General features: G+C 42.1%; 2 protein-coding genes, 3 long non-coding RNA genes and 1 pseudogene across 9 annotated transcripts in view; 1 reads left to right on the forward strand and 5 right to left on the reverse strand.

Moving 5' to 3' along the window:
* Positions 1-83285: 83285 nt before the first annotated feature.
* LOC135555126 (uncharacterized) lies at positions 83286-224119 on the reverse strand. Of its 3 annotated transcripts, XR_010457835.1 has the most exons (7): positions 224040-224119; positions 174309-174434; positions 115431-115680; positions 107412-107517; positions 90718-90804; positions 86616-86700; positions 83286-83693 (listed from the first exon to the last, which is right to left on the reverse strand). It is a non-coding gene; the product is annotated as an uncharacterized LOC135555126 (long non-coding RNA). The 3 variants fall into 3 exon arrangements; XR_010457837.1 differs by lacking the exons at positions 174309-174434; positions 224040-224119 and adding an exon at positions 145550-145732 and having other exon boundaries at positions 83287-83693; XR_010457836.1 differs by lacking the exons at positions 174309-174434; positions 224040-224119 and adding an exon at positions 144556-144725 and having other exon boundaries at positions 83287-83693.
* On the reverse strand, positions 107718-108060 carry LOC135555127 (uncharacterized). Its single transcript, XR_010457838.1, has 2 exons — positions 107895-108060; positions 107718-107784 (listed from the first exon to the last, which is right to left on the reverse strand). It is a non-coding gene; the product is annotated as an uncharacterized LOC135555127 (long non-coding RNA).
* Positions 109748-111755, reverse strand: LOC135556429 (transcription factor Sox-2-like). Its single transcript, XM_064989634.1, has one exon. It carries the CDS (start codon positions 111443-111445, stop codon positions 110498-110500), a length of 948 nt encoding a protein of 315 aa, XP_064845706.1. The 5' UTR covers positions 111446-111755; the 3' UTR covers positions 109748-110497.
* Positions 224120-227041: 2922 nt separating the features above from the next.
* On the forward strand, positions 227042-230905 carry LOC135556431 (uncharacterized). The gene is made up of 2 exons (XR_010457994.1): positions 227042-230308; positions 230655-230905. It is a non-coding gene; the product is annotated as an uncharacterized LOC135556431 (long non-coding RNA).
* A 1309-nt stretch (positions 230906-232214) lies between these two features.
* On the reverse strand, positions 232215-239822 carry LOC135556430 (RNA-binding protein FXR1-like; annotated as a pseudogene).
* Positions 239823-256688: 16866 nt separating this feature from the next.
* The window catches only part of LOC135556432 (tetratricopeptide repeat protein 14-like), a 4925-nt gene continuing 2292 nt past the window's right edge, over positions 256689-259321 (reverse strand). The window contains exons 10-13 of one of the 3 annotated variants that reach the window (XM_064989635.1): positions 259104-259226; positions 258886-259003; positions 258223-258356; positions 256689-258062 (exon numbers count right to left, since the gene is read on the reverse strand). In XM_064989635.1, coding sequence (XP_064845707.1) covers positions 257177-258062; positions 258223-258356; positions 258886-259003; positions 259104-259226 — 1261 coding nt within the window. In that variant the 3' untranslated portion in view covers positions 256689-257176. Of the gene's footprint in view, positions 258063-258222; positions 258357-258584; positions 259004-259103; positions 259227-259321 lie in introns of those variants that run through there. The other 2 variants (XM_064989636.1, XR_010457995.1) reach the window with 2 other exon arrangements.

Here is a 259321-nt window from a genome sequence, read left to right on the forward strand (position 1 = left end):
CCTGCCATCCACCTAACAGGTGTGGTGTGCCAAGAAGCTTATTAAACAGCATTAAAATGCCACTCTAATATGTGCAGTTTTGTCACACAATACAATGCCACAGATGTCTCAAGTTTTGAGGAAGCGTGCAATTGGCATGCTGACTGCAACAATGTCCACCAGAGCTATTGCCAGAGAATTTAATGTTCATTTCTCTGCCATAACCCGTCTCCAACATATTTTTAGAGAATTTGACAGTCTGTCTAACCAGACTCACAACAAGGTGTATGGCGTCGTATGTGGGAGAGCAGTTTGTTGATGTCAACCTCGTGACCAGACTGCCCCATGGTGGCGGTGGGGTTATAGTATGGGCAGGCATAAGCTACTGAAAACGAATACTATTGCATTTTGAATGCACAGATATAACATGACGAGATCCTGAGACCCATTGTCGTGCCATTCATCCACCGCCATCCCCTCATGTTTCAGCATAATAATGCATGGCCCCATGTTGCACGGATCTGTACACAATTCCTGGGAGCAGAAAATGTCCCAGCTCTTCCATGGCCTGCATACTCACCAGACCTGTCACCCATTAAGAATGTTTGGGATGCTCTGGATCGATGTGTGTTCCAGTTCACGCCAATATCCAGCAACTTTGTACAGCCATTGAAGAGGAGTTGGACAACATTCCACAGGCCACAATCAGCAGTCTGATCAACTCTATGCGAAGGAGATGTGTGGTGCGCATTAGACGGTCTTAAATGGTGGTCACACCAGATACTGACTGGTTGGTTTTCACCTTGTCAGCTCGGGTATTCGAACCAGCAACCTTTTGGTTAGTAGGCCAACACTCTAACCGCTATGTTAACTGATGCTTAAAAGTAAAGCAAAGTACATTTTGCTTATGTAAAGGATCCAAGTGTTGGTCCAATCCCTATTTGCTGTCATCATGAAGCTGCTTTCAAACTATTCTGGTACCCAAATGGGAAGCTAGGTTAGAGTTAAGATACAGTAGATGTGCATGGTATCATTGCATGGAAAGTAAGCGCAATAACATACTACACATCTAGATTTAGCACAGATTATTCAATTAGATCTTACTTTGCTACAGCATTTGCAAGCTAATAGCACTAAAGGCTATGTAATTATGTATTTTTCAGGAAGAAAGAAATATGTCTGCCTCTCCCGCCCCTCCCCCCATTGCCTGTATGAAATCACAAAGAACATAATGGAGTTTAAATGAAAAGTAGGATTCCTCGTAGCAGTAAGATGGGGTAGGATAGTTAGGTTCCTTAAAGCCCTGCTTAGAGTTATATACATGTATTGTCCACATTGAATAATATGGCAATGTGAGTTTGCTTTATGCAAGAAGCTTGTGTGGATTTACAAACTTTGAGTACACCCCACTAGCCCCACTAGTGACCCTGTTAAAGCTCCACCTCGGGATGCCTACATGCTGATGTAAGACTCCTAAATGAGCCTGCTGAGGAGGGCCTAGATTATCCCGGTTGCCAAGCACTAGCCACTCCAACTGCTTTCCACTCCACTGCTTTGAGCCTCTAACACTCTGAAAAGAATCATTTAAAATTAATTAAACCTTTTCGGATTCACCTCCAAATCTCTCTTCTCGTGAGGCAAATTTCACTCTGCTGCTTGCTCCTCTGTAAGGTGCTAAAGTTTTTTACACAAGCCACAGACAAGGATTTTCCTCAGCTTACAATACTAAACATCTGTAGACAGTGATCTTGTATGTCTGAAAATGATATACGTAAAACACTGCTCTCAGAACTGTTGCGATAGACTTTCTGATATGATAACCATTACTATTCTTCAGGGTTGGGGTCAAGTTCATTTCAATTCCAGTCAATTCAGGAAGTGCACTGAAATTCCAATTCTCTTTCATGCTTTTTCAATGAGGAACATTTGGAATTGGAATTTGGTTTACTTTCTGAATTGATTATAATTTAAATGGAATTGACCCCAACCCTGCTATTCATTGTCAATCGTTTTGGTTTTCATTACAAAGAAAGACTTGCTGACACTAACACAAATACAGTACGACACACAAAATACATGCTAAAGAAACACTTTCTCAACATTTAAGTGAGTATTTGTTTGTTATTATGTTGATTTTATTCAGGACATTATTCACACAGTTAGTTTATTTTGAAGGCACCCAGGGATTTCGAAGGAGTGGTGAACTTTAAGAGACTACTCTAAGTAGCTTGGCTATTTCCCCCATGACCCTCTAATGGTACTGTTCTGTAGCCTTGCCTAGATATATGAACAATCTGTATTTGCCGTAAATATTGTAATATCTTTTGAATTCACCATGCTAGATTATGGCACAGAACTGGGACAAACCGTCCCACATGAATCAGATTGGAAATTTTCTCCATAGCCCTGTAAGGATTACAAATGAAATAATATGCAAATTTTGTGAACGCCAAAGTCGGTTTGTCACGTAAAGCACTTTCTATTTTGGTGGGTTATTTTGAACTGTTCCAGGTCGAATTTTGTCTAAAGGAGTTTACTCCACTTATCAATATGACATAGGCAATTCTGTATATCCAGCTCTATAAATATAGGTAATGTATACCATGAACAGTCCTATCAAATCTCTGTTGTTTCAGGAAAATAGTGTCAGTTTGAATACTCAATAAGAGGTGTATGCCTCTAAAATTAGATACACTTTTGTGGTAGACACCCCAGTTTATTGGTTTTGTGTGTAACACAGAACAATAACTTGCTTAGATATCTTTCTTTTTCTCTTTTTTTCGCATCAAACAGCCATAAAGTTGATCAAGCTATAATACAATGAATCCTTCCTCTCTGTTCTAAGAACATACTTGAAAGCCCCTGAATCAGCCTGTTGCCTCTTGGGAGTTTGCAGATCCTATCTTTTCAACACAGAACACAGCCACCGACACAGCCACAATGCCAGTTCAGAATGCACACTCTGTCACGGCTTTCCCTCTCAAGGCATTGAACATATTGCTGCTCCCAGTTGTGCCCTTTATCTCAGGGCCAGAGTGAAAAATAGGGAGACACACTTGTGGGTTTTTCAACACATGATTTTGAAAGGACAGGCGGTCCTTTCCTGACTCTTTATAGTATCACCAATTCCAACATATAAGTTGGTGTCATAAAAACCCGTTAATTGAGAATGAATGGTTTTGAAAAGGCATTATGAATAGCTTGAATGTGTCATGAATGCAATCCAAGTAATCACAAACAGAAAAACAACGTTGGAATGTGTAAGGTATTATGTATAAAGAGCAGTTGAATATACAGTTGTCGATTTTTATCGCTTGGTCATATAATGGTCTTATAATCTATTAATCTTGTAAAACCAATTCTAGGAGACAATTGACCATTTATTAGCATGCCCCTCGTTGCCTACTCTGCACTTTGAGAAAGTTAACAAAGTCAAGAGAATTCATTTTACTGTAAATTACAGCTTTCAGTCCCGGCCTGGACGTAGATGAGTGCTGTTGTGACAGCCAAGCGTGCAGGTTGTCTCTAAGCATGATTTTCTTTGGTTTAACGACAAAGATATCATGTGGCGCGACTTTAAAGATGACGTTGACATGTGGTACTTATTCAGTCACTTCAGTAACAAGTAAAATTGCACTATATGACATTGTGTTATTTCATATGATGTACACGTAGGTTGCCACTGATTATTAATGAATTTTGAAAGATTTATGCCAGCTTTGGAGAGTCAAATGCAACAAAGGGGACAAAGAGCCATTGTGTATTTACAAATTAGACTGTAGCTCTATTGTGTCAGAATGAGTCAGTCATGAAGACAGAAAGTTGTATAAAAGACCAATTTTATTCTAATTTCATTCCAATCTGCATCTGGAACAATTAAAATAGGCATTTGATGTGTTTATCTTGACGTGTAATTGGACATTGTTCGGCGCTAAAAAGTTTCCATCAGGAAGAGGAGATTGAGAGGTGGAGGAAGGAACGTTGGCGGTTAAGCTGTTCTTTGTGGGAGGGGAAAATATGTGGTTCTTTTTGCATTTTGACTTCTGTTTTGTCTTAATCAAATGACAAAATATCATTACAGCCATTCTGTCAGGCTTTCATTGAAAAGGTTGTCTGGACTACAGTAGTTGAAGTTCAAGGTGGTCTTGTGCCAATGACTGTCTTCTGTTATTTGGTTGTCCCCCCTTATTTAGTCAATATATTCATATTGATGATGGACTATAATCGGGATTTCTAAAGGAAAGGAATAGGAGTGTGGAGGCGGTTTCGCAACGAGTGATGGTTCACCACACGAGGGCCTTGCTCTGGAAAACAGCAGTGGTGCCCCAGACTTCTCAAGCATTCCATCTCTAATTCAGAGATAGCTGTATAGCCTTGTACACTCAATACGACCTTTCCATGTTTTAAACACTCTTGACAGTTATTATAAGCCTTTAGAGCTGGTTATTAATGGTCATGAATGAGCAATGGGTGAAGGAAAGTTTCTCTGATGGAAACTTACAAGGATTAGACACAAGTAACTGTTGCCAACAAATGCAGCGCCCTAACACCTCAAGCTGACGACACTAATCAGCCAGGGAAGTTATATTATATGACAACCAAATGACTTGCCTAGTTAATTAAATAAAGGTTACATATGGATCATGTCACAGAACATAAACAAGAAAAATTGCCAGTTGTTGGTGTAGTCGTACTGAGTCAAAGGTTTGCCAACCTTGACTGTTGATATATTGGTATCGTGACAAGGCTGTTGCATTAGCACATAACCCGCAGCCCACACACTACTCTCAGGGCACTGGCCTGGCTTGCCTGCTAAACATAATTAATTAGCAGTTATGGCTGGAGGTGTGCGTCTTGTTGGAGCATGCTGGCGCTGTTGTAAATGGCTATACACACCGTGTGAGATCAAAAGGAGAGATGGGATCCTTTGACCTCGCACAGATGTGCTTGTGTGTATGTTTTAAGCACACAGCACCCTGCCCAGTCCACTCAGTGAAACTCCAATGGAAGCATCTTGAGTGAAGGCAGCTTTGTGTGGAAGACAGGAACCTGGTGCTGGGTGGTTGGAGGGAGGGGGGGGGGGGGATTAGGGGGTGGCTGTTCTGCTGTCTCTCAAACACACTGATAATTAACTCTCTGAAAACCGGCTTGCCATGTGTGATCTTCCCTGAGTGTATGCAAGTTTAACTTCCAACAATATGAGAAAAAAAGTTACATTTTCATTTTCAATTAAGCTGTCAACGTGAGATCATAGCCATTTTACCTTTATCTGAGAAAAGTATTGTTGAGCGTAGGCAATATATTATCTTCAGTATTGGATCAGTCCTAATTGGTCATTTCTCTGAAGCCTTCCTATGTTCTCTGTGTATTTACTTCCCAAAATGTCATAGCACAGTACGTACGGTACCACAGTAGACTGTTCTCCAAATGAGACTCCACCGGTCTTTGGCATGTAGCTACTATGATTGCTTAGACAATATTCATTGTTTTTTATGGACGCTGTAAAGTTGTCACTTCTTCCAAGGGTTATCCCTCGTAATTAAACAGATTAAGGGTTTGGTGGGATTTTAGTTCATTGGGAAATAAATCGATGGTTGTAAATGCCTGAAGTTCAGAATAATTCTAATTAATATTCTATGGAGGGAGTAAAAAGCTTACTCCACAGGTATGTACTTCATTAGCTAAATCTGGACCAGGGAAAATAGAAAGATAAGAAAGTAAGTAATTAATTGAGGACATCTATTGAAGTCCACAATGTATCAGGAGGTGCCTGGGAAGAAAGCCTTATATAATGACAAAGTCTTGATTAGAATTTATCAACAATATATTAAAGGGGACCAATGGGGTATTAGCGCCTCTCCTTGAAAGTGGTCTCTATGGCAAACCCTTTGTAGCATTCCCTCAGAAAGTGGGATTTCAAAGCAAGGGCAATTATTTGCTCAGTAGGACCTGCTAATCCTGCTTTATCTGCATGGACACCACCTAAAACACTTTGATCAGAGGTAGCTAGCCGCCTTCCTTCTGCAGCTCAGCCTTTACCCACTACCACATCCACATGCTGTAGCTAGCACACACTCTGTTTGTTCCTTTTTAATTTCACCCAAGGATTGAAACTGAGAAGATCCCTTGTAATAAAGCTGATTAAGACATGATGATGGGGTCCTTGAAATTAAATGCATCTCCCTTTTATAGCACTACTCTCCCTTGTGATTCTTTTGTGTCCATCCCTCCTCCCCATCCCACCCGCCTGTCTTCCCACCTTATGGTGCTTGTATTGTGGTTTGATTTTTATTAGAGTCCATTAATGTGGTGGCTGGTGACTAGGAGACAGCTGGAGGCAGTTTACTACAGATCACGGCATGCCGTGTTAACATAGCTGACTCACCTCTGAATCACTGGCTTCCCTGCAGGTGGATACATATGAGAGCTCGAATCTATCCACATACCACACTCACCGTAGCCCTTGCCTTGTCACTATTCAATCACACAGCACCACTGAATGCCTGCCAAGAATGAAACCAACTCTTAATTTCACTTTGCCCATAATGGTTAGCAATTTAAGACCACATTAATTATTAGGCCTATAGTCAGGTATTTTCTTCTCATCCTGGAATCCACATCAAAGTCAGTGGAAATCTCTCATCATCTTTTCAGTTGTGATCAAGAAAGAAGTGTAAACTGAACTTATCTAAAGGGAACAAAATGCTTGAGCTGAAAATACTGTTTTGTAGCAGTACAACCACATAGTTATTGTGGTAATAGAAAGTATTCAGGTCAATTTGAAGTAAAGGCAACATTTGCAGAGCAGGGGTTTCCTGGTTAATGAATGACATGTCACTCCAGATAAGGCCTGGTTGGTACGTAGAGTTACTTACCCTCTATATATAATACTGTTCTATTTCTAAAGAAATGCCTAGAATGACTTTCTGTCTCTCTATCAAATGGAAGCAGAGCAGAGGGAATGAGGGGGATTTCTCAATGACATTAACAGTGAATCAGTCTTTTGAGGAGGGTTCCTATCGCCTCAGGCTAGTGGACTTCTGGGATTTCATCCCCATTAATTGCCTCGTTCAGAGATCAGTGCTTCTTGCCTTCGAGCAATGAAAGACCGCACAATCAAAGGCGGCTTTGTCATATCAAACAGAACATGTATGTTTACTGTTGAATATTCCCCAAACGTTTCTGAAGACTTTAACGCTGTGGCTCAAGCCAGATACCTCAGCCAACACATGAGTCTGCTTCTGTCAACTTGAACCGTCTCCTGAAGCAAACTGACATTTCATCTGAGAGGTGGAGGAGGAGAGCTGAACGGCACCCGTCTTTATGCGCTGCCATGTTTTTCCCTTTCTCTCTGTGGCTCCTATTAACTGCTGTTTTGACACAGATCACCGCACTCCCAGCGCTGAATTTTGGTGTCTTTTTTGACAGTGATGTCACATTTTGGTTATCAAATTGTTGGGCGAGGGTCTCATTCCCTGCTGTTTGGGGTGTCTCACTTGAGCTCCTTTCAGTTGCTCTCTCTTCACCCTGTTTTCAATCTACCCAAAACATGTTAAGAGCAGAGAAGAAACCCAATTTAAAACAGAAAATTGCAATTTATATGAATACGAATGGATTTCGTTTTTACCAGACCTGTGCCTGCATGCAGGATTTATTTACATAGTTCTGTATCAGTCAAACTCTCGGGCTGTCATGAAAGAGGAGTCTTTGCAAGTTGTCTTTAAGTTTAAATGGTTGTTTTGACACCCTGCTTGTAATCTTTAGCTCAATTGTCTGTTAGTCATTAGTGTTGATAAAACTACTAGTGTGACATGACAGATCAAATCAAATCATTTGTCACATGCTTCATAAACAACAGGTGTAGACAAACAGTGAAATGACAACTTACGGGACCTTCCCAACAATGCAGAGAAAATAGAGAAATAATAGAAAAGTACAACAGTTAATAACAAAAGTAATAATAGACACACAATGAGTGAACTTGCTTATACTGTACTTAAGGGGTCCAGCACTGAGTCGATGTGCAGGGGTATGAGGTTATTGAGGTAGATATGTACATATAACGAGGATTAAAGTGACAGATCGTAAAACAGTAGCAGCAGCGTACGGGATGAGTCAAAAAATAACAAAGGGTCAAAGCAGATAGTCCGGGTAGCTATTTGCATAAATATGTAACTAACTGTTTAGAAGTCTTATGGCTTGGGGGTAGAAGCTGTTAAGGGTCCTGTTTGTTCCACACTTGGTGTATCGGTACCACTTGTCGTGCGGTAGCAGAGAGAACAGTCTATGACTTGGGTGGCTGGAGCCTTTTACCATATTTAGGGCCTTCTTTAGACACTGCCTATTTATAAGGTCCTGAATTGCAGAAGCTTGGACCCAGTGATGTCCCAGGCCGTACGCACTACCCTCTGTAGCGCCTTACGGTCAGATGCCGAGCAGTGACGCAACCGGTAAGGATGCTCTCGATGGTGCAGCTGTCGAACTTTTTGAGGATCTGGGGACCCATGCCAAATCTTTTCAGTCTCCTGAGGGGGAAAAGGTTTTGTCGTGTCATCTTCATGACTGTCTTGGTGTGTTTGGATGGATGCAATGGATACTCACAGACTCAGAGCGCCATGAGCAGAACACATGCAGAGAGAGCTGTGTGCAGGGAGCGAGTGACAGACAGAGAGGAGCAGCTAATGCATTTACTAACGGAGGAAGTTATTTCTGATTTCGGGTTTCGGGCAGGTCGGGCCTTGAATTTGGCAGAAGCAATCAGGCCTGGGTAGGGTAGGGCCTGAACGCCACAGGATTGGCTTGGGCCTGAACGTCACAGGATTGGGTAGGGCCTGAACGCCACAGGATTGGCTTGGGCCTGAACGTCACAGGATTGGGTAGGGCCTGAACGCCACAGGATTGGCTTGGGCCTGAACGTCACAGGATTAGGTAGGGCCTGAACGCCACAGGATTGGCTTGGGCCTGAACGTCACAGGATTAGGTAGGGCCTGAACGCCACAGGATTGGCTTGGGCCTGAACGTCACAGGATTAGGTAGGGCTTGGGCTTAAAATGCATGCCCCTGCAGGGCTCTACACCTTAATAGAAGAAGAACTACACTACTGTATGTGTCAAGAAAAGTTGCATTTAAGTACAAAAAAGGAATTGGCTGACCTAGACAGTAGCTATGAAAAGTAACATTTTACAAAGTTATTTAAACGTTTATACAAAATTCTTGCAATCAATAGAATGTTATACTGTATATATATGGGGGATACAACCTTCCCACCTCTGCAGATTTTGCTGCGCGGAGGCAGATCATTTATTTTGGTATTGTCCATATGTAGCTCATTTTTGGTCACAGGTCCAGGAATGGCTGAAGAATTGCAACATTTACCTGGAACTAACGCTTCACATAGCAATACTGGGTGATTTGAAAACTCATAGTCAATCGATCAACAATATAATAATACTTTTAGCAAAAATGTTTATCTTTAATTTACAATCTGTGTAAACTATGAGAATAGAAAGGTTCAGAACTTTTGTGAAGTATTACAGCACAGTTGAAAAACATATCATATATAATAGAAATCCAATATGGATGGTGTTAAGAAATAGATGGGAGGGGTTGAATGGAGCTGAAGGGTGGGACGAATAGCAACAAGATAACAAATATAAAATATACTGAGTCTGTTAAATGTATATAGGTTCAGAACCTTTGTGAAATAGCACAGTTAAAAATATATGCCAAATAGAAATCTAACTGGATGGACATCAGAAATAGAGGCAGGCCAGGGATAAAAAAATATATATATATATAACTATTGTCAAATAGATTGTGAAAAAAATGTATATAGTATGTATAGTCTGGAGGTAGAAGCCTAAGTGTGGTTGTTTATTAGTTTACTCCAATTACGGGAGGGGTGGTAGGGTTTGTGGGAAATAATAAAAGGATAATGTATTTTTAAAAGATATGTATATAAACTCAGTAAAAAAAATAAACGTCCTCACACTGTAAACTGTGTTTATTTTCAGCAAACTTAACATGTGTAAATATTTGTATGAACAAAGCAAGATTCAACAACTGAGACATAAACTGAACAAGTTCCACAGACATGTGACTAACAGAAATGGAATAATGTGTCCCTGAACAAAGGGGGGCTCAAAATCAAAAGTAACAATCAGTATCTGGTGTGGCCACCAGCTGCATTAAGCACTGCAGTGCATCTCCTCCTCATGGAATGCACCCAATTTGCCAGTTCTTGCTGTGAGATGTTACCCCACTCTTACACCAAGGCACCTGCAAGTTCCCGTACATTTCTGGAGGGTATAGCCCAAGCCCTCACCCTCCCATCCAACTGGTCCCAGATGTGCTCAGTGGGATGGAGATCCGGGTTCTTCGCTGGCCATGGCAGAACACTGACATTCCTGTCTTGCAGGAAATCACGCACAGAACAAGCAGTATAGCTGGTGGTATTGTCATGCTGGAGGATCATGTCAGGATGAGCCTGCAGAAAGGGAACCACATGAGGGAGGAGGATGTCGTCCCTCTAACGCACAGCGTTGAGATTGCCTGCAATGACAACAAGCTCAGTCCGATGAGGCTGTGATACACCGCCCAAGACCATAACGGACCCTCCACCTCCAAACCGATCAAATCAAATCAAATGTATTTATATAGCCCTTCGTACATCAGCTGATATCTCAAAGTGCTGTACAGAAACCCAGCCTAAAACCCCAAACAGCAAGCAATGCAGGTGTAGAAGCACGGTGGCTAGGAAAAGCTCCATAGAAAGGCCAAAACCTAGGAAGAAACCTAGAGAGGAACCAGGCTATGAGGGGTGGCCAGTCCTCTTCTGGCTGTGCCGGGTGGAGATTATAACAGAACATGGCCAAGATGTTCAAATGTTCATAAATGACCAGCATGGTCCAATAATAATAAGGCAGAACAGTTGAAACTGGAGCAGCAGCACGGTCAGGTGGACTGGGGACAGCAAGGAGTCATCATGTCAGGTAGTCCTGGGGCATGGTCCTAGGGCTCAGGTCCTCCGAGAGAGAGAAAGAAAGAGAGAAGGAGAGAATTAGAGAACGCACACTTAGATTCACACAGGACACCGAATAGGACAGGAGAAGTACTCCAGATATAACAAACTGACCCTAGCCCCCCAACACATAAACAACTGCAGCATAAATACTGGAGGCTGAGACAGGAGGGGTCAGGAGATCCCGCTCCAGGCCTTGGTGTAACGCTCATCCCTACGATAATCACAATAAACACAAATCCGACCATCACTCCAGGTGAGACAAAACCATGACTCGTCAGTGAAGAGCAATTTTTGCCAGTCCTGTCTGGTCCAGCGACAGTGGGTTTGTGCCCAGAACCGTGGCTACATCTGCAGTCCTCATGCCTCCTTTCAGTATGCCCAAGGCACATTCAAGTAGATGAGCAGGGACTCTGGGCATCTTTCTTTTGGTGTTTTTCAGAGTCAGTAGAAAGGCCTCTTTAGTGTCCTAAGTGTTCATAAATGTGACCTTAATTGCCTACTGTCAAATCAAAGATTATTTGTCACATGCGTTGAATATAACAGACCTTACAGTGAAATGCTTACTTACAGGCTCTAAACAATAGCGTAAAAAAAGATATGTGTTTGTGTAGGTAAGTAAGTAAAGAAATAAAACAACAGTAAAAAGACATTTGAAAATAACAGTAGCAAGGCTGTTTTCAGACACCAGTTAGTCAGGTTTATTGAGGTAGTATGTACATGTAGGTATGGTTAAAGTGAGTATGCATATATGATGAATAGAGAGTAGAGAGTAGCAGTAGCGTAAAAAGAGGGATTGGCAGGTGGTTTGACAGAATGCAGATAGCCCGGTTAGCCAACGTGCAGGAGCACTGGTTGGTTGGGCCAATTGAAGTAGTATGTACATGAATGTATAGTTAAAGTGACTATGCATATATGATAAAGAGAGAGTAGCAGTAGCGTAAAAGCAGGGTTGGGGGGGGACACAATGCAAATTGTCAGGGTAACCATTTGGTTACCTGTTCAGGGGTCTTATGGCTTCGGGGTAAAAACTGTTGAGAAGCCTTTTTGTCCTAGACTTGGCACTCCGGTACCGCTTGCCATGCGGTAGTAGAGAGAACAGTTTTTGGAGGGGGATGGTTTATCCTCTGGGTTTCACCTGCCATATCAGTTCTGTTATACTCACAGGCATACTTTTAACAGTTTTAGAGTGTTGTCTATCCAAATCTACCAATTCTATGCATATCCTAGCTTCTGGGCCTGAGTAACAGGCTTTTCATCCGGACGTGAAAATACTGCCCACTACCCCAGAGAGGTTAACGACCATTCCACAGGTGCATGTTGTTTATGGTTCATTGGGAAACAGTGTTTAAACCCTTTACAATGAAGATCTGTGAAGTTATTTGGATTTTTACGAATTATCTTTAAAAGACAGGGTCCTGAAAAAGGGACATGTTTTTGTTGTGTTTATATATATAGGTATATGTATGTGTATTTGTATGTATGTATATGTATATGTATGTATATTTATATATATGTGGGTGTGTGTATTTATGTAAATATATATATATATATATATATATATATATATATAGATATTTCCCCAAAAATATATGGGGGATTGGAAATGATGCAGACAATTACATTGATGGAGTCTATCAGCAATATTCAGGCTGATCTACCCCCTTTAAAAAATATATTTAAAAAACATACAATGATTTGTGTCTCTTTATGATGGCATATATATCTGCCACTCTACAGGAAGTGTTGAGGAGGGTTGTGGTGGGAGGCATCTAATTTTACAACTCCAACTCCTGATTAATTATGATCACTTCAGCTGCTGTAATTTATTGCTCTCCGTTTGTATAGCCTTTTAGAACCCTGTGTGACAGTTTACCCTTAATTGTGCAGTATTTGTTACTAATTTGATAATAATTGGTGCAGGTGCAGTAAGCTGGGATTGTATCACATTTGTGTGTTAAGATGGGAAATGTTAGTGGCACCAAGCCAGGAGAGGACTGCTCAGCTGCACACTCACAATCTTTGGAGATGTCTCTTTTTCTCACTAATCTGTCTTCCTCTCTCTCTCTCCCTCTCTCTCTGTCCATGGAATACTGTTCAATCCATTGTAGAGTTACAGAGGCTCATGGGTCGACCTCACAAGCTCCTCATCTGAGCTGGGCATAGAAGTCCCGGTTGATGTCCAGAGGTCATGTTTTGGAGAAGGACCCAAACTTGGTTAGCCACATTATGAACACGCCTTCAAGACTTTTACTGGCAAGGCAAACATTGTGATATTAATAGTCATGATATACTGAGATATACTCCTCTTTGAACTGTAAATGTGTTGTGTTCGGGAATATACGATAAAACTATTAGCTCGGTAATTCTATGAATCTGAAAATGCAGTGCTCCAACCTCAAATAAACAAATAATCCACACTTCTAAGCAAAACCCATCTCTCATATATTTGGATTAGAAAGAGAAAGGAATGTTAGCTTTTATGTCTGAGGAAGACCTGCATTTTTACTGTATCCACCTTCTCCATTTAGCCCTGCTTAGCCAAATTACCTCTTAATAAATGCACAAAGTGAGGCTTCTTCAGCAGAGCATAATTGAAGCATTTTCTCCTCTAGTTTAAAGTGTGGGGTATTTATGAAGGTGATAGGAGTGGGGGTGGATGTCAAAGAAGAAGGTGTGTGTGTTTGGGGGCGGTGCTCCACAGCTACCTGCTCACAGACACACACTTTGAGAACCTTTTTTGTTTGTATGGAAATGGAGCTCCATGTTTCAATTGAACGTAGCGGGTTCTGGAACGGGGACCACGAGCATTTGTAATGAACCTGCTGTTATCTCTGTGGCCTCCCCGTCACTAACGCTCACTGCTTTCTCTAATCCGCCTTTCCTCCCTTAATACTACGCAGACGGGAAATCTGTTTTGTGTACCCATAATGAAGAATATATATGTTTATAAATATTTCAAATTTTGTTTGCTCATGAGTGCACTTTAATAAAATGCATCTTTCATTTTGATTTTGTCTGTCGCTCCCGCTCCCTGTCTTGCACCATATTTGGACTTAACCCCCCTTGTATCCACTCAGTAGAAATTACATTCCTATCTGTCGAGATGTCTTTAAGGTGCTAATTGTAGTGTGAAAGTCACACATTCGTTTGAACTCCTGTCAATGCCTTTGATAAGGGCATCGCAGTTGATTTACCTGGCTGGGTGAATGTAAAGAGAGGTCCACCCTGTTTTCTTTCAACCTTACCATCAATCAACACAAACAGATCTTTATTCAACTTTAAAACAATTCTGTGACAAATTAGTATATAATGATTTCATTAGTGGTGGGTGGCAGTGCATTTCCATTAAACTGGCTTCTTGTGAAAAACTGGCTGTGTGCAATGATGGAGCACACACCAAAACACTTTGTCGTATAACCTTTAATTTAACACTATAAAAAACAGAAATTCTATGTTTTTTCACCCATTTTTAACTTAGTCAATGATTTTGGCACACAAAAGTCTGCAATAAAAAGCAAATGTGCTCTCTCAGGTCTTGGCCAAGAGCTCATCATGTCACCAACATACAAATTAAAACCCTCAATATGTATTGAAAAGGTGTATCAAGCTCATCACCGTGCGCTTTCACCACCCTGTGAATTTCGTCAGAACGAATTTCACCTGTAGCCTAATAAACTCGTAGTGGGAGGACCACACAACATGACATTTCTACAAATGTACTTTGACATGACGTTTATACTGTCCACAATTGTGCAAAAATGTGTTTACACTGCAATTTGCGACATAATCTAATCACAGACAACAAAACAGTATCCGCCCTTGTCTAGCGTATTTAGTTTTGTCGACATTTAGGAAATGTACAGACAATTTGTTTCCATCAGGCCTGTCATGAGTTATTCTTTTTTATCTTACAGTTACTCTACTCACGTACAAATGGTTGGATGGAAACATGGTTACTGTTAGCTATGGACCCTTTAATGTTTTGTTACACAGTTGCTGTATCATTTTTGTCAAAGGCACTTTGAAGTTCAAGATCATATGGTGTGTTCAACGATCTTCATCACACAGTTGTCTGCTACATATGATCAATATTCTCTAGCTCCTTTCAGGATTGTAAGCATCCATGTCAATATTTGACATCAGACACAGTGTCATTCGTGTCAACATAACACATCATTGTAATCCTTAATGAAAAAAGTACTCTCATATTTTGAGATGAATATTGAGATGTTGTAGAGTATTGGTGTGACTACTGTGTATAACCTATATTCTGTCACTAGGTCCTCTCTGAGTCTGTAATGCATGTTTAGCCTTTGTGATCAGTTTGTATTTAGTCACAATAATGGAACAGTGTCCATAACCTCTCAAAGGGTACACAACATAGTGTGACAATATGGTCTTGCTGTTGCGACACAGTACATTGTGGTTAGTAGTACTGCATGCTAGTAGTGATGATTTCTTCACTTGGTGATGACAAGGTTGTCTCAGTGAATTCAAAGGAAGGGCCACCTACCTTTTGGGGAAATGGACAGAATCCAGCAGGATAGAGGAAATTGGAGATCAGTGAAGTCAAAATGAATGTGCTTAAAGAGCACTGGAAAGTGCTTTCAGGGAGTAGGGTGTAAGACGTCTTAAAAATATCTGAAGGGATGAGAAGCATATACAGTATATGTTTCTTGGAACTAAGTGTCCATGGAAACGTCTTGTATGACAGAGAAATGAGGAGCAGTGGAGAGAAAGAGGTCTTCACAACTTAGTACCAGAGATACTGGGGCTGTACACTAAGTGAATACATGGTTTCTGACCTATGCCTACACAGGGTCTGCCATCATGCTGTGGGACTTGCTTTTTGTGATCTGGAGGTTAAGTAAACAGTAATTGATGCACCCTTCCACCTATAATTGTTAAAGGAAACACACACGCCAAACGCATTTGAATACATCATGAAGAAGTCATTATAAAATAATCCCACATTCACAAACTGCATTGTGTCTGTGAACTCAGGGAATGGAGGCAATATAATGAAGAAACAGATGAACAAATAAGGACAGTGAGCTTTTGTCAATCTGATGATAAGTCAGCTCCTGCTTGGTGCTTGGAGAAAAGCAGCGAAGCACCTATACAAGACAAAAAGATTATTGTCGGGTGGCTGAGTATTTGTGCAGCAACCTATGTTACAAGGTCAGGCTCATTAGGGCTGGTAGCCAGCTAAGGACTGCACTCTGAAAAGCTTGTGGCACCCAGCAAGGAAGCGGGTATGAAGAGAAAGTCTGCTGCCAGTACGACTGCCTGTAATAATGGGGGAAATCTTCCAATGTGGCTTTCGGCCCCTTTTTAAATAAGGTCCTCGGTTTTCTTGGTTGATTTTCTGTCTGTCCCTCATCTGGGTTTTCTGTTCTAATTAGATTTTTTGAAATCATCCATTGTTTCATTGCTTGATTGACGTGGGTTGTGCATTAATGGATTCTTAATGAATACCTGATTCCTGGATTAAACTGCTCTTACCACAGTAATTCATTAAATGGATATGGGCTATAATTTGCTAGTGAACATAAATGAATGAAGATTTGCATCCCTTATATAAGACAGCAATCTCTGTTTTTTAAATGCATTTTACCGCCAGTGTGTTTGTATTTTACATACAGTATTTTGATGATCATTTAGTTCTCATTAAGTGTTGAATTGTTGAATTATTTGATGTAATGTCATGTATCCAATAGATGTGTGTTTGGGTCTCTCATTTCCAAAATAGTTTACAAGAGTGTGTGCTTGTGTGTGTTTAAACAAATATGAATATGAGTGATTTTGCATTTGTGCCTTTTTATTAAATGGATTTTGGATCTGTGTATCTATATTTTTTTTTACGATGTCTTGTGACCTATTAAAGAACAAAATATTCTGATAGCCAGTCTTCATGAAAGTAGGAATCGTAATGGGAATTGTTTCTCAATTTCCCTTGTAGGACTTTCAAGCATGTTAACCCTCACAAGGTTTCCGGCCCAGACAGCATCCCAAGCAGCGTCCTCAGAGCATGCTCAGACCAGCTGGCTGGAGTGTTTACGGACATTATCAACCTCTCACTATCCCAGTTTATCGTCCACACTTGTTTTAAGATGGCCACCATTGTTCTTGTACCCAAGAAAGTCAAGGTAACTAAAGTAAATGACAGTCGCCCTGTAGCAATCACTTCTGTCATCATGAAATGCTTTGAAAGTCAAGGACCATGTCACCTCCACCATACCCGACACTCTTGACCCACCACAATTTGCATACTGCCCCAACAGATCCACATACGTTGCAGTCGCATTTGATTACTGCTACAGTGCTATTTGGGTTGTTAATCAGATTTGTCCCAACATTTTTTTTGTGTAATTGTTCCCCCTTATATTTGAATTGTTTCACATTTTACTGCATTGTTAGTAGCTAGTAACATAACCATTTTACTGCATTGTTAGTAGCTAGTAACATAACCATTATACTGCATTGTTAGTAGCTAGTAACATAACCATTATACTGCATTGTTAGTAGCTAGTAACATAACCATTATACTGCATTGTTAGTAGCTAGTAACATAACCATTTTACTGCATTGTTAGTAGCTAGTAACATAACCATTTTACTGCATTGTTAGTAGCTAGTAACATAACCATTTTACTGCATTGTTAGTAGCTAGTAACATAACCATTATACTGCACCCGCTATAACACCTGGTAAACTGTGTACGCAAACAATAAACTTTTATTTGAGTTCCGAAGCAGCATTGAGCTGTTTGTTGGAAGCTATGCTGACTGATGTAAGCCTGTATATACCTCAACATGTTCCTGCACGGCCTCATGGTCCATGGGAGGTACGGGTTATTGGGTTATTGGGAGTTGAGTTGATTGTGGATCAGAAATCCTGGGGTGTTTGACCCAGCCAGGTTGCAGTATGGTGGTGGCCCAATGGATGCTAAGCAAACAAGAGATAGCACCACCATGCTCCACTGTGCTTTCCAGTCTTATGACTCCAGTTTGCAACCACCTCCACCCCCACCTCCACCTCTGCCCGGCCTGGCCTGTCAAGAGTGCCACCAGGAATCACCCTGCCACCCCCTCCACCCGCACCCAGCCCCCCTCCTCTAGAGCATGACATGCTCTGTGTCTCTGGCCTAATTTTAGGAGAACCTCCATTCTCCTGTCCACTTCCTGACATAGGACTGACCTGTATATATACACACCGTCACCCACCCACACCATCTCTTCGACCCACCCGCCCAGCCGTACAGCACATCAGACCATGCAGATTAAACAGCTCACCTCAATGTGCGGCTACTTGTCTGCTTCAACCTCAGTCCCCTGTGAATCCATTATTGATCACAACATTCACATGTGAACGCTTTCTTCTGTGGACCAAGCAATTGCCGACACTACAGAATGTACCTATAGTATCACCTATACTGTTTGTATTCTATGTGTTTGGTTTAGTTCAAGGTCAAAGGGTGAGGAAGTCCATATTACGAGACAGGGCGCGCTCTCATTAGGTCCTGATGTCATTGAACAAGCCATTGCAACACACTAGTAATTGATAAGGTGTCATTCAGGGACGCCCCTCCCACTTAAGCAATAACGTAATGCTTTATAACCACCTCTTTCAACAAACATTAGCTGCATGAGTCACTCTCTGAACTACCATTCACATTTTACATTTTAAACCAAGTAGGTGTACTCACTACTCATACTGTAGGACTATTTGACCGTGTTTGTCTTGTCCGGTGAAAAGTGGAGAAACAACAAATTTATAATACAGAGGTGCAAACGGCTGTGAGAGGTCCACACAGCCGGAGAAGGCAAACGTCACAGACCTAACGACTCATATCTGCTGGACACACAGCATTCCATCGCTCTCCTCCTCCTCCTGTATGATACTATACACAGGTAGACGTTGCAGGGTGTGTGTAAATGAGAAAACACACAATGACACTTTTGTTTACCAAGCACATCATTCAAAGAAAACAAGTCTGACATTAAAGCCACAGGTGTTTCCTGGGCAGGCAAAGCCAAGTGTCAAGTATAAAGTATTGTTGGTTTTCTTTAGCCTCTAGGGAGTGAATCATCCTTTATATTTAGCTTCCTTGAATTTGATTTGATTTAACATACCACAATGTTTTTATTTCTCAGTAGCCTACTACTAGTATAGAATAGATTACATTACATATCTGTGTGTTTTATCAGGAAATGTCTCTCATGGCAACTGGCCTGGGGCTCAAGTTACTCATTATTTTGGTCTAGTGATTTTCCCTTAGATACCTGAGTCAAAATAGTATGCACACTTATGTGTCTATAGACCATTGCTGAAACCATTCAGATGAACACAGGAATGAAACTAGTGCAGATGAACTCTATTGTAAACTGACGATTGACACAAAACAAACTCTGCAGCCCATCATAAAGGAGAGGTCAAAGAGGATTGAGGCTGGAGTGGCAACTTCGCAGGCAGCCGCCATCTTTAAACAGCTTTTTTTTCTCTTTCTTTCTCCCATGCCTCAGCTTTAAAACTTTCACATTGTTGGGGTCCTATTCAGACTGCTTTCAGAGTCATTCACTACACATGAATTACCACTTTCTTCAATGTGTGGGGAGGCTCCCCATATGTGCACTCATTTTCAAAGGCACACTTTCTTCCTGCCCTGCCTTTCATATGCAGGACAGTTGAGATTCCTCCCCTGGTATCTCTGCTGTCATTCCTCAGCATAAGAAAGTATTCATTAGGTAAGACAAAGCAACATTTTCATGCCTGCCATGAAGTGCTTAGCAATCCTTTCATTTGTGCCCAACCAAGTGTGTTTTTCTAGCAGGTGTCCCCTTAGCCACACAACAGGGTTAGACCAGAGGACTAACCAGATTGAGACCTTAGCCATGGTTTCCATCAGCTTGGACCATTGACAGGAAAGGGAAAACAAGACAAAGTCAAACCAAATATTTGTCCTGGATTGTCTGCAGTGAGGCCCTAGTTATTAGTATATGGGTAATATTTAAATAGGAGTAAAGATCCCACCAAAGGCCGCTTTGTCATTCAGTAACACCACCTTTCTATTCTAATCCTTGCCAAACAACTGATTTGCTTTGCACCCAACTTTTTAGGTGAAGTTTTAAATCCCAATAGAGTCAAGCATCGCAGCTCTGAATACATGGTTACACTGTGATTTTCAAAGGCGCATAGGTGGACCTCTTTTGGAGAGCTATTTTCAAAGAGATGGCTTGATGGCAGAGGGAAGCAGGGACAGACTGGGACCAGAAATCATCACTGGAATTTTTATTTTATTTAAGCTTCTTTTAACTAGGCAAGTCAGTTAAGAACAAATTCTTATTTACAATAACGGCCTACCTCGGCTAAACCCGGACAGTGCTGGGCCAATTGTGTGGCACCCTATGGGACTCCCAATCACGGCCAGATATGATAGAGCCTGGATTCGAACCAGGGACTGTAGTGATGCTTCTTGCACAGAAATGCTGTGCCTTAGAACACTGAGCCACTCAGGAGCCATTTCTGACCACCTGGACTTTTTTTTCCCCTTGAGGCCCCCATTTTGGCAAATTATTCCCTCGAGGCCCCCATTTGTAGCCAGATAATCATAATTTTGCACAAAAAAATAACAATTTAGACCGGCCCATTAGGCTCAAAATGGACCAGCCCATCTGGCATTTGCCCAAAATGCAGATTGGCCAGTTCACCCCCGAGGGAAGCATACTAGTTGAGTGAATGAGGCTTGTGCACAATCTGGTGGCTTTCAGTGGTTGCAGCACAAGATAATGCAAAATACCAAAGTGAGAATTTGTTATAAAAAACATAATTGTTTAACACTGTTTGTCTTGTCCTGGAAAGCTGGTAATCTGGAAAGCTGGTTATATTGGCCATGATGAGTGTTTGAATTGTTACTTATCAGGGAGGTGTCTCACCTCACCTCTGTATGAAGGTTGTTTTTTACCTTGTCAATGCAACAATGTCCTTCCAGTTGTACAGTTGCCCATAAAATTACTGTAGTATTGTCTTGTCTTTCCACTCTAGAAGGTGCAATGTTTTTGAAGATAAATCCACTGTTTTACCTCTGTTAGGGTTGGCATGTACAGTAAAAAGACTGAGATAAGCAATTATATCTGAAGAAAAATATTGCACAAAGCAGTTGGTGATAGCAGTGAACCTTATCCACAAAAGTCTTAACTTTTCATATACGTACTCTATTGGCAGTGCTGATCATTTAAAACATTTCCCGCTGGAGTTGTCATCCATATCGAGAATAACTGACATTACCTACTGTAACTGTATGCGCACACATGAAACTGGAGCAAATGAGACTGAGCAATAACATTTATCTTCTGTACTTGGGAGGCCACTGAGGAATTGGGCACTGTCAGGTTACTTTTTCAGTTTTGCCCTCATGAGACTCAGTAAATGGTTGTTATTTTTCTATTTAATGCACTTTTGCGTGAACATTACTATTATGTAAAGAATTTATGGCACTTGTGAATCCATGCCCCAAGTTATATTATATAAATCCTACTCTACCAGCTAATGTATTCACATGTATTTGCATGTTTCTGCTGTATCATCCTTTTAATAAACCATTCATATTGTAAATGACATCTGCTAAGAAGACATGTTTTCCATTGTGGAAGCACCTCTAACAGCTGTACAGTCGGTGTGCGTGTGTCAAGGTTCTGCCCGCATGCCCCACCTGTGATGCAGTGTGTGACTTCACAGCACTCCAAGTGGTGACAATACCCGGCTGGAGCTTGTCCATGATTGGCTTTTAAGATTCCAGGGCTGGCTTGGGCAGAGGCAGGAGTGTGCTCAGAGGTTAGGACTGTCATGTTTGCTTAGATTTTTGTTTTATTAATAGGATTAGGTTTCTTGGCACCGAAGCACCTGTTGTGGCCCAATATGACTACCTGAGCTCTTTCTCTGCTAGCTCTGTAGCAAGCCTTTCTTCACAAGCAAGCATTATGGCTGAGATCTGCTTGCAAAACAAGTCACCTTTGCTAAACCCTGACTCTGACTCCCTGGGATCTCACCCACAGGCCTAAATTAGCAATTGTCTACTGTGATGAGGCAGCAGACACATACAGTAGAGGTCTGAAATCCCTCATTGTTCCTCATGGAATTCACAATCGTGTCCAGTGCTATTAGAAAGGCTCATTGTGAATGGTCTTTTCTTACAGTAGACAACATACCAAACCCTTAAATTGAAGCACCACTCAGAACACTGTTTTACTCATCTCAACTCATCTTACAGTGCCTTTGGTAAATATTCTGACCACTTTACTTTTTCCACATTTTGTTAGGTTATTACAGCCTTATTCTAAAATGGTTAACTTCTTGCGTCGAGCAATCCCGGATCTGGGATTCTATTTATAGCCTCAAGCTCATTAGCATAACGCAATGTTAACTATTCATGAAAATCACAAATGAAATGAAATAAATATATTTGCTCTCAAGCTTAGACTTTTGTTAACAACACTGTCATCTCAGATTTTCAAAATATGCTTTTCAACCATAGCTAAACAAGCATTTGTGTAAGAGTATTGATAGCTAGCATAGCTATAAGCCTAGAATTCAGCCAGCAACATTTTCACAAAAACAAGAAAATCATTCAAATAAAATCATTTACCTTTGAAGAACTTCAGATGTTTTCAATGAGGAGACTCTCAGTTAGATTGCAAATGTTCAGTTTTCAAAAAAATATTATTTGTGTAGGACAAATCGCTCCGTTTTGTTCACGTTTGGCTATGAAAAAAATCTGTATCCAGTTATAGCCTCAAGCTCATTAGCATAACGTAACGTTAACTATTTATGAAAATTGCAAATGAAATTAAATGAATGTGCTAGCTCTCAAGCCTAGCCTTTTCTTAACAACACTGTCATCTCAGATTTTCAAAATATGCTTTTGAACCATAGCAAAACAAGCATTTGTGTAAGAGTATTGATAGCTAGCGTAGCATTTAGCATAGCATTTAGCGGGCAACATATGCACAAAAACCAGAAAAGGATTCAAATAAAATCATTTACCTTTGAAGAACTTCACATGTTTTCAATGAGGAGACTCTCAGTTACATAGCAAATGTTCAGTTTTTCCTGAAAGATTCTTTGTGTAGGAGACATCGCTCCGTTTTGTACATCACGTTTGGGTACCAAAAAAAAACGAAAATTCAGTCATCAAAACGGCGAACTGTTTTCCAAATTAACTCCATAATATCGACTGAAACACGGCAAACGATGTTTAGAATCAATCCTCAATGTGTTTTTCACATATCTCTTCATTGATATATCGTTCGTGGTAGTCTCCTTTCTCCGGTGAATCACTTGGAAAAAGACGTGCAGTTGAAGATGACGCACCAATTTCGATGGAGGACACCGGGCGGACACCTGGCAAATGTAGTCTCTTATGGTCAATCTTCCAATGATATGCCTACAAATACGTCACAATGCTGCAGACACCTTGGGGAAACGATAGATCGGGCAGGCTCATTCCTTGCGCATTCACAGCCATATAAGGAGACAATGAAAAACAGAGCCTTAAAAATACTGCTCATTTCCTGGTTGAAGTTTCATCTTGGTTTTGCCTGTAGCATCTGTTCTGGGGCACTCACACACAATATCTTTGCAGTTCTGGAAACGTCAGAGTATTTTCTTTCCAAAGCTATCAATTATATGCATAGTCGAGCATCTTTCTGTGACAAAATATTGTGCTTAAAACGGGCACATCTTTTTATCCAAAAATGAAATAGCGCCCCCATAGCATCAAGAGGTTTTAAATAGCTTTTTTTTCTCCTCATCAATCTACACACAATACCCCACCAGAGGGAAAAGAACTCTGGACCACCTGTACTCCACACACAGAGATGCATACAAAGCTCTCCCTCGCCCTCCATTTGGTAAATCTGACCATAATTCTATCCTACTGATTATTGCTTACAAGCAAAAATTAAAGCAAGAAGCACCAGTGACTAGATCAATAAAAAAAAGTGGTCAGATGAAGCAGATGCTAAGCTACAGGACTGTTTTTCTAGCACAGATAGGAATATGTTTCGGGATTCCTCCAATGGCATTTAGTTGTACACCACATCTGTCATTGGCTTCATCAATAAGTGCATCGATGACGTCGTCCCCACATTGACATACCCCAACCAGAACCCATGGATTACAGGCAGCATTCGCACTGAGCTAAAGGGTAGAGCTGCCGCATTCAATGAGCGGGACTCTAACCTGGAAGCTTATAAGAAATCCCGCTATGCTCTCCGACAAACCATCAAACAGGCAAAGTGTCAATACAGGACTAAGATTGAGTCATACTACACCGGCTCTGACGCTCGTCGGATGTGGCAAGGCCCGCAAACCATTACAGACTACAAAGGGAAGCACAGCCGAGAGCTGCCCAGTGACATGAGCCTACTGGACGAGCTAAACTACTTCTATGCTCGCTTCGAGGCAAATAACACTGAAACATGCATGAGAACACCAACTGTACCGGAAGACTGTGTGATCACGCTCTCCGCAGCCGATGTGAATAAGACCTTTAGACAGGTCAACATTCACAAGGCCGCAGGGCCAGACGGATTACCAGGACTTGTACCGTAAGCATGTGCTGACCAACTAGCAACTGTCTTCAATGACATTTTCAACCTCTCCCTGTCCGAGTCTGTAATATCAACATGTTTTAGGCAGACCACCATGGTGCCTGTGCCCAAGAACACCAAGGTAACCTGCTTAAATTACTACCGACCCGTAGCACTCACATCTGTAGCCATGAATATAAGGGCACAAGGCAAGACCCAGATACAGACACAGGAGGCAGATGGTTAGAGTCTTTGAAGTTGATTAATAATCCAAAAAGGGGTAGGCAAAAAAATGGTTGTGTACAGGCAAAAGGTCAAAACCAGTTCAGAGTCCAGGAGGTACTGAAGGGCAGGCAATCTCAAGGTCAGGCAGGCCTGAATTGGGGTCCAAAAAACAGGCATGGGTCAAAACCGGGAGGACTAGCAAAAAGAGAATAGAAAAAGGAGTACGGAAAAACACACTGGTTGACTTGAAAAAACATACAAGATGAACTGGGACAGAGAGACAGGAAACACAGGGATATGTACACCGGGAATAATAAGCGACACCTTGGAGGGGGTGGAGACAATCACAAGGACAGGTGAAACAGATTAGGGTGTGACAATGAAGTGCTTTGAAAGGTTGGTCATGGCTCACATCAACACCATCATCCCAGAAACCCCAATTTGCATACCGCCCCAACAGATCCACAGATGATGCCGTCTCTATTGCACTTCACACTGCCCTTTCCCACCTGGACAGAAGGAAAACCTACATATGTGAGAATGCTATTCATTGACTACAGCTCAGCGTTCATCACCAATTGTGTTCTTTTGTTCGTATTTTGTACATAATGTTGCTGCTACCATCTCTTATGACCAAAAATATCTTCTGGACATCAGAACAGAGATTACTCACCACGATCTGGCAGAAGGTTTTTTATCCTTTAACAAGTCCAACGAGACCGGCGTGAAGGACAAACTGCTTTCCCGGGAACAGGCCCTAATCCCTGTCATTTGCGTGAAGAGACAACGGAGAAAAAGAGGATGGAGGTTGGGCTGCCTTCCGAATAAACACCCCCTGCCTTCCGTTCTACTAGCTGACGTGCAATCATTGGAAAATAAAATAATTGGAAAATAAAACTACAATGAAGATTAAACTACCAAAGGGACATTAAAAATGAATATCTTATGCTTCACGGAGTTGTGGCTGAACGACAACATTATCAATATACAGCTGGCGTTTTATACGCTGTAGCTGCAGGATAGAACACCCTGCTGCTGAAAAACATCCCCACTGCATGAGGCCGCCACCACTATGCTTCACCGTAGGGATGATACAAGGCTTCCTCCAGACGTAACACTTGGCATAAATGTTTAATAAATGTTTAATCAGAACATAGAATCTTGTTTCTCATGGTCTGATAGTCTTTAGGTGCCTTTTGGAAAACTCAGAGCAGGCTGTCATGTGCCTTTTTGTCACGACTAGGGTGGGAAATCTATGTTTATATTTCTTTGTTGGCCGAGTATGGTTCCCAATCAGAGGCAGCTGTCCATCGTTGTCTCTGATTGGGGATCATACTTAGGCAGCCCTTTTTCCCACCTTCTGCTGTGGTATCTTGTCTTTGTGTGTTGCATGTGCTTCACTCCTAGCTTTACGTTCGTTGAGTTGTTTATTGTTTTTTGGTGGAACATTTAAAATTAAAGAAAATGTATGCCTACCACACTGCACCTTGGTCTTCATTTAACGACTGACGTTACACTTTTACTGAGGAGAGGCTTCCGTTTGGCCACTCTACCATAAAGGCCTGATTGGTGGAGTGCTGCAGACATGGTTGTTGTTCCGGAAGTTTCTGCCATTTCCACAGAAGTACTAGAGCTCTGTCAGAGTGACCATCGGGTTCTTGGTCACCTCCCTGACCAAGGCCCTTATCCCCTGATTGCTCAGTTTGGCCGGGCGGCCAGCTCCAGGAAGAGTCTTGGTGGTTCCAAACTTCTTCCATTTAAGAATGATGGAGTGTTCTGTGGTCTTTGGGACCTTCAATGCTGCAGAAATGTTTTGGTACCCTTCCCTAGATCTGTGCCTTAACACAATCCTGTCTCAGCGCTCTACAGACAATTCCTTCAACCTCATGGCTTGGTTTTTGCTCTGGCATGTAATGTCAACTATGGGACCTTATATAGACAGGTGTGTGCCTTTTCAAATCATGTCCAATCAATAGAATTTACCACATGTGGACTCAAATCAAGCTGTAGAAACATCTCAAGGATGATAAATGGAAACAGAATTTCTAAAAACCTGTTTTTACTTTATCATTATGGGGTATTGCATGTAGATTGCTGATTATTATTCTTATTATTTTTTACATCAATTTTAGAATAATGCTGTAAGGTAACAAAATGTGGAAAAAGTCAAGGGGCCTGAATACTTTCCAAAGGCGCAGTAATTGTATTAATGAAATGTATTGAATAACATTGAAGCAAATCTGTGTAATGATGTAATGATTATGGGCCTAATAATGTATAAACCGGTGAAATAGTTATTTTCCTGATGTTTTGCTCCAGTACCCCCGGACAATGGCAGAGCCACCTATCCTATGAATATACCAAAGTAAATTCCCTGTTGGTTGGTCGGATCTATATATTCAAACCCTCACCTTGTCATCTATTCGATTACTACATGGCCAATGCAATTTTTACCATAAGATGCTCAATAATGTAGTTTGTTTTGTTAAACACCTAAATAGGAGCCACGCTCACTCCTTGGGCCTGCCCGAGATTTCTAGAAAGCTGCTTTCCATGCTAAAAACCTTAGATTCAGCGGCCTTAACTGTTGTGCCTCAAATTGCACTTGTTGCCCAAAGAATGTAAAAAAATGCAAATCTTTAAATATGCCCGAGGAAACTTTATCACCCTTTTGATTCTCAAGCCAGGAATCTTGTATATTTCATACAGAGTAATTACATTGGTTGACTAAATATCAATGTACAGTTTGCACATTAAAGAGCAAAAATAATTGAATAACATAACTACAGAACATACCAGAACTGTGAGTGTTAATGCATAGATGATAACATGTACATATTACCTCAATTAGCCCAACTAACCGGTGAACCCGCACATTGACTCTGTACCGATACCAGCTATATATAGTCTCGCTACTGTTATTTTCACTGGAAAATAACAGTAGCGAGACTATTAAAAAAAAATGGTATTATTATTATTTATTTTTTCTATTGTTTACCTAATACCTATGTTTTTACTGAAAAATTGTACTGTTGGTTAGGGCTTGAAAGTAAGCATGTAAGGTCTACAACTGTTGTTTTCGGAGCACGTGACAAATAAACTTTAATTTGATTTGAATTTGTCATTGCCTTAACTATACATTCATGTACATATTACCTCAATTAGCCCAATTAAGCTTGGGAGTAAAAGCTGTTGAGAAGCCTTTTGGTCCTAGACTTGGTGCTCGTATGTCATGCCCTGATCTGTTTCACCTGTCTTTGTGCTCGTCTCCACCCCCCTCCAGGTGTCGCCCATCTTCCCCATTATCCCCTGTGTACTTATACCTGTGTTTTCTGTTTGTCTGTTGCCAGTTCGTCTTGTTTGTCAAGCTTACCAGCCGTTTGTCCTGTCAGCTCCTGTCTTTTCCTGACCCTGTACCCACCCGCCTGACCACTCTGCCCGTCCCTGACCCTGTACCCGCCCGCCTGACCACTCTGCCCGTCCCTGATCCTGTACCCACCCGCCTGACCACTCTGCCCGTCCCTGAGCCTGTATCCGCCCACCTGACCATTCTGCCCGTCCCCGTCCCTGACCCTGTACCCACCCGCCTGACCACTCTGCCCGTCCCTGACCCTGTACCCACCCGCCTGACCACTCTGCCAGTCCCTGACCCTGTACCCACCCGCCTGACCACTCTGCCCGTCCCTGAGCCTGTACCCGCCCACCTGACGACTCTGCCCGTCCCTGACCCTGTACCCGCCCACCTGACCACTCTGCCCGTCCCTGACCCAGTACCCACCCGCCTGACCACTCTGCCCGTCCCTGACCCTGTACCCACCCGCCTGACCATTCTGCCCGTCCCTGACCCTGTACCCGCCCACCTGACCACTCTGCCTGTCCCTGAGCCTGTACCCGCCCACTTGACCACTCTGCCCGTCCCTGAGCCTGCCTGCCGTCCTGTACCTTTGCTCCACCTCTGGATTACTGAACTCTGCCTGTCCCTGACTCTGAGGCTGTCTGCCATCCTGTATCTTTGCTCCACCTCTGGATTATCGACCCCTGCTTGCCTTGACCTGTCGTTTGCCTGCCCCTGTGTTTACAATACACATTGTTACTTCACACAGTCTGCACTTGGATCTTACCTTGATTCCTGATACCGTATGCATTACAGAGACCCTGCAAATTTCACAGTTAACCGTATCTCTGACGCTCCACAAGACAACATGCTCTATGTTGTGCAGTATTACCTTGTAAACAACTTTTATGTGGGTGTGTGCAGTTGGAACAGGTATGTGGTTGTAGATTTGACTTGGTCCTCCGAGTCACACGACAGACCTGTCTGTCTGCAGCCTGGCCAAGCCCCAGGATCTGACCCTTACGTTTCCCTTATGTGCTCATCACAATTCCCTACAGCTTACAGGTAAAATGGTTGCCCCCCCTTTCAGCCGCCCCCATAAATGTACACCCCCTTACCTTAGCTTTCAAACGCTTCGATCAGTGGTTCCAGAAGTTTATGTAGAGAGCGACACCTTGACCTCCAACACCACTAGTGGAAAGGACTGGGGGTTGGGGTAGGGATTTGGTTAGGGTTAAAGGGGTATGTGGATGAGTGACGGGTATGGTTGACATGTAGCTGAAGAGATGCTTACCAAAAATGGTCGTTTAAATCTGGAGGTTAAAGTACAAGTAATAAAGTTAATACGTGAAGCTTAATGTGACCCACATTATAACCATTTCATATGGGTGCTGCTGACAGCCTGTGAGAAGCAAAGAGGAGCGCATTTCTTGACACAATATTCTACATTTGCTAAACACTCATGTAACTGTCTCATCATCATTATGGAGACAACTACCACGGTAAAAATTTGCGACGATTTTGATAGGCAACTAGTTTTGCGTAGATGTACTATGAGCAATTAACATGATGATTAGTTGACTATTTATACAGCTGGTATTTTTAGCCCTAGCAATTAGCTGACTATTTATAGCGCTAGTATTCAATTGAGTATTCAGGTCATGCCAAGATGAAGGTACATACAGTGCAGCTCAACAGTGGATGGCGGTGGGTGTCTGTGCCTCTCTCATTGTAATGCTAGTGAGTGACATGGTGATACCATGGTGATGATCCATGCCATTCACTGTTTGTGTCCTGTGAGACGGTTGTGATTCTGCCAAGTAGCAGAGGCAGCCAGGACACCACTGTGACTCCACTGTGCCCTGTATTAGAGGGGCGTTCACAGGCCAAGTGGCTCCACAAACAGTACAAACAACACCCTGCTCAGAGTGGGGGTATCCTCATACCTTTGCCCTGACCAGTGCTCAGTGAGTATCAGCATTGTTGTTGCGATTACAATTCAATACAATCATTTGTTTTGTTCAGCCCCCTCCTTGGAGGGATTTGAACACATTTTCACAATAGGGGAGCCTTTCTAAGATACATTTTTCAGTGTGAAGTACAGCAGGTCGATCTACAGGATTATGTAGAAGGGAGAGATCTCCAGCTGAGATAGACCCATGTCTGTCATCTAGCAGAGGCTGACAGCTTTCTGTGCTCCCTCCAAACATAGCCTGCCAGGGGATTCAACGTTAATAAACATATCTGACAAGCACATCGTCGCTCGCCGGAGGGCGAAGGATGACGCGCGCCGTATCTCCCAAGAAACTGAAATTGTTCAATGATTCAATTAGGTGATGAGAAGCGGAGTGCCCGTCCTGATGGGATGCGATAATTGATCAACCTTTTAATGAGGTGGTTTTTCACCCAATCAACGAGTGGCTGCAACCCAAGCTGACGTGCACTGCCCCATATTAGTTCAATGGTTATAATATGGGGCACTTTATTTCTTGCACTTTAACCTCCAGATTTAAACCAAGGTTTCAGCAAGGCTTGGTCAGGTTCAACATGATTATGAGCAAAGGGAAAGAGCAATAGAACAACATGGTGGTGGTCATGAACAAATATGTATACCAGGGGCAGTTGGTGCCATTTATGAGTATGGCTTTATTTCTATTACAGCATTTTGGATGACTGTCATTCATATTCCATTCACCCAGCTCAATATAACATCGATAGGTTTATTATATTATATAATATTCAAATTTTCCCTATACCTATCATGAGGTTGCTGCAAAAAAAGCTTGTGTCAAAATTTACAACATAGATACAGGTAGAGAGAAATTTGTGTAATCAAGTTGAAAGACATTGACACATTTAATACCACCTTGCACTGTTGCAAACCAGAATTCACATTGGACAAATTCAGGTAGGTTTTTCCCCGTTTCGTTCCGTTTGCTTCATTTTAAGGCTCTTTTTTCTACAGATTTGGCAGAATTTATACACCCCTGATCACATGCAAACACAGTTCGCTTTGATAGAAGCCAGATCGTTCTATAATTCCTTTTCGCATCTACATGCTCTCCTCCTCTCACCTTTTCTCTTCGCTTGTGGACTTCAGTGCACAACACATCAGCTGTCTGTGACCAGGAGAAAAATCCTTTCCAAGCCGAACCTTCATACATAACTGCTAATCGCACACACAGCCTATATAATTGTAACCACATTAGCGAACATCAAGTCAACAACTTAGCTTCTAGAACTAACGTGTTAGTAAACTCAATACAATCATGCAGTGCAGTATACAGTTAGCAAGCAGTTTAGCAGTTACACCGTGGGGCCCTGGTGGCAATACATTTACAAAAACAAAAGCTTACCTTGATTTGTAAGAGTTCCAGTGCTGGATAGCCATAGCCAGCTAGGTAACATAGCATCCCTCTCTGTTTGAGCCGGGTGTTTGAGTAGGTTAAACTAGCTAGCTGAAATATAGCTAGCTCTCTCTCTCTCTTCATCTTTGAAGAAATTAATTTGTTCAAAACTGTTCAACTATTGTCTTTCTTTTTGAGTCAACTACTCACCACGTTTTACACACTGCAGTGCTAGCTAGCTGTAGCTTATGATTTCAGTGCTATATTAATTCTCTGATCCTTTGATTGGTTCGACAACATATCAGTTCATGCTGTAAGAGTTGTAGTAGGTTGGAGGACATCCCCCGGAAGTTGTCATAATTACCGTGTGAGTCTATGGAAGGGGTTGAGAACCTCGAGCCTCCTAGGTTTTGTATTGAAGTCAATGTACTCAGAGGAGAACAGACACTAGCTGTCCTCCGGCTACACCATGGCCCTACCCTATATTTAGCATAGTTTTATCTGAAAAATGCTAACTTTATTAATGTTTCCCTATATACATTTTTGTGAAATTCACTGAAGAGGATGGGCCTCCCCCCTCCTCTGAGGAGTCTTCACTGATGTACATGTCTTTCCGTATGTTTAGCGACACTTGATCATATTTGTGTTTCCTTGTTTGACTTGTTCACAGGAATCTAACAGTTTTTCGTGAGCTTTCCTTTCGTAGGCTTCAGCTCCAGGTCTGTGTGTATACTGAGGTCTCAGTAGGCACCCACTCTGAACGGCCCCTGTACCTTTGTCTGTCTGCTACAGGAAGGAGTTGAACCTACCTCAACACATGTAAACAGAGGAAGCTAAGTGAAAAGGTTTTCTTTTCACTAAACGTCTACTCTCACTTCCTACCCATGGCATTAACCATTAACCATGGCATTAACAGAAGGATTATGGGTAGAGGCTGACGCGCAGAACAGTGTGTATGTGTATCTGGTTCATCACTTCACCACCAATACAGATCAGATTATTTACGAAAAGGATTGTCATTGTACCATATTGGCATTTTGTACGTATTTATTCACCAAACATTCATATTCCTTATACATCATCATTTTATTATTATTTAAGATTCTCTAAAATCAATTCAAATAGATGCACGTACAGTAAGTTTGGAGAATGCTTTTGTAAAGACTAGTCGGTTTATATGTTACATATACAGTACATAACATCATACCTAGCTATAAATCATGTTTCAGTTCTAAATGTAACGCTTGTAACACAGATGAATGTCAAATTAAAACACAATTGAAAGGCCCTCCTTGAGGGCATGGATGTATGTGGCTGTCCCTTGTGTAAGATCATTGCTGTATCTTCACAGTGCTCGAACCCATTAATAGTGCTGGGTTTGTCATTGCCCTTGTCCTCAACATAGTCAGCTTTCCTAAAACAAAGGTCTATCTATATGACCATTTCCACGGTCCACCACTAAACCCGATGGGTGGCGGAAGATAAAGAAGGGGTTTCTGTTCAACTAGGAGCCTTTGAAATCCCTTTGGTCTATCGGGCTGCAACCTTCTAACTGCCCCCAACTTAGCCTTTTGATCAGATTTTTTTTTACTGATGTGCCATCCACCTAATCCTCTCAGCTCTGCTCGTCCCTGGAGATGCAAAGTGCAAAGACTCTTATACTAAAGCAGGCCTACCACACTGAAGGGAGAGAGAGGGGGAGAGTGGATAAAGAGGGGGGTGAATAGAGAGAGAGGAAGAGAAAGGGAGAGGGGAGAGGGGAGGGAGAGACCAAACGGTCTAGCCCTGCTATATCACCCCCTGCCCCACCCCCTCCATCTCATAATTGCACCATCACAAAAATAGCTCTGATGTATTTTCCTGTCACAACAACCACACAGGAGCCAAATCGCCACTCTGCGCAAATAATGTATTATTTAATAGAGCCATGCTTGGGCAAATTGCATTTACATGAGCATCCAAGTCCCCCCCACTCCCCCGCTCCCCTGCACTAAAAGAGCACACATAGCAGAGGATGCCTCAGAGCAGTGTAAGCAGGTGCATGTCAAAACAAAATAACAGTCTGCACAGGAACCTAAAGACAGCCTCTCTGGCACTCAGACAAAATATGTGCTCAGGATGTCTGGAATGTCTACTGTCTTCTGGTAGCACCTATATACTCTTTAAATACATTGTGTTGTGAGCATATTCTTTCATTGCTTTGTATTTATTTATCAGCATATTTACAAAGAGATTTGTAGTAATCATGTTCTAAAGTCTGTCTGTATTGGCAGTGGTATCAAACACTGGTCTGCTGAAATGGTCTAGTGAAACTTCCTGGGTCCCTGGTGTGTACTACTCTGTGTCTTCCTCCCAGGGCCAGACGGAGCTTCCTGCTGCATTGCTAACTGTGAAGACTCTTCTCACAGCTTTTCATCTCCCTCCACTGCCTGCCAGGATTAGGCTCTCTGTAGTGTTCCGGAATATTCCCTCCAAAAAGAGTTATGGAGGGCAGGAGTGACGTAAATATAGTGTCCTTTGGCACTCCTCGACAGTGGAGGCCGAATGGAGAGGGGAGTGGGGAGAGGGTGAGGCAGCCAGGGCAGGCTGGGTGAAAAATGGTGTTTATTCACGCCTTGTTCAACTCAGTTGTAGGCTTTTGCCGTGACATGCTTAGGCCAGAAGACGTTCTCTATGCCGTCCTCCTCTTGACGTTCTCCACAACACATTACGGGAGCAATTGGACATGGAATCTGGGGTTGTCGTGGGTAACCAGGCAACTGAGGGGAAACACTCCCCTGACAGACAGTACACTTACTGCCTTACCTCCCGAATCGTAATACATTTGCACACACGGCACATATATTTTTCTATTGTGTTATTGACTGTATGTTTGTTTATGTGTAATTCTGTGTTGTTGTTTTTGTCGCACTGCTTTGCTTTATCTTGGCCAGGTCGCCTTTGTAAATGAGAACTTGTTCTCAACTGGCCTAACTTGTTAAATAAAGGTGAAATAAAAAAACTAAAAACACTTTGTATGCAGCCCTGCACGTATACACACAATGTCAGGACAGGCGCTAGCAGGGTAAATCCCCATTTCAAAGTGGCTCACCTTTAAGGTGACAAATCACCTTTCTAATGACTCTACAAGGTGTGTGCCTCATAAAGAGGTTTAGTGGAGGGTTCAGATGATGCTGTCTGATTGGGCCTCATCATGTGGTCTCTACTTCAGGCTGTAGGTTATTGTAGTGTAGTGCGGTCTGTCAGTGAAGTGGGAATTAGCAGTGTTTTAATGAAGGGTTTATGTTTATCCTGCTCTGCTCTGTGCTGCTGCCTGGGTGGCTGGCAGGCCGACCTGTTCTTCTCTAGACGTATATACGGCTGCCATGACTTTACCCTGACGGACAGACAAACACATCACATCACAGGCCTCTAATACCCATCACCACAACATTAATAACATCAATTACATTATTAACATGGCCCCAGCGCATTAGGGCTGTGTGTGAAGTGAACTAGTCACCACGGCAATGACAGAGCGTGGAGCAGGGGAATCATTGAGCATCTGCGGGCGGTAATCAGGTTAACACATTCTGGTGATATTACTAATATAATTACAGCATCACAACGCAACACTCCCAGTGATCGCCTCTCCCTCCCTCCACCAGAGGCCGAGAGACAGAGAGAGAGAGAACAGCCGTTTACACACTCTGAGCCTGTTTGTGTTTGTTCACACCCTCCCCCCCCCTCACAGCCAGGGCTCAGCCTAGGGAAACTAATATGGCCTGTCAACATACTGTACACTATATCCAGCGCCTGTATTCACTTCCAAACATCACTGCCAAAGAGGATGATGCGGATAAACTGTTCTGTACATATAATGCTGTGTGATGTACAAATAATATATGATGGATCCAATAGCCAGGGCTGTGGTTCATAAATGAAGGCCTTCATATTTGTCACTAATGGGTTGTTATGTACTGTATACTGCCGGCACAAATACTATGTACGTAAGAGAGGGAGGGAAAAGAAAAGAGACGGAGGGAGAACAGGATTCTCTCTGAGCTCAAGGAGGATCGAGCGGTAGAAAAAGAGGTAGTAAGGAATCATAATCGGATGTTATGGTTAGTGAACAAAATGTTTATGGACTTTAATAAACATGCCCTTTGTGTTTGTCTGCTCTCGTGCCCTAAGGTTTTTGTTATTGTCATATGTGTTCAGGAGTTAGGGAAATTAGGCTTATTTCGCTGTCTTTTTTATTGAGGTAAACAGAGATGGGAGAGGATGGAGTGGTAGGGATAGTGACAGCAAAAGAGTGTTGCAAGGAAACAGTGGAGGGAAAGTGAGAATGATATATTGTGGTAAATATTATTTCCTTTCCCCCACTGCCTCTCAAGGGTTAAGTGCAGCCGGCGTGAGGGAGGCAGAGCAAGGCTGGCAGCCCTCAGCTGTTGCACACTGGACACTTGCCAAGAGTTGAGGTGGACCACACCTTAGATAAACCTTCTAATGCCCCAATCTAACGCTCCAGTTTCAAACAGTTTCCCTACAGCAAGCTCCAGCTTGTCGCTCGTGTTTGTGAGCCGCTTCTCCCATTAGGGCTGTGCTGTGGCTAGTTTGCTCTTGGCCAAGCAAACAAATCAGAATGTGTTGATCTTTCTGTGATAGGAGAGGCTGAGATCACTTCAGGAGACAAAGGTCCTCCCTAAGTTCTTCTCTAAGGAAAGCACTAAGCAAAGTGAAAGAGCTAACCACAATGTCATCTTTAAAAAGGAAATTAATTAGCCTTGGGTTTACACAACATCCTATCTTTTATTCCTCCAATTTGTAACTAATGCTATCAGGATACATTACAACCCAGTGAGGAAATGCTACACTTCCTCCATTGGAGGCCAGTGTACTTTTCTCTTTCCATGTGCAGGTGTGCTGCATTGGTTGTAAAGGACGTTCAACTGATCTAAGAACAGCGGTGTGTGTTGGATTGTGGTACCATTCTGTCCAACCACCAATAACGTGCCCACCCACTGGGCACACACTGGTTGAATCAACGTGATTCAACGTTGTTTCCATGTCATTTCAATGAAATTCAATTCTGGTAAATTCTATTTTTTTCTGTCTGGGATTATATACAGTATATTTGTACCCTTTTATTTGTTTTTCTGGTCCATATTTACCATTCAGCTTTATTTTAAACAATAAGATACCTTCCCCTTTACAAATTTTCGCCGGAAACCGCCATGCTCCCAAAACCACTTCTAACGATGTGCCAGACAAAACAAACAATCACCCTAAAACAAGAAAGGAATGTGTATTTACTTCAGACATTCAGACCTGTCTCAGTACTACAGGTAATGTTCAATGTAAACACGTAGGACCCACCCTCTGCACTCCTCTGCAGTTCTCAGGAGATGAGAGTATGTAGCTACAGACCCAGCCAGACAGGAACAAGCATGGTCAACTCCAGGCCACACAATAACCCCAGTGACAGATGGGGCTTAAGCTCCGATGCTGGCTCTCTTGTACACTGCAGACCTTTTTGTTTGGAGGGTTCACCAGAAGAACATGAAAAGGAAGTGCTGTGCCCTGCTTGGCCTGTGATTTGGTCCGGACAAACAAGAAACACTCAATTCCTGATTTAATGTGTTTTGTCTTGTTAATCGTCACTAATCCAAACAGAGGTTCCAGACAGGGCCCACCCAGATGAGAAAGGTGAAAGTTATAAAGGCAGAAAGATGCACCTGTTTCCCTTCGTCACAGGACACAGGTGACATAATAGATATGTGTACCTGATGATATGGGAACCTCTGCCACTGAGGGCCAGAGGCCCCATCGACAAACAGGTCTGTGTTTGAGTGAGAGGTATAGAAAACACAGTGTAAAGAGATGGAAGCCTTGCTTACTTTATGATGGATGACTATATTTTTGTTTACTACATACTTAAAAATATATATAACGCGAGGACACTACATTTAAAGGGGCAGTGCAGTCAAAAATGTGATTTTTCTGTGTTTTCTATATATTCCCACACTATGCGTTTGGAATAATACTGTAAAATTGTGAAAATTGTGATAACGCACGTTTAGTGTAAGAGCTGTTTGAAAAGACTGCCTGAAATTTCAGCTTGTTTGTCTGTGTGGGTTTTTTGGACCATCTGATGACATAACCAGGCGGTACAAGTTAATAGACCAATAACAAAGAGAGTTTGCTCTCCTCTCTGCCAATAACAGCTAGTTTTTAGGTTACACAGTCCTCCCATTATGTTCCTCCAATTAGGCTTCCCAGACCACTCCCAGACAGTCCTAACAAAGTTCTTGCTTATTTTTTTCTAGGAAGCTATTGTTGTTTCTTTTTGACCATTTTAATTGAAAAAAAGTCACTGTAAGGTACTTAATTGTTACACAGACATTATTTGATATTGAGATGAAAACAGCTGCGTTGGACCTTTGACTCTGTTTATGTGCAACAACGTCTACATTAATCCAATGTGCATTTGACATTTCCCCCTTCTTGTTCCAGAGTGAATGTGATACACATTAAGCCCAGATGTCAGGCTGCAGTAATCCCGGCTACTTTCATATAATTAGTACCCACCACTCCTAATTGTGAAAAAACCTTCCATGATCCTTTATTTTCACACCACACCACACCAACCAGTGTGCAGTGTGCCTGCATGTCACTGGCAAAAACTAGTACCAGCTCTCAATATTATTAGCCTATATTGAAGTTTCTGTTGTTGATTTCAGAGCTCTCGCTGTACACCAACCAGCAATTCAAGTGACATGATACTGAAACAGCCCTGGTGGGGGGAGACAGGTGGAGAAACATCTGCCTGCTTGATGGCTCTGCTCACTACCTGTTCCTTCTGAACCCCTGTAGGTTAGTGGAGGGAGGGGAGGAAAAGGAAGAGAATGTTTGTTTTGAACATGCAGCCAGGGTACCGTAGAAGAGCCACCGTGCTTCAGATTCTATGGTAGACAGATCAAAGGCATGACGTTTGCTGGGTAGTGGGGAAAACGATAGAGCAGCCTGTGTGCTGTACATGGTCTGACTTGCTGTAGCAGGACTAGCGCACCTGAAGGAACAACACAATGCCATGATAACAATCTGCCGTGGCAGGGGATGGAACCGTGTGTGTTTGTGCACACCACTCTGTCGTATTCATGTGCCTCGGCCAGCGATGCCTATCAAGGTTTTGGGCTACAATTAGGCTGTTGTGAAAAGTCTCTTATTTCTGTTGCTGTTTTTGAGTGTGGTATGATTTATCATGCTGTTTTTATGACTAACTAGTCCAGTTTTGTTGGATGGAAACAAGATGGACTACATTATTCAAGACCTCTGACTACCCTTTGGTGACCCTCAGGCAAGAAACCCTCAGGCAAGACATTTCTCTTCGTTTCTTTCTCTCTTCCATTCCCCTCCTCTGTTCTCCCTCCCTCCCTCCCTGTCGCTTTCTCTCTTTCTCTCTCTCCCTTCTCTCCCTTCCCTTCCCTTCTCTCTCCTATGGCAGTGGTGGATTAGCACTGATATGCTCCGATTGCCTCCACCTGTCAGCTGAGTTAACCTCTGGCTGCTGCTCTGTGCAATCAGCCGTGCTAAGGTCAGACCCAGGACTCTTCCACTGATGGGCAAACAGTCCCACCCAGCCCTGGCCCCAGCCCCAGCCAACAACACACCTGGCCCCCCTTTCCCTAGCCCATCGCTCATCCACTCAGCAAACTCAGGCCCGACAGCATTCACTCACCCAGCTGCTCCGGACAGCATATCCACTAATGGAATTAAATAAATCTCGAGCTGGCCGACAGGCAGAAAACTGCTTGCAAATCAGCTGTGTTAAATTGAGTAGCAAAATTTGAACAACCATGTCGTGAAGATTAATTTCAGCTCAGCTCTTGGTCTGGCCATGGCTGGCCAAGCTTAGTCTGCCTGTGATGTATTTGAGTGTAATAACAGTTCTGCTATGCACCCACAATCTCTGGGTTTGTTTATTTTTGTCCACACATGCTACATGTATCCTGTATCTTACCCATTTAACACTAACACTGTATTGAAACCACTGCAATCTGCAAAAAAAACATTCAAAAACACACCAACAATTTACGTCATTCTGTGGATTTTGATGTTAGATAACAGGTTGTTTTTACCTTCGCAGTATACATTCTGCATGGAATGAAAACTTGTGAAAACTTTCTCTCAGCTTTACCCTGCTACAGTAAGCTTTTCACTGGGAACATTTATCTGCAATTAAAGCCCCAGATCAGTGGAGGGCTTGGGAGGAGAGGAGCGGGGAGGGGAGGGGGGATTGTCATCTCGATGTGTGGTCCTGTCCTGTGTTATTCCCTCCTCCCAACGCAGCTGCTGCGCAGGGAGCTACACCTCTGCACGCCTCAGTGCCTCTCCCCCCTGCCTGCCCCTAGGAGCCTGCAGCAGCCCGTCAACAGGAAGTGTCTCCCCCCCATCTATATCTCCTCCATCATACCTGGCCAGTCTGTCCTGCCGTCACTCTGTCATCACACTCAGCACACTAATGTCAATACGTGCAGCGAAGTCTCCCTCCTCTCTTGTTTGTCCTGTTCTGTTTGCCTGTTCTGTTTTTCAAGAGAGGCTTCATGCAATATGTTGATGCTGTTATTTTCTGGATGTATGAGTCTTTAGTACACAATTATGTCTTCAACCACCTGCTCAGTTAGTACAAGAGCAAAATATGAATTAACATACTGTGATGGGTAGTTAATCGGGATTATGAAAGTAATACCAAGCTTCCATACATCAACACCCTAATGTGGGAGGCTATTTTTTTATTTGTTTTCCTGGCAGTAATGTAGTGTTTTGTTTGGGTGTTTTCTCTCAGCTGAGGTGTCCTCTGTCTGAATGCTGAGGCAGTCCCCTAGATGCAGGAAATCCTCTCTCTTGTTTTGTTGTCTTGGCGACAGCAGAAATCGGCTTCTTAGTGGAAAGTGGATGGGGGCTGGAGACAATGGAGGGGGCTGGAGACAGTGGAGACTGGGTACAGTACATCTCTCTCCGTCGGGCCTGATAAGTGAGGAGAGCACCGGATGAAAATGTACGGCCTGGGGTTTTGGAGAGCCTGAGCAGCGGCGTGGAGATGATTCGCTGCTTGTCTGGGACTCCATCAGCGTAATGAGTTTTGGACTGCCCACCTAAGCCACTCGGGTGCCAGGGACAGTTTTTACTGTTTTATCCAAAGCAACTCCCTGTACTTACGGCTACAACGTTCTCATTAACATATCGCTAAGCCTCCACTGAAAGCCCTGAGAGCAGCAGAAAGATATCTGACCTCTGGATGGGGCACAAAAAATTGCATTGCCCCTCATAACATGAGGATTAATCCCACATATGATTACACATTAAATTACCTGGGATGTATGCATTTGTGCTGTGCTTTGGCATCAGCACGTCAAGGTTTTTCACAAAGTTGATAGCAACTACTTCCTTGCAAATGGAAAAAAATCCTTGTAACCAATCGTTTTTTTTTTATATAGACTGACATTCTGCCTGGCTTACCCTTTTCTTTACAAAAAGGAAAGATTAAGACAATCCGTTGCAAGCCACCTCGACTTTGCAAGGTGCTTAAGGACTAAGAGTAAAGAGGATTTCTCCGGTGGTTTCTGAGAAGATGCTGAGGAATCTAGGGGCATTACTTTTGCCCACCTGGAAGTTAACAGCAGACCACACCAACTCTGTCCTTTGTTTATCAGCTTAGTGCCCTTGCACTCTGAGCGCTGATAACAAGCACCTATTCAGTTTCCCTTTGTTGCCCTCTCTCTTCCCCTGGCCACAAACAGGACTCACAGACAGGCTGGGAACACACACAGACACACGGGCAGACAGACACACGGGCAGACAGGCAGACAGGCAGACAGACAGACAGGCAGACAGGCAGACAGACAGACAGACAGACAGACAGACAGACAGACAGACAGACAGACAGACAGACACATACACACACACACACACACACACACACACACACACACACACACACTGGCCTCCACTCCCTCACACGGTCTACACTCACACTCATCAGTCAACTGTCCCACTTCTAAAAGCCCAAAACCCCACAACATGTCTTATTAAAGGTATGCAGGATCTAATCCCAAAATCGCTGCAAACCTCATTCTTATCTGCTGTGCTCTCAGCATGTAAACCCACCTCGCCTAGGTATTTTACCTCCAAATGATCAACTCCTCACTCTCCTCCCCTCTAAGCTGTTTTTCTGCTAACTTTTAGCTTCATGCTGAAAAATAAGCAGGTGGCGGATAAGGATGTATCTCCCAGGTAATGTGGATTTAAGACTTACATGAGGCGCCTTTAAACATTAAGAGCCAATAATCACCATTTCATCTGACAGGACTTGTGTTTTTACCCTCACTGTCCCTTTCAGAAGCCATGTCCTGACTGTCACAGGGTGGCGTGAGGAAGTGCTATTGATTGCCCTGGGCGGCTGACGTTAATAGGTGCTCGCTTTGTTGAACCCCTGTGATTTATGCACCTCTGTCTAAAGGCCGGCCGAGTCGGCCTGCTGCTCCTTTAACATAGGCCTCTGCTGAACAAAGTGACAGCTGGGAGACTTACCAGCAACCTCCCAATAGTGGCCATGTGGTTTCACCAGTGCGTCCAAATCCCCATTCAAATGAACTGCCTCCAGATCCAGAACAACAACAAAGCAAAGTTTTCCAAGATTTTGAGAGTTTATTCCAAAGACTTTTGCTAAACACACTGTTCATACTTATCATGAACAGCTTCACCAATCAGAGGATTGATCTCGCGGGCGTGGGAGATGATCTAACGGGAGCAGGCCGGGCCGGGCCGGATGGATGGATTTTTTCAACGAGAATGGAAGAATTTATGAAGGGCAACCTGAAAACCAAACAGAGTTTCGACAAGGAAAGGGAGAAGAAACAGACGGCTCCCTCCAATCTGTCCAAATGCCCCAGTGTGCCCATTGCCCAGTGCCAGTCGCCCATTTACACCAGGCAGGGGCCTGCTCTCAATCACCCGTTTATCTCACTCCGTTCCCCCCGGCCAGGCAGATGGCAGTGCCACCCCTGCCAAAGGAGCGTGCCAACCCCCGCACCAAGCAGGAATGCTAAACGAGTCAGCTGTATGCATTTGGCATTAGCATATAGTTGACATGTTTGGAAACTTTCATGATAGCCTCGGACCATGCGCTGGAGCCAAGTCTCTCACAGTAGAGAGGTGTTTACGGGACCAGTTGGCTGGGGAGGATCCCAACAAAGGCCCTCGTAAAATAAATATTCTTTTGAAGGAGTAAAAGCCACTAAACCATTCTTTGTTTCAATAGGCCAAGTGTCCACTATGCAGTATGCCCAAGTGTCCACTATGCAGTATGCCCAAGTGTCCACTATGCAGTATGCCCAAGTGTCCACTATGCAGTATGTCCAAGTGTCCACTATGCAGTATGCCCAAGTGTCCACTATGCAGTATGCCCAAGTGTCCACTATGCAGTATGCCCAAGTGTCCACTATGCAGTATGTCCAAGTGTCCACTATGCAGTATGCCCAAGTGTCCACTATGCAGTATGCCCAAGTGTCCACTATGCAGTATGCCCAAGTGTCCACTATGCAGTATGCCCAAGTGTCAACTATGCCCAGAGTCACCTAATACAATTTGTTCTCCAGCAACTGGGTACAGTTACCCTCTACTACTCGAAGCCAGGAAAATGTGTGGCGTCTCCAAGAGGCCATATGCCATTACGTACTTCAGTTTGTGTCGGCTGTCAAATCAAATGATGCAGGAGAAAACATGAGGTCAATTTCATATTTAGGACGATACCCTCAACTGAAAGAATATGTATAGAACATATCGCGGTGTAAAAGGGGTTCATATGAATAAATGGCTCATCAAAAGCCTGCATGAAATCTGAAGATAAACATCAGACCATGTAGCCACAGAAGCACAGAGCAGCTATTTGACTTTTGCACAAAATGTTCCGAAATGTTTTAGGTTTTCATTAGCTGGCTCTGAAAGGAATTCCCGTTGGTTAGAATGTTGTGGTCGAAGTTCGTTTGGTTTGGATTATTAATAATGTAGTTTGAGTCAAGTCGTTGATTGTGGATGGCTCTGTCTTGCCCTGGTCGAACCCATGTGGCGTTTGCCTTCCCTTAACTGTCTGCAGTCGGGCCTTTCAACACAGAAATGGCTTTGACTCCTATAATTGATGTAATTATGCACAGATCATGATACTGCACAATTACCTCCTTTTTTTTCTTTCCCCTATTGCAGGCCTTTTATTTTGTCCCCTCCAGAAGAACCCTAGTCCCGCTAAACCCCTCAGCTCAGACTATACATGCAATTGGCTGTGAACAGTAGCCAAAGAATATTCTAGTCCTAGTACCGCTCACAATATAATTAGCTTTCCGCAAGTTGGACCAAAAGCAGTTGACAGTTCACTTGACCAAGGGCTCACTTAGTTGGACTTGTGCTCAATAAAAAGGTCACATTGTTTGGAAGGAATTCTTAGTGGGAATCAAGCCTTTTCCACCAGGATCACTGCTATCCAAAAAATGAAGACCTTTATATTTGTATATTTTTGAATGCTCATGTTTTGAGATAGATATCTCACACTGTGAAAATCAATCAACAAACAGACAGCATGCGTAGGGCTGGATTAGATTCTTTTTTTTCTCCTCTCCCAGACTGTCATTAAAACTGCTGTTCCAGCCTCAGTGAGTCAAGGGAGATAGCTGATAACAACAGTAGAAGAGGTAATTACACCTATCTGTCCACAACCTTTGTCTCAGAGCAACGGAGCCTCACAGTGGAGCAGATAGAGGCGGGGCGGTGAGGAGTGGGCCCTCTCGGTCCGGGAGAAGGAGACGACCCGTTTGCCTGGGGCTAAACAGGCTCTCTCCACCTGCCAGCTGTTGAGCACAGCTTTAAACTGTGGGATGGAGACAAGCATGAAGAGATCGGAAAGTTAGCGAGACAATAGACAGGTTGACAAAAAAGAAGTCCTGCATGTACCACTCTCTCCCGCCCTTTCTCTCAATAACATGGCCGTGTAAAATAACACTCGACCTGAAGGTAATTTAACAAAGCTTTACTTATCATGACATTATATTATGTCTCAAAGCAAAACGTTGTTTGCTATGAGACAGATGTGTTCATCAAATGAAAAGTGTATGTGCTGTGTTTCCATCCCCACCCTTTATGAACCAAGGTAAAGGGTTTAGACAAATAGATTTTTGAAGATGTGAAGTTTATTCTGAATTTTCAGGTTGTTGTTTTTTTACCAATGAAAGACATTTTTAACGTCAGTCTCAAATCAATATGCAAACACAATGCAGACCTGAGTACTGTCGTCTGAGCATGTTGGGCTCACAATAACCTGAATAGTTGTGTCTCTATAGACCTTGGCCTTGTAGTGTCCAACATAAATGACACAATTGCCAGTTTCATAGAATGAGATCAGATCATTGATTAAAAAACAAATATATGTTGTCACGTATTTTTACATGTAATAACACAGACTCATGGAGAGGCTGCGTTATACAAAGGATATGGCAGAATATTTTGTAGCAAACATGGCTGCCCCAGCTCCCTCATGTGTAGCCTCCACATGTGGTTAGCAGTGCTGTGAGTAATCCTAGTAACTAGTCAATATTTTGGCCAGCTTTGTGGTGTTTCACATACCATTGCGAGTGGATGGAGTGATGGATGATGGATAAACACTTTGTGTGTGTGTGTGTGTGTGTGTGTGTGTGTGTGTGTGTGTGTGTGTTTGTGTGTGTGTGTGTGTGTGTGTGTGTGTGTGTGTGTGTGTGTGTGTGTGTGTGTGTGTGTGTGTGTGTGTGTGTGTGTGTGTGTGTGTGTGTGTGTGTGTGTGTGTGTGTGTGTGTGTGTGTGTGTGTGTGAACCAACTAATCCCCCAGCCTTCTACAGGTGAGGTCTAACTGGATTCCTCTCAGCTTGGTCCGCCCTTGCAGGAGAGAGGCATTCTGGGAACTGTTAATGTTTAACTCTCCTAAACAAATATGAATGTACATACATGAAGTGTGTTATTTGGAAAAGCTACATTTTTTTCAGTCAAGGGCTATAACTATGCCTTAGTCATGAGTATTTAGGATCCGTGTGTTTTAAGGACAATGAACCAATTAGGAATTTTCCATTGTTGCCAAATGGTGTTTGACAATCTGCTGTTACTTTTCAGCACAAGTTTATGTTCAAATCATTGTACATTTGTATTTATTATTTTAACATATGTAGTACTCTCTTTGCCTAAAATGTTTTTTTTGTTGAGTGAATCGCTGAGAGCATAAATTGCTGCTGTTTTATTTCCATGTGTGCTACTCACTCCTCGGTCGTCCTCCAGCTGGGCCGGCAACAACAGAAAAGTTCCTTTCATTACTCCAACGGCTTCCAACCATTCATTTGACACCGATTGGTTCAGTTGATATTTTCAAAATACATCCTGCATGAATAATGTCGGGTGAAAATACTATATCTGAGCAACAGACATGCTGATTAACAAGCCCAGTTAATCTGCAGGCCAGGGGACTGCATAGCCTCCACTGTGAGCACATTACACTGGTGCTGCATATCACACCCTGCACCTCTAGATGCTAAAATAATACTCCTGATATAGTAGAGTAAACCCTCAACTGCTTATGTGGCAGAACCCCCTCATTACATTTAAGGAGGAGGTTTAAATTCAGGTTTAGAGAGTGGTGTGTTGTCATAGAAGGGTTGGTGGCTTGGGTATGGTGTGATGAGGGGCAGTGGTGGAAAAAGTACAAAATTGTCATATTTGAGTAAAAGTAAAGATACCTTAATATAAAATGTTTCAAGTAAAAGTGAAAGTCGCACAGTAAAACACTACTTGAGTAAAAATATAAAGTACTTGGTTTGAAAGAAACTAAATGTAATTTCTAAAATATACTGTACTTAAGTATCAAAAGTAAAAGTAGAAATTTCAAATTCAAATTTCAAATTCCTTATATTAATGAAACCAGATGGCACCATTATTAATCAGACATAATTTACAAATGAAGCATGTGTGTTTAGTGAGTCAGCCAGATCAGAGGCAGTAGGGATGACCAGGGATATTCTCTTGATAAGTGCATGAATTGGACCGTTTTCCTGTCCTGCCAAGCATTCAAAATGTAACGAGTACTTTTGGGTTTTAGTGAAAATGTATTGAGTAAAAGTACATTATTTTCTATAGGAATGTAGTGAATTAAAAGAAGTCAAAACTATAAATCGTAAAGGACTGTACAGATACCCCCCCCAAAAATGACTGAAGTAGTACTTTAAAGTATGTTTCCGTAAGTACTTTACACCACTGGGGTGGGTTGATGGTGTTTAAGACTGAGGGTACCCAGGTTGCCAGGTGGTCTGATGTCTTTGGAAAGGTGGGTGCTGTAGTGGGGGTCAGGTGATTTGGCAGTTTGTAGGTAGAATTCACTTTAATACACCTAATATACATTTATACCCTTTTTAACCTTTGGAGGGTTTTTTCTAAGCAGTAAACTCTTAGAACCTGTGCTAGGGTGCGTGAGTGAGATTTTGGTTTTAGGATTAGCAGTAATACCTGACATTAAAAAAGTAAACAGAACATCCTTCTGTTAGCAGCTCCCTTTCCATCTGAACACTGCAAAGACAACAAATGTCCCGGGGAGGAAGGGAGGGAGGGGATGACTCACCATGTCACAGTGCATTTACTCCCTTGGCACACAGCCTAATCTTTTAATTGTGTCTGTGTGTGAACTCTTTCATAGAACGAAAAGAAACCATTTAAAAGTGAATCTTTGCCATCATCGGCAAAGAACTGAGTGTACGTGTCGATGAGTGCCTTGGGTATTCCTGAGGTAATCCTGGTTTTTGTTGTCTGAACATTTAAAGATATTGAATAGTACATTATTTAATGTATATGGCTTACTGTGCTAATGTAGCTATATGTCATAGGTTGTGCTTATGTTATGGTGGTGTTTTTGTGACTTTAGTGAAGTCATTTTCAGGAATCGTATTTGGAGGTACACAGCCATTCAAAAGTTTGGGGTCACTTAGAAATGTCCTTGTTTTTAAAGAAAAACAAATGTTTTTGTCCATTAAAATAACATCAAATTGATCGCAAACACAGTGTAGACATTGTTATTAATGTTGTAAATGACTATTGTAGCTGGAAATGGCTGATTTTTAATGGAATATCTACATAGGCGTACAGAGGTTCATTATCAGTAACCATCACTCCTGTGTTCCAATGGCACATTGTGTCCAAGTTTATCATTTTAAAAGGCTAATTGATCATTAGAAAACCCTTTTGCAATTGTGTTAGCACAGCTGAAAACTGTTGTTCTGATTAAAGAAGCAATAAAACTGGCCTTCTTTAGACTAGTTGAGTATCTGGAGCCACAGCATTTGTGGGTTCGATTACAGGCTCAAAATGTCCAGAAACAAAGACCTTTCCTATGAAACTCGTCACTCTATTATTGTTCTGACATATGAAGGCTATTCCATGCGAGAAATTGTCAAGAAACTGAAGATCTGGTACAACGCTTTGTTCTACTCCCTTCACAGAACAGCACAAACTGGCCCTAACCAGAAAAGAAAGAGGTTTGGGAGGCCCCAGTGCACAACTGAGCAAGAGGACAAGTACATTAGAGTGTCTAGTTTGTGAAACAGACGCCTCACAAGTCCTCAACTGGCAGCTTCATGAAATAGTACCCGCAAAACACCAGTTTCAACGTCAACAGTGAAGATGCGACTCCTGGATACTGGCCTTCTAGTCAGCAACTAGTCTGAAGAAGGCCAGTATTTATTGCTTCTTTAATCACCACAGTTTTCAGCTGTGCTAACATAATTACAAAGGGTGTTCTAATTATCAATTAGCCTTTTCAAATTATAAACTTGGATTAGCTAACACAACGCACCATTGGAACACAGGAGTGATGGTTGCTGATAATGGGCTTCTGTATGCCTATGTAAATATTCCATTAAAAATCTGACATTTCCAGATACAATAGTCATTTATAACATTAAAAATGTCTACACTGTATTTCTGCATGTTGTATGTTATTTTAATGGACAAAAAAACTTGCTTTTCTTTCAAAAACAAGGACATTTCTAAGTGACGCCAAACTTTTGAATGGTAGTGTAGATTCAAAATGTTTCCTATTATGAATCAATATGTATTTCTAGCCAGCAGCCTTGATACATTTGAGCATTCTTAAAATCTCACCGTCCATATCTCTCCTTGTTAGTGAAGGTGTTATATTTCACCAGGGTGACCCAACAGGTGGAATCCAGGTAGAGAGCGACAGGCAGAGAGAGAGAAGAGAGAGAGCGTGCATGTGCGAGTGCGCCCGCATTTGTGAGGGCGCGTGTGCATGTGAGTATGTGCTTGCGTGTGTTTTGTGTGGATCTGTGTCCTAGGTAGAGAAAGTCATTTATCACCATGCACACAGAGAGCTCTCATTACATCCAGTGAAGGTGTGTCCACTCCCAGGAGTCAGGTGTCACTGCCTGAGGGACTGGCCTAGCACATCCTGCAGCAGCCGCAGCACAGGAGCCTGGGAGAGGAGAGGCCTGGCTGGGGAGAGGGAGAAAGACCTGGGACCACAACCTCTTACACACTCAATACCCACATGTTATGTTGTTTTTCAACCATATTTGTCCATCATACAAACCTTACAACATTTATCCATCAGAAATGACAATGAGCCTCTGCATGCAGCTGATCTCTGTCTCACTCTTTCTCTTTTTCATAAACAAACTCATGCACTGTAGATTGCTGGCATGTGTGCACTGGTTGCTATCGATGCATACATTTGCCCTCATCCTCAGTATTAAGGGCAGCTTTCCTCCAAACCCTAGCATTTGTTGATCTCTACCTTAAAAAAAATTAGAAGATGCTTTTAGCCACAGAAACAAGCATACCGTTGAGACACTCAGACAGGAAACAGTTCAGCAGTTCATTGTGAGCCACTCTGGAAGTACACATTGCAGTTGAATGTTATTTCCACTTCTTGCCAGTGAAATAGAGGTTCACATTATTATTATTTTTTGTACAAGCATGTCTGTCAGCTTTGAGTAATTTTCAGTAAAAAGTTTTACAAGTAGCACACACAAAGCATGATATTTCTCATATTATTCTGAAGATAACACTTTTGGTGCATAAAAAAGTCATTATTTTGGTGTTTTGAGGGATCACATTCATAACTTTTGAATGGCCCAGTTCAATCAAAAAAAAAATAATTCATGTGTTTTATACTATAAACTCAGCAAAAAAAAGAAACATCCTCCCACTGTCAACAGCGTTTATTTTCAGCAAACTTAACATGTGTAAATATTTGTATGAACATAACAAGATTCAACAACTGAGACATAAACTGAACAAGTTCCACAGACATGTGATTAACAGAAATGGAATAATGTCCCTGGGGCGTCAAAATCAAAAGTAACAGTCTGTATCTGGTGTGGCCACCAGCTGCATTAAGTACTGCAGTGCGTCTCCTCCTCATGGATTGCACCAGATTTGCCAGTTCTTGCTGTGAGATGTTAGCCTACTCTTCCACCAAGGCACCTGCAAGTTCCAGGACATTTCTGTGGGGAATGGTCCTAGCCCTCACCCTCCAATCCAACAAGTCCCAGACGTGTTCAACGGGATTGAGATCCGGGTTCTTCGCTGGCCATGGCAGAACACTGACATTCCTGCCTAGCAGGAAATCACGCACAGAACGAGCATTATGGCTGGTGGCATTGTCATACTGGAGGGTCATATCAGGATGAGCCTGCAGGAAGGGTACCACATGAGGGAGGAGGATGTCTTCCCTGTAACGCACAGCATTGAGATGGTCTGCAATGACAACAAGCTCAGTCCGATGATGCTTTGGCACACCACCCCAGACCATGATGGACCCTCCACCGCCAAATCAATCCCGCTCCAGAGTACAATCTTCGGTGTAACGCTCATTCCTTTGACGATAAACACGAATCCAACCATCACCCCTGGTGAGACAAAACCACGACTCATCAGTGATGAGAACTTTTTGCCTGTCCTGTCCGGTCCAGCGAAAGTAGGTTTGTGCCCATAGGCAACGTTGTTGCCGGTGATGTCTGGTGAGGACCTGCCTTACAACAGGCCTACAAGCCCTCTGTCCAGCCTATCTCAGCCTATTATGGACAGTCTGAGCACTGATGGAGGGATTTTGATTTCCTGGTGTAACTCGGGCAGTTGTTGTTGCCATCCTGTACCGATCCTGTGCAGGTGTTGTTACACGTGGTCTGCGACTTTGAGGATGATCAGCTGCCCATCCTGTCTCCCTGTAGTGCTGTCTTAGGCGTCTCCTTTTTCAGAGTCAGTAGAAAGGCCTCTTTAGTGTCCTAAGTTTTCATAACTGTGACCTTAATTGCCTGCCATCTGGAAGTTGTTAGTGTCTTAACGACAGGCCCATGTTCATTAATTGTTTACGGTTCATTGAACAAGCATGGAAAACAGTGTTAAAACCCTTTACAATGAAGATCTGTGAAGTTATTTGGATTTTTACAAATTATCTTTGAAAGACAGGGTCCTGAAAAAGGGCCGTTTCTTGTTTTTGCTGAGTGTATATATTTCCACACTATGAGGTTGGAGTAATACTGTGAACTTGTGAAAACAATGATAATGGCCTTTTAGTGTAAGAGCTGTTTGAAAAGACAAGCTACATTTTCAGCCTGTGAGGTGAGAGGGAGTTTTGGTTTGGTAACATCACATTGCATTATATTAGTTAATAGGCCAATAAGAAAGAGTTCCAAATATCTCTCAATAACAACTCACTTTCTGTCCCCCACCCCCACTCAAACCACGCCCAGACGGTTCTAGCGTAATTCTTGCTTGTGATATTGCGCTTTGCTAAGAAGCACTTTGTTTTCAATTTAAAATAGTCAAATAGAAAAACAAATCCCAGTAAGGTACTTAATTTTTACCCAGCAATGATTTGATATTGAGATAAATGAACCCTTTCATAATATAGTGTCTTTGTGTGCTGTTACTCAGGTGGTGGAAAATGTGGAACTGTTGTTGGTATACTGTAGGTATTTCTACACAAACTATTTGGATTACTTTGTCAATGCGAGACGTCCGTGTGCTTGTTTTGGTGTGTCCATTAAGCCATACATCTTTTAGACATTTGTGAACTCCTGAACTCCCATAACCTCCTGTTTTGAACTGAACAACAACAAACACAGACATAAAGGTATTAATGCTAAAGGTTTACGGAATGTGAAGGACACTACGGATTTGTACTTTTTTCATCTTCAACGGAAGAGGAACACATTGAGGAAATCACATTTGGATTGTTTTAATGTTATAGGTACAACTCTCCTCCATATGTATTTCGACAGTGAATCTAAACGTTTTAATTTGGCTCGATACTCCAGCATTTTAGATTTTGAGAATGTTTCATATTAGGCGAAAGAGTAGAATGTCAGCTTTTATTTTTATTTTATTTCCATACATACTGTATCTGTTTTACCATTTAGAAATGAAAGCACTTTACGTATGTAGTCCCCCCATTTGAGGAGGTCATAAGCATTTGGACATATTCACTTACAGTGCCTTCAGAAAGTATTGCCATCCCTTTACTTGTTTGACATTCTGGTTTTTAAATGGATAACATTTAGATTTTGTGTCACTGGGCTATGCATGATGTCCCATGATATCAAAGTAGAAGTTTTACAAATGAATAAAAAATGAAAAGTGGAAATGTCTTGAGTCACTAAGTATTCAACGTCTTTGTTATGGCGAGCCTAAAACAGTTCAGGAGTAAACATTTGATTAACATGTCACATAATAATTGTCATGGACTCAATCTGTGTGCAATAATAATGTTCAAAATGTAGAATGACTACCTCATCTCTGTACCCCACGCATACTGTTCATGTTTGTAATGTCTATGTTCATGTTATAAATATATGTACATTCTAAAGTATTTTTGCCTGTAATGTGTTTTTCATAATATGTCAGACCCCAGGAAGACTAGCTGTTGCCATTGGTGTCAGTTAATGGGGAACCTAATAAAAAATTATCCAACAAGTTTGTAGAGCCACAAGCTTGATGAAGTCATTGCGTGCAAGGAATATGGGACCAAAAACTATACTTTTGAGTACTTTAATACACTATAAGTGAATTTGTCCAAACAGTTCAATGGAGAGACTACATGTATAAAGTGCATTCATTTCTTAACGGTTAAACAGATATGTCTGAAAATACCCTCAAATAAAAGGTGACATTCTGTACTGTCGCCTCATATGAAACATTTTATCTCAAATCCAAAATGCTGGTATATAGAGCCACATTTTTAACAAATTGCTTCACTGTCCAAATACATATGGAGGGGAGAGTACAGTATATGCTTGATATGCTATGACTCAAAATTATGGTATTCTTTGATATTGCCCCATGGCAGTAGCTTTTAGAGTTGTCATCCCAACACATTAAATGACAGTATGTTGGTATTCCCCAGAGTAACGTCACATAGGCACCACTCCCCTCATAGCTTCCACCGCTGGCTGGGCCTCACATCACTGGAATCAGGTACGACTGGCATGCCAAGGCCTCGCCCCTAAGACGTCAAACCCGCTGAGATGCTCAACTTCCCATGCCAGCCAGCCAGCCCAGACGCTCTATCAGCCCGCCCTCACGAACACCAGGTACGGACAACCAGTTCTCTCAGCATCTTCCTTCGTAAACCTCCAGACAATCCCCTGTTATATCATCTATCTTCTTCATTCTGGCTTGTCATTTTTGTCCTCAACTAAAAATAGTATGAGAAGACACTGTGCATATCCACTTAATTCAAAACTACTTCAATTTAAAAATGTTACAGTAGTAACCATTTTATTTGATAAGTGAACCATAACTATGAGTAATCCAGCATGAGGCTTCTTTTCCTGGAGAGCGTCAGCAGCCTGTAACATTTACATAAAGAGGCATTGTGATTAGGATCTTATCTGCCTCTGAAATATGTGTTTAAGTTGTCTACAATGACGTACAACAGTATCAAATTAAATCAAATTTATTTATATAGCCCCTCGTACATCAGCTGATATCTCAAAGTGCTATACAGAAACCCAGCCTAAAACCCCAAACAGCAAGCAATGCAGGTGTAGAAGCACGGTGGCTAGGAAAAACTCCCTAGAAAGGCCAAAACCTTGGAAGAAACCTAGAGAGGAACCAGGCTATGTGGGGTGGCCAGTCCTCTTCTGGCTGTGCAGGGTGGAGATTATAACAGAACATGGCCAAGATGTTCAAATGTTCATAAATGACCAGCATGGTCCAATAATAATAAGGCAGAACAGTTGAAACTGGAGCAGCAGCACGGCCAGGTGGACTGGGGACAGCAAGGAGTCATCATGTCAGGTAGTCCAGAGGCATGGTCCTAGGGCTCAGGTCCTCCGAGAGAGAGAAATAAAGAGAGAATTAGAGAGAGCACACTTAAATTCACACAGGACACCGAATAGGACAGGAGAAGTACTCCAGATATAACAAACTGACCCTAGCTCCCCGACACATAAACTACTGCAGCATAAATACTGGAGGCTGAGACAGGAGGGGTCAGGAGACACTGTGGCCCCATCCAAGGACACCCCCGGACAGGGCCAAACAGGAAGGATATAACCCCACCCACTTTGCCAAAGCACAGCCCCCACACCACTAGAGGGATATCTTCAACCACCAACCTACCATCCTGAGACAACCCACTCAGATGACGCACCCCTCCCAGGGACGGTATGAGAGAGCCCCAGTAAGCCAGTGACTCAGCCACTGTAATAGGGTTAGAGGGAGAGAATCCCAGTGGAAAGAGGGGAACCGGCCAGGCAGAGACAGCAAGGGCGGTTCATTGCTCCAGAGCCTTTCCGTTCACCTTCCCACTCCTGGGCCAGACTACACTCAATCATATGACCCACTGAAGAGATGAGTCTTCAGTAAAGACTTAAAGACAGTAACCTTCGTCCTCCTTCATCACCTCCCTCGAAACATTGATGTTGCAAACACACAGCACTGTTATTGAAGACGTTGCAGACGCTCAACACTGTTAAAGACGTTGCAGACGCACAGCACTGTTAAAGACGTTGCAGACGCACAACACTGTTAAAGACGTTTTAGACGCACAACACTGTTAAAGACGTTGCAGACGCACAGCACTGTTAAAGACGTTGCAGACGCACAACACTGTTAAAGACGTTGCAGACGCACAACACTGTTAAAGATGTTGCAGACGCACAACACTGTTAAAGACATTGCAGACGCACAACACTGTTAAAGACGTTGTGGGATGAATCCAAACAACAGGATTTGTTGTTTGGGTTGTTTGGATTCTCCTCGCCAACTCCACCTCTATTACCAGGATGATTTTTCCCATGAGTGTGTGTCTGTTCGTGTGTGTTTGCATAGGTGTGTGCGTGCGTGAGTGTGGCCCCCAACACAACCTCAGCCGATAGGTAGTAAGAGGAGGGAATTACTTCCTGTCATCAGGCTGGATTAGGCATTCAGTTATTCCTGTTTGGCCAAGCCATCTTCATTCTCCCCATCAAAGACCCCAGCTTAACCCAGCAGAATACCTGCAGGCCGTACCGTGTATACACATACCACTAAATCACTGCTTATGCTGTACTTTAGGTTTGAATGTACAGCACCTGTTAGTCTGTCTGAGTCGGTCCAACCACCTAAAATGGGGATGGCTTGGAAATGTACTCAGAGAGAAAAGCTTTCACAAGTTAGTACAGAATGTGTAGCCAACTTCTGTCTCAACTAAACCCCCTCCACCTGAAAACATCCACACAGGTGTGTGGAGAGTCTCTTGGGAAAACACACACATCTTCTCACTCTCACTATCACACACTATCTCTCCTCACACACAAACATGGGAACAAAGCTGGGATTAATATTTCATCAGGAAGCTCAGTAATGATCTGAAATCGGAGGCCCCGCTTGAACTATTATTCTATTTCAATAATTACAGCTGTATCTGAAGTGGGTCAACATCCAGAAATTACACAACCCTAGCCTGCACTCTGTGGCACAGGGGTCACCACCTGAGTTCACAGCCTAATTAACACGTCAGGGAGACTTTTGACAGAGGATCTCTGGCACAGACATGGTTCCCAGAGTAAAGTTTCAGCTCTGCTGCTCCTGCTACTGGTGCTTGTGGTGGTCACACTCTCATTAGCTGGGTGTTCTGGCAAACTGACCTGAGTGAACTACTGAAGATTAAAGTACAGGTGTTGTAAAGGAGTCACAAGTGTTAGGTAAGGAATATGTTAATTTTATGTAACAGGCTTGTGTTTGATTAGGGAAATAAAATAGTAAAATGTTCACTGTTAGGTATTTTATTTTTAATTTACTAAAACTAATTTAGTAATATATGTGTGTGAAATAATATTGTTATCTTGGAAAAAAAAAACATTCAAAGTTTCTTATTTTTCCAGGTAAGTTGACTCCAAGAACACATTCTTATTTAGAACAACAACCCGGGGAATAGTTATTGGGGGAGGAATGAGCCAATAGGAAGCTGGGGATGATTAGGTGTCCATGATGGTATGAGGTCAGATTGGAAATGTAGCCGGGACACTATAGTTAACTCTTTCAATAAGTGCCATGGGATCTTTAACAGTCAGGACACCCATTTAACAACCCATCTGAAAGACAGCCATCTACGCAGGGCAATGTCCCCAATCATTACCCTGGGGGATTGTGATCAACTTAGACCAGAGGAAAGAGTGCCTCCTACTGGTCCTCCAACACCACTTCCAGCAGCATCTGGTCTCACATCCAGGGACTGACCAGGACCAACCCTGCTTCGCTTCAGAGGTAAGCCAGCAGTGGGATGCAGGGTGGTATGCTGCTGGCATACATAAACAAACAAAAGAGAAACAATGAGTGCAATAATTGTGTTTGTTATCAAAGCAGTTCTGAAGTGAGTTTGTTGTTGAAGTGCGCACTGTGCTGTCCATCCCCCAAACCTCAAGTATCAGATTAGCTCATTGTGGCAGGATGAATTGCAATCCCAGAGGATACAGAAGCAGCAGTGATGTGAAACCTGTTGAAACCCAAACAGCCGATGTAGTATGATAAGAGGAAGGCCTATTGTGGAACTCAAACCCTCATGTCTAATCTGAGTATGACCTTATTCTCTGGCTCAACAAGTCAATTTGCAGAGTTGATCTCACTACATTGGCATGAAAATGTATGACTTCAATGTTTATAACTGAAATGTTCAGTGTGCTGTTGTGTCCAAAATAAAAACAAATACTGACAATTTCATGAAAATCGGTAAAGACAGCGAAAGCCCAATGACAAAAATGTAAAATATAGAAATAAAGAGTAGATTGTCAAAATATTTGATATTTTAAACAATCATTTTTTACTAAGTAGGAAAAAAATATGATAGCATGAAAATGTAGTTCAGCACCGTATTGCTCTTTACTGATGAGATGGGCTGCTTAGTGAAAGAGGGATAACTTCAATGTCTAGAAATGCAGAGAGATGTGACACGTCATCTGAAATGGGGCCCCAGTGTTCTGCCTGACCGCTCCTGACCCAGTGTGCCGTAAACAGGTTGAGGGACAGACAGACACGGTGGCATGAGGTCACCACAGGGTGCTGCTGGACTCCTAACTGTCCCTAACTGGCTCACTGAGAAAGACTGCATGTCATAAGAGCGGGTGGTTAGTTAGTTGGTTAGTTAGGAACCTACAATATGGGAATGGGATGGGAGTCTCCATAGGGGTTCCTCGGTTCACTCAATGACTCATCTCAAACTGTCCCATCCTCTTTTTTTGGATACAGCTGCGGGACGGGTGGTAAGGAAGAGGGGGGAGCCCCAAAGCAGATGCCCTTCCCTTCCTCCAGGAGGCCATGCAGCTGCCTCCAGCTGCATCCCAGCCCAGCGTAGAGCTGTCACAGGACATCTGCTTTGGGGCTCCTCGCCCCGCCGTCACCGGCCCTCTTTTCTGCTTCACTGGGGGCTTGTCTCAAGTCGTCTAGGCGCTTGCAACTGTGCGCTGACAGCTGCTGAGGTTAACGACAGGAGAAGGCCCACTGATGCCTGACAAGCTGGTGTTACAGCCGGAATCACGCTCTCTGTCCCTTATTCACACACACACATAAACACATCACGCCCAATCCAATGTTGGTTAGCAAACACACGAATCTGACCTGTTGAGTAACATATTTCTATTCCTTGATTAAGTGAGTGTCAATTTACAAATTTTTATGGAAGTTCAATGAAAACTTTAACATTCATTTGCCAGCAGACAGTGTGATAATTTCAATTAATTACTGTTTGATATAGTGTATACTATATAAATATACTGTATAGGTAAATTACAACTTATTGGGGGAAAAGATTTTCTTAAAAATGGTTTCTTTTGACATATGCTATTGTATAGTGAATGCTATGAACCTAATTTTGAGTCACTAATTACTTGATCCCTAGAGGATTAAAGGCTAACTTCCTGTAGGAAGTAATCCTAAAGCAGAGATACAGATGTAAGATCTTGATTTGAGCCCATTCTTCTACAGCAGGTTAATAATCCTGCAGCAACAGGAAATGTTAATTATTATGTGAATAATAATTGATGAACAATTTTTGTAGGGGTTGATACATTTGACGTCTGTTTATGTGTGCGTGTGTGTGTGTGTGTCTGTGTCTGTGTGTATGTGTGTGTGTGTCAGTGGAGGCTCCTCAGAGGAGGAAGGGGAGGACCAGCCTCCTCAGTGAATTTCATAAAAATAAAAATACTGAAACAAAAAAAAGTTATCATTTTTAGATAAAACGATACAAAAAAAATTCACGTCACCAAATAGTTGATTAAAACACTGTTTCGCAATCAAGGTCTACAGTAGCCTCAACAGCACTCTGTAGGTTAGCACCATTGTGTAGCTGGAGGACAGCTAGTTTCCGTCTTCCTCTGGGTACATTGACTTCAATACAAAACCCAGGAGGCTCGTGATTCTCACTTCCTACCATAGATTTACATAGTAACTATGACAACTTCCGGAGGACGTCCTCCAACTTATCAGAGCTCTTGCAGCAAGAGTTGACAATGTTGTCCACCCAATCAAAGGATCAGAGAATTAATCTAATACTGAATGCATGAACTATAGCTAGTTAGCACTGCAGTGTATAACATTTGGTGAGTAGTTGACTCAAAGAGAGAGAAAGATCAAATTTGAACAGTTTTGAACAAATTAATTTCTTAAAAAATGAAGGAGAAGCAAGAGTGAGAGAGAGCAAGCTAGCTATATTTCATTTTTTTCAGTTTCACTTTCACTTACTTAGCTAGTGAATGCAACTAGCTAGCTAGTTTAGCCTACTTAAACACCCAGCTTAAACAGAGAGGGATGCTATGTTACCTAGCTGGCTAGGGCTATCCAACACAGGAAGTCTTTCAAGCGCAGGACATGGGTGAGTTTCGAATTCTCAAACAGTATGACAGAAGCAGCTTCAATTTGATTGGCTGTTGCATACAATTGTAATCACGTTTGAGTTGCTTCATGTAAAAGCAAAGTTGCTTGAGATGATGTCACTTGCAACCGCAACTGTAACTAAAATAGCATGACATTTGCTTTGTGTAACTCCAGCCTTAGACTTGTAGTCACACTCGCTCACGTGGAACAAACTTAAACTTGTGCCTTTTTTCAATGCTGAATTAAGAAAACAGGAAGGTGTTTAATGTATGTTTTTCTCGCTAAACATCCTTTCTGAATTTAAAAATAATCCATGAAGTAATCATCTAGATGTGATCAAATTTGTTTTGTTGGTAATGTAACAGATTAGAGTTTTAAAAAATGTAATCGGACTACATGTATGGATCCCTCACCCAGCGCTCCTTGGGGAAAGACCTTACCTCTCCTGTTCTTGAAATGGATCCAGCTGTGTGATTGGGTCACAGTGGCAGAGGGATTTTAATGTTCAGATGAGAGTTTGTGCTGGGATGGATGCTAAGCATGCTCTGATGAGTGACTGACACCTTAATTAATAATGTACTCCCCAACCCTGGTTGAGCGGAGACCCCGGTCTGGCAGAGCCTGTCAAAGAGATAAGATCTGAGTCAGAATGGAGGCAAGGGGAAAGGCCAATTCCTCACAGACTTGCTGCGATTAACATCTGGATAATTTTAAGTTGTATACAGTAACTGATGGAAATTGGTTTTACTTAAGGGGCCAGCATTAATTAACTGTACTTGGTGTCTTGTGCACTTGGATTTGAATTGTCAATACTGTGAGTGTCTCTTTTATTCCACACAGACTCTCCAAGCCTTTTCAAACTTTGGACCACTCAAGTAAACTGATACATTTTGAAAGCGTAATGCTTTTCTGTGATTTATCGCCACCCTTTTCCCATTCTTGCATATGTAATGCAGAAAGGAGGACATGTAATGAGCTTGGGAGAAGGTTTTGGTTGTTTTTTTGAGAAGTGTGGCTGAGGAGACAATCATAGCAGGCTTACTGTGCACACAAGCTCCACGTCCGCTGGAGTTTTCCAGCATCAACACTAATCTGATGAAACAATGAGGTCTACATACGGGCTCTGTTAGGTGGGCTCTCATGCCACCACTACAAAGGGTGAAAGGTCCTAAAAAAACATGGAACTGTCATGCTCCATTACTTCCTACATGACAGAGGATTTAAACTTTAAAAAAAAAATGTAAATCAACCCCTTTCTCTAAATCCACCCCCACCCCAGTCCTTCCACTTTAGACTCACTACAATGTTACACAACATACTAGCCCAATTGTAAATGTACACTAGAACCACATAGTCCTACAACACCACATTAGTAAATTAGAAAAGCTCTTCAAAAGAAATAAATTATCAAACTTTTTTGTCTTTCTAATGTGTTTCTTATGGATATCCATTAATACTTTATGTAGAGTTAAAACAACTTATTAAGGTTACAGTAACATGAAGGCAGGAGCAGACAGACCCACACACGCACACACACAGAGCCAAGTTTCACACCTTTCCACACCCTAATCAACCCAACAGGCCTTGTTGCTCAATGTCTTGTTAGTCTGTGAGAATGTGTCGATATGATGTGTAGTCATGGAGGAAGTGAGATGGGGTTGCTTTAGACTACAAGGTGGATCCCTCACCCAGCTACTGTATCCTTGGGGGAAGACACCTTACCTCTATTGTTCTTGAAATGGATACAGCTGTGTCATTAGGTCACAGCGGCAGAGGGATTTTAAGGTTCAGATCAGAATATGTGCTGGGCTGTATGCTAAGCAAGCAGCTGATGAGTCATTGACACTGTAATTGACATAAAGAAAAAGGGATAAACATTTTGTTAGCTGTACAGGAGTGCGCCCAGGGCTTGACTGGTGGAACACTGTCTGTGTTACTGTACGTCTTGTAGCATCTTGTCATTATAGTCGTTTCATGAGCCTGCATCAAGCAAAGTGGTATCCCGATAAAATGATTGTGCATGCAAAAACACGTGCCAGATAGTGGGCCCCCTGTGATAAAATGGTAGCCAGTGGGTAGGTGTTCTGTGGAATGATCTCTTGTTTGGTCCTGGTCTGCTGCTAAAGCTCTGAGTAACCATCTGGACCAGTCCCACTGCTCTGGGCTGTCTGAAGACTTACCCCCAGCACAGCAGCACTCCCCTCCGTGTGGGCCACTCGCCGTGCTGAGTTGGGCCTGCCTGCCTGCCTGCCTACCTGGGGAAAAACATCCAACAAGTCACAAAAACACAGCTGAAGACAAGGCGAGAGAGAGAGTGTGTGTGTTTGTGTGTGTGTGTGTGTGTGTGTGTGTGTGTGTGTGTGTGTGTGTGTGTGTGTGTGTGTGTGTGTGTGTGTGTGTGTGTGTGTGTGTGTGTGTGTGTGTGTGTGTGTGTGTGTGTGTGTGTGTGTGTGTGTGTGTGTGTGTGTGTGTATCTTGTGTGTGTGTGTGTGTATCTGTGTGCATGTGTGTATGTGTGTCTCTCTGTGTTTCAAGTTTCAAATTTTAATGTCACATGCACAAGTACAGTGAAATGCCTTTCTTGCAAGCTACAAACCCAACAATGCAGTCATCAATATCAATGTAGCACTAAAAATAACACAAGGTAAAACAAAAACAATAGAGAAATAAAAGTAAGAAATTAAAAGAACACGAGAAAGAAAGATAAAATATACAGGGTCAGTTTCAATACCATATTTAAAATGTGCAGTGATGAAGTGGTAGAGGTAGGTATGTATAGGGGTAAGGTGAATAGGCATTAGGATATATGATAAACAGAGTAGCAGCAGTGTAAGTTATGATTGTGTGTGTGTGCGTGCGTGTGTGTAGAGTCAGTATAACTGTACAGTGCATTCAGAAAGTATTCAGACCTCTTGACTTTCTCCAAATTTTAGATTGTTTTGCAAATTTATAAAAATCTGGGGAAGGGTACCAAAAAATGTCTGCAGCATTGAAGTTCCATCATTCTTAAATGTAAGAAGTTAGGAACCACCAAAGCTCTTCCTAGAGCTGGACACCCGGCCAAACTGAGCAATCGGGGGAGAAGGGCCTTGGTTAGGAAGGTGATCAAGAACCTGATGGTCACTCTGATAGAGCTCCAGAGTTCCTCTGTGGAAATGGGAGAACTTTCCGGGAAGGACAACCATCTCTGCAGCAGTCCATCTATCAGGCCTTTATGGTAGAATGGCCAGACAAAAGCCACACCTTAGTAAAAGGCACATGACAGCCTGCTTGGAGTTTGTGTCAAGCATCACGTCTGGAGGAAACCTGGCACCATCCCTACGGTGAAGCATGGTGATGGCAGCGTCATGCTGTGAGGATGACTCGAGGGTGTAAATGCTGCCAAAGGTGCTTCAACAAAGTATTGAGTAAGGGTCAAAATACTTATGCAAATGTGATTTTTCAGTTTTTTTGTTTTTTTGCAAAAATGTCTAAAAACCTGTTTTTGCATTGTCGTTATTAGGTAGTGTGTGTAGATTGATGAGGGATTTAATCCATTTTAGAATAAGGCTGTAATGTAACAAAATGTTTAAAAAGTCAAGGGGTCTGAATACTTTCCGAATGCACTGTATGTGCATGTTATGTTTGTGTTGCTGTGTCAGTGTGCGTGAGTGTGTAGAGCCTTGAGGATATGCATTGATAAATCCAAATAAAATACAATGGTCAACTCAGATAGTCTGTGTAGCCATTCTGTTAGCTATTGATCAGTCTTATGGCTTGGAGATAGAAGCTGTTCAGGAGCCTGTTGGTGTCAGACTTGATGCACCGGTACTTGCTGTGTGGAAGCAGAGAGAACAGTATATGGCTTAAGTGGCTGAAGTCATTAACAATTATCTGGGCCTTCCTTTCACACAGCCTGATATAGGAGTCCTGTATGGCAGGGAGCTCGACCCCAGTGATGTACTGGGCTGTCCACACAACCCTCTGTAGAGCCATGAAATCGAGGGCGGTGCTGTTGCCATACCAAGCGGTGATGCAGCCAGTCAATATACTCTCAATGGTGCAGCTGTCAATCTTTTTGAGGTTTTGAGGGCCCATGCCAAACCTTTTCAACCTCCTGAGGTCGCAACTTGTTCACGACTGTGCACGTGTGAGTGGATTATTTTAAGTTTGATTTTCTTAGTGATTTGATAGTGACACCAAGAAACTTGAAGCTCTCGATCCACTCCAATGCAACCCCCGTTGCTGGGGATCCTGGCACTACACAGCCAGGTCACTGACCTCCTCATCGTCACCGGTAATCAGGCCTACCACCGTTGTGTCATCAGCAAACCTGAAGTTGTGGGTGAACAGGGAGTACATTTAGGGGTCTAAGCACACACCCATGTGAGGACCCCATTTTGAGGGTCAGCGTGGCGGTGTTGATGTTGATGTTGCCTATCCTTACCAACTGGGGTCAGCCCGTTAGGAAGTCCAGGATCCAGTTGCAGAGGGAAGTGTTCAGTCCCAGGGTCCTCAGCTTAATGATGAGCTTGGAAGGGACAATGGTGTTAAATACTGAGCTATAGTCAATGAATCAACATTCTCACATAGGTCTTCCTCTTACAGTATCTCGGTGGGTGAAGGCAGTGTGAAGGGCAATTGAGATTGCATCGTCCATGGATCTGTTGGGGCGGTATGGAGACACACGCACCTCCTTGTCAGGCGGATACACTGGAGAAAGTGCTGAAGACACACTCTGTGTGTGTGTGTGTGTGTGTGTGTGTGTGTGTGTGTGTGTGTGTGTGTGTGTGTGTGTGTGTGTGTGTGTGTGTGTGTGTGTGTGTGTGTGTGTGTGTGTGTGTGTGTGTGTGTGTGCGTGTGCGTGTGCGTGTCCGTCCGTCCGTCCGTCCGTCTGTGTGATGAAATTTTGTAAAATGTTACATGATTGCTTATTATTCAATAATCTGCAGGAGAGAAAGAAAAGTGGCCTATTGGTTGGTTGAGTGCAGATGTTCTGCTTTTGATTAGAACAGACATACTTGGGACTGGCCCAAATGATATGATTAACTAGCAGATTGTCCTCCTGCCCTAAGCAGTTAACATCTATTTAAAGGCAGAATCCTTAGTTGAAACAACAACAAAGGGACACACCACCTCTGTTTTGGTAAAAAAGGGATGGGCCTGGAGAGATTGAACCACTCTCAAATCTGACAGAGCCATGGATGCAAGGACTGACCATCCATGATGTCAAAATTATAGTTTTACCATGTTTTGAGGTGATACAATGTTTGTTTACATTTACATTTTGTACAAGTATTGAAGTTAAACAAGCTTATATTTTGGGTTCTGATGGCATACGACAGCTCATGAGCTCATGAGGCAAGTATACATTTTGTCTTCAAGAATCAATGGCTATATGTCAATATTTGTTCAGAAATTAATGTGGCAGCTAAGGATTCTATGTATAGAGGACACTGAATGTAAAGCCCAGTTAAGAATTCAAGTAATGAGGATCCGATTGATGAAATCTCAGGAATGTGACCATCTCATCCAAAGTTCAGATTCAAGCACTTGACTGAGCGGGCAGTGTCAATGCAATGTCTGTGTTCCTCATTAAGGCGCTCACCTCAGAGACTTCCACGGCCCGAGGGGTAGTATGAGTGTGTGTGTGTGTGTGTGTGTGTGTGTGTGTGTGTGTGTGTGTGTGTGTGTGTGTGTGTGTGTGTGTGTGTGTGTGTGTGTGCGTGTGCGTGTGCGTGTGCGTGCGTGCGTGCGTGCGTGCGTGCGTGTGTGTGTGTGTGCGTGCGTGCGTGCGTGCGACCGTGTGTGTATGTGTGCCAGAACGCACATTGGCTAGGGGTGGGGTGAGTGTGGTATATCTGGACGGGCCGGGTGTTTGCTCAGACAGACAGCAGGTGAAGGTGTGTCCAGAGAAATGCCTTCAGCACTCTCTCCGGTGCAGCAGCCTCTCACAAGACAATGAGGTATGTGTGTGTTTAAACTAGAAGTAATCAGCCTCTTCAGGTTAACCATGTGAGAGGACAGAGAACTAGACAGAAAAGACATGGTATTACTCACTGTTTGGGGGATTTGATCATGTGACTTTGAGATATTACTGTGTGAGAGTGGCCACTGTGCTAATGACAGTTGCCCCACAGGCTGAGACAGTGATATTTTGTCACACAAAGCCCTAAATTCTGTCAAATCCGTTCAGTCATGTCTGTTTCTCATCACTAAAACACTAGTATACCATTTAGTTACCAGCCAACCCCTGGCACACAGTTGAATCACTAACACAAATTTAAAGCATGTGGCCTCTCTGAAGTCATTGAAACCTATGTGTTACTTGGTCTTGATCTGAGCCTTGTGATTTATCCATTAGCTGGAATTCACTGTTCACATTTTGCATTCTTATCGGTGCTCAGGCTCTGTTTACCTGTGATTTCTCACATGATTGTGCAAAATTGTTGTATTTTCAGTACTTTTAAGCTTTCAGTCTCTCTCTGCCCAGCGACTGAGCTCTAACATTCCATAAACATAGAAAAGTGTTATTTTTTCTATTTTTTCCCCAAGCTGGGTTTTTCTTTTGCCGGAAATAATTTGGGTCTCTACAGGGTCCCTGAGTCTCTACAGCTTCCTACTACACGTTTTAATGCTAGAGTTAGAGTGTAGTAGACGCGCGGCATTGAACGTGATTTCCAAGACTTTCCTCTATCCTCTTAAGACTTAATATTTCACACATTAACTTCATAGATGTTGTCACAAATTTGAAATGAATATGTGCTGTAGCCGTGTAATTGTGCAGTACATCATTTCAGAGGTTTGTTTTATAGCCGTTATAATTTGAAGATGATATCCGTTGATAAACCAAACTCTATAAATATAAAGTTAGTGAATCATTAAATGCATGTAAATAGTCCCCCAAAATCCCTTTAAAGTAATCCGAAGCATGCCAAATGAAAAGATTCATTATAAAATGATCAGCTTTGAAACATTCTAGGATTTTTTACTTTGCGTGTAGCTGTGCATGCATGTGAGAGAGAGTGTGTATCTGTTGGAGTGTGTGTTGTTTATGCAAATTCACATGCCATTTTTTTTCTTCAGTAAAACTGACATCATTAAGAATGCTGTAATCCTGAAGAAAAAGTCAACAGATATTGGCTCCATTAAGGAGTGGACATGTGTTAAGTGTGTTGCACTGCTTGATTTGCTTGAGGAGGGATGAAGTCGATTCAAAGCACTCTTTTAAACTCCCGTAGCAAATGAGCTGGCCAGATAATTCAGTTAAGGGAGATATGATTACTTCTGGTTTGCTGTGAGGCAGAATGGAGTTGACGCAGCGAGATGGAGACCAGGGGTTGCATTTCAGGCCCAGCAGCCAGTCAGTCAGTGTGTCCCGGGGACTGGGCCCAGCGCCCAGGGGTTGCATTTCAGGCCCAGCAGCCAGTCAGTCAGTGTGTCCCGGGGACTGGGCCCAGCGCCCAGGGGTTGCATTTCAGGCCCAGCAGCCAGTCAGTCAGTGTGTCCCGGGGACTGGGCCCAGCGCCCAGGGGTTGCATTTCAGGCCCAGCAGCCAGTCAGTCAGTGTGTCCCGGGGACTGGGCCCAGCGCCCAGGGGTTGCATTTCAGGCCCAGCAGCCAGTCAGTCAGTGTGTCCCGGGGACTGGGCCCAGCGCCCAGGGGTTTCATTTCAGGCCCAGCAGCCAGTCAGTCAGTGTGTCCCGGGACTGGGCCCAGCGCCCAGGGGTTGCATTTCAGGCCCAGCAGCCAGTCAGTCAGTGTGTCCCGGGGACTGGGCCCAGCGCCCAGGGGTTGCATTTCAGGCCCAGCAGCCAGTCAGTCAGTGTGTCCCGGGGACTGGGCCCAGCGCCCAGGGGTTGCATTTCAGGCCCAGCAGCCAGTCAGTCAGTGTGTCCCGGGGACTGGGCCCAGCGCCCAGGGGTTTCATTTCAGGCCCAGCAGCCAGTCAGTCAGTGTGTCCCGGGGACTGGGCCCAGCGCCCAGGGGTTGCATTTCAGGCCCAGCAGCCAGTCAGTCAGTGTGTCCCGGGGACTGGGCCCAGCGCTTGTTTGAGGAAAGATTACCTTGACAAATTGGATAAACATCTTGTGCATGACAGGATGCTGACGGAGGGTCGGCTCTGCATGCACACCTGGGGAGAGTTTGCTTAGTGTGTGACCAGGGTTTGCAGCTCAGCTCACCCAGCCTGCTGCTGTTTATCCCAGACAGGTAACGACAGGCACAATGGCCCAGGCCTCTCCAAAAACACTCCATGCAGGTTTCAGGTGTCTCTCTGTCGCCCCCCCCCCCCTCTCTGTTTTTACCTGCATCTGAGATGGACTGCAGACTGCAGCTTAAAGAGACAAAGAGAAGAGAGCAGGCTGCCTGTGCTGTGTTCTGCTGCAGAAAAGGCCAGCCAGGTGAGGCAGAGAGCAGCAGGTAGATGGAGGAGGGTTTGAGCAGAGGGGCAGGTTTACACAGTGATTGGCTGGCTGGTCCCGTTCCCCTCTGCCTAGCCCGTCAGTCAGTTGTGGTGAACTCAGCAAGCATGTGAAACTTTATCGCAGGATTGAGTTTGTTGAAAGTCAGCCACTCTGTGACAGTGTCACGCCTTGGTCTTAGTATTTTGTGTTTTCGTTAATTAGTTGGTCAGGCCAGGGTGTGACATGAGTTTATGTTGTTGTATTTCGTAGTGGGGTTTCTTAGTTATTGGGATTGCAGCTGAGTAGGGGTGTTGCATAGGTTTGGCTGCCTGAGGCGGTTCTCAATCAGAGTCAGGTGATTCTCGTTGTCTCTAATTGGGAACCGTATTTAGGTAGCCTGGGTTTCACTTTGTATTTCGTGGGTGATTGTTCCTGTCTCTGTGTAGTTTCACCAGATAGGCTGTAATTAGGTTTCACGTTCCGTTTTGTTGTTTTTTGTATTTGTATCAGTTATTTCATGTACCGCGTTTGTTCCATTAATAAACATGAGTAACCAACACGCTGCATTTCGGTCCGACTCTCTTTCGACAAACGAAGAACGTCGTTACAGACAGTGAGTTCCAGAACAGAACACCTTTTCACTGTAACCCCCAGTGCTCTGCCACTGTAACCCCCAGTGCTCTGCCACTGTAACCCCCAGTGCTCTGCCACTGAGAAAATACATGTTGGAAAAACACATTTCAAAGCTCCCACATCCAATATGTTTAAGGAGGTTGTGAGGTTATGTTGTTTTGAATTGTTTGGTGACGTATTGTTATAAATTACAGAACATGGGTTTTGACACCATTCACCATCACTAAAAAATTACATCATTATTTGTCATTTAAAGTGGAGCAAAACACATTAGTAGTGATAGTAGTGACAGTAGATGTATGTCTATGAGGAAACAGTGGCATTGAAATGTGTGGAAGTGGAGATGACTGTCTCTCTCTCTTCACATCCAGGGTGTTGAAAAGTGTGGTAATGAGACAGGTGTAATGGCCTTGTGATTCTGTCCTGGGGGAACTGTCTGTGTATGATTGATCAGATCCAGGGAAAAGGGGCCTCACACCTGAGATCACCTCTCTCTTTGTAGTACAGAAACCTTGGAAGGATATTCTATTACCTTCTAACCCAGGAAATCTCTTTATCTCTTTATCTCTCTTTCTCCCTCTCTCTCTTGCTCTCTTTCTCACTCTCTCTCTCTCTCTGTCTCAGGCTCTGTCTCTCCGTGTCTCTCACTCTCTCTCTGTGTTTCTCACTCATTTTTTCTTTCTTTCTCTCTCTCACTCTCTTTCTCTCCAACGCTCTCTGTCCAGTATGTAGAACTGTACCATCTCTCTCTACATGGCTGTCCTTACCACACATCCTCCTCTGGAGTCGTGTAGAGGTTATTTTATCTAATGCCATACTCCCAGGCGCCAGACTCCGTTTTTGACAGGTTCATCTTTTTATAATTTTACACAGGATTTTGTTATTTCCTGTCTCCCATTTTTTCCCCACTATCTCTATGGGGGGTAACTTGATCATACTTAGCGGATTTAGAGCCAAGTTTTCTTAATTAACTACGTAACCTACTTTGCCATGTGTACAGCCAGTCTTTTGGTTCTCAGATCAGTTCAAGGAACACATTGCTGTTACTCTTTGGCACTACAAGGTCAGCTGCTTCAGTGGCGATGACAACATGAAGACCAGTGGCATCTTGCTCATCCTGTGTGTCCAACACCCATACCAGCTTAATGTCACTTTTAGCTTTCAACTAACTAACTGTACTATCTAAATATAATTATTGTCATTACTGCGTCCCCCATCAGTGATCCTCTGTTCAGAAAGTGGTAGCACCACTGTCACAGAGCGGCCATGCATGCATTAGACAGTCTGTGTTTTCCCAACTGGAGGACACCGTTCAGATAGGAAGTCAATTCCAATCCCCTAACCATATATCCCTCACTCACTACCACCATCACCACTATGACCACGACCATCACCCAAAACAATGAGGGCAGTCTGTTCTTTACTAAAAATAATCTGCAAGCAAATAGCTCTCTTTCTGCATGTGAGAATGTGTGAAAGGACCCACTAATCAAGTCACAAAAGAGTTGGAAAACAAGTGCAGAGGAAATAGAAGGCAGGCAGCATAAAAGGCCTTTGTGTGGCGCTCTGTTTCCCTTCTATACTCTGAGTGTATCATAGCTGACATTTCCACTCTCATTACTGGGATTCCATGAACGGGACCTCAAGGGCGCGGTCGCTCAATGATGGGGAAGGATGGCAGGCTCTTTCTCCTTCATGTTTTATCTCATACCAACCCTCAGTCACATTTCACTCTAATAGACCTGAAAGTTCTGTCCTGTTCAACTCTGTTCTGGTTCCAACCTTAAACCCAACCAACCAGCTTGGCCTCTGGGTTCCGGGTTCCATGTCTCGGTCACACTGTTTCCTCCAAAGGGTTAAAAATCCCCAAGAAAAGTGCCTGTCTTTTCCCACTGGCATTCGAGGGCTAATTTCCAGATTAGGAACAGGAAATGTATTTAATCCCTCCCAGCTTCATTCAATTCAAGAGGGTCTTGTTCTTCATGCTTAAACGTTTGCTAGCCAAAGCTTTATTTGAAGCAGTCAAGAGTAAAGGACAACCAATTGAACATTATTACGTCAAACAAAAAACGGACAACCCTTTTTCTGTTATTTATTTTTTACAATTTACTATAATATTTTATCGTCAGTTCTTTTCAGTAGGTGATAATAAGTAAGAGCCTTCCCTGACTAACACAGATGGATATACAAGTAGTGACCGTCTGTAAGCTTTCTAAAAGATGAGAACTCTAGAAAAAAATACAAAGCAGAATTTCAGCATATCTTGTATAATTATTTAAATATTATTCCAAGACGTGCTTAAACACAAGTGGTGTAAGAGAAGAAAAACATCTCTCCCTCCATTTCCCTTCTAGATTGCTGGGAATGGGATGAGCATCCTGCCCTCCAGGACATTTACAGCACTCTGTGTCAAATAAAGGCCAAGAAGATCATTAAGGACCTCAGTCACCCGAGCCACAGACCGTTCAAGATGGCGCCGATAGACCCGGCAGCTCTGTTTCTAGCTCCTAAGCAACTCTGCAGTATTTAGTTATTTTGGTGTTATTTCTTACGTTGTTAGCCCAGAACATTTTTTGTGTTATTACATACATCCGGAAATAACTTTTGGGTATCAGAGCAGCAGTAACTCCCCAGCATTACAACCAGAAATACGACTTTCCTGAGTTGGATCCTTTGTTCGTACCCCCCGTGCAGTTGAACTTATCCCTGAGGCTGCTCCAAGACGCCACCAGTGGAGAAGAGGTACAGTTCCTTGCGAAAGTATTCGGCCCCCTTGAACTTTGCGACCTTTTGCCACATTTCAGGCTTCAAACATAAAGATATAAAACTGTATTTTTTTGTGAAGAATCAACAAAAAGTGGGACACAATCATGAAGTGGAATGACATTTATTGGATATTTCAAACTTTTTTAACAAATCAAAAACTGAAAAATTGGGCGTGCAAAATTATTCAGCCCCCTTAAGTTAATACTTTGTAGCGCCACCTTTTGCTGCGATTACAGCTGTAAGTCGCTTGGGGTATGCCTCTATCAGTTTTGCACATCGAGAGACTGAATTTTTTTCCCATTCCTCCTTGCAAAATAGCTCGAGCTCAGTGAGGTTGGATGGAGAGCATTTGTGAACAGCAGTTTTCAGTTCTTTCCACAGATTCTCGATTGGATTCAGGTCTGGACTTTGACTTGGCCATTCTAACACCTGGATATGTTTATTTTTGAACCATTCCATTGTAGATTTTGCTTTATGTTTTGGATCATTGTCTTGTTGGAAGACAAATCTCCGTCCCAGTTTCAGGTCTTTTGCAGTCTCCATCAGGTTTTCTTCCATAATGGTCCTGTATTTGGCTCCATCCATCTTCCCATCAATTTTAACCATCTTCCCTGTCCCTGCTGAAGAAAAGCAGGCCCAAACCATGATGCTGCCACCACCATGTTTGACAGTGGGGATGGTGTGTTCATGGTGATGAGCTGTGTTGCTTTTACGCCAAACATAACGTTTTGCATTGTTGCCAAAAAGTTGAATTTTGGTTTTATCTGACCAGAGCACCTTCTTCCACATGTTTGGTGTGTCTCCCAGGTGGCTTGTGGCAAACTTTAAACAACACTTTTTATGGATATCTTTAAGAAATGGCTTTCTTCTTGCCACTCTTCCATAAAGGCCAGATTTGTGCAATATACGACTGATTGTTGTCCTATGGACAGAGTCTCCCACCTCAGCTGTAGATCTCTGCAGTTCATCCAGAGTGATCATGGGCCTCTTGGCTGCATCTCTGATCAGTCTTCTCCTTGTATGAGCTGAAAGTTTAGAGGGACGGCCAGGTCTTGGTAGATTTGCACTGGTCTGATACTCCTCCCATTTCAATATTATCGCTTGCACAGTGCTCCTTGGGATGTTTAAAGCTTGGGAAATCTTTTTGTATCCAAATCCGGCTTTAAACTTCTTCACAACTGTATCTCGGACCTGCCTGGTGTGTTCCATGTTCTTCATGATGCTCTCTGCGCTTTTAACGGACCTCTGAGACTATCACAGTGCAGGTGCATTTATACGGAGACTTGATTACACACAGGTGGATTGTATTTATCATCATTAGTCATTTAGGTCAACATTGGATCATTCAGAGATCCTCACTGAACTTCTGGAGAGAGTTTGCTGCACTGAAAGTAAAGGGGCTGAATAATTTTGCACGCCCAGTTTTTCAGTTTTTGATTTGTTAAAAAAGTTTGAAATATCCAATAAATGTCGTTCCGCATCATGTTTGTGTCCCACTTGTTGTTGATTCTTCACAAAGAAATACAGTTTTATATCTTTATGTTTGAAGCCTGAAATGTGGCAAAAGGTCGCAAAGTTCAAGGGGGCCGAATACTTTCGCAAGGCACTGTATTTTGAGTGGACTTCTAGTCTGACACAGGAGGCTTGCATACCATCCACTGTTCCTGAGTATACTACTCGCTAATGTTCAGTCCCTGGACAATAAAGTAGACAAGCTCAGGACAAGGATCTCCATCCAGAGAGACATCAGGGACTGTAACATACTCTGTTTCACAGAACTATGTCTCTCTCCGGATATACAGTCCCCGTGAATATAGCCAGCTGGGTTCTCCATACATTGTGCAGATAGGAATATAGAACTCTCCAGGAAGAGGAAAGGCAGAGATGTTGCCACGGCTGTTGAAGGAACTGGACCAAGGTGCAGCATAGTAATCGTACATTTTCTCTTTTATTTGAAATGAAGCCGAAAAAACAATAAACAACACAAAACAAACGTTTCAGGCAATGTGCCATCAAACAAAGTTAACTTCCCACAAACACAGGTGAGAAAAAGGGTACCTAAGTATGGTTCCAGAGACAACAATAGACAGCTGTCCCTGATTGAGAACCATAGGGACCGGAGAGCGTCTCTGGAAAGTCCGGACTCTGGAGGCTCCGGGCTGGAGGCCGTCTCTGGAGGCTCCGGGCTGGGCGCAAGCACAGGACTCACCAGGCTGGGGAGACATACAGAAGGCCTCTTCCTTGGCCGAGGCTCCGGATATACTGGACCGTGGAGGCACACTGGCGGTCTCGAGTGCAGAGCTTGAACCACCCGTTCTGGCTAGATGCCCACTTCCACCCGGCAAATGCAGGACGCTGGCACCGAGCACACAGGTCTGTGAATGCTCAGCCTCGACACAGTGCGCATCACCCCATAGCACGGGGCCTGACCAGTCACATGCTCGCCATGGTAAGCACGGGGGAATTGGCTCAGGTCACCAACCTGACTCAGCCACACTCCCCGTGTGCCTCCTTCCCAAATGTTTGGGGCTGCCCCTCGGGATTCCTTGCCAGCCGTGTTCCCTCATAATGTTGCCGCTCCGCCTTAGCTGCTTCCAGTTCCTCCCGTGGATGGCGATACTCCCCAGCCTGCCTCCAGGGTCCCTGGAGGAACTGGACCAAGGCGCATCGTGGTGAGCGTACATTTTCTCTTTTATTCAAAATGACGCCGACAAAACAATAAACAATATAAAACAAACCGTGAAGCTTCAGGCTATGTGCCATCAAACAAAGTTAACTTTCCACAAACACAGGTGGGAAAAAGGGTACCTAAGTATGGTTCCCAATCAGAGACAACGATAGACAGCTGTCCCTGATTGAGAACCATACCCGGCCAAAACATAGAAATAGAAAATCATAGAAACACAAAACATAGAATGCCCACCCCAACTCACGCCCTGACCAAACCAAAATATAGACATAAAAAGGATCTCTAAGGTCAGGGCGTGACAGGTGTATGTTTCATTATTAACTATTCATGGTGTGATTGTGGTAACATGCAGGTACTCAAGTCCTTTTGTTCCCCCGACCTAGAATACCTCACAATCAAATGCAGACCACATTACCTCCCAAGAGAATTCTCTTCGGTTATCGTAACAGCCGTGTATATTCCCCCTCAAGCCGATACCACAACGGCCATCAAGGAACTACACTGGACTTTGTGCAAACTGGAAACCACATATCCTGAGTCCACATTTATTGTAGTAGGGGACTTGAACAAAGCAAATCTGAGGAAAATGCTACCAAAGGTATGTCAACACATTGCCTGTAGTACTCAAGCTTCAAAATCTCTCAACCATTGTTACTCTCCTTTCCGGGATGGCTACAAGGCTCTTCCCCGCCCTCAGATCACGACTCCATTCTTCCCCTCCCTTCCTATAGGCAGAAGCTTAAACAGGAAGTACCTGTGCTAAGGTCTATTCAATGCTGGTCTGACCAATCCAAACAATCACGCGTTCTGCATGCTCATTCGGTCGTCGGCCAGCCTATCCTCCAGGTTCCACCCTGTGTCCAACGGCCAATTAGAGCGAGCCAATCAAAACCTGGAGCCAGCAACTCATGTGGGTTGAATATGCCCGCAACACCCTCCCTTGCTCTGCCACTGGGCTCTCGCCTTTCGAGTGTTCCCTGGGATATCAGCCCCCCTCTTCCCAGAGCAAGAGGAAGAGGTCGGCATACCCTTGGCCCAGATGTTTGTCCTCCGCTGTCACCGTACCTGGAAGAGAGCCCATCTCAAGACCACCTCCAGGAATCGATGACAAGCGGATCGCTACCGGACCCCGGCTCCCCGGTATCGTCTCAGGCAGAGGGTATTGCTGTCCACTCGAGACCTGCCCCTCCTGGTGGAGTCACGCTAACTTTCCTCCGATTTATCGGCCCTTTTCCAATCTCCAAGATTATTAGCCACCCTGTGCTGTTCGTCTTCTGTTGCCCCATACCCTCCATATACACCCAACTGTTCATGTGTCTAGGATTAAACCTATGTCTCGCAGCCCTTTGTCTCCTGTTTCTAGGCCCACCCCTCTTCCCCTGTCTCATCAACGGCCAACCGGCGTACACGGTGAGGCGACCTCCTGAAGGTTCAACCGCGGGGCAGGGAATTCCAGTATCTGGTTGACTGGGAGGGTTATTGCCCAGAGGAGAGGTGCTGGGTCCCTGCCAGGGATGTCCTTGACCCAGGCCTCATCGCTGAGTTCCAACGCCGGCACCCCGGTCAACCAGGTATGCGCCCAGGTAGGACACCAGGTGGCAACCCTAGAGGGGGGATACTGTCACACAATGATCTGTATCATCTGTCGTTGTGCTTGTCTCCACCCCCCTCCAGGTGTCACCCATCTATCCCATTATCCCCAGTGTACTTATACATGTATTCTCTGTTTGTCTGTTGCCAGTTCGTTTTGTTTCGTCAAGCCATCCAGCATTTTTCCCATGCTCCTGTCTGTCTCTAGTTCCTGTTTTCTAGCTTTCACGTTTTTTTTGTCCATTAAAATAACATCAAATTGATCAGAATTCCAGTGTAGACATTGTTAATGTTGTAAATGACTATTGTACCTCGTAACGTCTGATTTATTTATGGAATATCTGCATAGACGTACAGAGGCCCATTATCAGCAACCATCACTCTTGTGTTCCAATGGCACGTTGTGTTAGCTAATCCAAGTTCATCATTTTAAAAGGCTAGTTGACTGGCAGCTTCATTAAATAGTACCCGCAAAACACCATTCTCAACGTCAACAGTGAAGAGGCGGCCTTCTAGGCAGAGTTCCTCTGTCCAGTGTCTGTGTTCTTTTGCCAATCTTTTATTTTTATTGGGCAGTCTGAGATATGTACTTTTCTTTGCAACTATGCCTATAAGGCCAGCATCCTGGAGTCGCCTCTTCACTGTTGACGTTGAAACTGGTGTTTTGCAGGTACTATTTATTGAAGCTGCCAGTTGAGGAATTGTGTAGGCATCTGTTTCTCAAACTAGACACTCTAATGTACTTGTCCTCTTGCTCAGTTGTGCACCGGGGCCTCCCACTCCTCTTTATATTCTGGTTAGAAACAGTTTGCGCTGTTCTGTGAAGGGAGTAGTACACAGTGTTGTACAAGATCTTCAGTTTCATGGTGATTTCTTGCAGTGAATAGCCATAATTTCTCAGAACAAGAATAGAGTGACGAGTTTCAGAAGAAAGTTCTTTATTTCTGGCCATTTTGAGCCTGTAATCGAACCCACAAATACTGTGGCTCCAGATACTCAACTAGTCTAAAGAAGGCCAGTTTTATTGCTCCTTTAATCACCACAACAGTTTTCACCTGTGCTAACACAATTGCAAAAATGTTTTCTAATGATCAGCAACAGCAACAGGAATGATTGAATACTTATTGACTCAAGACATTACAGCTTTTCATTTTCTATGAATTTGTAAGAAATGTAATACAAAAATAACATAATTCCACGTTCAGAGAGACAGGAGAGAGACAGGCGAGAGGGAGACAGGCGAGAGAGAGACAGGCGAGAGAGAGACAGGCGAGAGAGAGACAGGAGAGAGAGACAGGATAGAGAGAGACAGGAGATACAGAGACAGGAGAGAGAAAGACAGGAGAGAGAAAGACAGGAGAGAGAGAGGCAGGAGAGAGCGAGACAGGAGAGACAGAGAAAGGAGAGAGAGAGACAGGAGAGAGAGAGACAGGAGAGAGAGAGAGAGACTGGAGAGAGAGAGAGACTGGAGAGACTGGAGAGAGAGAGACTGGAGAGAGAGAGAGAGACTGGAGAGAGAGAGAGAGAGATAGAGAGAGAGAGAGACTGGAGAGAGAGACTGGAGAGAGAGACTGGAGAGAGAGACTGGAGAGAGAGACTGGAGAGAGAGACTAGAGTGAGAGAGAGAGAGAGAGACTGGAGAGAGAGAGAGAGAGACTGGAGAGAGAGAGAGAGAGACTGGAGAGAGAGAGAGACTGGAGAGAGAGAGAGAGACTGGAGAGAGAGAGACTGGAGAGAGAGAGAGACTGGAGAGAGAGAGAGAGACTGGAGAGAGAGAGAGAGACTGGAGAGAGAGAGAGACAGAAAAGAGAGACAGAAAAGAGAGAGAGAGAGAGAGAGAGAGAGAGAGAGACTGAAAAGAGAGAGAGACTGGAGAGAGAGAGAGACGGGAGAGAGAGACTGAAAAGAGAGAGAGACGGGAGAGAGAGAGACGGGAGAGAGAGACAGAAAAGAGAGAGACTGGAGAGAGAGAGAGAGACAGGAGAGAGAGACAGAAAAGAGAGAGCATATAGGAGGATAAGGCAGATTAGTCCAGCGAAGACATACTTGTTCTTTGTTGGAACATGGTGTCCTCAGCCATGTAGTGACCTGGTAGTACATACTGTTTCTGGTGAACCCCTTTACTGATACACGTATCAGTCACTCATATCACTCTGTTAATCACCATGTCCATAACCTCTTGTTCATCGGCACCATTATTTACTATACTCTATTAGTCATTGCACATTAATTAATAAGTACATTTGTCAACCCATGTGTCCCAACTTACTCTCAGATACTTCTATTATGCACTGTTATGAATCACTCAACTTTTAAAGCAGGAGCATGGGGAATTCGGAAAAAAGTTGGTTGTAATATCATTTTTGTGTGGCGTTTACCTGATTGTTATGCACTTTATATGCACTTTACTGCTTTTTTGGGGGTGGCAATTTATGACACTATAAATAGTGCTTGAACATGGCTTATGTTGATTCAACAGTCCTATAGGTGTTAGTAAATGTTTTCGTGATTACTTTATATGTTATCTCAGGCTCTTACGAGATGGATGGCCATCTTTGTTTGATTGACTTTTGTGCATTATGTTCTGTTAAACATTGGGACAAAGATGTATTTGAAAGCTGTGTTACTGCTGGGTTTGTTTCCTGGGCCCAGTTTGGCACAGTTCAGATGACTTTTTGGAGTAAGGGACCAGCCGGTTCCCATTCATTCAGTTTGTATGCAGCACCAGAAGGCAAGTAGCGCTGGGCTCTAAGATATGATCTGTTGACTACAAAGATTGCTGTGACAAGCTACACAAGGCCCCTGACTTGCCTATTAAGCCCGAACCGTCAGTTCCATGTTAATGTGAGGACAACTGTGAAGTGAAACGTTCACTTCTTCTCTAGAGAATTCACACATTTTAATGAGACCATTTAGGAATGTTAAGAAATGGTTAATTGGGTAAAACATGTGCTATCCACGATCAGGTTTTCAAATGGGAACCATGATAAATGAAATATTTAATAACTCAGTTTTCTTGTTATGTTGACAGACCATTGTGTATCACAATCCTTACGCAAAACATTTCAACCCCTCTTGACAACGTTACTGTAACCAGTACAAACCAGTTAGCCAAAAGATGTTTGGTGTTGCAGCTGAAGAAAAACAATTGGTTCTAACTGATTGGCTGATCCCTGTGTCCCATGCAGGACAATCGTCCAGTCAAAAAGAGAACACAGTTGGCTTGTGTGGGCCCTAGTAGTGAAGATCCTACTCTGTTCATCCCTGCCTGACTGCCCACTGCATGGACCCACCCCACTCAGAAGAATATGTCCAGTCATCTCTGCACTGAAAAGGCCACATGTGCAATAATGTCTAGATTCCATAAAGAAGCCAGAAGAAATGTCACTATTATGGAAACATATTGCTGTTTTATGGACTACTGACTGAACTGTACAGTACACTGTTTAGCTTATGGTGGTGCAATAATATGTGGATTTCTAAAAACCCTACCTGTACTTTGAATTGTGATTTGAAATGTGTATTAATGATTCAAAAATGTTGTGTTATTTTGACAAATCGTATATATTGTATTGAATGTTACATTTTACATTTTAGTCATTTACAGATGTAGGATATTTTTGAGCGAGTTTTCTGCAGCAGGAAATCATGCAGCAACAGGAAATGTGAATTATTATATGGATTATAATTCATGGACAGTTTTGTTGGAGTTGATAAATGTTTTGTTTGGGCAAATAAAGTCTGAAATTTCAGACAAACTGTAGAAGCCTTTTTAAAACTCAAATACACAATAAGTTTGCTGCTGTGCAGGACATTTCCCAGCAACAAAAAAGTGATCAAATTAAGATCCTACATCTGTAGGAGATGCTTTTATCCAAAGTGACTTACAGAAAGTGCATTCATCTTAAGATAGCTAGTCATATCACAGTCGTAATAAGTACATTTTTCCTCAATACAGAAGAAGCTTTTTTTCACATTTAAGACAGTTAAAACTATAATTATCCCAGTGACTTTCTAACATATTCCGAGCTTTTGCTTACCTACCCATCTCCTTTGTTTTCCTCTGTGAAGGTTATACACTGCAAATACAAAGGTACGTGGGCACTCCTTCAAATTAGTGGATTCGGCTATTTCAGCCACAACTGTTGCTGACAGGTGTATAAAATTGAGCACACAGCCATGCAATCTCCATAGACAAACATTGAAACTAGAATGGCCTTACTGAAGAGCCTTATAACATGGCACTGTCACAGAATTCCACCTTTCCAACATGTCAGTTAATAAAAATTCTGCCCTGCAAGAGCTGCCCCGGTCAACTGTACGTGCTCTTATTTGGAAGTAGAAACCTCTAGGAGCAACAACAGCTCAGCCGCGAAGTGGTAGGCTACACAAGCTCAAAGAACTTGACCGCAGAGTGCTTAGAAGCGTAGCGTGTAAACATTGTCTGTCCTCGGTTGCAACACTCACTACCGAGTTCCAAACTGCCCCTGGAAGCAACATCAGAGCAAAAACTGTTCGTCTGGAGCTTCATGAAATGGGTTTCAATCGCTGAGCAACCGCACACAAGCCTAAGCTCAATGCCAAGCGTCGGCTGGAGTGGTGTGAAGCTCACCGCCATTGGACTCTGGAGCAGCAGAAGCGTGTTCTCTGGAGTGATGAATCACACTTCACCATCTGGCAGTCCGATGGAAGAATCTGGGGTTGGCGGACGCCAAGAGAATGCTACCTGCCCCAATGCATAGTGGTGCCAAGTGTCAAGTTTGGTGGATGAGGAATAATGGTCTGGGGCTGTTTTTCATGGTCCGTGCTAGGCCTCTTAGTTCCAGTGAAGGGAAATCTGAACACTTCAGCATACAATGACATTCTAGACGATTCTGTGGTTCCAAGTTTGTGGCAACAGTTTGGGGAAGGCCCTTTTAGCATGACAATGCCCCCGTGGACAAAGCGAGGTCCATACAGAAATGGTTTATCGAGATCGCTGTGGAAGAACTTGACTGGCCTGCACAACCTCATCGAACTAACCTCAACCCCATCGAACACCTTTGGGATGAATTGGAACGCCGACTGCGAGCCAGGCCTAATCGCCCAACATCAGTGCTTGTAATCGCTCAACATCAGCAGTCGACCTCACTAATGCTCGTGGCTGAATGGAAGCAAGTCCCCGCAACAATGTTCCAACATCTAGTGTAAAGCCTTCCAAGAAGAGTGGAGGCTGTTATAGCATCAAAGTGGAGACCAACTCCATATTAATGCTCATGATTTTGGAATGAGATGTTCGACGAGCAGGTGTCCACATTCTTTTTGTCATGTGGTGTATGTGTACTTAGTACTTACCGGTAGGCTAGTATCTCTACTTATTTTATAGCTCTTCTGGTTACTGTGTGTGTGTGGAGGGCCTAAAAATGACAGCCAGACATACTGGGCTGATGATGATGTAATTGTTACACACTCTTGTTGACTCTTGAAAAGTGCTGAAAAGTACTGTGAATGGATCCCCTAAGAACGGGAAATTTTGTTGTTTTGGCTGGTGCGGTCTGGGGGAGGGCAGGGAACACAGAGGGAGCAGAGGGCCTGGTTCTGCTGGGAAAGAGAGGAAGAGAGCGGAGCAGTTGTATGCTTCCCCAGGGACCCTACTGGGGAACCATACACCTGTCTGTCTGTTCTCAACTCATTTGTATAATGCTGGGTCATGGATGAAGTTGAGTGTTAGGCAGCGGGATTGAAGTTTTAATTCTGGCTCGGTGGTTTGGGGCAGCTGTTCTGCCTTTCCCTTCCCAGTCAATTAGGACGGAGAGGCAGAACAGGGCCATGCTGGAGCGGAGGCTGGCTGTCATCAAGTACTGCTGCAACCACGCTGAATAGAAATCAAATGAAGGAGTTGAGTCATGTTGAGCTAGCTAATGTTTGTCCTTCTCTAAACAATAAATATGTTGTGAATATTCACTCAAGTGGACAGAGGGAGGCGGAATGTCAGTGAGACGAGGCAAAGCAGCCAAGTGTTGCGAAATTATAGGTTGCGATTGCATTGTGCAACAGTAATATTGTAATAGGCGTTCATGACTCGAGAGAGGTCGTTTTTCAATTAGTAGTATCTGTAGCCTGCAGCTAAAAGATCATATGTTTTTACAACATGCCACTGTTCCATCAGGCATCTGTCAGGTGGAAATGTACCGCCTCTAACAGCCGAGCGACGAACTCCACATGCGAGGAAGCTGCAGTCTCCCCAGTCCTCGGGTGACTGACACTAAACGAAGTCAGCAACTTTGAGTCGCTGAGGAGAGAAAACGCAACATGCCAACTGGACCGCACGAAGCAATCCTGATGGGTGATCTGAGGAGTGTGTGCCCGAGCAGGCCCCACAGGAACCAAATCCACTCCTCTGCTCTCTGTACTCTCCCTCTCCTTCCAAATCTGCACCTCAGCCTGGTGCTGACCTGGATATGGGAAGTGGAGTCATCTGATGCTCACTCTCTCTGCACAGATGAAATAGGACGAGGGGGTAGGTGTATGTCGTCCATGCTTAATGCCTCCAATATGCACCAGACCATCAGATTCAGGCCGAAGGATGAGTCACACAGGCTTAGATGCCGCCACAGTGTCCCAACCATCCCATGGTAATACCCTTTTGTTTTTTAAGTGCTGCCCTAGTCAGAACTGTGTGTTCATGAGCGAGTGTGTTTGTTGGGGGGGTGGGGGAAGGGGCAGAGTTTTGCCTGGTCTGTGACTATTTGACCTCTCTTTGGGCCATGGCTAATACAGAGTGTGGGCTCCTGAATGGGACCAGGGTCAGTGCCCAGTGACACATGACCTGCCACGGTTAATTGCAGCAGAACAATAGGCTCAGCCCCAGCCCCGGATCATCCCATTACACCTCCATGCCAAATGAATTGTTTGTTTTTGTGTGCCGCTCTCTCCTGACCTTTCCGCCAACTTGCTTTCATAACGTTCTGTATAAACCTGGAAACACAGGATTCAATCTGCACTTGAACACAGATGGGCCTTTGATTGGTTCTCTTAAGGATGTTCCGGAGTGTCATGATGCTAACCATCTCCTGGGCTTGGCTTGGCTTGACATGATAGAGAACTCTTCCCGCTTGGATCCTCTGAGAGGACAATCAAGTGTGAGTGAGGAGGTATATCCACTTACTGTGTGGTTTCTGTTTGCTGATTTACACAGTAAATACATGAGAGAGATATGGGTAATCAATAAGCCCAAATGGGGACACATACCCACTTTAGTTGGCAGTGATAAATGACTGGGCTGCGTGATAGGCAGTGGAAAGGCTGTGTGTGTGTGTGTTTGTTTTAAATAAAGGGGTGTTGAGTAGCCATGGCTGAAAGCCGGCCTGGGAGCTTTGAGAGAAAGGAGAGAGAGAGCAGCTAATGTGGCAGAGACAGTTTCATCACCTGAGGGCTGCATTGATACAACATGAACAATATAAGATACCACACACCGTACTGGAAGATGGAGTTACCCGGCCATGTCCTGTATTTAGATGAATTATAACCAGAAATGGTGTTATCATTTACATAGTAGTGACCAGCCTTATTCAGGTTTTTATAGAGGCCATAACAGTGTCAACATGCCTAACCCTGCAGCTGCAAATGGTGTGTGTGGTAGGGTGTGTGGGGGTATTCTCTGTCACCATATTCTGGTGTCAGCATCTCCTATAACTTTAATCTAGGGGTGTACAACTCCTGTCATGGAGGGCTTGAACAAAAATCTGCAGTTACCTTCCCCTGGCTTGGGGATGTGAAAACCCTACCCCAAATATTGTAATGCACAACATACACTGAGTGTACAAAACATTATGAATACCTGCTCTTTCAATGACATAGACTTACCAGGTGAATCCGGGTGAAAGCTATGATCCCTTATTGATGTCACTTGTTAAATCCACTTCAATCTCTGTAGATGAAGGGGAGGAGACCGGCTAAAGGAGTTTTAAGCCTTGAGACAACTGAGACATGGATTAGGTATGTGTGCCATTCAGAGGGTGAATGGGCAAGACAAAAGATTGGAGTGCCTTAAAACAGGGGGTATGGTAGTAGGTGCCAGGCACACCGGTTTGTGTCAAGAACTGCAACGCTGCTGGGTTTTTCACGCTCAACAGTTTCCTGTGTGTATCAAGAATGGTCAAAGGACACCCAAAGGACATACAACCAACATGACAGAACTGTGGGAAGCATTATAGTCAACATTGGCCATGCTTGTGAAATGCTTTCGAGTCCAATGCCCCAATGAACTAAGGGTGTTCTCAGTGCAAAAGGGTGCAGCTCAATATTATTTATGTTTTGACAACTCAGTGTGTTTCTACCGAAGACACAGCACACCATGATTTCATTGATTTAATATGATCACAGATTGAAGATATGTAACATCGTGAAATCCAATATATCAATGGACGGTACAGTTTATATCATAAGCAGCGTAACCTCTATTGGTAAAAAGTTGTATTGTTTCAGTTGTAACAGTTTCAAAATTAACCATGTTCTGAGAATTTCACAAGGTGCATATTGTTTTGTCTTCACAGAGACAGATCATGCCCTCACATTTGCAGCAGAAGCAGTGGTGTGTAGATGTGTTTTGCGTGACTGATCTCTCCTTAGGTCCTGTCTTTGAAGCTGTTCTTGGAGGCCAGGGTTATAGTAGAAGGAACCTCATCTCCATCACCCATCAATGGACAAGTACCCTTGGATGTGCATCAAGAACATCAGAAGGACACCTGGAAAGAAATACAAAATACAGGTATAGAACACCATTTCCTGGTTGAGTTCTTGCTGCCTTCCAAGTAATAGCAATATACAATACTCATTTTGCTGGATAAAAGGGATTAATTGCCTGTGCTTATATTTTACTCTGTGTAACGTAATGTTTATTTTTATGGTTACCATAATGCCTTTCAGATGTATTTTTAATGATATGTGTAAAGCCCTTGCTTTGTATGAAATGTGTTTCATAAAAAATATTGATTGGTTGACAGGGAGAGCAAGCAGTGGGTTTGGCCTACCAGCAGACGACGTATCGTCACACACCACACCACACCCACAGATCATGCATGGCACGGGACAGGGTGGGTTGAGGTGGGTGGAGCCCAGGGGGGCAGAAAGAGGCCGGGGCTCCTAGGTGTGTGAGTAATCACTCGTCTCCCAAGGCAAACACTGATTGGGAATCTGAGAGCCTCTTTCGCACCGAATGTGGATCTCACGTTCGTCTGCCGATCGTTCAGTGTGCTGTTGACTTATGATTGCCAACATTTTCGAGTGATTCTACATGTAAAATCAGTTTGCATTCGGTTCGCAAGTACTCCTGGCAGGCAAACGGTATTGGTGTTATCTCTTTGCCCGACCGGTCGACCTGGGACCACAAACACCAACCAGCCAAATCCTTCCTGCAAAGACGAGGAAATGACTGATTTACAGACTCTGGTTGTGTCTACAATCCAGGCCCGTCTGCAAAGGCTGACTTTAACACACATATTCTACTGCATGGTTTATTCTCCCAGTCAATATACGAGTTGGCCTAAATAAAATGTATATAAAAGCTTGCCAAGCAGAGAATTGGATGAATAATATGAAGTGGCACTACAGTTTGTAGTACTATATGTTACAGTACAACATACCAAAGAGTTCAACTGTAATTCACAGCACTTCAGCGGTCCTCACTGAGGGGAATACCGCTCAACATATAGTCAAATCTGGCTGGCTTAAAGACACTCTCTAGAGTGTGTTTAGAAAATTAAAGGACTTGATTTTTCCTAATTGTCCATTTTATCATTTTATTACAGCTAGCTTACTGTGATGGGCTTCTATTTTAATTGATGCAATACAATTAAAGCGTGACTTATTTCAGGCCCCACTACAGTGAACTGCATATGTCGGCTCTGCTATATTTAAATAGCATTAAGTAATTGGAAAAACACAAGAAGGGAAGGCAGAACATGTAACCAAAGGGCAAAATTGTCTTTGTGGAATTATTTTTCCCCCCATAAATATTCCAGGGGTTCTTCTATCATGCCCAAGTTTAAGGCAGAGAGGAAATAGTCTTTAACTGATACAGAAACTAATTTAGGACAGCTTTTCCAAAGAGATATGCTTTCCACCCTAGAACGAACATTTGGCCCAAGCCGGTACCTTCAGTACAAAAAATGCTAATGAAGTTGATTTCTTAGCCATTCTAAACTAATTGCATAGTCAAGATTACAAAGTTTTCAGTCAGTGAAAAAGGGGTTGTTAATTTAAATGGTACCATATAATGCTCATAGTCTCCATAAATATGTAGATGGTAATCGGTGGCTGTAGGCTGGCTTTAAATGACAATGTCACTAGCTGCCAGAGCAACCCTCATTCACTATTCCTCTGTAAGGGGAGGTAGGTAGGTCTCACTGCACACAGCAGGCCGATGTAGGCAAATAGCTAGGCTAAAATTACAAGAGGAAATCACTAATAGTGCAAATACGTTTTTACCATTTGAAGAACGCTATAAAAATCTGATAAATATCATGACATTAGATGCAGTTGAAGTGCTTCAACACTAAACCCAAAGCCTCAGCATTATCCCCAACCTATTTAACATAAACCAATGGCATGTGCTGCCTATGGACATAAATGGCCACATGGATGCCAAAGTATTGACAATAGTAACAATAAGTATACAAACAAAGTATTGCTTCTTTCCCCCCAAAACAAATAGAACAAAGCATTACAAAACTACAGTCTTGTTCACTTTTCTCCTCTTCATTCTCCTCTTTCTCTGGCTCTCTCATTTCCCCCCCTCTAAAAATACAGAGACAATGCCTTGAGGCTCTCTAGTCACTATTGTGTGCCCGCGAGTTCATTGTTCTCAGCTGATCAGCCGTGGTAAATGTGGAGCCCTGCAACTCATTACGTATTCTCAGTCACTCGGAGCAGAGCGGAGGTGGCCCTGGGAAGTTCCTGCTGGCTGGGCCTGGCCGGCCGGCAGCCTACCCTGGAGAGAAAGCAAGGCCTTATAAATGACCTGGCCCGGCCCGTCTGGACATCTTGTGAGTCCATCCGTCCCTGTCCTGCTCCCCTCACATGGTTAAAGAGCTCCAGCTCTCCCTTTGACTGTCTGTGGACAAGTCCTGTCTGTTCATCCCTCATCCCCGCTCAGTCTCAGTCACAGCTCCCTCCTTGGGATTAACTGTGGGACCGTGAGCAGAGTACACCCCACCACTCCCATTCTCCTCTCCTGTCCCCACATCCCACCTCACTATCTACTCCTGCTTTGGCCCAGCACAGAGTGGGCGGAAGTAGGACACAGTATGTTCTCTACTTATTTCCCAGAAAAACATTTTCTTATCTATGTTTAGAGTTGTTTGTTAGGAGACTGGAGTGAATCTTTTTATGCTTATGGTTTGTATAGCGTAGAAACAACTTTTTTTTAAATTCTCAACTCTTTCTGAGGCAACTTCAGCTCGTGTAAAACAGAGAGAAACTCCACCCTTGAAGGCCTCCTCTAGCCTACCTTTCCTTAGCTTTGGTGTTCTGAGACAGTAAACTAGTTCTGTAGATATGAGGTGGATGTGAGGAACAGCAGTAACTAGGCTACCATGCTAGAGAGAAGGGGTTGGGGGATGGCTGGCCATTTGTATTGCTTGACATGACAATAATTAGAGTTGACTCACCCTCTCCCTGGTTATAATCCGCTGGATATACTGCACTCATACAGGTGTCCAGAAAATCCAATTATCACAATCATGGTAGGTAAAACTAGGGGGGGAAACAGGAGAAAATCAGAACTAGAGATGTCATTGCCATTTAAAAAAACAAACATTTCAGACTTTAGATGAAACTCATCTCATCTGCACATTATAAACCTTAAAAATTATAATGCGTAACAAAAAATCTTGGATATGTGGGTTAGTGCTGAGTGATTACTGCTTTTTGAGGTCGGATCGTTTTCGGTTCAATTATTTAAAATAATCACGGTTTTCGATTTTGGGTTCAAATTTTTTTTTAAACGTGAAATGTATTATGAAATAATGACATTCTATTGATTTTAGTGCTTTTTAATGGAATTTTCAAAGTCCAAAATAGTGAACATTCAATTGCCAAAATATTTCAAATACGACATTGTCTCTGTCAGGTAGAGTAGACAGTAAAAATATTTCAGTTGTGTAAATAACTCAGTTTTTATTGTATGACTTTGTTATGTTGTATTCCTTAAAGTCATCATCTCATGTCTGCTCAGGCAGTAGCAGCCAGCCAGCCAGGCCATCTAATGTTATCTCTGTGCTACCCATCCTGTACTGTCTTTTGTCATTCTATTTAGCTAGGCTAGCCTGCCTAAGTACTGTATGCTGTAGAGCTGTCTGACAAAATCATTTGACTAGTTCTTCAAAGTACATCAGGCATACTTTCATGAACTGTCAATCTCTATCTTTCTCATCGTTGTGTTGTGTACATTCTTCTCTCATGCGGTCTGTGTGTATCTAACACGTCGCAGGCGTAAAAGTGTATCCGTCAGGCTCAATGGTTTATGGTCATTGTAGCTAATTACCACGTTTCTGTGCTGAACTAGGTTGAATATTTGCTTAATGAAAACTACAACTCCCTTCAGCCCAGCGTCCCACATAGTTCTTGACTTTAATTCTAAAATGAATGATATTATTTAAAAGGCGAGTTGGGCTCACAAAAAAAAACTAACAAAATGGAATTCAAGAAATTGAACAGACGTCGGTCAATTAGTTATTTAATAACCACAACAACAACAAAATTGCTCAGCACTAATGTAGGTGTTTTGTGTCCATACAACAGCAGAAAAAAAAGTAAAGTAAGAGAGGAGGAACCAGTCTCACTGCAAGATATAGTACATCATATAACAGCAGAGGATAGACTTTTCCACCCTGCTGTTGTTAGAAGAGGAGGGAGAAGAGGAGGAGGAGGAGTATTAGTGCTTCCTTCCCTGCAGGTTCCCAGTATTCCCCCACTCCTCCATCCTCTCATCTCCCCAGCAACAAAGGCCTGGAGCCCGGGCCACTCCTCCAGCCAGCTGCCTCCAGTAGCACCATGCTGGTTGCTGTGGGAGGAAGCCAGAGTGCCCCTCTACCCCCTCTGCTCTGTCCCCGGCAACCCCAACCCCAAACATGTGGGCTCAAATCCCGTCAGTGCGGCCAGGCGCACGGCTGGAACAAAATCTCGACAGATGGAGTTGGCCTCTCCTACACCACGCTCTCCCCTTAGAAGTCCTGCTTCTCCTCTCTGACCTGAGTGATGGCTGCCCTGGGACAGGCAGATATGGTCCCATACTAAGTATCAAGGTACACAGAACAACTAACAACTTTGTTTTGATGTCAACAAAGATCCCAGATCATTGCATTCCTGCACAACAACATTGACAATTCCTACACATCACAGTTTTCATCTCTATGATTTGTCCTTATACATTTTAGTAATTTAGCAAGACACTCTTATCCAGAGCAAAGTACAGAAGCAATTAGGGTTAAGTGCCTTGTTCAAGGGCACAGCGACATATTTTCCACCTAGTCGGCTCAGGGATTCGAACCAGCAACCTTTTACCATCCCAACGCTCTTCACCACTAGGTTACCCGCCGCCCTACAAGGACTGCAGGATACAGTATTAGAAATTAGTTGAAGGGTCAGTTCTTTTTCAATTATATAGTACAATCTAAAGTACATGTGTTATTGAATTAATAATTTAAAGACAATGGGATGTGTGAGCAGAGAAAAATGTATCTTTAAACATGACAAGTGGACAAAGCGCCATGTGTGTGAGCATAATGAGTCGAGACTAACCCCTCCTGAGTTTGGTCAATAAAACCAAGCATCCCAGTGGGACTTCACTCTGTTTGGATTTCAACAACCATTAAGCAAAGCAAATATGAAACTCAAATATTCAATTGTATTACCTACATATTTAACAATGGAAACTAGCAAAAGTAACAAATCCTGCTCTGGAAACTGCCTTCCTAAAGCCATCTTCATACCCTCATAACAATCTAGTAGGCTGTCATGACAATGTCAAGACCTGAAGGTTCCCAAGGGTTATACGTCTCCAGCTAGTGTCCTTCACTAACATAAATAGACAAGGTTTTGACAATGAAAGTACAGTGTAACCATGAGTATCTCCATTACCCTCCCAATTCCACTCTGTCCCTTAAGATGCTTTCATTAATTTTAGATTGGGTCTAAATGGAGTCTTACTCTTTGTGACCAAGGTTTTGAAATTAGAATAATTTATATTAAAATTGTGACTTGTTCTGAAATAACCATCCTAATAAGATATTCATTATTTCCATTTCAGATAGGGTGAAATTCCACTGTGCTTTATTGTAAATCACCCAGTATTGGAACCACTCTGCCCCTGCTGCCCCATCATACTGAAAGACTGGAGAAGACAAGTGCTTCACAGTTAACGTGCTTGGTGACACACAGCAACATTGGGTTGCTGACTTGACATAGGCATCTTTTAAGGGCCTTAAACTCAAAGAATGGCATTGTTCCTGAGCAGAGGCTAGCTGCAGCAGAGGACCAACACTGCGCCACAGAGGAGCTGTGAAAAAAGGAAACTTTGTGTTTCCACCGCACATAACTCTTACGACAAAGCAGGAAATAGTTCACAGGGACATGCCACATTCCACATTCCACAAGGGCCGATGCGTCTTTCTTTCGACACGTCAGACTAGTGTGTGACAGTAGTAGGGGTGATGGAACACTTGCGCAATACCTGGTGGCATTAAAGAACTGAGAACTGGGAAGGGTCTCTCTATAAAACCTCACCAGCAGAACATAGTTCAGGAATGTACACTATGTTTTTGTTTATATACGCAAAGAGAGCAGGGTGGGTGTAGGAACTCAGAGGTTCCATGATGCGTTGTACTGGTTTGTTCTTGAGGGAAGTCCAAGGCCGGTGCACAAGAAAAGAATGGGCACCAGGGATGAAGACACTAAAAATTGAAATAATGTAGAGTAATCTTAAAATGATGGAATGGATGTGGATGTGGGTTGGGGTCAGATGTGTGAGTTGATCAGTAGTCTTTCTCCAGTCTCTGAGTCATTTCCACTCAGCTGTTCTCAAGACCATCCGATGGCAGTCTTCCAATGACTGAGTTCATATTCTTTGTGCCACACACAATTTGGAATAGTGATTGTTGGGCCTGCCACCCTCTCAAGGCATTGTAGAAAGCAACCAACCAGGAAAAACAAGCATGGCAAGGCTTCTCAAAGGTAATGGGAATATTTTTGGGAGGATGTTTTATTGTCACAAACACTGTTGTTTACAGGGTCAGCCAGAGTAGTACGCCGCCGAGCAGTATTAGGGTTCATTCCCTTGCTTAGGCTCCAGAGTGGCACAGCAGTTAAAGGCACAGTGCAAGAGGCATCACTACAGTCCTTGGTTCAATCCCAGGCTGTATCACATTCGGCCGTGATTGGGAGTCCCGTAAGGCGGTGCACAATTGACCCAGCATCGCCCGGGTTTGGCAAGGGTAGGCAGTCATTGTAAATAAGAATTTGTTCTTAACTGACTTGCTTAGTGAAATTAAGGTTCAATTAAAAATATATATATATTTAAAGGCACATCGACAGGTTTTTCACCTTGTCGGCTTGGGTTTTCGAACAAGCAACCTTTCGGTTACTGGCCCAAGAACACTTTGTTTTTCAGAGGGGAAGAGTAATGGTAATAGTAACTGTGAGCAATAAGGTGTAGCAATGTGTAGCAATGGACGACATTCAAGAGCTGTCTATTCTCTTCAGTCCCAAACTTACCATATCTGGTGTGGTCTCAGTCTCCTGGACAGACAGGTCTTGGTCATACGGTCATATGGATGTCAGCAGGTTCCTCTCACCTTTTCTCTAGCAAAATAAAACACAAAGTCTGGCTTACTATGTGTACCCACGTGTATTTAGAACACCATGCTTTGTGTATCTGGGAGCATCTAGATTGAGTAATTATATTTTTCAGTCAGTGGTGCTGTACACAAACTAATCACTTTAGGGTTGCCATTTGAACATGAAATCCCTCTTTATCTAGTCCAAAGGAAACTATTGTTGCCCCCCCAAACATCGAAAACAAATCTCTGTAGAAACTTTTTGGGGGCAAGCTTGTATAATCACACAGAGGGTACCAGAGACAGACAGGCCTGTAACAAGACAGACAGTAGGGAGCAGAAAATAAAGAGTGGCCTTGTGTTGGACTACATTCTGCAGCTGCCTCACGTTATTCCAGTATTTTAATACACATGGGGCATGTAATGAATGGGGGCCGCTGTGTGACTGTATGTTACTGTAGGCATCTTTCTCCTATAACCCCACTACAGACTGATCTGAAGGCTCCACTGCGAGGCATCGCCATCATAATTCTTCCCCATCAAAAAGAGGACTTGTTGGGGATCCGTGTGGTCAGTCTGTCCTCTACAATATCCTGCCTTCAGGGCCTGCCCACGGCTCATGCCAGCCAGACCCAGTTGTGTTCTTCGGCTTGGCAGTGTCTCTGAAGCCCAGACTGTTCACTCAACTTGGAGGAACTTTATCAAAAATGTAGATAAACAGGTTCAAGTAAGGTTAAACTTTGTAATAGTGATACTGCCAGGGATGAAGAAAATCCTTATTGCAATGTTGACTATTCCTTTCCATTGCAAACATGTTTAGAGATATACCGAATTGTTTAAAGTACTATTAGCTCGAGACCAACAAGGATTGAAACTATATGCTGAATTTTGATAGCCATAGTTAAATGTAGATTTCCCAGAATGCATTTCTTTGAGTGCCACTGGTTCAGACAGCATGCTAGTTGTTTTTGTGCCAACATGTAATTCTAATTTTCAAGGAGAACTGCAGGTGGCTTTACAGTGTCCTAACCAAAGCATTAAATAAACAGAGGTGTGTGTCTACTTTGATTATACATGTATTCTGTTACAGTTGGAACACAGGAGGGGGCGAATCAAAAGGCTAATTTTCAGGATGTCACAGCTCTGAACATGAACAATGAACATTTGTATTGTGTTTTCAAAGTTTGAGCCACGTGATCAATGTTTGTATATCATTTACCCACACAATATCACATTTTTCATACATACGCATAGTCTTTACTGATATTGTGTGTTGCTTTGGATGCTATGGAAGTGTCAGCTAATTGACCATAACTTTATCAAAAAACTAATTCCTTATCATTAACATTCCGCCCAGATATTCTCCTTAGATAGATAAAGCCTAAGTAAATGAGTGTGGAGGATATGATGAATAAACAGGGCTGAAAAGCAGAAGTCCTGTTGTGTGTGTGCACTGCACTCTGTGCACTCTAGATAGCTGTACGCTAGAATGTTTGTCCCAGTGAAAAGAGGGGCTATGTTCTGCCCAGACTGGGCCCCATAATGCTGCAAACTCCACGGATTTGGAGCTCTCTTTTGTTGTCTCGGCAATGCTGACATCACACACTGCTGACGGGCCGAAATCCCTCTTTCTCCAGCACCAGCACTTTTGAAACAAAACTGCCATGACACTGATGAGTAAACGCCAACTTGCCCAAAAAATCCCTCATTAAATCACACACAAGCATGTGTGTGCATACTCACACAGGCACACAGGCACACAGCTGTGTGTTACCAATAAATCCAAAAGGTAATCAGAAAAATATTACTGCTGCCACAAACACTTTTCATGAAGCCTCTACAAGTGGACCTGGCACTTACACTGTTAGTCTCTGACTCACCTGTCCTTCCTCAACCATTTCTCAAAATGTAACAAACAAATACTGAAACATTACGACAAACAGCATCTAAATGTGGCTGAGATTATGACAGGCATTACATATCTTAATGACAAACGGTTATGTCATTGCAGAAGACATGAATGATGTGGCCATGTTGGTATTGGTATCTGAATGTGAGAGGAGAGGGGGAATGACAGGTTTTCCATCAGGATGGAGTTATAAGACACAGATAATGTAAGGTTAGCTTACCCTTCAGTGTTTGCAGAAACATTTGCATAGGAACACATGACTCAGGACTCTTTTGTGGGTGATTGATTAGACAAGAGGCTAAAGTAAGAGAGGTTCTCCCTCTGGACTGAGTTCAAATGTAGGATACTGTTGCTGAATCCATTCAGTTTGAAAATAATAGTGATAGGGATACACTCTCTTCCCTACTGGAAGAGGAAAACTGTTGGGATGATACCAGCTCTCAGAAGCATCATGAAGGTCCCACTCAAACACTCAATCACAATAGCATCCTCAGGCACTTAGACTAGTGTCCTCCCTCAAAGCCTATCTCTCTATCATCCCCCCCCCCACACACACACATGCCACCCTCGAGTCTAGGGAGTATCAATCTGTTAAACATGTGACAAATGGCATCATTTGGGAGGCCATGGGGCATATCCAGGACCAATGAGACAGCAGAAATAGGCTGTGAAGAGCTGCCCTTTATTCACACATGCTCCTGTGGGACTCGCCATGACCATTTCAAAATCACTGAACAAGTTGACACTTATTTGCAGGGCAATGAGCACCACTACCCTCTGAGGGAGGAATCCATATCCTCAATCCACATGGGAAGACGTGTAACCAAACAAAACTATGTCATGGAAAATCAATGGTTTCAAAGTCGGAAGCATACATAACCATTCTAAAAACATTAGTATTGCGAAGGTTAGATATTGGTATTTTACTAAATTATATACACTCAATCAGTTAAGTTCACCAAATTTAGACATATTTATTAATGTCATTGATTTAATACACAACTCAATATGACAACAGTATACAGTACCTGTCAAAAGTTTGGACACACCTACTCATTGAAGGGTTTTTCTTTATTTTTACTATTTTCTATTTTGTAGAATAATAGTAAAGATATCAAAACTATGAAACAACACATGGAATCATGTAGTAAGCAAAAAAGTGTTAAACAAAACAAAATATATTTGATATTTGATATTTTTAAAGTACCCTTTGTCTTGATGACATCTTTGCTCTGGACCCTGACCTCTCGTTTGACGAACATATCAAGACTGTTTCAAGGACAGCTTTTATCCATTTATGTAACATTGCAAAAATCGGAAATTTTCTGACCAGAAATGATGCTGAAAAATGAATCCATGCGTTTGTTACTGCTCGGTTAGACTACTGCAATGCTCTATTTTCCGGCTACCCGGATAAAGCACTAAATAAACTTCAGTTAGTGCTAAATACGGCTGCTATAATCCTGACTAGAACCACAGGATGTGATCATATTACTCCAGTGCAATCCTCCCTACACTGGCTTCCTGTTAAGGTAAGGGCTGATTTCAAGGTTTTACTGATAACCTACAAAACGTTACATGGGCTTGCTCCTACCTATCTTTCCGATTTGGTCCTGTCGTACATACCTACACATTACGGTCACAAGATGCAGGCCTCCTAATTGTCCCTAGAATTTCTAAGCAAACAGCTGGAGGCAGGGCATTCTCCTATTGAGCTTCATTTTTATGGAATGGTCTGCCTACCCATGTGAGAGACGCAGACTCGGTCTCAACCTTTAAATCTTTACTGAAGACTCATCTCTTCAGTAGGTCCTATGATTGAGTGTAGTCTGGCCCAGGAGTGTGAAGGTGAACAGAAAGGCACTGGAGCAACGAACCGCCCTTGCTGTCTCTGCCTGGCCGGTTCCCCTCTCTCCTCTGGGATTCTCTGCCTCTAACCCTATTACAGGGGCTGAGTCACTGGCTTACTGGTGCTCTTCCATGCAGTTCTCACTTGAGTGGGTTGAGTCACTGACGTGGTCTTCCTGTCTGGGTTGGCGCCCCCCCTTGGGTTGTGCCTTGGCAGAGATCTTTGTGGGCTATACTTGTCTCAGGATGGTAAATTGGTGGTTGAAGATATCCCTCTAGTGGTGTGGGGGCTGTGCTTTGGCAAAGTGGGTGGGGTTAAATCCTGCCTGTTTGGCCCTGTCTGGGGGTATCATCGGATGGGGCCACAGTGTCTCCTGACCTCTCCTGTCTCAGCCTCCAGTATTTATGCTGCAGTAGTTTATGTGTCGGGGGGTTAGGGTTAGTCTGTTATATCTGGAGTATTTCTCCTGTCTTATCTGATGTCCTGTGTGAATATAACTATGCTCTCTCTAATTCTCTTTTTCTTTCTTTTTTTCTTTCTTTCTTTCTCTCTCTCGGAGGACCTGAACCCTAGGACCATGCCTCAGGACTACCTGGCATGATGACTCCTTGTTGTCCCCAGTCCACCTGGCTGTGCCGCTGCTCCAGTTTCAACTGTTCTGCCTGCGACTATGGAACCCTGACCTGTTCACTGTGATTACTATTATTTGACCATGCTGGTCATTAATGAACATTTGAACATCTTGGCCATGTTCTGTTATAATCTCCACCCGGCACAGCCAGAAGAGGAGTGGCCACCCCTCATAGCCTGGTTCCTCTCTAGGTTTCTTCCTAGGTTTTTGCCTTTCTAGGGAGTTTTTCCTAGCCACCGTGCTTCTACACAAACATTGCTTGCTGTTTGTGGTTTTAGGCTGGGTTTCTGTACAGCACGTTGGTATATCAGCTGATGTAAGAAGGGCTATATAAATACATTTGATTTGATTTGGCACACGCTTGGCATTCTCTCAACCAGCTTCATGAGGTAGTCACCTGGAATGCATTTCAATGAACAGGTGTGCCTTATTAAAAGTTAATTTGTGGAATTTCTTTCCTTCTTAATGTGTTTGAGCCAATCAGTTGTGTTGTGACAAGGTAGGGGGTATACAGAATTGTTGTGTTATTGTGCTATTGTGTTATTGAATGTATGTTTGTTTATGTGTAACTCTGTGTTGTTCTTTTTGTCACACTGCTTTGCTTCATCTTGGCCAGGTAGCAGTTGTAAATGAGAACTTGTTCTCAACTGGCCTACCTAGTTCAATAAAGGTGAAATAAAGGGGGATACCTAGTCAAGGGAAAGGGGGATACCTAGTCAGTTGTACAACTGAATGCCTTCAACTGAAATGTGTCTTCTGCATTTAATCCAACCCCTCTTTGGTAAAAAAACCAAGTCCATATTATGGCAAGAACAGCTCAAATAAGCAAAGAGAAATGACAGTCCATCATTACTTTAAGACATAAGTCAGTCAATGCGGGAAATTTCAAGAACTTTGAAAGTTTCTTTAAGTGCTGTCGCAAAACCCATCAAGCGATATGATGAAACTGGCTCTCTTGAGGACCGCCACAGGAAGGAAGAGTTACCAGCCTCAGAAATTGCAGCCCAAACAAATTCTTCACAGAGTTCAAGTAACAGACATCTCAACATCAACTGTTCAGATGAGACTACGTGAATCAGGCCTTCATGATTGAATTGCAACAAAGAAACCACTACTAATGGACACCAATAAGAAGAAGAGAATTGCTAGTGCCAAGAAACACAAGCCATGGACATTAGACCGGTAGAAATCTGTTGTTTGGTCTGATGAGTCCAAATTTGAGATTTTTGTTTCAACCGCCGTGTCTTTGTGAAACGCAGAGTAGGTGAATGGATGATCTCCGCATGTGTGGTTCGTACAGTGAAGCATAGAAGAGGTGTGATGGTGTGGGTGTGCTTTGCTGGTGACACTGTCTGGGATTTATTTAGAATTCAAAGCACACTTAACCAGCATGGCTACAACAGCATTCTGCAGTGATACGCCATCCCGTCTGGTTTGCATTTAGTGGGACTATCTTTTGTTTTTCAACAGGACAATGACCCAACACACCTTCAGGTTGTGTAAGGGCTATTTGACCAAGAAGGAGAGGAATTGAATGCTGCATCAGATGACCTGGCCTCCACAATCACCCGACATCAACCTAATTGAGATAGTTTGGGATGAGTTGGACTGCAGAGTGAAGGAAAAGCAGCCAATAAGTGCTCATCATATGTGGGAACTCCTACAAGACTGTTAAAAATAATTCCAGTTGAAGCTGGCTGAGAGAATGCCAAGAGTGTCCAAAGCTGTCATCAAGGCAAAGAGTGGCTACTTTGAAGAATCTCAAATATAAAATATATTTTGATTTGTTTAACACTTTTTTGGTTACTATATGATTACATTTGTGCTATTTCATAGTTTTGATTTCTTCACTATTATTCTACAAGGTAGAAAATAGTAAAAAAATAAAGAAAACCCTTGAATGAGTAGGTGTGTCCAAGCTTTTGACTGGTACTGTACATATATATATATATATATATATATATAATTTATTTGTGGGGTTTATTTATTTGTTCTTGTTCAAGTGAAGAGGGCAAATGTGGACTTTCAGAACTGCATGAACACTCTGATAACTTTACAACAATCTATTGGCAAATGGCTCTCAATCAAACATCTCAAAAAAAGACTGTCAATCTTCTGTATAGATCAGTGAACTCCAGTGACAAGTAACGCAACAAACTGACACAACCCTGAGCTGATTAAATAGAACAGCAGCTCTGTGCTACACACACACACCAACTCTCTCCTAACTGCTGAAAACTTTTAATGAGCACTTCTAGCACACCCATAACCTCCCCTGCCCTGCCCCTCCCCTCCCACCCCTTACTGAAATCTGTGGAGATCTGTCAGTGCCAACTAAATTCTTACTCAGGTTGTCAACCATGCCTCTGCTAGACAGGGTCACAGGGTTAAAATCGATTTCACAGGCCACCTGGAGAGCCTAGGCTGCGAACTGACTCAAAAAATTTATATCAGACTTAGAATTGCTTACCACCCAGGGCTAGGCCAGGGCTAGGCCCAGGCTAACACGCCCACTAAAAGTCCCCAGCCCAACAGAAGTTTGCACAGGCAGGCTGGAGCTGATGACCCTGCAAGCTGACCTCCTCTAACTTCAACTGAATTGTTCTGGCAGTTTCCACGGTGACGAGGCACTCCAAGCTTTATCCTACTTGGGCTACTGAAACAAGTGGGACCAGATCTTCTCTCCATAATCTACTGGGCAAAAAAGTTGCATTTCCTTATTTTCTCTGAATGTCCTTTTTTACAGGGTACCTAATTGTGATTTATTTAGCATTTAGGTTGGATTTCTTCAATTGTGTAATGTAATAGATCCTTATATTGATAGTTTATTATTTACAAAATTAGCATTTGTTTATGTAACTATGGCTGTGGTTGTTTTTGATGTTGTTTTGGGGGATTAAGCTATGTTTTTGTGCCATTTCTTGTGGCGTTAATGTGGTGAAATGCCACTCTGCCCTCCTCCCCATGTCTGCATCACTGTTATTGAATATCATTGCTGTCTTTCCATTTTGTGTTGTCGATAAATGTGAATAAAATTAGGCTGAATAAAACTATCTGAGTCCCCCTAATCTTTGTGTTTAGTGATTGCTCCTGTCCAAGATTCAGAGCAAACTTTCGCTCATACTGCTTCAACAAACTGGACTATCAAAAGGGGAATTTACAAAGACTGATTTGTATAATCACACTCATCTGAAAGAACATCGACATCATTCTCTTATTAAACCACAATTTCACAACAGTCACTTGACTTTATACACTTATGTGACAAAGAGGGTTGGGATCAATTCGGTTTTCAACTTTTCAATTAATTCATTCAATGTATCCCATGGAAGGCCACATAATCGCCTAAGGTTCATCCTTTGAGCTGCTTCTTACACTGGCCTAAAGTTCAAGACAATCAGAAGTCCTGACATCTAGAGCATTGAGTAAAATGAGTCTCCTATATCTGTGTCAGTGAAAGCTAACACGATTAATCAATAACTGCAATTTTCAAATGTTTTCTTTTCCATTCCCTGTCAATAATGATTTGATCAATTGATCCTTCTCTTTAACTCATTTTCCCTTTCTCAGACTGTCCTTGTGGACAGGAATGTTTTGCGTTTTACATGAATGGTCACTAGGCGAGCGCTAACGCATTTTTCAGCGCAATGCACGACCAAATAAAGCTAAGTAGACTGCGAAAACGTTGTTCTAACTAGATCCTTTAATGTACACTTCATTACATCAAGGATCGATTATATTAACATCTGAGCTACAAGCCTTGAGTGCGCTCACCCGGGGCGACTGTGTGATGGAGTGATGTTGTGATTGTGATTGGATGCACGCAGAGTAGAAGGTGCTCATGGGTTAATGTCCCACGTATCATCGGGCAAAACGTTAAATGACACAAGCTGTCACAAAATCAATAAGAGTGGTCCAGCTGTCCTGGATCTTCATCTCCTCTTGAAGTCATAACTTGGTCTGACATCTTTGTGGCCTTGCTTCATATGGCCATTACGTTTCATGAGTTGAGCAATGAGCCATGGAAATAGAAGGCTGTTTACTTCTAGGCCTACAACTATGGACATTGACAACCTTGACCCAGGAGTCGACTTAACATAGTAAAGGTAAATGTGTCTCCCTCCAATGAATATGGAGCGTTGTGTTTCGTCTGGTACGTATTCATTTGTGGATGTCCATCATCCATTTCATATGATATCTTACCATTTTAAATATGTGTGGCCTACATTAGGGGTTTGGGCAGGGTTTCCCAAACTCGGTCCTCGGGACCCCAAGGGGTGCACGTTTTGTTTTTTGCCCTCTCACTACACAGCTGATTCAGATAATGAACTAATCGTCAAGCTTTCAATCAGCTGTGTAGTGTTAGGGCCAAAAAACAAAACGTGCACCCCTTGGGGTCCCGAAGACGAGTTTGGGAGACACTGGATTAGGGGTTAAGGTTAGGCAGTACTTGATTTGAGCTGGATCCTGCAGAACAGAATCCGTCTCCTCTACGTTTTTTCTGTTTCTTTCCCGGAACCTATTTGTCAGGATCCAGTACCTCCTCTTTGCATGAAAAACTATGTTCACTGTTTGCAATGTAAAAATTATAATAAAATCAGAGTTAAGTTCAACCAATCAAGTTTCCTCTTCTGTAATTATCCGGCCCCCTAAAACACGTAATGTGAAAACGTGCCTGATGTTCTAAGAATTCGTCGTGTTCGGCCGGCCCGGTTTTATGGTTTGGCAACATTGTAGTCCCACGCAATGCTGTGGTGAGAGAGGGAAGTGCGCCTGTATCTCTCACGGAACAAGAATGAGATTCGCTTTCTATGATCTCTCTCTTCTCTGATAGACATAACCCTGCAACTTTAATATTTGCATTGTTCCACTTCATCATGTATTTCCTTATACCGGCAGGAAGGGTGCTGGAAGTTCCACATCACCCTTAATACATTTTAAATACATTTCTCAAAGTTATTGAATTACTGATGTCTGTTCATAAATAAATGAAAATAAAAAATGCTACAGCAGTAGGCCTATAATTTAGCCACAGTGGATCAATAGCTTGTTAAAAAAAAATTGTATAAATGCCTAGCTGTGGACTGTGTGCCTACTGTTGGAAACGTGCGGCAAATCGTTAGTGAACAGCATGCAGGCAAAACGGGCCTTTCACAATATTTCCAATACAATTGTGGGAAAACACATGTTGGAAAGCAAATGGATTTAGCTGAAAATAGAATAGTAATTTTTTGTAGGCTACCAAATATATTATCAGCTTCAAAATAGTCGTATTGCAGGAACAGCATTGTTTTTACAAAGTTTAACTGACTTGCCTAGTTAAATAAATGTTAAATAAAATACATTTCAAAAACAAGAGTGAGCGCATCAGCCATCGCTAGGTGAGTGAGCTGAGCATCATTGGGTGAGTCAGTGAAACTGGAAAGGTTTATTATGAGTATAATTCCCTCCTCATATTGTACAATATGTACACTATGTCCCCAGACACCTATGTGTTTTTTTATTGATCGCAGATTCTCAGTTTGTCAGTGTCAAAGTAGCCTGTCATTTCAATCATTTGTGCAGTATTGAAAACTATTATTGTAATGTCTCCAGACATCTAAAATTGTGTAGAATTTCATTAAATGCGTTTATAAAAGGCCATGTTTTTTCCCTTGACCCTAGGCTTAAAAAAGTTTCCCATGTGTACAACTTTTGCAAGCGCCTCTACTCAACTGATCTACTCTACTCTACTGCTCTTTGCAAGCACAAAGGCAATTATATGCATGCAATGCTTTATTATAAAGCGCCACCCAATTTACAAATTAAGCACTTGGGTTGGGGGTTAAATGTAGAGTTAAGGGAAGGGTTAGCTAACATGCTAAGTAGCTAAAAAAGTAGTAAGTAGTTGCTAAAATGTTAATGTTGTCCATGATGTGATTCGAACACACAACCTTTTGGTTGCTAGATTTGAGGTATAATGGAATCTCCTTTAATGTTTGGCTTAAGTAGCCTTCTGTATTATGTAACTATACCAAACAGAACATATCATACGTATGCTGGAGGGATACAACTTTACATATACTATCTTATGTCAACTCTTTGAGGCCAGCCTGCTATGGAAGGTTATATTTTTTAATGTCATTTTTACCTTTATTTAACTAGGCAAGTCAGTTAAGAACAAATTCTTACTTACAATAACGGCCTACACCAGCCAAACCCGGACGACGCTGGGACAATTGTGTGCCGCACTATAGGGAGGGTTGTGATACAGCCTGGATTCGAACCAGGGTGACGCCTCTAGCACTAGCACTGAGATGCTGTGCCCTAGACCGCTGCGCCAATCGGTATCCCTTGAAAAATAAATAACATTTGTTTCCTGTGGCCTGATTAACAAGGCAGGGTCTCCCCTCCCTCCCAACTCCAGAACTCGTTTCATTTCGTTATGCTAATAGATGGGCTTATAACGCACAGACACTGAAATCTCATCCAGCTACTATTCGCTTTCCTGAGGGAGATGTCATTTCGCAGGGGGGACACAATGACGAGCTCGTGAGTGACAGAGCTCTGATCTCAGCGATAGGAAGATAGCCACCTGATTAAAATGGTTCGCTTGTTCCCCTTAGTCACTCGATCAGCGTGTGAACTCTTCTTATTTATAATCAAATGCGGTGACCGAGTAGCGCACAGAACAGCACACTTCCAAGTTCCAACCCAATGTAATTCATTGCCCTATATTTATTAAACGCTGCCACAGGTGCAACTCTCAAAATCCAATATAGATAGTGTAAACATTTATAACAAAATAATTCATAGGTTATTATTTTATTATTATTCACCGTCTTATGAGTTTTAAAAAACATGTGTGGTCGCAACAGTACACGTTTTAGAAACGAAAAAATACATTTTCACCAATATATGAATAATATTTCCCAAAAGTGAGTGTCAGCCCCAGCCAGGGCATTGTTTACCCCGTGCAGACAGATCCCTGTCGCATCTGAGTCATACGTTATTATCAGTCACAGAAAAACGCATTGGATGGTCTCTAGAGACCCACTTTTCCTTTCGAGAACTGTTTCTGTCAGAGCGACAGGAGAGGGGCCATTCAAAAACTGTGAGCCACGGACCACTCTTGAGTATTAATTAGGGTGATGCAATCCATAGAAACGTATGGATTCAACATTATCGACTTTCCAGTTCTGGCAGGAGAGATAGAATAGACAAGTAGTTGGAGGATATAATTCACTGTTTGAGGGAAGTCATGCGTGTAATTGAGTATATTTAACACCACCATTTTTAATGATCAATGATTAAGGGTGAACTCATTACATGTTTCAGTCTCTGCTTTTATCATTATTTGACTTTGTAGAGGATGTTGGTTCGCTTGTGCCATACTCTCAGCATTTCACACATTTGGGAGAAACATTTGGGAGGAAGAATTCTGCGTGTTTATTATGAAGCCCAACAATCTTTATTTTTTTATGTCCCAGCAGACCTATTTGATTGATGTCTCTCACATTCCTGAATAGGCTTCTTAAAGATTTATTCGTCTATTCCTATATTTTCTCATTTTGATTGTCCTACAGGCAAAATATGTGAGCTTTTTCATCTGTATTTTAGATATGTGATCATTTTACGTTCTTCTGTCAACAAACCCAGGCGCTCAAGCAGAGTAGTTCTCCCACTTCCATTCAAATGACTCGGGCATCATGTCGCATGTCTATAAAGGGCCTTTGTAGTGCCCTTTCAGTACTCAGACAAACTTTTGTAAACACTTTGCTCTAAAGCATACAGAAAGTCAGCCGCTTGCGAACGAGCTGCTGTCCGAGATTTATTTCCACTCACACCCTCGATCAGCCACAGGGATAAACATATTGATAAAGTTGTATAAGGTTAAACGTTTCATTGGGCCTACAGTTTCAAAGTTCAAACTGGTATTCCCTATAGATGCAGGTCTATATGCTCACATTGCATGACTGAACTATCTAAAGATAATACATATTTTAAACTTACATTCTAATGTATTTATTTTTCTTAAATCTCGAAATGTGTTACCCAGATGCCTATAATGTGGACCTTGATCAATATCGGATACTTGAAGACTGAAATTGTGAAGGAATGAAGTGAACAATGAGTTCTGCTGTTGGGGAAGTCGGTGCATTGCTGTCAACTGAGGGTTGGATAGTGACAGTCATCGTGGCCATTGCCACTACTGGGAAGTGACAGAAGCTTCCGTTTCGTCTGCTGATGATTTACGCAAAAACAACGTCGAACGTAAAATATATAGACCTACAATGTCACATGTATGATTTTAGAACGACTTGGAATAAAAATCACACTTTAACGAAACAAACCAATCTAAAACGTACGTGTTTTAATTTTATGATTTTGTAAGACATGTATTTATTTATATTCATATTGCATTAGTTGGTAGGCCCATCATATTACGTTTTTAGCCTGGAAAGTCTAACGTTAACAGGTTACATATATTTGTCACCAACTGATGCTTGCTTTAGGCTAAATCTGTGCTAAAAGGGGCTAAATGGAAGAGTGATACTTTTAAATGAGTATGTTTATAATGAAACTATGCTATTATTAAACCTTTATTTAACTAGGCAAGTCAGTTAAGAACAAATTCTTATTTACAATAATGTCCAACCTGGGAACAGGGGCAGAACAACAGTTGTTTACCTTGTCAGCTCGGGGATTCGATCCAGCTACCACAACACTACAACCAACGTTTTTTAAAGCATCTAGTATATAATGAAACATTAACACAACTTTTTACAACTTGTTCGAGGCCTACGTTTTAATCATGCATGGTATTTCGCAATGTTATTTATCAGGTTTGAAAAGCTTGTCACAGTGGATGTGTTTTATGTTAGCATCGAAACAGCAGCACAACTATTAAAAGCTGCCTGAAACAAGCATCCTGCTCCCCACCCCACGCTGAGCTTCTCGCCTCATTTGTTTCCCAGGCTATGCCAGTGTTCCATAAAGCTCGAGCTTGATCTGCATCGTACTGCACACCCCTGCAGGCTGCACCGCTGCATCAAAGAATATATTGTTCTAGGCATGGGTGGACTGACCAATAGAAGTGGAAAAGCAGAAACACTTGCCCCGCCACTATAGTTGCGCATGGGTAAACTTTGTTTCCGCACAATAGCAGCCTAACCAATAACGTGCGCCGTTTTCAGATTAGAACGCACTCAGCCTATCATGTAGCAGTCCGTTATCACCTGTTGCCTGACAGACTGCGGTAGGCCTACTATACACGTGGTAGTAAAGACCAGAAGCCTGACAGACAGAATGTCCCAGAAGTGAAACTAAAGTTTTCCAAGTCTGCTCAGCCTTATTTCCCATCACACAATGACAATGTTGCCCATCAAGATTAAAACATATTTTACTTTACTAGTAGGCAACCGGTCAAAGTGTTTGTTTAGTCTCTTTGAAGGGGTAGGGGCAGAGGGCAGTAGAGCGCAAATATTGTTCATGGTATATTTAATGGCATAAATAGTATTAATAGTGTATACATTCCCCTTATAATAGATTAATTTGAGTCACAAATGGTGTAGTCTATATGGACAGTGGTCGTGTCTTCTGCTCTACATTATATCTTCGCTGTTCAATTGCAGTGGCCATGCACCTTATGAAATTTCCACAATTAGATGTGCATTGTTCCTAACCCAATCTAACGAAGCTTTTGACGTTATTAGCCTAAATAATAAAGAGATGGTGATTTATATTGTTTTTCGTGAAAAAAAGGCATTATACGCTGCTATCCTGTCATTAAGAATGTATTAACTCGAATTAGTTATATAACAATATGTATATTTACATTTGAGCTAGGTCTGCCACTTTCAGCCGTTTTGTTCCTTTCTAAAAAATAGGCCCAATCTGTGTTTGTATTAGCTATGATACATAGTGACATGCTTCATCATAAAAAGTATAATCTTCCAATATGATGCAGTTTCTGTTTAGCCTACTGTATCCCATCATTGGTAGAGTATGCACTATGCGGTGAATAACCTGATATATGCATAGCTATGTTAAATTCAACCAGCAACAAATACTCTCAATGTCTACCTCAAGTGTTAGTTGATTTAAAAATAAATAAAACACAACACAACTTGAGTCACTGACATCATGAAACGTGAGAGACCAACTGTTGTATCTTATCAGAGCTAAATCCCGCGGTTTGATTAGAATTATAGTCAAGTGCCAATAGGCCTCCATAGCAACTTCAGTACAGTTGTCTTCCAATGGGCAAACAGATGTCAATTCAACCTCTATTCCATGGTGGTTCAACGTAATTTCATTGAAATCACGTGGAAACAACGTTGATTCAACCAGTGTGTGATTAAACCAGTGTGTGGCCAGTGGGCATATTGTATTTACTGGGACATTGTTAGTGCCTACTTATCCATTGAACAGTGGTTACCGTCCTAATCCCCTAGACGCCAGAATATGCAATGAGTTTAGGGTCGCCGTTTTAGAATTTAAAACCCACCATCCATTAAATTAGGGTGTGTCCACAATCTAAAACAACTAAGTGGCCATGGTGCTGGTTGAGAAAAGGGTTAAACATTTGATTGTTATTAATTACAGACTGTGGGGCGGCAGGTAGCCTGGTGGTCTGAGCGTTGGACTAGTAACCGAAAGGTGGCAAAATCGAATCCCCAAACTGACAAGGTAAAAATATAACGTTCTGCCCCCGAACACCGTAGTTAACCCACTGTTCCTAGGCCGTCATTGTAAATAAGAATTTGTTCTTAACTGACTTGCCTAGTTAAATAAAAAAATCACAGTATATCAAAATGTCCACAGAAAACACCTTGAAGAATGTTTTAAATAATGTAGGATATGATCTGTTCTCAAAGCATACATTTTGATATTGCTATAAACCTTTCATTATCAATTATAAGTGATATAAACACAGGAAAACACAATAACAATCCTGAGTCATTCAGCCCATGCTTGTGTATATCTTCTGGCGAGCTGTAAAGTGTGTGAGCTCCGCTCGGTAAGGACTGCACTGCACTGAGAATGTGTGAGAGGCGCAGAGATGATGGCATGCTGGCCGACAGTGTGTGGTCTATTGAAATGAATGCGCATTTTGGCTGCGCAGGGACCCCCATCCCCCTGCTTCCCTGCACCTGCACTGGATCAGGGAGCGACTGCCATTCACCCCTGAAACCACTGTTAAAATAGACGATATCGCTGACAGTTTTCAATTCAACGAATCTCACAATGCTACACCCCCTACAGATACCCGTCCACTACAACCCCCAACTCCTCAAAAACTACAGCAGATAAAGCGACAAAAATCGTTACTTTAGGAAAAGTCGTTTTTTTACACTGTTGTGTATGCTATCACTGACTAGTGGCCCAATAACGAGACATAGCCCTAGGCCAAATATTTTCCAGACGAAATAATAAGTGCATAAAAACATCAACAACATCAACAATAATAATAATGAATTAAATATAATCTCCTCAAATTCCATTATGCCACCAAAGGAAATACGAGTAGGCTAATAGTGCATATGTGTAGAGGCCTATGCCTATTGTGTAGCCTACCATGACGTTCATCCAGATTTCCTTTATGTTTTAGTTTCTGAATAATAAGTTATAGGAAGATATAGGCTACTCTCTCACATGGTGTGTCCAACAAAATATTAGACAATGAGGAACATAGAGCATTTCCTATGCTCCATTTACCAATCTAGTACATGTGACGTCATTGCTCCATACGATCAGTAAATCTGGTAACTGATTAGGGGTTTGATTAGAAGCCTATTGGGGACTATTATGTGTGCGCATATTCCACTACCTCAGAGAACACTTAGTTAGTGCTATCCTACCTTAACCCTAACCTTAACCCTTACCTTTACCATTTTAACGTCGATCGGGTAAGGTCAGAGTTGGGACGTCCCAAGGATCCCGAATTAGCAAACACCGTTAACACTATGGGACACATCTATGACGTTTGTATATAATTTATTAAACGATACACAGTTTAACTACAAAAACTAATATAGAAATAGCAGATAGGCATATAGTTTATCTGATTAAATATGGAGGTCTCTTGACGCATATCTTACTTTGAATGAGATCTGGACACTAGATATGAAGATGTGTTTATACACGTTGGGCCCTCATATGTTGTGATTATTACGTTCCAGGAAGAGCGTGTCATTTCACAAAGATATCAAAAGATATTATCTGAGGGGTTTTACTATGAGCAAAACATAGAGTGCTTACCACCTGTTGCTGTCCACAGCTGCGGCAGCCTCCGCGCGGACCGCGGCGGAGCAAAATCAAGGCCTTTTGGAACAATTGGGTCCTCTTCTTATACGGTGCTGTTATCCTAAATCACACAAAACGATACATTTAGTTGTCAATGTTTTACGTGTGTACTCGGTAGTTCCATTTATAACAAAAGGGACAATATCCACGCATTCAAAACATTAGAGGGTTGAATCTGGCGCTCCATTGAGCGCTTTGAGATTAAATCACGCAATTGAAAATACATTTAAACACTCATCTTTTATCCTTCTCTCCTATGTGGTGGCCCAACAAGGGGATTCCTTGACTGATCACTGCTCCTCTAGGGAATAGTCCAAGCCTGATATCCCTTATTCAATGTGTAGAAAACGGGAGTCTCTCAATGAAAGTCCAACACAAAAGTCTTGAATTCAAGAGGTTCAGGAGCCTAATATTAGGTTTATAGTAAATTCCCTTTACCTTATCACAACTATTGCGAATATAGCCCAGTCGTCCGCTCCATTTATATTTTCATGAATGTTTTCCACTTACGTATTTGCAATATACTTTAAAGGTAAAATGTATATCTGTCGTTTCTCCTCATCTCCAAAAACATGAATGTAACTAAATGCTCATACTCTATATATATATATATATATAGGCTAGCATAGGATCACATAGGCCTTTCGTGCTGCCATTAAATTAAAATTAAAAGCCTAACACTCTCGACCTTTAAACATCCTAGTTTATCAAACATGTTCAGCTATTACAACCAATTATAGGTACTGGTTGTATAAATAATTAATTTAACCACTGCTGCCTGACCCCTTGAAAGTCCGGTATAGGGACACGATTTTCGGAATAATACTTTGGAAAGAGCCCTCGTCAAATATTAATTTAGCGGTTAATGTGAGCTCCTCTCCCCCGGGACCTAGTCTCATAGAGGCTTCCCAGCCTTGGCAAGCAACAGTTCTAATCTACCTCTGTAGTTAAATGTTTTTGTTTTTAACACCCACAGATTTAAAACGTTATATTCAATGGATAGACAATAATCTCATCCAGGTTTAATTTTGAGAAATGACAGACGACAGTTTGACCATTTCGGGCAAGATGTTTTAAAGTTATGCCCATCGACATGAACTGTGTGAACCATGGGTTAAGAGAAATCGTAATTTGAATAAACAGTGAATTCAATGCCCATTCGAATATGGAGATATTTAGGCTTTAGGCCTCTGAGTGAAAATTATTTGCGGTGTTTGGGTCTTTTGATTCTTTGCAGAAATACTTTCCATTTGATTTAATCATTAAATAGGCTACATTAAGTGTTAGCCAGTAGAACAATTTACATTAAAGAAATAATGCAATTAGGCCTAATATGGAGTGACATTAAACAGAACAATGAAAAATGATGTGGTGCATGCATGCTTTCAAGACAAGTAGGCTTATAACAGGCATATTTATTAAATCTATTATTTTCGTTGTTGCTCAGTAGGGTCTATCTTTTATTCATATATCAAGAGCCTCAATGTTAATGTTTTATTATCCATACCACAAACATGCCTACATATTATCCAAACTAGAAACATGCATTCATAATCCAGCTCACATGGATTGTCTTTGCGTCTATGTTGTCACACTTGTTTTCTGATACATGAGAGCTAAACTGAATTCATTCAAATCAGTAGTCCTGTGAAATGATATGCACCAAATCGGTTCTCAATTAGAATGACAAAATAAATCAAATTATGTGTGTATTGATTAAAAAAAATATATAAAATGAACGACTACCTGGAGAGAATCTTCAACATTTTGAGCGAATAATCTTACACGCAAACCATAGGGTTTGAGAGGCAACAAACTTTCGCACGCGGTTGTCCTTCTTAATTCTTAGGGGCAAAGCTCATTTCACAATAAAATGAAAAACGTCGTTAAACTGAGTCTAAATTATCTGAAGACTTAACATGACAAAGAAACAGGCATGCGCGCGTGTTCTTAGACACAGATGCACAGACGCATACACACATGTACGCACGAAATGATGTGGTTTGATTTAGTTTTTGTTGATATTTCTGATGAGATATGATTTAAGACTTAGCATGTTATTATAACTTAATTAGGCTATATTCCTGTGTGTCCTTGGATTGTAAAAAAAAAAGACAGAATATTAAGGTCTATCAAGTTCTGACATATGATGTGATGAATAAATACTGATGCAACATGAATAACATAAATGCAATACAAAACATGGACAATCCACAACAAATTGAGCGAGGATGACAATATTATCTAATTCATCAAATGATAAATAAAATCAAAACTCATACAATTTCAAGTATCCAAATTTCAAAAATTTATTCATTTCAAACTGCATATTGAAAAAACTTCGCTGAAATTGTAACTGTTATAATGATGAAATTAGTTCGAATATATATACATGGAGTGTTGGCTGCTGCGTACAGACCACATTTTAAAATACAACTACGGGAATGAAATGTGAAATAAAAACTTAAAATATCACAGTAAATATACATCAATTGTACAAATCATTAGAAAATAAGGAACACAAACTTCATACCTCTAACATGAAAAGTGGGAGACAAAATATAAATTAACAATTATGCTTAACCTGTAAGGAAAGGTTTCTGCTTATTCTTATTTTTTTAAAGAAATTAAAATGGTTTAGTACTAATGAACCTTGAGGAGAAACATTTACCTGCTTTGCTTATAGGCCTACTTCCGCTATTCCAATGTTTGCAGATTTAGGAGTATCTTGAACTCAATTTAAATTCTGCCATTTTCTTTTCTGCAGAATTTCGGTTTATAAAAATGTAACCTCTTGTAGTTTACAAAAATTACATCTGATTGTTATGTTTTTTATATATAAATACTGTACAAAAGGTGATTGCAATGATGAAACATCTGATTGAGACTCTCCCACTTTCTACTTTCCAAACTCATACACCATTGAAAAACTTTCTAGAAAAAAAGTTGTTCTTTCCTTGAGTTCTGTACAACTTTTACCACTCAAAAATGTCTGTACAAAAATAGTCCATAGTAGTCCAGTTTCTCTTATTAAAGTTTATTTACATATGTGATAATGGAAGTGTGCCATTAATCGTCGTGCCTGGTACAGGTGCGCTCTGGTAATGTTGGGACATATGGAGTCTGCTTTGGGCAGTTTGCTCCGGCACCTCAGCACCCGGTAAGTACATACTGATCATGTCCCGTAGGTCTCCAGTCTGACACGGAGCACCCCTTGAGTGAGACGAAGACGTGACTATGGGGGGACTGCAACTGGACTCTGACTTTACCACCGAACCCATGGAGCCCAGAGTCATTCCAGGAGTGCTCTGCTGTGAGTATGACATGCTATACGTGGGTGATCCGTTCATGTAGGTCTGGGAGTTTGTCATGGAGTTGTACTGAAGTGCGCTCATGTCATAGCGGTGCATTTGCTGCATCTGCGCGGTGTTGTGAGCGTTTAAACCAGGGTGCTGCCCATAACCAAGCTGCTCCTGCATCATGCCATAACCTCCATTGGTCCAGCCGTTCATATGTGCGTAACTGTCCATCCTTTGATTAACCCCACCGCCCAAGCCTCCCCCTACACCCACTCCAGCGCCCATGGCATTGCCGCCTGGCGCAAGAAGTCCACCTGGCAGAGTATACTTGTCCTTCTTCATCAGGGTCTTGGTTTTCCTCCGGGGTCTGTATTTGTAATCCGGATGTTCCTTCATGTGGAGAGCCCGGAGACGCTTCGCTTCGTCAATGAAAGGTCGCTTTTCGCTCTCGGATAGAAGCTTCCACTCGGCCCCAAGTCTTTTGCTTATTTCCGAATTGTGCATTTTGGGGTTTTCCTGTGCCATCTTTCTTCGTTGTCCCCTCGACCAAACCATGAAGGCATTCATGGGTCTCTTGACTCGGTCCGGACTGTTTTTCTGGTTGTTTCCAGATGCATTTGAATTCCCCGTAACCCCAGAATTTGTCTGGGGTGCGGTTGGTTTCAGTTCAGTTTCCATCATGTTATACATTATAAACAGATTTTTATTAAACTTGCCCGACCAATGAAAAAAGTCCAACACAAAGGTAGCTGGAGTTACCTTGTCGTTTTCAGTAACTTTGCAGAAATAATAAACGTATTTTTGCCTTCAGCCAGTAGGTCCTGTTGTGTCCAAAAACTTCTCTCTTGGTCTCAAAGAAACAACAAACTACTTTTCCCTCTTCGCCAGAGCCTTGACAACTCCGGATACTTTTTGAACAAGTTAATAGACAACCATTCATGTGATGAGTGCTGTCAGGGAATAAATGCCTTTTTACCTGACCAATCACAGAGCGACTGTTCCCTCGGCCAGGATTGTGTCTTTTATTTATCATAAAGGGGCGGGGTTACTCGCGGTCAGTGGTGGAGCACTGAGGCAGAAGCTGCGGTTATCAACCAATAGAAGCTATATATGTATTATTCCAAGTGCTTAAAGTGGAACATTACACTAGGATGGCAAACTTTAAGTGCTTCCTACTGAAATTCGAAGGAACTCAAGCTGCAGAATTTATACAGTAGGATACATTTATGCTGTTAAGTAAACATAATATCGGAACAATTCAGCTTTTTAAACTTTTATAGACTACCATTTTTAAACTGGTTCAAACGTTATTTGGAAGCATAATAGATAACATTTCAAACTTCATTCGATATTTCATCTTCACTGAATCAAATGTTCAATGTGTCTTTAGATCAAGATAGCTATTTCGGCTATATAGTGATTTTTTTGTAATGTTCAACGACAAAACAGGGGCAAAAGCAAATGGAGCATAAATCAAAACGTACACATACAAATATCCTGGCCTACTTAACCTTTGCTTATAATAATCACTTCTTTATCAGCATCAGCACAGTATAGGCCTATAGTGACAGTTGAAGAAATAGTTGTGAAAGTAGTAGTCTAGTTGTAGTAAGCTATTAGCAATACGGGTGACGTTATTCGTTATAAGTAATTAGGCGATGTGTAGCAATCCATACATTAATATAAGTGGTTTGAGTTAAGGAATCGATCAGCAAGTTCAGCTCGGTTTTTCACTGAAAAGCGGATAGGTAATCTTAGCTGTTTCCCCCATTGTTTAAATGGATGAGCTTCAATTCAACTGAAGTTGAATGCCAACAGAAAACAGAGACATGCCCATCACAAATAATTAGTTTTGTTTCGGGTGTTGTCAGTACATCAGCCCGAACAAAAGCATGACTACATTCCGTTAAGATCTTTTTTGTTGAAATTCACTTCGTCACAAGACAAAAAAATATATAGAATAAAAAAAGTTTTCACAAACAATATGACCAAGAGGGGTCACCACTTCAACGATAGGCCAATATAACAGACACTTTTCTCCATAGATTTTCCATTTATAACATCAACAATTGGCATTGGAAAATAGGCTTGGACAATGTTTTATAGGCATATCTGATGGATAATTTACATTACTGTGAGCTACAAAAGCTGATGGAGCATGAACAGCGAAAATACACTAACACGCCTAATATGTGTTCAGTAAAAGCACGTGTTTATGCATATGAATTCACATATAGGATAGTTCCAACTGACTTGCCTAGTTAAATAAAGGTTAAAAAAATAAATAATAATTGTTCCAAAAGGTTGTATCAGCCACACGAAGCCCGTTGTAACATGCCATTAGCGCCGTCTGCTGGCGAAAGGGACAATAGCAAATAACCTTTATGAACGTATAAACCTAAAAGGTGTCATGGAACACTATTATAGCTTATGTTAGTTTGTTCTGTTGTGCGCTGTAGCCTAATAATATAACTTGTATACCAACTACAGGTTTAGAAGGCTAATTTATTTTCAAAACATTCACGCTTATTTAAGGTAAAACAGTTGGCAATGATGCTGGAAATGTTGGAAAAGCATGAAATAGGCCTATAGCCCACATACATCTATTGAGAAACTTGACACTGAATATATTGTATTTTTTGGACACAGTTTTGAGCAAGATAAAGTTTTAAATCTAGCCTATACTATTAATATACTAATTATAGCCTATGCCTATTTTGTACATGTTATTAAATAAAACATCAATACCTATTTGAATGATATACAAACTGGTAAAGAGTTTATTACCACCATATTCAAAAGGTTTCACTTTTGAGTAATTGGGTAGGATGTAGCATAGCCTGGTTCCTCTCTAGGTTTCTTCCTAGGTTTTGGCCTTTCGAGGGAGTTTTTCCTAGCCACCGTGCTTCTACACCTGCATTGCTTGCTGTTTGGGGTTTTAGGCTGGGTTTCTGTAAGCACTTTGAGATATCAGCTGATATACGAAGGGCTGTATAAATAAATTTGATTTGATTTGATGGGGAGATACAACAGTCAGAAATAGCCGCTTCTCTTTCTGCGTTTGAGTGTTTTCCCGGCTATTTGTAATCTGTTTACGATAATGGGAAAAGCAACAGCGGGGAGTCTGCAACATCTTTAAGAATCCTTAACAGGAATTTCCCTGCATTTGCAATTAGAAAACTATTTGACAACTAACCGATTTGCGGGAAACACCGTTTGACCACTCGATAGACCAAACCAACTAGTACTATTTGCACCATAAAACAAACATGTTTTTAAAGAAGGCTTGACTGAGCAAAATCAATAATAACACATTTATAGGCTATTTTATTCATGTACAAACTAGAAAGAAAAGCACTGTAATTCATAGCAAATTAACTTTTTAATAAAAACACATTGTTTCTCATTAAATGCAGGCCCATTCCTATCACCTCTTGAACATAATGAGTGTGTTCATATCTTAGAGGGAATCTGTTAAATATTGTTTTTTAAAAGCCTGCAGCCCACCCTTCTGGAAAATGTAATCATTTTTTTCTCCCTTTCAAAATGTACATCTGACCCGATATAAAACCAACCATGTCTGCCATAATAACCCTTAGGTCTTTAGCCTAACTCAATATACCTCCCATAATAACCCTTAGGCCTGCCTCAATATATATCCCATAATAACCCTATTGCCTATAGCCTAACTCATTATATCTTTAATCACACTAAAGTCCTAAAATATCCATATTTACTGAATATGATCCAACATAACAAGCACTGATATTACTAATTGGATGTAATATGTTTATTTAATCAATGGATTTACTTTTTAAACAGGTCCTTCCTTTTCTCAGAGAGACAGAGAGATAGAGAGACTTCATGGTAAGAAAAATGACAGAAAATAACCATGATGAATCTCTAAATTGTATATTATTGTCCACTAGGTGTCGTGCTAGTGATTGGAGAGCAGTAGGCCTGCACCAAAGAAAATATTAATTTATAAGCACACAATACATGTAGCCTATGAAATACCCAAGGAGAAGGGAGAGTGGATGGTTAAAGAGTGTAATTTTAAACCGAATATAGTTATACTAACTTAACTCGACCCACAAACATTTCTGTTCTCTAATTTGCTATATTGCTCTTTAACTTTAAACTATAAATCAGTATAAACTCAGAAATTGATTAATACATATTAAACATTTACTTTGGAACAATCATTTGACAAGTGTGATGTTTCAATATTTATGGTTGACAGCCTCCTCTCAAGTAGCTCAGATCAAGGCCAAATCAATACACCTTGAAAAAATATTAAGAACAGTGTTTAAAGGTCAAACATTAGGCTACTTCTGCTCAAGAATGAGGATAATTGTGTAACAAAATGTTTAAAAAAAAATACATAATGGGACAAATCTCAAACAGTAGTCAACAAAACAAACAAAGCCATTACAAAAACAAAACAAACCACTAAACACGTACATGATGGATATTTATAATAGAAATCTACTTGAAATCTAATGTTTGCGAGTGTTGAGCAAGTTTTAAATGATGTCCGAGTACCCAATGGGCAAATAACCTACGAACCACTGAAGCTCATAACGCGATACTCTATCACACTGCAGTGCACTGCATATAGGCGCAGCCTGCTTTTCACTGTCCCCGGACCACTCTCGACTGTAATGCTACTTACGTGCCAGTTTGGGTGTTGTCCTCATCTTTGCTTGATTGGCAGAAAAGAGGATGGAACAGTATCTGGCCGATTCAAGAACCACTCTTCAGCCGCCGGAGATCCCGCTCTCTGCTCGACCGACACAGCGGTAGGCTGTCTCTCTCTCTTTGCTTGCCCGGTAGTCCGCAGGTTTTTCCAAAAGCCAGTGCTCTTACTTCAGCGTACCACCGCTCAAGCTGCTCGCTGAACGCTGGTGTTTTGCTCGCTACCCCTGTAACAAGAAAAGCCGTTTATGGCTACACACAATCTGAAAAGGGGCCGATTTAAAAAGAGAAGAATGCATCAAGAACAACAAAAGTCAGTTATACCAAGTCTGCTTCACCCCCCCTCCCCCCACCCCCACCATCACTACAACCACCCCACATAATGAGAAGGGAAAGCTTTATATATTTTTTTCAGTGGATATTCAGAGATAATTTGAAGCCATTGTTTCTGATACAGATGGTTCTTTTTAATACAATAACTCTGCTCTTTGTGAATTCTACCCACAATACCAATCTAAAGCGTTCCCCTGAATAACAATTTTGTTCTCTCTTGTATAGGGCAAACAAAAGCTGCCGTGAGGTAATGGGCTTGGTTTATCATTGAAAGGCATAGAATGGGGATTTGATAAAGATTTTTTTCGTTTGCAGAAAGTAGGCTTCACTGCAATGTCAAGAGAAGCTGGCATTGGTTGAACAAAATGTTCGCTATAGGTTGGTGATGAACATTATTATTAATAATATTATCATAGTAATACATATTTTTATTATTATTATCAATAATTCCCCAAAATGATCATTCATACGCTGAATCCTTAAACCGGAGAGAAAGTAGACCAGAGAGACACTTTGTTTTGGAGAGAGCGGCTACAATAGACTATGATAATAGGAACTGTGGTTACGTATTTTGAATCAAGCTTCAAAGTTTCATATAACATGGGTTTAAAATCTAGTATTGTTACCACGGATTTCACATAGCATTATTCTTTTTTAGTTATGTGAGATGATTGAATATCGCATTCAGGGAGCATAAGGTTTCTCAATAGCCATTTAAAGTAATGTATTCAATCTGCAGCTGATGCCATTTGTAATTAAGCTATGGGTAATCAATGAAGTGCTTTAGGAGTTACAAAGCACAGACGTTTAGCCAAAGAAAACATATTGCATATCACCAATCATTAGGGCTGAATTTACTCTCCATGTCACCTAAGCTTTGGCTTTGGCCTGACTCAAGGTCTTTATCAGTCCTGTCAGGGAGCTGGAAGAGAAAATGGGAATCTGAAGACAAAAGGTCTCAGCGGGGAAAGTTGTTAGTCAGTGGCTCTACTTTGTCTACTTTTCTATAGGAATTACTGGCTTCCTCTACCTTCCTATAGGTCTATACAGACAGTAATCCACTCCAGTGACAGCAAGGGCTTTGTCTTCTCATAGAACATGGTTCACTGTTAATCTCTGAGGTGCTGCTGCAAAGGTGTGAGCAATAATGACTTAAATCAAAATTCTATCCGTTAATTAGCTTGCAAGGTACACCCAAAAAATGGAGGGAGATGAACAGATTATGAAGGGGATGTCTAATAACAACAACAAAAACAGTTCTTGGGTAATAGGAATATTTATTTTTATTTTACCAGGCAAGTCAGTTAAGAACAAATTCTTATTTTCAATGATGGCCTGGGAACAGTGGGTTAACTGCTTGTTCAGGGGCAGAATGACAGATTTGTACCTTGTCAGCTCGGGGGTTTGAACTCGCAACCTTCCGGTTACTAGTCCAACGCTCTAACCACTAGGCTACCCTGCCGCCCCATGATGGAGGAGTTGCGTGACAAAATGTTTGGCTGCCTCCACCTTGTTTTAAATCAGTGCAGCCAACAGTAATCTGAAAATGTTTCATGGTTTTCTCAAAACTCACTATCAATCCACTTTCCTTCCTCTCAATTGAGAGTCAAGGAAAATGATCTTGGCTTTGAGTATTATTGTCAAGAGGATTTTAACAGATTTACTGTTAGTAATATGTTTTGCCACAGATCACATTATTAACTTTTTATCTCCAAGTTAGATTTTTTAAAATATTTGTTTTGTTCCTTCGCACCCCAATATCTCTACTGGCACATTCATCTTCTGCACGTCTATCACTCTAGTGTTTAATTGGTACATTTGTTATTATTTCGCCACTATGGCCTATTTATTGCCTTACCTCCCTAATCTTACTTCATTTGCACACACTGTATATAGACTTTTCTATTGTGTTATTGACTGTATGTTTGTTTATTCCATGTGTAACTCTGTGTTGCTGTTTGTGTTGCACTGCTTTGCTTTATCTTGGCCAGGTCACAGTTGTAAATGAGAACTTGTTCTCCACTGGCCTACCTGGTTAAATAAAGGTGAAATAAAATAAAGATAAAAGTCAAATGAGTCGTACAATGGACGTCTTTGGAGGATTTGAATTAAAACTACATTGAGAGAGAAATGATTCAATGCAACAGCTCATTGTTTTCCAGGCAGAGTCTAATAGCAGTATGTCTGAGAGAGTTCACTTAGAAGTGTTTTGAGCATCACAGAATGCTAACACATTTCAGATATAAAACTGGGCATTCATATATATAACTGGGCATCCACCCACCCACCCAAGCACAAAGTAAACCCACCTAACACACCCCTCTGCCATAAACCACTGACATACACTATATGCCTATATAACTCAGCCTGGTAAGTATTCACTGGGAGTGTTCTAATGCATAGCACAGTAATGACTGAGTGACAAAACACTTGTCATAATATGCTGTGACAGACTGTAGTAATAGTCATAAGCAGTATGAATGCTGACATAATCCTATTAACTCAGCCAAGATGTGTGATACTTGTGTGAATTGTCATGACTTGCACTGTCCAGTCATATTATCTGATAATCTGTATTTTCCCAGGTATGGAAACCAATGCGATACCTATGCAATTTCAAACAATCTCAACAGAATTATGCATGCTACAAGCATTTTCATATCCCATCTTACAGCTACGTGACACAGAGTACATAGACAGTGTAAATCAATAGACAATAGAGTTGAACTGGCTTGAACCTGCCTACCAGTAAAAATAGTAAGAGAAATGCCCCATGTGGAAAACAGCCATGTAGCAACAATAGCAAATAGGTGGCAGGTCCCATCAGATAACAGATTTTTTTTTAAATTTACCTTTATTTAACCAGGCAAGTCAGTTAAGAACAAATTCTTATTTTCAATGATGGCCTAGGAACAGTGGGTTAACTGCCTGTTCAGGGGCAGAATGACAGATTTGTACCTTGTCAGCTCAGGGGTTTGAGCTTGCAACCTTCCGGTTACTAGTCCAACACTCTAACCACTAGGCTACCCTGCTGCCCCCAGAAGACCTCCACTGTAAAACATACATAGTAGATCCAGCGAAGTGGCGATACTCTACCAAAGCGCTTACTAGACAGTTACTCTTACCATCAGACATACCAATGGGTTTGTTTACTGGCCAATTTGAATTAAAATAAAGCTTTGCTTCTGCTGACCACACATCATTATCCATGAGACTATAATCCCAGCAGCAAATCCTATAGTTTCCAGAGCCAGGGCCCTTTTGTTTGAGATTGCTGACTGCTTAGCATATAACACAGAGAAATGAGGCGTTCACCTCATCCTCTGTAATTATGTGTGGCGAGTAATTTAGTGACAAACCAAGACACCCAAGGCAGCATAGAATGATACCCTTTAGATGCTGGCCACATCATCACACAGAAAGAGATACCAAGCAAAGTACAGTAGAAGAGAGTAGATCCTGGACTGGTGGAAGCTACTGTACAATCGCACATCTTTAAACAAGCTATTCATTTTTTCCCCCAGATTTCACATACATATTTTCAGCAGCAAAAAAAACAACACATTAATGGGACAGGTGGAAGAAAATCAAGATGTGTAGGAAATTGAATATTTTAATTGAGTCATCAACACATTTCTATCTCACTATAGAAGAGAATGGGAGGGTACTTCAGATGAACCAATACAAGGCAGAATTAATGGGCTTATTTTGAATGATTAGTTTGTTCATTATGACAAGTATTGACACATTTTGTTGTGTTACAAAGTGGGATTAAAATGGATTTAATTTGAATTTTTTGTCAACTATCAACACAAAACATTAATGTCAGCGGAAAACAAATTCCAATAATAATCTCAAAAAATTAGCAACATTAAACAGTAATATACCTGGATTACTTAAATGTTCATGCCCCTGAGTGAGTACATGTTGTTAGAAACACCTTTGGCTGCGAATCCAGCTGTGAGGCTTCTCGGGTTAGTCGCTAAGAACATTGCACACCTGGATGGTGCAATATTTGCCCATTATGCTTTTCAAACTTCAAGTTCTGTCAAGGTGTTGGGGGTCATGGCTAGACAGCAATTTAAGTCTTGCCATGGAGTTTTAGCTCATGGTGACATCCCTGAGCAGTTCCCTTCCTGTCCGGCATCTCACTTCAGAAGGACGACTATATCTTTTTTGTGTCTGGGTTGTTTAATTACATTTTATTTGTCAAATACTTCGTAAACAACAAGGGAAGACTAACAGTAAAATGCTTCCCAACAAAGCATAAAGAGAAAAACTATAGAAAAATAATAAGACGAGGAATAAATACACAATGAGTAATGTTAACTTGGCTATATATATGAGTTTCCTGTAGTCCAAGATCAGCTCCTTTTTCTGACATTGAGGGAGAGGTTGTTGTCCTAGTACCGCACTGCCAGGTCACTGACCTCCTCCCTATAGGCTGTCTCATTGTCGCCGGTGATCAGGCCAAACACCATAGTGTGGTGGTTAGCTGAAAAGCACAAAGTCTTGACATGCAGTAGATTTGAGATTCTTAAAAGTAGCCACCCTTTGCCTTGATGACAGCGTTGAACACGCTTGGCATTCTCTCAACCTGTTCCACCTTGAATGCTTTTCCAACTGTTTAGAAGGCGTTCCCACATATGCAGAGCACTTGTTGGCTGCTTTTTATTCACTCTGCAGTCCAACTCATCCCAAACCATCTCAAATGGGTTGAGGTCAGGTGATTGTGGAGGCCAGGTAATCTGATGCAGCATTCCATCACTCTCCTTCTTGGTCAAATAACCCTTACACAGCCTGGAGGTGTGTTGGGTCATTGTCCTGTTGAAAAACAAATGATAGGCCCAGTAAGCGCAAACCAGATGGGAAATTGTGTTGCTGCAGAATGATGTGTTAGCCATGCTGGTTAAGTGTGCCTTGAATTCTAAATACATCACAGTTAGTGTCACCAGCAAAGAACACCTACACTATCACACCTCCTCCTCCATGCTTCACAGTAGGAACCACACATGCGCAGATCATCCTTTCATCTACTTTGCATCTCACAAAGACAGTGTTTGGATCCAAAATCTCAAATTTGGACTCATCAGACAAAAGGACAGATTTCCCCCGGTCTAATGTCCATTGGCCCAATCAAGTCTCTTCTTCTTATTGGTGTCCTTTAATAGTGGTTTCTTTGGAGCAATTTGACCCAATGAAGGCCTGATTCACGCAGTCTCCTCTGAACAGTTGATGTTGAGATGTGTCTGTTACTTGAACTCTTAGAAGCATTTATTTGGACTGTAATTTCTGAGCTTGGTAACTCTGATTAACTTATCCTCTGCAGCAGATGTAACTCTGGGTCTTCCTTTCCTGTGGCGGTCCTCATGGGAGCCAGTTTCATCGTAGCGCTTGATGGTTTTTCTGACTGCACTTGAAGAAACGTTCAAAGTTCTAGAAATGTTCCGCATTGACTGACCTTCATGTCTTAAAGTATTGATGGACTGTCATTTCTCTTTGTTTATTTGAGCTGTTCTTGCCATAACATGGACTTGGTCTTTTCCCAAATAGGGCTATCTTCTGTATACCAACCCTACCTTGTCACAAAACAACTGATTGGCTCAAATGCATTAAGAAGAAAGCAGGTTAAGAGAATGCCAAGAGTATGCAAAGCTGTCATCAAGACAAATGGTGGCTTCTTTGAAGAATCTAAAATATATTTTGATTTGTTTAACACTTCTTTTTGGTTACTACATGATTCCGTACGTGTTATTTCATAGTTTTGATGTCTTCACTATTATTTTCAAAAGTAGAAAATAGTAAAATAAAGATAAACCCTGGAATGAGTAGGTGTGTCCAAACCTTTGACTGGTACTGTACTTTGAACAAGGTTTCATGTTCAATTCATTGAAAATGAGACATGGCAATCTGCACAAAGGCATAAAGGCCATTTTTAAACAAGGGATGAGCTTTTCTTAACAATCTACTTGAGAACCATTTTGGATTCAAGTAAAACTGTTGAGAGAGGTTTAGTGCTTTTATATTTAGTAATCTCAGCCCACCCATTTCATATTCATTATATAGATAGGCACACTTTATCTTGTATGGTTTAGCATCCCAGATTTAGCGTAATATTCTTTGCTCATATGATTTGAAAAACAAATCATCAGTAGGCAGCACCATAAGTAAGTGAGATGTAAGCATTTCACTGTACGGTCTACACCTGTTGTATTCGAAGCATGTGACAAATACAATTTGATTTGAAGTGAGTAAACTGAGATATGACTAAGGAGTTAATCAGTGTCATTTGTCCATAAATAGACTGGTATTTACCTCCATGTTTGCAGGATCTTGTCTGTTTTTACTCATTTTCAATTGAAATTCATTGTGGAGAGCTCATTTATATCTTTTGTGATATGAATACCATGTATGTCTACTTCACCGTCAGCCCATGTTATAGGTAAACTGCAGGGTTATGTAAAAGCTGTGTTTTTTCAAGATCCAATACGTAATATGGGATGCCTATCATGGTTAACTTTTCTAGCCTCTCTGGACTAAAACCTATCTAGATCTTCATTGAGACGCTGCAGGGATCCAGCTTGCAGATTTATTATAAAACATAACATGAGTCATCAGCATACATGGTCACCATTCGTTTTTAAGCCTTCAATTTCAATCCTCTAATGTTATTTGATCGGATTTTTAACAGCTAGCATTTCGATGGCCATAACGAATAGATATGGTGACAGTGGACACTCTTGTTTAACTCCTCGACAGTTCAAAACTTTTGGAGAAGTAGCCACTTTTACTATTTTACACCTGGGATTGTTGTACATTCATTTTATCCATTGAATAAGAGACTCACCGAAATTGGAAAAAGACTAGGCATTTATATTTCAAATCCAGTCTTACTTTATCGACAGCCTTTTCCAAATCCGCTATGAATACCAGGCCTGGCTTCTTTGGTGTTTCATGTTGTTTTATTATTTCTAGTAGTTGTTGTGCTCCAACGTATAGTCCATGTAAAAACTGTCTGATCTGAATGAACAATACCTGGTAAAACATTTTTTATTCTGAGTGCTCTGTATTTCACTAGTATTTTTGCATCTGAACATTGAAGTGTGAGATGCCTCCAGTTCTTTTTAATGGCCTGGACCTTTTATATTTGTCATCTGGGTATTGTTTTAATAATAGTGAAATCAGACCTTCCTGCTGAGTCCCTGACAGACGACCATTTCTATAGGAGTAGTTAAAAAAGCTATTAATGGAGCTTTGAGTATATATTTAAAAAAAGGCTTGATATACCTCTACCGATGCACTTATTAAGGAAGCTGGTGACTGTGTTAAACTCCTCGGTGTTATCGGATGAATCCTTGGAACACTTTCCAGTCTGTGCTAGCAAACCAGTCCTGTAGCTTAGCATCCACTTCATTGGACCACTTCCGTATTGTCACTAGTACTTCCTGTTTGAGTTTTTGCTTGTACGCAGGAATCAGGATGATAGCGTTATTGTCAGATTTGCCAAATGGAGTGTGAGGGAGAGCTTTATTTGCATTTCTGTGTGTGGAGTAAAGGTAATTGAGTCTTGTTGCCTCTCATTGCACAAGGGGACATGTTGGTAATTTTTTTTAGTAAAACAGAGTTCCGTTCTTCTGCAATAAAATCACCGGCCAATCGGAGGGCCGCTTCTGGATTTGTATTTTCTTGTTTGCTTATGGCCCTATAAAGCTTGTTGAATGCAATCTTAGTGCCAGAATCCATTTGTGGTGGTAAACAGACAGCTGCACATTATTTTTTATCTGAAAACTATTTAGCCAAATAGTATGGTCTACAGCTTATCATGAGGTTTTCTAACTCAGGTGAGCAAAACCTTGAGACTTCCTTAACATTAGCAATCGTGCACCAGGAGTTGTAAACAAAGAGACACACACCTCATAGAAAAACCAGCTAGATGTAAATTATATTATCATTGTCTTTTACTCGCCGACGTAATCGCGTCAAGGAGCCTGTTCGTTTGCCTCCCTTGTGCCGTCTCTTCCTCTTTTGAGTCCAGGGGATTAGGGCCTGGTCAGGAACAAGTAGTATGTCCACAGCTACCGACTTGTTGAGTGAGAAATCTTCATCCAAACCGAGGTTAGTGATCGCTGTTCTGATGTCCATAAGCTGTTTTTGGTCTTAGGAAATAATTGCGGAAATATTATGTAAAACAAAATCACAGAAAATGACAGAATTGGTCAGGAGCCCGTAAAACGGCAGCTATCTATTGCAGCGCTATCTTCATCCACAGCATAATTATAACACATAATCCAAAGCATAATTATTAACCTGATCATGCTTAAAGAGATATTCAATGTCTGATTTGTTATTGTTACTCATCTACCAATCACAGGCTTTTGAAAAGCTCCCAGGTCTTTGTAGTTGAATCTGTGCTTGAAATTTAATAGACTGAGGGATCTTACAGAAGATTTATGTGTGGGGGGCAGAAGAAGAGGTAGTCATTCAAATATAATGTCACCTAAACAAAGGGGGTGAATACTTATACAATGACTGACTATATTTTAGTTATTTAGTCAGTATTAATTTGTTAACATTTGTAGAATTGTCTTTGCACTTAGAAAATATGGAGTGTTTTGTGTAGCTCATTGACAATTTCTTTTTACAAATAAATCTATTTCAATCACACTTTGTAATGCAACAAAATATGAAATAAATCCAAGGGGGGTGAATACTTTGGATGCCCACTGTATAAACCATGTAACACAACATCCGAAGCACATCCATGAAAACACAGCACAGTTTTCCAGTAGGATTTCCACAGGCCAGCAGGACCTAATGTGGCATCCATCTAAGCTGTTGACCGTATCCTCCATCCGTTTGGGAAGAGCTCCAGACAGCCTGGGGAGATGGGGCTGGCGTCCGGCTGCAAGGGAGGATGCCGGGGCGTGGGAAGGCACTAGGCAGCCTAGGTGGCACAGACATGGCTCCCTTCACCCTGGTCGGCAGGCCTAGCTGGCGCCAGGCATGGAGCATTAAGCGCAGGCCGGGACAGGATTGGCCTCTGCTGCCTTTAGGCCAGGAGCATGCAGATACAAGTATGCTCCAGACACACAAGGCTGGACAACCATCTGACAGGGCTGAGCTGCCTTTGATAGAGCTTTGTTTTGATGGCCGTCCAGGGCTTTAGTCTAAATGACTATCTTGAGGTGGAGTTTGTGAAAGCTGGGAGAATCTGGTAAAAATGAAGACCATTCCCTTGCTACTGCACACACACAAACAAAATCATGTTTTTGGGTAAGTGGCTGGACAAAGAGAGAAGCTTGAGTGGCATTGTGTATCCATCTGTGGAAAAATACCAATGCTCACTATTATTATTATCTACTGCAAATTTTTTAATTCAATTATGACATAAAAATGTTCAGAGAAATAAAATGTTCAATTTGAGAGCCCCTCAAATGTCCTTTCAACTGTCATTTTTTAAAATGTCCACTTCTGCCAAATATATCTACTGACATGAACAATGTTACTTCTTCGGGCACACACCTTTATTTCAGGTTATAAATAATGAAAGACATACAGTTGAATTCGGAAGTTTACATACACTTAGGTTGGAGTCAAAGTCGTTTTTCAACCACTCCACAAATTTCTTGTTAACAAACTATAGTTTTGGCAAGTCGGTTAGGACATCTACTTTGTTGATGACACGTCATTTTTCCAACAATTGTTCACAGATTATTTCACTTATAATTCCCTGTATCACAATTCCAGTGGGTCAGAAGTTTACATACACTAAGTTGACTGTGCCTTTAAACAGCTTGGAAAATTCCAGAAAATTATGTCATGGCTTTAGAAGCTTCTGATAGGCTAATTGACATCATTTGAGTCAATTGGAGATGTACCTGTGGATGTATCTCACGGCCTACCTTCAAACACAGTGCCTCTTTGCTTGACATCATGGGAAAATCAAAAGAAATCAGCCAAGACCCCAGAATTTGTTTTTGTAGACCTCCACAAGTCTGGTTCATCCTTGGGAGCACAAATGCCTGAAAGTACCACATTTATCTGTACAAACAATAGTACACAAGTATAAACCCCATGGGACCTCGCAGCCATCATACCACTCAGGAAGGAGACGCGTTCTGTCTCCTAGAGATGAACGTACGTACGGTTTGCAACTTCACATGTGGACAAAGTTTGTACTTTTTGGAGAAATGTCCTCTGGTCTGTTGAAACAAAAATATAACTGTTTGTCCATAATGACAATTATGTTTGGAGGAAAAAAGGGGAGGCTTGCAAGCCGAAGAACACTATCCCAACCTTGAAGCACGGGGGTGGCAGCATCATGTTGTGGGGAGGCGTTGCTGCAGGAGGGACTGGTGCACTCCACAAAATAGATGGGAGCATGAGGAAGGAAAACTATGTGGATATATTGAAGCAACATCTCAAGACATCAGTCAGGAAGTTAAAGCTTGGTCGCAAATGTGTCTTCCAAATGGACAATGACCCCAAGTGTAACGGATGTGAAACTGCTAGCTAGTTAGCAGTGGTGCGCGCTAAATAGCGTTTCAATCGGTGACGTCACTTGCTCTGAGACCTTGAAGTAGTAGTTCCCCTTGCCCTGCAAGGGCCGTGGCTTTTGTGGAGCGATTGGTAACGATGCTTGTGGGTGACTGTTGTTGATGTGTGCAGAGGGTCCCGGGTATGGGCGAGGGGACAGTCTAAAGTTATACTGTTACATTGGTGCCGTGACCCGGATCACTGGTTGCTGCGGAAAAGGAGGAGGTCAAAAGGGGGGTGAGTGTAACGGATGTGAAACAGCTAGCTTAGTTAGCGGTGGTGCGCGCTAAATAGCGTTTCAATCGGTGACGTCACTTGCTCTGAGACCTTGAAGTAGTAGTTCCCCTTGCCCTGCAAGGGCCGTGGCTTTTGTGGAGCGATGGTTAACGATGCTTCGTGGGTGACTGTTGTTGATGTGTGCAGAGGGTCCCTGGTTCGCGCGAGGGGACGGTCTAAAGTTATACTGTTACACAAGCATACTTCCAAAGTTGTGGCTTAAGGACAGCAAAGTCAAGGTATTTGAGTGGCCATCACAAAGCCCTGACCTCAATCCTCAATATAGAAAATGTGTGGGCAGAGCTGAAAAAGCGTGTGCGAGCAAGGGGGCCTACAAACCTGACAGTTATACAAGCTCTGTCAGGAGGAATGGGCCAAAATTCACCCAACTTATTGTTGGAAGCTTGTGGAAGGCTACCCAAAAATGTTGACCCAAGTTAAACAATTTAAAGTTAATGCTACCAAATACTAATTAAGTGTATGTAAACTTCTGACCCACTGGGAATGTGATGAAAGAAATAAAAGCTGAAATAATTCTCTCTCCTATTATTCTGACAATTCACATTCTTAAAATAAAGTGGTGACCCTAACTGACCTAAGACAGGGAATATTTACTAGGATTAAATGTCAGGAATTGTGAAAAACTGTTTGGCTAAGGTGTACGTAAACTTCTGACTTCAACTGTACAGTTTTCACAGTTTTTCTTACAGTCACATAGACTATTATAGACACAGAAGCATAACAAAAGCATCCAGTTGATACTGACTGAATTGGTGACACACCTGACTTTCTAAAAAATAACACAGTCAAACACACACACACACACACACACACACACACACACACACACACACACACACACACACACACACACACACACACACACACACACACACACACACACACACACACACACACACACACACACACGCACCACATGTACTTTCACTATTCCAGGAGAAATACAAATCTTACTAAGTTTGAAATCATATTCAAAGAAAATGGAGACAAACATATGTGAAGTGAGATGAATGAGTGCCCACCCTGCCTTTCCAGTCCTATATTAGTCCAGTAGTAGCCTACAGCCAGAGCCAGAGAGAGAGAGAGACATCACACCATGGAGCTAATGTGAGAACACCAGAAAGACCTGAGACACAGTAGCCTCTAACATCAGACAAGCCGTGACTTGACACACATTTATCAGTTCCTTAGCTTTCTTACCCCTTCTTCAAACACTAGTTGTAGAATTTCACAACTAGCTCACAAAGGCCTGTGGCCAACGGGAAGATAAGTCTTTGGCGTTTGCCTGTCTGTGAAAAGCAAAGAGAGCCCTTGACTTATGGAGGCCTATGACATTCATTCTCACCATTTGGAATGGCAGGAACTCCATGGGAAAGATCCCAATGTGCTGTACTGATACTTTAAATGCCATAAAGAAAGGAAGGGGGGAAACTTGTGGCAAGTGCATGCAACATCTGCCCTCCTGTGTGTGTCCGTCTGCCTGTCTGTGTGCGTGTGTGTCTGTCTGTCTGTCTGTCTGTCTGTCTGTCTGTCTGTCTGTCTGTCTGTCTGTCTGTCTGTCTGTCTGTCTGTCTGTCTGTCTGTCTGTCTGTCTGTCTGTCTGTCTGCCTGCCTGCCTGCCTGCCTGCCTGCCTGCCTGCCTGCCTGCCTGCCTGCCTGCCTGCGTGCCTGTCTGTCTGTCTGTCTGTCTGTCTGCCTGTCTGTGTGCGTGCGTGCGTGCGTGTGTGTGTGTGTGCGTGTGTGTACGTGCTACTGCCAGAGAGCCCTTATAGCTGTCAGCTCTTTACCTCCCACTGTTAACATCTGCTATGCTTAACGTTGCCATGTAACTCGGTGGTACATCAGATGCAGGCTAATAGAATCAAATGATCCCACGCTGCCAACCCTTATCACGTTACACACACACATTTCATTATGACGCAACAAGCAGATTTGTTAGATGAATATCAATCAAGAGTAAGCTTGAGGCTGGCGGAAAACATAAACATACTGCTCCTGTATAGCTTGGATCTGTTCTTGTAAGTAATCTACTTAAATCCTTATTTTTATTACATCACATTAATAATCAATTAGTAACTAATAGCATGTAACAAGAGTTAGCTACACTTTATGGTCAATTCCTGTGTATATCATTTTGGACATTAAATTCTTATTGCTGAAATTGTCTACTATTAAATGTTTTCTGAGTCTTTTTGATAATAACTTTTCACTTCAATATGTGCACATTACAGATTATAGCTACCACTTCAGATTTCCAGGTGCTGATTTTGAACAATGTCAAAGTATCTGTCATACTTTTAGCAGTAATGAACTGCCTAGTCGACCAAGACACAAGATCCATCTCTGTTATAATGTAAATGAAAAAAAGAGGTCTGTTTCTAAGTGAGTGTGTCTGGGAGTGTGAATGGCCCGGACAGAGGAACAATGACAGCTGTCTGTCTGTCTCTGTCAGGACCTGACATACATCCAACATGCAGGGTCGCTGGACTACCCACAATTACCCCCATTGACGTTTGTGCAAAATCAATAAAAATGATCTTGGAGTCCATACGCCATTTGGCAGCTCGATCTTGTGGCATCTTCTTTAGAATATAGAGGCCATACTGTACAATGGAGTAGCCAGGCGCATGTAATTTGTCAGGCTAATCTCCAGCACTCTTACATTGATTTCCCCCTCTTCTGACTCCTTAGCCTCTAGTCATTATGAACACAAAAACTAACTTAATCATACAGTGTGTTAATGCACGGGTCACAATAACCTCCATTTTTTTTGCCCTCTGGTAATTTCAGGATTTCTTTGGATTTTCTACTGAAATCCTTTTTCAGGTCATTGTCCTTTTACTTTGGAAAATAGAAAATGTAGAGTTGGGCAAATGTTGGACTAACACTTTCCTGAACAGAATATAAATGTATGTACAACCTCTTCTTCTCGCTCCTCGACTCGATTATGTTTAATAAACTGTGTGTTTGATATGATCATACTCAAGTATTCTCTTCAAATGTATTTTTTTATATTCCATTAGAGGAAATATTGTTATTCTGTTATTTTAATTACTTCATCATTTGTATAATAATCATAGTTGTCGAACCCTATGGAATTATACTAAAATGATTTATATGGCCTTAGTATAGCCAACCTGAGAACGCCTGACATCGAAACACTGTTTCAGCGCTAATACACAAAGCTAATTTCTCCGTCTAACAAAGGTACTGTACCCAGTCCTGAATAAGGTATGCCATTCTAAGAAGCTTGCTGGCTACCTCATGCCTAGATGATTAACTATAATATCCATGATGGATTTAACCCTTCTCCTAGCATTAATCCGATTGAGAGAATACTCTAGATGGTGGTGATGATAATGTTGTTGGTTTTGTCTTTGGATTACAATCTACTCCAGATCAGAGTCACATGTTAAGTAGGTTCTCTCTATACAGTAGCTGGTATGACACATAACATACTGTTATACGTATGCCATTCATAACAATGGTTCTCACAGAGCATGACAACATGCCACAGCACTAAGCCTATTACTTTATGCACCTTCACAGTTGTCTCCTCAAAATGCCACATACCTATAGGGGTTGCTGTCACTATCAGGAACCTTATAAATAATCCAAGCATATCCTGCGCTATCACAAGCAGCACACTTTGAATCAGTATTTTTGTGTTGTTTGCCAAAAGTATCGTTTACACCAAAGCTCTTGAAAAAAAAACAACTCTTGTGGCATGTGTGTAACCCACTCTCTTAAAGGCTTTCATCCTCATGTGCTTATCTGCTCCAGTCAAATGTATTTCTTATCGAAGAGAGTGAGGGGAGCCTTCTGACAATACTGCTGTTATCAAATTTCTTCAGCCGAGTCCCTGTGTCATTCAGCAGTCAGATGGTCTCCAGTTTGATTGATGGATGGGCTTCCCAACAAATAAAATGGGGATCAACAGCTTTGCGCCTCTCTCCCCATCGGAGACCCGAGTGAAACATTCCTCCGTAACAAAGGCGGGATTAGGGATGTATTAGCTCTCCATCGACCACGGCCTCCTGCTCCTGTCAATACTTTGCACATAATAACCTGAAGCAACGATAAGGAAACAAAAGGCAGGCGAGATAGGAGCCGGATGGGAAAATAAATCAATGAGAGTGAGGGAAAGTTTTTTCAAAGACACACTGTCAGGCCTGGGGAATCATTTTTGGACGTTACGGTGGGATAATGCCCCCTGACATGAGGACAATGGGCCCTCCAGGCCCATCAGGGGACTGCCGGTTTGTCGTCGGCTGGCCTCGATAGCACCAGGAAGATAAGAGGGACAGGGAACGGTCAGGGAGATTCCTCTCAGCCCCACTCACAGGGACACAACACACAGGACTGTGCTGGACCCTCAGCCCTGTGGCATCCTCAATGCTCCTTCTGTTAGTCTCTATCAATATGCAACATGTCTTTTAATTCATCACTGGTGCACTAAGAGAGCAGAGTACACATAGCTCCGCAGAGGCTCCTCCTGAGTGTCTATCTGAACATATCAAGGTTACATTCACATTTCCTATAGCCACTCCTGATCAGGTTCACGTCTCCTCTGATAGGCTCAAGGTCATTCATATGATTTATGACTCTATACGGCACATTTCTGGAATAGTATAAAGCTTTTCCATTTACCAACCCTGAGCAGCTACTGGAAGTGTATAAGGACCATCTCCATAAACTGTATTCAGTGACAAAGAAACATTATGGAGGATTTATTGGTTCACATATTTGGGTTATAGTACTAATGACTGGACGAGAAGAAGTCAGGGTAATTGTTTTCCCATCACTAATTAATTTCCTTCCTGTTTCACTAACCCATCATATGTCTGGGGTTTGGAGGTGCATGTAATAAAGTAATAAAGAAAGAAAGAAAGAGAACTCAGGCTGTGGAGAATTGATGAGAAATGAGGTAAGATGGCTATGCATGTTCTGTCTGCAGAGGGCTGTCACACAAAGACACAATAAACCCTCGGAACAAACAGGCACTCAAAAACATAGCCCAGAAACAGTGAGCAAATTCAATTATAGAAGTAATTAGAAGATATAGGGCAAGGCTGCCTTTTGGGACTGTGCCAGAAAACATGAATTAATAGGAGTGAATAGGAGGAGGCTGTGCTAGTAATTAAGAGGCAATCACCTATGTCAATGAATACCTTAAAGAAAACACAGGATGGAAACTATGAATTCAGTGATCAAAAATATTTTAAAGATGACTGATACAGCAAATTCATTTTAAAAGACTAATTTCTGGAAAGATAGCAAGACAATTGCACATAATGTGCTCCTTCTGGCATTTATATTGCTAATTAAATTTTGATAATTTGCAGAGAAATTTTTGAATTATCTGTTAAACAGCAAAGGCAGCATTTGGCAAATGTTGTCTGTACTGTTTAGCAGTGCTTACAATACCAGCACTGGCAGAGATCATATACAAGCCCGTCTTCAAACTGAAACCATTCAAAGCAAACTGAGAAAAAAAACGTACATTTTCACTTCAACTTCTCTTATCATTCATGGGTGCCTCCTCCTAATGAGACAATAGCAGCAATTAAATGACCAGATAAGAATAAAACAAAACAAAAATTACTTTGCTGATTTACCTCGCATGTGGGGAAGCTATAATTTCTACCTGATACATTTTGTATAAGCACACACTGCTTTTGTGAACTCATTGACAAAATCCCTGTCATGTCTTGTTATGTCTGTTCCTGTCCTTTCTCTTCATTCTCTCTCTCTGCTGGTCTTTTTAGGTTACCTTCTCTGTCTCTCATTCCTCAGCTGTTCTACATTTCCCCTAACTAGCTCATTCTCTCTTTCCCCACCTGTTCTCTCTTCCCCCTCTGATTAGGTCTCTATTTCTTTCTCTGTTCCTGCTACTTTCAGTGTCTGATTCTTATTTGTGTTTTTTGATGCCAGAAGCAAGCTGTCGTCTCGTTTGCTTCCACCTTGTCCTGTCCTGTCGGAGTCTGCCTGGCAGGAGAATCCTGCACTATACAAACGTTCTTTTGTTCCGCTGACAACGTTGGAAGAGGATTTATGCCATTCCTGTATTTTCATTAAAGAACTCTGTTTTCTGTTAAAACCGCTTTTGGGTCTTCACTCAAGTTCATAACAGAAGAATCAGACCAAGAATGGACCCAGCGGCTCCGGACCCTTTTCACTCCGCCGTCGAGATCCAGGGAGCGATGCTAGGCAGACACGAGGAGGAATTGTCTGCTGCTCAACATGCCGTTGAGACCCTGGCCGTCCAAGTCTCCGACCTCACAAGACGGGTTCACCAACTCCACCTCGATCCACCGCCCACTTCCAGGGTTTCCGAGTCGCCGGAGCCCAGGATCAACAACCCGCCGTGTTACTCTGGGGAGCCCACTGAGTGCCGCTCATTCCTCACTCAGTGTGATGTGGTGTTCTCTCTCCAGCCCAACACTTACTCCAGGAGCGCAGCCCGCATCGCCTACGTCATTTCTCTCCTTACCGGACGGGCGCGTGAGTGGGGCACGGCAGTCTGGGAGGCGAGGGCTGAGTGTATTAACCAGTATCAGGACTTTAAGGAGGAGATGATACGGGTTTTTGACCGTTCTGTTTTTGGCGAGGAGGCTTCCCGGGCCCTGTCTTCCCTATGTCAGGGGAATAGATCCATAACGGATTATTCTATTGAGTTTCGCACTCGCTGCCTCTAGTGACTGGAACGAGCCGGCTTTGCTCGCTCGTTTTCTGGAGGGTCTCCACGTCGAGGTTAAGGATGAGATCCTCTCCCGGGAGGTTCCTTCCAGTCTGGACTCCTTAATAGCTCTCGCTATTCGCATAGAGCGACGGTTTGATCTTCGTCGCCGAGCTCGTGGAAAGGAGCTCACGTTCTCCGTTGCTCCCCTCTCCACATCACTGCCACCTGCCGCATCACTGCCACCCTCCTCCGCCGGCTCGGATGCTGAGCCTATGCAGCTGGGGGTATTCGCATCTCGGCCAAGGAGAGGGAACGGAGAATCACCAATCGCCTCTGTCTCTACTGCGGCTCCGCTGGTCATTTTGTCACCTCATGTCCAGTAAAAGGCCAGAGCTCATCAGTAAGAGGAGGGCTACTGGTGAGCGCAACTACTCAGGCCTCTCCTTCTGGATCACGCACTACCTTTCCGGTCCATCTCCGCTGGCCCGGTTCATCTGCTTCCTGCAGTGCCTTGATAGACTCTGGGGCGGAGGGCTGTTTTATGGACGAGACCTGGGCTCGGGAACATGACATTCCTCTCAGACAGTTAGGGGAGCCCAGGGCCTTGTTCGCTTTAGATGGTAGTTCTCTCCCCAAGATTCAGCGTGAGACGCTGCCTTTAACCCTCACTGTCTCTGGTAATCATAGCGAAACCATTTCTTTTTTAATTTTTCGTTCACCTTTTACACCTGTTGTTTTGGGTCATCCCTGGCTAGTGCGCCATAACCCTTCTATTAATTGGTCTAGTAATACTATCCTATCCTGGAATGTTTCTTGTCATGTAACCTGTTTAATGTCTGCTATCCCTCCTGTTTCCTCTGTCTCTTCTTCACAGGAGGAGCCTGGCGATTTGACAGGGGTGCCGGAGGAGTATCACGATCTGCGCACGGTGTTCAGTCGTTCCAAGGCCACTTCTCTCCCTCCACACCGGTCGTATGACTGTAGTATTGATCTCCTTCCGGGAACTACTCCCCCCGGGGTAGATTATACTCTCTGTCGGCTCCCGAACGTAAGGCTCTCGAGGATTATTTGTCGGTTTCGCTCGACGCCGGTACCATAGTCTCCTCCTCCTCCCCCGCCGGAGCTGGGTTTTTTTTTGTTCAGAAGAAGGACGGGTCCCTGCGCCCATGCGTGGATTATCGAGGGCTGAATGACATAACTGTTAAGAATCGTTATCCGCTTCCTCTTATGTCTTCAGCCTTCGAGATCCTGCAGGGAGCCAGGTTTTTCACCAAATTGGACCTTCGTAACGCCTACCATCTCGTGCGCATCAGGGAGGGGGACGAGTGGAAGACGGCGTTTAACACTCCGTTAGGGCACTTTGAATACCGGGTTCTTCCTTTCGGCCTCGTTAACGCTCCAGCTGTCTTTCAGGCACTAGTTAACGACGTCCTGAGAGACATGCTGAACATTTTTGTTTTCGTTTACATGGACGATATCCTGATTTTTTTCACCGTCTCTCTCGATTCATGTTCAGCACGTGCGACGCGTCCTCCAGCGCCTTTTGGAGAACTGTCTTTATGTGAAGGCTGAGAAGTGCACTTTTCATGCCGCCTCTGTCCCTTTTCTCGGTTCCGTTATTTCCGCTGAGGGCATTAAGATGGATCCCGCTAAGGTCCAGGCTGTCATTGATTGGCCCGTTCCTAAGTCACGCGTCGAGCTGCAGCGCTTTCTGGGCTTCGCTAATTTCTACCGTCGTTTCATCCGTAATTTCGGTCAGGTGGCAGCTCCTCTCACAGCCCTTACTTCTGTTAAGACGTGCTTTAAGTGGTCCGTTTCCGCCCAGGGAGCTTTTGATCTTCTTAAGAATCGTTTTACATCCGCACCTATTCTTGTTACACCTAACATCTCTAGACAGTTTGTTGTTGAGGTTGACGCGTCAGAGGTGGGCGTGGGAGCCATTCTTTCTCAGCGCTCTCTCTGACGGCAAGGTCCATCCTTGCGCGTTTTTCTCTCATCGCTTATCGCCGTCAGAACGTAACTATGATGTTGGTAATCGCGAACTGCTCGCCATCCGCTTAGCCCTAGGCGAATGGCGACAGTGGTTGGAGGGGGCGACCGTTCCTTTTGTCGTTTGGACTGACCATAGGAACCTTGAGTACATCCGTTCAGCCAAACGACTTAATGCGCGTCAGGCTCGTTGGGCTCTGTTTTTCGCTCGTTTCGAGTTTGTTATTTCTTATCGTCCGGGCTCAAAAACACCAAACCTGATGCTTTATCTCGTCTCTTCAGTTCTTCTGAGGTCTCCACCGACCCCGATGGGATTCTCCCTGAGGGGCGTGTTGTCGGGTTGACTGTCTGGGGAATTGAGAGGCAGGTAAAGCAAGCACTCGCTCACACTCCGTCGCCGCGAGCTTGTCCTAGGAACCTTCTGTTCGTTCCCGTTCCTACTCGTCCGGCCGTTCTTCAGTGGGCCCACTCTGCCAAGTTAGCCGGCCACCCCGGCGTTCGGGGTACGCTCGCTTCCATTCGCCAGCGTTTCTGGTGGCCCACTCGGGAACGTGACGCGCGTCGATTTGTCGCCGCTTGTTCGGTCTGCGCGCAGACTAAATCTGGGAACTCTCCTCCTGCCGGCCGTCTCAGACCGCTTCCCATTCCCTCTCGACCGTGGTCTCACATCGCTTTAGATTTTGTCACCGGACTGCCTTCATCAGCGGGGAGGACAGTTATTCTTACGGTTGTCGATAGATTCTCTAAGGCGGCTCATTTCATTCCTCTCGATAAGCTCCCTTCTGCTAAGGAGACGGCTCAGATCATTATCGAGAATGTTTTCCGAATTCATGGCCTTCCGTCTGACGTCGTTTCCGACAGAGGTCCGCAGTTCACGTCTCAATTTTGGAGGGAGTTTTGCCGTTTGATTGGGGCTTCCGTCAGTCTCTCGTCCGGCTTTCATCCCCAGTCTAACGGTCAAGCCGAACGGGCCAATCAGACTGTTGGTCGCATTTTACGCAGTCTTTCTTTTCGTAACCCTGCGTCTTGGTCAGAACAGCTCCCCTGGGCAGAGTACGCCCACAACTCGCTTCCCTCGTCTGCTACCGGTCTATCCCCTTTTCAGTGTAGCCTCGGGTACCAGCCTCCGCTGTTCTCATCTCAGCTCGCCGAGTCCTGCGTCCCCTCCGCTCAGGCTTTTGTCCAGCGTTGCGAGCGCACCTGGAAGGGGGTCAGGTCGGCACTTTGCCGTAATAGGGCGCAGACTGTGAGGGCCGCTAATAAGCGTAGGACCAAGAGTCCTAGATATTGTTGCGGTCAGAGAGTATGGCTCTCCACTCAGAACCTTCCCCTTAAGACAGCTTCTCGCAAGTTGGCCCCGCGGTTCATTGGTCCGTTCCGTATTTCCCAGGTCATTAATCCTGTCGCAGTGCGACTTCTTCTCCCGCGCTATCTTCGTCGCGTTCACCCGGTCTTCCATGTCTCCTGTGTTAAGCCCGTTCTTCGCGCCCCCGCTCGTCCCTCCCCCCCCATCCTTGTCGAGGGCGCACCCATCTACAGGGTTCGTAAGATTTTGGACATGCGCCCTCGGGGCCGTGGTCATCAGTACCTAGTGGATTGGGAGGGGTACGGTCCTGAGGAGAGGAGTTGGGTTCCCTCTCGGGACGTGCTGGACCGTTCGCTGATCGATGATTTCCTCCGTTGCCGCCAGGTTTCCTCCTCGAGTGCGCCAGGAGGCGCTCGGTGAGTGGGGGGGGTACTGTCATGTCTTGTTATGTCTGTTCCTGTCCTTTCTCTTCATTCTCTCTCTCTGCTGGTCTTTTTAGGTTACCTTCTCTGTCTCTCATTCCTCAGCTGTTCTACATTTCCCCTAACTAGCTCATTCTCTCTTTCCCCACCTGTTCTCTCTTCCCCCTCTGATTAGGTCTCTATTTCTTTCTCTGTTCCTGCTACTTTCAGTGTCTGATTCTTATTTGTGTTTTTTGATGCCAGAAGCAAGCTGTCGTCTCGTTTGCTTCCACCTTGTCCTGTCCTGTCGGAGTCTGCCTGGCAGGAGAATCCTGCACTATACAAACGTTATTTTGTTCCGCTGACAACGTTGGAAGAGGATTTATGCCATTCCTGTATTTTCATTAAAGAACTCTGTTTTCTGTTAAAACCGCTTTTGGGTCTTCACTCAAGTTCATAACAATCCCCAAGATTTAAAAGAATGTGAGTTCCTTAAAGAGGTAACAGATAGAGGAAATGAAATTGTTGCAGATTAAAAGAGTGTTGGAGTTGCTAAACAACAAGCCACATTGCACTGTGTACCCTATGCAGAGTATATTGTCAACATAATGGTATTCCTCTCGTCCAATGGTTCTCAATTATTGATCATCCAGTTCTAAATAATGATATGTGAGACGGTGTACACTGCTGGAACACCTCTGGTAAGACTTGGTTCACAGAGAGTTGGATAATTGCTATAGACTGAGAAGCTCAACTTTGAGCTCTATTCATTCGTAAGCACATGATACTGGAGCACATAAACAGAGTGATAACACCTAGCAATGAAGCACCAAAGTGCTCCTCATACCCTGAGTAGAAATCATTTAGATCAAGCTGTAGTCTTATAATTTTCATCATATCTATATTTTGAAGGAAGTTAAATGGGGACCAAGCAAGAGGCTCCAATGAGATGAATTTTAAGTTCAAGATCTTTAAAGATGATTAGCCTTTCTTTTATAAAATAGGACATTTCCATACACAAAATGTACATATTCATACACGTTAGCATTTAGAGCCACTTTATGACTGATGAGAGAGAAATTCCACTTAATATTATCAACAGTGACGATCTTGGGTTATAAAAGCCCAATAGCCTGAAGGGGATGGATAACGCCAACATGCTTTCAAATTGAAATGGGGAACTAGTCCTTTATTTACAGCAAAAGTACAGCCGAGTGTGAAAAGTGGATGGACATAGACTGGAGTTCAGAGTTCATCATCATCGCCTAGAGCTGCCTGCTGAAAGACCAATTATCACTTAAATGGAGTTTAAGCCAAAAATTGACTATCATGATCAACATTCTATATTCCTATCGCTCTGAACCAAAGACCCAAAACAAACTTAACTGGAAATGTGATTAGTGTTTAAAGTATCCAAATCATTAATGATCAAACAAGGCACTTCGTTTTAGCACGGTCATGTGAGGCAGAGATTATACATGTGATCTGGGGGCTTAAACAATTTAGTCAATTATGAACGTTATCTAAAATGCTTTAATTTCCTATTCAGCCCTTCCATAGGAGTGTCATTTTGTCAATGATGCGTGATTAAACCCAGATTGCAACAACATGCAATCGGTCACATCTGGTGGCAGGGAGACCTGAGATCTTAACGAAGGAACAAGGGAGAATTCAAACTTTCCCTCTTCAGCCTTGGCATCCGATTAACACCAGGCTTTGGTGGGATGCCAGCGATGGAGCCATCTGTGTCCCTTAACCCTCAAGATGGCAGATGTAGAAGCAGATTGATTTTTGATTCAGCTGCATACACAATGAACATCAAGTGTGAGCTGTAACTTGCTACCGTTTCCTGTCATTTTCTGCCAACTTAAATGAAGCTATCGATGCGCAATAAATCACATCTGTACCCAAATTAAATCACTTTCACTCTATACAGGAGGGAGAATTTACCTACAATAGAGACTAGGGTAACTACTTATCCGGATAGCTAATGTTACAAAAACGTTTTCTGTATAATTTTATCCAAACTAGCCATCAAACGATATTACTTCGTATTGATCTCATGCTATGGTTTTATGTGATATCAGGTGGAACCACATCAGAGGTAAGGGTGTATGGATGGAGTTCCTCTCCAGGTCCTCTAGCTTGGCCAGCAGGTCCCTGGCCTGTCCTGCAAGATGACATCATAGCTAAAGGACTGTTTAAGCGGAGATGCATGCTGTTGGGCCTCCGTGATGCACCACAGATCTCCACCAGGGCACTCCCCATCCCAATCCTTTCTACTGATTACTGGTCTTCTCCACGGTCAGGTGGCCAGTCTCAGAGTAAATTGCAGTCTCCCCTTTGCCTTTTCTTTTGTAATACTGAGCTCCATATCTTAGCCCCTGCCTGCGCCTCACCGACTTCCATTCTATATCCAAATGACCATGTTTTTGTGGTGGTAATGGCTCTCATTTTCTCAGCGCCCCGCGGTGGCTTCACTTTTCATCAGTCTGTGAGTGGTGGAGATTCCTCTGGCCCCAGAGAGAGGGCTGGTGGTGGGATAGTGTGTTCTGTGGGCTAATAAGGCTCTTCTCAACTCTGTAACCCATCTTCTCCACCTCACATATCAGCATACAGCCAATGACACCTAACACCCCCGAGGTTTCTATCAGAGATAGTGACAGACACAGCAGAGGTCTTCGTCACCTTTCCAATCCAAAACAGACCCAGCTGCAGTTCCACTAACATGGTTCAGTGACTGTCTTAATATCATCCAAATTAGCAGTCATGACATAGTGTAACAGAATGACATAATAACATATTTCATTGCATGGGGTGAACTGCAAAAATGCTGAATATCTTATTCACTAATGTCTCTCCCACCATGGGAAAGATCTGACCCATCTGAAATGTACCCAAATTACATCAGAAGTTGAACATTAAAAACCCATACATCTTTATTTTGAGACAGTCCAGCCCTTTGTGATGTGAGCAGCACAGTCACCCTTTTCCCATGTGGGAGAGGAGAAGTGTCCTGCCTGCTGTTGACCTCCAGTCTCTGGGAACACCCTGCAAGCTGGGTCCGCCTGCCTGTCATCCATCCCCTGGGGACAAGCCAGCACTTCCAGGCTGCCTCTGGACACTCCAGGAATCTCTGTCATCCAACATACAGCCTAGCACACCCACTGACATGCACAGACACACAAAGACAGACATAGACTCTCTCTCTCTCACACACAAACACACACCTCACTGTGTGTTTGACTTTCTGCATATTGAAAGATTCACACTGACATGAAAAAATCCCACATTTCAATCGTCAGTGTTATCTCAGTAGAGTTAGCGGCAGACCAAATCTGCTATTCAAAAAGTATTATTGTTCATCTAACTGGCCATTTGATTTCCCTCTAATCCTATTTCCCTTATATCCCTTCTTTGAACAGGGAACATTTTCAAGTACTGACCAACATGCAAGCAGAATTCCTATGACACCCACTGAGCTGCTGGGCCTGGCTGGGCCTGGCTGGCTGGGCCTGCAGGTCTGCCACATACAGATCATGCCTAAACACTCTATTCTCCTCTACTGGGAAAAACAATCCCCTCTCATTTCAGCACTGACATCCCCAGCATGAACTGGAAACTGGAAAGCAGTCCAAATTGAGGAAAAGTTAGATAGGGCTTATCTGATTTGAATTAACTCTGACTAGATTTACTACAGTCACCTGTATTTGTTTTCAAACTAAACATTGAAAAAAAAAAAATTAAATTTCAATTGCACAAATTATTTTGACTGTTTACGCAGCTAGCTACTTTCCATCCTGAAAATCCTGAATGCGATTCGCTGTTCTGAAACCGGCGTAGATCAGACATCACACGAGCATGGAGCTACATGTGGAGAGGCTACTGTGGTTCTCTTTGTGGACTGAGGAGGGAAAGAGGCTTAGTTCCTCCTATGCAAATGTAGAGTAAATTCCTTGCTGAGATGTGGCGCCTGCGGAAGCTGCCGATGGCCGGTGTGAGCTAGGGTCAGGGCCGCTGCAGGAGATTAGGTTCTCTCGCCGCCTGTCCAGAGAGGGAGAGGAGCGCGGCGCAATGAGGGGGATTTGCGCTCTCATCCCTGAGGATAGATGTTCACATCACAAAAAGCCCCACCGCAAATTGCACGTATTGAATAGCTAATTTGGCAGTCTCAGTTCAGAGGGGCTTGAGAGGAGAGAAGAGTGTGAGGAGGATGAACACAAAGCTGCAGAAAACAAAAGGAAGCAGCTCCTGCGAGGTTAGGCCTGGATGAGGAGAGCTGCGCCCGGCACGGCAAGAGGAGGGGAAGGAGAGGAGAGGGTGGGCTGGGGGGCTTCCTGGATGAGGGGCATGCCGGCAGCACACAGAGCATTAGTGAGCCTGCTCAGCCTGCACTCATTGTTTTCTGACTGGCTGCTACCTTCATTAGCACTGGAGTAGCTAGTCAGCTGTAGAGCAGAGCACAACTAACGAGGACAAACAGTCAGTCATTAGTGTGTCATTCTCACTACATCATCATCAAGTTACTCACACCACTTAACTTTTTGGTTTGATATTAGAGTTTGCGTGCAACTCAGGTAAACAAATACCTGAGAATATTTTCAGATTTCTTAACAAAACCCAATGGTGATTAAAACTATAAATTGTCTCATTTCTATACCACCTGGGGAAGAGTTGCTTGCTACTTTGACATAAATGACTACAAATAATGCATAAAATGAAGTCTTTTTTATTTCACAAGACCTTAGAAGGCTAGGCATGTACACAAGTTGTTTTGAAATCTAATTGCCAATATACTAAATTCTGCAATCAAAGTGAATTTGTAACATGTTAAAGCTGATCGAAAGCACTACTGAGATTTTGAATCAGAAAACAGCAGAATAGAAAGAGTCCTAAGCTCCAAAACCTAAGAAAATAATACTCTTAAATTACCACAACAAGCCTCCTGAGTGGCCAGGTGGTCTAAGGCACTGCATTGCAGTAGCTAGCTGTGCCACTAGAGATTCTGGGTTTGAGTCCATGCTCTGTCGCAGCCAGCCAGGACCGGACGGCCCACAATTGGCCCAGCATCGTCCGGGTTAGTGGAGGTTTGGCTGGCAGGGATGTCCTTGTCCCATTGCACACTAACGTCTCCTGTGGCAGGCCAGGTGCAGTGCACGCTGACACGGTCACCAGGTGTACGGTGTTTCCTCTGACACTTTGGTGTGGCTGGCTTCCGGGTTAAGTGGGCAGTGTGGCTTGGTTGGGTTATGTTTCGGAGGATGCACGCCTCTCCCGAGTCCGTACGGGAATTGCAGCGATGAGACAAGACTGTAACTACCAATTGGATACCATGAAAAAGGGGTATAAAAATCTATAATAAAGTTTTACAAAACAATTGCTGCAACAAAAGCAAAATAGTAAATACAGAATACATAATAATATTATTTGAAGCCAAATATATTTGTATAATATGCCACAGAGTTAATCTACAGTGTATTATGCTTATCAATTCAGTGAATCTGTTTAAAATTATATATTTTGGCAAAAAATAAAATAATAATCTGTGTCAACTATGAAGGAAGTTAGAGGTAGTTTCGCAAGCCATTGCTAACTAGCATTAACATAATGACAAAGTCTAAAGGAAAAGCTAGCATTCTAGCTGTTCCCATAGACTTCCAGTCATTATGCTAACACTAGTTAGCATTTGCGCTACTGCCAGTTAGCAACTTCCTTCCAACTGCACACAGAGACTTAAAAATGGTAGATGCTTTTTAGAGTGGAAAAGTTTGAGTGAATGGAGCTGTTGCCAGCAGCTATATCTTCTCATAACTACTCATCTCCCTCCACTTCACTCACTACACCCACCAGCCCCCAACACCAACTTAATGTTCATGCTAAAACACCAGGCATGGAAACAGATGTGCTTTTTGGACCAAAACATACTTGGAACATAAAGGAGAGCCCATCCACTGTCCGCCAGGCTTTCCATCATTGGACCACATTAACATCTATTTCTTTTTAACAATGTCACTTTCTTGCACTGCCGACAACTTGGCCTTTTGTTAGGGCGTACTCTAACTGAGTGCACGTAATGGCTGAAATGGATGATGAAGACACCGAGGGAGGAAAAAAATACACACATACACAAAGGAGTCCTAAGAAAGGAGCCCTGTAATGTGGTACTCTGCTGCTCAGACCTGTAGGGGTAGGAGGCAGCATCTTTACGGTGTATCCAAGCAGCACTAAAATACACTGTCCGTGCCCAATCAGGACCATTTTTTCTAGCCGCAAGGGCTCCTGCATCCCTGCCTTTACACTACACAGAAAACCCTTTGTACTAATTGATGGATTGTACCAGATTTTCTAGTTCAGTTCCACCCTATAATTGTCTGACAATGATGGGCAAGGATGGGGAAAACTTCAGGCCCCAGTGCTGTGCGGGGCCGTGGATAGAAAATGACTCAAGTAAGTGTGTGTCGGTGTGTGCGTGTGGTATGTGTTTGTGTTGAGAGGGGGGTGGGGGTTAAGCCAACCAAAACGGTCTCAGTCCCCCCTTCAACTCCTTGTTTCCGTGGAAGCCAACCTCAAGCAGCCCGAAGCCACTGAAGCGCACTCTCCAGTGAGCACAGCCGAGAGGAGAGCCAAGCCTCCCTTCTATCCTTCTATCCCACCACCCTACATCAAACACACATCCTCCTTGCATCTCTCCTCCACCCACCCACACACCACCATTTAGAAAGACCTGCTTACAAAGTAATACTCCCAATCCTCTCACAGAATTAACTTGGCTGGGATTAGAAAAACACTAATAACTGACAATTTGAACATCAGTTACACAAAAACAATACACAAAACCAGTAATAACTGCATAATATAATACAAAAAAAATGGAATATTAATTTGAGAAATAATACTACAGGCATTCCGAGGTACTGCAATTCTAAGTCTCTATTTTACTTCAACAAATGATTTTAAGCTGCTCGTTAAATTAGACATTCCCTCATGTCATCTAAGTGGCCCACCCCCATTCAGACAGGCTGGCTATGGCCTGTCACTCTGCACACTAGCGGCTGAAGAAAAGAGAAATAAATCAACGTTTGACTGAAATGAATGTGCACATTTCAGCGAGAGACATAACTCTTTTACATTTGGGCTGATGCAGGTGCCAAATGGAAAAAGGTACCATCATAGACCAGCCCTGTCGCCCTCACCCCCTCCAGGTGCTATTCTAGTCTACAAACAGCAGTGAAGTAAGAGAGAGATCACATAACAAAGACGCCTTGCCTGCCACGAGCTGCTCTTGCCCCACTCTGCCCAGACCTGCACCACCTCAGGAGGTATGGTTATTGTTCATCTGCAATCCAAATCAAAACAGCCAGCATGCTCGTCTTTAGTCGTTCCACACACTCAATGACTACATTTGCACCTGAGAACAAATTTCCTCACAAGGCCAAAGAACCAGAAAGAAAGAGGGAGGGAAAGGCAAAGACAGGGGGAAGGAGAGAAGGAAACACAGCATACTGTAGCTTGACAAGAGGAGAAACAGCCGTGTAGTAGCAGTCAGCAGACAGCTTACCTTTCCCCCTCACTGCTCTAAGGGCCTAGACCTGCACATCCATGGTTCTCTCCCCATGAGCCCATATCGAGTGAAGCAGGGCCGCCTCATGACTCCCACAGCCCGGCAGCCCAGCGCTTTAGCAACTAGAAGAGCACAAGACTAAAATGTCTTCCCCTCTGCCTCAGCCTGCCTTAGTGCAAGGGGAGCTAGGAATGCACTGGCTATAGACTTTTGTCCAAGCTGTAGGTCTTTTTTAGTGAGGCAAGATTAGTTCATACAAAACTCAACAATACAGCACTGAAACTCATTGTTGATATTCAACATTTTTCACATAGCGGAACAGAATAGACAATACGGTAGCTAGGAAACCATGGGCTGGATTACAAGCTGATGATATCTCATCCTTTCGCAGGCCTGTAATCCTTTTCATTGAGCGGCGGACAGAGCAGACGTAAACCAAAATCAATATTGGTGGAACTGGCCTGAGGGTGAGGGGTGTGTCAGGATGTTTTCACATTGCCGCACGCTTCACAATAATTTTGGGGGGGTGGTTTCAGACCAGACAGGCTTTATGTTACAGATATGCTCCACTTGGAGATAGCCCTGAAGAGACACTTCCACATAAGCCATTCTCAGCGCTCTTTCAAAATGATGACTATCATTAAATACTGTACTGCTATAAAAATGTGTGCTTGTTACAGTTCAACATAACAAATCAGTGTGTAACATTGTGCCCTTCACTAAAACATTTTTACAACACAAACAATGTGTTTTTATGTGAAATATATTTCAGACAAATACAGAAACACTGCCATGCACATGCATTTTAATTGTAATATAATTTGAGCAAATATAATAAACCAAATGTGCACATGCATTTAAGCAATAAACCAAATGCCCTTAAATGTTTGCAAATTTATCATCAACATTACAATTGTAAAACAGGTATGAATTATTCCAAGTTAAAACCACTGCAGCAGGTGAAGAGTAAAAGGCTGATGAGAGATCTTACCATGGCGGCAGTACCTGTGTGACTGATCCACTCCCTGCTCTGCTCCAGCTGCCACGTTTTCCCAAGGCTCCTGAATACTCTAGGTAGCCAGAGAGAGGGGATTGTTCAACCCCTTCCTTTTCATCACCTCTGCAATTGACCAATTGACAACTGATTGATGGTTATCTTTTCACACCGAGAAAGGGAGAAATTACCATCTCTAAAGCTACGTACAGTAAAAAGGCCCAAGAGTAAATTACATGCTGCTAAAATTCCTCCTTGACTCAGTCCGCACGATGGCAGGCAAACAAAAAAGTTTCCTTTTTGTCACTTCTGGGGCACTCTAGATTTGGCCTTCCCTGCCAACTGCACAGAGAGCATGACAGCTTCTTTAAATGGGGCAGCACAAAGGGCCTTGAATGAGGGATGGTACCAGGCCGGACAGCCATTCTCCAGAATGGCCCATTCTTTGCATTGAAAACAGAGGGCTTTTGAAAAAATAGATAAGCCATATCTGAATAAGAGCTGGGACACTGCAAGTGACCTTGGGGAGGGGGAGATTCTATGTAGCTAAGCTTTTCAGACAAGCACAATGCATTCTCTGCATTCAAACAAACAGGCCAAATAGAAGCAGCACAGTTGCTTATCAAACCTCTGCTTGCTTGAGTCACTTTTTCATGCATGCAGTGCTCACCGTGTTACGTCAAGATCAGTCAGTGAAATACATCATTAGCCCTCCTGAAAGCATTACATCTACAGTACATACTCACACAGAACTACTACAACTAACTATGACTACCCAATGCAATGACAGTGACATTTGAAACATGATGCTTAAGCAAATATTTTTGCCCCCCACAAAAATAACATAGCACACCCCCCCATCTCTGCACATCCTGTATGGACTTCGACTAAGAAAGGGGGGGATGGAGGCGGAGGAGTAGGAGGATGTCTGGCGGCCAGTGATGGAGGCAGCCCCAGCCCAGAACACTCAGCTGCCAACAGGGGCCAGGGCTGGCCTCTCCTCTTTGTATGGAAGCACAATCCTCAAACACCCCGTTTCCTTTTCACAGCCTCTCAATCAGAGCAGATGGGACCCAACCAAGGAGATTTTTTTTTTTTTTACCTGTATATCAACTTTGAAGGAAGAGAGTCCTCTATTCAAGGATCCCAGTTAGAGAGAGAAGCTTCTCTGACAAATAGCCCAGTGTTTATGCATGTTGCTGAGACACCAAACTCAACGTTATCTCTGAAAATGTACCTACGAAACAGAAAGGAGCAAACTTCGTCCTAATTCTTTTAATTTGTTTGATTTGAATTCCTAGATACATGATGTGTCGGCCATGTTTTATTAATGAACCACTGTAGGGAACTCTTCAAATTTATATCAACAAATTGATAACAGGAGAAGGGATGCAAATGGCGTAGATATTGGCTCCATGCTGTTTCCCTCCACTTGGGTACCAATCTGTTGGGTTTAATTGTTCATTCATGGTATGAATACTTAAATACGTGGCTCAGCATCAGGTCAGGATAATAACTACATCCTTAGCAACTGAACCCAAATTGCTACTCATTTCATGTTACCATGGAAATATTCCACAATGTCTATGATTACACTTCTGTCTTACATATTGAGGCATACTGTAGTCCACAATGAACACATCTCCAAACACACTACCATTCTCTATCCTTTCTCCCTCCCTCTCACCCTCTCATCCCCTCTAATACATACAGTCTTTTTTCCTTTAGTAATGTCTTAATATAATTGGTGACATTTTATCCTAATATAAAATCACCTAAAAAAAAAATTAAATTAGGGATGTGTGCCAAAAACAAAGAAAGCTAGTGGAATCAAACCAAATCAAATGATACAATTTTCAATTCTAACAGTCTTAATTCCATTTTGGCCGTCTTTTCCAGTGTGTTGTGATCCTCAGGTCAGAGCCACTGATTGAGAAGAGGACTGAACAAATCAGTGATGAACAGTTGGGACACAAGGAATATCTCAGCCTTTACACTCTATCTATCACACATCAGGCCTGGCGAAAACACAACCTGTGCTCTCACCACGTCTCTCAGCATCAATTGCCTCCTGCCACAACATCCACAGTAACACAGAGCACATGGAAAGCCCATGATGGCAGGTATTCACTTGTAAAAAGTAGAGCAGACTTGTTTGTCGAGTATAAACCATACAGCGTTATCATTTTATTTTCTCTCTACATTGTTTTTAATCAAATTAGCTTTTGCAGAGAAAGTAAAAACAAAACAATAAATAAGATATACATTTGTTTTTATTAAAGAGGCCATTGCCATAAATATATTTGTGTACATGTACAGTGGGGCAAAAAAGTATTTAGTCAGCCTCCAACTGTGCAAGTTCTCCCACTTAAAAAGATGAGAGAGGCCTGTAATTTTCATCATAGGTACACTTCAACTATGACAGACAAAATGAGAAGAAAAAAATCCAGAAAATCACATTGTAGGATTTTTAATGAATTTATTTGCAAATTATGGTGGGAAATAAGTATTTGGTTAATAACAAAAGTTTATCTCAATACTTTGTTATATACCCTTTGTTGGCAATGACAGAGGTCAAACGTTTTCTGTAAGTCTTCACAAGGTTTTCACACACTGTTGCTGGTATTTTGGCCCATTCCTCCATGCAGATCTCCTCTAGAGCAGTGATGTTTTGGGGCTGTTGCTGGGCAACACAGACTTTCAAATCCGTCCAAAGATTTTCTATGGGGTTGAGATCTGGAGACTGGCTAGGCCACTCCAGGACCATGAAATGCTTCTTACGAAGCCACTCCTTCATTGCCCGGGCGGTGTGTTTGGGATCATTGTCATGCTGAAAGACCCAACAACATTTCATCTTCAATGCCCTTGCTGATGGAAGGAGGTTTTCACTCAAAATCTCACGATACATGGCCCCATTCATTATTTCTGATGGTAGGCTTTGTTACTTTGGTCCCAGCTCTCTGCAGGTCATTCACTAGGTCCCCCCGTGTGGTTCTGAGATTTTTGCTCACCATTCTTGTGATCATTTTGACCCCACAGGGTCCCTGTGGAGTCCCAAATCAAGGGAGATTATCAGTGGTCTTGTATGTCTTCCATTTCCTAATAATTGCTCCCACAGTTGATTTCTTCAAACCAAGCTGCTTACCTACTGCAGATTCAGTCTTCCCAGCCTGGTGCAGATCTACAATTTTGTTTCTGGTGTCCTCTGACAGCTCTTTGGTCTTGGCCATAGTGGAGTTTGGAGTGTGACTGTTTGAGGTTGTGGACAGGTGTCTTTTATACTGATAACAAGTTCAAACAGGTGCCATTAATACAGGTAATGAGTGGAGGACAGAGGAGTCTCTTAAAGAAGAAGTTACAGGTCTGTGAGAGCCAGAAATCTTGCTTGTTTGTAGGTGACCAAATACTTATTTTCCACCATAATTTGCAAATAAATTCATTAAAAATCCTACAATGTGATTTTCTGGATTTTTTTTTCTCATTTTGTCTGTCATAGTTGAAGTGTACCTATGATGAACATTACAGGCTTCTCATCTTTTTAAGTGGGAGAACATGCGCAATTGGTGGCTGACTAAATACTTTTTTGCCCCACTGTATGTGGTTTACCATTGTGGTGTGATTTGTGTGTGTGAAACATCCATGATGGAGCCTATGCTGAATGAAGAGCCTGCCTGTGCCAGTGCCAGCCCCCGAGGCCTCTGTCCCCTTGCCTCTCTGGCTCTCCCTCCATGGGGAAATGTGATTACATGTGTGTGAGGTTAGGTGCTGAGCAGAGAGCTGCTTGCACCCAGGAGGCACACTTTGCAAAGCCTCTTGTCCAAACAAGTCAGATCTGGGGGTAAGGCAAGACACCCCTAATTGTCTCTCTCAGTGTGATCCTGTCAATCAATGAGGATGACAGTAACAGCCCTGAAATAGCCATCATTACCTGCTCCAGGACCATTATCCATGAAGCGTGATCATCTGCTGAGTGTATCCACGCTTGCTAAATCCAGACACCTTTTAAGAATATAACTCTCATAATATTTCTAGACAAGAAACTGAATGCAAATAACAAAGAGGAAAAAAAGACTATGATATAATTTGGGTGGAACAGAACATCAGGTTCCTCAGTGGGCTATAGAGCAGTAGAGGCTCCTCAGGGGAGGAAGGGGAGTACTATCCTACTGAGTGAATTTCATATATTTATTAAAATTTTAAAAAGTTAGCCTTTTTAAATAAAACTATACGAAATCTATTCACGTCACCAACTAACCGATAAAAACACACTGTTTTGCAATGAAGGTCTACAGTAGCCTCAACAGCACTCTGTAGGGTAGCACCATGGTCTAGCCATAGGACAGCTATTTTCCATCCTCCTCTGGGTACATTGACTTCAATACAAAACCTAGGAGGCTCATGGTTCTCACCCCTTCCATAGACTTACACGATAATTATGATGACATCCAGAGGACATCCTCCAACCTATCAGAGCTCTTACAGCATGAACTGACATGCTACCCATCCAATCAAAGGATCAGAGAATGAATCTAGTGCTGAAAGCATAAGCTACAGCTAGCTAGCACTACATAAAGTATGTTGAGTAGTTGACTCAAAGAGAGAGAAAGACAATGGTTTAACAGTTTTGAACACATTCATTTCTTAAAAATATAAATAGACACAGCAAAGAGAGAGAAAGAGAGATCGCTATATTTCATTTTTTTCTTCTTCTTAGTTTACCTTTCACTTCCTTAGCTAGCTAATGCAGCCACATTAACCTACTCAACAACCTGACTCAAACAGACTTTAGACTTTACTGTGAAATGCTTACTTACAAGCCCTTAACCAAAAGTGCAGTTCAAGAAGAAGAAAATATTTACCAAGTAGACTTGTCACACCGTAGTCTGTTTACCCTGTTCTTGTTATTGTGTGGGGGGGGGGGGGGTCAATGTAAACTGTCCGGTGCTGAATTTATGAATTGTTCAGCAGCCTAATGGCTTGGGGGTAGAAGCTGTTGAGGAGCCTTTTGGTCCTAGACTTGGCGCTCCGGTACTGATTGCCGTGTGGTAGTAGAGAAAACAGTCTGTCGCTTGTGTGACTGGAGTCTCTGGCAATTGTATGGGCTTTCCTCTGACACCGCCTATTATATATGTCCTGGATGGCAGGAAGCTTGGCCCCAGTGATGTACTGGGCCGTTCGCACTACCCTCTGTAGCGCCTTATGGTCAGATGCCAAGCAGTTGCCATACCAGGCGGTGATGCAACCGGTCAGGATGACTCAATGGTGTAGCTGTAGAACCTTTTGAGGATCTGGGGACCCATGCCAAATCTTTTCAGTCTCCTGGGGGGAAAAGGTTTTGTCATGCCCTCTTCACGACTGTCTTGGTATGTTTGGACCATGACAGTTTGTTGGTGATGTGGACACCAAGGAACTTGAAACTCTTGGCCCACTCCACTACAGCCCCGTCGATGTTAATAGGAGCCTGTTCGGCCAGCCTTTTCCTGTAGTCCACAATCAGCTCCTTAGTCTCACTCATATTGAGGGAGAGGTTGTGGTCCTGGCACCACACTGCCAGTTCTCTGAAGTCCTCCCTATAGGCCGTCTCATCGTTGTCGGTGATCAGGCCTCCCACTGTTGTGTTGTCAGCAAACTTAATGATGGTGTTGGAGTCGTGTTTGGCCACGCAGTCGTGGGTGAACAGGGAATACGTGAGGGGAATAAGTGCACACCCCTGAGGGGCCCCGGTGTTAAAGATCAGCGTGGCAGATGTGTTGTTGCCTACTCTTACCACCTGGGGGCAGCCTGTCAGGAAGTTCAGGATCCAGTTGCAGAGGGAAGTGTTTAGTCCCAGAGTCCTTAGCTTACTGATGAGCTTCCTGGGCACTATGGTGTTGAACGCTGAGCTGTAGTCAATGAACAGCATTCTCACATAGCTGTTCCTTTTGTCCAGGTGATAAAGGGCAGTGTGGAGTGTGATTGAGATTGCATCATCTGTGGATCTGCTGGGGTGGTATGCAAATTTGAGTGGGTTTAGGGTGTCCGGGAGGACGCTCTGTATGTGAGCCATGACCAGCCTTTCAAAGCACTTCATGGCTACCGATGTGAGTGCCATCGGCGGTAATCATTTGGCAGGTTACCTTCGCTTCCTTGGGCACAGGGACTATGGTGGTCTGCTTGAAACATGTAGGTATTATAGACTCTGTCAGGGAGAGTTGGGAAATGTCAGACACTTGACAGTTGGTCCACGCATGCTTTGAGCACACGTATTGGTAATCCGTCTGGCCCAGCAGCTTTGTGAATGTTGACCTGTTTAAAGGTTTTGTTCACATCGGATACCGAGATCGTTGTCACACAGTCATCCAGAACAGCTGATGCTCTCATGCATGCTTCAGTGTTGCTTGCCTCGAAGCGAGCATAAAAGGCATTCAGCTCGTCTGGTAGGCTCGCGTCACTGGGCAGCTCACTTCTGGGTTTCCCTTTGAATTCCGTAATAGTTTTCTAGCCCTGCCACATCCGACGAGCATCAGAGCCGGTGTAATAGGATTAAATCTTAATCTGTATTGACGCTTTGCTTGTTTGATGTTTCGTCTGAGGGCGTAGCGGGATTTCTTATAAGCATCCGGATTAGTCTCCTGCTCCTTGAAAGCGGCAGCTCTGGCCTTTATCTCGATGAGGATGTTGCCTGTAATCCATGGCTTCTGGTTGGGATATATACGTACCGTCACTGTGTGGACAACGTCATCAATGCACTTATTGATGAAGTCGATGACTGAGTAGGTGTATTCCTCAATGCCATTGGATGAATCCCGGTTAATAATGTTCTGTTACGTTCCGGGCTTGCTTTTTCAGTCCCACAAAAAAGCAACAAAGTGCCTATGCAAAGCCCTACCTCTGTCAATCAGAAACTTCTTCTAGCCTCTGCCTGCCAGCTGAAAATATTTGACAGTGTGTGTGCATGTAGGCTACCTTCCCCTCCCCCTAATGGTGCAGTTCAGAGCTAAACAATTGGAAAATAATTTAGGTCCCAACAACTGCTGTGTAGCGGTTAGACGTTATGGTATGGAGGTTTGGCTTGGAGAGATTTTTGCGCCTGGTCACAGAGAGCTGTTGTGTTGCGCCTGGTCACAGAGAGCTGCACTGAAGTCCACAAACAAAGGAAAATGGTGAGAGGAGGGGAGCATGTAGATGCGAAAATGAATTATGCAACAAGCAAGGTGATGATGCTGTTTGTGGCTGTTATGAAAGTGAACTGTGAGTGCGGGTGATCAGGATTGTATTCATTCTGCCAATTTTGTTGCAAAACATTTCTAAAATGGAAGCAAATGGGACAAAACGGGGATGGACCTACCCAAATTTGTCCAATAGAAACTTTCATTTAAGTTACAAAACAGACATTTTTGCAACTGTTTTGGCTAATGATTACACCCCGGATCAGCTATATGCATGCAAGTGTAGGCAAGGCTGTATTGAATGCGTCACTGTCTGTCACCTTGATTACTCCAATTTGTCTCTCGACCTTTGCACCTACTTTATAAACTTTAATTTGTAGGCTAGGTTGGAGCAACCTCATGATGGGAATAGGGCAAATCTGAGTATCATGTATTAGCCTAAACCTATTGATGTTACATTGAGCTGGGTGAATGGAATATGAATGACAGCCATCCAATATACTGTAATAGAAATTAGGCCATGCTCATAATTTAAAAAAACATCCTCCCTAATTTTAAAAAGCTCCAACCGCCACTGCTATAGAGGCATTCACTTTGGCATTAATATTGTTGCTGACAGACAGAAAGTCTCAGTAGCAGCAGGTTGTTAGGTTTGATAACACTTGCATTCGGGAGGTGATCATTGTCAACACTGCCTGGCTAATGTTATTTCTCAGAAGACACTATATACACGTCACTACACTCAATTGGGAAAATGACAATGGGAGCATAGGGGTGCAGTGTAACTGGACTGTTCCACTGCAGCATGAGAGATTGTAATGTAACCTGATCTCTGGTCTTCTTGCACTGCCAAACAGACATTACTGCAGTCAACGGCCTGCCTATCCCCACCTGGCTGAACCTACACTACCCTTTATAGTTAGGCCTACATCTAGACATCAGCATAAAACATACATTTCTAGTAATGCTTAGGTCAACGATTTGCATCATAATATCATAACATTGTTAAATTGCAAAGTCCTTTCCATGCCCCCTGAGATCTGGGCTTGTCCTATCGCTGTCACACAATAGTATATTACAAACTCTTTTAGAATGTTTGAAAGGGCCATAGGTAAATAGGCCTAGGTACACCTGTCCTTAGAGAGCGTTTTATGTCTCTATTTTGATTTGGTCAGGGTTCTATGTTCTTTTTTCTATGTTTTTGTATTTCTTTGTTTTGGCCGGGAATGGTTCTCAATCAGGGACAGCTGTCTATTGTTGTCTCTGATTGGGAACCATACTTAGGTAGCTTTTTCCCACATGGATTTTGTGGGTAGTTGTTTTCTGTTTAGTGTTTTGCACCTGACAGGACTGTTTCGGTTATTCACTTTGTTATTTTTGTTTAGTGTTCAGTTTAAATGAAAAGTCATGAACACTTACCACGCTGCGCTTTGGTCCGATTCCTCTTCATCCGACGACAACACCCGTTACAACACCCCAAATTAGTTGTGTGAGTGAGTGAGTGAGTGAGTGAGTGAGTGAGTGAGTGAGTGAGTGAGTGAGTGAGTGAGTGAGTGTGGCAGGGGGGCGTTGCTGCAGGGTAAACACAGAGTACAACAGTGAGGCCACATTTATTGTAGCTGGGGACGTGTTCTACAACCACATGCAATTATCCTGGGTGGGTGTTGCATGTGGTTGTAGAACACGCCCCCAGCTACAATACTAGAAACACAAGCATTTCACTGCACTTGCGATAACATCGACAAATCTGTGTACGCGACCAATAAACATTGATTTGATAAACAAAAGCTCCAGTGTGGACTTGAGGTAAGCCTGTTCACACCCTGGTGAGTGAACAGCAACACTAAACCCTGAGGGAAAGGTGTGAGGTGTGAGCTAGACCAGGGACTCCCTTCTCTCAGCAGGGGAGTCTTAGCCCCCTGGCATGAGGGGGTGAGAGCATTTCCCAACAGTGCCTGTGCTCACACCTGGAAGACAGCTTTGTGATAACGAGCCACTAATGTCCTGGGGCTTGTAGCAGCATCATCTCCGGTTATTAACACATTCATGTGTTATTAAACAGGGTGGTAGAGCGGTTTCAATGTGGGAGTCACGTGTGGTAAAGTGGATACAATGTAACCTTCAGTGAAGATTTTATGGAGTGAAAAGGCATAGAGGTGACAAATAATACACAATGTGATCAATGACAATTCTGAATTGAAGGTCCAATGCAGCCATTTTTATCTCAAAATCAAATATTTTCTGGGTAGCAACTAAGTACCTTACTGTGATAATTTTTTACAATTTTATTTGAAAACAAACAAAAATAGTTTATTAGCAAAGAGCAGTATATCAAGCAAGAGTTTTGCTAGGACTGTCTGGGAGTGTGGAAAAATTGAAAAATGGCTGCAATTGGCAGAGAGTTTTGGAACTTTTTCTTATTGTTCTATTAACTAATTTACCGCCTGGTGATGTCACCAGAAAGGCCAAAACTCCATCCCACAAAAACAGGATGAAATTTCTGTTGTTTTTTTAAAACAGCTCTTCCACTAAAAGGGCATTATTATAACTTTCACCATTTTACAGTATTATTCCAACCTCATAGTGTGGAAAATATATATAAAACAGGAAAAAAATCACATTTCTGACTGCACTGGGCCTTTAAACCATGATGCCATCTAGATTTAGATATTAATCCAAATTAATTAACATTCAACTGATAAGTGACCAATCCAACACAACCATTGATAAATACAGTAGTAAGCATTGAGTTGGGAATTTGTATCCGACAAACGAGTACAAATTGTGGGCCGGCTTAGTCACTGCTTAACCTGCCTAAGACTTCCTAATCTCTTTCAGAGTGAGAACCCGTTAAGCAATTAGCAACCCCCCCCCCCCCCGCATGTTTAAAACAAAGAGCAAAGAGCCGGTGTTTAGGGGAGGAGACAGTCATTTCCACAGATCTGCATGACAGTTTGGCCCCTCATACACACAGCCAGAACCCCCTGGAACAGCCATTGTTGGCCGCTGGGGAGAAGGGCCATTGTGCGAGGGTATCTGAAAGGCATTGTCGAGTAGTTGGCACCTTTTGAATATATTGTTGCTGTCGCCTCTGTAATTCCACATCACAATAAGAGGTGTGTACGCTACCTTTTATGGGCTAAAGAATCTAGCATATTTAAAAGGAATTGTTGTCTAACAAAGCTCAGCTTAACACCCACTAAAAAATTATCATCAACACTCATTAACAGTCAAACAGGTGGGGAGCAGAGCAGGGCTACCTTTCACACTGGGCTTAGAATAACTAACATGGTATACAGTGCCTCACACCTCTTGAATTTTTCTAAATGTTGACATTACAGCCTGAATTTGTGTCACTGACATACACACAATACCCTATAACGTCAAAGTGGAATTATGTTTCTAGAAATGTTTACAAATGAATTACAAATAAAAAGCTGAAATGTCTTGCATCAATAAGTATTCAACCCCTTTGTTATGGCAAGCCTAAATAAGTTCAGGAGTCAAATTTGCTCAGCAAGTCACAGAATAAGTTGCATGGACTCAAGTGTGCAGTAATGGCGTTTAACATGATTTTTATTTTATTTTTATGAATATCTCATCTCTGTACCACACACATCAGTTGCCGGAGAGGAAGGAAACCGCTCAGGGATTTCACTATGTGGCCAATGGTGACTTTAAAACAGTTACAGAGTTTAATGGCTGTGATAGGAGAAAATTAAAGATGGATCAACAACATTGTAGTTACTCCACAATATTAACCTAAATGACAGAGTGAAAAGAAGGAACCCTGTACAAAATAAAAATATTCCCAAAACATGCATCCTGTTTGCAATAAGGCACTAAAGTACTACTGCAAAAAATAAAGGTGGCAAAGAAATTAAATTAATGTCCTGATTACAAAGTGTTATGTTTGGGGCATATGCAACACAATACATAACTCAGTAAGTCATTACTTCTCTTCTTATATCCAAGCATGGTGGAGGCTGCATCATGTCATTGGCAAGTACTACAGAGTTTTTTAGGATAAAAATAAACGTAATAGAGCTAAGCACAGGCAAAATCCTAGAAAACCTGCTTCAGTCTGCTTTGAATTAAATCAGGTTTATAATCTATGGCAAGACTTGAAAATAGCAATTATCAACAAGCAATTTGACAGAGCTTGAAGAATCTTTAAAAGAATAATGTGCAAATATTGTGCAATCCAGGTGCGTAAAGCTCTTGGACTTACCTAAAAGGATGCACAGCTGTAATTGCTGCCAATAACATGTGTTGACTTAGGGGTGTGAATACTTATGTAAATTAGATATTTCTGTATTTCATTTTCAATAAATGTACAAACATTTCTAAAAACATGTTTTCACTTTGTCATTATGGGGTATTGTGTGTAGATGGGTGAGAAAAAAATGATTTAATCAATTTTGCATTCAGGCTGTGGAATAAGTCAATGGGTATGAATACTTTCTGAAGGCACTGTATACAGTAATAACAAGATCACCCATTTCAACAAAAATATTGGTATTTCGACTCAAAATACTAGTTCCAGTCTGACTAATTCTGTGCTCAGCAGTTAGCATGACAAATGTAGTTGAGGAAAGTTCAATCAGGAAAACTTCTGAATCCTCGTTTAACTTCATCCAGTAAACATAAAACAATTCACTTTGTTTCCTATTCGATGGACATAGTGGGAATGAATACAAACGTATCATCATCAGCATAGCCTTTTTGTTTCTTCACCTCTATGCTATTAGCCATATGCGAAATGTAATTTACCTATTTACCTTATAGGCTATAAGCGCAGCACAATAGTGCACATTCCTCACACTTGCTGTTTAACCCTGGGGTCCCTCTTGCAATTATCACCTTCCTCTCTCTCAACTAATGGGCTCCATCTTTGGATGGATTTATGGGTCAACTTAATCTTGTTCACTCACAGGAGGTTCGATGCCAGGCTATCTGCCATCACATCATCTGGCTCTGAGGATCTTCCCTCGGAGACGAGGCCATTCCCCAAACTATTTAATAAAATGCCATATTTCATTCTCTCTTTATTGTTCATTCAGTTAAGCTTCTACTTGATTAAACTGAACATCATCATCCGGCGTTTTTTATTTTTTTTATTGACTCAAATAACAGATGTCACAGCAGCTGTACAATAGCTGCACAGTAGGACCTGTATGTGGTGAACTAGCCTATAGGCCTATTGCCTAAAGCCCTGAGGACAGCAGCCAGCCCTCAGTGTACCTGCCAAGATCTCAGTCCACAGACTCATTCAGTCTATCAATTAGTGATATGTAAAACAAGGGACCATCATAGTTAGGAGGAATCCAAAGGTGTTCTGTAATTTCACATCTGAATCAGACAGTAGTAGGTTCACTTCAAAGCCCCTCTCACATGTCATCATGTCACAGAGGCATGATATTGTGACTATGAGCTGACCAAGCTCCACGGATCGCGGCTCCCGGATTCCAGCGTCTGACAGATTACACCAGGGTTACACATGTACAAATACGGCTGATTGTAGCAAACACACACACAGCCACCTGATCAAAGCCCAGCTCTCACCACAGAGGCAATCAAGTGAAAACAAGCCAGCGGTCTCTGTGGCTCTTCTACTGCAGTACCGCAGCCCGCTCTGAAAGGAGGTGTCTGCAAGGCCCACATGGAAGAACATCGTTACTCCCACTGTAAAATGAAGTGGAATCCCCAATATTGCCAAGGATGTTAAATGACTTGAACAAATAACCAGCAGTTACAATACAGGATTTCAAAGGGAGGTGAAATTAATTATATTCCAGAGGAAATATACACCTGTCAGCATATTCCCAAAATACGAGAACAGGGTGCAGATATTCACTGTGTATGTACTGCAGTCAGTTACATTTAACTGTGTTTACAGACAACCCTATGTGGTTAACCTGTCTGAAATTTAAAAAAAAAATCATGAAGTAAGATCACTACACTTTAACCAAAGCAAAACCACATTACTGTGATCAAAACCAAACAGATACCATCTGTAGAGAGAGGAGAGAAAAGGCGTTCTTGACCAGGTCAGTGTGACTGAGGAATACAGGTGGTCATGAGAACATGGGATCCTCTTATAGTGGTCTTCAATAAGCAATCTGATTATTGATCATCCTATTGAGGATTAATCACGTGCATCACAGCTCTGACCGGTCCGAGTGGGGGACACTCACCGCTAAAACCACTCCACCAAAACATTATCTTTGTTTTTCCTGTCTCACTGAAGGTTATCTCAGCAGGCAGCGGGGACGTCAGCTGACAGCCATTTCCCATGATGCCCCAGCAGAAGCCGTCAAGCTGTCCATCCAACTGTCAGGTGACCAGTGGTTCCCATGGTTCCCCCCTCTGCCACTCCATTGAACTGAAAGGCTCTATTATCTGTGCCTGTTGGAGAGGTACTGCTCAGGCTTTGATAAGCTATCACTGGTCCCAGGTGAGTGCTGGCTAACAGCACATCACATCAGGACAAAACGACCCAGCGACGCCTGGCAACCAAACACACCCAGCTTCATCACATGTCCACAACACTCAGCAGCACACAGGCTTGTGGTTATAGAAGTGTCCTTGCAAGTTCATAATAAACATCTATCTGCAAAGTAAACAAACACTAAACTTATTTATATATACTTGATATAAACTCAGCAAGAAAATAAACGTCCTCTCACTGTCAACTGCGTTTATTTTCAGCAAACTTAGCATGTGTAATTATTTGTATGACCATAACAAGATTCAACAACTGAAACATAAACTGACCAAGTTCCACAGACATGTGACTAACAGAACTGGAATAATGTGTCCCTGAACAAAGGGGGGGTCAAAATCAGAAGTAACAGTCAGTATCTGGTGTGGCCACCAGCTGCATTAAGTACTGCAGTGCATCTCCTCCTCATGGACTACACCAGATTTTCCAGTTCTTGCTGTGATACATTACCCCACTCTTCCACCAAGCTACCTGCAAGTTTCCGGACATTTCTGGGGGGAATTGCCCTAGTCTTCACCCTCCAATCCAACAGGTCCCAGACGTGCTCATTGGGATTGAGATCCGGGCTTTTTGCTGGCCGTGGAAGAACACTGACATTCCTATCTTGCAGGAAATCACACACAGAATGAACAGTATGGCTGGTGGCATTGTCATGCTGGAGAGTCATGTCAGGATGAGCCTGCAGGAAGGGTACCACAAGAGGGAGGAGGATGTCTTCCCTGTAACGCACAGCATTGAGATTGCCTGCAATGACAACAAGCTCAGTCCGATGATGCTGTGACACACCGCCCCAGACCATGATGGACCCTCCACCTCCAAATCGATCCCGCTCCAGAGTACAGGCCTCGGTGTAACGCTCATTCCTTCGATGATAAACACGACAATAAAGACTTTTTGTCAGTCCTGTCTGGTCCAGCGATGGTGGGCTTGTGTCCATAGGCGACGTTGTTGCCGGTGATGTCTAGTGAGGACCTGCCTTACAACAGGCCTACAAGCCCTCAGTCCAGCCACTCTCAGCCTATTATGGACAGTCTGAGCACTGATGGAGGGATTGTGCGTTCTTGGTGTAACTCGGGCAGTTTTGTTGCCATCCTGTACCTGTCCCGCAGGTGTGATGTTCGGATGTACCGATCCTGTGCACGTGTTGTTACACGTGGTCTGCCACTGACTGTCTGTCCTGTCTCCGTATTGCGCTGTCTTAGGCGTCTCACTGTACGGACTTTGCAATTTATTGCCATGGCCACATCTGTAGTCCTCATGACTCTTTGCAGCATGCCTAAAGCACGTTCACGCAGATGAGCAGGGATCCTGGGCATCTTTCATCTGATGTTTTTCAGAGTCGGTAGAAAGGCCTCTTTAGTGTCCTAAATTTCATAACTGTGACCTTAATTGCTTACCGTCTGTAAGCTGTTAGTGTCTTAACGAACGTTCCACAGGTGCATGTTCATTTGTTGTTTATGGTTCATTGAACAAGCATGGGAATTAGTGTTTAAACCCTTTACAATGAAGATCTGTGAAGTTATTTGGATTTTTACGAATTATCTTTGAAAGACAGGGTCCTGAAAAAGGGACGTTTGCTGAGTTTATCTAGTTTATTCAAAATCTGTGGTGACAAAATATATATATTCATCCACATAAATGTCACAACTTTCACAAAGGAGCATTAGAAACACCAAGAGTCAATATAATTGTATTCCATAGTTCTCTTTACACATTTCCAATACAATTGGAACTACCCTAAGTTACAATTGCAAACATTTTGCAAGTAATAAAAGACACAATATCATACAAAGCAACTCAACTGATCCTAATTTGCTTTAGTATTCATAGTTTCCAATCAGAGAAGAAGAATAGCGTAGCTACCACCACCTTGTGTACAAACACTTCACACTCTGGATTATTATAGTATCTGGGAAATTAAACATGGCACTAAAACCATGCTGCTGTGGAGGTGTGCTGTGTTTACTTCACTCACCCAGAGAGAAACACCATATCAGGTTGAGATATCCTGCGGTGCATAGCCCTCAGACACAGCTCCCTGTTCAATGCTTGTTCGGTACATAGTTTCATTACCTGTGCTGCTACAGGGCATCACCATATCACCACAAAGCCAAATGTCAGATTGTTTCAGTATCTCCCTCTGCATTTCAGGCTAAAATAATTCAAATTATTGTGTAATGTGGCTTCGTGATTGCCTTTGTATTACAACATCGCTATTTTTTTATCATTACAGAAGTGATGGAAGTCAAATTGCTTTTGACAAATTTGTGGATGAAGCCAACCAAAACCATGAGAGATAGCTACCACCATCAGCAACAACGGCTGTGCTGCTCTTGAGGAACGACACAAAATAAATGAGCTTCGAAATGAGCAGAAAAGATAGCAGAGGGGAGGGGTGGAAAGACGTTTCCACCCCTCCCTCATTTCCCATTCAATTGGATATAATGTTTTTTTTCCCTCCTATACAGGATACCATGGAGAGAAAGAAAATTTAATAATACATTTTTTTCTGTTTTCCTCCAGTGTAAAATGGCCCTTTCCTATCGTGAAATCTAGTCATATCTTCCACAGCTTGAATGACACTTTCCTAGTCTCGGTAGAGGCAGTGAAAGGTTGTTTGTTCTGCTAATTAACTTTATTACCCTGATAGCTCCCCACAGCCTTTGACGAAAACAATTACCATCCTTTTTTTCACTGGCAAAAATACTATTAATTAGAAATGGGGCCTGGTCCCTGCCATGTTAGCCTGCCATGTCCCCAAGCCCTCGAGCAGGATAGCATTACATTGTCAGTAGTAATTTAGCTCTCATCTGTCTCTGCTAATTATTGTCACATTCATCAAATTCATCAAGGAAAGTGCTCTCAGAAGGATTGCATATTTGCAGTTAATATAGCATAAACTGGTATTACCCATCACCACATTTGTGATGATGAGAGGGACACAACTTATTCATCCCTAATTAGAGCAAGCTGGGTAATTAATTATACATTCCGCCTTATTACTTCAGAGTCCCAGATATTGTTTGTAGAAAAACTGGAGAGGGAGACAGGGAGAGAGGGGAAAGAGCAGGCAAAGCCACGAACCAGAGGGGAAAAGGGGGGTGACGTATTTTGTCATATGAGCTTTGCTGTAATTCCCACCTGACAAAAGACTCAGAATCAGTGGGGAAATTGCAACTTGTCAGCCGTCAAAAAAACTGTAGTAATAACTGATTAATGATCAACACCTGTGACAGATGCAATGTAAGGCGAGAGACATGCTTCACATAAATAGAGAACGCTCATAACAAATTCAGTAACAAACTACATTTTTAAGACCGCACATAAGAAAGTATAAAACGCTGGTAAGAAAGATGTTAGAATTTCGACAAAAATACTTAACATAAGGGCCTCCCGACTGGTGCAGTGGTCTAAGGCACTACAGACCCGGGTTCGATCCCGGGCTGCATCGAACCCGGCCATGATTGGGTATCCAATAGGGCGGCGCACAATTGGCCCAGCGTCGTTTGGGTTAGGGGATGGTTTGGCTGCCCATCAAAAAGTTGATTGACAAGGTCATGAAAAATTTGAAGAATTTACTGAACCACCTTTTGGCTATGATAAAAACAAATTGCCTCTGGAACCAAATGATGGTAGCTTGAGGGTTAAAATTACATCTTAAAAGTGTTTCAATTAGCTTTTTTTACCAACAGATCTACAAAACCTACTCCACATTTTCAAAGTAAAGTTATAAATAAATAATAATAATAAAAATGTCTTCACACACCAGAGTTAATACCTGGTGGAAGCACCTTTGGCAGCCATTACAGCTGTGACTCATTTTGAATAAGATTTTACCAACTTTGCACAACTCTTGGGGCAAGCCAAGTTAACAAACAGATAACCGAACGTTTCGAATCCCACTGTACCTTCTCCACTATGTAATCTGGTGCACATCAGCCACGCTCAAGGTCCTAAACGATATCATAACCGCCATCGATAAAATACAATACTGTGCAGACGTTTTCATCAACCCGGCCAAGGTTTTAGACACTGTCAATTACCTCATTGTTATTGGCAGACTCAACAGACTTGGTTTCTCAAATGACTGCCTCGCCTGGTTCACCAACAATTTCTCAGATAGAGTTCAGTGTGTCAAATCGGAGGGCCTGTTGTCCAGACCTCTGGCAGTCTCTATGTGGGTGCCACAGGTTTCAATTCTCGGGCTGACTCTTTTCTCTGTATACATCAATAATGTCGCTCTTGTTGCTGGTGATTCTCTGATTAACAAACCTCCAAATGAGCTTCAATGCCATACAACACTCCTTGCGTGGCATCCAACTGCTCTTAAATGCAAGTAAAACTAAATGCATGCTCTCCAAGCGATCGCTGTCCGCACCCGCCCGCCCGTCTAGCATCACTACTCTGGACGGTTCTGACTTAGAATATGTGAACAACTACAAATACCTAGGTGTCTGGTTAGACTGTAAACTCCTTTCAGACTCATATTAAGAATCTCCAATCCAAAATTAAATCAAGAATCGGCTTCCTATTTCACAACAAAGCATCCTTCACTCATGCTGCCAAACATACCCTAGTAAAACTGACTATCCTACCAATCCTTGACTTCTGCAATGTCATTTACAAAATAGCCTCCATGTCAGCATCAGTGGTGTATAGGTGAGGACGGAGTCAAGCGCAGGAAACAGAACTGAGTAAAAATAACGTACTTTACTCAGGAACAATAAACAGTACAATAAGTCTACGTAGGGATAACAAACCCTAACACACAAGACTAACACAAAACAGGAACAATCATGTACAAAACTTAGTGAGAACCAGAGGGATAAATAGGGAAATAATAATAATGTAATGGGAACCAGGTGTGTACAATCAAGACATAACAAATGGAAAAATAAATGTGGATCGGTGGCAGCTAGAAAGCCGGTGACGACGACTGCCGAACAAGGAGAGGCACCAACTTCGGCGGAAGTCGTGACACTCCAACACTGCACTCAGCAAATTGGATGTAGTCTATCACAGTGCCATCCGTTTTGTCACCAAAGCCCCATACACTACCCACCAATGAGACCTGTGTGCTCTCGTTGGCTAGCCCTCACTTCATATTTGTAGCCAAACCCACTGGATCCAGGTCATCTATAAGTCTTTGCTAGGTAAAACCCCTCCTTATCTCAGCTCACTTTTCATCATAGCAGCACAGTAGCACACGCTCCAGCAGGTATATTTCACTGGTAATCCCCAAAGCCAACTCCTCTTTTGGCCGCCTTTCCTTCCAGTTCTCTGCTGCCAATGACTGGAACGAATTGCAAAAATCACTGAATCTGGAGTCTTATATTTCTCTCCCTAACTTTAAGCATCAACTGTCAGAGCAGCTTACCGATCATTGCACCTGTACATAGCCCATCTGTAAATAGCCCACCCAACTACCTCATCCTCATATTGTTATTTATTTTTGCTCCTTTGCACCCCAGTATCTCTACTTGCACATTCATCCTCTGCACATCTATCACTCCATAATTGTTAAATTGTAATTATTTCACCGCTATGGCCTATTTATTGCCTTACCTCCCAAATCTTACAACATTTGCACACACTGTGTATAGATTATCTATTGTGTTATTGACTGTGTTTGTTTGTCCCATGTGTAACTCTGTGTTGTTCGCGTCGCACTGCTTTGCATTATCTTGACCAGGTCGCAGTTGTAAATGACAATTGTTCCTGGTTAAATAAAGGTGAACAAAAAAAACAACATACACTGCATTCAGAAAGTTTTCAGACCCCTTGACTTTCCACATGTTGTTACACTACAGTCTTAATATAATTTCCCCCTCATCAATCTCCACACAATACTCCATAATGATGAAGCAAAAACAGATTTTTTAACATTTTTTTTTACATTTATAAAATTAAAAAAACTGAAACATAACATTTACATAATTATTCAGACAGTGTCCTCTGTACTTTGTTGAAGAACCTTTGGCACCAATTACATCCTCAAATCTTCCTGGGTATGACGCTAAAAGCTTGGCACACCTATTTGGGGAGTTTCTCCAATTTGTCACTGAAGATCCTCTCAAGCTCTCAAGGAGTGTCGCTAAACATCTAATTTCAGGTCTCCCCAGAGATGTTCGATCAGGATCAAGTCCGTGCTTTGGCTGGGCCACTCAAGGACATTCAGAGACTTGTCCCGAAGTCTCTCCTGCGTTCTCTTGGCTGTGTGCTTTGGGTCGTTGTCCTATTGGAAGGTGAACCATCACCCTAGTCTGAGGTCCTGAGCACTCTGGAGCAGGTTTTCATCATGGATCTATCTGTAGTTTGCTCCGTTCATCTTTCCCTTGATCCTGACTATTCTCCCAGTCCCTGAAAAACATCCCCACAGCATGATGCTGCCACCACCATGTTTCACCGTAGAGATGGTGCCAGGTTTCCTTCAGACGTGATGCTTGACATTGAGGCCAAAGAGTTCAATGTTGGTTTCATCATACCAGAGAATCTTGTTTCCCATGGACTGTGCGGCCTGTAGGTGCCTTTTCGCAAACTCCAAGCAGGCTGTCATGTGCCTTTTACTGAGGAGTGGCTTCCGTCTGGCAACTCTACCATAATGGCCTGATTGGTGGAGTGCTGCTAAGATGGTTGTCCTTCTGGAAGGTTCTCCCATCTCCACAGAGGAACTGGTCACTCTGCTCTGTCAGAGTGGCCATTGGGTTCTTGGTCACCTCCCTGACCAAGTTCCTTCTCCCCGATTGCTCAGTTTGGAAGGGAGGCCATCTCTAGGAATAGTCTTGGTGGTTCCAAACTTCTTTCATTTAAGAATGATGGAGGCCACTGTGCTCTTGGGGACCTTCAATGATGCAGACATTTTTGGTAACCTTCCCCAGATCTGTGCCTTGACACAATCTTCTCGGAACTCTACAGACAATTCCTTCAACCTCATGGCTTTTGCTCTGACATGCACTGTCAACTGTGGGACCTTATATAGTTAGCTTTGTGCCTTTCCATGTCCACTCAACTGAATTTACCACAGGTGGACTCCAATCAAGTTGTAGAAACATCTCAAGGATGATCAATGGAGTCTCATAGCAAAAGGTTTGAATACTTACTCTTACTCTAATGTAAATACACTTTGTATGTTTTTTTATATATAAATTTGCAAAAAAATTTAAAACCTGGTTTTGCTTTGTCATTATGTGGTATTGTGTGTAGATTGATCAGGGACAAATGTATTGAGATTCGAACACGCAACCTTTGGGTTTCTAGACGTTCGAGGTATGCGCCCCCACCCTGACCAGCCTCCCTCCCTCCCTCCCTCCTTTTTTTGCCTCAAGTAAACTGTGTTATGTAACCATGCCAAACGTTTAAAAAACTCTGTCTGTGCCCTTGAGCAAGGCACTTAACCGTAATTGCTCCTGGAAGTCGCTTTGGATAAGAGTGTCTGCTAAATTACTAAAATGTCAATGTAAAACATTATGCTGCCACCACAATGCTTGAAAATACAGAGGATTTCACTCAGTGTACTGTTTTATTGAATTTGACCCAAACCTGTAGATTTGAATTTGCTGTGTTGTCTTGCAGTTTTACTTAATGACCTTGTTTCAAACATAATTGATGATTTGAAGTGGATTGTTATACACAGGCTTGCTACTTTTTACTTTGTCATACAGGCCAGCATTGTAGAGTGAATGCAATGTAGTAGATTCTCTGTATTTTCAAGTATAGTGGTTCAACCCACCATCACAAATGATCATGAAATTCACCAGACACACAAAAAAGTCACAATTTTGTATACAGTACATCTCAATCACATAAAGGTGGTTGAATATTTAAAACAGAAATGATAGGAGATTGGTTGGTCGGGGAGAATGAGTGGGTGTATAACACGAAGGTCTAGCAACCCAAACGTTGCTTGTTTGATTCACATAATAAACAACTTTAGCTTTTTTTGGTGTGGAAAAACTTGACTGGCCTGCACAGAGCCCTGACCTCAACCCCATCGAACACCTTTGGGATGAATTGGAATGCCGACTTTGAGACAGGCCTAATCATCCAGTATCAGTGCCCGATCTCGCTAAGTCTCTTGTGGCTGAATGGAAGCAAGTCCCCGCAGCAATGTTCCAACATGTAGTGGAAATTAACTGTCCTAATACTTTTGAACCTCACTGTATGTTCCCCGAAGAGTTATGCAAGGTTGGTAGAACCTTATAAAAAATTATTCACAGCTGTAATGGCTGCCAAAGGTGCTTCTATCAAGTATTAACTCTAGGATGTAAAGAAATACACAATCAATATATCCCCCCCAAAATATATATTAATTTGGAAAATATTTTATAATTTCTCTTTCACTTACAAAAATGCGGAGTAGGTTGTATAGATCGGTAGGGAAGATAACAAATGTAATCCTTTTTAGAAAATTGTGAAGACTGTGCAAGGGGCGGGTTGACTTTCACTAGCGACTGTACATGTATGTATGATCAAAAGTACTTCATATGTAAATGTGTGAGGACTGCATAACTTTGAATAAGGTTGAGCCTTCTTGCCCCCCACCCCCACACACACACTTTCCTCATCATGACATATTTAATCAGAGCATTCAATAAAGCCAGGGAGAATCATCTCCCATCACTGTATCACTTAGCTACCTGGGACAGTGCTAATAATAAGCCTTGTCTATCTCAGGCCAACCCTCATGTTATACTCAGACCAGACGACATCCAGAACAACTCACCCCTAGGGATCCCTCTGTTCTAGTAGTAGTACTGCCATATGGGTTACATGTAATACTCAGACCAGGCGACATCCAGAACAACTCACCCCTAGGAATCCCTCTGTTCTAGTAGTAGTACTGCCATATGGGTTACATGTAATACTCAGACCAGGCGACATCCAGAACAACTCACCCCTAGGGATCCCTCTGTTCTAGTAGTAGTACTGCCATTTGGGTTACATGTAATACTCAGACCAGGCGACATCCAGAACAACTCACCCCTAGGGATCCCTCTGTTCTAGTAGTAGTACTGCCATTTGGGTTACATGTAATACTCAGACCAGGCGACATCCAGAACAACTCATCCCTAGGGATGCCTCTGTTCTAGTAGTAGTACTGCCATATGGGTTACATGTAATACTCAGACCAGGCGACATCCAGAACAACTCACCCCTAGGGATCCCTCTGTTCTAATAGTAGTACTGCCATTTGGGTTACATGTAATACTCAGACCAGGCGACATCCAGAACAACTCACCCCTAGGGATCCCTCTGTTCTAGTAGTAGTACTGCCATTTGGGTTACATGTAATACTCAGACCAGGCGACATCCAGAACAACTCACCCCTAGGGATCCCTCTGTTCTAGTAGTTGTACTGCGATATAGGTTACATGTAATACTCAGACCAGACGACATCCAGTACAACTCACCCCTAGGGATCCCTCTGTTCTAGTAGTAGTACTGCCATTTGGGTTACATGTAATACTCAGACCAGGCGACATCTAGAACAACTCACCCCTAGTGATCCCTCTGTTCTAGTAGTAGTACTGCCATATGGGCTACATGTAATACTCAGACCAGGCGACATCCAGAACAACTCACCCCTAGGGATCCCTCTGTTCTAGTAGTAGTACTGCCATATGGGTTACATGTAATACTCAGACCAGGCGGCATCCAGAACAACTCACCCCTAGGGATCCCTCTGTTCTAGTAGTAGTACTGCCATATGGGTTACATGTAATACTCAGACCAGACGACATCCAGAACAACTCACCCCTAGGGATCCCTCTGTTCTAGTAGTAGTACTGCCATATGGGCTACATGTAATACTCAGACCAGACGACATCCAGAACAACTCACCCCTAGGAATCCCTCTGTTCTAGTGGTAGTCCTGCCATATGGGTTACATGTAATACTCAGACCAGACGACATCCAGAACAACTCACCCCTAGGGATCCCTCTGTTCTAGTAGTAGTACTGCCATATGGGCTACATGTAATACTCAGACCAGGCGACATCCAGAACAACTCACCCCTAGGGATCCCTCTGTTCTAGTAGTAGTACTGCCATATGGGTTACATGTAATACTCAGACCAGGCGACATCCAGAACAACTCACCCCTAGGGATCCCTCTGTTCTAGTAGTAGTACTGCCATATGGGCTACATGTAATACTCAGACCAGGCGACATCCAGAACAACTCACCCCTAGTGATCCCTCTGTTCTAGTAGTAGTACTGCAATATGGGTTACATGTAATACTCAGACCAGGCGACATCCAGAACAACTCACCCCTAGGGATCCCTCTGTTCTAGTAGTAGTACTGCCATATGGGTTACATGTAATACTCAGACCAGACGACATCCAGAACAACTCACCCATAGGGATCCCTCTGTTCTAGTAGTAGTACTGCCATATGGGGTACATGTAATACTCAGACCAGACGACATCCAGAACAACTCACCCCTAGGAATCCCTCTGTTCTAGTAGTAGTACTGCCATATGGGTTACATGTAATACTCAGACCAGGCGACATCCAGAACAACTCACCCCTAGGGATCCCTCTGTTCTAGTAGTAGTACTGCCATATGGGGTACATGTAATACTCAGACCAGACGACATCCAGAACAACTCACCCCTAGGAATCCCTCTGTTCTAGTAGTAGTACTGCCATATGGGTTACATGTAATACTCAGACCAGGCGACATCCAGAACAACTCACCCCTAGGGATCCCTCTGTTCTAGTAGTAGTACTGCCATATGGGTTACATGTAATACTCACACCAGGCGACATCCAGAACAACTCACCCCTAGGGATCCCTCTGTTCTAGTAGTAGTACTGCCATTTGGGTTACATGTAATACTCAGACCAGGCGACATCCAGAACAACTGACCCCTAGGGATCCCTCTGTTCTAGTAGTGGTACTGCCATATGGGTTACATGTAATACTCAGACCAGACGACATCCAGAACAACTCACCCCTAGGGATCCCTCTGTTCTAGTAGTAGTACTGCCATATGGGTTACATGTAATACTCAGACCAGACGACATCCAGAACAACTCACCCCTAGGGATCCCTCTGTTCTAATAGTAGTACTGCCATATGGGTTACATGTAATACTCAGACCAGACGACATCCAAAACAACTCACCCCTAGGGATCCCTCTGTTCTAGTAGTAGTACTGCCATATGGGTTACATGTAATACTCAGACCAGGCGACATCCAGAACAACTCACCCCTAGGGATCCCTCTGTTCTAATAGTAGTACTGCCATATGGGTTACATGTAATACTCAGACCAGATGACATCCAAAACAACTCACCCCTAGTGATCCCTCTGTTCTAGTAGTAGTACTGCCATATGGGTTACATGTAATACTCAGAACAGACGACATCCAGAACAACTCACCCCTAGGGATCCCTCTGTTCTAGTAGTAGTACTGCCATATGGGTTACATGTAATACTCAGACCAGGCGACATCCAGAACAACTCACCCCTAGGGATCCCTCTGTTCTAATAGTAGTACTGCCATATGGGTTACATGTAATACTCAGACCAGATGACATCCAGAACAACTCACCCCTAGGGATCCCTCTGTTCTAGTAGTAGTACTGCCATATGGGGTACATGTAATACTCAGACCAGACGACATCCAGAACAACTCACCCCTAGGAATCCCTCTGTTCTAGTAGTAGTACTGCCATATGGGTTACATGTACTACTCAGACCAGGCGACATCCAGAACAACTCACCCCTAGGGATCCCTCTGTTCTAGTAGTAGTACTGCCATATGGGTTACATGTAATACTCACACCAGGCGACATCCAGAACAACTCACCCCTAGGGATCCCTCTGTTCTAGTAGTAGTACTGCCATTTGGGTTACATGTAATACTCAGACCAGGCGACATCCAGAACAACTGACCCCTAGGGATCCCTCTGTTCTAGTAGTGGTACTGCCATATGGGTTACATGTAATACTCAGACCAGACGACATCCAGAACAACTCACCCCTAGGGATCCCTCTGTTCTAGTAGTAGTACTGCCATATGGGTTACATGTAATACTCAGACCAGACGACATCCAGAACAACTCACCCCTAGGGATCCCTCTGTTCTAATAGTAGTACTGCCATATGGGTTACATGTAATACTCAGACCAGACGACATCCAAAACAACTCACCCCTAGGGATCCCTCTGTTCTAGTAGTAGTACTGCCATATGGGTTACATGTAATACTCAGACCAGGCGACATCCAGAACAACTCACCCCTAGGGATCCCTCTGTTCTAATAGTAGTACTGCCATATGGGTTACATGTAATACTCAGACCAGATGACATCCAAAACAACTCACCCCTAGTGATCCCTCTGTTCTAGTAGTAGTACTGCCATATGGGTTACATGTAATACTCAGAACAGACGACATCCAGAACAACTCACCCCTAGGGATCCCTCTGTTCTAGTAGTAGTACTGCCATATGGGTTACATGTAATACTCAGACCAGGCGACATCCAGAACAACTCACCCCTAGGGATCCCTCTGTTCTAATAGTAGTACTGCCATATGGGTTACATGTAATACTCAGACCAGATGACATCCAGAACAACTCACCCCTAGGGATCCCTCTGTTCTAGTAGTAGTACTGCCATATGGGTTACATGTAATACTCAGACCAGACGACATCCAGAACAACTCACCCCTAGGGATCCCTCTGTTCTAGTAGTAGTACTGCCATATGGGTTACATGTAATACTTTTGAGGTAGACTCCAGGAATTCAATCTTCCCAAAAATATTTGTCTAATGAATCCCATTGTTGAGGTAACAGAAAGAAATGCATTTACATGTGTGAAACAGCAGCTTCATGTTTATTTTCAATTTTTTATCCATTCCAGAACTAATGGCCAAAGATACAAAAATGTTTCTTCCCTGACAGACTGTGGTTAACATGGGCGTAAAAAGATATTTAGCCCTTCCCAATACCTTATAGCCTTAGCTAACCTGAGGTTACAAACAGGGCCTTAGCCAGGGTCCAAGATTCTTTAAGAAAGTTGAAGCTCATTTACTGACTGCATTTCTATACAATTAAAAAACTTGAAGATGCTATTTGATGAAGAGCAAAAGCAAGCAAAAATTACCCCAGCTGCTATCACTTTGGTTGCTGTAGCGGAGAGTAGGCTAATTGTTACAATTTTATAACAAATTTCAGGCAAATCTACTAATTTTGCCATGGGTCTGGGAGAACATATTCCAGTTTAACAACAAATTTCCTGCAAATTCTACACATTTTGTCATGACTTATGCCATGTTAATTTGATAGCTGAGTGAAAGTTACTAACTAAATCAATTGGGGCCCCTGGAGGTCAGGGCCCCTGGACATGTGCCCTGCATGCCCGGGCGGTAATTTAGCCATGATTTCTACAAGTTTAGATAATCGTGTTAATCTAGCCAGCTAATTTACCAATCTAAAACATGTTAGCTGACATGGGCTAATTGAGTGACTGTCAGTGAGTGACATAACAAGAGGAAAACTGCTGATGCACAACCACTTTTTGAAATTGCACCTTGTGTATTCTACCACTCTAACTCTCAACAGTAAATTGAGACTCTGACTGAGTACCCCACCCCACCCCCCTCAGCATTTGAAAGAATTGCTGACGTCCGGACCTCAGTGTCGTCATATGAAGCTAAGGCCCTGGCTACAACCCATTGCTGCAAAAATAGTGTAATTACGATTGATGGACTTTTCAATCTAGTGTGGAGATTACATCCTCCCAAAGCCTGTAATGAAGCAAGAGCAGCTCCAGAACTCTGGGAAGGAAGAGCGGCCTGTCATAGTCCTGGAGAATGTCAGATTAAACTAACATGTGCCAGTCAATATTGGTACATACTGACCCTAGGTACCTTTGAAGCAAAACCATTAAGTCCAACATTTCCCCTTGAAAGTGTTTATCTGTAAGGATGGCTTACATGTCCTCTGAAGCAGATATTGAAACTGATTGGACAAATGGTAAAATACCAGACGGGACCACAAGACCGACCTCAGAAAATGGGGAGAAAAAAATCTTAATCTGCAACACAATGGTGCTCTCTTGAAACCCTATCATTTTCACTTCCAGTGGGTCTGCTGTCTGACTGTGAATGAAGTGAAAAGAACGGATAGTGTCGAAAATTGGATCAGAGCTAACATTCGCTCATTTTTATCAGCAGCTACCAAAGGTCATCTGACATAATAGCTGATGAATTTAAACTCAGCGGATTTCATTTGCAATTTTCAATTTAGCAAGGCCTCCGAACCCCACTGCGATAAGAGCCTTCTCCTATCGTGGCCTGTCACAAACATCAAGGATCCGTGCAAGCCCACAGGAAGGGAAGAGGAGAAAGCGACATATCAAAAGAATTAAAGATAAGGTTGGTAGGGAGAAGAGGGTGTTACCATGTTTAAAAGTTGAGAAGTAAGTTAAGTAAATTGCATTTATAAGAAGCCACGATGAGGAGACCATATTTTACTATTTTCAGGTAGAGCTAAAAGGTTGTCATCTATTGAAATAACACACACAATATAACTGGCTAATTAGTCTGAAGGTAAAGCTACTCTTCCTTATCACAATGAACAATGTACAGTATGACATGGTAGAGTCTGTATCTATTTAGTATATGATGGTGTCTGTCTGTATCCGTTATATAAGTAATCGTAGTGTAAGGATGAGAATTGGATGTTCATCATTGATTACTAATGCCTGACCTATGCCTATAAATTAATCTGTGTCATGTGAACTAATTGAGAAGGTGGTTGCATGTCTTGGAATATGAGCTCCCTTTGCTGTCTCGTGTCCAAGTCTTTCTTTCTTATAGTCAAGGGTCCACTCTCCGAACCCTCCAAACGGCGCGTTACAGTAGCAATAGCCGTCAGTTACAACATAGCTTTACTTTTTAGTATTACAGTATTACATCACTATTAAAAGGCTATGATTGTTTTTTTAAACGGATGCATATCAAAGAGTAAATCAAATATAACTAATATGCTTATTGTGGCTGGAAGTTACTTTGAGGTGATTTAGGCATGTTATTTGGAGTATGTTAGCACTTTCATTGTTTTGAACTCAACTATGTTTAATACTAACCTGTAGCCAAGTAAAGACAGCCAAATCTTGAGCTTATGACTCGCTATGTCTATTGACTCGATGTCCAGAGGGGGCGGAGGGACCTCAGGCACCTCACCTTCTTGAAGGGGACCAGCCACCACCGGCCTGAGGAGAGACACATGAAACAAGGGGTTAATACGATAATAAGCAGGTAGTTGTAACCTATAACACCTCGTTTATTCTCCTCAGGACTTTAAATGGCCCCACACACTGCGGCCCCAGCTTCCGGCAGGGCAGGCGGAGGGGCAGGTTTCGGGTCGAGAGCCAGACCCGGTCCCCCGGTGCGAACACGGGGGCCTCACTGCGGTGCTGGTCAGCGCTCTGCTTTTGCCGTCCCCCCGCCAGTGTCAGCAATTCCAGGACGGCTTTCCAGGTGTCCTTGGAGCGCTGTACCCATTCCTCCACCGCAGGAGCCTCGGTCTGGCTCTGATGCCATGGGGCCAGGACCGGCTGGTAACCTAACACACACTGGTACGGAGACATGTTCGTTGAGGAGTGGCGGAGGGAGTTCTGAGCGAGCTCAGCCCAAGGAACATACCTCGCCCACTCACCTGGCCGGTCCCGGCAATATGACCGCAGAAACCTGCCCAAATCCTAGTTTACTCACTCCACCTGCCCATTACTCTTGGGGTGGAAACCCGAGATCAAGCTGACCGATTGTAGGCCTGGTGACGACGACCGCTGAGCACCACCCGAACAGGCAGGGGAGATAACTTCGGCGGGAGTCGTGACAGACTCCAAGGATGTCCTATGTTATCCATAAGAAAGGGTAAACTTGTATTGCGGGTGAATAGTCATAGTATAGCCTCATAATATTACATGATATTCTCATCCTTCACTAAAACTTAATGCAGCGCAACATGGAGCCATATATTATCCAGACATATTATCCTGAACGAGGATCTCTGCCAAGGAATCCAAACAAAATACTCCCATCAAATCCTATTCAAAAGCTGGTAAGGGACACCTGACTGTCCTAGAGACGAGGAAGCAATCCGGCAGGAGGCTGAGTGAATAGGAGAGAGCCACTCATAGGCACTTAGCAGAGATGCCGGGCCTAGGAAGGGATGGAAATCGCAGAGAACAGCTGTGACTAATACCGTCTTGTAAGTGCTAGACCCAAAGAAAGTGTGGCGTGCTTCAGAACAATCCTGAACAGAAAAAATAGAGAGAAAAAAAGATTTATCTAACAGGAAAAATGTGTACAATTATGGCCCTGATTGAACTCTACTTTGGATTTAATGGCTGCCAAATTGTACTAGAGTGGCTTAGGATGTTGAAGTCGATGTTAAAACAAAGGGATTCACTCAACATCTATTCAATGTAATATAATGTGCAGGGTAGATCATAGAATGCAGATCATAGAACACTAATGCATTATAGTCCAGTATAAGAGAAGTGACTGAGCAGTAATATGTCTTCATTAAGCCGATACAATGCTGAAATACATTCAATCATGTATCATACAGTACGAATGCTCTATCTCCAATCTAATCCACTACTTAAATGGAAAAATTGGTAATGACCTTGAAAGAAATAACTCTTCAGTTGGGGTATTCTTCCCCGTGTTTGTCAAATTATCACAGTGTTGTGTGTGTGCACGTGTGCAAAAACAAGATGGCTCATCTACACGAGCCAGGGACAACGTGGTTGGATGCAGCAAAAACTGGGACGTGTGACAAGTGTCTTCATCTTGCATTAATTGCTCAAATTGAAGCTTTGCCACATCTCTCCAAGCTAGATGGTGCTGCGGGGTCCCTTTGATATGATAATGGTATGCTTCTTAGCAGAGGAAAATGCAAATTGCAGGCGGTAATTTGGTGGCATGCACCTGCCGACACGAGACTCTTCTCTGCCTTGCCATGGCCGAAGTTCCAGCCACACACAAACGCAGCCCACTGGCGAAATTACACTCAGTCACTCAGGCCTGTGTCTCCAACAGACACTCCCTCTCCCAGTATTGAACACCAGCTCTGGTCTACATTTAGATTTTTCATGTTCAGTCAACAATACCAAACCAGCACACAATCTCAAAAATGTCTAAAAAGGTGTCATGACATACAATTATATATTTGTAATACTGTGTGTAGTCTTCATTTCAACTTCCAGTGAGATGTTGTTGTGCACCTCGGAGCTGTGTTTGCACCAGGATCATCTCCAGACAGGAAACCCACATGGTTCAATGAATAATGGCTCCTCTCCAACTTCTCTAACAAACCTTTTTGCTCCAAAATCTAAATGTGAACACATTGTTCAAGTAGCATATTGCCAAACGGTGCCAAACTCATCGTTGAACGGTTGTTCCAGGCCAAAGTGCTGTGGTTCATGTTCCGGATACTAGCCGAATGTTTGATGTGTGAAAAATGAAAATACAGAATTAGTCAAATACTCATAGTCCTCAGCATGTGCTTTCCCTTACTCCAAACACATCACAGTCATATAATGTCAATGGCTGCTCTGCCTCATACTAATGTGCATTAGAAACAATAGTGTTGGTTCATCTCTGACACCACTGAGTTCATATTTGCCTCACCACAACTTGGCTCTAAATGTAACTAATTTAAGCAGGAATACTAGTCTTTCCATTAAAATGCATCTACAATGAGTCAAACATCACTGGTCATCCAAACCATCTCAGGACAGTTATATGATGCAATTATTTGGGCTCTGACACCCAAAGATACAAGTGGGCATTTCCATTTCCAAGGACCCATGAGCACCAACATGTAAAGTTTATAGGAGCATGTCAAATTTGGTGTTAAATGAAAGCTAAGAGTCTATATATTTGGGAAATGAAGGCATACAGTATACATTGCACTCGGAAAGTATTCAGTCCCCTTCACTTTTTCCACATTTTGTTATGTTACAGCCTTATTTTAAAATTGATCTAATAGTTTTCCCCCCCGTATTAATCTACAAACAATACCCTATAATGACAAAGCAAAAATGTGACTTGTTTCAGGAAACTAGGTGCATGTCGCGCGTCACTACTTCACAGGAGAGCCATTTGAAAATAAACTTCATATTTTTTTATCAAAATGTGTTTTTTGGCAGACATGCCTTCTGGAACATATGAACTTACATGCACCTTATTAACAAACTTGTATGACATCTGTAAATACAAATAAAATTGTTAAATTATGAGCCTAGTTGGTCTAGCCACTGAAAAAAACATCAACCTTCCCGCTATCCATGATTGGCTGAGATAATGAGTGGGCTGGACATGCCAAGAGATCGAGTTTTGAAATCAGTGGAATTAGAGTATGATAGCTAAGGAGATGGAGAAAACACCTGTCTCTGGATTACATCTTCAAACTAAGGGCAAGCATTGCATCCGTGGAGAAGCATCCATCCATGTATATGGGTAAAATAGTCTAGATAGCTCCATTTTCAAATATTACACGTTTCTAATTTTGTACATTTTTTTGTACATTTTCTACATGTCTTAACAAAAGACTCCATTATGCAAGTAACCACTTCAATAGAACGCTAATGATATCACTGCAACAACTGTTGACAGACGTAGCTGGTAAATTCGCTCTGGCTATCTATCCGATTTCAGAGCACTCTCATCTGAGTGTGTCAAAAAGCAGAATAACTGACGAATTTACGAATGCTCAACACCTGTTGAATATGAACGGTGTTAGTAAATGTTGGCAAAAAAAGCATTAAAAAATGTTGCCAGCAGCACAGTTGCAGTCACTAATGCTCTGCATAAAATAAAAACAGCCCAACCAGCTCTGTTAGGGTGAATAAAATGGTCAGAGTGATCTGTTCTTTCATTTCTGTCTGGAAGTAGCTAGCAAGCTAACCAACGTTAGCCAGTTAGCTTGGTTGCTTGACTGCTGTTGTCAGGACAGAGCGATCAGATCAACACTACTCCTCGACCAGAGCATCTAGTATACGCTGTGAATGCTCCGAGAGTGAAATGCTTTGAATTTACGAACGAACAATCTGACAACGCTTTGAGCTTACAGGTGGGGCTATAGCTTAAGAGGGTGTGAATGATGGTGAATGGGTGAAGATAAAGAAGAGCTCTCCAGAGGGTGTACCAAAATATTCAAAGGCAATTTTCTCAAAAGTGAGGTTACAATTTTATCAACTTTCAAAGCAGAATTACTTTCCCATGGTTCCTCAACTATAGTGTATGATATACCATTTTCTAGCTCTTTCTCTACCTTTATCCAATGTAAAAAAACAAACATTTAAAATGTTGCTACAAAAGACAGCATCGAGCCAGTTGGTCACAAATATGTTTTTAGACATTTTTGAAAAAAATATATATATTTTCACAAGTATTCAGACCCTTTACTCAGTACTTTGTTGAAGAACAGCGATTACAGCCTCAAGTCTTATTGGGTATGACGCTAAAAGCTTGGCACACCTATTTGGGGAGTTTCCCCTATTATTCTCTGCAGATCCTCTCAAGCTCTGTCAGGTTGGATGGGGAGCATCCCTAAGCAGCTATTTTCTGGTATTTTAAAGAGATGTTCGATTGGGTTCAAGTCCGGGCTCTGGCTGAGCCACTCAAAGACATTCAGAGAGTTGTCCCCAAGCCACTCCTGTGTTGTCTTGGCTGTGTGCTTAGGGTCATTGTCCTGTTGATAGGTGAACCGTCATCCCAGTCTGAGGTCCTGAGCACTCTGGAGCAGGTTTCCATCAAGAATCTCTCTGCAGTTTTCTCCATTCATCTTTCCCTCAATCCTGACCAGTCTCCCAGTCCATGCTGCTGAAAACCATCCCCACAGCACGATGCTACCACCACCATGTTTCACCGTAGAGATGGTGCCAGGTTTCCTCCAGACATAAAGACGGGCATTCAGGCCAAATAGTTAAATCTTGGTTTCATCAGACCAGAGTGTCTTTTAGGTATCTTTTGGCAAACTCCAAATGGACGGTCATGTGCCTTTTCCTTTTTATTTAATAAATGTTATAATTTAAAAACCTATTTTCACTTTGTCCATACGTGGTATTGTGTATAGATTGATGAGGAAAAACATTTATTTAATCCATTTTAGAATAAGGCTGTAATGTAACAAAATGTGGAAAAAGTGAAGGGGTCTGAATCCTTTCCGAATGCACTGTGTATGTTTTTCATTTTTCATCCTAAAAATTTGGAATAAGCCAAGGCTTTGATTTCTGGTCACACAGATGGAAAAAGTCTTAGAAGGTATTAGAAATAGGTCAAAACACAATCATGTTGAAGTAAAGGGTGAACACCAGTCATGTGATCTGGTGGCCCAGACGCATACAGTATACACACTAGTGTGTTACTGGCTTTACTTGTTTTGGGGATCCAGGTCACTTACTTTAACTCCAACCAAGTTGTAGAAACATCTCAAGGATGATGAATGGAAACAGAGTGCACCTGAGCTCAATTTCCAGTCTCATAGCAAAGTGTCTGAATACTTATGGAAATAACGTATTTGTTTTTATTTTTATACATTTGCTGATTTTAAAACCTGTTTCGCTTTGTCCTTACAGGGTATTGTGTGTAGATTGATGAGGAAAAACATTTCTTTAATCCATTTTAGAATAAGGCTGCAATGTAGCAAAATGTGGAAAAAGTGAAGGGGTCTGAAACCTTTCCGAATGCACTGTATAATCAAAGAAATAAGCAAAGGCTTTGATTTCTGGTCACACAGGTGGAAAAAGTCTTAGAAGGTATAAGTTGCCACCCTTTGCCTTGATGACAGCTTTGAACACTCTTGGCATTCTCTCAACCAGCTTCATGAGGTAGTCACCTGGAATGCATTTCAATTAACGGCTCTTCCGTGTTAAAAGTTCATTTGTGGAATTGTTTTATTTCTTAATGCATTTGAGCCAATCAGTGGTGTTGTGACAAGGTACATTTTTAAATGTAACCTTCAATTAACTAGGCAAGTCAGTTAAGAACAAATTCGTATTTACAATGACAGCCCCTAAGGTAGGGGTGGTATACAGAAGATAACAGATTCCATATTATGGAAAGAAGAGCTCAAAAAAGCAAAGAGAAATAACAGTCCATCATTACTTTAAGACATGAATGTGAGTCAATGCGGAAAATTTCAAGAACTTTGAAAGTTTCTTCAAGTGCAGTCGCAAAAACCATCAAGCGCTATGATGAAACTGTCTCTCACGAGGACCGCCACAGGAAAGGAAGACCCAGAGTTACCTCCACTGCAGAGGATAAGTTCATTAGAGTTACCAGCACCTCAAAATTTGCCCAAATAAATGCTTCACAGAGTTCAAATAACAGACACATCTCAACATCAGCTGTGTGAATCAGTTCTTCACTGTCGAATTGCTGCAAAGAAACCATTAGTAAAGGACACCAATAATAAGAAGAGACTTGCTTGGGCCAAGAAACACAAGCAATTGACATTAGACCGGTGGAAATCTGTCCTTTTGTCTGATGAGTCCAAATTTGAGATTTTTGGTTCCAAATGCTGTCTTTCTGAGACACAGAGTAGGTGAATGGATGATTTTCGCATGTGTGGTTCCCATCATGAAGTATGGAGGTGGAGGTGTGATGGTGTGGGGGTGCTTTGCTGGTGACACTGTCTGGAATTTATTTAGAATTCAAGGCACACTTAACCAGCACGACTACCACAGCATTCTCTAACGATACGTCATCCATCTGGTTTGTGCTTAGTGGGACTATCATTTGTTTTTCAACAGGACAATGACCCAACCCACCTCCAGGCTGTGTAAGGGTTATTTGACCAAGAAGGAGAGTGATGGAGTGCTGCAGAAGAGCCAACATGTGTAGAGTACAGTATAATGTAATATACTCTACACGACTGTACTGTACTTTACTGTACTGTAGTGAACTATACCCTACATTACTTTTCTTTACTATATTGTACTGTGCTCTACTGTATTGTACTGTTCTGTATTGTACTTAACAATACTCTTCTTGTCTTTACTTTACTGTACTGCGCCCTACTGTACTGTACTCTACTGTACTGCCCAAACGTGTGAAACATAGATGTCTATGATTGGTACAGATTTGTTCCGGTCTGGACCAGCCAAACGTTGTCTTGAATGGTGGTGGAGCTCATTAGAATAGGAGGGTTTTGGCGGGGGGGGGGCTTTACTTAGCTTATCGTGCTCTAGCGACTCCTTGTGGCGGGCCAGGCGCCTGCAGACTGACCCCGGTCGTCAGTTGAACTGTGTTTCCCCCGAGAGATTGGTGCGGCTGGCTTCTGGGTTAAGCGGGCGGGTGTTAAGAAGCACGGGGGTCATGTTTCAGGGGACGCATGACTTAATCTTGCTTGGCATATATTTTAAATTGAAAAAGTGAGTGTTAGAGTCACTCTGTTACCGTGGAATTGCCCAAGTGGTCCTGAGAATCTGGTAAACTGGGACAGTTACTGGAACAGCAGCTGAGTCATTTTCCCTTCGCAACCACTGGAGGTGGGAAGAAGAGAAAGAGGGTCTGTGACTGACAAAGACAATCTTGATGTGTCATCTCCTCTCCCCTCTGGCCCCACAACCCAACCACAGACATTCTCATTCAGTCCCGAAGCCAAGTCTGTGACCTTAAACCAAGCCCCCCACCACCATAATCCCCCAGTCTCCCTGCCACCTATTTGTCCATATTAACCACTCGTGCTCTGGCCAGGACCACCAAAACAAGTAAAGCCAGTAACACACTGGTGTGTATACTGTATGTGTCTGGGCCACCAGAACACACATGGCTGGTGTTCACTCAACTGCCACCATACCTGGCACAGATAACCCACTCAGCCTGGCATATCAATGCAATGTCAAAATAATAGATAGCAGCACATTACACAGCCATTATCCCAGGGCAACTGTAAGATTATAATGTATGTAGGTACTGTACTTTGCAACCAGATGTCTTAGTATGGGCAGTTGCATAGTTTCTTACCATATACTGTACATTCAGTTTGTCTAAAGAACTTGGATGAAACTACTGCCAATGTCATGAACTATTAATAGTGGATCAATGTGGAATTATGTCATAATGAGTCTTCCCTGTGGAGGGCGGTTGAGCTTGGGGACCCTCTCTGCTGCCAAAACACCATTCTCAAACTTGGGAGCAAAACAATGTCCACCAGTCAAGCCTGGTTCACAGAGCAGCCTCACAAACAGGAGGCCCCATGCATATTAATGGCACTCTAACTATGCCATAGGTCAGGCCAATGATTCAGACCCAGCCTGATCATTATCTAAGCTCTCCCTACCAGTGGAGAGCCGGCCCGGACAGGCCTCATTAGAGAAATGTTTGTCCCCAAGTTTGGGCGGCAGGGGGGGGGTGGTGTTGTGGTTCATAAATGGTTCAGTGTCTTGTGCCAAGCATAATATTTCAGTCACCTCCTTGCCAAATGTTGGAGGCACATATTCAGGAGCCAAAGGCATTTTATGTCAGTACCTTCGAGACAATGTTCACAGCACGTACCTAAACTTTTGCTATGCATCATTTCTCCCTGTCCTTGTGCAACATTTTCTTTCAGGAAGCTGAAGACATTGGCACACTATAGGCTACACAACAGATTCAGATGCATATAAACGACATGCCCCCACTGATATTTGACCATTTGTAGGACAATACTTCTTACTCTGGCAGATGAATGAAGGAAGCAGGTTTTTAAATTACAAATGGCCCTCATCTCTCTAGGTCTGCATTGGTCAACAAGATAGCATTCATGAGTCTGCGGAACACAAAATGCTTGGCCATACAAACTTCTCTCACACAGCCAACAGCATCTTTTCCTGTCATGTCATGGTGTTATGAAGAGAACCATCAAGGCACATCTGTAGAGCTGGTAGATGTTGCTGTATTGTTCCTACAGTAAAAGATAGAAAGTCCATAATTTGACAGGCTGCTCCCGTTCTTGTGCTCTGACAGACTCACCACAACAAAGACAGACAAACAAAGTGACAGTCAGCTTTTTGCAGCATGATGAGAGAATGCTGTAGTAAAAGGTTCTCTCGCTATTGCAATGCTGTCCAACAACAACAAAAATACTCCAAGAAAGTGCTTATGCAAATACAGACCAATAAGTGGGCCCTATGCTTCTGTAAGACGCAGGATGCAAAAGAGAGCGGGGGTTAAACCTACAAAATTGAAATATTCACGAGGCCAGCATTTCCGAATCCTAGCAACAGTGGCGGTTATTTTGGCGGCCCAGCGTGACATCCACTGAAGTCACAGCCCAACGGTGGATTAATGGCCTGAGTGATGAAGCTTGGGAGCAGACTGGTGATGCTGGCACGCTGCCCTTTCCTTGCCCACATATGCGACGACAGGGTCATTCCTGTCCCACTACCCTGAATGAAAGGGCCCCTTCTTACTTGACTGCAATGGTTGGTGTACTGCCCCTTTCAGGGCCCAAGGCTGACTGTCAGTTTGAATGCAACAAATTGGTACATTCTCAGAATGATAATTAGTGCAGCCATGAACATGCCATTGTCTAACATGCATAATGAAGGAACTGCCTTCTGGTTACGTGACTGACTTATGACGCCTTTAACGTTACTGACCGAATGCAAGTTAGAGGCAACCATGGCTTTACGAAAATATTTTAATACAATTTGAGATTCCCATGACTATTATTCTTCATATTATGGTCACATATTACGGCCACTGGGCAGAACTGTTTCAACTCTATATTGATGTCTCCATTTTCAGTCACTGATTTCTCTGCAGTTCTTATTTATGTTTGAGCTCAAATATGGTCCTTTATCTGTCTGAATGGAAGTATGAACCCTCTGGACTTTAATCAAGGTTCAAAGCAGAGAGAAAAGTCTCCCTGAAGCTCTACATTTATCGTCATACTGTAGCTTTCAGATCAACAAGTCAATAGTCAAAGGAACATAGGAGAGCTGAAGGTGATAGCTTAGAATAATCCTCTTACTGGATTTCTGTGCAGGTAAGGAAATGGTCCTGGTTAGAATAATCAATCTCTGAGGGTAATTATCTGAAAATGTGCCATGGAATCTATCTGGCCAGTTCTTAGGGATATTTTAATAATACATACTTTAGGAAATGCATTGCTTCATACTTACAGATGACAGACAGTGTGTTAGAGATACAGTTTAAGAAATGAGGTCGTATTTTCATTCATGCTAGAAAATTCATGCTGCAATGCATAATCTTATGGTGTACACAATTCAGTCGAAAATCCGAATTTATTATTCTTATGTGTTGGATTCAACAAAAGAGTCGATTTTAAGGAGACTTTTGAGTGGCCTGGCATATGAATAAAAAATAATTAACTATGGAATGTGATTCTGCAAACTTGTATGTGTTTTAGTGGACCCCTTTCAAGCTACAGTAAGTGTTTATGTGTTTGCCAACATCATATACTGTACCAAGAGCTGTTGAGGTATAGCTATGGTACACAACCATATTGTATTTGCTTTTGATGACTTGAATGATTCATGCGGTCCTAAATATGACATGAATTATCTTAGTACGTGTCAATGCTTTCAGCATTTCAATTTTCAGCATACTGTATCTTACTGGGTTTTTCTTTTTTTAAAGCTGGAAAGTAGCCTAATCAATTCAGAAAAATGCAATTCCATTTTTGCAAAAATGTCACAAGAACTTTTTCTTCTTGTCAATAGTCAAACAGACAACATCTGTAGGAGGCGAACATCATTACTAATTTGCCCAGCATGAATGATACTGAACCTGTTTCCATGGTAATACATTTCCATTGCTTTCTTCCTAGAAACCCTGAACAGTGTCTGAGCCCTGAACACATTTCTCCCAGCACCTTTGACTAACGCTTTGTGTTGGAAAATGGTACCTTTTGCATGTACAACCCAAATCAAATCATACCCAACAAGTTTTAAAAGTTTGATTTTCATTGTAATCTAAAGAAATTGGGGGTAATATTACAATATCAAATTAAGTCCAATATGTACACATCAAGAAATAAGTTAAATGTCAATATCATTAAAACTATCTATATTGCTATTTTTGTAGAATAACCCATTCCCGGTGTCTTCATAGAGATGTGATATACCACTGACAACATGATCTGACTTGAGTAGTCTCAGGGGAGATATAAAGCCAGCACACAGCCATGCCCACACAATATAATCACAACTGTTATGGTTATACCTAATAGCCATATCAAACCCATTTGCTATGTTCTCTAATGGTGACAAACGGCCAGTAGTTACTGATCAAATCCCCAGCCCATCACTCCTTCCTGGTCTGCTATCTGAGGGGGTTGGAGGAACGGCTCTGGCAGCCACATGACAGAGTGCCCCCTTCTGGTGTTAGGTAGAGGGAGCAAAAACACAGGAGCTTATTTGAAAATACAGCTTACATAACACCATGTAGCATCCTTCCTCTGTTGCCTTCATCTAACAGGATTCAATAGGAATGACAGAGCTTCAGCCTCTCCAACACCAACAAACAGTCCCCCACAGAAATGAACATTGATATTAGTAGGTATGTGTCTCTTCTAATCTCATCTGATAACTCTGGGCTAGTTCAGTTGAATACACCTGCATTAGGATATCAATTATAATTATTAGGCTGTACGAGGAGTGAATAATAAAAACATATTTTGTTTAACACCAGCTTACCATTCTCTTACCAAATACCATCAAAATCTATTGAATTGTACCGTATCTGCTTGGCATAATTCTTTATCTGCGAACAATGTTCCACTCTCAATTTGAGCATATTATAAACCTATTATAACAATTGTATTTTCCATATGGGGTGCAGGAGTTCAAGAAAGGAGCAAATATTCTCTTCATTTTCAGAGGCAGTCTGAGCTGTTTGTGCCTTGCCATTCTGACATCGGGTATAAAAGACAAGCAAGCGGTTTGCGACTTCACACGCCACAAAATAAGAAGATGAAAAAGCAAACCTTTTTTTTCTAATCAAGAGTTTATGGGGCAGAGATCAGGAATAAGTGCTACTCTACAACATGCTGAGCCCCGGAAAAAATAATAATTTCACATTCTTTAATTTTCAGAGTAAAATGGACAGCCATTTCAGGTCGAATAATTGTTTGAACCAAGGATTTTATCATTAATCCAGGAGGGCTGGCAGATCCGGGGTCACACTGGGGGTTGATTAGGTACGAGGCGCACAAAGCACTCTTCAGTCGATGCCATTGAAAAGAAGCAAGTAATTTAGATTCAGAATTGGTTTAGGACTGTGAAGCTCCCTCCATTATAGAACATTTTCAATTTCAGCCTCACAATAAACATCAAGCTTGCCAAGGAAATTACAACATTTGATAATGTACTGGAGGAGATAGGTGGGTCTTGACAAGAGGACACAACCCAAGGCTTCAGCAAAATAAATCCTTTCGATATGGGGTCTCGTTTGACTTGGGTGGACTCTCTGTTTTCTTCAATGCCCAATGCAGCCGTTTGTTTTTATATTAATATCAAATCATTTCTGGGTAACAATTAAGTACTGTAATGGAACCATTAAAATGGAGAATTATTTCTTTTTTTTGCATAAAACAATTCCTCAAGCAAGAATTTTACTAGAACTGTCTTGGAGTGGTCTGAGTTGGGAGTGGAAAACTTAAAACAAGCTGTTATTGGCAGATAGGTTTGGAACTCTTTGTTATTGGTCAATTAATGAATTTACCAGGCAAGCCAGTAAAGGGTCACCAGGCAAGCCTGAATTCCCGCCCATGTGAACTGATTAGAAGGTCACTTGTAGATTATATTTTCAACCAGCAACTGTAAGGAAATAACACTGATCAGATGTTTTCACACTTTTACAGTGTTAGTTTAATCAGCTGTTGTACAATATGGTACAAAACACAGGACAAACTGAACTGTCTGTGCTGGGCCTTTAAGGTGTTTTTCTAAGGCTAACCAACATGCATACTATAATTATTTTTGGTCAAACTAAATATGCCAAAACAGAACATTCTGAAAGAAGAGTAAACCACTGGAAATGTCGGTCAAAATATTAACAGAACAAGTGTGTATGAAAACAATTGACTGAGATCCAATCCAAACTTGTACACCTCTTTGCATCCCTATTTGTGTGTTTATAACACATCAATTCTGAGATTTCAAAAAATAAATAAGCAACACTGCCTTGAGCAGTAGAACGTATACAATATACTAAATTTACAATAGACAATACAAAAAGTACATAATATGGCGTGTTTACGTCTTGTCTCATTCAGTTCCTCTAGGTTTTATTAACGGTGCAGATGAGATTCCATTTATGGCATTGTTTATCTACTGGAATGAAAACCAAATGTTGACACCACACTATTCTAGATCTAATAGGGGATGTTGTTTAGTACAAGGACATTGTGTTTCAGGAAATGATTGGTCAACCATTTTCCTTTGGTGCAATGTTCAGTTTATTGCTTGCTTGGGATTGTAATGAGAAATATTAAAAGCACACAATTCTACGTCTTTCCCCAATTCTACCCCCCCCCCCTCACAGTTTTCAAAAGGAAGGCTAAACATAACCAAGATTCAGGATATTTCTATTGGAATTAATCGGTAGCATAAAAATCAATGACGGGTGTATTCAGAGGACAGTTGGGAGCTCATTTTCTCCTGCATTTTCACTGGATCTTAATCCAAGGGGCAGAAAAAACAGGAAGCAAAGAAGAAAAGGATTGGATCTTCCTCCTAAATGAATATTATCAGCATGAAAACAAAGTAACTACCTGAACAAAGTCCATTTTACACCCACACTTCAATAGATTTCACCCCTCAAACAGAGTGGCCTGGAGGCAATATCAATTGAGCCAGACATGGCTAATATGCCTCTACTCTCCTTGACTGTACAGTCACATTGGACACATAACACCAGGGTTCCACTTGCAAATGGTAGCTATGCGAAAACTGATCCACGAAGGTTGCCTCACAAAAGCAATTTGACACCATTCACTCACAAAAAGATTTCCCAATGTGTTTCAAAGAACCTTCGCATAATGCAATTTCCCATAGTTGCACTTACGTTACTGTTGAAACAGAGCTGCTGTTTTATGATGAGAATGAACATTTAGCAAAAAATCTTTCTCAAGCTAAATCGACAGTCCATGAGATTTCCAGTAAGAAAAAATCTAAAAATATATACCCCTTGATTTATATGATAGATACTTGCATTTGCAGGTAACTGTTACCAGAATGCTAAACCTGACACATAACATGAGCATTTTGAGAGTGAACTGCAGCACAATGAAAATAAATGAAATGCAGATTTGGTGCAGGGATGTGATAACCATTTCTCCAAGGGGAGTGTGTTGGCAGACATGCTGCTTTACGATTAAGGAAATTAAGCAAGGGTGAAATCTGCAGAGATTGAGTTATAGAGTCACGGTACATGCCCCATCACACCAAGCAAGTAAAATCTGACTTTTAACTGCAATTGATACAACCACTTTAATTCTTCTGTTTAAGCATCTGACAACGTGTGGCAGATTGGAAGGCTGGTACAATGTTTCTTTGCTCAGTTTTTTTTTTCTCTGTCACAGAGAGCTGATTTCATTTCCTCAAACAGAAATCTGTTGGCCTCTCTATACTATTCCTGATTGGATAGAAAATTACATGGCAGTAGACAAGGAAAGTCATGTAGATACACTACATGACCAAAAGTATGTGGACACCTGCTCAACGAACATCTCATTCCAAAATCATGGGCATTAATATGGAGTTGGTCCAGCCCTTGCTGCTATAACAGACTCCACTCTTCAGGGAAGGCTTTCCACTAGATGTTGGTTGCTGCGGGGACTTGCTTCCATTTAGCCACAAAAGTATTAGTGAGGTCGGGCACTGATGTTGGGCTATTAGGCCTGGTGTTCCAATTCATCCCAAAGGTGCTTGATGGGGTTGAGGTCAGGGATCTGTGCAGGCCAGTTAAGTTCTTCCACACCGATCTCAACAAACCATTTCTGTACAGACCTGACTTTGTGCACGGAGGCATTGTCATGCTGAAACATGAAAGGGCCTTCCCCAAACTGTTGCCACAAAGTTGGAAGCACAGAATTGTCTATAATGTCATTTTACTATGTATCGTTAAGATTTCCTTTCACTGGAACTAAGGGGCCTAGCCCGAACCATGAAACACAGCCCCGGACCATTATTCCTCCTCCACCAAACTTTAGAGGTGGCACTATGCATTGGGGCAGGTAGCATTCTCCTGACATCCGCCAAACCCACAATTGTCCATCGAACTGCCAGATGGTGAAGCGTGATTCATCACTCCAGATCTTAAGCTTGTTTGTGGCTGCTCGGCCATGGAAACCCATTTAATGAAGCTCCCGACGAACAGACGATTTTTACACAAGGTCCTGTTCTGTGAGCTTGTGTGGCCTACCACTTTGCGGCTGAGCCATTTTTGCTCCTATATGTTTCCACTTCACAATAACAGCAGCTCTAGCAGGGTATACATTTTACGAACTGACTTGTTGGAAAGGTGGCATCCTATGACGGTGCCACGTTGAAAGTCACTGAGCTATCACCTGTTGTTACATAAACCCGAGACCAGATGACAATCAAACAGAACCCGACCAGGACCTTGGGGAAAAAGTTTGAATTTTGAAGCCATACCCACTTGGGTCCCATATCTTGGGAATTCGGGTTCGGGTGGACCGGTGAAGAACCCAGTTCCACTTTGAGCCCAGAGAATCTCCCATGAAAAGTTAAAGCCCCAGACGCCAGACCATTTGATGGACAGCTGAATGGAAGGCAGCCACTTCTTCCACATCACTGCCTCCAATTTTCTAAAGGTGGTAAACTTAGGAGATAGTGTCACCACTAAATTATATGAGGATGTAGCTCGGAGGAAACACAACAACTCAACACACAAACACCCTGGTTCCCCGGATATGAAATTAATTATTGACTAGATGAAGGTATAGGGTGTTAAGATAGATCGTGTGATAGTGGATCAAGGCAACAAAAGGCCAGTTTAATGCAGGAAGAGCTGTTGCAGAAGCCATCAGGGTCAGCCAATTTCCCAGGGGAGAATAGAGCTGTGACAATGTTCCTGAACCCTGATCTAACCTCCGCACAACTCACAGCACAACACTCATCTTCTCAATGTGAGGTAGTGCAGCAATCACATCAAAGATGTATACTTCAAAAGGTATACTTCACCTAAGAGTCTATCATTATTTTGATAAGACTATGACAGACACCCCCAATCACCCTTTTTACAGACTGAAAGACAAACAGGTAATTTTACAGACACTTCTGATACATGGTTAGCGGTTGCTGTATACCGTACTAAATTTCAGTTTCATTGTAAAATGTACTTGTTGTGTAAACCTTTCCTATCCATCAGTGGAGGGCTCTCATATAACTTGAAAGAATGTTTGCACAATGTGTGTAATGAACACCAAATCACGCCATAAATGACAGAAACTGGACTACACTTTAATCTGTATCTTATTCAAAGGGAAATGTTAGCCTTCTGCAACCCTTTCCAAAATGTGAAAGTTTGTATCATTATCCCCCAATTGACGTTCCTCTGGAAAAGAACACTCAATCATTTACTAAGTTTGATTGAAACAGCTCCCTCCATGTTACCTTCGCGTTGAGGGAAAAGTAACCCTTCAAAACTGGAAAGAATTATATGAAAAATATACATATTTCATGAATCTCTCCAAATCTTGCGAAGCCAAAAAAAATGTGCTTTTTCAATAGAGATAATACATACAGCAGATGGCCTCTTCTCATCAAATTGCCTCTGATTGTTTCAGTCCGTTCTATGATTGTTGTTGTTGTTTATCTCATTACGTTCACGTCAGTGTGAGACTAACAGGTGTGGGGTAAAAGAGAGATAGGCAACAGAAAATTGGGAAGCCTTGGAACCTAGCCCAGGTAACACTATAGCAGATGAATTAGAAAGAAAATCAAACCATTTTCTTCCCACTTGAAGATGATTCTAGGCTGTCAGGGAGGGCACGGCAAATCTGGCTCCATAGTATATGTGTAGCACATCAACAAATGTTTTTAGAATCAGGAGTGAAAGTTTAAAAAAGCAAATTTCACCATCATCAGCACTGTTCTGCTTGTTGAAACTATTCAAGGGAATATACAATGCTTAGAGAATTACCAGCTGTGCTACATGCAACTTTGCAGAACAACATTAGAGAACAAAATAGCTTTTTAGTATTCATTGGATGATCCTCACTTTACCCATTTGGCTAGCTATGGTGTATATTCATTAACATTTCTGGAAAAAACGAAACATTCATCCACTGCTGTCTGTTCTCTTCTCCTGCTTGTGTGCCAGGGCGGCCACACAGCAAAAACTAGGAAGAGGATGTAAGTTTTCATTTAATGTCACCCACTAACTGTCCCCCCAACCCCATCCCGAGTATAACCCTCAAGGGCACTCTGCTCATACAATGTGTTGGAGATTACCACAGTAGCTAAGTGCTGTCAATGTTACACCAGAAAAGCAGAGACTCCATCTATCTTTGCAAGCTGGGTTAAAACTAAGATGTTTAATTTCTTACTTTTTATCATGTCCATGCAGCCCACTCCGCTTCAGTTTCAAACTAGTTATTTTCACCATTCAAGTCCCAACATAAAATCTCAAGCTCCCCCAAATCTTTACTGTCTGAGTCCCAAGATGTCCCAAAAATCTGGATATTTCCAATCTTGGCTTGATGGGGTGCATGGAATTAAGAGAGGCAATTACAGAAAAAGGAAATCTTGTGTTTTCTATACAAATGTGGTCCAAGGGAAAGCAGATTATGATAAATCCAAACTGCCTGTGAATTCATGGAGTCCCTGAATGACAGAACTTGTTATTACTGTATGTAAACACTGCCAAGCTGATGATATTGTGGTAAAACACATCGTACATAAAACATCTCTGGACATGTTCAATTACCCAAAGCACATTAAGAGCCTCATGAACAGCAGTCAAGATTTGGGGGGATTTAATCGTCTTTATATAATTATCTACAAATGCTGAAAGAGTTTTGGTGATGCCAGTTTGGTCAGTAAATAAGTGCTAACAGTTTGAAGACTGCACGGTCCCTTTATCAAAATCGAACATTATTTTATTTACTCCCTTGTAAAAGAGGCCGTTGTCGTCAATGGGATTTCCCTGTTTAAATACGTTTAAATTAAAGACATAAAAACATATTTGTGAAATTGTGAAAAGCTGTACAGAATTACCACATACTCTGCAAAACTGACATTTTAGAGTCATGCATATTGATTTTGATGGTTTCTGTCCCTGCATTTACCAACAAATCAATACAACTGGCATATTATATATCCCATAATGACTAAAATTACTTTTTGCCAAACCAAAAACCCATTAACCAAATTCTTAATTTGGTGCAAATATTATTTTCTATGTCTCATTATTCCTTTTCACAGCACTGTCTCTGTGATGCAGGTTATTCTCACCATCTGCATTGGCAGATTAAGATAAGGAGGCCTTCATTATCCAGGCACAGCCACAGACAACGCATCATTTCTATGTGTTTCAGGCTCTGGTTGTGCGGAAGAGATTCAACCCTCCCCCCTCAACATATCACCTTGGAAGGCCATTAAAGTCTAACCATGTGAATACCACCTATTCAGGGAGAACTCATTGTTCATGCCAAGGTAAGTGGGGAAACCTTTAGACTATAATCACTGCTGCACACGATACACACTGACTTGAAAAGAGGAGAGGGAGAAATTGAGAAAATAAATATTAAGATACAGATGCTGGTGTTTCGGCTTGTGGAGATAATGTGTGCACAGGAGCAAGTCTAATTCTTTTTCCTTCTGAACCAAATTAGAAAGCATGCCAAGCAAAACATGTAAACCTATTGATCATTCTGGATGTATGCATGCAACACAACATATCCCCTCTACCATTGTCAAAGGATGGTGAGGAAGGCTTGAGTCAATGAAACCCTAAAGGATGAAAACAGCAAAGAACAAACAACCTCACTGGGAAAACACAAGAGGATCTTCAGCATTCATCGCACATCCTGATTAGGAGGCTGCAGTGATATAGTCAAACGTTGCTCAGCAAACATGAATAAATCCATCTAAATGGACCAGCACAATAGCCACTAGCTTTGGTATTACATTATGTGTGTTAGAGACAGCCTCAGGTGTCTAAGGAGAAAGGGGTCAGCCATTCAAATGTAATGAGTAAATATGCTGTGCGACTGTATCCTCTTGCACATTATTGCTAATTTATCTGTCTATAATATTAATTCTGATTTGAATTTCAGAGTAACTTAATCAGAACAAATATAACATATTTTAAGCAATATAAATATCCTAACATGTTGGGTCAAACATTTAATCAAAATAATCTTGGCGGACTCATTAAAACAATACTAACTTTTTCTGTTAAGTTGTCCTTTTACTGTACAGTAATAGATACCAATTTGGACATTGGCAGTAAAGACCACTGAACAAACAATAGTTTGACTTGACGTTGATCTGCTTTCAAAATGAATGCCCTGTTTGGCTGAAGTTAACTGTTGTTCCTTCATAGAATTCACAGGTAACAGAACTTATTATCTAGCTAAATGGACCAGTGTCAGTCAGTCAATGGAGCTGATGTTGGTGTGCATTTTTACAAGCAAAAATAGTTTTCTGGCATTTCATGGGTGGGTGGAAAACAGCTAACTTCCTGAAATTCTACACATTTTGCCATGGGGAAAATAGAAAGATGTGCAGTTTTATAGCTAATTTCACGCTATTCTACACATGAAATCAAATCAAATGTTATTGGTCACATACACATGGTTAGCAGATGTTAATGTGAGTGTAGCGAAATGCTTGTGCTTCTAGTTCCGACAGTGCAGTAATATCTAACATGTAATCTAACAATTCTCCAACAACTACCTAATACACACAAATCTAAAGGGGTGAATGAGAATATGTACATATAAGTATATGGGTGAGCGATGGCTGAACGGCATAGGCAAGATTAAATAGACGGTATAAAATACAGTATATACATATCATATGAGTAATGTAAGATATGTAAACATTATTAAAGTGGATTTATTTGAAGCGGCATTGTTTAAAGTGACAAGTAACATTTTGACATGAGGCTGAGAGAAAATGTTGCCATTACACATTTTGCCATGGTGCCTTGGGGCAGAGAGAAATGTGTAGTTTTACAGCTAATCTCATGCTTTTCTACACATTTTGCCATGGTGTCACGAAGTACTAAGGTGAGTGGAATCAGGCGCAGAGAGCAGGTACAGTAATAGACAGTTTATTCTCCGATGTACAAACGACGGTCAACCCAACACACCGGGTGAATGATCCAACACAGGAACATAAAAATGACCAGAGAATAAAAACCACAAGTACTCCACAAACATGACATGAAGACAAAACAATCCCGCACAAAACAAGGGCGGGACAACCTACTACATATACAGACACTAATTAACTAAACTACACACAGGTGAAACCAATCAGACAAAACCAACAGACAAACGAAAAGGGATCGGTAGTGGCTAGTAGGACGGTGACGACGACCGCCAAGCACCGCCCGAACAGGCAGGAGAGCCAACCTCGGCGGAAGTCGTGACACATGGTGCCATGGGGCAGAGAGAAATGTGTAGTTTTATAGCTAATCTCATGCTTTTCTACACATTTTGCAATTGTGCTGAGAGAAAATAATTATTTTTAAAAGGTCCAGTGCAGTCAAAAACCTGATTTTCATGTGTTGTATATATATTTCCACACTATGAGGTTGGAATAATACTGTGAAATTGTGAAAATTATGATTAATGTAAGAGCTGTTTCACAAGACCGCCTGAAATTTCTGCCTGTTTTGGTGGGATGGAATTTTGTCCTGCCTGGTGACATAAATTATTTCATAGACCATTAAGAATTGTTTTATTTTTTTTATTTAAATTTTTACCCCTTTTTCTCCCCAATTTTGTGGTATCCAATTGTTGTAGTAGCTACTATCTTGTCTCATCGCGACAACTCCCGTACGGCCTCGGGAGAGACGAAGGTTGAAAGTCATGCTTCCTCCAATACACAACCCAACCAGCCGCACTGCTTCTTAACACAGCGCACATCCAACCCGGAAGCCAGCCGCACCAATGTGCCGGAGGAAACACCGTGTACCTGGCAACCTTGGTTAGCGCGCACTGCGCCCGTCCCGCCACAGGAGTCGCTGGTGCGCAATGAGACAAAGACATCCCTACCGACCAAGCCCTCCCTAACCCTGTTCACCCCGCTATCATTCAGAAGGCGAGGTCAGTACAGGTGCATCAAAGCTGGGACCGAGAGACTGAAAAACAGCTTCTATCTCAAGGCCATCAGACTGTTAAACAGCCACCACTAACATTGAGTGGCTCCTGCCAACATACTGACTCAACTCCAGCCACTTTAATAATGGGAATTGATGGGAAATGATGTAAAATATATCACTAGCCACTTTAAACAATGCTACCTAATATAATGTTTACATACCCTACATTATTCATCTCATATGTATACGTATATACTGTACTCTATATCATCTACTGCATCTTTATGTAATACATGTATCACTAGCCACTTTAACTATGCCACTTTGTTTACATATTCATCTCATATGTATATACTGTACTCGATACCATCTACTGTATCTTGCCTATGCCGCTCTGTACCATCACTCATTCATATACAATGCCTTGCGAAAGTATTCGGCCCCCTTGAACTTTGCGACCTTTTGCCACATTTCAGGCTTCAAACATAAAGATATAAAACTGTATTTTTTGTGAAGAATCAACAACAAGTGGGACACAATCATGAAGTGGAACGACATTTATTGGATATTTCAAACTTTTTTAACAAATCAAAAACTGAAACATTGGGCATGCAAAATTATTCAGCCCCCTTAAGTTAATACTTTGTAGCGCCACCTTTTGCTGCGATTACAGCTGTAAGTCGCCTGGGGTATGTCTCTATAAGTTTTGCACATCGAGAGACTGAAATTTTTTCCCATTCCTCCTTGCAAAACAGCTCGAGCTCAGTGAGGTTGGATGGAGAGCATTTGTGAACAGCAGTTTTCAGTTCTTTCCACAGATTCTCGATTGGATTCAGGTCTGGACTTTGACTTGGCCATTCTAACACCTGGATATGTTTATTTTTGAACCATTCCATTATAGATTTTGCTTTATGTTTTGGATCATTGTCTTGTTGGAAGACAAATCTCCGTCCCAGTCTCAGGTCTTTTGCAGACTACATCAGGTTTTCTTCCAGAATGGTCCTGTATTTGGCTCCATCCATCTTCCCATCAATTTTAACCATCTTCCCTGTCCCTGCTGAAGAAAAGCAGGCCCAAACCATGATGCTGCCACCACCATGTTTGACAGTGGGGATGGAGTGGTCAGGGTGATGAGCGGTCAGGGTGATGAGCTGTGTTGCTTTTACGCCAAACATAACGTTTTGCATTGTTGCCAAAAAGTTCAATTTTGGTTTCATTTGACCAGAGCACCTTCTTCCACATGTTTGGTGTGTCTCCCAGGTGGCTTGTGGCAAACTTTAAACAACACTTTTTATGGATATCTTTAAGAAATGGCTTTCTTCTTGCCAGTCTTCCATAAAGGCCAGATTTGTGCAATATACGACTGATTGTTGTCCTATGGACAGAGTCTCCCACCTCAGCTGTAGATCTCTGCAGTTCATCCAGAGTGATCATGGGCCTCTTGGCTGCATCTCTGATCAGTCTTCTCCTTGTATGAGCTGAAAGTTTAGAGGGACGGCCAGGTCTTGGTAGATTTGCAGTGGTCTGATACTCCTTCCATTTCAATATTATCGCTTGCACAGTGCTCCTTGGGATGTTTAAAGCTTGGGAAATCTTTTTGTATCCAAATCCGGCTTTAAACTTCTTCACAACAGTATCTCGGACCTGCCTGGTGTGTTCCTTGTTCTTCATGATGCTCTCTGCGCTTTTAACGGACCTCTGAGACTATCACAGTGCAGGTGCATTTATACGGAGACTTGATTACACACAGGTGGATTGTATTTATCATCATTAGTCATTTAGGTCAACATTGGATCATTCAGAGATCCTCACTGAACTTCTGGAGAGAGTTTGCTGCACTGAAAGTAAAGGGGCTGAATAATTTTGCACGCCCAATTTTTCAGTTTTTGATTTGTTAAAAACGTTTGAAATATCCAATAAATGTTGTTCCACTTCATGATTGTGTCCCACTTGTTGTTGATTCTTCACAAAAAAATACAGTTTTATATCTTTATGTTTGAAGCCTGAAATGTGGCAAAAGGTCGCAAAGTTCAAGGGGGCCGAATACTTTCGCAAGGCACTGTATCTTTATGTACATATTCTTTATCCCCATACACTTGTGTGTATAAGACAGTAGTTTTGGAATTGTTAGTTAGATTACCTGTTGGTTATTACTGCATTGACGGAACTAGAAGCACAAGCATTTCGCTACACTCGCATTAACATCTGCTAACCATGTGTTTGTGACAAATAAAATTTGATTTGAACCCGGACGACGCTAGGCCAATTGTGCGTCGCCCCACGGACCTCCCGGTCGCGGCCAGTTATGACAGAGTCTGGGCGCGAACCCAAGGTCTCTGATGGCGCAGCTGGCACTGCAGTACAGTGCCCTTAACAACTGTGCCACCCAGGAGGCCCAGACCATTAAGATTGAGAGTTCTAAACCTCTCTGCCAGTAACAGCTAATTTTCAGTTTTCCCCTCTCCACTCAGACTACTCACAGACAATCCTAGTAAAATTTTAGCTTAAGAAATTGCTCTTTGCTAAAAAGCAATCTTTTCCATTTTAATGGAAAACTATTACAGTAAGGTACTCAATTGTTACCCACAAATTATTTTATGTAAAAAATGGGCCTTTAAGAAAACAGAGTCCAACCAAGTCAAACAAGAGGCCCCATATCTCAATTATATATTTTGCTGAAGCCTTCGGTTGTGTCCTCTTGTCAAGACCCACCTATCTCCTCCGGTACATTGTGGGCCCAACCTCCATGGGGCCCCAGACAATAAATAAATACAAAATATAATTTTCTTTGGTGTGGGGGCTGGGGCCCCTAGAGCCTGCCATGTGGGGGCTGAGGGGGTGTGTGCTACCCCAGCACTATGCACTACATAAACTGTGTGAAATGAGATGGTCATGATACATAGATACATTATGGACTGTTGTTCCTTCAAAGAATTAACAGGTAACAGAACTTCCTGCCCAGTTAAGCGGACCAGTGTCAGTCAGCCAGTGGAGCTGATGTTGGTGTGCATTTTTACAAGCAAAAATAGTTTTATGGCATTTCATGGGTGATAAATTATGTTAATCCTTACGGGGCACTGGGGTGGAAATGAATGAAGTGAGAGAAAAGGCGAGATTAGCATATCCTAAATCCATTTACAGACTGGCAGTGTTTGGAGCAGGGCTCCAGTTTCACCCGTTATTATTCCATCATCGATGCTTAATTTCATCCCCACAACCACCCCCAACCCAACCCCCAACCTCCATCCCCCACAAACCCAACCCCCAGCCTCCAGCCTCCAACCCATTCCCAGCCTTCACTTAAAGCAGCATGCTTATTTGCTCAATATTTGTTATACTCCATTTTGGATTAGTGTGATACTTGAGGAGAGAGATGATTGGAGTATGGACATGAACTGTGCAAAACAACAGGACACAACCAAGGCCTTAATGAACTGGATCAGAAAAACACAAATGAACACTTGAAACAACCTGACATAAAGCCTACATAATGTTATTATCAATGTGACATAAGACCAGTCCTAACAGATCATTACATACCTAATGAGAACCATACTCATGCAAAGTGTCAACCCAATGATCATGCATGTGACAGTTCCACCAACCGACAATGTCGAAGTTTATAAACTTGATAAATTGATGACCTATTATGGAAAATATGATCATGCTGTATAGGTTGACTTTATATCTTTAAAAAAAAATATTGAAACCTGGGCCTTTGATCCTACACAACTGATGTGACAAACACGAGTGAAAACACAAACCTGAAATAGGGCCTTCAGCACCAGCAACCTCCTGACTACAGAGCCTGACAGAGATCCAGGATGGGAGAGAAAGGAGAGATGCACCTCTAAAAGAAAGGTGTTTCATAGGCTGAATGCCCTTATTTAGAGGCATGTGTGAATTCACAGTCAAAAGTAATCAGCCACGTCCCCAGACTGCTCCTCTATTTTCCAAGGCCCACAGCCAGTGAAAACATATTTCCATTTTAACGCCTTCTGATGATCAAAGCATCAGCTTAATATAATCAGCTCAAACTCATTTACTGGCGAGCTCCACCACCGCGTCTGGGGAGCGCTTCCCTTCCCAGGCCTATCTATTCTAAAACAGGTGCTATAATAGTAAATTAATTAGGCTGAGAAGATGCACCTTGTCCTCGGCTGCCGCCAGCTCCTTGTGGGTCACAGCTTCCAGGAAAATGCCATCTGGGCTGTGTTTCCCCAGGGAGGGGGGGGGGGGGGTGTTGAGGGGGGCACTGACTGGACCTGCGCTTGACTGTGGAGGTTTTTACATGAAAATTAACCTTATTAGCCTTTGGCTTACTGTGTATTTGCTTCTGTATTATTTGATCCTTGAGGGGTGTGTTGGTGGTGGTGAAGGGTGTTATAGCACCCCATCATGTCGCACTCCCGCAAATGTTTATAGATTGCGGCAGCTGCTACGCATGAGAATGCCAGAGGGGCAGCAACCTTTTTCCCACGATGGGTTCAGTCCGCTACAGTAGGAGAAGATTGTCCAGAGGTGAAGATAATATGGTGCCACAAAACAGAGATGGGAGGTCGAATAGCCTTGGTTACCAACCAACCTTCACCTGTGCTCAGGCTGCCCATCACATATTTCGCTAGTTGATAAACCTCAAGGTTATTTGGGCAGACGAAAACAAGAGTCAAGGGTGCTAAATGGCACATTCGCATGAGGACAGCTTTTAATTGCCTAAAAGATCTCTTCGACTCCAGAGACGGATGTGGATGTGGCAACCGTCTGATCTTAAAGCGCCCACACAGCTCTACTCTGTTGAGGCTGGCTAAGCTAATAGCATGTAGCACTGGAAAATGCGAGGAAGGGTTTGACACCTGAGCCTGAAATCTGAGCGTCAGGTTGTTTTCAAGTCCCTGACTCTCCGTGAAATAGGGAAGAAAAGAGAAAACCATGCTTAATGAGGTAAAAACAGATGCTTAAAATTTATGCTTACAGGATTGCCCCATGACTTTTGATGTAATTACTTGGGGAGCCAAGGGCCCCTGGGGAAACGGATACAAGGTGCTGACGGCAAAGATGAGACTGAGAGGAGCAGATTAATTAATATGCAAAACAAGTAGAAATAACTTAACGATGTAGAAAAAAAACACCAAGTGGTGTGGATAGAGATGTGAGATCACAGTCTCATTAGCAGTAAACACAATGGAGCACTAAAAGCTAAAGTGATTAGCTGTGCATTTTGCCCCCCCCCCCCCCGCTCTAAGGATGGTCGTCTCCACCATTTGCCACACAGATTTAGTGATTAATCAAACATGCGGGGGAGAGGGAACTGGAGGAGTGTGGGGCCAACCGAGGGCCCATGCCAGAGCAGTGTGCCTTAGGAGCTCTGGGAACCCCTCGTCTCCGGGCCTCCAGGGCCCCGGGATCAGCTTCCACAAATATTGGGATTTGACGGGAAGCTGGGCGGTAAGCCCCAAGCAGATGGTCCACGATGTTCAGTTAAGACTGCGATTGATTTGAGGAAACAGATATCTCCCCTCCTCGTTAAATTGAAAGCACCTCTGGGACGGCAGTCAAGTGCTTTTTTAACCTCTGCCGTCAGAACCAGAGAGCGGCAAACAGACAAGCAGCGACGCTCCAGTTCTCCAGCAGAGAGAGCAGGTAGAGGGGCTGCTCAACCTTCTGATCCCCTTAATAATGGCGGCCTGGCAAAGAGGGGGAATGACCCCTCTACAAGAGGATCCAGGCAGATTCAGCAAAAGGAGGTTAATCTGGAGAAGAGTGTCGTTGTCTCACCTTATCTTAACCTGGTTGATTAAAGTTTCAACTTGAAGTTGAAAGGATCCAGGGATACTGGGATGAGGGGGACCAGGGGGATCAATCCAAATCAAATCAACAAAAGTGTCTCTCCAGTCATGTTTACAGATAAACCCATAATGTAGGCTATCAGATAAGAGTGCAGATGAGAATCAACAGAGCTGTTCTCTGCCTGTAGCATATGCTAAAGGCTCAGCTCAGTTTTGAAATACAATATGCAACCGATGCACTTCAAGTATAATACAGTACGACATGTCCTAGCACCATGTGCTACGGATAACTGAAATTAAATAAACAATCAACAATTAGCAAAAACAGGTAACAAGTAAAATGTGCAATACAATCCTACCTTTGACTTAAAATAAGAGGAACTTTTTTGTCCTAGGTACATATAAACACCAATGTTTTAAAGTGGATATAGCAAAGCTATAATTATCGTGATATTAGAAAAGGTATCCTTCACTGTGTTTCTGTACACACATACTGCATCTTAATCACAATAATTATCTGAGAAAATGATATTAATCAAAACACAAACAAACAATCACTTAAGAATGCGAATAAAAAACATATTTACAGTGCGCAGGTGAACCGGAAACCTAGTGAAAGGTAACAATGTGAGGCACAGCTGGTCAGAAAGCCGTGTGCTGAGATCCGGCTCCAGGGCTGCAATACACTGAGGCACAAGATCTGCTGTTCTCTCTCACTGTCTATGGCACACCTCTGGAAAAGCAGCCGTCGCATCCGTATGGACACCCTGAAGCACTGGAATGGGGTAAGAAATAATGTATTTCTCTCTACACTGTTAGATTTATATGTTGTATGTTTGCATGGGTGTGTGACTTCACTGGCAGTAGAAATCAAATGTACAGAAATACTAAATTCTACTTTCAAATGGAGGATACAGATTTTTATTTATTTAATTGGATTGGTATCGAATTCAGTGAAATTTGAGACACTCACTCTATCTTGACAATAAGCAAGAAATAAAACATCTAATACATGTACAATGTATTTTAAAATCTTTAAAAATCTAAACAATGTTCTAACATTTTAGGGCCTTTTGAAGATTTCAAAATAAATCAATTTGGGGGGGTCATAATAGTAAAAATCTATGAAATTAGTATGATCTATAAACACAGGTATATTCATTTATACATGTTAAGAGTGACAGTCTCACTATAAGGTGTCTGAGGCTCTACAAAAAGTGCAGTCTTGATTTCAAATATACATTTGTGTTAATAATTAGAGAGATGGTCTTGCGAGAGGTGCGTGGATATTAAAAGCCATCGTTTTTAGAGGGAGCGGTTTTGTCTATAATCAATTCTCTTCCTGGAGCCACACATTAATTGCGTAAAATGATAGGTTTCCATCAATACATCCTCAAACTTAAAAAGCTTGGTGCTGTTTTTCTCTCTTCTTCTATTCAATCAAATAATCGAGACAATTGCTCTCCTTTGGAGAGATATTATGGTAAGTCTTTTGTGTTTCAGTGTTATAAATTAGACTTCAAGCTTAATTCTGAAGAAAGTACAAAAACTTGGGTAGCAGAATGAGTCTCCATTATTCTACGGTACATCTGAAGATTATCACTGAGCTAAGTTACACATTTCAAAAGCACCAAATGGAACCCTATCTTGTAGATATAATAAATAAAAAAATCTGAGAATCCACCATCCATTATTTTACTACAATATCAGTCTTTTGATAGTATTTTAATTTTTTTACAAATATACAGAAAAATGTAATAATTCAACAAATATATGTATAATTAAGGGTATACTACAGTATATAGACCTGTATACAGTAAGCATGACTGTAATTCTTAGTGCAACAAATATATAAATGTTTTACTTAATAATTCAAGTCAGCCCTGCATTTGTATACAAAAACATTATACCAATTCAACCTAGACAATTCCAATATAAAGGAAAATACAGAAGATAACCAACAGCAGGAGAGTTTAGTCCTTTGTCAGGAAACAGAGTAAAAGGACTGGTTTGTTATACAGACAAGAGATGGAAATGGCCACTTATATTCAGGGTTCCAATAAGCACCTATTTTCTCTTGGTCCTGGCGGCCTTCTCACATGTCCTAAATCATAATTTAATTATAGTGGGAGGGGGTGACTGTCGAAGGGTGCCTTTTGGAAGGAGCATGCTACTGCCCAGTACAAAGCCAGACATTACAAAGGTTTGAAAAGGTCCAAAGTCAGTACTTAAGATGAACCCCTATTTAATTTGAGAAAATGAAGGATAATGTTGTTCAGATAACTTAATATATTGATATCTTTATAGGTCATCAATGTTATCCCTTAAATTAGATGTCTTATTCAATAAATCAAATGACAGAGAGATATGATCAAGTATGATCAATTAAATAATGGGATTCAATAAGACATAGTGCCAATTTACTGCAAGTTGTATTCCCAGTCATGTTATATTTTCTCTCATGGTGTCCAGTTCTTTGAGGACAATTGGGAGACGCTAGTGCATGGGAGGACTGGTCATCTGGCATTTCGGGCAAATGCCAGATGGGCTGGTCTTTTTTTTCTGTCCAGTGGGCCTGTCTAACTTGTTTTTATTATTTGGCTAATAATTATTTAAATTATTTGGCTAATAATGATGAGGGTCTCAAGCGGGGGGGGCTGTATGGGGGCCACAAGGGGAAAATGGTCAGTCCGCCCATATGCTTGTGCATAAGAAACATTTTTGTCTTCTTTGTGGTTTCTGTACACAATTAAATATGTGTTGGTGTCAGAAAGATCATATAAAAAAAGGTAGAACATGATACATTAAGGTGTTTACATACCTGAATAACAATATTGCTTAGGATTTTTGTAAATACTGACTGAAAAAATAATTTTACTCCATTAAAAGTATGTCAGAAATGAAATGAATTAGACTTATTATATATCGTATTGATGTGAACTGTTTTGTATTTCAGACTGGAGGGACTTGTGAAGAAGACTAAAGGATGCCTACCCATCCCGTCTGTAGCTGTACTAACTATTGCTGTGTACTGTAGACTAGTGTTTTGATGCCATCTATTGGAATAAATGCTCAATTTATCAAGGAGAACATACAGAGTAACTACCAAACAAAATAATTTCAATCCTCCTCATAATAAATGTGGTCAATTATAAATATATCAGTTATACTTATTAAATTCTTTCTTTTATAAAGAAAATCAATTAATTGGATCAATAAAAAAATATAGCTTTTCTCCGAACATGTCAAAATCACAGAGAACTCAAATCAAATACAAAGTGGATGGTTTACTGTATTAAAACCCATATGAAAGGTTGAACTTTATACATGTAAACCTGATATGAATAATGCAAAAACAATGAACATACTGTAAATTCTAACGATATCACAAGTTATTTCACTTCTTTATGCACACAAATGTCGCTCCAACAAATTGGGTTAACTCTTGGGTTCACCCATATACGTTCTATGGTTCACCCATCACTGTTAACCAGCAAATTATACTGTATCTTTGTTTTAGAAATCTTATATCCCTCTCCTTTCTACTAATCTTACTGCAGGGGGCACTGCCTCCAAACAAATACGCAGCACTCATCTCATCCCACTTACTTCAATTACTTCTGATTAAAGACATATGTTCCCTAGGAAAGCTCTGCTATCAGACCAGACAGGATCCATGGGAAAAACTGACATTGTAAAATAGTAGTCAAAATCTTTACTTTTTGAAGATATTTTTTTCAAAAGGTAATTGTTCTGTACATTGGAATGCTGTCAAAAAATGTAAAATGCAAAGAAGAACTTGCTCAGATTTATGGATATATCTGACTTGCCATTAGTGGATGGTCGCAGCAAATAAGGGAAGGAGGAGGTTTTGTATGCAACAATTGTGGGCAAATAAACTGCTCAGGGACATCAGAAGAATTGTCACTCTTGGGCACTCTCATCAAATAGCACTGGTTCTGATGACCTTGTTGGCCTGGAGAAGGCCATGAGCAAGGGCAGCTTCACTACGCACTCACTGTCCCTGTACCCACACACTCTCTCTCCATCATCACACCTTCTCAATGATCTAGCATCTGCCATGGCTGCACAGGGCAAGGCGTTCATTTGATAATTGACTTAATCCTAGGACTAATTACAGAGACATTTTTCCATCTCTCCTCTGCCACTGGGATCAATCTGACCTCAAATTGTGGGAAGGGTCTGGCCTCCATCAGAAAGACATTTTCCCTCCATCACATGCTAATAAAGTCTTGACATTAATTGGGCTAAAAAGCAGTCGAGCTCTAGGGGAGGCTGCTACTGTGCTGCTATACAGCCATGTGTGAAGTGGGCTCTGGGAAGAGAGTGGCCTTGAGAGGGTGACAGAGAGAGACAGCAAATTACAGTCTACTGATTCAGCCCAAGAGAACATAATAAAACAAGCCTGTCAAATCAAATCAAACTGTATTTGCCACATGCGCGGAATACAACAAGTGTAGATGTTACTGTGAAATGCTCACTGACAAGCCCTTAACCAACAGTGCAGCTCAAGAAGAAGAAAACATTTAAAAAGTAGGCAAAAAAAAGTTTTTTTTTAAAGTAACACAACAAGAATAACAATAAAGAGGCTATATACAGGGGCACCGGTATTGAGTCAGTGTGCAAGGGTACAGGCTAATTGAGGAAATCTGTACATGTAGGTGGGAGAGAGGTGACAATGCATAGTTAACAAACTAACAGCGAGTAGCAGCAGTGTACAAGAGGGGGGGTGTCAATGTAAATTGTCCGGTGGTGATTTTTATGAATTGTTCTGCAGTCTAATGGCTTGGGGTAGAAGCTGTTGAGGAGCCTTTTGGTCCAAGACTTGGCGCTACGGTACCACTTGCAGTGCGGTAACAGAGAAAACTGTGACTGGAGTCTCTGACAATTTTTTGGGCTTTCCTCTGACACCGCCTAATATATAGGTCCTGGATGGCAGGAAGCTTGCTACCATCTGTAGCACTTTACAGTCAGATGCCGAGCAGTTGCCATACCAGGCGGTGATGCAACCCGTCAGGATGCTCTCGATGGTGCAGCTGTAGAAGCTTTTGAGGATTTGGGGACCCATGCCAAATCTTTTCAGTCTCCTGAGCAGGAAAAGGTTTTGTCATGCCCTCTTCACGACTGTCTTGGTATGTTTGGACCATGATATTTCGTTGGTGATATGGATATATCGTTGGTGATACGAAACTCTTGACCCGCTCCACTACAGCCCCATCGATGGTAATGGGGGCCTGTTTGGCCCAGCTTTTCCTTTAGTCCACGATCATCTCCTTTGTCTTGCTCACATTGAGGGGGAGGTTGTTGTCTTGGCACCACACTACCAGTTCTCTGACATCCTCACTGTAGGCTGTCTCATCGTTGTCGGTGATCAGGCCTACCACTGTTGTGTCGTCAGCAAACTTAATGATGGTGTTGGAGTCGTGTTTGGCCACGCAGTCGTGGGTGAACAGGGAATACAAGAGGGGGCTAAGTACACACCCCTGAGGGGCCCCAGTGTTAAGGATCAGCATGGCAGATGTGTTGTTGCCTACTCTTACCACCTGGGGGCAGCCCGTCAGGAAGTCCAGGATCCAGTTGCAGAAGGAGGTGTTTAGTCCCAGAGTCCTTAGGTTACTGATGACCTTTGTGGGCACTATGGTGTTGAATGCTGAGCTGTAGTCGATGAACAGCATTCTTAGTGGAGTATGGTTGAGTATGGAGTGTGATTGAGATTGTGTCATCTGTGGATCTGTTGGGGCGGTATGCGAGTTGGAGTGGATCTATGGTGTCCGGAAGGATGCTGTTGATGTGAGCCATGACCAGCTATTCAAAGCACTTCATGGCTACCGATGTGAGTGCCACCGGCACCGGCAGGTTACCTTCGCTTCCCTGGGCACAGGGACTATGGTTGTCTGCTTGAAACATGTAGGTATTACAGACTCGGTCAGGGAGAGGTTGAAAATGTCAGTGAAGACACTTGACAGTTGGTCCGCTCATGCTTTGAGCACACGTGATGGTAATCTGTCTGGCCCAGCGGCTTTGTGAATGTTGACCTGTTTAAAGGTTTTGGTCACATCGGCTACCGAGAGTGTTATCAAACAGTCATCCAGAACAGCTGGTGCTCTCATGCATGCTTCAGTGTTGCTTGCCTCAAAGCGAGCATAAAACGCATTTAGCTCATCTGGTAGGCTCACGTCACTGGGCAGCTCGCTTCTGGGTTTCCCTTTGAATTCCGTAATAGTTATCAAGCCCTGCAACATCCGACGAGCGTCAGAGCTGGTGTTGTAGGATTCAATCTTAATCCTGTATTGATGCTTTGCTTGTTTGATGGTTCGTCTGAGGGCATAGTGTAATTTCTTATAAGCGTCCGGATTAGTCTCCCTCTCCTTGAAAGCGGCTGCTCTAGACTTTAGCTCAATGAGGATGTTGCCTGTAATCCATGGCTTCTGGTTGGGATATGTATGCACAGTTACTGTGGGGACGATGTCATCGATGCACTTATTGATGAAGCTGATGACTGATGTGGTGTATTCTTCAATGCCATTGGATGAATCCCGGTACATATTTCTGTCTGTGGTAGGACAACAGTCCTGTAGTGTCGCATCCGCGTCATCTGACCACTTCCGTATTGAGCGAGTCACTGGTACTTCCTGTTTTAGTTTTTGCTTGTAAGTAGGAATCCGAAGGATAGAATTGTGGTCATATTTGCCAAATGGAGGGTGGGGGAGAGCTTTGCATGCATCTCTGTGTGTAGAGTTAAGGTGGTCTGGTATTTTTTTCCCCCTGGTTGCACATTTGACATGCTGGTAAAGATTTGGTAAAACTCATTTAAGTCTGCCTGCATTAAGGTCCCCGGCCTCTAGGAGTGTCGCTTCTGGTTTCTTCTTTGCTTATGGCCTTATAGAGTTGATTGAGAGCGGTCTTAGTGACAGCTTCGCTTTGTGGTGGCAAATAGACGGCTACGAATACTACAGATGAGAACTCTCTTGGTAGGTAGAGTGGTCAACAGCTTTTCATAAGGTACTCTACCTCAGGCAAGCAATACGGGGCGGCAGGGTAGCCTAGTGGTTAGAGTGTTGGACTAGTAATAGCAAGGTTGCAAGTTCGAATCCCTGAGTTGGCAAGGTACAAATCTGTCGTTCTGCCCCTGAACAGGCAGTTAACCCACTGTTCCTAGGCTGTCATTGAAAATAAGAATTTGTTCTTAACTGACTTGCCTAGTAAAATAAAAAATACCTCAAGACTTCTTTAGTCACGCAGGCTGTTATTGACAAAAAGACACACACCCCCACCCCTCGTCTTACCAGAAGTAGCGTCTCTGTTCTGCTAGTGCATGGAAAATCCCACCAGCTCTATATTGTCTGTTTCTTCGTTCAGCCACGTCTCGGTGAAACATAAGATGTTACAGTTTTTAATGTCCCGTTGGTAGGATAATCTTCAAGTAGGTCATCAATTTTATTTTCTAACGATTGCACGTTAGCAATCGTGAGTGATCTGTTAGTGCCTGCAACACTCTGAATGTGTCTACAGACTTCTAGGGCTGAATTTCAATGGAAACCACCATAGCAATGTTTACATAGAGTGGTCACTCCTTTAAAAGTTGCGAGTTTACACCGTGGGACTTAGAGGTAACCAGCGTCACGGCTTCATTGCGCCAGACCACCGCAAGGGGAAGTTAGAGCACTCATTGTGCATTTGGGTCCCAAGGTTTTTAAATGACCAATCATATTGAGTGTTTCCAATGACAAATTTGACGCGAGCCACCCTTCCCTGGTGACTTTCTTCAGCAAAGATGGCTGACAAAACATTACAGTGGAAGCAAATATAAGTAATTATAACGTCATAATGAGCCAAGCAAAAAATGTACAACTGAGAGGAATATGTTAGTTAATGTAGAGACAAACGGTTGTGCATATTTAAGTTAAGTTAATTTAGAAAAATTGCTATTTTGCAAGTTAGCTGACTAGCTAACATCAGCCAGCTAGGTAGCTGGTGTTATGACATGAGTATGACATTGTAATTTGTGTTGTTTAATGTTTTAGGGACTCCTGAATAAACCAGTAAACCAGGCTGTCGTCTTGGGAAACAGTGGATGTAACGAATCTAGAAGCTAAAGCATTTACTGCAAATTAAATGTACATTTTGTCACGACTTCTATCGAAGTCGATGCCACTCCTTGTTCAGGCGGTGCTCGGCGGTCGACGTCACCGGTCTTCTAGCCATCATTGATCCATTTTTCATTTTCCATTGGTTTTGTCTTGTCTTCCTACACACCTGGTTTCAATCCCATTCGTTACCTGTTGTGTATTTAACCCTCTGTTTCCCCTCATGTCTTTGTCAGAGATAGTTTGTTGTTCAGTATTCGTGTTGTTTGTATTGGTGCGCGACGGGTCCTCGTACCCACTTTGTTTCATTGCATTCATGGTTTTGGAGTTATGTTTTTTTTTCAAGTTATTAAACAACTCCATTCTACTAAGTTTGATTCTCCTGTGCCTGACTTCCCTGCCACCTATACACATGACTCTGACACATTTGTGTAAGCTTGCCTTTCCATGCAACGCAGCTGAAGTAGCATAGCTAGCTAACTAGTTACTGTAGTGTATTTGTGTACAAAGTACTACCCGTGAACACATCCGATGCCTTTTCTCCACTTTTACAAACACATGATTGGGACAACTGACAAGATACTCTTCCTGTACCTGTGTGATTGCAGAATAACAATCCAATTCTTTGCAAGAACAATGTAGAAAACAAAAACACAACTGAGAACAAATGTATCCTTTAGTTTGGCAAACGTACATTTCAAGGTGATTCTATAATCTTTTCAGCACTCCAAATGACAAAGCTGATTTTGGGTATTTTGTATTTTCTCATTTCAGTAAGAAAGTCAATCCTAAAGTGGTTAAAGAGAGATCACTTAACCCTGGCTAGATGTAGCTTTCCACAGTCATCTAAAAAGGTCTGAACAATAAATGTTAGCAAAAAGTAAGTTCACATCCCTACAGCCGATAGGAAAGCCTGTCCACAATATTGAGACACATCCAAGTGCATTTTGATAGAGCAGATATTCATCCCTTTCCCTAAAACAGATGGCTGTGCTCATTGTGCTGATTTCTGTCACCAGCATTTAAGATTTATGACAATTAGCACTATTATCTATGGACTGGAGCAATAAATTGACTGTTACTGCTGTTTATCGGATATCAGGTGTTTTGGACAAATGTTCCCCTTGCAGTCTTCACTCAGTATGGCAGCTCTTAATGGATTGGAACTTTAACCTCTCAGAGGGGGAAAACACGATGGGGGGTTAAAATAAAAAGTAAAGTGGTCAATTATTCATGAGTGATGCCTTCCCATTTTCAGCTGTCAGTTTGTACACATTAACATGATCTATTCTGCTCCTCTCTAAATAACAGGCTTTTGTCTGATGTTTGTCAGTCACAGTATGCAAAGTCTACATAGAGCTGAGCAGTGACCTCTGTTCTCTCACAATTAAACTGTGCTTATGACTAGTGACACCCAGCAGAATGAGGGGAAAACAGTGCATTACATTCACAAAAATATGTTTGTTGTGTCTGGGATCATAACGGCACAGCCAGCAAAAGTGCTACTATAGAATAAAGATAGTTTGAATAGAGAGAGCTCTTTGGCACAGTGTTTGCATGTGGAAGATAAGTGTCAGTCAGCACCACTGAGTTGTTTATGGACTCGTTTGACCACCTGTACTGATATGTTCTGCCAGAACAGAGTGGGGAGAGAATAAGCACCCTCACATATCCTGCTTACACATGATTCAGAAACTGCCATGCGACATACACAGGTGCATGCCAAACGCACACACATTCTTCCAGCTTTAGCACCCCAACTAGAGAACCCCCATTCCCAATGTTAAAGTGTCAATCGGCAGATGCCAATTTTCAGGAAGGTCCCTAATTGCAGGTAGACATTTTGCACCAAACTTCAGATGTTTTTTGACCACGAAAAGGACACAAAGAAGAAGAAAACCTTGTAAGACTACTGAAGGGATCTCTTGTGTTCAACTAAATGGTCAGAGCAACATTGGACAAACGCAGCTAGAGCTAACCGTAGAAAGCAGCTAAGGTCTTGCAAACATATTATTTAAAGAAAATAACTTTTTCAATACTGTGGATCATTGCACTCTTCACAACGAGACTGGATTATTTTTTCACATTGCAATAAAATTGCAAAATTCCAGCTGTTAAGAGTAGTTAGTTTAGACTGTGTGGGAATAGTTTACATGGGTAACCCAGTGCAGTTCCACGAAATCAACAACAGCCAACATTTTCTAGGAATTACTACAGTACTTTAAGGCAGGTCTTCTAAGGCTCTAGTCAACAGCACAGTGTGTTTCCATTAGCAGCTGTTTTACTGTGGTGGAAATCCTGTCAAGTAGAGTAGTCATAGGCCTCTATCAGCCGTGGCTGAAGCCTACTGGAAAACCAAGATTGAGGTCTTAATTCTCAAGTGTCTCCTGGACATCTGGTAATATCGTTTTTACATCCTTCATTTACATTGGAAGATTAAGACAAGACAGACTCTTGAGAGGTCTTTAACCATATTAGTTGCAGCTTTCTCGGGTGCAAGATGAAGTTGCTGACTTTAAAATCAAGTTTTGGGTCTCCTTTGCTGGGGTTTGCCCATAAACCGTTTTAATTTCCTGTATCAGAACTAGCAGGTGTTTAAGAATTCATTATTCCACCAAGCTTTTAAGACAAAGTGGTCTCAGGTTAATCCTACATGGAAATTGAATCCATTAAAATATTCAAATGAAGAAATACCAGCTGTGATAACCCTACCCAGATACATGCACAGTGCACACGGAGTTGACTGGTCTCCATTGCATGTCACCATGTGCCATTAACACCACCGGGTTGAGCAGTCATATTCAAATGCAGTTCAGTCACTCAATGCATGTGATTTATTGCACTGGTTAGTGCAGCATGTGGGTGAATCTCTCTTTGAGTGCCCAGGGGTCAAATGGCTAACCACAGGCCTGGCTCAGCCTCAGAGTAGGCCTAATGACAGGGTCTGGGGGTACCAGGGTGGAAGAGGGGCCCTATTATCTCTGACTGACAGGCCCCAGCTCAATGGGCTCTAATTGGTGGTCAGCGCCGCCCCTCCACTCCTCCTGCTCAGCAGCAGCTCCTCCTCCCACTTTACCACGCCATTAAGTTCCTCTTGTTGGAAGGCCTGAGGGGAGCTCATATACCCAGGATAATGGAGACAGATTTATTCCTCAACCTTATTCATGACGTATTCCAGTCTAATTACAAAGACTTTTGGAGGTAACTGCTTGTAAAGCATCAAACTGACCACATTCATTTTATATAATTTTTACAGTAAAGACTACATTGCATAAGTAGGTGAGCACTCAAAAAATACTATTATAGTGCTATGTATGAAGAACTCAATTTACTCCCTTCACGGGAAAACCGACTGATATAGAATATTACAAAATATATGCTAATACAAAAGAACCTGCATCTCTTGATAAAAAAAATGAAATTACCCACACAGTAAACATACACATAATATACACACAGTATAGGAATATGTCAACTGAACAGAAAACTATTCTAGAAGACAGCTTGAAAATAGGCGTGCATCATCATGTCATAATGCACACAAAATACATAGCCATTTAATCACTGCTATAATCTACACATGGCTGCTCACAGTCACACAAGCCTAAATAGGAAGTCTAGTAACAATCAATGCAATGATGTTTACTGGCTGCCTGACTGACTTCTTTCCCCAAAGGCTGTAAGATTCCCTCGACAGTATTGGGTGGCAGCAGAGAGTTGACTGATTAGATATTATTTTCAACTTTGCAGATAAGAGAAAATAGTTTCTCAAAATGTCACCAACTCTTTCAACATGAAACTACTTGAGAAATGCTGTGTGCATATGCATATGAATAACACATTGTTTCATGATTGAGAAGATACTTGATCCAATTATTCCTTTTGAAAAATCACTTGAGCGAAGTTAAAAGGCATTGCCATACTGTAGGAAACAAAATGGAAAGTTCTAGACAGTATCTGACAACCACAATAATCTAACGCTGACATTATAATATTCATGTTAATGTTACATTATTTATATACAATTTAATTTGTGACATTTCTTGATAACTTTAAAGTATGACATGTCATATATTTGCAGAGTGATTTCCTGCCTTGCCCTTGAGACAGCAGGCTGTGAAGCCCTGGGGGGCTTACCTTGCCTTCCCAGCCCCACTCAATTCACATTTCCATGAAGCCCATAGATCTTATTCAGAAAAAAACGATATTCTGTTCTGAGTTTGAGGCATCAACTCAGTAACATACATTACATTATGGACATGGCTCATTGTCTAATAGCTGTCCCGTGCAGTGAAAATAGCCCAGCAGCTTTACAAAGTAATCTGCCTGTCTGTCAATGTAAATAGCTACAACACTAAGCATGCCCATAAAGCTACATATGAAACAGGGAAAGAGGACAACTCACCTCCGAGAGTTATTCCATTGCTTGGCGACTGGAGGGAAAAATACCAGTGAACTCCGTCTTCAGTGAAAGCTCCTCATCGTACCAAGCAGAATAAGAGAACCATGCTGGCAGAAATCCTGGCAGATTCCTCTGTGTCCTCCACTCCCATTTCTTCTGTGGCGGTTTGAGCATGACACAAGGGCCGCTTAGAGAGTGCAGGAAGTAGAAACATTAAAGCCGGGGCTAGTCACACTACCTGGAACTCGTCTTCATTTCACCCAGAAGATAGTAGACTGTGGATACCTGGCTTGGCACTCTATCCCAAACAAACACACACACAGGGTTTTCAGCCATGTAACCCTGAGTCGGGCCCTGCCTTTGAAATGTTTTCTACCCCACAACACAAGACGTTTTTTATTATCTTCACAGTCGCAGCAATGCCTAGCTTTAAAAGCTACTGATTTCTTTTTTCCTTTAGCCTCCCACACAAAGGAAGGGCATTTTGTAAATTACTTGCTCGTTTCAGACCAACAAAAGGTACTTTCATTGAAACCCCCCCCCCAATTTGATTTTGCTCAAATTTGATTACATGGATTGAAAAAGGGAAAGAAAAAGGAGGAAATAAAAAAAACAGATGGCGTCCTCATTCAGTGCCCTGAAAGGCTTTATCTTTGTGCCTTTATAAACTGTGGCAATCCAAAGCGTTTCAGTTGGCTAAAAAAAGAACTTGACAAAATTATTGGTTTGCCATATCTTACACAACTGACATGAGCAACTCAAAGAAAAGCCTTTTCTCTCCCACTGTCTTTCAGTGAATCGCCTGCCTAGATCAAAATAATAGAAATTAAGTATTTCATTAGAAATTATAGTTGGATATGAAATAGGCTGTCATATTAATAGCAACCTGCCTATGGCCTTCAGTATGTTCTATTCACCTTGACAATAGAAGAGAGGGGGGCATGAATTGAGCCTTTCATTCAAGCCTGATCAATTTTCCATCACCAACACAGGAAAGGATTGGTCTGCAGAGCACCCCCACCCTTACACACAATACAAAACAGTTAAAACTAAACAAAAACAACTTTTCATAACACAAAAAAGATGCATTCTTAAATGAGAGAAAGAGTCACAGAGGGCTGTATAATTCTTTCTATGGCCACAATAGGCATTTCAGCCTACTTGTTTTTCATTTGTGGGTAATTACAGGGTTGTGTCTATCACACTTACAGAGGAGAAAGAGTGTAAGTGAACAAGATAATTAAAGATGTTGTTCATCCCCAGATGGCTGAAAGTTGTTGAACCTGAAACCTGTTGGATAGCCACAAATTTTCACATTACACACTTTCTCAAATCAAATTCTGTGCACCATGAGTTATGACAAGGAGGACTGGTGCTACAACGTTTCATAGAGCAGGTGTGTTCTTAGTGCAGTCTGAGATAAAAAATCAAATTAAAAAAAATAACAACTTATTTTACTAATACTTTCCCTGGCTAGCTCTACTGTTGCTCAACAAAAAATGTATCCTGTCTCATCTACATTTTTTAAGTCACTCCAACAAAACAATTCTGAGATAAGTTGATCTATTTCTTCATTTAGAAAACGTTATACAGTACCAGTCAAACGTTTGGACACACCCTACTCATTCAAGGTTTTTCTTTCATTTTTACTATTTTCTACATGATGATTTACAGGTTATTACCATCAGAAAGTAATGACTTTTTGTAGAACTTTTGTATAAAATGGGTATACTCCTGCTCAACACTGCTTGTCAAAGGACAAATGATATTTTACTTTCCACTCCGAATACCACTTCTCCGCCTGGGCAGCAGGTAGACCGGCAGGTAGAAATACACCTAAAGGATTGGGCAAGTAACCAAAAGATTGCTGGATCGAATCCCTGACCTGATAAGGTACAAATCTGTCATTCTGCCTCTGAGCAAGGCAGTTAACCCACTGTTCCCTGGGCGCCAGGGCCGTGGATATGGATTAAGGCAGCCCCCCATGCAGAAGACACATTTCAGTTGAAGGCATTCAATTGTACAACTGACTAGGTGTCCCCCTTTCCCTTTTAGAAATATTTACTAGGAACTTACTCCTTGCCACCCATTCTGAAACTAACTGCAGCTCTTTGATAATTGTTGAAGACATTTCAGTCGCTGTAGTGGCTGACGTGTATAGTGTTGAGTCATCCACATTCATACATTACTCAAAGCCAGTGGCATTTCTGTCACATGTGATGACGCTGGAGAGACGAAGCAGGTACGGGGGGTCAAACATAAGGAAAGGACATGGAACGAGACAGGAACAGTGTCAGCATACAAGAAAACAGAGACAAAAAACAATCAATGCAGAAGCAGGGAACAGAGCAGGGGAACTGACAAATATAGGGGAGGTAATAGCAGGTGATGAGTGAGTCCAGGTGAGTCCAATTTGTTGTGCATGACGAGGGAAAGCAGGTGTGCATAATGGATGATAGGAGTGAGTGATGCAGGGCAGCCTAGCGTCCCCAACTGGGCGAACCGGCTGAGACATGGGCGCTGGGCAAGCCGGTTGGGGCATGGAGGCCCAATGAACCAACAGGTGCGTGAGAGCCTGGCGAGCCGGCTGAGGCAAGACGCCTGTCTCTCGCTGCAGAGAGGGAGCCCGAAGATCCGGTGGAGTCTGACGTAGGATGGGAAGCTGCCGAGCCAACCGACAGGCTGGCTTAGGCACCCCCGGTTCCATCGGCGGTACAATCCACCACGACATCATCAACAAAAAAAACAAACTCCTGGACTGGTGGGGTGAACAAGAACTGGCGATCCAGCTGAGGCCCGATGTGGGATGGGCGCCATCCAAGCCAACCGGGGCAAGGAAACCTCTCGAGCAAGCTAGGGTGTGGAAGCCCAACGAGCTGGCTCGGCACCCTCGGTTCCATCTGTGGCAACCCAGAGCTGATGCCACCATACCAACCGGAACACCAGTACTCCCCGATGCTTCGTGTGATAGCTTCTGCATTTTGTCACATGTGATGACACTGGAAGAGACGATGCAGGTACGGGCTATCAAACATTTAATAAGGAACGGACATGGAGCGAGATAGGAACAGTGTCAGCATACAAGAAAACAAAGACAAAAAACAATCAATGCAGAAGCGGTGAACAGAACAGGGGAACTGACAAATATAGGGGAGGTAATAACAGGTGATGAGTGAGTCCAGGTGAGTCCAATGTCGCTGATGCACGTGACGAGGGAAGGCAGGTGTGCGTAATGGATGATAGGAGTACGTGATGCAGGGCAGCCTGGTGCCCTCAAGCGCCAATGGGGGGGAGGAAGCGGGAGCAGACGTGACAATTTCATTAGTAAAAATTGAAAAAAGTAAGGGGACTAGACAGCTGCCCTGGGTAATTCCTGATTCTAACTGGATTATGTTGGAGGCTCCAAGAAAGAACACCTTCTGTGTTCTTTTAGACAGGTAAGTCTTTATCCACAATACAGCAGGGGGTGTAAAGCCATAACACATACGTTTTTCCAGCAGCAGACAATGATCGATAATGTCAAAAGCCACACTGAAGTCTAACAAAACAGCCCTCACCATCTTTTATCATCAATATCTCTCAGCCAATCATCAGTCATTTTAGTAAGCGTTGTGCTTGTTGAATGTCCTTCCTTATAAGTTTTCTGAAAGTCTGTTGTCAATTTGTTTAGTGTAAAGTAGCATTGTATCTTGTCAAACACCATTTTTCCCAATAGTTTACTAATGGCTGGTAACGGGCTGGTTGATTAGCTATTTAAACCAGTAAAGGATACTTTACTATTCTTGGGGGACTTTTGTAGATTGGTGAAATATATATATTTTTATCCATTTTGCATTCAGGCTGGAACACAACAAAATGTGGAATAAGTCAAGGGGTATGAATACTCCCTGAAGGCACTATTTCTATAAGGACACAATGCAAGACCCAAATGCAGTCAGAAGAAGCAGATGGTTGAACTACGATATTTATCCAAGGGGTAGGCAACAGGTAGGTCGGGGACAGGCAAGAGATCATAAACCGGGTCAGAGTCCAAAACAGTACCAGACGAAGGGCAGTCTTGAGGTCAGGCCAGGCAGGGGTTCAGTATCCAGATCCGAGTCCAAACAGTACAAGGGATAGGCAGGTTTGAAGACAGAACAGGCAGAGTGGTCGGGCAGGTGAGTTCAGAGTCAGGACAGTCAAAGTTTGAAAACAGGAGGACTAGAACCAAAAGAGACTTGGAAGAAATAGGAGCAAGGAAAACCGCTGGTCGACTTGACAAACAAGACGAACCGGCACATAGAGACAGGAAACACAGGGATATATACACTGGAGATAATAAGCGACACCTGGAGGGGGTGGAGACAATCACAAGGACAGGTGAAACAGATCAGGGTGTGACAATTTCTGAAAAATGTATATATTTACACATTAAATATCACACTTCAAATGTAAAGCACTTACTTGTTGCCAATATAGCTACCGTAAAAACTATAAATATATAACAATTTTAACAAGAAATTGCATTGTTTATGGTTTCCGTGCAGGTCTACAAGCACAGTCGGCACAAGCCAACATTTTATGGATTAAGGAATACAATTCATTATTTCTTAATGTGGTAGTACCAAATCCTATTAACAGATAAACCAATTAATCCAAAAACCCTGTGTGTTTGTCATTCAGTTTTAAACTAAATTGTAATATTTTATGGTGTGATGGTAATGAGATCTGATGAAGGTGCTTTGTGAAAACCATGTATTGACGAATAAAATGGTCACAGCCAATACAACTTTGTGGTTTCGGACAAAATTAGAAAAGCATTTCTGTTGATAAAAACGTTTTTCAAGAAACTTAATTTCTTGAAAATAAGAAATGATGAATTGCCTGTAGTTGCAAAATCACCCAATTATGACTTTGTGGCTATGGAAGCTAGTGACGATCAGCCCAGAGAGAGAGCATTGTATTGTGGATTTTGTAGTCGACTTGAACTGCAACAGAATTTCACAAAGACTTTCATGTTGCAACCAATATTATTATAACGACAAAATGAAACATTGGTTCACAAATAATATTGTTCTTACACGTTAGTGTTATTAAACCCTGTAAATCAGGGAATTAGTAGTTTGGTGGAAAACAAAAAAAACAATTTTAATGGTTGAAACACCTACGTGGCATCGATATTACTCAAGTACATTCTTTTCTAATGTCAAAGTTGACTACTAAGTGTAAATAGTATAATTTCGGCATAAAATCAGTATCTTCCAAAACTGAGATTTGGAAATATTTAGGGAAAATTAGTATGTTCCTAAATCCTTAGATATTCAATGGTGGGTGTTGATTTCAATCATGCCCAGTCATGCCTACTTGCCCTCTAACACGGAATGGTAATGTCTAGCTAGAATTGTCATGCATGGAGAAAGCTGTGCTGAGTGTGCTCTAGCCAATAGTAGCAGCAGAATAAAGATACAGAAATACCCATTAGCACGCAACGCCTCAGACTTGTCGCCAATGTTATGTTGAAAGAATGAAACTTGGTGTTTATAAAGGGCTTTTATCGTATTCAAATATCCTCATATTCGCGAGCTAACATTAGCATGGGCACCTGAGTGGCGCAGCGGTCTAAGGCACTGCATCTCTGTGCAGGAGGTGATACCGTCCCTGGTTCAAATCCAGGCTGAATCACATCTGGCTGTGTTTGGGCGGTGCACAAATGGCCCACCATCGTCTGGGTTTGGCTGGGGCAGACCATCATTGTAAATAAAAATTTGATCTTAACTGACTTGCATAGTTAAATAAAAAATAAAAGCCACACAACTGTCATCAAAGATTGATGCTGTGTTTAAGACAACTCTGAAATGCTGACATTTCTGACCTGTTGTAATAAGATGAGCTCTGAGTTTCACAATTAGAAAGTATCAGAATCAACCAATAGGAAGGTCCATGCAAAAAACATACAAAAAATGTTAACTCTGAGTTATCTTGAAAGCACCATTATACCAATGATTTTTATAAGTAACCCAAGATAGACCAGAGCCTGTTGTTTCCAATGGCAGCAAATTAATCATAGTGGGCCGAACAAGCAAGGCGGTGGGCAGACCCAAGCCAAGCTCTGTTAGGAGCAAACCGCACTTCCGTGTTGTCTCCGTACTACTGTACTTTTTGTTGTTACTTGGCTACCTGACAAACTCTTTCGCCCTTTAGTCTTAATAACTATTCAATCAAACTCTGTATTCAACAAGTTTACCAATGTCTTAATTTCTCCACACTTTTTAATTCATTTTTTTTCACCCCAGAAGCTTTATCTGGACATAGATCTGCAGGACGTCCTCCTGACGAAAAAAGTTAATAAGTAACATTATGCACTTCTCATTGCAGTCGCTGTACTCTTAATATACTGGATCACTATCACCTTATGGTGAGGATAGCCGAGCTGCAAGCAAGGGCTATTTAAGTGTAGGAAAGATTGATACAGCGTCTATGCCACCAGTAAATACTGGTAGTAGGGTTAATCCACCTGCACAGTCCCCGCAGCTGGACAATTTTCTCATGGCTTCTGGAAAGAAATGCTGTCAGCATGTTCAACTGGTGTCGCTCATTCAGCCGATAGAAACTTTAAACTGGTTTTCCCCGTGAAGCAAAGAGTCAGAGCCTGAGTCTTCTCAGGTCTCTCCTCCCCCTGTTATGCAGTCCGAGCCACCGAAGCCTTCCACCATTAGACATTGAAAACCCTAGCCATTTGGGACTCCATTACCCGCAATATTAGACTTCAAAATATATCATTCAACGATCATACACTGTTTACCAGGGGGCAGGGCTACTGACGTAAAGGCTAATCTGAAGATGGTGCTGGCTGAGGCCAAAACTGGTGAGTATAGATGTTATAGAGATATTGTTATCCACGTATGCACCAACGATGTTAGGATGAAACAGTCAGAGGTCACCCAGCACAACATAACTACAGCGTTTAATTTAGCTACAGCAGATTCGCACAACACAATTGCTGGTTGAAAAATGTTTCTGCCCCTCCCAAAATATAGAATTTATTGATGCAGTCGCACCTCTAAAAACCAAAAACATTTGTCAAAAGAAATTAGCACCCTGGTATACATACCCCAGCCCTGAAGCTAGCTTCCAGAAAATTAGAAGGGAAATGGTGCTCCACCAAACTGGAAGTCTTCCAAATATCAATATCGAAGAGCCCTCACTGCTGCTCAATCAGCCTACTTTTCCAACTTGATTGAGGAGAATAAAAACAATCAAATGTATTTTTGATACTGCCACAAAGCTGACTAAAAAGCAGGATTCCACAAAGTGAGGATGGCCTTCACTTCAGCAGTGATGAATTTATGAACTTTTTTGACAAAAAGATTATGATCATTAGAAAGCAAATTATGGACTCCTCTTTGAATCTGCATATTTTCTCCAAAACTCAGTTGTCCTCAGTCTGCACAGACCTGCCACGACCTAGGATCAATGGATTATAATGGCCCTATAATGGCGCCAGACCAAAGCCCTGCATCTGTCTTCATGCTCTTAGACCTTAGAGCCGCTTTTGACACCATCGATCACCACATACTTTTGGAAAGATTTTATCTGTCGGGAAGATATCAGTTTGTCTCTGTGGATGGTTTGTCCTCTGACAAAAAATAATGTTACATTTTGGTGTTCCTGAATACTTAAGTAAATAATGTATTTCTGTTTTTCATTTTTTATGAATTTGCAAACATTCTAAATACCTGTTTTTGCTTTGTCATTATGGGGTATTGTATGTAGATTGATGAGATAAAAAAAAAAAAATGTAATCAATTTTAGAACAAGGCCATGACGTAACAAAATGTGGAAAAAGACAAGGCGTCTGAATACTTTCCGAATGCACTGTATATGGACATAGGATATATGGATATAGGCCTAGTGGGTTACTGATAAATTGAATGCTGATATTTGACATCAGTCAGGGTCTCAGCAGTGAGCAATGTGAGCAGTCAGCAAAGGGTGCAAAAAGATATAGTCTGTTTTAGTATTCACACTGCATTGTTCCTATTATGGCTTTAAAAGTAAATACTGAAAAGGAAAAAAAAGAAGGAAGGATATGCCTTCCCAAAATGGATTGGAAAGACATTGCATCATAGCTTAACCCACAAATACTGTAGCCTAAGATATGTAAAATGCTGATGCTTGAACAATTCAAGTTCAAGTAGGCACCATATTTTGCTGACAGATTGTCATCATCAACTAGACATTAACATTGCACGTCCTCAGCCAGTCATGTATGTTAAAATGTGAAGAAATTTTAAAAGGGAGACAAAATTGTACTGCTGATTATTGCAAAGATTCCGTCCTGTGGATTCTCTGAACATTCACCAGCCATACTTCTGTTATGAACTAGAAGTAATTATTGTCTCTGAAGATAAAAAAAGAGTGTGGGCAAAATAAACTAGTGATAGAATGACCTTAAATATATTTCTCTCCTTTTCCAATAAAACCATTTCATCTCAGCATTTGATAAAGGGATTACTGGATTGCATTATGCAGCACTAGTCAAATCTGGATGTGGAGGTGCCAATTTGATTGCATAATTCTTGTTTCCTTTTTTGCAAACCTTGCAGTCCCCTGGAAACTAAAACTCAGCATAATACAAGATTTACTTGTGGTCTGGGAAAGCGATGGGGTTCGTCCCTCATGCCATATCCATTCACTGCAGACCTGGTAAAAAGTTGCAGACAGCACCATTACCAGCCAGAGCTGGTCGGTTCAGAACCCATTATCGCCATGAAACGCAAATGACAGAGCACATCTAGCCTGTCAGTGGATCTATTATTTGACACTAGTGGTTGTTTGATATTTCACAAGCTGAAATCCTGACCCACAATCATTAAGCCAGTCAGGGTTAATCAACAGACTCATGACTTGCCCAATTTTCTGATAAGGCCTGATTGCAGGTATGGGGTAAGTGGGTCGAGGTTAGGGAGCATATGTTGGGGCCTCTATTTTGTCTGGATGTTACAGACACATGAATGAATCACTTCAACAACCATTTAATATATACACGTAGGGGGATCTGAGAGACAACAAAGTTAACCAAATCTGCATTCCTTGGAATCCTTCAGGCACCCACTGAAACCATCTTAAGGAACCATATACACTGAGTGTACAAAACATTAGGAACCTTCCTAATATTGATACACATGCATACATAATAATCAAACAAAGTAAAGGATACTGATTTTTTTTTGCAGCAGCAATCTAAAATAAAAATGTGTCAACCGACTTCCTCCATATGAATATAATGTATGATGATCAACATAACTGTTATTAACCTGTAACATAATAAACCTGACAAAAAAATCATTGGCAACAAATTGTCAACAGACTATTAACAATGACAAACTTTTAGTAAGCCGTCATCAGCAACTATGCTCTGTTCAGCAACAAAAACATTTATTTAAAATAATCATTCTACCTTTGACTTATTTATAAACAATTATTTTATATGTGCTTACACATGTTTGCAATTGCAGAATTTGCTATATGTGATTGCCTCTTCAAAAACCCTTGACTTGATGAAGTTGATAGGATCCAAGTCTACTAAGCCATAATAAAACTCACACTTACAAAATACTGTTTCCTAAACATGGCAGAATATCTGCATGCAGAACAAAATGTGGCAAGTTTGCAGAGATGTTTTTTTAATGAAGAAAACATATTAAGATGTAAAGCAGAGTGCATTTTTTTTATCAACACTGCTGTTATCAGATCAAAGTTACAGTGGCAACGCTGTCTTTGAATGCTTAGGAGTAAGTGAGCAGATACTTAGAAGAATCCACGTCACATGTCTATTAGAGGTCACTTCTATGTCATCCTGACTATAAATAAACCACCAAACATCGATCTTTATAGATATACATGCATCTTTTATCCGACACCACATACTCTATATTTTTATATATAGAACCTCACACATCAATTAAATGAAGCAGTATAAAGTCTACAACTTAAACCAAAAAACACCTATAAATTCAACATTTCAGACTATAATGCCTGTGAAGATACCCCCTTCCTGCATCACAGACATGGAGAGAATGCGTCCTTAAATGTAAAATAAACGCCCCATGTCTCTGAAGTGCCACAGTCATGATTAATCATCTGATTTTTAATCATAAACAATCGCACTATTTGTATTGTGTGTCTCTATTTATGCATATCCCTGAAGGCATTGCCTTTAGATACTTCCTATAAAAAAGGAAACAAATCTACAAAAACAAAACAATTAAATACCTTTTAGATGCCCAGAGGAAGGCTGTGGACAGACAGATGATGTGATATATTTCTCCCCTTCATTCTTAGGCAGCTTCCTCTCTCTGCGGCTGAAAGCAAATGCTTTGAGACTCTGTGGCATATTTAATTAGAAGCAAGCTGTTTGCATTATCAGGGTGAGGATCTACCTCTCCAATCTCTTGTGAGTCAATCTTCTCCATCTCTGATTTTCTTTTATATTTATGCTGGAATATTTAATTGTAGACAAAAGGTTACTCTGGCTCCATTCCCCGCACAGGGGGAGAATAATCTGCTTTAAAAGGCTTGACATTTCAGGCTTTTCAAAAAAGCTGAAAAAATTATATCCCTGCTTTTGTTAATCAATGAAGTAGAACTCCCCTGAACAAAAGAATTAAATTGCTTGGTTGGTTTAATAAAACCAACAGAAATAGCTGCTTTCTCTTGCATTTTTGTGTGTTGGCTCACCACATGCACCCAGCACTGTAATTCCACATGATTTTGGGGCAAAACTCTAATTTCTCCACGCAGTTGGCCTTTTAAATCCTATTGAAACTACCGGCCAGTGTGTCTGCCTGGTGGAGGACAGATTCATCATTAAACCTGACTTTCACTGACTGCTGCAGGTCCACTACAATGTACAATTTCTATACTGCCCTTGCCATTGGAAAACATTGTAATTACGCAAATGACAGGGGCAATAATTAGGACCTTCAACATCACATTGTGTTGCTCCACTGTGCTCCATTCCAATGGGAAGAGGCAGAACATGTTCTATTCTATTTCAAATTGCTCACAGCAGATGTTCGGCTAAAGTTCAGTCCTATATTATAGTATTCCTTGGAGACTGACCAAGTCAGGTAAGATCCATTATGTTCTTTGTATTATGAATAAGTGTCTTTTGTAATTTGAGACTTTTGCCTTATATACAGTGCCTTGCGAAAGTATTTGGCCCCCTTGAACTTTGCGACCTTTTGCCACATTTCAGGCTTCAAACATAAAGATATAAAACTGTATTTTTTTGTGAAGAATCAAGTGGGACACAAGTGGGACACAATCATGAAGTGGAACGACATTTATTGGATATTTCAAACTTTTTTAACAAATCAAAAACTGAAAAATTGGGCGTGCAAAATTATTCAGCCCCTTTACTTTCAGTGCAGCAAACTCTCTCCAGAAGTTCAGTGAGGATCTCTGAATGATCCAATGTTGACCTAAATGACTAATGATGATAAATACAATCCACCTGTGTGTAATCAAGTCTCCGTATAAATGCACCTGCACTGTGATAGTCTCAGAGGTCTGTTAAAAGCGCAGAGAGCATCATGAAGAACAAGGAACACACCAGGCAGGTCTGAGATACTGATGTGAAGAAGTTTAAAGCCGGATTTGGATACAAAAAGATTTCCCAAGCTTTAAACATCCCAAGGAGCACTGTGCAAGCGATAATATTGAAATGGAAGGAGTATCAGACCACTGCAAATCTACCAAGACCTGGCCTTTATGGAAGAGTGGCAAGAAGAAAGCCATTTCTTAAAGATATCCATAAAAAGTGTCGTTTAAAGTTTGCCACAAGCCACCTGGGAGACACACCAAACATGTGGAAGAAGGTGCTCTGGTCAGATGAAACCAAAATTGAACCTTTTGCAACAATGCAAAACGTTATGTTTGGCGTAAAAGCAACACAGCTCATCACCCTGAACACACCATCCCCACTGTCAAACATGGTGGTTGCAGCATCATGGTTTGGGCCTGCTTTTCTTCAGCAGGGACAGGGAAGATGGTTAAAATTGATGGGAAGATGGATGGAGCCAAATACAGGACCATTCTGGAAGAAAACCTGATGGAGTCTGCAAAAGACCTGAGACTGAGACAGAGATTTGTCTTCCAACCAGACAATGACCCAAAACATAAAGCAAAATCTACAATGGAATGGTTCAAAAATAAACATATCCAGGTGTTAGAATGGCCAAGTCAAAGTCCAGACCTGAATCCAATCGAGAATCTGTGGAAAGAACTGAAAACTGCTGTTCACAAATGCTCTCCATCCAACCTCACTGAGCTCGAGCTGTTTTGCAAGGAGGAATGGGAAAAACTTTCAGTCTCTCGATGTGCAAAACTGATAGAGACATACCCCAAGCGACTTACAGCTGTAATCGCAGCAAAAGGTGGCGCTACAAAGTATTAACTTAAGGGGGCTGAATAATTTTGCACGCCCAATTTTTCAGTTTTTGATTTGTTAAAAAAGTTTGAAATATCCAATAAATGTCATTCCACTTCATGATTGTTTCCCTCTTGTTGTTGATTCTTCACAAAAAAATACAGTTTTATATCTTTATGTTTGAAGCCTGAAATGTGGAAAAAGGTCGCAAAGTTCAAGGGGGCCGAATACTTTTGCAAGGCACTGTACTGTAATGTTCCTAATGTGTGACTATTTGGCATTACATTCCTAATGCGGTGCAATATTGCTTGTTTGTACTGGACATGTATGTATCGGACATGCACCATACACTGGTCCATTGGATAAAAAAATGGATACTGAGTTAGGTGAAAAGCTTAGTCAAACACATCAAAGCAGAGTAGAAAGAAACACATTTTCTTAAAATCGTCTGTAAACAAAACAGTTTGTAAATGATAATAACACCGTTTTCAAAGCAATTCATAGTATACTGTCTTTGATAGTAATACATTTGGGAATATGTCAAGGATGATTGATAAACGTTGTGGATTGGTTTACTGTAGCATATAGATGACCTACAATGTGTTATGGAAAACACTGTATTTGGGCAATTCTCTTTTATTAATGCGTGAGCATTGTCAGGGCCAGAGATGCTGTACCGGATTGGCAACATATTTTACAGGACACAAAGTTAGATATTAACTAGGCAAGAGGTGGCCATGGCATAAATATATATGGAATTGGGGACCCTGACATTTTGCGACACTGCTGAGCGATTGAGGTTAGTCGTTACGACATGTGTTTTTAGTTTCCGACAGGCCAGAAAAACACAAGTCAAGTTAAAACATGAGGGTGGTTTGTGACTTTGTTCATCGTAGACAAGTAGCTAGTACAAAAGTTGTTTCAAGTTTTTAATAGAGGCAGATCTTAGCATAAACACATGGCGAGTTGTTATATCGATTCTACCGTAAAAGGATAGCTTACCGCATTGAAGTCTTCAGCCAAGAGCAGCAGAAGCATATTCGTTAGCTTAGCTGACTAGCAACTGTAGCATCACACTAGTGCAAATGTCTAGCTACGACTGACAGCCATACAGCTGGTGGATAACATTACTCGCCCTAGACCTCACATGCGTCAGTGCTTATTCCGCGTTCAAAACAACTAGGACTTGGAACCAGTGGTGCGTTCAAGATAACTGGAAAAAAACGCGGCAAATCCAAATTCCAAGTTGGTGAATGCATGGGGCGGCAGGTAGCCTGGTGGTCAGAGCGTTGGAACAGTACGTTAATCGAACGATTTCTAACGTAAAAATCTGTCGTTCTGCCTCTCATTGTAAATAACAATTTACAATTTATGAATTTGTTTTTAAAGTACTTGCCTAATTACATAAAGGGGGGGGGTGAAATGTATACATAGTCTGAGCAAGGGAACGTGACCATTGAGGGGATTCAATTAATCTGGCCTGGATAGGGGTTTCGCACCGGGTGGCATTTGGTTGCATTGTCTTTAGAACCGTTAAATTATATCACAAATGGGATATACACGGAGAATGACTGTGTTTTTACAAACAATAGTGATTTCCTTTTGCTAAAAACGCGTTATCTGCCTTCCGAATGAAAACGAATTTGAATATTCAAATATCTATTTTATGGAAAAGAGAATGTGTATGTTTCTGGACGATGTACCATGCTTCCTTGTCGACAACACAACCGGGAGGCGCAGATTACGTTTCGATTTGAGAAAGTATGCAACTCCCAGGCCACAGACCGGTTCCTGGCTGAGAATAATCAAATCCCCCCGCCGTTACACAGATTTTTTTTTTTTTACTTTATTTAACCAGGTAGGCTAGTGGAGAACACATTCTCATTTACAACCGCGACCTGGCCAAGATAAAGCAAAGCAGTGCGACACAAACAACAACACAGTTGCACATGGAATAAACAAGCGTTCAGTCAATAACACAATAGAAAAGGAGGAAAAAGTCTATATACAGTGTGTGCAAATGACGTGTGGAGGTAAGGCAATAAATAGGCCATAGTAGCGGAGTAATTACAATTTAGCCAATTAACACTGGAGTGATTGAGTGTAACGGATGTCAAACGGCTAGCGAGTTGACGGTGGTGCGCGCTAAATAGCGTTCAATCGGTGACGTAACTTGCTCAGACCTTGAAGTAGTGGTTCCCCTTACTGTGCAAGGGCCGTGGCTTTTGTGGAGCGATGGGTAACGATGCTTCATGGGTGACTGTTGTGTGCAGAGGGTCTTTGGTTTGAGCCGGGGTATGGGCGAGGGGACGGTCTAAAGTTATACGGTTACATGAGCAGATGATGATGTGCAAGTAGAAATACTGGTGTGCAAAAGAGCAGAAAAGTAAATAAAAACAATATGGGGATGATGTAGGTAGATTGGGTGGGCTATTTACAGATGGGCTATGTACAACTGCAGCAATCAGTTGGCTGATGTTTAAAGTTAGTGAGGGAAATATAAGTCTCCAGCTTCAGCAATTTTTTTGCAATTCGTTCCAGTTATTGGCAGCAGAGTACTGGAAAGGAAAGACGGCCAAAGGAGGTTTTGGCTCTGGGAATGACCAGTGAGATATACCTGCTGGAGCGCTTGCTACGGGTGGGTGTTGTTATCATGTCCAGTGAGCTGAGATAAGGCTGAGCTTTACCTAGCATTGACTTATAGATGACCTGGAGCCAGTGGGTCTGGCGACGAATATGTAGCGAGGGCCAGCCGACTAGAGCATACAGGTCGCAGTGGTGGGTGGTATAAGGGGCTTTGATGACAAAACGGATGGCACTGTGATAGACTGAATCTAGTTTGCTGAGTAGAGTGTTGGAAGCTATTTTGTAAATGACATCGCCGAGGTTGAGGATCAGTAGGATAGTCAGTTTTACGAGGGTATGTTTGGCGGCGTGAGTGAAGGAGGCTTTGTTGCGAAATAGGAAGCCGATTCTAGATTTAATTTTGGAGATGTTTAATATGAGTCTGGAAGGAGAGTTTACAGTCTAGCCAGAAACCTAGGTATTTGTAGTTGTCCACATATTCATACTCAGAACTGTCCAGAGTAGTGATGCTCGTCAGGCGAACGGTTGAAAAGCATGCATTTGGTTTTACTCGCGTTTAAGAGCAGTTAGAGGCCACAGAAGGAGTGTTGTATGGCATTGAAGCTCATTTGGAGGCTAGTTAACAGTGTCCAAAGAAGGGCCAGATGTATACAGAATGGTGTCGTCTGCGTAGAGGTGGAATCACCCGCAGCAAGAGAGACATCGTTGATATACAAAGAGAAAAGAGTCGGCCCGAGAATTGAACCCTATGGTTCCCCCATAGACTGCTAGTCAGGACAACAGGCCCTCCGATTTTACACACTGAACTCTGTCTGAGAAGTAGTTGGTGAACCAGGCGAGGCAGTCATTTGAGAAACCAAGGCTTTTGAGTCTGCCAATAAGAATACGGTGGTCGACAGAGTCGGAAGCCTTGGCCGGGTCGATGAAGACGGCTGCACAGTACCGTCTTTTATCGATGGCGGTTATATCATTTAGTACCTTGAGCGTGGCTGAGGTGCACCTGTGACCAGCTCGGAAACCGGATTGCACAGTGGAGAAGGTACGGTGGGATTCGAAATGGTCAGTGATCTGTTTATTAACTTGGCTTTCGAAGACTAGAATGGCAGGGCAGGATGGATATAGGTCTATAACAGTTTGGGTCTAGTGTCACCCCCTTTGAAGAGGGGGATGACCGCGGCAGCTTTCCAATCTTTAGGGATCTCGGACAATACTAAAGAGGTTGAACAAACTGATAAATAGGGGTTGCAACAATGGCGGCAGATTATTTTAGAAAGAGAGGGTCCAGATTGTCTAGCCCAGCTGAAGCTTTTTGTGCATATGGAACAATTCTGCTATTTCTTTCATTCTTATTTCAGCTAATGAAACCAACACTTTAGATGTCGCATTTATATTTTCGTTCGGTTTAAAACTTTTGAGTTGAATAAAACTTATGGACGATTTTGTGACACTAAAATGGTACTTCTTGATTCAGGTCGCTAGGCCATGAAACCCCAAATGAAGCAAGCTATGCAGTTTTCCCAAATCAGTAAGATTTTATGGGCTTTCACACATGTGTTGTTTACCAAGTCCGTTCCAGTGGTCCTCCCTGGGTGCACTTTTTGGATTCAAATAACCAACTCATCAAGCTTTGATTATTTGAATCAGCTGTGTCCTTCTAGGGCAAAAACCAAAACGCGCAACCAGTGGGGCCTCAGGACCAAGTTTGGGAAACCTTGCTCTACAAGACACTATGGCATTACACGCATGTGGTACAATTGTAACGGTCTTGTTGCATGCTTTTCTAGAAGTCGGGTATTGTACATTTCACTGGGTGTGTGATACAATAAAGTCCATTTGCCTAATGAATCATATTTTTGTTCCCTGTCCCACAGCTAACAAGATCAGAGAAGCCCACAGAAAACTGATGATTCTAAATCACCCCGACAGAGGGTTGAGGAACGAGTAAAACTCTTTCCAAACAATGATGTACTTTTATATAGTCATTCAGCTTGTACAATGTAATTTGAATCACAATTGCATGTTTTTTTGCAGGTGGATCACTAAATCAATAGTTCACTTTGTACTTGGTTGGGCCCAGGGGTTTTCTTATTCACCGTACCCAAATAAATCATACATTAAAAGAGACTAGTTTTGCTCTGTACTTCACTCATTCTCAGGACAAAAAAGGTCAACCTGACAAGACAAATGGTTTTATTTAAGAACTACTGGCATACAAAACATATTGCACATCAACAACCCGAATGATCATTCAAAAAGACAAAACAGTTTACCGAACCAAAATCTGGAAATTGACCTCAGTCCAAATTGTCACCTGCATAAAAAACGGTCGTTCCACCAGTTTAGTGTTAACAGCTTATTAAATAGTGTACATTTGTAAATAAAAAAAGAATAAAGCTCCTTCGAGACAAGTTACTGCCACCATCATTCCAGCCTCTGGTGGGTACATAAAAAAATGGGACAAGAACATTGACAGACCTGTTTCCAGCTTTTTTTCTTATGGGAAATAAATTCCAATTCAGTGCAAAACGTTTTTGTTTTTTTTACCTCCGACTGCATTTCTTAGTCTGAAGTGATTGTATATTAAAATGTGAAAAAATAAAAATCAGCCAAAGCTCCTTAACAAATATTAGGATAACTAGATTCTTTCACCTTTGTCATCATTTTTTTACTACAGCCAGGCAACTATGTTAAATCTACTCAAGGCACAACATCTGATAATGTACTTGAAACATGCTTTTTCATGTCTCGGTTCAGTGCTAAATCTCCCCCTCTGTGTCCCATGGTTAGGGAATTGAAAAGTGCAGTAGAGAATCTGGAAGTCCATATATCTATCTTTGGCAAGCTTGTACAATAACTATTGTACGAATGTAGTACAATTAATAGGTCCGTAGATTAGGAGACACTATTCAGGACAGGCTGCTAGTCACTGTTCCCTTGGTAACAGACTTTGGCAGCCCTTTGTGGAAGCTCTGCCTAGTTCGTCACCTCTTCCATTGCCTGTCTATGCTGATGTGGAGAGGCTGTGCTCTGCAATACACTCAAAATGTCCCTGCAGGACACAGACAAGTAGAAATGGTTACAGAAGCTTGACTTAATGTACCAAAGGCATACAATGCTAGAAATTTAAACCAGCCTAGTGGCAATTTCACATACTGTAGATTCCATGGACTATGCCCCTGAAGTACATCAAGCCAAGAGAAAGAAATGTACATTCTTATTGCAAGTTTCCGTACACTACCATGGTTCTTTCTCCCCATCACTTGTTTCAGCCAGCTTGTATGTATCAAGCATCTCAGATTAGGCGTGCCAATTTGCATTTTACATCACATTGAATAAGATTGAAGACCTGATCCTAGATCAGCACTCTTACTCTGAGACGCTTGATACATACGGGCCCTGAAGTCAGATTTGTAGAATTATTTCAAACATACCAGTTCATCTATCTGCTTTGTGATTCAGCCCGGGATCTGCAAAACAAAGAATGTTAGAACCACTTGCATTGGTAATGAAATAAACTAGATCATCATAGCTAATGCTAGGGAAAGGAGGATGCCTAGTCAGTTGTACAGAAATGCATTCAAATGAAATGTGTCTTCCGCATTTAACCCAACCCCTCTGAATCAGAAAAATAGCTTACATTGTGATAACACTGAAAGAATGTGGTTAAAAATAACTAGAAAGCAGTCCAAGGAATGCAAGTGAGAAATACAGGCAAGCAGTATCAAATCCCAAAAAATAAACAGACCTTAATTGATAGGCAACAAGTAGCAGTCATATTAGTGAATTTAAGTGGGAACATTTAAAAACAATGGGACTTCTTGGTGGCATGCCTTTTCTAGGTGTCTATTCAGCTTCAAATTGAGAAATCTGGTAAACAAACTACAGGCCCGTTCCCCACCTTTCCTCTGGTGGGCGAACAGTGTCTTCTGCTACGTTTATGCAGCTGTGGTTTAGCTTTTGAGTTATCTATGTGGGGGAAGAGTTTGTGCAGAGCCCTCGGAGTGAATTTCATGAGGATTGACTTGGGATTGGTGTCAATGTGTGTAATTCTAACCTTTTTAGTCACTGAATTGTCCACCGTCTTCTGTAACATGAAATAATTGTATTTTCGAATGCTTATGGGAGTATGTTTGTTGTTGAATCCGATTGGATCCCAGGGCTTGTGATTTTTACTCAGACACTTCTATCCGGAGGGATTGAAGAAGTTTGTGGATGGTACTGATTGAGATGGTAAAAGTCACAACACAAATGTTTAAATACCATTGATGACGGTCCTTAAATCAAGTCATCACTGCGAGGACATGGTGATGCAGGACTTACCAAGGCAATTCTCACCGAGGGAAGCTTTGTCCGATTCGCTCATGCCATCAATGGCTGTTGTGTCCTCGTCGAGGTGGCGGTTTGTGTTGAGGTTGGAGTCGACCGTCTGGCCTGTCTCGGTGTTGTCAAGCACACTGTATGGGTTGCCATCACGATCCTTTAGAGCTGCAAAGTTGACAAATAGTTTAATATCTAGTTTTAGAGGAACAATTCATAGACCTATTCACATGATCATGATAAACATAGGGGATAATGCAAATCATGTTTAATGTCATCAGCATGTGCATGACCCATCAATTGGGTCTGCAGCCATAGCGGTGTTGGAGGCTCCTCTCCCTGCCACTGGGTCCTCTCCCCCTCCTTTGACCAGCTCTCCTGCTGTCGCTCTGTGGCTGGGTACCCCTCTCCGGTTCCTCTCCCGCCAGGGACCAGTCAATCAGCTCCTCCTTCCGCTCTGAGTCAGTCTCAGTCATTGGATTGCTCAGAGTTTGTGCCTGAAAGTCAAACATATCTTTTTAATACCAGATGACTGATAACTTCCTGTTGGGCTATAGCATTATGTCCCAATATCAATATTACCTTCCCTAGATTGTGTCTTGCAACTTTCGATTGACTACCCAATTGTCATAGTTGAGTAAAGAAACCAGACGGCACCATCTTGTTTTTTTTGTATTTATGGATAGCCAGGGGCTAACACTCATTCACAAATGAAACATTTGTGTTTAGTGAGTCCGCAAGATCAGAGGCAGTAGAGATGACCAGGGAGATTCTCCTGATAAAGAGTCTGAATTGGACCATTTTCCTGTCCTGCTAAGCATTCAAAATGTAACATGTACTTTTGGGTGTTAAAAGTAAAAAGTACAATATTTTCTTTAGGAATGTAGTGAAGTAGAACTTTAAATTATTTTTAGGGTTAAACCCCTGCTGATAGGTGTTGAAAAATGTCTTGGGAGAATCTACAAAATGTCTGTTCGGTATCATTGTGAACATGACGCTCACCATAGCCGGAGGTGTAGTTGGGGCCTCTGCCAGTGTAGAAGCGGCTGGTATTCACAGAGGTAGCAGCCACACTGTCGTCTGTGGTGTAGCTCTTGTCCTTGTCTGCTGGGTGGCCAGATGAAGGCCTTTGGCCCATCCCAATCAGCTTCAGCTGCTCATCTATCTGCAGTCTCTCCATACGCAGTAGCTCTACCTCCTGCAGACAGCAACAGGCAAACTCATCCCACACAGACTATAAAAAGGGCCTACAGCCCTGACTGAGACCATTAGGAGTTTGTTACTAGATTAATGCTTACGTTCAGGTAGGCGATGTGGTACTCCAGAACCACCTGGGCATTCCCTATGTTCTCCTTAGTGCCGACAAAGGTAAACGGGACCATTCCCTGTGTCAGCACATCACAAATAAAATGATGTTATTATGGGTGAAGTGTTTCCGTGACAATACTGATCACTTGGTCTACTAAGTGAGCTGGAAAGTAGTTTTTTTTTAAGTAAGGGCTTACTTTTTGACGTGGCTGTGTGTTGTCCTTGTCCCCCTCAATCCTTACTCTCACCACCCCAGACTTGTCAATGATCTCCTGAATGACCTTTCCGTTCTTGCCAATTACCTTGCCTGAAGAAAAAAATAAGAACCCATAAGGCACTTGTGTGAAGAGGTGCACACCCACAAATGTCTTGCTTTATGGAAGTATCAACTCCTACTTGATACATACCGACCAAGTTCCTTGGGATCTGAACAGAATCTTCGAGAAACTCCAGATAATTCCTTGCCTTCTTAACCGCCTCCTCATTCTTAGAAGAAGAATATAATAGCTTTAAGAGACAAATGTCTTGGTGGTACATACACCGTCTATAGCTCACTCATAACAAAGTCTCATATCAAAAGCATCAGCACACCTTTCCGTAAATTATGAAAGTCCCACTCCCTTCATCCAGCTCAATAGCAGTGATTCCAGGCACTTTTCTGGCTTGTTGAATGTTGCTGCCATGGCTTCCAATGGCAAGGCCCATGAGGTCCACCCTGACTGTAAACTCCTCTTGGAAAGCGGATGCCAGTTGCTTTGTACTCTAGAGAGAGAAGAGATCATGTGCATGATTGAGATTTGTCTATGACAATCCGGTTTAAACTATTTCTGCAAGGATGCAGTTGTGATAATCATCCTTACCTCCAGTTGTTTAGTGGCCTCCTCATTTCGGGACAGGAGCATGAGCTTAGTGTGAATGCTCCTCAAGTGCATGTCACTGAGCAAAGACACTCGCTTAACTGTGGCTTCATTTATAGACTGCAGGGAAACAAGAATATAAACGTAAAAAAATTGTCTAGACATTCCTTGTTCTACACAAAACTGCTGGTTCTGAAGGAGGAGTGGCAGACAGACTTATATGGACTTACTAGTACGACCAAGTTACTCGTTTCTGGACAGTAGACAATCCGACAAGCTCCCACTGCCTTTTTGAAATCTTTATGCGCTTGTTCACTTTCGCACCTAAAGTAAAATAAACTATAATCAAATTCTGAACTCTAATGCATGTAAATAAAAACCAACAAATTACTAGCCTATATCCCAATCAGAAACTACTTTTAAATAAAAGGTACATACACTGCTTTCAGATCGCCAGGAACTGGGACTGTGCATTTGAAGAAGGAGCTCTTTGACACCACCTTGTTGACATTCACAGGCCGGACGTTCAAAGGTGACTATTTCATTGTACGTGGCATCACAGGCAGCATACTCGATCACATAGAACTACACAGTAAATACAACACAGGTTACATTTGTGTTGCATGAAACTGATAAACGTAATATCAGGATGAGGAAATCACAGGAAAACATTACAGAAACATCCTTTCGCAAATGACATTCTGGGACCAGTGAAATTGTAACCACAGATAACTACTCACATCTCCCTTCATCATGCGCACTTTGGCAAGCCACCAGCCACATGGCTCCTGCTTATTGGCCCGGGAAAAGATCTGGTAGAAAGAGGGAGAGAATTCTTAATTAGATATTCTGAGGAAAAAGTGTCTTAAATCTAAGAAGATAGGCAGTTCTCACCTCCACCTCTTCTCCCTCCCCGATGTCCTTTATACCGTCGGCTGGAGGTGGCATCCGCACATCACTAAAGTGAACTTGTCTCTCAGGTTGCCAACTTTATTAAAAGACAATTTAGCTTTTTTTTTTTTTTAACATGTAAATGGCATGCTATTAGAATCTATAACATTCCCTTTACATCAAACAGAGATTTGGTTGTAAAAAAGCTAAATTCTCCTTTAATAACAAACATTTAGATAAGTATCATAAAGTTATGCCCATCAACAAAATTATACCACCATCATTCCAACAGAGGACTACAAAATACACTACAACCCCAGAAGAACCTATGAAAACTTACTTGTTCTCAAAGACAATAGTGAGTGAATCATCATGGACATCTTTGACAAATCCCTAGAGAAAGATCAGCCATGGGTTAAGTTCAGAAGTACTCCGCCACTCCACCCAGAAAATAAAAAGTTACTGGCATAGCTAGGGAATATCAACATACAACACTTTAGTATAGGCCAGGGATTCTTAAAACCTTCAGCTCAAGACTCAAAAGTGAAATTGTCCATCCTCCCATGACCCAAATCGTCCTCCAAAAACCCAAATTAAGAAGATCTATTCTCATAACTCGCGACCCACCTCTCACATGCCCAGGGCCCACTTTTGGTCCAAACCCATAGTTTAAGAAACCCTGGTATAGGCTGCTGTGGTATTCTAGCCCAGAGTTTCTAGATCTGAGTGGAACTCGGGTCTAGTCTTATAACATATATCCCTCCTTGCGATATATATTTGCCTATCTGACACTTTTCCCACATCCAAGTAAGGCTTGTCGATATGGCCATATCTATTTTTTTTTCCTTCAAATTTATAGGTGATTCACAATATATACACTGCATGACCAAAAATATGTGGACACCTGCTCGTCGAACATCTCATTCCAAAATCATGGGCATTAATATGGAGTTGGTCCCCCCTTTGCTGCTATAACAGCCTCCACTCTTCTGGAAAGGCTTCCCACTAGATGTTGGAACATTGCTGTGGGGACTTGCTTCCATTCAGCCACTCAGGGCGATTAGGCCTGGCTTGCAGTCTGCGTTCCAATTCATTCCAAAGGTGTTTGATGCGGTTGAGTTTAGAGCTCTGTGCAGGCCAGTTCTTCCACACCAATCTCGACAAACCATTTCTGTATGGACCTAGTTTTGTGCACGGGGGAATTGTCATGCTGAAACAGGAAAGGGCCTTCCCCAAACTGTTGCCACAAAGTTGTGGCTTAAATAGCTGAATCCAGGAATTTAAAGGGGTGTCCACATACTTTTGTGTATAGTGTACATTCTTGAATGAAAGAAAGACTTTTCAGCTAGCTGGCTACCTACCTAACAATACGTTTCCCTATTCAGAGTTAACAGAGGAGCAAATTAAAACATTAATGAGCTGGCTATAATTGAACAATTAATTGAACAAACTTTTAAAAGATGCACAATGCAGAAAATTTGCCACTATTTCCTGGTTGCTAAAATTCTAATAGTTCACCCAATTTCAGTTTGACAAAACCAGCACATATCGTGTAGAGAATCATTGTACCATCTAAACCGCTGTGAAATATATTTCCCATAACAAAATATTGTATTTTCAGCTGGTGTACAAAACCAGAAGTAAACATACGAATGGAAAGTATAGAAACAGAGCACAAACTCAGCAAAAAAAAGAAACATCCTCTCACTGTCAACTGTTTATTTTCAGCAAACTTGACGTGTAAATAATTGTATGAACATAAGATTCAACACCAGACATAAACTAAAAAAGTTCCACAGATATGCGACTGAAATGGAATAATGTGTCCCTGAACAAAAGGGGGGTAAGCGTCAGTATATGGTGTGGCCACCAGCTCCATTAAGTACTGCAGTGCATCTCCTCCTCATGGACCGCACCAGATTTGCCCGTTCTTGCTGTGAGATGTTACCCCACTCTTCCACCAAGGCACCTGCAAGTTTCCAGACATTTCTGGGGGTATTTCATTATTGAGATCTGGGCTCTTCGCTGGCCATCGCAGAACACTGACATTCCTGTCTTGCAGGATATCACGCACAGAATGAGCAGTATAACTGGTGGCATTGTCATGCTGGAGGGTCATGTCAGGATGAGCCTGCAGGAAGGGTACCACATGAGGGAGGAGGATGTCTTGCCTGCAATGACAACAAGCTCAGTCCAATGATGCTGTGAAACACCACCCTAGACCATGACGGACCCTCCACCTCCAAATCGATTCCATTCCAGAGTACAGGCCACGGTGTAACGCTCATTCCTTTGACAATAAACGCAAATCCGACCATCACCCCCGGTAAGAAGAGCACTTTTTGCCAGTCCTGTCTGGTCCAGCGACGGTGGGTTTGTGCCCATGGGCAACGTTGTTGCCGGTGATGTCCTGCCTTACAATAGGCCTACAAGCCCTCAGTCCAGCCTCTCTCAGCCTATTGCAGACAGTCTGAGCACTGATGGAGGGATTGTGCGTTCCTGGTGTAACTCGGGCAGTTGTTGCCATCCTGTACCTGTCCAGCAGGTGTGATGTTCAGATGTACCAATCCTGTGCAGGTGTTGTTACACGTGGTCTGCCACTGCAAGGACTGCCTCAGGCATCTCACAGTACGGACATTGCAATTTATTGCCCTGGCCACATATGCAGTCCTCATGCCTCCTTGCAGCATGCCTAAGGCACGTTCACGCAGATGAGCAGGGACCCTGGGCATCTTTATTTTTGTGTTTTTCAGTGTCAGTAGAAAGGCCTCTTTAGTGTCATAATTTTTCATAACTGTGACCTTAATTGCCTACCATCTGTAAGTTGTTAGTGTCTTAATGACCGTTCCACGGGTGCATGTTCATTCATTGTTTATGGTTCATTGAACAAACACGGGAAACAGTGTTTAAACTCTTTACAATGAAGTTATGTTAAATTATTTGGATTTTTACTTATTATCTTTGAAAGACAGGGTCCTTGCTGAGTTTAGAACATATCTACCGCTTCTTAGGCTTGAAATGAGAATGACAGATCTATAACCCACTTCTCTGAATTTCGTGAAGTCGCCCAAAGTTACATATTACAGCTTAAACTTTCAAATTGTTTGATTTCTAACGCATATGGTTAGCACATATACATTTAGTGTGTAGCAGGTAATGAAGTTAGCCAGATCAATAATCTGATTCAAGACGAGCAAAGCCAAGGTGCAACCGAACCTGATTAGCTAGCTAAATTGCCTACCTACCGTTAGCCAGTTGATAATGCTAGCCAGGTAATTACGTTAGCTAACATTGAGAAATGTTTTTAATAGCTGGCTAATTCAACAGAACGCTAATAGTGTACTCCTCGAAGACAAACGGGTTGTGAATAGGTCGCTTGCAAGAAAAAGTGAGACTAGCTGCCAACTATATTTGGTCTTGAAGTTAACGTCGCTAACGTTAGCTTACCCAGCCAACCGTCATTAGACATGTTGAAAACACAAGTCTATAGCTTAGTGTATGTTGTTGGTTTACGTTTATGAACTATAGTAGGGAACTGATGTGTGTGCCATGCTTTATAAACATGATCACGGTTAGTTTACATCAATATTATACATGGATTTACCTTATAATAAGCTCCGTTGGAGCCACGGACCTCCACAGTCAGTTCCTCCATGTTGGCCATGCAATGCATGCCGGGGTTATTGAAGTGTCTAAACAATTGGGGTAACTACTTGCAAGTACACGCATAGGCCAAGTTGAATGGCACATACTTAATTTTTTTAATTTCACCTTTATTTAACCAGGTAGGCTAGTTGAAAACAAGTTTTCATTTACAACAGCGACCTGGCCAAGATAAAGCAAAGCAGTGCGACACAAACAACACAGAGTTACACATGGAATAAACATACATACAGTCAATAATACAATAGAAAAAGTATATATACAGTGTGTGCAAATGAGGTAGGATAAGGGATGTAAGGCAATAAATAGGCCATAGTGGCAAAATAATTACAATATAGCAATTAAACACTGGAGTGATAGATGTGCAGAAGATGAGTGTGCAAGTAGAGATAACTGGGGTGCAAAGGAGCAAAATAAATAACCATATGGGGATGACGTAGTTGGATGGGCTATGTACAGATGCAGTGATCTGTGAGCTGCTCTGACAGCTGGTGCTTAAAGTTAGTGAGGGAGATATGAGTCTCCAGCTTCAGTGATTTTTGCAGTTCTTTCCAGTCATTGGCAGCAGAGAACTGGAAGGAAAGGTGGCCAAAAGAGGAATTGGCTTTGGGGGTGACCAGTGAAATATACCTGCTGGAGCGTGTGCTACGGCTGGGTGCTGCTATGGTGACCAGTGAGCTGAGATAAGGCGGGGCTTTACCTAGCAAAGACTTAAAGATGACCTGGAGCCAGTGGGTTTGGCGATGAATATGAGGCGATGTGGTGGGTAGTATATGGGGCTTTGGTGTCAAAATGGATGGCACTGTGATAGACTGCATCCAATTTGCTGAGTAGAGTGTTGGAAGCTATTTTGTAAATGTCATCGCCGAAGTCAAGGATCGGTAGGACAGTCAGTTTTACGAGGGTATGTTTGGCAGCATGAGTGAAGGATGCTTTGTTGCGAAATAAGAAGCCAATTCTAGATTTAATTTTGGATTGGAGATGCTTAATGTGAATCTGGAAGAAGTGTTTACAGTCTAACCAAACACCTAGGTATTTGTCGTTGTCCACATATTCTAAGTCAGAACCGTCCAGAGTAGTGATGCTGGACAGGCGGGCAGGTGTGTGTAGCGATCAGTTGAAGAGCATGCATTTAGTTTTACTTGCAATTAAGAGCAGTTGGAGGCCATGGAATGAGAGTTGTATGGCATTGAAGCTCATCTGGAGAATATGATTGTTATATCTCAAGATTAAGAAAAACCAAACAAGATTGTAACTGTCCATAACATATGCCTAAATGTACCAGGTGTAGTTAGCTAAATAGAAACATATGAGAATAATGTGACACACACACATATATTATATATACAGTGGGGCAAAAGAGTATTTAGTCAGCCACCAATTGTGCAAGTTCTCCCACTTAAAAAGATGAGGCCTGTAATTTTCATCATAGGTACACTTCAACTATGACAGACAAAATGAGAAAAAATCCAGAAAATTACATTGTAGGATTTTTAATTAATTTATTTGCAAATTATGGTGGAAAATAAGTATTTGGTCACCTACAAACAAGCAAGATTTCTGGCTCTCACAGACCTGTAACTTCTTCTTTAAGAGGCTCCTCTGTCCTCCACTCGTTACCTGTATTAATGGCACCTGTTTGAACTTGTTATCAGTATAAAAGACACCTGTCCACAACCTGAAACAGTCACACTCCAAACTCCACTATGGCCCAGACCAAAGAGCTGTCAAAGGACACCAGAAACAAAATTGTAGACCTGCACCAGGCTAGGAAGACTCTGCAATAGGTAAGCAGCTTGGTTTGAAGAAATCAACTGTGGGAGCAATTATTACGAAATGGAAGACATACAAGACCACTGATAATCTCCCTCGATCTGGGGCTCCAAGCAAGATCTCACCCCGTGGGGTCAAAATGATCACAAGAACGGTGAGCAAAAATCCCAGAAGCACACGGGGGGACCTAGTGAATGACCTGCAGAGAGCTGGGACCAAAGTAACAAAGCCTACCATCAGTAACACACTACGCCGCCAGGGACTCAAATCCTGCAGTGCCAGACGTGTCCCCCTGCTTAAGCCAGTACATGTCCAGGCCCGTCTGAAGTTTGCTAGAGAGCATTTGGATGATCCAGAAGAAGATTGGGAGAATGTCATATGTTTAGATGAAACCAAAATAGAACTTTTTGGTAAAAACTCAACTTGTCGTGTTTGGAGGACAAAGAATGCTGAGTTGCATCAAAAGAACACCATACCTACTGTGAAGCATGGGGGTGGAAACATCATGCTTTGGGGCTGTTTTTTGCAAAGGGACCAGGACGACTGATCTGTGTAAAGGAAAGAGTGAATGGGGCCATGTTTCGTGAGATTTTGAGTGAAAACCTCCTTCCATCAGCAAGGGCATTGTAGATGAAACGTGGTGGGGTCTTTCAGCATGACAATGATCCCAAACACACCGCCCGGGCAACGAAGGAGTGGCTTCGTAAGAAGCATTTCAAGGTCCTGGAGTGGCCTAGCCAGTCTCCAGATCTCAACCCCATATAAAATCTTTGGAGGAAGTTGAAAGTCTGTGTTGCCCAGCAACAGCCCCAAAACATCACTGCTCTAGAGGAGATCTGCATGGAGGAATGGGCCAAAATACTAGCAACATTGTGTGAAAACCTTGTGAAGACTTACAGAAAATGTTTGACCTCTGTCATTGCCAACAAAGGGTATATAACAAAGTATTGAGATAAACTTTTGTTATTGACCAAATACATATTTTCCACCATAATTTGCAAATAAATTCATAAAAATATCCTACAATGTGATTTTCTGGATTTTTTTTTCTCATTTTGTCTGTCATAGTTGAAGTGTACCTATGATGAAAATTACAGGCCTCTCATCTTTTTAAGTAGGAGAACTTGCACAATTGGTGGCTGACTAAATACTTTTTTTGCCTCAAGGTATGATGCATTTTAGAAATTAGGAGGTTCATCATCAGCATTGCTATCAGAGGATAAAGATGATGACCACACTGAAATGGTCTTCTGACAGTTGTCCTCAATCTATTGACAGGGACATAAGCAATTAAAAGCTTGTGATTCAAAAGGAATGTGTTTTTGTGTCACTCATCATGGTAAGCCTATTCAGCTGTAAATGTTGTAATGAAGCTGGAACTGAATCAAACACACTGCTGAATGTTGTTCCTGGGCCATAATGAAGGACATTCTAGTAGAGTTCAGACAACCTGATAGGGTTGTCTGAGATGATACCAGTATCAGGATGCCACTATACTCAATCTTCCATGGTAAAAAAATGTATCAGCATATCGATTGCGCAACCAGGGCTGGCAAAACCTTGGATCATTGCTATTCTAAATTCCGCGACGCATATAAGGCCCTGCCCCGCCCTCCTTTCGGAAAAGCTGACCACGACTCCATTTTGTTGATCCCTGCCTACAGACAGAAACTAAAACAAGAAGCTCCCACGCTGAGGTCTGTCAGAGGTATGTGGCAGGGTCTACAGTCAATCACGGATTACAAAAAGAAAACCAGCCCCGTCACGGACCAGGATGTCTTGCTCCCAGGCAGACTAAATAACTTTTTTGCCCGCTTTGAGGACAATACAGTGCCACTGACACGGCCTGCAACGAAAACATGCGGACTCTCCTTCACTGCAGCCGAGGTGAGTAAAACATTTAAACGTGTTAACCCTCGCAAGGCTGCAGGCCCAGACGGCATCCCCAGCCGCGCCCTCAGAGCATGCGCAGACCAGCTGGCTGGTGTGTTTACGGACATATTCAATCAATCCCTATACCAGTCTGCTGTTCCCACATGCTTCAAGAGGGCCACCATTGTTCCTGTTCCCAAGAAAGCTAAGGTAACTAAGCTAAACGACTACCGCCCCGTAGCACTCACTTCCGTCATCATGAAGTGCTTTGAGAGACTAGTCAAGGACCATATCACCTCCACCCTACCTGACACCCTAGACCCACTCCAATTTGCTTACCGCCCAAATAGGTCCACAGACGATGCAATCTCAACCACAATGCACACTGCCCTAACCCATCTGGACAAGAGGAATACCCATTGTTAGAATGCTGTTCATCGACTACAGCTCGGCATTTAACACCATAGTACCCTCCAAGCTCGTCATCAAGCTCGAGACCCTGGGTCTCGACCCCGCCCTGTGCAACTGGGTACTGGACTTCCTGACGGGCCGCCCCCAGGTGGTGAGGGTAGGCAACAACATCTCCACCCCGCTGATCCTCAACACTGGGGCCCCACAAGGGTGCGTTCTGAGCCCTCCTGTACTCCCTGTTCACCCACGACTGCGTGACCACACACGCCTCCAACTCAATCATCAAGTTTGCGGACGACACAACAGTGGTAGGCTTGATTACCAACAATGACGAGACGGCCTACAGGGAGGAGGTGAGGGCCCTCGGAGTGTGGTGTCAGGAAAATAACCTCACACTCAATGTCAACAAAACTAAGGAGATTATTGTGGACTTCAGGAAACAGCAGAGGGAACACCCCCCTATCCACATCAATGCAACAGTAGTGGAGAGGGCAGTAAGTTTTAAGTTCCTCGGCATACACATCACAGACAAACTGAATTGGTCCACCCACACAGACAGCATCGTGAAGAAGGCGCAGCAGCGGCTCTTCAACCTCAGGAGGCTGAAGAAATTCGGCTTGTCACCAGAAGCACTCACAAACTTCAACAGATGCACAATCGAGAGCATCCTGGCGGGCTGTATCACCGCCTGGTACGGCAACTGCTCCACCCACAACCGTAAGGCTCTCCAGAGGGTAGTGAGGTCTGCACAATGCATCACCGGGGGCAAACTACCTGCCCTCCAGGACACCTACACCACCCGATGTTACAGGAAGGCCATAAAGATCATCAAGGACAATAACCACCCGAGCCACTGCCTGTTCACCCCGCTATCATCCAGAAGGCGAGGTCAGTACAGGTGCATCAAAGCTGGGACGGAGAGACTGAAAAACAGCTTCTATCTCAAGGCCATCAGACTGTTAAACATCCACCACTAACATTGAGTGGCTGCTGCCAACACTGACTCAACTCCAGCCACTTTAATAATGGGAATTGATGGGAAATTATGTAAAATATATCACTAGCCACTTTAAACAATGCTACTTAATATAATGTTTAAATACCCTACATTATTCATCTCATACGTATACGTATATACTATACTCTATATCATCTACCGCATCTTTATGTAATACATGTATCACTAGCCACTTTAACTATGCCACTTTGTTTACATACTCATCTCATATGTATATACTGTACTCGAGACCATCTACTGTATCTTGCCTATGCTGCTCTGTACCATCACTCATTCATATATCTTTATGTACATATTCTTTATCCCCTTACACTTGTGTGTATAAGACAGTAGTTTTGGAATTGTTAGTTAGATTACTTGTTGATTATTACTGCATTGTCGGAACTAGAAGCACAAGCATTTCGCTACGATCACATTAACATCTGCTAACCATGTGTATGTGACAAATAAAATTTGATTTGATTTGAAAAAGAAAAACTCAACTCTATTCTCCTTTAAAAACCTGCTGTATGTAAAATATTTTGTGATATAGCTTGGAAAAATAAACAAATGTGACTATACGTGACAACAGAGCGAGGACTGCTTCATGTTTTGGTTTCTTGCCACAATACTAGATAGTGGTATCATGACAACATAGCCTAAAGATTCAGACCTTACAGTCACTGTAATTACATTTTCCCAGTAAGGTCTGAAATGCAGGCTGCCGTGATCAGGATACTGCGGATATCATGCTATGCTAGCTAATGCTAAAGCAACCTATTGGATTCGATGACACCTTCGGTAGCTACTCAACCCATCCCTAGGCGTGACATTTTCACGGAATGTTAACTGGAGGAAACAAATCAAAACACATTTTTATTTTAATTAAAGTGTTGTCTCCCAGTGCATAAACAATGTTATTTTCATAGTGCGTGTTTCCCAGTGTGGAGTTGATGGAATGTGATCGATCCCATGCAATGGTTTAAATCTAATAATTTATATATACACTAGATGACACAAAGGGGCTGCTGTTTTGAAGCCACCGCACCTCCATCTTGGCACTCCTCCACCAATGAATAACAATATTTTGGAAGCTATATAAATGCATTTCTTAAATGTCTAAATGTGTTTTTGCTGCTTTTATTCTATTATTACAGACACATTTATGCATACTTTTACATTATATGATGTGAGCTAAACATATATTTGAAAACGATGTCCTGAAAAAACCTCTATGGGATGGGTCCTCCTCCCAGGACATAGACATGTCTTATATGGGCAGAAAGCTTAAATTCTTATTAATCTAACTGCACTATCCAATTTACAGTAGCTATTACAGTGAAAAAAAATACAGTGCTATTGTTTGGGGATAGAGCACAACAACAAAAAGCTTTCATCACGGCAACTGGTTTGATACATTCACCTTCAGAATGGATCAAAGTACAGAAAGATCCTTGATGAAAACCTGCTCAAGAGCGCTCAGGACCTCAGACTGGGGCGAAGGTTCACCTTCCAACAGGACAACGACCCTACTCACACAGCCAAGACAAAGCAGGAGTAGCTTAGGGACAAGTCTTTGAATATCCTTGAGTGGCCCAGCCAGAGTCTGGACTTGAACCTGATCAAACATCTCTGGAGACCTAAAAACTGTCCATCCCAACCTGAAAGAGCTTGAGAGGATCTTCAGAAAAGAATGGGAGAAACTTCTCAAATACAGGTGTGCCAAGCTTGTAGTGTCATAACCAAGAAGACTTGAGGATGTAATTGCTGCCAAAGGTGCTTCAACAAAGTACTGAGTAAAGGGTCTGAATACTTATGTAAACGTGATATTTCAGTATTTTTTTTTTTTTACATCTGCAAAAATGTCTAAAAACCTGGTTTTGCTTCGTCATTATGGGATAGCGTGTAGATTGATGAGTGAAAAAAATGTCTAATCCATTTTAGAATAAGGCTGTAACAAAATGTGGAAAAAGTCTGAATTTTTTCCGAATGCCCTGCGTATCATTGTTTCAATCTGATCCCATGTAATGTTTTTTTACATCTCTTTTGTGACATCTAGTGGCTGACATCAAAGCTTTTCAAATACCAGTCCGAAATGTACAGACTTTTTCAGAAATCAATAATACAGGAGAATACATACTATATTTTTGAGAAAATCAGGTTCAGGAGAAAATATTAAGTGATTCCACCAAATGAGTACCTTTTGGGTAGTGTAACTTAGCCCAAAAATACATTTATTTCACAGATTTTCTACATTCTGTCATAAAGAGCATGTTCAACTTAATAAAAATAAGTTTTCCCATCTCAAAAATGACTATAACAAGTTCCAAATAAAGTAACAGGGTTGACGATTTCATCTTAAATCAGCCATAAATCCCCTTGTGACAGGGGGAATGGAAGTGTGTTGTGTCCAACAGGGAGGGGCAATTGAATGCAAGTTTCACAAAACATTTACATTATTAAAACATTTCTAGCCTGTTGTCTATGGGTAACAGGGTTAACGTGTTTGCTATGCTTTACTCACTCAGTTTTCCAATACATAAAAAAAACAGAAAATTGTCAAAAAGTAGAACCAGCTTACCTGCTTTGAATTGACTGGAAGATGTTCAATGTTTCTTTAGAATAAAAAAAAAGGAATAGTTTCACCATATTAAAATGAGAGTTCAGTTCACGTAACAGGATTGACCTTAAAATGAGGGACATACATTTCATATGATTAGATGAATCCCTAATCACATTAAATAAATAATAATCTTTTGAAATAACTAGGGCTTTACAAAACTTGAAAAAATGTTGTGGTTAAGCAGGTTAAAGTCACAGTGGGTGCACAGAGGCACTTTAACAAGTCTTTATTCATATAAAACTTTCCATGTGTTTTAAATAACAGGCTTTTAACATGCAATATTGGTGCACAATTTATATTTAAAGGGAGGGCTGAACTTTCTGATTCAGCCTCAGTTTCATTTCTTCTCATTAGGAAATGTGACTGAGAACTAGATTTGGATGTTTTGATGTGGGTGTCTCTTGTGGGTTGTATTCGAAGGTGGGAAGTGTTTGCAGGCTTGCCAGGTCTAGGAAAGATGTCCCCGTCCATTAACCAAACAAAGTCCACCCACAAGGACTAAAAACTAGACCTAAGTTTTTTGCAGCAAGACAGGAGTTGCTACATTTATCCAATAGGTGTCTCCATAATGATAATCTAAATACACCTGTTAATTAAAAAATAATAATTGTACTCTACATTTCTCCCTTTGTTATATTGTTTCATCAAACCAAATGATTTAATATGAACTATAGAAGTGATATATAGTGAAATGGTTAAGACTTGTTTTTTATTTTTTAGAAAACATTATTGTGAAATGGTTAACACAGCTCGGAGGGAATATCCGTGATCGGTGGACCTTTTTTTTCATAAAGAATGCGTTGTTGCGTCACCAAGCGGTGCCCATGAAAGAATGAAATCCAATTGTTAGAGGCTTACCACCCCCTCAAAATCAAAAGCAAACATGGATAACACATTGTTCTAAAATAATATTTTTTTCAACTGGAGAATAAGAATAAAAAAGTCCCAATCGTTTGCTTTTTTGCGTCTTTTATTTAATTAGAAAATGAAAACAAGAATTGTGAAGGAGAACGATGTAGCTAGCTAGTGCTAGTTAATTTGTTTGTTGTTTTCACATCACTTGTCATTACTGCCTGCTTCAGCACTCTCAACATCAATGACTGTACTCAACACACACACACACACTCACTCACACACCTCTCTGGCCCTCCCCCCACTCACCCACCCAGCAACACTCACTGCTTGATAGTCAGCAATAGTAGGTCACAGTGAAATATATATATTTTTTAATTAAGCGAAATGCAATGGCGGCTGCAGTGCAATCTAGAAGTAGCCAAAAAACCCGCAACTAACACATTTTTACCAGCAACATCGCTTTCAAAGTCGCCCAATGTGAAAGAAAATCGCTGACATGGCAACCCTGAGCGTTTGTACGTTCACTCTGCCAAAGCAGTATATACACAGTTACCGACCCTTCTAGATAACTTTTAACAGTCTAAACAGGTATTGTGTCTGAAAGTAGCTTAGACTAGCAAGCAACCTTATTTCACCAATTAGCTTCAGCCGGCTGGTGTGCAACCGTGACAGTTGGTCTGTGGGGCTAGTTAGGGACCGTCAATAAATCATGTTGCACATATTTTAGTCGTCTCAAATGCTTTCAATATTTGTATATTCATTTCTACATTGTATTGTTGGTTTGAGGTTTTTAAGTGATTGAAATTTGGAGCTATTGAATTTTATGTACATTGTGTAATTTACTGGTGGTCACTAACTACCCCCATAGGGAAATCATATGTCAAACCAAATTGACCATGGGCATTAAGATCGGGTGCTGGCTGTTCTCCGGATTGATGATTACTTGGGTGCTGCTGGCTGTGGGAAAGATGTAAATGAACCCAGCCCAAGGAAAACTGTTACAGTACCCTTCATTCCATTACATACAGTACCATCTTTTCCTAATTATCTCTCAAATATCAGTTTTGAACGAGACTGGCGTTATAACCAAAATGATCATATTTACACTTTGTAGTACATTTTTAAACTAGAATAAATGCTTTTAATAACATTACCTCATAGGCCATTTTATACCAGAGAAGTTGTATATTGCCTTCAGTTGCTCTTTAAAATATCAAAAGGCACTCTTTTCATGGAATGAGTCTGATACACAAAGACTTGATTTGATATTTGCTGTTTAAGTAATTTGGGCAGAATTTGTAAACAATAAATTCACACTAAATCAATATTTCTCAAAGATATCCTATTTGTGAAAACAAACTAATTTCCTCTCACTGTTTCCACAAGAAAATGTAGTGAAAAAAATATCACAGTATAAAGACATGCAATTGTTTTCAACAAAATAGCTATTAAAGACATCAGTTATGACTGTTGTCATATTTTAGTATTTACAGTATGTTGGTGTACACATGTCCCTGTAAGAAAAAAAATCAAATCAATAAATCAAATGCTTGTAAAAAATATTTCACTGGGCTCAAGAGCAATTACCATATAAGCATTTAGGGCCCAGCTGATAGTCTGTCCTCACTTTCAGATTTAAACCAGTTTACGAATTCCATTATGCTAAGCCCCAACACTAGTGGAAATGATGAATGATTATGAAATACATAATCTCCCGTGGTACCATCATTGCAATATGACAGCCAAATTTCATTCATCCTATCCAATTCTTTCCTTATTTAAGAAAGAAAATTACTGGCCCAGTAATCAGATATACAGCAGGGCTGTCTCCAGAGTTAAGCCAACTTCCATTAGGCTTCAACCTCTCTCACATTTTAGTAAAATACATGCACATAGAGATACACGTGTTCACCATGTCTGACCCTTCATAGGTTTCACATCCTTTATGCTTTGAATCACTCTTATTTGGTCTTAATATTTTGTAAAATATCCTCTTTACAGTAATGGTTGTTTGAAACAGTGCTGTCTTTTAAGTGGTTTACATAGCTGCATGCTACTTTGCTTGAAACCACACTGTAAAATCATAGCTTGCTAAAGAAAAACCATAGCGGGATTCAAATCTATTACTGTTTGTCCTCAATGCATGCCCAATGTTCCTACAATCTGTGATGCATTATGAGTATAATTGAAAATTAGTAGGACATCTTTTTTGGGGAGGGTAATTTATCATGGTTCATTGTTCCACACTGACACTTTAGCCCTGTCTCTAACAAGGAGTTGGTAGATCGAGGGTTAAGCCATCAGCCATGGAGAGAAATTCTGCTGTAGTGATGCATTTTTGCTGCTTTGTTGCTAATTGTGGCCTCCTTTCTATTGAATTTCAGTCGAGTAAAAGAGCTTGTTGGCATGATGCTGGAGAACTGCCTGGGCCGCTCTCGCCATTATCAAAGATACTCTTGATCTTTTCAAAAGCAGGAAATAGATTTTTCTCCCTGTTCAACAGCAAAAAAGTAATTTGCAATGCATCCATTAGTTCTTCATTAAAGCAAGATTATATTGGACTGCAAATCACATCTGCCTTTTGATGATTAAAGGGTGGCATTTTTGGGGCCAAAACTAATTACTAGTCTAAATGAATGAAAATGGAAAAAAAACAGGCATGTTTTTACATTAGATAGTGTGGCCTGTAATTAGATTCAGGCTAATTCCACTATTTCTGCTCCTGTAATGAGATGAGAATGTCCTCAACTTTATTCTCTTCTTTTGTAGGCCATGCTAACAGCTCCAAATGTACAATTTTGATAACACTGACTGACAGAGTTTACATAAATCGATTTGTCGTGTTACCTGAAACAAGTCCCAAATCTGTGAGGGACCAAATTCTTCTTCAAGGCGAAGGGCGGAAGTGGTTTGATGGGTGAAATGGGTGAAAAGGGAACCCAAGACAGAATGGTTACAGCTGCTGGGTTTTTGTTGTTATTTTATAAAAACCTGCCGATTAATTATTGAGAGAAGAGATTGTAGTGGCAGCACTGGTTTGTAGTCAGCTGACTTTGGAGCTGGGTTATCAGTTTGTTTTCCACTACTTCCACTCTGTCTCTCCTATTAAAAATGATACTTCTATCAAATAAAGGCTGTACCAAAGACAGTACTGTGGCTGTACTATAATGAAGGTGCTATTCCTTTACTGTATGTCTAAGTCAGACCTTCTCTCACTGTGGTCTTACATGTTGCACCTTGGCCTGCTCTTCTAAATGAAGAATATGCCACTGGGGGAAAGGATGGTCAGATTAATGTAAGACCCCAGAGCAACCCAGAGACACAAACCGGATGTATTATGTTCAAGAGAAGCGCATATCCCCTGCCTGTAATGCACCATAGATAAATGAGGCTTGTAAGCATAACATGCTTATATGTCAGATACGCCTGATTTGTAGTGAGACTGAAAGTTCAATGTATACATGTGAAGTTGATGTATACATTTGTAAAGTTTCACATCTTGCAATCAGAAATGAGTCAATATTGATCTCAGCTTTAACTTTTACTTATAGTATACTATAAACCTAGTATTGCACATTTAGTAAGTTCTCAACTGATTTCTCCTCAGAAAAATGCTCGCTCTCCCAAATTTCTACATGCAATGCATTTTCACAAGACCAGACCTCCTTTCCTTGCAAAAAATATATGCAGTAGCACTAATTTTTAAGCACAGGAATCGTTCTATTTCCGCTGAAGTGAGATTTTTCTACACAGTCCGTAGCCGTTCCAGAAATTCAAACCTCATAACATTTTAGCCAAAGCTTATACTAAGCTTGTTAGTATTTCTGATGCAGTGGGTGATATGGCTGCCGCATTACCATAAATCAGCAGAATTAACTATGATCTTCAACAACATGTTTAAAACTGGCCACCAGAAGCTTGCAATATGTTGCACAGAATATTATGATAACATGCCATAATACATGTTTAGAATCTACTTAGGACCGGGGTTCAAAATACATTCTATATTAATACTTTTTCTTCAATTTACCAAAAGTGTTTCACAATCACAAGTGAAACATTGACACAAAATGGTTTAGATCAAAAATCTCCTCATAAATGTTCAAATAATATGTTCTTCACATAGTGAATGGTGAAATTAATGAATCAACTGTAACAACTGAGCAAGTTCCTCTTTTATACCTTTATGTTAGCATTTTACATTGGAGGTATCATTTGAGCAGTTTTAACTACTACTACTACTGTATGGTTGCATACCGGGAAAGTATTCAAGTTTAGAAATATATTTAAGTTACAGTACAGTATCTCCCAAGGCAACTTTGGACAGGAGGAAATTAATACATAATACTATCATAAAAGACCAAGCTGTTCTTTGAAAGGGTTACCAGTTTTTTAGGATTCCTTTGTTGACACATAAATATCATATTGGGATTAGCATTCCATTTGCTGGGACAAACATCTCTTTGAACCCCAGAATCTATACTGGAGGTGACCAGACAGAAAAAAAACATACTTACACAACAATGGTATCTTAAGTACTGTATCAAGGATCAGACAGTCAAACACATTACTAAACAATGCATGTGAGCATCTTTATGGGTTAGGTACAGTATGCATCATGGTTTACTATCAGAATATGATCTTCTGTAACATCACCAGTGTAGCGAAAACCCAGAAGTGGTTGAAAGGTAGAGTGACTGAGTTATGGTTGCACTTTGCTTTATAATGAGTATAGAGCAACATTTTCAGTGCAAGCAGTCATAATAAGAGTTTAAGTAGGAACAACAGTAATATTACTCTGGTGGTGTGAAGCATCAATTGTGGTTATAGTACATAAATCAAAACAACTTAGTACAGTTATCATTTATCCAACCACTGAAATGTGTTCAAATGAAATATATGTAACATGACTTATTGCTTGGGTCGGTTTTTCCTCAGTTTTATCTTTTAATATGGTCCACATCAGGGTAACAGAAATATTCAAGCTATACCATTGGACAAGAAAATAAATTGTTTTATGTATATGTGAGAAAGGGGCTTCTTAAGTAGGGGAAGGGGCAGGCCTAATGATTTAACAGAAAGCAACGCATCTCATGAAATCTGTGAGAAATCCTAATGTCACTTATGTCTGCCTTTAATGCAAACCAAATGAATCTCTGCTGTAATAAGAAGCTTCCCAGAATTAGTTTCCACTTGCAGAAAATTGCAAAAGGCTAGTACTTTATCTATGAATTTCACTCGAGCATAAGCAAAAAACCCTCATACATTATTTGGTTACGTTCCATCAGTAGCAGAAATAACATTGTGCAAATTCTATGCATGTTAATGATAAATAGAAATCCACCTGCTTTCAGATAAAATGAGTTTAATTTTCAGTTGCCCAGTGTCTGGTTGGCCTTTCATAAATTACTTATGCACACAGCTATTATTAAAATAGGGGGAAAGCAAATGAGAAAGTCTTCCTATCTCCACTGGATTTAGCCAAGGCCAGGCCGTAGCTAACGCAGTCAGCATTTCTCTCTGAAATTCTGCTCTCCTGAAAATGCTCCCCTCATCTCCGTATTTCTATGCTGTTGTAGGAGCTATGACCCTGTTTTCACCAAATTAACCTAAATCGTTTTAAGTTCACACACATAAAGGAATTTGCAGACTTCTTCTATGTGTGTATCAGAATGTATTTGTCGCTGGATTCATATTTCCTTTTGCTGTACAACCGGTCCCCTGCTTTTGCAGGAGACAATAGCAAAACCTCAATGGTTGAAAGATACCAATCTAAAATGAAACCTGGAATACTTGTAGCTGTGCTGTGAGGAAAACAACTTGTCAGGGAAATAATACGTGTTGGAATGAGGGCAGGTTCAGAGTGCTTTTACAAGAATTCCATTTAAATATTTTTCTATTAGAAAAAAAAAATCAACTCAAGTTAGCCTTGGGTGGTACAAGCAGTACATTTCCTTTGGATACATAGTTAAAGACCTATGCAGTGGTAGGCCTGTTGCAGTGCGGGTTTGATTGAACACCTGCCCGAGGTTGATATGCTGGGGATGAAAAAAGTTTTACATTTCTAATTATCCAAGAACTTAAGGGCACCACTTCCATTTACTTTTCATTTTCAAACCACCATATTGTCATGCTCTAAGAATTCGATGTAATACTTTTTTTTCTTAAATGGAAGACATTTTTTTCGGACTAATTTAAAACGTCTCATCCCTGCATGCTCAACTGTCTGATTGCACCATGAAAGAATGACTTCATAGAAATAGCATCCCCTTTTTTGAAAAGGAACACTGGTTCTTCCATCTATGAGTCAAAGAAAGGGAATGAATGATTCTCAAATGCAAAAATCTGCAGTTTCATCAAACGCAGTCAGGCCTGCCCTTAAGCCAGGGTCGCCAGAGCCTCCAGAGGCTAGTGCCATCACTGAGACTCATCCAAGGCCTTAAGGTCCTTCAGACAATAAGGCTTAACCTGTTAATTCCCAAGGGAAACGGAGAAAAATGTTTAGTAAATCAAATGACCTGGAAGGAACAAAAACCTTTGCTAGTTGTTGTCAGTTGATGCAAGACCGCTGCTCCTCGGCTGTGCAGATCAGTACACGTTTGGAGAGTGGTGGGGGCAATACATTACCACCATGGACTGTGGCCCTACATTACCAGAGAGCCAGTGAATGTGTTCACGCTGACGTGATGCAATGAAAAGGCCTTTGTGAGTTTGAGGGAGATGAACCAGGCAGAGTTCCCTGTCATGCCTGCAAATCTCCAGCATCTAAAGTGCCCCTAAAGACATGCTTTTGCCTTGGAGCACTAGGTGAAATTTCATTTTAATTTGAACATAGCCCGATGATTGGTAAAATATGATTTCTACCCCTATCTCTTTGTTAAATAGGCAATATTATTATTAAAAGACAACGTAGGGAGGATGTGCTTTTGAAGTGTACACACAAGGTTATTGTTGACTATAACTTATTAGACCTCGAAGGCTGCGTTTAAACAGACAGCCCAATTCCAGTCTTCTTTTCTTTCCACTTCTTGGTCTTTTGCCCCTAATTGGGCAAAATATCTGAACTGGGCTGCCTGTGTAAATGCAGCCTATGAAAAGCAGTGTTTTCAAAGAAAGGTGAATTAATGAAGTTGTTTAAACATTTATTGCATTCCCTGATTGAATGATATGGAGATATGTACATTTTTGTCATAAATAGAAGACACTTCTCATAAAATAATAATTTTCAACCCATTTTTACTATTAGGGTGAATGTGAAGTTAAGCATGATGTAATTTAACTGTGGAGGAAAAATGCCCAAATATATATTTTTTTACCATCCTTATAATTGGCCATACAGTACTTTAAAAAAAACTGTATGCAGAACTAGTGTTGTAGTGCCCTCCAGTGGTAAGTTTCAAAAATGCATGTTTTCAGTTGAGTTCGGCACCAGGACATATCACATCTGTATTTCATACAATCATCAGGTAAAAATATGAAAATAGTCATGTGAGAAAATAGGTGTGGGGAACTGCAGGACCCTTCATACATGTAATATGTTATTCTGATCAAAGGAGTGCACTCTATTGGCATAAAAGATTAGTCCACCCAGCATAGATAAACAAATAAATAAAAAAAGTTTAAATAAACATACCTCAGAGTAAACAGTGGATAACATGATTAGTGTTAAAGGGACCAGTTTATTAAAACATATTAGGGCATTTAAGAGTGACACACTTGACAGACTAAATAGCTATGCCTGTGAATTAGTGAGTAATCCCTTGTAAAAAGATGAACCAAAAACATTTAACTGATGTGCAGTATGATGGAGTAAGACATTAAAATTAAGCTGTAAATAAGCCAATTTGGCTGTTTGCATTAAAGTTGTGCACTTTGCAAGTATGCTGTGTCTAGTTATTAAATCACGCAATTTGACATAAAATAGCTCACCAAGCAGCCATTGGACATAAAATAAATGTCTGAACACTGAAGTGAGAGACCAGAAGTGTAACAGTAAGAGATCCAGACAAGGCTAACACAACAGTATTTTGGAGAACTTCTGATACTAAGTAGGACAATTTATTTTTTAACCTTTATTTAAACTAGGCAAGTCAGTTAAGAACAAATTCGTACTTGCAATGACTGCCTTCCCCAGCCAAACCTGGACCAATTGTGCACCTCTCTATGGGACTCCCAATCACGGCCGGATGTGATATAGCCTGGATTTGAACCGGGGACTGTATTGAAGTCTCTTGCACTGAGATGCAGTGCCTTAGGGCTCCCGAGTGGCGCAGCGGTCTAACAAAATAACCACATTGATGCTCTAACCAAACAAAAAAACAAGCTTGGACATTTTGGGCAAAGCTCATAGGCCATTTATTGAAAAAGATTCACACATGGAAATGTGTCATCAGTCATTAAATGACATCTTCCAATCTACTACCAGCAAATAGAAAAGAATGGCACATTTCTATCTTATTTGTGAGTTTCCTGATGGTACTTGGTAATACAGAGTTCATTGTACTAAGAGGAAAATACACAATTATTCAATCAAAGGTAATACATTTTTTCCAGCTGCAAGCCAAAAGAAGACATCTTAACTGGTCTTTCATTTGCTTTCTGGCACATAAAAAAAACATCCTTTCACAGAAAATGTAATCTCATAATATTAAGGCAGTGTATTGATCACAGAAATAACAATAAACATTTCAGAGGAAAATGTTTGATATCACCAACACTAAATTCTAAATTATGACAGCTTGGTAACTACAACTTTGTCCAACATTAGAATAGCATTAGTTTATCGTTTTTATGACATAAGGTAAAAGCATCTCGGAAAAGCTGAATTCACTTTTTCGGCTTGACACATTTCTCCTTCTCAAACTGGGCTATCTGGCTGAAGAGATCTAGGAGATTAGTTGGCAGCTCTTTTTTCTGACTTCCTCCTGCGGATGATCCCTTACCATTCCGAGTGGCGTCAGTGGAAGACCTGTAATCTCCTCCATCAGACCTTCGAGTGCCCCTCTCCTGCTCTTTCTTATCGCCTCGCTCTGTGCTACCATACTTCCCACTATCTGATCGCCTGTAAGTGGATATGTGGGACTGTGATGGGAGGTCGTTGGTGTACTGGTCAGATTTGCGGGAATGCTCTGAGCCGGCAGATGAGGAGGACATTCTTCTGTGTTTGACTTTCTCCAATGAGCTGGGAACGTCTTGTGGGCCACTTTGATCCTCCTGGCCCTGGCTCTTCCTCTGGCCCCTGGAGCCTTCACTCTCCTTCACGTCTCCATGACTGGTCTTGTCACCACGGACACCTTTTCCCTTGCTGCCCTCAGCTCGCTGAGGAGAGGCGTCAAAAGGGTCATCTTCAAACCTGCTGTTGTCCGGAGCGTCAGACACTGATGATAAAGAGTGGTACGAGTGGCTCCTGCCCTTGCTGGGGGGCTGACTGCCTTCTTCAGTCCTCTCTGGCCCCTCAAACGGCCTAACCACGCTAGATTTCTGATCCAGGAAGGAGGCGGAGGTGTTGGGCGGGGCAGGGTACCACTCCTCCTCGTCATCAGCCACACTCCTGTTGTCCCTGGATGAAACCTGCTGGTGTTTCTTCCCTCGAGATGACCGTCTGTGTTTGCGCTTCTTTTTCTTTGACTTCCTGCGACCCGAGGAGGATCGGTCGGAAGAAGAGGAGGAAGACGATGATGAAGAGGAGGATCTCCTTTGTTTCCTTTTCATTCTAGAGGGAGTTATAGCAGACAAACTATGTAGCTACATATGAAATAGGTTATATTTGTGATGAACTTAAATGATGAATGATAATATTTCGCCAAATTAAATTACGTGTACGTATTTAGTTTTTACAAGACAACCGATGAGCTGACAGTTTACCAGGTTACCTTTCTGACGGATTGGTATGGATGTACCTTTTTTCTTCTTTTAAGATCTTACGCAATTTTTCTGCACTTGTCTCCACATTCTTAGCTTTTTCCGCTTCCTTTGCAGCTGCCTCTTCTCTCAGTTTGAGCGATTTCTTTAAAGCAGTCATTTTCACAGTAAAATTTTACCCGTTTTTAAGAGATGAAAAATTATAAAGGGAGGAAACCAGCAATGTGAAAAACATTCCATTAATTAATTTGAATGGATAAGGACAATGGGGAAAATGGCATATACAGACATGTTTACCATAGCATGATCCAGAAATCACAAGCAGAGAACAAATGTTAATTTTTCCAGGTGGACAAAAAGGGTTTACATTTACCGCATTGAGACCAGGTCCAGCGTACCAACCATTTTCATTCCAGTTGTAAGGTTGTTTGTTCCCCCAATAGACAAGCGACAATCAAGGCAGTCGGGTAGAGTCAAAGGGCAGGATCCCAGATCAGACAAGCACACAACAAAACACTTAATCAGTATTACAAGGTTCCCTGTGTGTTACTCCAAGCACGCTAACGACACAGAACTTTTCACTGGCCCTTTTCCCTCAATGTTCATAGTTCACAATGTTCAATGATCAGTCATATGAGGAATAGTTGGCATTGCCATGGAATGTTCCAGCTCACCTGGATAAGCAGCTCTATTTTTTTCAATGCTTCCTTGGCGTCTTGGAAGGAGTCGTCTAAGGCCAGGGCTTTTCTATAGAGACCTTCAGCTGTGACTAGCTTTTCTTCCTCCTCCAGTCTAACAGAATGAAAAAACAGTTTTTTTTCAGTGGAAGGGCTGTCACTTGTAAATCACTTCAGTGCACACAAGATAAAAGTGGATAAACATTCCCACTTACTGGCCACCTCGCTCGACCAGGGTCTGGCATAGGTATTTCTTTGCATTTCTGTGGGTTGGGCAGCTTTCCAATGCCAGCTCAAAGTCAGTTATTGCCTTCAGCAAACTCCCTTTGTTAGCATACCTGGGAAATCAAATGGCAAGTTTATATTAGCTAAAGGACCACAACTACATTTTATATGACAATTAAACAACATCACGTTTCAAAAACCTGTGGTC

This window comes from Oncorhynchus masou, chromosome 15 (genome assembly GCF_036934945.1).
Source record: "Oncorhynchus masou masou isolate Uvic2021 chromosome 15, UVic_Omas_1.1, whole genome shotgun sequence".
Lineage (NCBI taxonomy): Eukaryota > Metazoa > Chordata > Actinopteri > Salmoniformes > Salmonidae > Oncorhynchus > Oncorhynchus masou.

Coding starts and splice junctions, on each gene's coding strand:
- LOC135556429 (XM_064989634.1), bottom strand. CDS start 111,445: ATGTATAACATGATGGAAACTGAACTGAAACCAACCGCACCCCAGACA.